Below are 207,696 nucleotides of genomic sequence, written 5' to 3'. Positions count from 1 at the left end.
GCTACTGAAAGGGGGCTTTCTTTATATCCTTTAACTGGTTATTATTTGTGGACATGAAGGTTACTGATTTCTGCATAGTAATTTATATTCTGCCAAATGCTGAATTATTTCACTGTTTGAGTTAGTTTAATTATTGATTTTTAAGGGCTTTTCCAGTACATAATCATATCGATAAAAACCATTCCAATCAGTTAGAAGATGCAAAAATTAGGACTGAAATAAAGTCAGCTCCCAACTCACCAGTGGTATAAAAGTTAATTTGGGGGTAGGTAGAGTACTTGGAACTTGGGATATATTTTTTACAAAGAAAAGATATTATACAGGGGCACCTGGGTGGTTCAGTCGGTTAAGTGTCTGCCTTCAGCTCAGGTTATGATCCTGGGATCCTGGGATCAAGCCCCAGCTGGGCATACTGCTCAACAGGGAGTATGCTTCTCCCTCTCCCTCTACCCCTCCCCCACTGCTCATGCTCTCGCTCTCTCTCAAATAAATAAATAAAAAATCTTACAAGGAAAATATATCATACATAACACTTGGTTTGCATCTAACCCCCACAAAACCTATTTAACCCATAGTTAAAATCTCTTAACTCCTGAAGTCAATAAAAAAAAGACCAACAATCCATTTTTAAATGGGCAAAATATAGGAACATAATAGTTTATAGGAAAGGAAATATAAGTGGTTATTAAATAAATGAACAGATGTTCAACATACTAACCGAACCTTCAATAATATACCACTGATATTAGTGATAACTCACTGCTTTGGGTATGGTATAAAGAAACAAACCATCTCATACATTAATCGCAGAAGTGAAATTTGTTATAATCTCTAAGGGAAACAATTTTGCATATCTATCAAAATACACATACACTTTAATCCAGCAATTCCAGTTGTAGGAATTTATCCTTCAGATATACTCAGTGCGAGAAACAGCATATTTATCAAGATAACCACTTTAGTTTTATTTTTATTAGAAAAAGGCAAATAATAGGGCCTGGAATTATGGAATTATTATGGAATACTAATTCCATACATAATTATATGTATGGAATACATATAATTATGGAATACTAAGCAGTCATTCAAAAGGATGATATGGAATAATCTCCAAAACGTATCATTAATTTTTAAAAGTTAGGCAAAAAACATTATGCTTGGTATACCTTAATTTGCTTAAAAATGTATGTATATATGTGTATATATACCTATGTTCATATATTTTCATATTTTAAGAGAGAGGTGTTTACATATTTATAGAGTATCTCCAGAAGGATAAGAAGAAATAATAATATTGTCTCTGGGTAGACAAGTTGCAGACAAGAATAGGAGAGAGATTAATTTTTCACCATAGATCCTTTATGCATTGTAAATTTTTAACTCTATATATATATTATCTATTTCTAATAATAATGGTAATAACATAATCTGCATTTAAAGAAAAAGTAAAATGCATTATCAGAATATAGTGCTAAGGCAAATATTCCCCAATGAACATGTTTGGAAAGCCCCAAGACCATGCACTAAGACAATCACATCGATGCTCTTGCTGGGCCTCCTGATTTCTCCAGTTTGCAGACCCCCTAGTTCTTGGCATGGGGCTAACTGACTAGAAGCTATGCTTAGAAGTCAGGATACCCACGTTTCAATGCTTCTGCAAACCCGTTTTGTTTCAGAGTCTTTGAATATGACAAATATTGCATACAAAGTCTAAGCAATTTTAAACCCTATCTCTAAATGTTTAACCGTTGGGGTAGAGATAAGAATGACAAAAAGTCTTTCTTCAGATAGAGAACCTGAAATTCACTAACTAAATGTGGTAAATTACGGTTGGTGTTACTCATTGCCCCATTACCGCCCTGGGTAGTCCAGAAGGAGATAGACTTGAATGTCAGGAAGAATATCCAAACTTTATTACTTTAGATGTCAGCTATTAAATTATTTTCACAAAAAAAAATTATTTTCACAATACATTTAATCTTGGAAACTGATCTAGGATGGATTTGTTTCTACCATATCTAATTGAGGGGGAGAGGGTCTTCTTGAAGGCCTGTAAAGTCATATACCAGACTTACAGATGACTGTTCTTAATATTCTTTTACCTTCTTCTAGTCACCAATACTTACATGCATAAGTTATATTAACTACTATCAGTTCTAACTATTATCACTGCATTAATAATCATTAAGCATGTAGGAATGTAATTCTCTATAAGAAGCATCTTCAGGGGCACCTGGGTGGCTCAGTCGTTAAGCATCTGCCTTCGGCTCAGGTCATGATCCCAGGGTTCTGGGATCGAGCCCCGCATCCGGTTCCCTGCTCAGCAGGAAGCCTGCTTCTCCCTCTTCCACTCCCCCTGCTTGTGTTCCTGCTCTCTCTCTCTCTCTCTATCAAATAAATAAGTAAAATCTTTAAAAAAAAAAAAAAAAGCATCTTCAGTATATTGTTGGTTTTGTTTGGTGTGTTAATATATGTGCATGTATTGAAAAAAAGGGGTCAGATTTTAAAAAGAAAGATTTCTTTTAGCTCTAATATATTCCCAATTGCTGAAATTGATAGTCTAGATAAGAACAGCTATTGCCAACTCACACTGAAACTCCCTTGACCCCCCCTTCTTGCCCATTGCTTATCACCTCCTTCCTCCTCAAAACTGACTAGAGAGAGTAGAGAGTGGAAAACAGCACCATTGGTTAAAAAAAAAAAATTTTTGGTATAGCATTTTTTGTGCATAAGACAATGCTCTAGGGGTGCTTGGCTGGTTTAGTCGGTAGAGCCTAAAACTCTTAATCTCGGGGTTGTAAGTTCAAGCCCCATATTGGGTGTAGAGATTACCTTAAAAAATTTTTTTTAATCTTTAAAAAAAATAAGATAGTCTACTAAAGTATATATAGGTCAATTAATTCTCACAAAGTGAACACACCCATGTAACCACCACCCAGATCAAGAAACAGGATGTTGGTATTGCATTTTATCTCATTTCTTCTTTCCTTTCCTTTACCTTTCACACACCCCGAGCCTTAGTCTTCACACAATATTTACTATATACAACAACTGAATTGCATTCACTTTTTCTGTACTGAATGTTTTACATTGTACACCAATTTCTTAAGCAGTTCTAGACCAATACTTTCCAACCATGCTTAAATATCTCAAACCAATGTGAACGCTTCAAAAAATAAAAATAGTCATACTATGTGACAAAAAAATAAGAACCTACTCTTACTAGATAAGAAAGTGCAATTAATGTATATCTATATTAAATTTTTAAAAAGTGAAACACACATAGTTTTTAAAAAGTTAAGGGGCACCTGGGTGGCTCAGTCGTTAAGCGTCTGCCTTTGGCTCAGGTCATGATCCCAGGGTCCTGGGATCGAGCCCCACATCGGGCTCCCTGCTCAGCGGGAAGCCTGCTTCTCCCTCTCCCACTCCCCCTGCTTGTGTTCCCTCTCTCACTGTGTCTCTCTCTGTCAAATAAATAAATAAAATCTTAAAAAAAAAAAAAAGTTAAAAGGGTGTACCGTGAAAAGTGAGTTTCAATCCTTCTCCAGGAATACTAGTGTTACCCTTCCCGAGATAGTCTAAACATAAGTACAATTTAAATATTAAAGTTTTTCCTATTAGAACCTAAATGATAGCATATTGCATATTACAATATGCCATGCCTTTTAAAACTAATAATGTAGGGGCACCTGAGTGGCTCAGTTGGTTGAGCAGCTGCCTTCAGCCCAGGTCATGATCCCAGGGTCCTGGGATCGAGCCCTGCATCGGGCTCCCTGCTCAGCAGAGAGCCTGCTTCTCCCTTTCCCTCTGCCTTCCGCTCTGCCTACTTGTGCTCTCTATCTCTCTGTCAAATAAATAAAAAATATCTTAAAAAAAAAAATAATGTAAATAGCCCTTTATTTTTTAACATTTTTTAAAATAGCCCTTTTAAATGTGTTAGTCCACCCCACAACCTCCCCCCATCCTGGTAGCCATGTTTGTACCTGTTGACCTGACCCCTTTGGCCAGGCCTGCACGGACTATGTTGGTGTTGTATGCAAGTCATTGTCTATTGCTATGCGATCCATTTCATGATCTTCCCCTGCTCTGTTCTGTATACAAGCTACGTGTCCCAGGCTCCTTCACCTACTTGCTCCCACGTAGGTTCAGCCAATGGGAGGCACTGGTGGGAGATTGGAATGTGGGAGGAAGAGAGAAGCCAGGGTGTTTTTTCCCTTCTTTTGGATTTGGGTAGCATCTTCAACAGCATGGTTGAGTCTCCTCTGTGGTTCCTGCTCCTGCTGGCCGCCCCTTCCCAAATGGTCCTAGTGTTGGCTTGGCAGCCCCCATCAGGGCATTCCTTACTAGTTCTCCAGGTTAGGAGAGCACTCAAATACTGCTCTGTTGATTTCTTCCAGCACTGTAAGACCAGCACCTTTTGTTGTTTCTCCTGGCATTCTTTGAGGTTGGATTGTTTATTCTGAATAAGTGACCATTTGCTGAGATTTGGTTATTGCATGATCAATAACCTTCTCCACAGGTTCTGTGTATTGCTCCTTTGATTAGAGTCTGATATAATATTTTATGTAAATAATTTATCCGGTAACTAATAAGATACTGAAAAAATCACAACTTAGGTAACTCTAAAATTATGCCACTGATGATTATATTTTAATTATTTTTTTAGTTTTAACAACCATTTAAAAAGAGGAAATATGAATTTTAGAGATATTGTTCAAAACCAGTAAGATATTTCATGTATGAACTAAAATCTGCTCTTACTGAACACAATGTTATATCTCACAATTTGCCCTCTGTTTCATAACCAACATCAATAGAAACTCTGAGTGATCACATAGAATGACAGAATTGAACTCAACTTCTGCTTCTTTGTATTTACAATCACTCTACTGTTTCAATGTGGGATAACTAGCTCCACAGGGACTGAAGACTCAAATTATGCTTGAAGGAAGCTTGAATGATTCCAGCAGTAAAGAATTTACACTTGAATGCATATAGCTGAGCCTGTTAGTGGTAAGGGCCTGTGGTATAACCAGAGCTTCTCTAAATTTTTCTTAAAGATTTTTATTTATCTATTTGAAAGAGAAAGAGAGAGAGAGAGAGAGAGAACCAGTTGGGGGAGGGGCAGAGGGAGAAGCGGACCTCTGCAGAGCAGGGAGCCCCACGTGGGACTTGATCCCAGGACCCTGGACCCAGGACCAAGGCAGACACTTAACCGACTGAGCCACCCAGGTGCCCATCTCTAAATTAATTTCCATGTGGAACCCAATATTTAATAAGGTAAGCAATAAATATGTGCTAATTTGAACTACATAGATGATCAAAACATCCACAATTGCAACAACAAATGACTTTGACTAAAAAAGTGTTTTACAGGGAGGAGGATTTGACAAAATGAAATAAAGAGAACAGAGATATTTAATGGCGTCATTGAACCTACCTCCAGACTTACTTTGTGATTTAATAAAATAAACTGCTTCAGCTGCTGTTAATAGGATATTTTCTTACTTGCAGCTGAAAGCTTCCTAACTGGTACCCTCTCTACCTGAGTAGGAAGCTGCTCCTGGATAGTGAGAGTCTGTTCCCCGCCTCCAACTCCTTACCTCCTAGTCCTTTTTCAATGTGGTCTACCTCCCGCCCTCACCGGCCCCCCAGAAAGAGCTCATGCCAATGGTGCCAATGAGACTGTGGTCTAACCTCAGAGGCACTTCTCAGCCCTTAATCTTACCTGACATCTCTTATCTTTGGACACAGTTTGCCATCCTCTCGTCAAAATGTTCTCTTCCCTTGGCTTTCATGACACCTCAGTTTGTACCGAAATATACACCTGCTTTTTTTTTTTTTGTTAAATGCTTGACCTGGTCTATAAATGCCACAAAGGCAGGGACCATGTCTGTTCACTGCTTTTCCAGTGCCTGGCCTGTCGGAAGTACTCAATGAACACTTGTAGACTAACAAATACTTCAGTGAGGAAAGCAATTACTCAGAGAACTTTAAATACAGGAAAGGCTTGAGTAGATGATCACGTAGTCTGTTCTTGGCTGGCAGCAGGGCTGGGAAAAGCAGGTCTTCCGGCTTTCTGTCCAGTAACTGTTTTACCACCCTGTCCCTCCTATGCTTCATGGCATGCTGATACTTCCAAAGTGTACACCTGGAGAAAATATAATTAAGTAATGTGTTAGCCTTTTATAATTCATAAAGTAGCTTCTATAAACTACTGAACTATTCTGGAGACTCATTAATGGCAGACAGATAAGCAAAGGCAGGATCAGTTTGACTTATATATGATGGTTCATCAGGAGAAGAGTTTGATTTGATTTGGGGCTCTTGGCTTTTATGAGGCTTTGGCTAAAGGATGCTATTTGTACAGCTGAAACTTTCTTCCTCTCACAGATGCTTTGTTTCCTTATGTCAATCTTTCTGTGCAGTTCAAACATGCACAAAGTCCTCTCAGTAATATTCCAGAATCTGTTTGCTATTTAATGGGCCATAAAGCATACTTAAAAGTGGGTTTATCTGTCACCTTTCCCATCAGAAAAGGAGTAAAACATAGATTAGAGGTGAACACCAGCAACCTAACAACATCCATCAATGTTTTGTTGACTAGAAAGTGTTTTTGCAGTTCTAAGAAGCTTTCCTAGCTCAAGGGAAGAAAGCACCCATCAGCCACTATCACATTCTTGAGAACACTCGTTCCTAAACCATAGACATGGGCTTCTGCACATCAGTAAAGAGTACTTTCAAGCATGCTGGTTCTTTGCTCTTCATGGCTGACCCTAATCCTGGCCCCATTCCTGTGAGGCCTCTCTCAGTGCCTGGCCCACTCTCCAGCAGCTGGAGGTTTTAGGGAGGCTCTTTTGAGTCAAGGTGTTCACCTAACAACCGGCTGATAGGCCATTGGGAACTGAAAGCTTCAGAAACTGGTCTTTCTCTCAGGGCCTCTCCCCTTGTCAGGGGTTCTTGCTACCCCAAGACTTCTCTTACATCTTTTCTTCATCTTTTCAGCTTCAGCTTTCAGGGATCATCGGCTTATGCTCCGATGTTTCACAGTTCAAATTCCCATGGGATGAAGTCTGGCTAAGTGGTCTCGTAGGTCACTGGTCAGCCTGTGCATTGGCTGATGCGAAACCTCGCACCTAGGCCAGGTCCACCGGCTGGGTGGGCACGGGATGCCAGGGTGACTTAATAGCACCCAACAAACCACAAAAGATGGAATGAGCACAACTTCTTAGGGAAATTAGGAAGCACATGTCTTTTACACTATGGGTAGTACTTTTTTAATATTCATCTAAATTCTCTAGGATTTTTATTGATCTGTTCTAGTTATATTAATTGGAGGACATGAATTCAATGTTGTACTTTCATTATTGATTACTGTACCAAAAAACCTGGAATTGTCTATGTTGCAGAAAAGGAATCCAGAGATGGTAAATAAGTATCTTAATGGTTGTAGGACTACAGAGAGGCAGAGAGTAAGAAATGGGATCTCCCAGGCAAAGGCTTTAACCAGCACCTAATAAGAGATAGTGGATATGGAGGGTTTTTTTTTAATTGAGGTATAATTGATTTATAACATTGTATTAGTAAAGATTCAATATTTATACACTGTGAAATGATCCCACCAGTCTAGTTACCAACCATCACCATATAAAGTTATATTTTTTTCTTGTGATGAGAACTCTTAAGATTTACTCTCTTAACTTTGAAATATTCTGTGCTATATTAGCTATATTCACCATGATACATATATCCCCAAGGCATATTTATACCTGGAAGTTTGTACCTTTTTGACCCCCTTCATCCATTCTGCCCACCCACCAACGACCCTCCACTCTGGCAACCACCAATTTGTTCTCTGTATCTGAGTTTTGTAATGTTTGTTCATTTTGTTTCTTAGATTCTGCGTGTAAGTGAAATCATATGGTATTTTTCTTTCTCTAATTTCACCTAGTAGAATGCCCTCTAGTTCCACCCACATTGTCACAAACGGCAAGATTTGTGAATTCATGTTAAATACGCAGAAATGGAGTTGCTGGATCAGACAACAGTTCTATTTTTACTTTTTTGAGGAACCTCCATACTGTTTTCCATAGTGGCTGTACCAAGATAATATTCTTGACAATTAGGAAATTATCAAGATTATCAAATTTTGTTACCAAGATTTCCCTCTTTTCTCATACAAAAAGCTATACTAAAGAGAAATGAATGGCCTATTGGAGTTCTAATATATGATTGCTTTAATCAAACATTTTAAATGTATACTTGGCACCTTTGTAAAACTTACAAGTTAAGAAATTATTTTACAATTCTGTAATTACATTTTATGTTTCACATTCAACTTTAATACCTAGGAAAGACTCAATAAATGTTCAACAAACGTGTATATAACAAATTGTAAGTGATAAGCCACCTTTTATAAAAAGATCTGATTTGTTCAGTCAACTAAATTCAATTTTGAAAAATTTAGCAGGAATTATTTCTAAATACATCTTTTTTTCTTGCTGTACACAGTGCTAAGGGCAATCCTGTCAGCTCTTAAGCTCTTGTTTGAGCTGCTTTGTCAAATGCTCTGTGAAAGGATATTCAGAGCGGCACATGTGATGTCAACTTGCATTAATTCTTTCCCAAAGAGAGGTGTTCAGTATTCAAACTGTGTTTTTACTGGCACAATCTATGTTTCAGCTTCATTTCAGAAAGCTCTATAAGCGCTGCTTCCTTTGGAAGACTATTCTTTTTTGCAATTACTCTTCTAAAACAACCTTTGAAAGGCCAATAATGATGCCCCATAATACCGCTTGCAGGGAATTCATTAAGAAAATAAGTATTTCAGAGAATTGAATAAAAATTCATGTATCAATATTAAATTTTACTATTTTCATTGTAGATATATTATAAAAAATTAAAATTATCCCCTATTCAACTACTGTTTCCCAATGAAACAAATCCATCAATAGTACTACTTTAGTTTTTATGTAAAACAATTTGTTTTCAGGTACAAGAACCATAAGCATATATTCCTAAAATTATACAATGTCCTCTAATTCAGTTATAGTAGTGATTGTATATTAGTGAACACCTAAATGTTTTGAGTTTTACAAACAATATAGGTTAATAAAAACATTCATTTCAAATGTCTTCGTTTGAAAGAACAACGTAAATCACTAATCCATTATTCTCTCTTGCTGAGGAAAGAATTGAGAAAGGTTTTATTAAGATCATAAATCTAGATTTTGAGGATTTTGAACTGAATTCTTGGTTTCTTGTATTCTCCCAAAGATCAGTTATGGTGTTTGGCAGAGTCACAGAGCTAACATAATTCAGTTGCCTGCTGAAGGTCTTTTTCAAATGTCATCCTTTCCACTTTTCTTCCGAAGCCGGTTTCTGGTTGGTTCTGTCAACACCAAGGGTTCCTGTATGACGCTTGCTGTGTAATTTTTGCCCAACAGCTCAACTTCCACCTGCTGTCCTACTTTACTTAGCTCTACAGGGACATAGGCAAATGCCAGACTCTTCTGGATGCTATAACTGTAGCTTCCAGACGTTGTGTTGCCAACCACCTGAAAAACAAGAGCCAGCAATCCTCAGCATCTTGGCCACAGTTTTGTGCTGCTTCTCTCCAGATTCAAGTAGGTTCAACTTACAACCTGAAAGTCTTAGGGATTACCGTCTGTGGGGCTAACACTAGGAAGAAAACTTTACTTTTGAGAAGAGTAGGCTTGCAAATTATGAAAAATAATTCTCAAAATACCTATCAACAGCCTCGAACCTCTCAGTTTTAAATCACACTTTTTTTTTTTTTTTTAAGATTTTTATTTATTTAACAGAGAGAGAGAGCACAAGTAGGCAGAGCGGCAGACAGAGGGAGAGGGAGAAGCAGGCTCTCCGCCGAGCAGGGAGCCCGATGCGGGGCTCGATCCCAGTACCCTGGGATCATGACCTGAGCCGAAGGCAGCCGCTTAACCGACTGAGCCACCCAGGCGCCCCACACCTAGTTTTTTTTAATAGCTGGCACTATTTGGCTCAGTTTCATGCCAAGAGATCTGATAGGAGGAAGACTCAAATGTTTTCATTTTAAACTTTAGAAAAGAATTCTCTGCCATCATCCAACTAGCATGGCAATAATAGATACAAGGGGAAAAAATTCTAAAAATCCAAATGTAAATGTAGTCAACTGTTCCTGTTGGGATTGAGGACATGGCTGACCAAAAGAGTGCTGAATTAAACTACTGATACATCAATAGTCAATGTGAAGCAAACATTCTATGAATACACAGCATTTAGCAATTCCTGGCAATTGGTAGGCACTTAATGTTAACCTCACCCTCTCTAGATCTACCATGTACAAAACATTTTGCTGGACATTCTAGAGCATGAATGAGGTTTGGTTCCTACCCTCAGGAGCGTCCAGCCTGCAAGTTGAGGAATTAATAGAGATACAAGAAAACAGAACCGAGAAGCCAAGGAAGTAACCATCATCAAGCAGGATTTGTTCTCCATTTGGAAGGGGGGTGGAATTAGGTAGGTGGAAAAGGAGGATGAAACTTTCCACGATGAGCGGAGACATGGAGTCAGGCATGAGCAATCAACATCAGCGAGGATAAAATGGAATCACATGGGATGGCAAACCACAGAAAAGTACTGAGCAAAGAAACAAAACCCAGGAGATGAAAACAAAGGCTTTACGCTGCAAAAATAAATAAATAAATAAATAATCTAATCAGGCTTCTTACAAAGATAAGAGGATGAGTCAAAACCAGATCTAAAGGAAAAGATGAACGAGAAACAGTAAAATGGAAAAAAAAAAGTGATAGAAAGTGTCAGGTTAAAACACCATATTTAAAAATTGTAAAAGGAAGAGGCGCCTGGGTGGCTCAGTCGTTGAGCGTCTGCCTTTGGCTCAGGTCATGATCCCAGGGTTCTGGGATCAAGCCCCCATCGGGCTCCCTGCTCGGCAGGAAGCATGCTTCTCCCTCTCCCACTCCCCCTGCTTGTGTTCCCTCTCTCGCTGTCTTTCTCTGTCAAATAAATAAATAAAATCTTTAAAAATAAAATAAAATAAAAATAAAAATTGTAAAAGGAAGACAACAAAAGCAAAATATGATCTATAGCCCTACTCAGAATGGCTTCTCCTGGCCACACAACATTGCACTAGTCCTTACAGCCTTACCGTTTCATACAGCAAACCACTTGTAGCTGGTGCTCAAACACATTCATGGCCGGGAATCAGCCTGCTGGTCTTTCAGTCGCCTCAGCAAAGAGCCCACTACAGTCAACAGTCTTATTACAGCATTTTTCATCTTTAAGATGTTGACACATTTATGACATTAAATACAGACTCGTGGCTCTATAACCCCAGTTTGTAATTATCTCGTGGAAACCCCAAATCAGAAGCTCTCAATATCATTTCTGAACTTATTATGGGGAGAACTGGTTGATTAAAAGAATAAAAAACATGAATGTATTCATTAGTAAAAGCTTCTTTGGCAGATTATTAACTGCCAAGGTGTTGCTGAGAGAACGCATATGCTTTAAAATGGTTTTTCCTTCTTTTTTCTTTTTTTTAAGATTTTATTTATTTGAGAGAGAGAGAGAGCACAAGCAGGGCGAGCAGAGGGAGAGAGAGAGAAGCAGGTTCCCCGCTGAGCAGGGAGTCTGACACTGGGCTGAGTCCGGGGATTCTGGGATCATGACCTGAACTGAACGAAGGCAGATGCTTAACCAACTGAGCCACTCCGGTGCCCCTAAAATGGTTTTTTTCCTTTAGATCATTGTTAAGTAATATAAGGCAGGGATTTAGTTCAGGAAGGTTGGAGTTTTAATCACAGCTTTTGGAAGACTTTCTTGGTAACCTTGGTTTCACTCCCTAGTCTGTAAACCTGAGGTCTGGAGAGGTAACCTGATTTGCTTGGGCAAGCATCTTAAGAAAACAAGAAGAGGCCACAGCAAGGCTCTAGGCTAAATCCCCTAACTCACTGGGTCAAAAACCTACCATCCCTCTTGAGAGATTGTGTGAACCATTTCCCCAGGCCTTCCCATCTCTTAAAATCCCAGCAGTGATTCATCTTGCAGTTACTGCTGCATGAGTAATGTAAAGAAATAGCAAATTTACTGTCCGAGTGCTATTTTTAGTGTATTTATTGAATGTGTTGCTTTCTGCTAGATTACTTTCGTTTCTCCTTTAATTTCTCTCTAATCCAATGCTGAGTAGCCCAGAGTATTTTTAGAAGTCCAGACTTTCCTTGGTATCTTACTACTAAATTTCTAAGGAAAGGTTTTCCCTAGCAACAATTTTATATCATTCTACCTTAAAATCTTCCAGATTCAATTAAATCCATTCCTTCTTTTTTTCTGTGAATCATAAAAACAACCTGTGCCCACCCTCTGCCTAGCAGCTTTTCATATTCTTCGTTAAACACTGACTTTCCTTTTACCAATATAAGCAATCCTCGTTTATGTTTAGCCTTTTCTTGTTCCTCTCTGTGAAAATTCAAGACCCCTCTGACTTAGGGGCGCTAACAGGGTAGATGGCCTTTGAAGGAGAGGATGTAATTTAAGTTGGATGATACATTGTATTTCTTTGGCTGTCCCTCTGTGCCTTTGTTTTTAAATAATAAAAAAAGACTGCTTTCTCAACTCTCCAAACTTCATTTCTACAAAACATCTTTTTTTTTGTAATTATAAAATATTTTTAATCAAGCTTGATGAATAAAATACACATGGCCATAATCAAGATTCTGGTCAAAATTAACCTATGACTGGGGCACCTGACTGGCTCAGTGGGTAGAGCATGCAACTCTTGATCTCGGGGTTTTAAGTTCAAGCCCCATGCTGGGTATAGAGATTACGTAAAAATAAAATCTTTAAAAAAAAATTTTTTTAATTAAAAAATAACATATGACTAAGATAAGTGACAAGACTAATTCTTTTGGATGCCTTACAAATGGACTCTTCCAGCCATTTTCAGAAAAATATTTAGCAATGGCAACATAATTGGGAAGAAAAAAAACAGGATTACCTAACTTGGAAGGACAACATTCATCCTAATGCATAAAGAATCTCATTACTATACAAGTCTGCAGTTGCTGAAGAGACAATTGCTTTAACTAGTTGCTAAGATTAGTGAAACTACTTACATTAGTTGCCTACATCCTTTATACAAAACACCTTCTTTAAAACTTCCCAACAGGGGCACCTGGATGGTACAGTCGGTTAAGCATCCGACGTTTGGTTTCAGCTCAGGTCATGATCTCAGGGTCATAGGGTCAAGCTCCCCGTCAAGCTCCACGCTCAGCATGGAGTCTGCTTAAGATTCTCTCTCTCCCTCTCCCTCTGCCCCTCCTGTTCATGCTGTCTCTCTGTCTCTCTAATAAATAAATAAAATCTTTTTAAAGAAAATAAAAAAATAAAACTTCCCAACAAAGCTGCTTTTATAACAGAGCCCTTTTCATACCCACCCTTATGCCTTGATTTTAAAAAATTAAGCCTTATTTAAAATCATAATCCCTCCTGGCTTCACTGCCCATCTCTCAATCGGACTTTCCTTTTCCTCAGGGCACTCAGCACCCTCAGATGTGCCATTTAGTGAGTATGTTCACTGGCTAGCTCTCTCTCCCCTGGAATGTCAGATCCATGGAGGCAGAGAAGCTCATCTGTTTTGTTCACTGCCACGTCCCCAGTGCCAAGCGTATCTCTACCACATAGTAGACAGATTTGTTGAATAACAAATTTGTACCTTATAAATTCGTACCTTATCCCTGGCAGTGAGAATATTTGCAAGAATAGAATACCAAATACCAAAGGCAGTACAAGTCCCAACGAAGTCAGGAAATAGGAGCAAAAACTATTTCCTATCATTCCAGAGTATAAAGAGGATCCAGAAGATTCATTTGCATGGTGAGAAGATGACTCTACTGAGCATCAAAGAGCAGACAAGCAGGTATCAGGAAATTCAAGGGTTATTTTTAAAGCCAGCTACAACTGGATTAACAGCTCTGTAAGCAGATGGCATCTGGGAGGAAAGATGAAAAATATAGCAGGTAAACTCAGCGCACTGATACAGAAAAGGAAATAAAATTCAAAAATGGAACTCGAGTTTTCAGCTCAACCCTCCCAGCTTTGAGATATAGTTGACATGTAATGTTGTGTAAGTTTAAGATACAAGTTTCCAGGATTTTAAACTTGCATTTGGGTGTCAGGTTTATACTGTGTTAATCAGGGTTGGTGTGGGTTTGCATAGAGAACACGATAACATAGGGGAGCCTGGGTGGCTCAGCTGGTTAAGCGTTGGACTCTTGATTTCAACTCAGGTTGTGACTCGGGGTCTTGAGATTGAGCCCTGTGTCAGGCTCCACACTCAGCGGAAGTCTGTTTGGGGATTCTCTCTCTCCCTCTGGCCCTGCCCACTCCTTTCCCCCTGCCTCGCACACTCTCATTCTCTGTCTCTCAAAAAAAAAAAAAAACAAAAAAAAACACAACAGCATCATCGGTCATTCCATGGCCAAAACAGAAAGCCAGTGCAGGGGCTGGTGTGGACCATATTAGAAAGCTGGCTGAGAACGAGTGAAAAAATGAGAAACAGAAGAAAGAGGAGGTGGGGGAAATTTGATGACTAGGGGAAAAATTAATTAGAGGTGCAAAGAACCTAAGACATGATCTCATCATTTTGTAGATGAGAAAATGGAGGCCCAGAGAGGCTAAGATCAGGTCAAGCGAAGCAGCTAGTTAATGGCAGAGGTGATTATCACTGGCAATTGTGGGCAAATATGAAGTGTGAGGAAAAACCTATTAAGAAAAGAGGTCTGAACCAGACATTTAGAACAGAAAGGAGGAGGAGACAGTGAGGTAAGAGGCTCAAAGAGAATGAACTCAGCACAATTAAGGGTAAAGTGTTTAAGAAAGAGCTCGAAATCTGAGAAGAGTCTCTTAGCTTCATACGGTCTAATAACATCTACCTGCTTCTGGGATGTAGGACAACTGTGGGTCTTTAAGTGAAGAGAATACAGTGGGACATGAGCAGAGACAGAGAGGACAGCGAACTGGAGTATTCAGCGTGGCTTAGAAGGCAGGGTAAGCAATGCCAAGTCCAACTATACCCGGGTCAGAAACTGGTTCTGTCCATCACTAGCCGAGCAACCTCAAGCAAGTTACTTCACTTCTCTGAACCCCCAAGCCTCATCTCTAAAATGGGATGACCATACCTATCTGGGAGGGGTGTTATAAAATTAAATGAGTGCATAAGAAATATCCAGCACATAGTAGAAACTGTGTAGATGTTAGTTGTACATCAAATGGATCCATGCCTCAGCGCACATGGCCATTTCTTTAGTAATCCAAAGACTGAGATTTGATGCCACTGGCTTTCTCCCCCTCCGGTATTCTTTTTGTTACTGAAGAGAAGAGGGAAATGAAAACAAGGATCAAGGAGGCATGAGAAAAAACCCATTGAACCAAATCTCTGAGTCTTTGGGTATTGGCCAAGCAGACCTTGTTCAACAGGGAACAGCTGTTGCAATGAGCCTCGATGGCCATGTGCTCACCCCCTAATCTACGGGGAGAGTACCCCATCTGCCTGCTAGCCCCAGCCAAAACACAGCAAAATCATAAACCAAACTTGGTCTTACGAAGAGTTGTAAAAAGTCAAAGACATGAAGTTCTACTGGTAAGTTATCTGGTTTTACTGAATGCCGACAGACAGAATAAAACAACATTCCCAGATGGGAAGAAGGCACATTTACCCTTTCTGAAGAACTAAATGGTTTCTACCTTTCACTTTACTTTCTAAGGCTCTACCCTCTGTTGTCATGGAGATTTTCACTTGGAATTTTTTCCTGCAGGTGTGCTAAGGTTAGAATTACTTCCTTCTCCAAGATCCCTTAGAAGCTAAACTAGAATGCCAGAATTTTTTTTTTAATAAAATCCATCTCTTGCATTCAAAGATCATTTGAGCCTCTAAATTATACCTTCCTCATTGTCCATTGTATTTTAAGTCCTTTATTTTCTTTAATCAAAGCATAGAGAAGTTGATGTTTTTAAAAATGAGCATTTCATTTTCCTTTCAGTTAACTGATTTCTGTTTCTTGAATGTCAGCTCAGAAATCAAAGTGTGTCACCCAACCAATAGATAAATAAATAGCAAAAACCAAACCAAAACAAAACCCTAAAAAACACAACTCTAAAAGGAAACAGACACAAGGAGGGTTTCTGGTGCAGAAAAGCTGCAGTGGCCCCTGGCCATGAGGTCCTCAGCACTCACCTTGCCATCATACCAGATGCTTTCATTTCCCTCCGGATCAACATTGTCCGTTGCCAAGGTGAGGCAGACCAGTCTCCGTTTCAGCCCCTTGGCTTTAATCTGTTTCAGTGCTTGCTTTCCTATGAAGTCTGCTGGCTGCAGGAATCCAAGATAATGATGATGAATGAATGCTCAGACACTGTGACAAGGTTAGAGATGCAAGCATTTAAATTTGTCTTTGCGATTTTCTCGCCAATTACACATCAAATAAAAATACAGATTGGATCAAACATCTAGACAAATATTTCTTAGTCCTCAAATGACAGTATCAGCCACCTTTTCCTTCAGAATAGGTTAGACTTAAGGGTAATAACTTGTGATAACAATTATACCAGAACCACCTAGGCAGAAAAACAGAAGGCATGATATTGCGATGGTGGATTATGAAAGCGACCCTCGGATCTAATGATTCTGGACAGCATTACTGGATGGTAGTAACCAAAGTACTACGCAATTTCTACCTATAGTAAGCCTCTTTCAAGAAGGAAATTCATGGTTTTGAAATGTGATGTCAAAACACCCCTGAAATATTGCACTTTTTTTTTCCTTCTTTAGAATAGTGATCCAAGAAATGTGTCAACTGTTGGATTGTACTCAGTTCATTCAGGAATGTTATTGACTGCCCTATGTGTGAGACATCATGCTAGGCCCTGTGTGGGTTACAAAGTTAGATGTACATTTTGATCAAAGAGCTTATTCTCTAACACTACGCTTTTCAACCTTGTTTTTCCTCCTTCTATCCAACACATGATGGATGACGTTCCTCTTCCTAATATGTTCCCCTGGGCACACTCAGGGTTATTCCCAATGTAACACAAGTGAGAGTGACATTGCTCTAGGGATAACCTTGAGTCCATGCTTATGTGTTTAAAAAAAAAAAAAAGTAGGAATCATGCAAACTTCAGGACTTCTATATTTATTAGTCTTCACCTACAACAAACAGGTGAGTGAGGACTCTTCAGGGGAGACACTTAGCTAATAAAGGAGGCAGAGTTCTACCTAACCAGCATGCCAAGGACACGGGGTAAGTGTGAGAAACTAGTCAGAGGCCAAGGGCAGTCAGAGTGGAAGGAGAGAAGGCTGACCCTGGAGGGGCGTGGACTAAGGCTTCTACATAAGGGAGCCAAACAAGCATCTCTGATCTTACCGGGAAATAGGGGATCTTTGTTATACAAATCACATCTCTACAAAGGAGACTTAATTAGAGGTTACAGTGTGAGGGGGGAAATTCTCAAAAGAGTTCTCCTGAAAGAAGAAAGGCAACAACTTTAATTTCCTCATTGGCCAAAGAAGAAAGGAAACAGTATCTCATGCCAAAAATGTCCTCTGCCACCAACATTTAGGATTTATACAGCTCCTTCTGCACACAAACCATTTAGGGTTGGGTGCAGTAAGTCCCCTTAACCTCTCAGTGAAACAGTGGGAAGGGTCCTCACATACCCTCTGCCTGACACCTCCCAGTTCACTCTTCTATGGTTCAGACCTTCCATGTGAAGTATGATTTCTATAGATATTGCAACTTGAAATTGCTGACCTTCACATGAAACTGAAAGTTTTCCACTGGCCAACATTAAAATAATTGTAAAATGAAAGTCCGATTACCTTCCCCAGTGTAATCCAGATGGTGAGAACCAACTATAAAGCTTTATTATGAAGCCAAATAAAAATTCAAAGACAGCTGGATCCGATGTTATTTAAGACAGGACTGCTGGGGAAAAAACAAAACAACCAACCCACAGAAAAAGCCTGATTCATTTGAATTCCTATGTAGGATAAATTCATGATAATAGAAGTCTTAACAAACTGTCACAGCATTCCAGTGGGTCTCAAGGGTTAACTGGCTTCAAGCTTATGCACTCCTTGCTTGCCAACTTAAGTCCCTTAGTCTGTAGCCTTACGAACTACTTTTCTTGAGATCTGCAGACCACCGGCCTTGAGGAGGGAAGAGCCAGACTTTCCCAGAAGATAAGACCTGACCACATTCGTAAACAGCCACCACTGATGCCAGCAAGTCTGTTCGGGGTCATGTCAATGTACAACTAACCACCTGGGCACCCGCTTCCCTTGTCCCCACCCAGGTCCCTCACCTTGCCCTTTAAACCCTCTGCCTTTGCCAACACAGGAAGATGGGCTTTGGGATGTTAGTCCTGAATAAAGCAGGCACCTTCATTTCCCACCACCTCTCCTCTCTCTGGTATTGACTTTCCAGTGGCAAGCAGCCCAACCTGAGTTCGGAACCAGTTCTGTCTAATAACAAAACCAAAGTTCGTTATAGTTAAAACATTTCTAAATACATAAAGAACTTTAAGAATAACAAATTTTTTTTTTAAAGATTTTATTTATCCATTCATGAGAGAGACAGAGATGCAGAGGCAGAGGGAAAAGCAGGCTCCCCGCGGAGCAGGGAGCCCAATGCGGGACTCAATCCCAGGACCCTGGGATCATGACCTGAGCTGAAGGCAGACGCTTAACATACTGAGCCACCCAGGCACCCCTTTTGCTATCTTTTTAAAAGACAACGTGATATCATGGATAAATGGTGACAAGGGGTGCTCTTTAGAGTTCTTGTCTATATAGAAATCAATGTAAAATGAAAAAAAAAAATTCTGACACTTTGTGTGGAAAAGCATCTTACAACAATACTGAGCAGCCAGTGGGCTAGTTTGTGTGATTTGTGCAGTGCCAGGAGATCCTAAGTAGTTTCCTTATCTCCTGTAATGGAATCTGATCTTCCCCGTTAGAGAGTCATTTAGATCTTGAAGGTTTTGGGTCTTCCTGAGTCCCTATTAGAGAATTTTCTTTCAATTATTTACTCAATGGTTGTTATGCCCCTGCTGTGTTCAGAAACTGTGTTTGGCAGGAGGCATTCAGAGACAGAGTATGTTCTTGTGGCTTCTCGGAGGCCCCTGATGTGACTCCTTCCCTGCACATCACAACATGCCCAGTCCTGAACCACTTAGGCCAACGTCTGGTACACCTGTGACAAAAGCTGGCCACAGCCAAAGCTTTCAGAAATGGGTCCCTTCCTAGGGCGCCTGGGTGGCACAGCTGGCTGAGCGTCCAACTCTTGATTTCGGCTCGGGTCATGATCTCGGGGTCCTGAGATCGAGCCCCGTGTTGGGCTCCATCCATGCTCTTCTCAGAGTTGGCTTGGCATTCCCTTTCTCTCTCCCTCGCTCTCTGCCCCTCCCCCCACCTCTCACTCACACTCGCTTGCTTGTTCTAATAAATACATCTTAAAATTAAAAAAAAAAAGAAATGGATCCCTCCAGAAGAAACAAGCTTGACCATGATGCCATCATCAAGTTCCCCCTGCCCATGAGTCAGCCATGAAGAAAATAGAAGACAACACACTTGTGTTCACTGTAGATGTCTAGGACCACAAGCACCAGATCAAACAGGCGTGAAGAAGCTCTAGGACACTGATGTGACCAAGGTCAATGCCCTGGTCAGGCCTGATAGAAGAAGGCATATGTTCAACTGGCTCCTATGATGCTTTGGATGTTGCCAACAAAACTGGGATCATCTAAACTGAGTCCAGCTGGCTAAATCTAAGTTTTTTCACCCATTAAAAAAAAAAGAAGAAAGAAAGAAAGAACTGGGTCCCTTTGGGATGCTAGACAAGAGCTACCTGAGCATGCGTGGTGGAGTGAGAGGAACAGATGTGCTAGAAGGGGGGGCCGGGGGGGGAGGCTAACTCCACCTTTGCCAAAACCACAATTTAACCCAAGTCTAAGCAGGAGCATAAGATGTCAGCAAATCACAAGGAATAGGAAAAGTGGGGGAGGACCTCAGAAAACTTCCTTTAGAAGAGAAAAATTAATAAATTCAGGGAAAATAAATATGAAGTACTATTTACAATCTATGAGGCACTTGCTATGTGCTCGACACTCTGCTGAGGGATAAACATTCATGACCTCCTTTGATCCTCATGACATTGCTAGAAGAGAAGTAATTCTATGCCCACTTCACGGAAGAGAAAGGCCCAACCAAGTTAAGGGTCTTTCCCGGGGCTTATGTAACCATGGAGACCAAGTCACCACCTTTAGATTTTATCTATACATTTTTTAAAGTGACTATACCTAGAGCCTATCATTGGAAGGCACAGCTTATGTAAACACAGAATGGTTCTTTTCAATTATTTCTGGGTACTCTGAGCCTGTTTTGAATGTTCACTGCACAGTATTTTTGTACTACGAAAGAGGATTTGGAAACACTCTGAAGGTTACTATTAATGAAACCTGACCTGTGTCTGCATATCCCTGAGTTAGGAAGCGATCTGGCTAGCAACATTGCCCTCAGACATGAATGAAAATACACGAACAACAACAAAAACCTAATTAAAAGTTAGGAACACATACTTAAAACACCATGAAAAGGTAACAGCCGCCCCTGGAGACCATTCTCCCTTCCCAAGCTAACCTTGCGCCTGACATGGAAAGACTTAAAGTGGGGCAATGTCATTTCATTCTCCTTTACTTGGTTTTTCTTCCAAGATTGTAGATTTTACTCTATTACATAGCTTTTAATTATGAACAAGAGAAGAAAAATATGTCTGAAGTTAAGTGCTGTGATTAAAATTGGTGCTATCAGGATGACCTGTGAACGGAAATATATTTAATGAGTCACTGTCAAATTGACTGTATAAATAGCTGTTAATATATTTGAGAAACATACATTTCTGGGGCACTGAGACTATAGCTCAAAATTAGTCTTGGCTTATGTTCTTTAATGTATTAATTTTAAAAAGCAGTAAGAGTCATTAAAATAGCCATCTGTAATATATTCTAAATATAACATCCACAAAGATGATAAATTAAGATTTTACGTGAAATATAATTACTCATCTTATTAGTTCTATTAAAAGCACCTGGGTGGCTCAGTCGGTTGAGTCTCCGACTCTTGGCTTCAGCTCAGGTCGTGATCTCGGGGTCATGGGATCAAGTCCCATGTTGGGCTCCCCACTTGGTGGGGGGTCCTGCTTGGGATTCTCCCTCTCCCTTTCCCCTTACTCTTTCTCTCCCTCTCTCTAAACAAACAAATCTTGGCGGGGGGGAAGGTACTCTATTACCCCAAAGCACATGGAAATGAAATAAATTAAACCGGTATATTTTTGGTTGTGGTTGTTAGGTCCATGGAGAGTTTGCAGATGTGTAGCTAAAGCTGAATTTAACAGAAGTAGTGGTAAGAAGGTTCTGATATGGAGAGTCAGGGCAGTGGGTTCTCACAGACCAGGAGGGACATTACAAATACCTAGTTTGGGACCTTTTCTATACCATTTATTTGGAATCAAAACCTATCAGAAAATTCAAGGAAATCATCAGTTTCATTTAATTGTCCAAAATCCTTTTAACCTAATTATCAAAAGTTTCCAAAGACATAAATAAGACAATCAGTGTAACATCCTGGATCCCAGGAAAGTCCCGTTAGAAACCAGGTACAGCACCAGTGGGAGAATCGTGTTCCTGTGCTGACAGGTGTGGGGAGAGCTGGAGAGACCAGCTAGATGCCTATCACTGTAAGTGGCAGAGTGGAGATGGAAATCCAGGTGACACACTTCTGCCACTTGTCCCCCCAGTACTTTACTGAAACATTTCTTATCTTTCCTTTTTTTAAAAGATTTTAGAGAGAGAGAGAGCGTGTGCAGTGGGAGGCAGAGGAAGAGTGGAGATAGAGTCTCAAGCAGACTCCCCGCTGAGTGCAGAGCCCAACGCAGGGCTCGATCTCACAACCCTTAGGATCATGACCTGAGCCCAAATCAAGAGTCAGATGTTTAACCAATGGAGCCACCCAGGCGCGCAAAATTGTTTATTTTAAATGGGGCTCAGAGGGGCACCTGGGTGGCTCAGTCATTAAGCATCTGCCTTCTGCTCAGGTCATGATCCCAGGGTCCTGGGATCGAGCCCCACATTGGGCTCCCTGCTCGGCAGGAAGCCTGCTTCTCCTGCTCCCACTCCCCCTGCTTGTGTTCCCTCTCTTGCTGTGTCTCTCTGTCAAATAAATAAATAAAATATTAAAAAAAAAAAATGGGGCTCAGATATCATAATTTCCAAACAGGCCTGATAGGAATGCCCCTGTCAAGCATGTGGCCATTACTAAGGTGCAGGCTGTGTAAATCTTAACTTTCTTCGGTCAGTTGATGAATGTCAGGTACGTCCATGTTTGTCTCACACTCAAACTGATAAAGCCATACAGGGGTTCATTCATCTAGGGGGTGAATCAAGTGACCCACCACCCCATCCAGGCAGAGTAGACCATCATTCATTTCAACTTCACATCATTAGGATCACAGCTTTTAAGCAGGCAGGAAGCTTAAGGACCTCGCCTGGGGTGTTGAAGTGAGTTTAGCACCAAACTTTGAACCCAGGCTTCTCAACTCTCCCTTCCTTTTCCACTAACATTCCCCATATGTTTATAATGACTACAATTTCAATATCTCTTTATTAGCAAAATGTTAAATTATTAGTGTAGCAACTTAAGTCTGTTATTATTGGCTGGAAACCAATACTCCCACCTACACGGTTTTCATTCTCTGCTCTTGGCAATGCCGAGTTGTCGACAATTCACCTAACATTTTCTAACCAAAATCACTCAACAGTTAAGTATTCTTTCTCAAAAAAGTCTTTAATAAAACTAGAAAAGCGACCCTCTTAACTAAAAGAAAGCGGGGGATGAACAGAAACCTGGAGAAAATATTTAAAATATTCTTTCTAAGCCAGGCCAAGAATTAGGTTAGTTAGCATTCAAACCAGACTAGATTTTTCAAAACTAAAATAGCCTCCATTACATGTATGTTATGACTTTTACTAGATTCAATTTTAATGAGAATATTTACTTTTCATCTTTTGAGTCTAATAATCCAAAGGAAAACCATGGACTGGAATGGACCTGTGGTTTTGGTAGATGTACTTTATGTTTAAATGCATTACCAATAATTATGATACAGACTTTTCATAATAGTTCTCACTTCTAGACTAGAGTGAAGAACAATTGCCCATTTGGTGTTTTAAGTATAGCACTCAAGCCTAAATGCAAAGTAAATAATTATTAAAGGAGGCAGGAAAACCATAAATAAATGAGGCTTCAGGGGGTGCCTGGGTGGCTCAGTCAGTTGAGCATCCAACTCTTGGTTTCGGCTCAGGTTGTGATCTCATGGGTCATAGGATCTAGACCTGCATCAGGCTCTGCACTTGGCATGGAGTCTGCTTGGGATTCTCTCTTCCTCTCCCTCTGCCCCTCCCACTTGTGCTCATTTTCTAATAAATAAATAAATCTTTAAAAAAAAAAAAAAAGAAAGAAAGAAAGAAATGAGGCTTCAGCAGGGGATCCAAGATCTTTCTTGCTGGGTTCTTCAAAAAATTCAAAGGATTTTTTTCTATTGCTGTTTTCCCTAGATACTTTTAGATTCAATTCAGTAAGATGGAAGAAACTAACATGTATTGAGGTACCAAATGTTCTGTTTCTCCTCTAATAAACTTATGAGGCAGATATTTTCATTTTACAGATGAGAATACTGAAGTGTGGATAGTTAAGCAACTTGTTTACTTCTAAACCAAGTGGCAGAGCCGTAACTCACAGCCTTCAACAAATACTTACGGAGGTCCTACTAATTACCAGACACAGTGCTAGCCCTAAGGACTCTCCACCTGTCCTCAAGGAGCTCACAGTCTACCTGAGGCAGCTAGTATTACGGGATGTGCCAAGGACCAGGACAGATCTAAGTATAAGGTGCTAGAAAAGAGGGGTTCCCAACACTCCCCTGGCTTTAATTACCACCTATATACTAATGACCCAAATCCATGCTTTCAGAGCAGAGGTCCTCAAACCTATGTGCTCAGCTGTCACTTGGCTGTCCCACAGCCCCTTAACCCCACAAGTCCTTCCAATCTCCCATTTGCACCTTTATGTTTCCCTGTTCGTTATCAGTATCCTGGATCCTCCTCTCCACTCCCTTCACATACACTCCCTCATGCGGTCTCCATCCTATCCTCCTCCTATCACTCACACCTCTTTATTCTCCATCCAATGGCCACAGGAATGGTGTACAGGAACATAAAAAGATTTTCAAAATCAAGTCATTGAGGAAATCAAATCCATGAGACCCATCTACTTAGCTCATCGAGTACCCGAAGTTAAGAAGACTGACCATGACAAGTGTTTGGTGAGGATATGGTGGAGGAACTGAAACTCTAATGGACTGCTGGTGGGAATATTAAATATAAAATGGTACACCACTTTGTGCAACAGTTCCTTAAAATGTTGACATACATCTGCCACTTTATTCAGCCATTACACTCCTAGATAATTACCCAAGAGAAAACTGCTAAGCTGTAAACAACCCCAAAGTTCATCGAGTATATAAACAAATTGTGCTAATACACACAATGGAAACCTACTTAGTATTAAAAGGAAGGAATTATTGGGGCGCCTGGGTGGCTCAGTCGTTGAGCGTCTGCCTTCGGCTCGGGTCATGGTCCCAGGGTCCTGGGATCGAGCCCCACATCGGGCTCCCTGCTCTGCGGGAAGCCTGCTTCTCCCTCTCCCACTCCCCCTGCTTGTGTTCCCTCTCTCGCTGTGTCTCTCTCTGTCGAATAAATAAATAAAATCTTTAAAAAAAAAAAAAAAGGAAGGAATTATTGATACATATAATACAGATGAGTCTCAAACTAATTGTGCCAGAGTGAAAGAACGAAGACCAAAACCAAAGTATGTATTGTAGGATTCCATTCATATAAGACTCTAGAAAATGCAAATGGTGTACCGTGACAAAAAGTTCCTTGGGGAGTAGGCGGGGTGTAGGGAGGGTTGGGAGGTAGGGACTGCAAAGAGGCCTGAACCAACTTCTGGGGATGAGGGATGGGTTCACCATCCTCGATGTGGTCAGGGTTTCACACATGTATACTTGCATTAAAACTTAGCAAATGGCACACTTTCATTATGTCCATTTACTGCATGTTTAGTTAAGCTGTTAAAAAGTAATTAAAATATAATAAAAGCAATCTAAAGAATTACTTCAATTTATTCCTAGATGAGGGTTCCATAGATTTGCAAATTTTAAAGCAGGCAGCTGAACAGCACATTTAAGCTTTTAGGGTGGAAACAGAGTATTGTTTCCTATCAGAAATTGGATGTATATGAGGATACTGATTCAATGGCTGTTAGCTTGATGTACTCTTGGCAAATGTTTCATGAATGATAAACTCTCTCTCAGCCTAGGTTTTACTTCTTTTTTTTCTTTCCTTTGGTTTTTCCTTTATCATTTAGCAATGGAAATGGGTAGGAGAATAAGGATGGCTTAATTAAATGTCACAATTCATATGGATACCATACCAGGGTCTTCAATACTTGGCTAGCTGGTACTTCATAGGTTTTTAGACTTATAAGGGAGCCCTCATTTTATAGACTAGCAGTCTCAGGAGCAAGATGAAATTAAATGGCTTTCCCAAGGCCACGCAGCTAGAATTTGGTGACCTTTTAAAAAAATTCATTTACTGCTCAATTAAAGAAAAAAAACAAAAAACAAAAAAATGCACGTGCACAAGAAAGAGAGCTACATAGATTTGGGGCAGAATATATTAACTGCACCCTAGCCAGAGGAGGGCACAGATTTACTTACTTCCAATTCACTACAGATTCTATAGCACCTTCCTCTGACCAATCCACCTGTCTTGCCATTCTCCTGTTTACTGACCAGAGCACAGGAGTACAGCTAAAGAACTAAGAGAGTGGTTGTCAGTCTTCACTGTATAATAAAACCAAGAATACCCAGACCCTACCCCCAGAGTTCATCCAAATGGTTTGGGGTAGGTCAGTGTTCTCAAACTTGAGCGAGCATCAGAACCACCTGGAGGGCTTCTTAAAACAGGTTATTGGGCCCCATCGCCAGAGTTTCTGATTTGGGGATGGTACTCAATGACCTGCATTTCTAACCAATCCCTAGGTAACACGGGTGCTGCTAGTCTGTGAACCACACTTGAGAACCACTGGAGGTAGGGCAATTTTTAAGAAGTTCTCCATGATGGTAATATACAGCCGCTGGAAAGCACTGGTCTAACACAGTCACCCTCAACCTCCTTTAGAATTACCTAGGGAATTAAAAACAACAAAACACTGATGCCTGAATCGCTACCTCGAGAGATTTTTAAATTGATCTGTGTTGCAGCATGAACCTCAGATTTCTTAAGCATTATATGATTTAAAAGACATACTCCTGATGATTCTAACGTACAGCCAAGACTGAGAGTCACTGAAAACTTTCTGCCTCAATCCCTATTACCATAATACCTAAAATTTCCCCAGAGTTGGATACTTAACACCATGCATTAGAAATTCCTTTCTAACTTGTTTGTGAACAGTGATTTATTTCCACTTTGATGTTTTAATAATGTTAACACTTATTGAATTGTAAGAATGTAGTAAGCCTGGTGATGCTTTGCCTCTTTTTGTTGTGTTTTGCTTACCAGTTATGCTTTAAATAATTTTTCCTCAAAGAGAAACGCTGTATTTTCTATGCACACTGACTTCTACCTTGTGGTTATTGATGTAAGAAAAGATGTTAGGGTTCAAAGCCGACGGCCAGGAAAGAATTCTTGAGACGTGTTTGGTGCAAAAAGGTGGTTTTATTAAAGCACAGGGACAGAACCCGTGGTCAGAAAGAGCTGTACTGGGGTCATGAGGAGTGGCCCATTATATACTTTCAAGTTGGGAGGGGGTTAGGGATAGCATAAGTCTCTAAGGAATTTTGGAAGCAAGGTTTCCAGGCCCTTGAGGGGGCTAGCTATTGTTGAGAAAAGGTCATTTATTATGTTTAGTAAAAACTCAGTCATGAGGGGTGCCTGGGTGGCTCAGTCGGTTAGGTGTCTGCCTTCGGCTTGGGTCATGATCCCGGGGTCCTGGGATTGAGCCCCGCATCAGGCTCCTTGCTTGGTGGGGAGCCTGCTTCTCCCTCTCACTGCCACTAACCCTGCTTGTGCTGTCAAATGGATAAATAAAATCTTAAAAAAAAAAACCTCAGTCATGAGACCCTTCAGATGTATATCAGTGGGTCATTTGCTTGGGGGATGATTGCCAACATGTATCTTGGGGGGGTAGAGATAAAGGAAGTTTCCAAAGGAATTTTTATATGTTAAAGTAGACATACAGGGTCCTGGAGGTTGGGCTAAGATTGCCTTTTGCCCTTAGCAAAGAATTAACATCGAGGCAGCTGAGTCCCTAGAGGAAGGTCACTCTGCCTATTTCAAGGACTGGTCAATGGGTTGTAGATAGTACGGAAATTCAATAATTTTTCTTTTGCCTTTGTTTCCCACATCAGTTATCACTTTATTCTGTTTCTACTGGTTAGAAGCCTATGATACATTAAGTGAGGAAAAAAAAGAAATTGGGGATGGAGGATATCTTTTAAAAATTCTCCTGATCTTCTTAAACATGTTATATTTGTACTTCAGTCTCTGAATCTTGGCTGGGTTCTCTCTAAATGAACAAAGATTCAGTATTTCCAAGAGGAAAATTCCAATACTACGTATGATTCCATCCTAAGGCAGCTGACTTTTGCTCGTGGTTAATGCACTTTATTTCTAACTAAAAAAAAAAACAACCAAAAAACAGAACCACTAATTTTTCCGAAGAAGTAGCTTCTTTTGGAATTATAATACCCTTAATAGCGATGATATAAGTTGTTTCAGGTAAAGGGATTTTAATTGAGGAGATTTCAAAGTATCTATTCAATTCTTTTTGCCTGTATCACAGCTCTGGTTAATGGTTCTTTTCCAGGCGCTATGCTGACTCTCCACAAGATGGCACTGTTGTGTATGGCTACACGACCCTGCTGGCGCCCACTGATCCTTCAGAATATTAACAATGTGTCCTACAGTTTTAGTTCCTGAAATACCATTCGTTTCAAGCCTCCTGAGATTGGAGAGCCATCAGGAGTTAGGTCTTCAACTGTTAGACCTGCGGCCTTGCCAGGTGTTTAATAAATAGTACTTCCTCAATGCTGACCAGGAAGGAGAATGCTCCTAGCTCACGCCACGGGAAGGCTGTAGCTCAAACAACTCTCAGAAGTGAGGCTGGCAAGTACCATGCACTGTCTTCCTTGGCCATCTAAGATTTCTCAGTACTCCTTTTTTTTTTTCCTTACTCTCCTACCGGTTTTGACAAGAACACAGTTCTCTCTAAAGAGGCCTAATGGCCCATCTCCTCAGCCACCCATTTTCCTTCTGAGTATGACTAAAGGGGCTACTCTGATCCTACCATAAAATACGAAATCAATTACAACAAAAACATGACTGTGGGAGGCATTAATCAATAAAATGTAATGCACGCATATTTTAGGATTATGTTGCCAGAAAAACATGGCTGGACAATTATTCATTCAAGGCTGATCAGCCTAGGATGGGAAAGGACCTTCTTGGGGAAAGTGGTGGGTGAGAAAGCTCTATGGTGAGGTCAGAGGGCACTTCACCTCTCTGTGCTTCTGTTTCCGCTCCCTCAAACCAGGTGGTACTGAGCCGTCTCTGGGGGCCCTCCTTGCTCCCACACAGCCTGTGTCCTATAGTAATTTTCTTCCTATTAGGGCTTATAAACACTTAAGGGCCAAGCAGGGAATTCTATACATTTGCTTCAAAGGGAATGAAAGAAAAGGATTTTAAACAATTGTAAAATGCTAGGATTTTCTTAAATTTTGTTTTTATTGGTATATTTATGGAATATCAACATTCCTCTGTCTTAGCTACTGCTTCAGTTTTCATAGACCATTAACTTTCCAAAGCAATTTGAACTCCCCTTATATATTCTTTATAATGTAGTATGAAGCCAGATTGGTAACATTTTTGTTTTTAGGCACAGAATGGAATTATTAAGTTACACAGGTTAGCTTACAATGTTAGTTTTTCAGAAGCCTGTTTCATATTATAGACTGCTACAAAACAAAGGTGAAGTTGTTGTGAAACCACCGTATTGGATCTGGACAACGTAGATTCGACCTAGTCGCCAGTCCTGGAAATTGTCTAGTGTCACTAGGATAGCCACTAACCACCCGAGTCCACATAATTGAAAGAGACTAGCTCAGTTAGGTCCATGTCCTTGGGCTACATGGACCCTCACCCAATGACAGCATGCGAAATGAACTCTGTGACACCAAGATGAGAACCAACAATTCAGAAATCATAAAAAGCATACCATAAACCAAAATCATTACCTGTTAAACAGCTTAGTTCCGAGCTGGGCTTTGGTTATTGAAATAATTTAAAGGAACTAATAAATACACAATCCACACCTGCTTATAATCATAAAGGGAGTTTCAAAAACCCAATTTCAACACAAAGAGCTCATTTATCTATGCCTTCTCCCCAAACAACAATACCCAAACACTGTGAAGCAAGAGAGTCAGTTATCTATTTACCTATTGGTGACCAACAACAGAACTTTAGTGCTTTCAAGAGTCAGGCCAGTTTTATCCTTATTTTAAACGGCTAAACCAAGACTTCTGTGATCAGAAGGAACAATCTGCTGCAAGGGTCTGCCCAAATTCCAAGCACCTGCTTTCTCTGGTCTGGAGGCAGATGGTACATCATAAAAATAAAAGTCATAGGGAAAACGTACAGAAAGATATTCCCTTTAAAACCCTTAAGGAGGTTCTCTTTCCTAAAACCTAATACTATAAATATACATGATTATGTTAATAGCTTAGCTTAGAATTTGGGAACTTGAGGCAGGAGCATTAAAAAGTTTCCTTCGCCTGGTTCATATGCATGTGGTCACACAGTTCCACAGAATGGGAAAACGGCCTTTACTTTCGCTTACTGGCACCTCAACAGGACAGTTTATTTCTGGAATTCTAACAAGTATCCCCCACAGCAGCAGCTGTTGTCCTCTCCAATACTTCCACTAACTGCATCGCTGTTAAGTTCTTTTCCAGTAACTAAGACACTACTCGGTGGGTGTTTGAGTCAGCTCAGGCTGCTGTAACGAAATATCACAAACTAGGCGGCTTTAACCCCGGGAAATTATTTCTCACGGTTCTGGAGGCTGGGAAGTCAAAGACCGAGGCGCTGGCCAATTCAGCTCCCCCGTGAGCGTTCTCTTTCTGGTTCGCAGCTACTTTATCGCCGTGGCCTCACCATGCGGACAGAAAGCGAGCTCCGCGTCTTCCCGCGCTTGTGAGAACACTAATTCCATCGTGGAGACCCCACCCTCATGATTTCACCTAAACCTGATTACCTCCCAAAGGCCCCACCTCCAACTAGCATCACATGGGGATTAGGACTTCAACAGAGGAATTTTCGAGGGACACAATCATTCAGTCCATAACAATAGGATCACTTCATTTAGAACTTTAGGACTTGTACAGATGACCTAGGTGGTAATAAATGTGCTTTCCCACAATAATTATGTAGGATGGTGCTTCTCAAACTAAGTGCATCAGAATCCCCTGCAGCTAATTAAAACACAGGTTTCTTGGCCTGAGTCCCAGAGATTCTGACTTAGCAGGTCTGGGGTGAGATCTGAGAATTTGCATTTCTTTTTTTTTTTTTTAAGATTTTATTTATTTATTTGACAGAGAGAGACACAGCGAGAGAGGGAACACAAGCAGGGGGAGTGGGAGAGGGAGAAGCAGGCTTCCCGCCGAGCAGGGAGCCCGATGTGGGGCTAGATCCCAGGACCCTGGGATCATGACCTGAGCCGAAGGCAGATGCTTAACGACTGAGCCACCCAGGTGCTCCAGAATTTGCATTTCTCACAAGCTCCCAGGTGATGCTGATGCTCTGTCTGAGGCCCACACTTTGGGAACTACTAATGTAGGGATTCCCTTTGGACTGTTAATATCAGTTATCATATTTGTATTGGCTTCTCAGTAAATACCCATTTTCTGCTGAACACATTTGAAATGTTGCACTTACATATAAAAGTGCCTAATAAGCAGATGGATAGATCTGCTGAGGGGAGGCTGCTTTATGCTGTGAGCACCCAGGGAGAGAAAATTAATGCTGTATGTTTGATGAGCTAACGTGTGACTTCACAAATCACCAGGATTGATAAGAATGTCTACTGACATCTTCTCCTTAGTAATTTTTATCCCAGAATTTAGATTTAGTCTTTAAAGTTGCTGGATTCTGCTATCCTACATCTACAAGCACACTGCAATAGTTTGAACTGATACCTAATTTTGACAAAAGCTCAATACAAAGCACCTGAGCAATGCTTAGTATTTATGTTCAACTCATTTGTCCTATAATCACACTTGGTTAAATTTTAAAGCATGGCTCTGTCACAAAACAGCCTCATAATTTTAAGAATTACTTCAAGAACACTTTGGAATATAAACATACCTTGTTGAGCTTTATAAAATATTCCAGTCCGGCTTCCAAAGGATTTGTATCACAGTTCATCTAAAAGGGAAGCACACATTTTTTAAAAAGACTTTATTTTCAAGTAATCTCTACACCCAACATGGGGCAAGAACTCACAACCCCAAGATCCAGAGTCACGTGTTCTACTAACTGAGCCAGCCAGATGCCCCTGGACACATTTTAAATCTTAGATGAGTGAAAATCATTTCAGTAACATCACCTTCATATGTTCTTTTTTTTAGGGAAGAGAAACACTTTTGGATTTTGAACATAGATTCTGAAAGGAAAGTTCTAGACTGGTCTTTAAAGTAATTTTTAAATCTAAAATTGAAATGTAGCCCGTCAGGAAGTATTATCATTGGAACAGCATATTAGACCCTAAAATTCAGTTTGTTCCCATGGCTCTTTTACTAATAAATATCTGAGGGATACCATGACATGCTGATCCTCCCCAAAATAAGACTCTAATACGTTCTTATATAATAGTGTTACATAGTTAGGTCTTGAAAAGTTATTAGGTAATTTACTTATCTTACAATTAGCCAGGAATCAGGACAAGTGAAGGAGAAAGCAGATGGTAGGAAAATGGCTTCGACAGAGTTCAAGAAAGAGAAAAGGAAACAGAGATTGAATCTCAGCCTTTTCATATATGGTTGAGTAATTACAATATACTTTAAGTTGAAGCTAAAGCCACTCTTTGGGACTAGATCTGAAGTTACTGGATTTTGTTTGTTTTATTACTGTTCCCTTTTGCACCAAGAGAACTGGTTGAAACTCCATAAAAAGTAGCCAAACTTTTTTTAAAAAGACAACATAGCACTCATATAAACCAGATAAGTAGTATAAACTTGTTTTATATGATACAAAATTTGGTCTCTCATACTTCCTAATCAATTTGAGCAACTCCAAACTTATTTTTTTTATCTGCTCAAAGTTTCAGAATTTCTCTAGGAAAAAAATGAGAACAAAGCACAGAAGATTGCTGTGACACCACTAGAGGGCGTGCCGGCACTGCTGGGAAATCAGAGGGACGTGGGAGGAAGAAGCGCTTTTCGGAGTCAGGCTTAGGGAGAGCAAGGAGGAGAAAATGGAAGGCAGGAGGGTGGAGAAATGGCTAACTCCCAAAGGCTGCATCTGCTGCTTCCTTCCTTGAGGAGTGTGGGGATAGAGCTGTCCTCTGTTTCTCTCCCTGCGGCAGCCCCATCGAAGGCCCTCGCTGTAGGCTGAGAATCCCCTAATAGAGCGCCTCTCCTACAAAAAAAATGGCAACTTGCGCCAAAGCCCTGGTTCTTTCAGGGGCTCCTGGAAGCTCCCTCTGCACCTAGAAGCCCACTTGCTTCTGCCCACAGTCTGGATGTCCCAAGGGCCTTGTCTATGCTTTCAAACCCACCTTGCCCTCCAATTAAATTCATTACATGCTAGGAATTTTATCTAATATCTCTGATAACTTTGTAGGAGAAAGAGAATCTTCATTTTCGGAGCGTCTGGGTGGCGAAGTCGGTTAAGCATCTGCCTTCGGCTCATGTCATGATCTCAGGGTCCTGGGATCATGTCCAGCATCAGGCTCCCTGCTCAGTGAGGAATCTGCTTCTCCCTCTCCCTCAGCCCCTCCTCACCCCCCACTTGTGTTCTCTTTTTCTCTCTCAAATAAAGAAATAAAATCTTTAAAAAAAAAAAAAGATAATCTTCATTTTATAGAAAAGTAAACAGAGGCTCTGGAGGGTTAAGTCCATGTAGCTAATATGTGATGGAGGATAAATTCAAACCCAAGAGACCCCACTCTGAAGTATATCCTTTACTACTATCCTTTATGTCACTTGTCAGGCCTCAAACTCAAAGAAACAACTTCTAAGGAAATATGAAAAAATGACGGGGTCCAGAGATAGCATGCCAATGGAGATAATACAGAGCAGAGTTTGAACCAGAGTTTGGCCACTTCTGTGTAATCTGGACCAAGTTTACTGTTTCTCAATGCGATTGTGTATAGAACAGGGATAATTTAGATAACCCCAACTCCAAACCCCTTGCCTAAGAAGCACCAATAATAACTTCTTCAGGGAGAGCTGAAAGTAAAATAAATCATGCCTATGAAAATGGTGTGAAACTCTCCACACAGAAACCCTTAGTTCCCGTTTTCAGTGGTGGAAGCAAGCTGGACCAACATATCCTAGATCACCAACTCTCTTCCTCAGAAAGACACCTTTCGGTGTGATTTCCCCGAAAGGTACATAAGAAGAAAGTGAGGGTGGGCAAGGCGACAGAGGAAGAAGAAGAATTTGAAAAGCGCCCCTCCTGTGTTGTGGGGTAAGCAGGCCCCCAGAGCCGCAGCTCCACACACAGTCAGAGATGGATGTCCAGGGCTCTCTGCCAAGCGGGAGGAATTAAAGCAGAATAAACAGTGTATCATAATTCCACCGAACTTTCAACTGGGAGGAAATGAAGGAGAAAAACATCTTCCCTTAATTAAATAAAGTTATCTAATAACACATCATTTCTGACATAACAGTCAGCCGATGTTAATGCAGTTAAAACTCGCCCTTACACAAAAGTCGGACACAATAAACAAAATTGTAATGAAGATGCTGGCGTTTCAAACCTCTGACCCCCAGGCTCTGAAAGCTTTCTCCAGTCTTAATGCATTCATGGCGTATGTTCCGAAATTATCGATTCCCTCCTCCTGGCCTGCATTCATGATAATGTCATAAAGAGCTGCAGAATCTTCTCGTCTGTGGTACAGCTCCCAACCCAGCTCACCTGAAACAAACCCACAAGTACCATACTAGAGTAAGAGCAATGGTCACTTGGGCTAACGCGCATTAGCTAAAACACATAAATAAATGCAGAGAGTCCACTTATATAATATAGACATGGTTGAGTTTTAAAAGACCAGTTCACAAAAAAGTTGCAAAGGAGCTTGCCATACCACAGATGCATTCATGCCCCATCCTGTCTCCCACACACAGAGCGATATCTAGGACACATCTTCTCATGACACAGAAAGATGTTAATATAGGAATTAATCTGGACCCTTGACCTCAGCTTCATGATATTAAGTGAGTAATTAGCATGGCATAGTTTATCATGATAAGGAATTTGAGGTTTAGAAACCTCAACCCCTGGGGCGCCTGAGTGGCTCAGTCGGTTAAGCGGCCAACTCTTATTTTCAGCTCAGGTCATGATCTCCAGGTCCTGGGATTGAGCCCCGGGTCAGCGGGGAGTGGGGAGTCTGCTTGTGGATTCTCTCTCCCTCTCCCTCTGCCCCTCCCCCTGCTCCTGCTCTCTCGCTTTCTCTCTCAAATGAACAAATAAATCTTTATTTAAATTAAGAAAGAAAGAAAGAAAGAAACCTCAACCCCCAACTCCTTGCCCCAAAATCACAAGGCTTAAAAATATAGGCACTGACAATTATTCAAATGGTCTTCACTGTGGGACAGCCATTAACTCTAATGCCCCCCACACCCCTTTTCTTCCCCACTCGGTCCTTTTAGTCACCATGAGAGCTGTGGGCAAAAACCAAAGGAAATGAAACCCAACCCAAATAGTCTTGTTTATTTTTTATTCTGCTTATGTTTTATGCTAGTCACCATTTTGCGAAGGTCAGGTGAAAGAAGGATGGGAAAAGTGGACAGTGGAAGCCCAGAGAAGAACTATAGCCTTCATACTTTATGTATGTTCTCCTTGTTCGCCAATGTTGAGGGCTGATGGTGATGTGTTTTTCCAGGACACCACCAGAACATGAGTAACATGTAATTGAATGAATGCCTGGGCACCAAGTACTCTTTTTTTTTTTTTTAAGATTTTATTTATTTGACAGAGAGAGACACAGCAAGAGAGGGAACACAAGCAGGGGGAGTGAGAGAGGGAGAAGCAGGCTTCCCACCGAGCAGGGAGCCCGATGCAGGGCTCGACCCCAGGACCCTGGGATCATGACCTGAGCTAAAGGCAGACACTTAACGACTGAGCCACCCAGGCGCCCCCACCAAGTACTCTAGAATGAAAGAACACGGAGGGCTAGAGGAAGTTGGAAGTGAGCCCACAGCACCAATGGGGAACTGAAGAGCATTCATTCATTTCCATTTCAAACACATACTATGCACAAAGTTAGGTGCTATAAGAAGACTTCCCTAAAAGAGCCTTAATGGTAATACTTGAAGAGAGGTGCCTGATACATTTAAGAAGGTCTCTATGAGAGATTCTATCTATGGAAGACCATCTTTTTTCTTTTTTAAGATTTTAAAAATTTACTTATTTGACAGAGAGAGAGAGCGCACGCACAAGCAGACGCTTAACCTACTGAGCCCCCCAGGCACCTCTATGGGAGACCATCTTGAATGTTCCTAGAAAGAGTCAGCTGACCTGAACATGCTGTCCTCCCTTCCAACTATTCTAACAGCTATCCTCTTCCAACTTTTTTATCTACCCTTCCAAATAATAAGAAGCCATGGGATTGGAACAACAATTGGAAATCTGGGAAATGACTCTCCCAGACTAGGAGTGAATAGACAGAATTATTGTAAGAGTTGGACAGGAGAAATCTTCCTCCATAGTTAGACTGACGAAAGTCAGTGTATTCGTGTGTATGTGTGTGTGTGTGTGTGTGCGTGCACACACAGGTGTACATGCATGTGCTCATGTTCATTTGGGCTAGCTTCTTTTAAATTTTAGAGACCTTCTCTTAAATTTTAGAAAATTGTTTTCCAATTCTTACCAGTATAAGATATCCTAATAGCAGTGACAGGAATGTTTGAAACCTTTAAAGACTTGGTTTGAAGAAACTTGAAAGCTTCATCACTAAGATCTTCAGTGGTCAGTTTCTGAAGAACCTTTCTTGCATGGGGCCCTGCAATACCAAGGACTCCAAGTTCATCGGTTATGTTTTTAATTTCAACATCATATCCACCGTTGACTGCCTCTTCTTCAATCCATCTGCATTGGAGTCATAAACATTGTGTTAAATCTTCCTTGAATAATGCATGTTGGTGACATATTAATTCTCTGAAGACATGCTCTGTGTCTAGAATTACCAGGAAGTCCCCAGAGTGTCATTTCGTATAATAACCTAATTATTTAAGTTGAGGAAACTGAGTCCCAGAGATGTTAAGTGATTCTCTTTAAACCACCCACTTATAAATTTGGGGATAATTTTTCACAGTAGAGAAGGATCCTTCAATTTAAATCTGCCACATAATTCTTTTACATAGTGACAGCCCTATTGCATTTAAACTAATGATTCAATCTTTGAAAATTAATTTAAACCCAAATTTTCTCTAATACCTATACATGGGAGGCACGTTTGTGCTGCTAAAGGTTAATAATGTGCCTGCCACCAGACACATAATTGCTTTGATGATCAAAAGGAAACAATAAAAACTCTAAAGACTAGTTTCAATTTCTAAGTCTTGATGAGTTATTGGAACCTAGTTTTAGGGTTTGTTTATAATTTATTGAGAGTCCCTGGAGCTACATAAAATGATCATCTGAGTTTACACAAAGCTAAGCTACTAAGATACATCTTGGATTGGAGGGTATAATTTGCATCATTTTACAATCATAGTGAGAATCTCAGAGTAAGACATTTATTAAACAACAGGATTCGAAATATTTTTGGAATATTAAAGACTACAGATTTGATAGTAGACTAAATCATAGACCAAAGACTCATGTGAAGGATTGACCTGGCAAGTCAACGATTTAAATCTAGCTTTGGGCCAGAGAGCACAAAGCATGAAGAAGGAGGAAGATAACCCAGGGAGGCAGCTTACTGAAGTGGACTGAACATGGGCATCAGAAACAAAAGGAGTGGCTTACGCAAGTTACTCTAACTCAAACTTCAGTTTTCTCACATGAAAATGGGAATAATATAGACCTTGCAGATATATCTATTAAGAGAATTAATTGAGATAATGTCTAAAAAGAGTTCGGACACATTGATGATGTCTAATCATTGGGAGTTAATATTTTTAGAACCAGCAAACCCTATGGATGGATTACCTTTGAGGGATGTGGGGACAGGGTCCCTCACTTCAAATAATTTCCTATAAAAGACATGAAATTTATTTGAAACAATAAGGTTTAAGATTAAAGTTGTACTTTAATTGGTAAAAGAAAAGCGCACTGCAAGATTGAGTCAGTATATAATCCATATAAAATTTTCTTATTAGGTGCATACTTACCTAAGATCGTGAAGTTCGGATCCAGAACCAGTTATTAGTAAAAACTCCCCAGGAGTTTGGTGAGAAACAGTCAACTCAGCATACACTCGACCTTTTGGTGTCAACATGTGACTTATATTTGTAAAACCCACCTACACAAAAGAATTAAAAATTACCTCAGGATGCAATTAAAATCTTATGTATCCTTTTAACACAACATGGAAATAAAAATGCAAGTGTCAACAATGAAAAACATTTGAATCTTACCATTTATATCAATTGTGTGAACTATCTTTAAACCTAGACCCAAGATTAATTTTGAAGTTCTTAGTTTCAATGATAATTATAACTATTTGTCATAAAAATTACACTTGAGTCAACTCTGCAGTTCCCTATTGACACAATTTAGCAAAGTCATAAGGTCCTTGGATGATAATTTGTTCAACAAAATTTAAATTAGAAAATTAGCTAGAATATTCATGGTTGGTTGAAGAGCTCCGGCATTCATAGAGAAATCATTAGGTGGACTAAAATAACATACCAATTAAAAAAAAATATGAGAGGACAGAGAATTAAGCAGACCAGAATCCTGAACCTTGTACCCGTATAAGGTTATTTACCTTTGGAATGACATTTGCAAAGAGATGGTCCAACAGTCGAACAGAGTCTTGGCCTTTGATGTTAAACTTGCCAAATGGTGACAGGTCAATAACCCCTACTTTTTGCATAACCTGTTTATACTCAGATCCTACAGGCTCAAACCAGTTTGTGCGGCAAAAACTGGGCCTGAAACACAATGTTTGTCATAAAACAGCTGTCATTCATTTTCAAAAAAATTACAGAATATTTATTAAACACTGTTAATCTAGAAAATCCCATTTGGGAAAAAAAGTACAACCCAAAGTTCTGTTCTGTTAATCATACACATATGGTAGAAACTGATTCTTTAAAGGTACTCTTCTATTCCTTTGACCCATTTTGTAGTGAACGACATAGTATTAATTAACTAGAAATTAAGTTAGGACATGTGGGCTCTCAGATCTGGAAGAAAGCATAGAAGTCTACCAGTCCTGAGTTTTTTGATCTTGGTTGCATATTAGAATCACCTGGGGAGCATGTAAAAAATATCACATTTTTTTGGACCTAATTAAATCAGAATATAATGGGGTAGAGCGATCTTGTCCAGTGCTTCTCAAACACTGATGCAATTACAAATCACTTGCACTTGTTAAAATGCAGATTCTAATGCAGCAGGTCTGGGATGAGGCCCTACACTCTGCATTCTAACAGGTGATGCTCATGCTGTTGGTCCATACCCAGAATAAGCAAGGACTTGGTCCAACATCTTCATTTTTCAGAGAAAAGGCATAAGGTGTTTTCCAAGGCTTTTGTCTTAGTAAATGACGGAGCTTGGCCAGGAACAAAAGTCTACTGACTCATTCAGGGACCTTTCTACTTGATAAAGTTGACTTCTAATGTGGTATTTTAACCACAGAACACACAACTGTCTGCTAAATGAGTTTTCAGTTGTTTAATTATTAAAATAATAGAAGAAACAGGTCAGATCCAAAGAGCAAAGGTGAAGAACAGATCGGGCATTTACCTGAGTCATTTAGGAAAAACCAAACCAGTATTTTGCCCCCAGATATTCTAGACTAACTGTCTACTGAGCCCAAATTCATTAATCAACAACTGGGCCTCTACTATCCTTTATACCATTTAGATCTGGTCTTAAAGTAGACATCAAAACCTGCTTAAATATGCAAAATGACAAGTCCAAAAAAGAGAGAGTGAGAGATAACAATTTCTACATTTGCTATTTGTTTTCTCTTGGTTTATGGATTCTTATGAGAAAAAATATATAATCACTATTAATCCCAAATGACAACAATGATGTGTAATCCAAGTACAACGATGGCAACAGCTTTAGAGGAATTCAGAGAATTGTTTAGTGGGATGCTTTATGCTTTAGCTTGATGTCAAATGCTAAGTAAATGATCTTTCCTCTTAATTTATCAATGGTACATATAATTTACATGACTCACTGCACACACACTAGAAAGCTGTCGCTATGAGCTCTTCCTTGATCAACAGAAAATCCATATTGCCATACTATTTCCATTAGATGGGATTTGACCAGGCATCCTAAACCAGGACACATCTTTAGGGGCCAACTGAAGCCAGGTGGGGATGTAGAGGGGATGGGGAAGGTTCCTCTGAGCTCCTGGAAAATGCCAAGTGGAGGCATTACCTGAGCTGGCTGTAGAACTCTGGAGGCCACAGGGGTCCTAGATGTGAGCCAATGTCACATGGGATAGACTAATGCCTCCACCACCAGAAAATAAGTTTTGTAGGAAAAGGCTCAATGCTCTTTGGAATGGGGTGAAGTGACTTGGGGCGGGGACAGCATTTCTCTTATGCCCCTCCATTCCATCTCCAAAATTTCATTCTACATTCGGAGCCACAGGCAGGTTATGTCATTCACTTACCTGTACTGAGTGTCCTGGCCCGGTTTGTAGAACCAGTGTGGCTGCTCCCAGCCTGCATGGAACCCCATGGAACACTTAGACTCCAGGGTTTTATAAAGCCCACTGACTCGCTGAGTCGGCCTCCCGGCGAATCGTTCTTCTTTAGGATAACCAACTGAAAAAGGAAAACTAGTACCTAAATAGCACATAACCAAAACTATAAACAATTTTGAAGGCACTCAAAAAATAGAAAACACAGTTCTTAACATCCCGAAGCATATATGTATATGAAACTTATGTAAAAGATGGTAACTACACTTCTTGTGGTGACCATTTCACAATGTATACAAATGTCAAATCGCTATGTTGTATGCCTGAAACTAACATAATATCGTAGGTCAACTACACTGCAATTTAAAAAATAATGTAAAAGGGCACCTGGGTGGCTCAGTCAGCCAAGCAACTGACTCTTGGTTTTGGCTCAGGTCATGATCTCAGGGTCCTGAGATGGAGCCCCAAGTCAAACTCTGGGCTTTGCGCAGAGTCTGCTTGGGACTCTCTCTCCCTCTCCCTTTCCCCCTCCCTCTGGCTTGCTCGCTCGCTCTCTCAAATAAATAAATAAATCTTTTTAAAAATTTATGTAAAAAAAACCAAATTGTCATTTATATAACAATCCAAGGATAAAGTAAAAGTAGATTTAGAACTTAAAATCGCTGATGCACTCTACACATTAAATATACACGTTCATATAGATTCCTTGTTGTGTCTTAAAGGCATAGTGCTTATTAGAATCCCTAAGTACTCCTACCACAATGCACAGAATAGCAAGCAACTAGAATCAGAGGCACTGCAAGTCAATTCTGTACACACTTTGTAGACAATAGTAAATTTGCACTTTACCAATATTGTTGAATCCATATGACTCTCTTGCTTTGGCCTCAGTGTATTGAGTTGTTGTCCATTTGCCATAGCGATTGGGATCCAATTCTATCAGATCAAATGGAGGTTCTCCGTGCAGGATCCAGTCACTGAGATATTTCCCTACCCCGCCAGCATGGATTATGCCATATCTTTCAAAATACAGAGATAAATACACTGTTACTAACATATGTAGTTTTCAAATAATGAAACATGTCCAACTATTTTACAGGTCCTCCAAGTTGGAGTGTTCTGTGCTATTTAGAACATTCGACAACATAATGTAGTTTTTTTCCTCAAAAAAGAAAAAATACATGTTTAGGCATCCAGATTAAAGGGACCTGACTTGATAGCTAGTTTGTTTCCATAGTTTCAAGAGATGCACACCTGCAAAATAGCCTACAGCTCTTAGCTAGGAAAGAGGCTCACTTTAGGAAAATGGAGGAAAGGAAACAAAGAGGAAGGCTTAGTTGTTATCTTCTCAGACCCCTGGAGCTAGGATTATCTTGAGTGATAGGAAGCTTGCAGGAGAAACTGTACACTGCCCAGGGGCACATGCATCTCTTCTCAGACTCAATTTAGTTCAGGCCCGCTTAGGCGATGACCTCTGTGCAGGGACCTGGAACCTTGATCTCAGAAGCATTCAGAGCAAGAGGCACTTGTGGGGAGGAGAGGGAAAGGACCACTCTCCCTTGTATTTTGCAACGAATGGGTCACTTGGTGGCAAGGGTAGGCTTGTTTTCTATTTCTATATGATGATGCTTTAAAACTAAGAACATGACTGTGGCAGATAATTGGATCTGAGATGAAGGAATCACAGTTTTACACTGGCTGCATGCAGTTCTACCCACTCACTCTAGTAATGAAGGACTTTCCTGTAGGTTTATCTGTGGTTTAGGTCAAGAGAAGCATCTGAGTAATTGGATGAGCAGAAAGTCATGGGCGGATGACCAAGAAAAGGAGCTACATGAGCAGACCTCAAAATACCAGAAATTCCAGTATCCCAAATGGATTCTAACAGCCAGAATCACTCTGAGAGCTTGGGAGAACCTTAGCAAAGACTATAAATGTTAACTAACTTTCCCCACAAGATACCAGTTTGGCTATTTTATAAAAATGAATGACTGGAGCGCCTGGGTGGCTCAGACGGTTAAGTGTCTGCCTTTGGCTCAGGTCATGATCCCGGGGTCCTGGGATCCAGCCCCACACTGGGCTCCTTACTTGATGGGCAGCCTGCTTCTCCCTCTCCACCACTTGTGCTCTCTCATGCTTTCTCTCTCTCAAATAAATAAAATCTTTAAAAAAAAAAAAAGAATGACTAAAGTTGTTATGAGGATATTTCTCAAGTAGAGTAAGACGGCAATAATTTATACTTCTCTGAATCATTTAAAAAAGTGACATGGGTCATCCAAATCACCCATAAACAATTTCACTAAGTTTCAAGAAGGCAATAAAAATGATTAAATATATGCTTAGAATTCACTCATCCAGTGGTGTTGCTTGGGGGGCACCCATACTTGCATTTTGTATTCTTCATATGTAATAATATTGTCAAAGACAAACTATTTCATTGCGTATTGTAAACACTTTTTCACAGCCCCCCCCCCCCCAAATTCACTCATCCAGGTCCATGTATGATATACAAAAGCCGTCATTTTTGAGAGCTAGAGATGCTGTTATAAGACCTGAAATTGTGTAAAGTTTTATTGACATTTATTGAACACTTGCTCTTTGCCAGGTATTGTTTCCATCTAACATGTACTGTTAGATGCTGATTTATTCTTTAATAATTTTATTTCACCAATGGGAAAACCAGCCCCTACATAGGGGTTAAATAGGGTCACACATTAATGAAGAGCAGATTCAGGACCCAGACTCAGTCATCTGACCCCAGGGTACACTCCTTATTACTGGACTTTACTTCTTCACTGGTTCTCAATTTTTTTTTCAGCCAAGACACACGTGACAGACAGTATTCACATTCTTGACAGACTCTTTGGGCAAAGCCGGGGCTGTGCTGTGTTTCCTTTGGTCTCACTGCCACACCATTATGTTCTTTCCCTTTGAACAATGTATATGAGCTAATAAACGGGGCAGAGCGCTGTTCATTGGGGATAATCCTGAATCAAGTCTAATTTATTTTCTAAAGGTAAATCCTTTGCAAACTTCAGCTCTCTACCCATTAACAAGTTATATGTAAAATGCCACACAACTGAGTATTCTGAAACATCTATTGAGAGCCCCTGGCTTAGGAGCTAAACGTAAGCATGGAGCAAGAGAGAATTCATTGACATGGCATTGAAAAGCACAGAGCAGGCAAGCAATACATGGTGGCTGTTGGGTCCTTGTATAACCAACAACAGAGTATGCCTGTGCCCAGTTGATAAGATTTTCATAAGGAACTAACGTCTGATGGGGAAGTGGAAGGGAACTAGATGAGGAAAGGAGAGTTGGGTTCTTCTGATGCTGGCATTAATCTGCACAGCCCATTTCTTCTAAATGGCCCAGCTCCTGTGCTTTTTGAGTGTTTGTGTCTGCTTTGTATGACAGCTCTGTTACACTGTCAGATGTTACGTCTTATAGCACTCTCCCCTCCTCTAATTTGCTGTTTATAATCTGTTCTAAGCCAAGAAAACTAGATTCATTTCAATACAATCCATTCAACATTTTGGGGGCATGGTGTCAGTCACCTAGAAGCAGAAAACCTTGTTAGAATTGTGACAAAACTGGGGCGCCTGGGTGGCTCAGTTGGTTAAGCAGCTGCCTTCGGCTCAGGTCATGATCCTGGAGTCCCGGGATTGAGTCCCACATCAGGCTCCCTGCTCAGCAGGGAGTCTGTTCTCCCTCTGACCCTCCCCCCTCTCATGCTCTCTCTCTCTATCTCATTCTCTCTCTCAAATAAATAAATAAAGTATTTAAAAAAAAAAAAGAATTGTGACAAAACAAAAGTAAAACAGCCTTGACTGAGGATAATCTGTGAGTAAGGTAAAAGAACACTGGCATTTATGTAGACTGTTTGCAAATTCCCCAAATTCTCTGGAATGGTTGTACCAGAATAACAGACAACATTGAAATGCAGATCCCTGGATCTGCATAAAATCTTTTGGGATCCCTGGTTTTCTGATTCAACACGACTTCATGGGTTCTCCTGACAAATAGGAATTTCACAGATAGGATGTAAAGGAGGATGAAACACATTCAAGTGACTAATCACAAGGCTGAGATTCTTTTTTAACATGTCCATAGGATGATTCTGCTGCTCAACCAGGTATGAAAACCACTGGCCTCCAGAAACAGGGAATGATCACAGATGTAAGCCAGGAGGGGCAGCCAATGTGAGCATTCCATATTACATAAAAAAAAATCTTAGCAATCTCAACTTTTAGATAACAAGAAGTCCTTTTTGGTTCAGACCAAATCTGTCAAAGAGAGGAAGGTACTTTGCCCGTCCCCAGCCTGTCATCTTCCCTATCCAACTCCCAATGTCTACAATCTGGGAAAATTACCCAGAACAATCAGAGTAAGAATGCAACATCAGCCCCATGCAATTAGATACAATTTCTAGATAATCAGTAACTGGTGTCCTAAAGAAAGCAACTTCCTAATTTCCTTGGCGAGTAGTAATAGATGCTCCATTAAAGTACAAATATAATAAGGCTAGGGATACTGTCTGCTTGTTCAGAGCATGGCTCATGGCCAATGATCCACAAATAGTTGTTGACTAAATCAAAAATTCTATGACTGAGTCAATTGCAGAATCAAAAATAATAAAGATTTAGGAATAAATTTAGCAAAAGAAGTATAAAACTTATACTCTGGAAACTATAAATCATTGTTGAAAGAAAATTTAAAAGACCTAAATAAATGGAAAGGCAACCCATGTCCATGAATTGGACTTAATATTGTTATGGCAATACTCTCCAAGTTGATCTACAGATTCAATGCAGTACCTATCAAAATCCTAGGTGGCTTCTTTGCAAAAATTGACAAACTGATCCTAAAAATTTTATGAAAATTTAAGGGACCCAAAATAGCCAAAACAATCTTGAAAAACAACAAAGATTTACACTTCCTAATTTCAGAACTTACTACAAAGCTACAGTCATCAAAACAGTGTGGTACTGGCATGAAGATAGACCTATAGATCAATGGAATAGAATTGGGAGTCCAGAAATAAACCCATACATAAATGTGAATTGACTTTTGACAAGGATGTCATGGTATAATAAAAAATAAATATTTGGTCTTTGTCCCCATTTCCTGGCACAGAACTCCTAATAACCTCTGGAATTCATAGTCTTTTGTATGCTAATGAGATGGCTCAAGGTGGGGTGAGAGGTACTTGGGGCGTTAAATAGCTTCAGGATAGGGGCTGGTCACAAGAAGTTCAATCATCAAAAAAAAGGTCAATCATCAATGGTCAATGATTTAATCAATTATTCCTATGTAATGAAACCTCCATAAAAAACCCTAAAGGACAGAGTTCAAAGAGCCTTCAGGTTGGTGAGCTTATTGATGTGCTACAAATATGGTGTGCCAGAGAAGGCATGAAAACTGCCCCTCCCCCTCATACCTCACCCCGTGTATCTCTTCCATTTGGCTGTTACTGAGTTGTATCCTTTATAACAAATGGGTAAAAGAAAGTATTTTCCTGATTTCTGTGAGTCATTCTAGTGAGTTATCAAACCTGAAAAGGGGGTTGTAGGAACTCCCACATTTATAGTCAGTCAGTCAGAAGTACAGGTGATCCCTGGAACTTGCAATTGGTGTCTGAAGTGGAGACAGTTTTGTCCTTAACCAGTGGGATCTGCACTAACTCTGGAAGTTAGCATCAGAATTGAATTGAATTGTTGGATACTCAGTTGCTGTAGGAGAATTAGAAAATTGGATGTGGGTGTCAGAAGTAGTGTCAGAAAAAAAGATTTCACAGAAGCCAATGCGATTCAATGAGGAAAGAACAGTCTTTTCAATAAATGATGTGGGGATAACTGGCTATGCACACAAGAATGCAGTTGGACCTCTACTTCACACCACATATAAAAATTAACTCAAAATTGATCAAAGATTTAAATGTAGGAGTTAAAACTATAAAACTCTTAGAAGAAAACATAGGTATGAATCTTTATGAACTTGGATTATAAAATGGTTTCTTATATATGACACCAGAACTACATGCTAAAAAAGAAAAAATACACATTCTAGACTTCATCAATATTCAAAACTTTCATGCTTCAGTGGACACCATCAAGAAAGTGAAAAGACAACCCAAAGAATGAGAAAAAATTTGCAAATCATGTATCTGATAAAGGTCTTGTATCTAGAATACATAAAGAACTCCTACAACTTAATAATAAAAAGACAAATAATTTTTTTAAAGATTTAGTTATTTATTTGAGAAAGACAGCATATGTGTGTGGGGGGGGCAAGCAGAGGGAGAGGGAGAGAGAGTCTTAAGCAGACTCCACACTGACCACAGAGCCCCATGCAGGCTCGATCTCACGACCCTGAGATCACAACCCCCCAAAACCAAGAGCCAGATGCTTAACAGACTGTGCCATCCAGGAGCCCTGACAAATAATCATTTTTTTTGAATGGGCAAAGGATATGAATAGGCATTCCTCCAAAGAAGATATTCAAGTAATGTACACGAGAAACACTCCTACATGCACATACCTGCATATGCACACTGCAGCTGATTACCTAAACCCTCAGTTACTTTATGCCCTCCAGCCCTGTATCTCCATCTGGTTTTCTCCCTCTAGATGTCACACAGATGTAAACTTAACACTTCAAACCCAAACTCTCAAAAATGAAACTCACTATTTTTCTGGTTTTCTCTCCCCATGGCCCCAGCATCCAACCAGGGGTCAAGTTAGATAGTTTGCCATCATTTGTTATCTTTTTCTCGTCCTCAAGACCTAATGCAATCAGTCATCAAGTCTAAGTAAGTTTATCTCTTATCTTTCAGTACCCCCTGCTGCTCCCTCGGTTCAGACCACAGCTTCTCTACTGTATTGGCAGGACAGCACCCCCACCAGCCCTGTGCCTCTGGACAGACCTCACTGCCTTGTCTTCAGCTGTAGCCCAGTGCCTACCAAGAGACCTGGCACGGAGCTGGCAATCATTAAATATTAGTTGAATAAATGGCCAAATAAAATGGGGAAGAAAAATAGAATATTAGAAGCTCTGATATGATGGTAAAGTGGGCTTGACATTAATATTCATTAAATTAATGGGACAAATATTAAAGATGAAACATCAACTGGGTATGGAATCATAAATAGTAAGCAACCTGAAGAATCATAAAGAAACAAATTATGTTGGACAAACATGAATTATGGTAAAAAATGCATCAGATACGTTATTCATTTGATATTTTGAATTATGTTTGTCACATTGTGTTAGAAAAACATCCTTGTGAAATTGGGGTAAATTGACCAACCTGAACATATACAGCATGAAAAGACACATGAATAATGGAAATGGCAGGAAATATGCAAAGAGAAGTTTCCAGGAAATCATTACCCTTCTGTGTGATAAGCTTTAAAACCTATGCAAGTGATTAAACCATTAATAATCCACAGTAAGGATTTTAAAATTGAAATATTTTATTCTTCGGGGTGCTGGGTGGCTCAGTCGGTTAAGCATCTGCCTTTGGCTCAGGTCACGATCTCAGGGTCTTGGGATCAAGTCCCACATTGGGCTCCCTGCTCAAAGGTGAGTCTGCTTCTCCTTCTCCCTCTGCCCTTCCCCCATTTGTGCTCTCTCTCTCTCAAATAAATAAATAAAATCTTTAAAAAAAAAAAGAAATATTTTATTCTTCACATCTCAATGGTCATGAAAGGAAGAAAACTCTCTGCCCCTCCTCTATTTTCCATCTTGGCCTGAGATTATGAGACAAGACTTATCTAAAAGACTTGACTCCAGGGGCGCCTGGGTGGCTCAGTCGGTTAAGCGACTGCCTTCAGCTCAGGTCATGATCCTGGAGTCCCTGGATCGAGTCCCGCATCGGGCTCCCTGCTCAGCAGGGAGTCTGCTTCTCCCTCTGACCCTCCCCCCTCTCATGTGCTCTCTCTCTCTCATTCTCTCTCTCTCAAATAAATAAATAAAATCTTTAAAAAAATAAAATAAAATAAAATAAAATACTTGACTCCATTAAAAAAAGAAAAAAAAACTTAACTCTGTAATAAATGTTGAATTAAATGGAGATATTAAAAAAATAAATAAAAAATAAATAAATGGAGATACTCACCCAAAGCCTATAGCCACCCAGTAGTTTCTGACTCCCTGATGGGGCCCCACCATAGGCAGAATGTCAGGAGAATAGGTGATAGGGCCATTGACGATATTGATGATGTCAGCCTTTTTCAAGACTGGAACCATTTCCATGGCAGCTTCAACATGTTCCATGATTCGGTCAAGATCAGACTCAAAGAGCTCCTTTCCAAACCCTGCATAGACATACCATTGTGGTCAGGATGCTTCAGCTGCCCTGACATGTACTCTGAAGTGACTTAAATCTGAAATTTAAAGGTGGTCTGTAGGAAGGTACTTCCTTTTTTTTTTTTTTTTTTTAAGTCTAAACTTCATATTCACTATCAACAGATAGGTACCCATCACATTACTGAGAACAATAATGTTATTTTTGTTGAAACAATAAAATCATGAAAGTTAACCTTTTTCATTAGTAATAAATTCAAATCTAGGTATATTAATAGTTTTCAACATTTAATTCAATCATAATTTAAAAAACAACAACAACAATTATTGGTTTGTCAAGACAGAGCTTTTATCCTTCACCATAAAAGTCTATTCTATCTTCCCAGGTAAGGGCAAATGGAAGCTTACAAAGTCATGTCAGGACACAGGGGATAAACAGAAAAGTACTCCAGGATCTAGGATAATGGATTCCAGATGGCTTTCAGCTCTCAGCAGAGAAGGAAGGGTATGGAGGCCTCCTTCTTCAAGCCTGCTCCCCCAGGTATCTGAGGGCTAGAATTTCGAGAAAAGAGTCAGGGTCTTGGAACACAATCTTTTTCTCAGTCCTCAAAGGTACTGTGACTGAAGGCAGGGCCACAGAAGAGCTTCTGAAAGAACTTCTCCTCCAGTACTGGGAGCTTTCCCACACAGCAGGCAGCCAGCTCCTGTTCTCCTGTGAACTGCGTGCTGGGTTGGTTGCATGGAGGCCCGCAGACCACTAGGCTTGGACCAGGACATGCATGCACCCAGGGCTAGCTCTCCCTTCAACTGCAATTATTTAAATATTTGTTCAACATTTATTTGGAAGAGAGGCTGCCAGCCTGAGGGAAGAGCAGAAAGAAAGGCTCTCAGGTGGCGATCAGCCCTCCCTCTGAGATCGGGAGTTATTCCACACAGGCCCAAATGTGCAGAGCCCACACAACAAGACAGAAGCCCTCAGCTAGCTGGAGCTGGCCGAACTTCTGTGGAAGGCAACTGAGTGATCATCTGTTGTCACATGGGCATAGGTGTATTGAGGAGCAGGAGAGAGGTTCATTCCCTATCCCAAGGATAATTATCAAAAGTATAATTCTAGAAAGTACGATTTCCTCCATTTCTTTATATCCCTTATTTCAGTGTCCCAATGACATTTTAGCACTTTCTATAGATTGTTTTAATTGTTTACCTCCTTATGTAACCACCTATCTCTAATCTAGCTCGTGGAAATGTTTCATGAAAAACAAAAACAGATCCATCTCCCTTACAGAACTGGAAAGAGAAACCATGGTTCCTCCTGCTTTAGCGTAGGGCTCTTCTAATCCATTGACGTAGTAGGGGAAGGCCTCAGTTTGCAGGCCAACCTATCCTGCTCTGTGATGCACTCTGAGGCTTTCATACTTAGCAGCCTGGATATCCTGTCTCTGACACCTGCCCTGTTTCCAACTGTCAAAACACAATAGCAGCCATATCCAAATCTGAAAACTAGAACAAACAGGTAGGGGATTAAGGAAAAAGTGGGAGGCAGGAGGTTGGTGTGGGCAGGCAAAAATAACCTGAAGCCTTCCAAACCAGCAGAAGATATGTTTCTTCAGCTTCTCCGTCATCAACTGCCTCTTTTCTCCTTCCTTACTTCTGCTGTGATTGTTCGAAGGGACATGAGAACAGAGCTTACCTCAAACTGCTCACCTCCGCAGTCCCAGGTATCCGGTAGTCTCATATTATGGTGTCATCTGAATCTACAGCCAGCCCCCAGCCACAGAAAAGACAAAACACATGTGCCTGACCTGCACACGCTTGCGTTTATGGAACCCACCTGGAGGGACTCCATTGGTGACCCATGTGTCCTGCACTTTCATTTTCTCCTGACTTTCGTATGGACCAAACAAAAGCCCATCCCTTTCCTGTCGGAGATAATAGGATCCTTCCAGGTCACGGAGCACCGGGAGTTCCCGTTTCAAAGCTTTCACTTCAGGTATAGTCGATGTAACAACATATTGATGCTGGACCGGAATGAGAGGATGTTCTAGTCCCACCATCTTACCTACTTCACGAGCCCAAAATCCTTAAAGAAAAAAAAACATTTTAAAATGTTACCACATATGAAAACATAGCACATCTGACATTAAAATGGCAATTTATTTTAAAATAAAATATTGAGAAGACTTTAGTACTCATGGCAAAGTCAAAAGAATGTCATAACGACTTTAAATTTTTTGTCATTGCAAAACTGAGTGGGGGAAGAGAAGACTGTATTCTACCCTGCCCCAGCGTTTGAAAGATATCTATAATCTAAGGGAACTCCATTCCTGAAAAAGCATTTTGCCCATAAGCAGAAAAAGGCAGGAAAACAACAACAAAAACAAATTTACTTGAAGGGAAAAATAAACACCCCAAATACATAAAATGTACAAATGATGATAAGAAAGACAGTAATGGACTGACCCTATTCCTGAAAGACAGTTGATCAAGCAATAAGGGGCCCTGTGTGATCCACATAATAATTATGCATAAGAGAGCCCTGAAAGTCAGTCCCTCCATCCCCCAGGCCCTCCTCTCCCCAAGTTACTGATACCTAAGATTCTACAAATACAAAATTGTGCTGTTAACTTAAAATTTGAAAACGTATAGGGGCGCCTGGGTGGCTCAGTCCCTAAGCGTCTGCCTTCGGCTCAGGTCACGATCCCAGGGTCCTGGGATCGAGCCCCGCATCGGGCTCCCTGCTTTGCGGGAAGCCTGCTTCTCCCTCTCCCGCTCCCCCTGCTTGTGTTCCCTCTCTCATTGTGTCTCTCTCTGTCAAATAAATAAATAAAATCTTAAAAAAAAAAAAATTGAAAACGTATATACTTTGGGAGAGAGAGCACAGTAAGTTTTATCTGTTATTGTAAAAGTTTAGTTAGAATACATTTGTAAGATCCTTTCCTGCAAAGGGCATGAAGGAACCAGGAGTCCAGAGCAGGAGGGAAAAAGAGTCACAGCAAAGAGGAAAGGGCGCCTAAGTAGGTGGGACTTCCTGTATGAGAATGTATCTCACTTCACAGTGTGTACTGGGAACGTCTTACTGGTGGCAATGAATGTTATTTTTACCTTTGCAGAAGAAGGAGTCAAACTGTGGCTGAAAGTACACTCGATTCTCCCCCCAGGTGACTCTTCAGTATACAGATGTGGAGCTAAAGTCCAGAGACCTTGGAATCAAGGTCTGGAACCAAGACCGGGAGACCCTGGAATCATCACTTTATTGGTTTTCTTGCTACGGAAAGACTTTATTTTAAAAATCTAAGACACCTTTACTTGCATAAAGGTAATTCAGAATCTAGAATGATTATATGGCAGGGAAGTGGTGTCACCTGACCCATCAGTGGATTATTTGGGGGGAAGAGGTTCTATTTGGTTGTTTGCTTCATAATAATTTTGAGTAATCATTCAAATGATTAGAGAATCCTATTCAAGTTATTTCTTTAGAGGTTGCGCTCTTAATTTTTAACCATTTCTGCTTCTGCTTTTTTAGGAATCTAATAAGGGGTTCTGGAGCCTCTGTCGTTATGAGGTTCAGAGCTAGATACAGAATTATCAATTATGAATCGGTCTGGGAACCCAGACTATGTACTCTTATGTGTCCAAATTTATTTCTATTTAACTATCTAAACATTGTCCTGTGTTCTGTTGTTTTGTTCTGGCCTAATGGCTAAACTGGCCGTACTTGTTTAATAGTCCCAGAAATGGATGTCTATTTGCAAACCAAAAATCATACCTGTGGGCATTAGAGTCTCTTATTGGTTTTTTAATAACTTACAGATTTAATTTATTTTTGTTAGTAGGAATATGTGAATTGCCAATGTCAGGACTTTGTAGGAAAATATAGGAAAGCCATATATTCTAGTTATATGCAACTATAGCAGATTTAAAATATGAGAAAACAAAATATTTAGCCTGGCAATTCAAACCACTATAGTATCCTCAATACACTTGTTTCAATTAAAAACATAAAATGAAGAAAATAAATTCTGTCCTATTCAAACATATTTATGAATTTCTGAGTCTAATTGCTTGCTTATTAATGCACTTGATCATTAAAATACAGTGGAAACATATACATAAATATTCTAGTGCTATATGATTTCAAACTCCATAACAAGCTCTATGCTGTTTTACCCTATGGTGGTGGTGTTTGTTGGCATTTTCTTCCTCTATATGTCAAGGAAGTTAACCTAAATCTGGCAGAATTACACTTCAACTCTTGCTACGGTCACCCACCCACCAAGTTCGAAGGTAAGAGAGACAAATATGGAAAAATCACTAAAATCTACCATTATGACCTGAGAAACAAGTGAAGAGTCAGTAACAATGTTATTGGAAATGCCTTCCATTTTTTTTTAAAAAATGCAATGATTAATTAAATGGACTTAAAATGAAGAGTGAAGGTTCATGGACAAGTTTACTTGTATAAGATGGTTTATACGGTGACAAGGATGATTTATACAGTGACATTCTTCCATGCAGAGTATCAGGCAAAATTAAGCAATTCTTTTTTGGCTGAACCCTGGGCTTCATGTTGGCATGATCCAATCATATTTCTGATTTACCATGTTAGGAAAATTCTTAAGTAAAGTTTACGAAGCTTAATGAGTCAATTAGAAATGAAGTCAAGAGAAACATTCTTCACCATGCAGAGAAAAAGCTTACATCATAATAAAGAGCTTCTGTTCATGCCACTGAGCTACACATTAGGTGGGTAGAATGAAGCAAATTTTTTTTAATTTATTTATTTATTTTTTTTAAGATTTTATTTATTTATTTGAAAGAGAGAGACACAGAGAGAGAGGGAACACAAGCAGGGGCAGAGGGAGAAGCAGGCTTCCCACTGAGCAGGGAGCCCGACGTGGGGCTCAATCCCAGGACCCTGAGATCATGACCTGAGCCTAAGGCAGAAGCTTAATCGACTGAGCCACCAAGGTGCCCATGAAGCAAATTTTAAAAGTTTCAGGTAGCAAAGGCAAGGTAGTCTATTTCATCCCAAGATGCTAGGAGTGTCTGAAACTGGTTTTCAGCTCTGCTTGCTCAAGAATAAGGTTACTACATTCTTGCTCCTGTAGGAACATCTACGTAGTAGTGTTTCTCGAAAGATGTTTTGCAGACTATCTGGAGCAGACAACACAGCACCTGGAGTATCTATTTAAAATACAGCTCCGGGGTGCCCCGGTGGCTCAGCCGTTAAGCGTCTGCCTTTGGCTCAGGTCATGATCCCAGGCTCCTGGGATCGAGCCCCACATCGGGCTCCCTGCTCAGCGGGAAGCCTGCTTCTCCCTCTCCCACCCCCCCGCTTGTGTTCCCTCTCTCACTGCGTCTCTGTTGAATAAATAAAATCTTTAAAAAAATAAAATAAAATAAAATACAGCTCAGAGACCCCAATCAGACCACTTCAGTCAGAATCTTTCTGAAGTCTGGGAAGTGGCCTATGGCGATTCTTATGCCCATTAGCTTGAGAACCAAATGTCCCAGCAGAATGGGTGCTGTATGACTACAGAGCAAGTGAAAGGAGGTGGGTAATCTTAAAGCCCGTACCAAGAGGTTATAGTAAACTGATGCTAGTCTCCCCGGGATGGGGGGCGGGGGGAGAGGGCGCAGATAAGGCTTTCAAAGAAATAATTATAATCATAATTATTACACTTAATTTTTTTAGTAATTTTTTATTACGTGGTACTGGTTCTGTTCTGTGTGCTCTACATTATTAGCTCATTTACTGATCATAACAACTTTTTGAGATAGGCACTATTATCTCCATTTTACAAAGGAGTAATTTGCCCAGGTCACAGGGTTGGCAACACCTGTGGTTCCAGGCCACAGAGCCCCACTGCCCTGGACTGTGCTGGAGACATATCGGCAAACACACATTTTTTCACTTTTAGACTTTCCTTTTTATGAATATCCTGAAGACTCAGCTGCCTTCTGTTACGACTTCATATAAAGAAATTCCTAGCAGGTTATGGTACAATTGAGTAGATAATAGTGGTATTTGTATCTTTTCATTGGGGTCACGTTTCCAAGTCTACATCCTGATTACTTTAATTAGATTTCAGAGCTGGTCTGAAGGCCTTGTCTGAATTTGTGAGACATCCTGGTCTCACTGAGTAGCTCTGGGATACATTCCACCAGCCGCGCATTCTCAAATCATGTTAGCACAGTGCCTTCCGCTGATGGTTGCTTTATTCATAAATTTGATCTCTGTTAGCTTCAATTCTAGAAGCAGGCATGCCCATATCTTTGCCCTCAGTTACTGAGGCTTACCTTTTAGGGAGCTTTTATACTTTAAATAAACTTATTTTGAAAACAGACCTACAAATAATTAAATACACACCTCTCTACACCTACCACGGACTACAAATATGCAATCAGTTAGATTTCCTCCAGTAACTTCTACCCAGTAGAAGAGAAGAGACGGAGGAAGAAAAGAAAAAAACAAGATTATGGGCCAGAGATATGATCTGAGTGAGATAAAGAATTGAACATTGAGACAGCATAGTTCTTCACATAGTTTTCAAGAACGAGCTGCCTGGATTACCAAGAACCGATGGGAAAGGGAGTAGATGCGGCTAGGCAAAAACCTCCAGGAGCCTGCCCTAAAGGAAAAACTAACTGATAAAGTCTCCCTCAGTTTACAAATGTCTTAGGAATCTACAAGAACAAAGCATTCGATACTATCATCAATAACCTAGCTTCCAGAAGGAAATGTAGATACAGTTAAAGACTTTATAACCTGCAGCCCATTGACAGATACTTGCAGTGGGCAGAGTGTAATGTTCCTCCGGGAAGTTCCCCACTATCTTCATGTTAATGCCTTACTAGGGGGGTAACAACCTTAACCTGACAGTGGCAAGGCCTCCAGGATCCTGTGAGTCTTCTTTAGCTTATGAAAGTTCTTTCGGAAACCTCCCTTTTTCCTTACCTCCCCCAACCCCATAGTATATAATCAGCCACCGCTCACAACCCCGGGGCAGCAGCTCTTTCTGCCCACGGGTTCTGTCCCCGTGCTTTAATAAACCACCATTCTGCACCAAAAAAAAAAAGAGCTCCAGGAGCAAAGGACAAAGAAGGACATCCTGGAGAATAATCCCAGGAATTCGGTTCCACGTAGTGGTAAATGCAGGGCCACACCATCAACCTAATTCCCAGGATTTGTTTTCCCAGGCCAGCGCCATTTTCCAGGACCTCCTGCCATTGCCCCCCCCCCCCCCTCCAATCACACCACAAGATTTCATAGCTGCACAGACAACTTCATCTGGTAACTTACTGTTTAGGTGAGATCTCCTTGAGAATTATTCAGTGATTCCTTATTCCTCACAGTAAAGAAAAAATTTATTACAGCAGTAATGAATTACGTAAATCAAAGCTTACCATTTTCGGAAAATGATAAATAAATGTGTTAAATAAGTTCTTCTACATGATTTCTCTAAGTATCAGTTGGGAGTGGTTGCCTGACGCACTATGTTGAGAGAAATGGCGGAGCATGGCCAAGCCCGTCAGAGATGAGTGCAGTGATCAGTTAGCGATGTCTGCCCGGGTGCTGGTATGGAGGTCAGAGTGTGTTTGTTTAGTTTGTTTAGTTTGCTATCACTCTAAAAACGGTCCAATGTATTTAGGTAATAAATCTGTGAGACCATAAAGTTGCAAGATTAGAAAGAGTCCTTACTACATGGGAAAAAAAAGATGAATGACTAATCTTCGATCTTCTAACAGAATTTAGATCAGTGGTCACTACGGATGGTAATGGGTGGGTGGTCTCAGATAGAGATTGGGGGGGTGAAGGGTGAGGCTCAAAAACAAAGCAATGTTTTATGCCTTTGCTTTTATTTTTTAGGCAAGTCCTTTTACATTATTTTGAATTTCAAATGATATTGAAGAAAGCATGAGATTTTTATGCTTTTCCAATGGGGGGCATGGATTAGAATAATTCAGAAATACTATTTTAAACTCTTAAATATTGAAGACACGACTTTTCTAGAACCACTGAGTGTTTTGTTAAAAAAAAAAAAGATAACATCAATCAAAAGTTACAAATTAGAGGAAAGAACTTAAGGGTCCCTGTTTCTGACCTGTCCTCAGGGCATATCATTTGACTTGATAAATAATGATTGTTTTCATTTTATAATTTGAGCAATGACTCAAAGAGCAGACCACAAGAAAATCAGCTACTGCCTCCTGCTTACTTTAGGTTTTAAATTAACCACTATGAACCACAGGTAAATACAAATTATTAGCCCAGTTTAGACTGCATAAGCATTTTCATTTGCACAAGAACTCACTTTTGTATGTGTGACAGTTGAAAATGACTTCACAGGTAAATGACCTGTTAGAAAGTGTATTAACTCAGGAGTCAAAAGACACAGGTCCAAGTCCTGGTTCCAACATAACTGTGTCGCTTTGCCAAGTAACATGACCTTTCCGGACCTTGGTCTCCACAGTGGAAAATGAGTGGCTTGTTAGATTATCTCAAATATCCCTTTTGACTTCACTACTCTGAGTCTAAGTTGTAACAGAGCAACATTAAAAAAAAAAAAAGGTTATGAAATATATTTAATAATGTTCTGAAAGGAAAAGGATTAAACATATTTTTTTTTTTAAGATCTTATTTATTTGAGAGAAAGAGCACGTGCACGCAAGAGAGCATGAGCAGGGGGAGGGGCAGAGGGAGAAGCAGACTTCCTATTGAGCAGGGACCCCGATGAGGGGCTTGATCCCAGGACTCTGGGATCATGACCTGAGCCGAAGGCAGACGCTTAACCAACTGAGCCAGCCAGGCACCCCAGGGTTAAACATTTTTTGACTGGAGTCAACCAATTAGAAATGGATGAGAGAGAACACAAATGATTAGATCTTCCCCCAAAAGCAAACTGAGAACAAAAAGGATGCTCACAAATTTGCACATTAGACTTTATTAGTATAAAGAAAGAGTGAACGTAGAAGGGAAAAAGCAGCATCATGAACAAAACATGATCTGGAGTAGAAGAAAACAGGATGGAGAAGAACACCAACTTTCTCTGTGTGTAAACAAGGGCAGAGTGGCATCACACGCCAAAAGCAAAGTGATGGAGCTTAGAAACAGACAAAATGTTCATCTTGGGAACATTACAGTGTTTCCCAACAATGTGCCTAGTATAAAACATTACTCTATGGCCACATGTCTTATATCTTTGCCACTTGAAAAAACCCACTAATTTATTTATTTATTTATTTAAAAGATTTTATTTATTTATTTGACAGAGACAAAGACAGTGAGAGCAGGAGCACAAGCAGTGGGAGTAGGAGAGGGAGAAGCAGGCTTCCCACGGGGCAGGGAGCCCAATGTGGGACTCGATCCCAGGACCCTGGGGTCATGACCTGAGCTGAAGGCAGACGCTTAACTACTGAGCCACCCAGGCGCCCCGAAAAAACCCACTAATTTAAATGTATATATATATATATATATATGTACACACACACATCATATTTGTATATATGATGCTTACCTGCAGTATTCACAATTCTTTTCGCTCTCATAGATCCCTCTGGCGTTTCAACATCCCATGTTCCATCTGACCTGGGTTTCAGAGAGGTCACCGGGGCGGGATATTTTAAAAGGGCACCATATTTCCTAGCCCCAGCAGCTAGGGCCATAGTTAGAGAGTAAGGATCAATGTGACCATCTCCAGGATTATATAGTCCAGCTAAAATCTAAATTAATCATAAAAGAGTCAATATTTAAACAAAACATACCCATTATTCAGTGTAACTATATCCTGCCAGGAAATGTTTAGTAAAACTGGACTTTAAAAGTGCATCACGGCATCGGATTGATCAGTCTGTACTTCTTTTTCCTTGATCAAAGCTCAGGCAGAGGCAGGACTCACACTGAGTGTTAAGTAGACACCCTATTTGACAGACGCTTGCAATTGTCTCCAACATCCATTCTCTACCCTGCCCCCCATAGCAATGGAAACTGAATGTTTATTTAGACATATAGCCACTAGGAACAATTTCCAATAGTTGGCAGTTATTAGTTCCAAATGGTAGGTAGAAGTATTACTAAGTTTTGGTCAGTGAAATACAAATGAAAGTGTCATGTGGCAGCTTTCATGAATAGTTTTTTAAAAACAATTGGCATGGGGCACCTGGGTGGTTCAGTCAGTTAAGTGTCTGACTCTTGATCTCAGCTGAGGTCTTGATCTCAGGGTCTTGAGTTCAAGCCCCAAGTTGGACTCCACACTGGGCGTGAAGCCTACTTAAAAAACAAAAGAAAACAAAACCACTGGCATGTCCCCATTGTCCCTTCTTTGTCCTTCCTCCCTCCTATTGTCTGGAATGCAGACATGATGGCCAGCCAGAGCTCTAGCTGCTGCCGTCTTGGAATAAGGACAGAGGAGTCACACCCTAGGAATGACAGAGCGATGATCTAGAAGGCAACTGGGTTCCTGAAATCTTCATGGAAAATAGCCACCATTCAAATCCTGGACTGCCTAAAGGAAAGAGAAACTTCTATCGTGTTTAAGCATTATCATTTTGGTTTCTGACATTTGCAGTCAGTCTAATACTAATTGATCAATTATTTATATTTCATTGTTCAGTACTATTAACAACTTCACATGTTAAGTGTATACAGGTGTCAGGAAAATGTATACTTGACTTAGTCATTCAACAACTAATGCTTGAATACCTATGTTGCACTAGGACTTCAGGCTAGGTACCGTGGGGAAACAAAGAAGAATGACAGTCTGATGAACCAAGTTGATAGAGGGAACACTGTGCAGTATTATAGTTAGGTCTCATTTATTCAATAGAAATCTACTGAGCACCCAATACGAACAAGGAGCTTTTGTCAAATGTCTTTTCTGCATCTATTGAAATGATCATGTGTTTTTGTCCTTTATTCATTCTATTAATGTGGCACATTAAACTGATTGATTTTCAGATGTTATTTTTTTAAGATTTTATTTATTTATTTGTCAGAGAGAGAGAGAGAGAGAGAGAGACAGAAAGAGCACAAGCAGAGGGAGAAGCAGACTCTGCTGAGCAGGGAGCCAGACTCGGGGCTCGATCCCAGCACCCCGGGATCATGACCTGAGCCGAAAGCAGATGCTTAACTGAGTGAGCCACCCAGGCGCCCCAGATTTTCAGATGTTAAATCAACCCTGCATCCCTGGCATAAATTCCACTTGGTCATACTGCATTATCCTTTTTATATGTTGCTAAATTCAGTTTGCTAGTTAAGGATTTTTGCACCAATATTCACAAGGGATACCTGTCTCTCTTTTCTTGTGATGTCTTCGTCTGGTTTTGGTATCAGGGCAATACTGGCCTCATAGAATGAGTTGGGAAGTGTTCTCTTCTATTTTTGGAAAAGTTTGTGAAGGATTAGTATTAATTCTTCTTTAAATGTCTGGTAGAATTTACCAGTGAAGCCACCTGGGCCCAGTCTTTTCTTTGTGGGCAGCTTTTGATTACTAATCCAATCTCTTGTTATAGTTTTAGTGCAAGAGACTTGTTTTGATTTTTTTTTTTTTTTTAGATTTTTTAAATTTATTTCTTTGATAGAGAGAGATAGCCAGAGCAGAAACACAAGCAGGGGAAGTGGGAGAGGGAGAAACAGGCTTCCCGCGGGGCAGGGAGCCCGATGCAGGGCTCGATCCCAGGACCCTGGGATCATGACCTGAGCCGAAGGCAGACGCTTAACGACTGAGCCACCCAGGCGCCCCGAGACTTGTTTTGATTTTAATGGAATTCATATTACTGTAGACTTCCAAATGTCATGTTGGTATTTTATAATGGATATGTCCTCATTGCAGTAATCCAGTATCTATTTGATTTGGCACCCTGCCCCCAGATCCAGAGACTACTCTTTCCACATATTTCCATTGCCTAATACCTTTGAGAAAACTCTGATGGTGAGAACTTCCAGCAAAGCATTCCAAGAGTGACATATAAACAGATAATAAGCATAACCTTACAGTGATGGAATTTCAGTGCAGACAATGCAACTCAAGTCTGCAACCACACTCACACAAAACTACAGAGAAGAGAAGGCCAGCAGCCTATAGACTCACGAGGGCAAACAACCCCAGCACCCAGATCAATGATACAAGGTGCCTCCCCAGTTCAGTTCAGGTCCTGCTGTGGTCACTAGGGAGGAACGTAAGCCCCTGCTTCTCTCACCAGCGCCATCTGGTGGTATACTTGAGTAGTGTGCACAATGGAGTCAGAGAGCCTGGCTTCAAGTCTCTGCTCCATCTCTTTCTAGCCGGATGAGCCTGAGTCCGTTATGTAAACTATCTAACCTGTAATTTCCTGTGTAGCAATAATATATATTGTATAATATTATTGTGAAAATTAAATAGAATTATGTATATAAAGGGCCTAGCATAGAACCTGGTACGTAAATCTACGCTGTAGTGTTGTATAGTGTTAGTCATGCTTATTATCCGAATGGGATTATTGCCTAGCCAAAAAGAAAAAAAAAAAGACACTAAATTCCCAAGTGGATTTTCTCAGCCAAATTTGGTTAAAACTAGATCAATAGCTGATATAGAGCCTGTTGGAAGTACAGTTAAGAGCTAAATGGTATTTGTGGAGCAACATAGAGTGGCCCTTCTAAATTTGATTTTGTAAAAAGTTTTAATAAGACAGCCTTTCTATATGCATATTTATCATACTAGGTAATTATTTTATCTGCAGTTCTCAAACAGAAATTTATGTATGGAAACCCCTAGATCTGGGGACACAGTAATAGAAAGGTGTTGAAAATGCCTCCTCAGTTGTCACAGGTGGAAAACTAAACTTTTTTCATTATGCTTTTATATTTCATTTAGCATACATAATAGTACACCTTGTTACATGCCCAGATTCCAGCATTAATCATCTGATTTTGCCATTCCAAATGTGTGCGCAGTTTTTCTACCTTTAATAAACTTCTTAAAGTAACTTTTTCTAATCCTAATTCAAGTCCACAAATGGTGAAAATACCCTGAAGATAAATACCTTATTCATGTTGAGTAAAGGGAACATCTCTTGAATTTTTTCAGGCCCAATAATGTACTGTTCTGTCGCATGCCAGCCGGTTCGAGTCATCTGATATTTAAATTCATCGACCCTCACAGGAGTTGTGGCAATTCTGATACTACCAGGCTGATGGAATCCCACCACCTGTGACAATCATGCCAATAAAAACACATAAATAAATCATTATTTGGCATTCAAACATGGTTCTTCTTCAGCACAATGAAAATGCGAGTGTACAGAAGAGAGATTTACTCAGCAGTGCAAGAGATAACTATATAAAATCTTTGCATCTTACACAAAGACATTCACTCAGCAAATACTCACCGGCTCCTCTGTGTCCAACACTCTGTAAGCCCCAGAGATGCTGTTATAAACAAGAAGCAAAGAGTCTGCCTACATGGCACTTATAGTGTATGGGTGAAGGCAGACAGCTGAGAGCATAATTACAACAACATGGGACAGTGTTCATATGAGAGGAAAAGAAAACCATGTGAAAACAAGAAAGACCAAGGATTTGAGGAAGGAATATAAAGAATCAGAATGTTGCAGTGATGAGCTGAAGCGTGAATGGAAATACACATTTATTTGACATTTATTGAAGTCCTTCAGTTGGCCAAGCACTCAGTTAGGCGCTGGGTCACAGAGATAAAAGATGGATTCCTTGCCCTCAAGTTTCTCATAGTCCCTAGGAAGACCAACCAGTAAAGCAACTACCACAACAGAGAGAGAGAGAGAGAGATTTGTGTTATAAGAATGTTATATGTTGTGGCGCCTGGTGGTTCAGCCGGTTAAGCGTCTGCCTTCAGCTCAGGTCACGATCCCAGGGTCTTGGGATCGAGTCCCGCATCGGGCTCCCTGCTCAGCGGGGAGTCTGCTTCTCCCTCTCCCTCTGCCTGCCGCTTCCCCTGCTTGTGTGTTCACACTTTCTCTCTCTCTCTGTGTCAAATAAATAAATAAAATCTTAAAAAAAAAAAAAAGAATGTTATATGTTGTTAGAACCAAGAGACGTGCCCTCAGCTGGCCTGACTGGTGGATGGAGAAAGTCAAAGACAGCTTCTCAAAGGGGGTGACCTCAGGGAAGGGTGGAGGGTGAATACTGAGATGGGGTCTGAGAAGATGCTGTTTCAGGCAGAGAGCCCAGCACATTCCAGAAATATATGTAATTAAGAATAGTTGAAGCATATGAGCATGGCAAAGAGTGGCAAGAGAAAATGTTGGAAAGCAGGCAGGGCTCAGCTAAGGAAGACTCTCCTCCTTTGGCCTTTGGCCTACAAACTGTGGGGAGCCATTTGATAGTTTTAGGCAAGGAAAATAGCATGAAAAATTTAAGTAAACTCCCATCTTAGCCTATGGATAGTTTTTACCTGCCACTTTATTTTGAGAGCACTTATAAGTATGAAAAGAGATAAAAATAAAAATGAGGGGCTTTTAGTGAAGTACTTTTCAAAACTGTGTGACAATCTGGCAGCCATGGCCCTCAGATCCTTTGTAATCCAGTTGCTGAAAGTCTCTGATTTCTTGGTTTCTAGATATAGTAACTGACTGAAGATATTTTTGAAAGCTGCTTTTGTATCCTTTCCTTATTTAAAAAAAAATCAAGAGTGGTTAATTACATGGGAAATGTGCTCCAAGAAATTAAATGGCTCGTAAAGCAAACTTGGGATTCTTACCTTAAATGGCCATCAAATTTCTCTACCACGAGAAACATTCCCCATGTCATTAATGTCACCAGACACAGCTTTAACGATGACCTATCAAAATTCTTCAGAAATCCTACATATTTCTGAGAAATTGACCTAAAAGACAATTTCAAGTTAAATGCATTTACCTGTCCAGTTTCTTCTTCCAACTTCTCATAAAGTTTGATGCTAGCATAATGTATCTTCTTCAAGTTTATTCCAGGATGAAAGTAAGTTGTTAAACCTGCCTTAAAAGCGGGAAGGAAAGAAAATACTAAATAAAAAAATAAGAACAATAACATTCTCTAAAATTTTTTCTTATTTGAGTAGAGTTGACACACAATGTTACATTAGTTTCAGGTGTACAACATAGGGATTCAACAACTCTACATTATGCTATGCTATGCTCATCACAAGTGTATCTACCATCGGTCACCATATAACACATTACAATACCATTGACTATTCCCTGTGCTGTATCTTTTATCCCCATCTCTTATTCCATTATCTGGAAGCTTGTATCTCTCACTCTCTTTTACCGCTTTTGCCTATCCTCCCACCCGCTCCCCTCCTCTCTGGCAACCACCAGTTTGTTCTGTGTATTTATGGATCTGTTTCTACTTTGTTTATTCATTTGTTTTGTTTTCTAGATTCCACATATAAATGAAACCATACGTTATCTGTCTTTCTCCATCTGACTTACTTCACTTAGTATAATACCCTCCAGGTCCATCATGTTGTCACAAATGGCAAGATCTCATCCCTTTTTGTGGCTGCTTAAAATTCCATTGTCTAAATATACCACTCTTCTTTATCCATTTATCTGGGTTCCTTCCACATCTTGGCTATTGCAAATAATGCTGCGATAAACACAGGGATACATATATCTTTCCAAATTAGTGGGTTTTTTCCCTTTGGATAAATACCCAGGAGTGGAATTATTGGATCATATAATATTTCCATTTTTAATATTTTGAGGACCCTCCATACTGTTTTCTATAGTGGCTGCCCCAACTTACATTCCCTCCAACAGTGCACAAGGGTTCCTTTTCATCCACATCCTCGTCAACAACATTCTCTAAGTTTTAGTAGTTTATCTGTTAAGCAGTAATTTATTACTGGCAAGAAACTGAGAAGCACCAGCCATTCTTTTGGGATGAGAACACATCAGCTCCAGTTTGAGCACAGCTGGGCATAAGACTCATGGCAGAGTTATGAGAAGCAATTTGAACCATGTAGGTAATGTGAAGTCAGCCAATGAACGTATACTTTAAGTCCCTAAAAGTCACTAAGGAAAAAGTGTTTGTAGGTTCATAAATGGGATGATTAAGATGAGAGGTTTAGGAATGTATGCTGTTAGGAAGAATACGGGGGTGGGGGTGGCATACAACATGGACCCAAACCAGCAAATCACATGTTCCCATAAGGACAAGGAGCATGGACTAGCAAAATTTTCCTTGACCCAATCCCCACCATTCTCTTAAATGGAACAGCCCTCCTGTTCTCTTTCCTGAAATTCCCAAAATTCAAGAATTGGAAAATTCCTGAGAACTGGAGCCTGGCTAATTGGTGAACAGACTTTTGTTGAAGCTTAACCTGTCTGATGAATACATAGATTGTAACCCACAAATATGTGCTGAATAAACACTTATTACTCTCACAAAAAAAAATATCTAAATAGTAGCATGCCAAAACCCCTTTTACTAACTCTGGCAGATGCAACGTAGTATCCAAAAAAAGAATTCTAAGCAATTATATGAAGCAGCTTCTCTAAATTAAGTATCTGGGGCCCCATTTTGCAGCTACTTTATTCTGGAAAGCTCATCAGAACACAATCTGTTCAAAATAAAATCTGTTTGGGAGGATTTATAAGGTTCTTCTATGATAGTGGTAGGTATTCAGTTCTCCTGAATTCAAAAGCACCCCATTTGAAGTTCATCACTCATCCTTTATGGACCAGAACCCTAGGGCTTCTATCAAGTACTTGTTCAAGCATTTGGACACATGCACAGCCTTTTTTTTGAAAAATCCTGGCAGGTCTTAGAGATGCTCTCAGAGCGAAGCCCCATTCTAATGGAAGTGCCAGTCAGGCTCTTTCACTTTCAAATATCCCACTTTCCTCTACAAGCTTAGTATCTAGTGTGCAGATGAGCTCTTCTAGATCAATAATGGAGAATCCCTAGCCTTCAGGTGTCTGTGTGATATGCCTTCCATATATCTCCTGTCAGTTGAAAAAAAAATAACATTCACAAGCCCTGGTAGGGTTCCATTCACCATTTACTCAAGATCCTCTGAGCTTAACCTGGGGTAAATCAGACCACCAGAAAATTGTATATCTACACTATATCAATCCTCTTCCCTTCCCCAGAAAGCTATTTTCATAGAATTATGAATAATCTTTCATATGAAAAAGTCACATGGGCTCATTTTTGTAAAATTGTTATTCAAGACATTTAGCCCAATGAACTTGGTTTAGGGAACACTGTGTTTCTATTCTGGGCTTCAGCAAGGATATATTAAATGGGAATTTTGAAGGAGAAAATATTGTTCTTTTTTTTTTTAAGATTTTATTTATTTATTTGAGAGAGAGAGAGCAAGCACAAGTGGGGGAGTGGCAGAGGGAGAGGGACAAGCAGACACCCTGCTGAGCCAGGAGCCAATGCAGGACTCGATCCCAGGACCTTGAGATCATGACCTGAGCTGAAGTCAGATGCTTAAACTGACTAAGCCACTCAGGTGCCCTGAAAACATTGTTCTTATCCTTTAAGATTTTGTAGCCTGACTGAAGTTATGAAACTTTCACATATGAAACAGTGAAATCAAGAGCATATGATTCAGTGCCAAAGCATTTAGAGAAAAACATAAGAACTAAGAGAAAAAGCTCCTGGATGGCTCAGTCAGTTAAGCCTCCAACTCTTAATTTCAGCTCAGGTCATGATCTCAGGATCATGGGATCAAGCCCCAAGTCAGGCTCCACACTCAGCGTGGAATCTTCTTTCTCTCTCACTCTCTCGCTCTCTCTCCCCTTCTGCGCCTTCCCCCGTCTAAAATAAGTAAATAAATCTTTTTAAAAAAATATGAACTAAGGGGTGCCTGGGTGGCTCAGTCGTTAAGTGTCTGCCTGGGGCTCAGGTCATGATCCCAGGGTCCTGGGATCAAGCCCCACATCGGGCTCCCTGCTCCACGGGAAGCCTGCTTCTCCCTCTCCCACTCCCCCTGCTTGTGTTCCCTCTCTCACTGTGTCTCTCTCTGTCAAAAAATAAATAAAAATCTTAAAAAAAAAAAAGAACTAAGAGAAGATGCTAGAATGATCACAAGTCTATAAGGAGGACAGGAAGGGGCCTAACTTTGATTTGAGGACAGAAAATTGTTATAGTCAGAAGAAAAATAAAAGAGAAAAGATGAAACAGAGACAAGATAATCATTGAGAACTATAACTCTCTGAATAAAATTAGAATTATGAATCCTTGTTGATTAAAAAAATAAATAAATAAATAAATACACAAACAGGGAGAAGAAAAAGCTCTTCCTTACAGTAAGCTAACAATGAATGAGCAGGGATGATGGCATTAGAGAAATCATCAATTGTCACTAAAGCTAGTGATGCTCTATCTCTTTAATAATCCTGCCCTCTCTTTCATGAGCCTCTACAACCTCAAAAAGCCCAGTGACTGACCTCAAGCCATCATATAACCCAGGCGCTCCATGCACTGGCATCCAATAAAAAAATTTAAGCATACCCACTAAAATATGTGGATTTCTTTGTTCTCACACGATATAAGAATATGTATTACTGTAGTAACAGAGATCATAAAACATACAAAAACAACTTGAAATGAATTAAATATTTAAAAAATTTTTGTTTATTGTGTAGAAAAGCTTTTGAATTTTTAAAATTTACTTATGTAAAAAAGCTTTTGAGCTTTTAAAGTTTATTATATGGAAAAGCTTTCGAATAGTCAACTGATTTGTTAATATTTTAGCAAAGCTATGTAAGTAACATGCTTTATTACTGAAATACGTATAGGATTAGCCTTGGTAAAACAGCAACTTGAAGGCCTAATCCCAGGTTTGTTTTATTTTGAGACTGGTTCGAATGGCTATGCTAGCTGGGGAAGCTAGTTGTCAATGATACAAAGGTCTGAGTGGGAGAAGGGCACTTTCTTGGCTGTACTCTGTGCGTCGTGACCCCACTTCCTCCCACCCGATCATCGCCTACACAAACATTTCTGTTGAAACTTGACTATTCATGTTTCATGTTCCCTTGTCCAGCAGTTGTTGTTATAAGCTAACTGGAAGTTACTGCGTTTTTATATTTTAAATAAATGGGTACAAATCGCACTGACACTCATCATTTGGAAAAATTTCAGATGGGTTAAAAAGTTTATTATATATATATATATATATATATATATATATATATATATATATGAGTTTTTCTAGATGATACATATCATTTTGGCCAGAAAATCTAATAATGATGCCAACATTTCCAAACTTCCCTTTTCAAAATGCTCTCTTCCCAACAGGACTATTTTGCAAAAAGCAGTTATTTCTCACTTGTAATATCATCTTTACTTTGAAAGGATAGATTGCATTCATTTTTTTTTTTTATGTGTATCTGCTATGTGGAAATGACTGGCAGCCATTTGCATCACTACAAAGATCACTAAATTTAGGACACCTGTCTTTTTGTAAAAGAAAAATTTTGTTTCACAACCCTTTAAATTATTGTATGAGATATGGTACAACATTTTCAAGTTCATTCCCTCTCCCTTTCATCACAAATTGTATTATTTAAAGCCCTGTTTCTATAAAATTCATCACGACAATGACACTCTATAGCATGTGATCTGCATTATGTCATGGTAGACTAAAGAAAAAGAAAGGATGGGGCTGCTTCCTTTGTGGTGTGCCAACCTTTCTTTTAGTCAACCTTGGAATCATACCCAGTATGTCACCCACATCACGAGTGAAGGCTATTTATAAGGACCAGTAAAGTTTAATTTCTTTGTTACATTTTTAGATGAAAATGAACAGAAAGTTCTAATATTGTTTTCCTACACCCCAAATGGATCATTGTGCATCTTTAGCTCTTTAGTCCTCAGTTCTCCAGAACATTCACTTTGGCACCATCCCCAGGGGCTGCGTCTCCTGGGGGCCCCATGCTCCAAAGCTGCTTCTCACTCCATCCTCTTCCCTTTCCCTCCATCCTACATGAAATGGTCTAAATCAGTATAGTGGCACCTGCTGACAAAGCAGTCTTGTTAAAATATAGCAAAGCCTCAGGATTTGGGGATTTGTGACTCCACTTTTAATATTCATTTTGCAAGCTGTGCCTTCCTCCTTAAGTACTTGATTCCTGCACTTTACAGATATGTTTAACCTTGAGCACATGTTCTAGTTCAGTGAGACTGCCTGGATTTTTGTAGTCTGCCCCTTTAGCTGGCTCCCCAGCCTTCCACATTTTCAAATCTGCTCCAAATACTTCTCTGCGTTAAAAATTCCGAATATATGGAACTTCTTCAGGTTGTTTTTTCCTTTATTCCCAGGGAGTCAAATAATCTGGCTCCTGATGCCCGAGTCCATCTTGAGCTCACACTGCCTGGGTCTCTTTTTGTAAACTGTATAGCATAATACCTTGTGCACAATGCAGGAGCATGCCTTTCCCACTCACTCTGGAATCTCTCTGGTTAAGGGGAAATTATTTTGCATGGTTAACATTTAACAAGAAGCTATCATCTTAAGAACTTTGCCCACTTTTCTTGAAAAAACTTAGGTTAAGAGTATGTTGCTTTTCTGTTTTTTCATTCATGGGATGTCTAAGAAGTAATAATGCAGGGAATTCAGTAATCTATTCTAAAACGTAGGCCACATCAAATCAATCAAATATAAAGGAGCAAATCCGTAATTAAAATACTAAAACGCATGCCCTCCTCAACAATCGGGAAGTATTAAAAGGGTGTAAGCCTCCCTCTCAGGATATCTCCACTTGCCTAAACTTCCCCCTGCCTACATGCCCTTACCTGGACAGCCTCACCACACCCTCGCTCACTTCTTCCTGGTCTCTGCTGAGGCGTCATCTCCTCAAAGTAGCTTCCTGACTCCTCCGTCCCATCGTTCTCCATCCCCTTACCCCACCTTACTCTTCTTCCCAGCACTGATTACTCTCAAGCATTGCTTGTGTGTTCTCTGTCTGCCACACCAGAATGTGGCTCTGTGAGGGCAGGCACTTAGTTTTTCCCTGTTGTGTCCCCACCTCTTAGAACAGGGCTGGCCTGACCCAATATAGGCTCTCAGTGAATACTGTTGAAAGGGTGAGCGAATGTCCACTAAGGAGAAGTTACAGGAGGGCTACAGGAGAAATGCAGGCTTCCTTCCATGTGATAACATGAAGCCTACCTAGAAAGTCTAGTTCAGGGAGGGGAGAAGAGCCAGGAGCGTTGGCGGCTTCTCAGACCCCTCTCTCCAGGTAGGAGGAAGCGAATTGAAGGACAACTGTGGAAACGAGAGTCAGTTGCCTGTAAGGGCTCTGAAAAGACCCTGAGGGAGGACCAGGTGCCCGCACCTCCCGCTCAGACTGAGGGACGAGGGGACTGGAGGGAAAGGAGACAGGGGAGAGGAGCTGGGCTTGGTGTGACTTTTCGAGAAGCCTCCATCCAGTCAGTGGGTGGGGTCTGACTATGAGACTACCAGAACACTGGGCCCAACTGGGCTTAAATGTGGGCTGCGCTCTCCCCCAGTCTCAACAGGAAACAGGCAGCCCTTTCAGTGCTTGGCACCCCCCAAACCTAGAGCGGGTTCGAGATTCAGAAGTCCCTAAAAAGCAGGGTTCCCTCTTGTGTCAGCAGAGGAAAACTAGAGACAGAAAGGAATGACGAGCAGCGGCTAACACTGCCCAACTCTTTCTCCAAAAGAAATTTGTGCCAACAGTCACAAAAACTTCCTCTCCCATCCTTAGCTGACTTCAGAGATCACTGGGATGGCATACTGGTATGAGAGCAGTGCCAACCCCTTCATTTACCTGAGCAACTTTCCATTTCAGCCCAATTACTGTGTAGCACGGGAACAATTATGTGTATCATTAAATACGTCCAATTGACTCGGCTGCGTGTCTATTTAGCACAACACGAAAGCAGGGTCCCATGTTCCCAGCCCTCGTGGTCCTCAGCCTCACGAAGCCAACCTGTCGACTCACAGTGAGGAATTAAAATCATACATAAAAACAAAAGGACCACGAAACCCAGGTGAGGGGAGTTTAGGGAAAGGTCTCCGGCTATGTTTGAGATCAGCCAGCCAGGATCCTTCCACAAAAAAAGCTAACATTTGCTAAACATTTACCATGTGTTTAATAACTTTACACATATTAACTCAACCTTCGTCACAACCCTACTGGGTAGGTGCTGTTGATATTCCCGTTTGCACAGCAGGAATGGAAACTTAAGTAATTGGCCGCAAGTCGGCTGGGTAGAAAATGGCAGAGCCAGGGCTGAATCCAGAAGCCACACGTCCAAGATAAAGACATTATAAATGTTGATCCTGTCCTGGAAGTACACCAACTAAATTGTAATTGCACCTTCCACCACTATTGAAAGGAAACTCGCTCTAAAGAGCTCGAAGTGGGGAGTTGTAAGGGGAAGAAAAGTGATTGCACTGGTGCACAGTTCAGTGTGTGGGATGGTTTCGAGGTGCTTTTCTTACTGCGTGCCAGGTAGATCCAGCAGTGAGCTCGGATTTTTCCAGGAGGACCACATCTTTCATCCCCGCTTTGGCGAGGTGATAAGCCAGACTCACACCAACGCAGCCGCCTCCAATGATCACAGTTTCTGCTCTGTCTTTCCATCTTGTTTCTGCAGATAAGGGTGGGTTTTCTTCTCTGGAAGACAATTTTTGTTAACGGTAGTTTTACTAAGCTGTGGTAGCTATAGTTTTTCTGACTAATGTGTTTCTCCTGGTTTCTCTAATATCTTAACAGTGCCTGGGAGGTTGGCATAGTGCTGGTTTAATCATTTGGGGCATCTAAACCCTGACTGATGCAACCTGCTGAGGGAAGGGAGGAGGAGGCATGTGAGCCCCATTCCATATAATTCTGGTCCATTGTAGATAACTAATAGAACTAAAGAATTGAACATGACTTCTTTTTTTTTTTTAATTTCCAAAGGATCTAGAGAATAATTTTTCTCAGTCTACTTAAAGAACACACTTATAATCATTTTATCCCATGGAAAACCATAATCATCGTGAAGTTTAGCTTCTATAAACCTTGGATCATCCCCTCCATCCAACGCGTCCCAGGCTGAAGAGAGCCAGATGGAGTAAAATGCATTTCCTCACTTAATTTCCTCACCGCATAGTCTTCTCTCATTTTATAATTATTGCTCAGTGGTTTAATATATTTATTTGCATGACTTTCTTCCTAGCTGGATCGTGAGCTTCTCCAGGATGCATCGTAAAAAGCAAGATGTGTAAGGCAAAGAGGAACATACATACACCCCTGTTTGCTTACACACCATCTTGGGGAAAAATACAGAAGACACTGTTAACACTTGACTGGGGAAAAATACGGGGGTAGGAATGGCTTCGCACTGGGAACCCTCTGACACTATTTCACTTTGTACGTGCGTGCATGTGAAAAAACACACAGAAATCTAGAAGAAATCCAAATGCCCATTTCTCGGAGGCCAAAGTGCCCCTGACCCGGCAGACTGCCTCAGGCCCTGGCTCCCGCCCCGGCAGCCGCCCAGCCGCAAGCCTCTGCGCGGGCCGGACCCCACTTACCCTTGGCGGCCGCAGGCTGAGCGCGGGCGGCCCGGGGAGCCCCGCAGCGGGAGGCTCGGCAGCGGAAGGCCCCGCAGCCGCTGTGCGCCGGAGCGGAGCATGGCCAGGCCTGGGAGGCCGAGGGCGCGGGCGCGGGCACCTGCTCCGGGCCAGCCCACACCCTGGGGCGGCGGGGCAGGGGGCTCCGCGGAGCGGGGGACCCTCCCCCGGGCGAGGGGCGGGCTCGAGGGCTGGCGCGCTCTCCCGGACCCGGCGCCCACACGGTCGCGGCGCGATGGCACAGGCCGGAGGCCCCGGGGCCAAAAAGGTGAGTTTCCGGGCGTCCGCGAGGTATTTAGCCCCGCTGGCCGCGGGACTCCCAGGGCCTGGAGTTCAAACCCCACTTCAGCCCTTGGCCGAGCTCTGCGGCCTCGGCCGGGCACCCGGACGGCTCTGCGCCTCGGTTTCCGCGGCCGCCAGGGGCCCGGGATGACAATACCACCTTGGCCACAGGATTAGATAACAATCTCGGGTAACATTTACGGAGCCCTGACCCAGTGCCCCGAGCTGCGCAGACTGTTTTACGCAAATTATCTCATTTTCATGATGATTCCCACTTTTCAGGTGAGGAAACTGAGGCCCAGAGAGTCAGGCAACTAGCTCAAGGTCATCCATTCTAGTCCACAGTGAAGCGGGGATTTGAAGTCTAGCTCCGGATTCCGGAGCCATGCTCACATTTCTACCCTTAACCCACAGACACTGTCAGGTCTTCGGCTCAACTGGCCCCAGAGCTCGGTTCCCTCAGGTTTTGGGAAGGGGGGCAGCCTGGCCCTGCAAGCGGTGGGCTGGCCTGAAACCAGTGCTGGGTGCAGACCCTCCCCGACCCGAGGCTGTGGAGAAGGGGTGGGTAGGGGAGTGCGCAGGTCTGGGGGGTGCGCAGGGTGGGGTGGAGGGGCTCAGCCTCCTCTCATCAGTCAGACAGGTCTCCCTGGCTCCTTCTCTAAGCTTCGTTCCCCATCTACTCACCAACTGTGAGCCTTGTCACCCCCCTCCCCCGCCCCGTTTCTCTGCTGTGAGGAGAAGGGGTGACAAAACAAAATTAGGAAAGGCATGAACTTGGTCGCAGGACATCTCCAGGATCCCTCAAAGCAACCCACCTGTGCCCCGAAATTCAGAGAGGGTGGGGAAGGGAGACGCTATATAGACATGGAAATGTGCACCACTGATCTATTTATACTAAAAAGTTAGGAACAACCAAGATGCCCAACGATGGTGGGCTCCTTAAATAAAGGTGCGCCCACTTAATAAGTTATTAGGCACCGATTAAGAAGCTAAGTATGGGACAAGCAAACTGCTTTGGCAATGTTACCTTATAAAAGGAGTTATACTATGTCATGGACAGATCTCAGCTATGTAAAAATATTTATATATGCAGTGTAAGGAAGGAAATAATAACGGTAATAATTACATAAGATGTACAATATGGATTTAACAACAAAAAAATCTTTGGATATGTCTTTCTGATTATAAGAGTAAAATATGGGCATTGAAGAAAGTGAGCTTAATAAAAACATAAAGCCATTGTGCTGATTTCTTCCTCTAAACTTTCTGTAATACTGTGTTCACCGTTAGCTCATTTTTAAAAAGGTTTTTAAAATATGCTGTCCCTGTCCAGTTTCTTCCCAGCAGCCTCTGTTCTTGCAACACCAAGATTATCATATGATAACCCATGCTAATGTGTACCTGAGAGTTAAAAATGTTAGTGGGAAACAGCTAATCTCACATCTCCTGTCAGCTAACAGGTACATCTTAAGAATTCATTTAATTGCCACAGGGGACAACTCCAGTAGCCTCATAAACCCACAAGAGCAGTCCTGGTGGCAGCTTCAGGCAGAATGGATGTCTGGCAGACTCCGGCCAGAGGGTGAAGTTGGTCTGCTCCTCTGTGTATGAATAGAGGCGCCCGGAAGCCAGACCTTAAATCCAGAAGTCTAGATAGTGAGATCTGCAAAAAGGAAGCATAAATGCCTCTCGGAGCTCACTACCAGCTCCTAGGCAGATTCACTGCCAAACTGAAAGGGAGAATGGAATGAAAATATAAATGTACTGCAAATTAATTTACAGTGATCTGTATTTTCCAGTTCTCTCTCATACTAGAGCTGTCTTTAGATCATCCTGGTGTAGTAATTAATTGAGGTGGTAAGTAAAGCAGTGAAGGAGGGGCTGATAAATGCTCTGAATTCAAATCTTGATGATGGAGTTATTTTGCTAAGGGCTGTTTAGAAAACTGGCAAAATTTAAAATTTTGGACAAACATCTAGGTAACAGATCAAAATGTCTTAACTTTACTTGTTATCATGAAGATACAATCAAAATAAGCCCTATAATTTTCTTAAAACCCTAGCTAAAGAGTGTCATTTGTCACCTGAGCCTCAAGCACTGTAAAGCCAAACAGAGGAGACAAGCAGGTAACCAGATACCGCAGTACAGGTGACAGATGCAGGAATGGACGGTGTTTGGCCTTAGGCAGAACACAAAGGAGGATGTAATCCCAAACAAGAGTAGGTCAGGCAAGACTTCAATGGAAGATATGCCGGGGTGGGCTGGGGCGAACTGGAGGCCATTTCAACAATCCAGGGGCAGTGAGGAAGGGAGGGGGGACATTCCTGAGAAGTGTTAAAAGACACACTTGTCATAACCCTGGGACAGATTGGATGTAGGAGGTGAGATACTATCCTATAACACCCCGACTGTATGCCAGTGTTTTTCCCCTCTAAAACTAAATTTGATTCTTAACATGGTTGACTTAATTGAAGTGCTAGATTTTCAAGACGACATTTTATGCAAATGACTATACCTCTGATTCTCTCTTCTATAGTCCTCTGCGGCATTTATTTATCACATGTGTTGTGATGACTTGTTGACCCACTGGACTTCTCCAAGGTGGCCAGACTTTGGGTTTCTTGAGGGCAGGGACCTCGTCTTATTCCGATGTTTATCCCTCTTGCCTAGAACTGTACCTGGCAGGTGGAAAGGTCTCGTGAGAGTTTAAAGTTGAAGTCCTTTTTATGTTTCAAAAGTACAAAATTAAAAGGGCAAATTGCATTGTATGGAGGGAATAGAGGAAAAGGTGAGAATCATAATAAATATTAACATTTCTTCCACATTCAGCTAAAATTCATTTTTAGATATAAAGTACGGAAAAATAACCAGAATCGGGAGCCCTCTCGGTCAAAACAGTGTCTACAGCTAACCCAGCTAACACAGCTGGTCTCCATTCCACTTCCAAATACCAGAGACGTTGTAGATACGGTGGCCTCTAGTACAAGCCCTTCTAATGTACCTTCCTGGACTGCAGACTGGTTAGAAGGAGCAACTAGACGCTCTTCTCCCCCACTCATGCATTGCTCTGTGTCCAGCTGTGGACAGCGCTGAAATGAACTGGCCTTGATTTTCAATAAAAGGTTATGTCTTTAACTAAGGCCGTCTATACAAGAGGAATGGGGATTGCCATGGGAGTGTTTGCAGTTTCTTTATAGGATGGTCAGCAAAGCTCTCCGTGAAAAGATGACCCTTGACCAAAGTCCTGAAGGAAGTGAGAGGGTGACCCAAGCAAGTATGCAGGGGTAGGCATGTTTTAGACAATGGAAACCGTAAGTCCTTGGAGAACTGCTCTGGATACAACCTTTTATTCAAGTATGGCTGGGCTGAATAGAGAAGTGGGACTAGAAAGAGACTAGATTAGGAATTTGGAAGATCTGAAGTCTGCTTGTTTACTTACTTAGCTCTGTGATGTTGGACAAGTCACTTAGCCTCTCTGAACGTCCGTTTCCTCATTTATAAGATGGGAATAAAAACCGTCCACCCTGCCTAGCTTACAGAGTTGTCCGGAGTACCAAATGAAAACATGCATGTGAATATGTGAACGTGAACATCTGGAAAATGTAGGGCATCATTATGAAACTGTGTGTCCTTTAAGATTGTGTATAGTGGTTTACACAAAGAAGAGGCTATTTTTTTTTTTCACTTAACATGAGGTCTTGCAATCCATGGCTGCTGCAGCTACTCAAAGTTGTTATTAAAACACACACACACACACACACACACACACACACACACACACACACCGCTGCTAGTTACACCAGCTGTTAGTCAGCTTTCAGTCCTGATTGCTATACCTCCAGGACTTATGGTGACATTCCAGAGAGGAAGGAGAAAAAAAATGCCCAGATGGAAGGGAGTGCCCATCTATATCAGGAAAGCAGAACTTTTCCGGAAATCTTTAACTGACTTCCACCTATGTCTCATTGGCCAGCACCGTGTCATATGGCCACCCCCAGGAGCAAGGGAGCCCAAGGATTTGTTTTAACTTGGGGACATTGTCTCCCCAAATGAAATACATTAACAACTATCATGGAATCAGCACTTTCACTATAATTTGACTCAGATTAAATGTTATTTGAGAAAAAATATTCACAGCACTTTGCACAAAACGAATACCTGGAGTGTCCAAGAAGTAGAATATACTCAATCTTTCTGAAATATTATTAGACTTTGAGGATTTTAACAGAACTGGAGCTATAAGAACATAATACCACCTTTCCTAAAATTGGAAACTGCTTTTAGAAAAAAAAGAAAAAGAGGTATATAACCTAGGTGATTTTTCTTTCTCTCCTTCAGGGTATTTTGGAACGTCTGGATAGTGGAGAGGTTGTGGTTGGAGATGGCAGCTTTCTCATAACTCTGGAGAAGAGGGGCTACGTGAAGGCTGGACTCTGGACTCCGGAAGCAGTGGTAGACCATCCCGATGCAGGTCAGTGGCAGCATCCCCCGAGACTGTTTAGTTTAGAGGGTGACAGTTTGCTCGAATCTGACTGAGAGAAGATAAATAAATAATTCTGAGCATTGTGTAAGGACTGTTTCACTTGCCAGAGTCGCCAAGATGTAGAAACAGTGACAGTACATAGGCTGAAGCATGTAGAAGAAAATGGCCTCTCCCTCCCCAACTGCCCCCCCTCCACACACACACACTTGCATCTTCAGGTACAGGGAGTGCTAAAATACACATCTTAATATCTGTTCCATGAATATCCACCCTGTGGATATTCAAGAGTTTCCTTAACATAGTAAAACTGTTACTGCTTCACTTTAATCCTTCTGGCTAATTTGCATATTATACTATAACAGCGTGTTTGGTAAAGAGGATTAATGATAACCGCCAGATTAACACAGCATAGATGGTAGACATTTGGGTTTTGTTGGGCACAAGGGGTGTGAAGAAATCAACACAGTTTTACCTCATCCCCTGCACTAGAAAAAAAAACAATAAAAGTTGGAGGTAAAAACTGTGATGGGATTGGCAAGTAACATCAAACTGGACCTTTAATTCTATTTTTACTCTTTTTTGAGAGTAGTCTCCTAAATTAAAGTGGAAAATAGGGGCGCCTGGGTGGCTCAGTTGTTAAGCATCTGCCTTCGGCTCAGGTCGTGATCCCAGGGTCCTGGGATCGAGCCCTGCATCGGGCTTCCTGCTCCGTGGGAAGCCTGCTTCTCCTTCTCCCACTCCCCCTGCTTGTGTTCCTGCTCTCGCTATCTCTCTCTCTCTGTCAAATAAATAAACAAAATCTTTAAAAAAAAAAAAAAAAAGAAAGAAAGCGAAAGAATGAAAGGATACAAGCTGGGGATGGAACTTTGGATTTGCTCTGATTGTATTCATATATGCACCGGGTATCTGAGAAACCTGGGACCCTGTCTTGATTCTTCCACCCACCAGCTGTGTGACTTTGCACAAGTCATTTGACTTTCCCGAGGATCAGTTTCTTTTTTTTTTTTTAAGATTTATTTATTTTTGAGCATGAGTGTGAGTGGGGGGAGGAGCAGAGAGAGAAGGACAAGCAGACTCCGCGCTGAGTGTGGAGCCCAACGCGGGACTCGATCTCACAACCTTGAGATCATGACCTGAGCCAAAACCAAGAGTCGGTTGCTCAACCAATGGAGCCACCCAGGCGCCCCAGGCTCAGGTTCTTGACCCATGTCACAGGAGGGTATGACATGGGCTAGTTGTGAGGACTCGTGAGTTAACCCACATGAAAATCCCAACACATCATACCCACTGGCCAATTTTATTGCTTCATCAGACACTCAGACTTATATGGAGGAACCAAGTTTTGTTTCTCTGGTGCTTAGCACCAAGTTTTCATCTGGCCCACAGAGAACTTGTCCTTGTCTTTAATTTTAGAAGATCTTTTTGCTAAGCCAGAAAGAAAGTGTTGAAATAGCAAGGATGAGGATTGGGGTTGGGGAGAGATGAAGAGAGAGGAGGGAAGGATGTCCTGATAGGCCCACGGATGCTCCCTGACTGCGTCCCCCAGCTGCCTGCTGTTGAATCGGTTTGGTGGGGGCACCACCCACAGACACCTTGTCCACTGTGAGAATTTCCTCATGTAAGGATTTCCTGACTGTAAGTAGACCAGCTACATCCTCCACAACACAGGCAAATGAATAAACCTTCTCTAGACCAAAAGACCAAGGGGCAAGTGGTCAGCGAGACCTTAGTGTCTGCCTATGACTGCACCAGACCATTGAGGCCCATGGACAGGACAATATGAGGACACTCGAAACAGTCCCAATTTAGTATTGACTCTGCCATGTCCTGTCCTGGAACTCTACTGACCTTAATCTGCAATTTTTTATAAGAACTAGGTTTGAAGTTGTGTCTGATTGAAAGAGATTGTGAGTGGGTAAGCTGCTTTTGCTGCAAATGATAGCTCCTATGATTTTTATCTTTTTAATTTTGATTTAAAAAACTACTTTGTAGTTCGTCAACTTCACATAGAATTCTTGAGAGCAGGATCAAATGTCATGCAGACTTTCACCTTTGCTGCCAGTGAGGACAATATGGAAAGCAAGGTAAACTGTCATTTTGGTGGGGGTGGGGGTGGAGGGAGGGCAGGGGGAGTGTCAGGGATCATCTATAATAAAAATAACCTCTTGAAGGGAAGGTATGGAATTGACCTGATATGTTACTATACTTTGTTACAAACTCCACATAAAATGTGTATTAAGGAATTAATTATTATGTAAAAAAATATATATTACATAAATGAGCTTGCTTCTGCCTCCTGAGCTGGGGTAGAGGGGAAGAGAGGACTGGGAAGGAATAGGCCATTGGAAGGACATGGTCATCCTGTGCTATTTTTTTATAGAGAAAGAACACTTTCTAGATGCCCTTTTCACCTTATCTCACCATCTTCTCTTCTAACTTGTCCATCTGGAGATAGGGTGGTCCTTGGGAACACATCACTGGCCTGGGAATGAGAAGAATTGGGTTGGATGCCAACTTTGCCACCTGTTGGGTGTGTGACTTTGTGCAAGACACTTGGCTGCACGGAGCGCTGGTTTTCTTTGAGCAAAATGGAGCTCATTTATGCTTAAATGCGTAGGGCTGTTGAGAAAAGTAGAGAAGGGGAAGAATGTGGAAGTACTGTGCAATATTGTGTACATGTAAAGTGTTCATACTTGTCAATGTTCATGCCCATTTATTCAGTCAACCAACCAACATTTATTGAGTACCTGTTAGAGTCCAATCTCTATGCTCAAAACAGAGGTGAAAGAGAGCCACAGAGCCTGTTCTGAAGTGGTTCACAGTCCAGTGAGGGAGGCAAACACAAACATTTACTAAAATGCTGTGTGGTGAGTACAATAATGGAAATACAAGCTCACTGGTAGTAAAGGAGAAGTCCCCAGTGCTGCTGGTCTTCTCAAATTGCAGGGTTTTTTTTTTTTTTAATTTTATTTTATTTCAATTCAATGAATTAACATAGAGTATATTATTAATTTCAGAGGTAGAGGTCAGTGATCCATCAGTTGCATATGACACCCAGTGCCCATCCCATCACGTGTCCTCCTTCATGTCCATCACCCAGTTATCCCCAGCCCCCCTCAAACTGCAGTTTAAACCATGACTGGGACTCATCTTACTTGATCATTGCCCTTGTTATCTGTTATATTTTACCGCGAAAATGGCGGGCTCACCGTCTGAACTCTTGCTCTCTGACCTCAGTGGGAAGCTGTGAACGCTGCTGCCTGTGACCTTGCCAGGGAAGTGGCTGGCAAGGGTGATGCTCTGGTAGCTGGGGGGATCTGCCGGACTTCCGTGTACAAACACCACAAGGATGAAGCCACAGTTAAAAAACTCTTTCAACTCCAGCTAGAGGTTTTTACAAAGAAAAATGTGGACTTCTTGATCGCAGAGGTAAGCCTAGTATTTTAGGGGAGGGAGTCCTTCTCTTCGGACAAATCCCACTACATAATCTTCAGCTTTCACGAGGGTATTTGGGATTGCTTTGTGCCCTGATTTTCTCAGGGTATAGGGTCAGAGGTTTATGTACCCGCGCTGCCGTCAAGGCAAACAATGCTCTCACTTGCATGCTGGGTTTTAGTGAAGCCAAAGGGCAGAGCCAGGAGTGGCCTGACCGCAGCCTTGGTTGTCTTTGGGTGGTTGTAGCAGCTGACTCACAGGGGACCCTACAATGCTGGGTGAGAAGGGGACGGTGCTTCAGGGAGCAACCTCTCCTGTGGGAGGGGCAGGGCTGGAAGGAGCTGTGCGGGGGCTGGAGGCTGTGAGTGAGCAAAGCTTAGGAGGTAGGTGGCTGCTCAGGCTCATGCAGGCCCCGCTAGTAATACTCAGTAACAAGAAGTTTCCTTGCCCTCTGCTGTCCATGCTCTGCTCACTCCCAACCCCCTGCTTTCACTCAAGCTATAAAAGGTAAGTGATATTTTGAAGAAAGAGTAAGAATTGGTCGTTGATTGGACACAAAGGCCCAGAACATTCTCTTCCTTCCACTTCCAAAAATTTAAAAGCCCTCATTCCCCATTTCCCACCTTTGCTACCACCTGGAGTCAAGCTCTCAGCCCAAGTCTCTACACCCAACGAGGACAATAGCCTCCCCGCTGCTGTTTCCCTTATCACTCTCTGAATCTATTGAAAAGCTTGCTTCATCAACCTTCCCAAGGCTCAGGGCCACCCAAGCCTGGCAGACGCACTTAGCAACAATCATCTGCAGAGATGGGCACAGACTCTACCCGACAGGCTCTCCAGACAGATGGAACACAAGTTTGTTTTGTAAGAACCTCTCTGTGGACTCTCTCTGCCATTCCTCACACACTGCTTCTGCAGAATCTAAGTCAAGAAGGAAAAACACAGGGAGATTTTTGCTGGCTTTTCTTCATTTACTTAAGGTCAGCTTTTCAATTGTGGCCCTTAAGGGGGTTCCTGGGAAGACCACTGCAAATGAAAGAAACTGAGTAGCTATTCCCTGCCCCAGCTCTGTGCCGCAGCGGTCTCATTGGGGGAAACCATCATATTTCTCCTACTTCATGGAGCACTTCTGAACATCTAACGAGAAGTGAATATAAAATCACTTTGAAGTAGAAAGTATAATAAACTATTCATTATTTTTCAGAGATTACCCCAGCTCCATAAAAGATGAGCCTAAAATTTATTAGTAAGGGGTGCCTGGGTGGCTCAGTCGGTTAAGTGTCCAATTCAGTTTCCACTCGGGTTGTGATCTCAGAGTCGTGAGATCCAGCCCCACATCGGGTTACACTCTCAGTGGGGAGTGTGCTTGGGATTCTCTCTCTCTCTTGCCCTTTATCCCTCCCCCTACTCACGTGTGCTCTATATCTCTCTCAAATAAATAAATCTTTAAAAAAAATAAAATTTATTAGTAAAACTTTCATTCCTGGGGCACCTAGGTGCCTCAGTAGGTTAAGCGTCTGCCTTCAGCTCAGGTCATGATCCCAGAGTCCTGGGATCAAACAGTCGTCATCTTGCTGAATCGATGATTTCTGAATGAAAATCTATATATTATTGTTAAAGGAATTAAAATGTTTACTCAAAAAAGTATTCTTTAGTTTGCTAAAGACCTGTTCCTCAGCAAGTTTTACCACATATACTTGGTCATTTTTATAACTGTTCTGCAACATTTGCATTCCACCTTTCAAAATCTGCTTTACATTTGGACCAATAGAAAAAATGAAATCTCTCTTAGTATTTTGAGCATGCCGAAGAAGCCATATGGGCTGTGGAAGTCTTAAAAGAATCGGGTAAACCCGTGGCAGCTACCATGTGCATAGGCCCGGATGGAGACATGTGTGGTGTGACACCTGGAGAATGTGCTGTTAAGCTGGTGAAGGCAGGTAATTGGGACCCATAATGTGATCAGCGGTTCGGCTATTGTTTATGAAATTTAACAAAGGTTGCTTAATCTTGTGAGGGCAGTTCAGAAATAGAAGAATTAACTGGCATTGGTTTTCCTCTTGGTAAAACTTGGGAGGTGGAGAAGGATAACTAATCTCTAAGGCAATTTCCAACTATTAAAAAATAAAATAAGCAAAATGTAAAAGTTCTTTATTTCTTTGCCCAGGGGCTGCAATCGTGGGTGTGAACTGCCGCTTTGGGCCCAGCACCAGCTTGAAGACAATGAGGCTCATGAAGGAGGGCCTACAGGCCGCGGGGTTGAAGGCGCACCTGATGGTGCAGTCCCTGGGCTTCCACACCCCTGACTGTGGCAAAGGCGGCTTTGTGGACCTCCCAGAATATCCCTTTGGTAAGCTCAGGGTGTAGGAGCAGGCTTCGCGTTTTCTTAGGCTGACAACATGGAAACGGCTGTAATGAACAGCTATGGTACGGTCTTAGAAAAGGAGACTGCGTAAGACAAAACCAGTCAATGTTAATGAAAAAATGAGCATAATCTAAAGTTCATCATGTTTTAATTTTAAAAAGTGCTCCATCGGAGCACCTATGATTTGAATGTAGGGACGGTAACAGAAATGCTGTGATTATTGTGTTGCAGGACTGGAGCCCAGAGTTGCAACCAGATGGGATATTCAAAAATATGCCAGAGAGGCCTACAATCTGGGGATCAGGTACATTGGCGGGTGCTGTGGATTTGAGCCCTACCACATTAGGGCAATTGCAGAGGAGCTGGCCCCCGAAAGGGGCTTTTTGCCCCCAGCTTCGGACAAACATGGTAGTTGGGGAAGTAGCCTTAATATGCACACCAAACCGTGGATTCGAGCCAGGTAGGAACTGTTTAATTAACATTACTATTTTTCTCTAATCTCATTTTATTTATTGTTAGAAACACTATGCATGCAATAAAAATTCAAAAAGTATAGAGTATGTAAGATTAAAACCAAAAGCTGCCCCTCTCCTGAGGGGCATTACCCAGAGGTAATGACCTGTTTGCTGCTTGTGTTTTGAAGTCTTATACCTAATGTCTGGTTTTATCAATTTTAAGCTGTAATGACTGCTAACCCTTTACAAAGGCTGAGGCGTTTAAATCACGTAACATTCCCCTTTTCTCCCTGTTCTCCTTTTCCCAATTTTGATTTATTACATTTTTATTTCTTCTGTTGGTTATCTTTATAAGTTGGAATTTTCTATTTAACTGCCTATTTCTTTATCCATTGATGTAAAGCAGTATCTCTTACTTCCACTCTGTAAAATAAGAATTAACTCTTTCTGCTCCCCTCTACTCTTCCTCCCTCATCTACCTCTTGGCTTCTTTAAGTTATACCATTACTTTTACATGATCAAGGTTTAGAACCATTGTGTTCTGCTCTGTAATTATAATTAAGTCTTTCAAGCTTTGTAGATTTATTAAAAAAATGTAAAGCTAGTAAATAACATTTGCAATATTATTATAATTGTCATTTTAAACAAACAGGATTCATGAAATATAATAATCAGAATGCAACTTTATTTTTGTCTCCCTCTGTCTCTTTAAACCTGCTCATTGGGTGAAGTCTATCCTCTCTCCCTATTTGAAAATACTGACATGCCCCAGGACTTCGCTGGGTTGTCTTAGGGAATAGAAAGCTCCATGACCACTTTGTTGAGCAAACACAATCTTAACTCAGGAATTAAAAGTGTTCAGTTCCAGAGACACCTGTGTGGCTCAGTCAGTTAAGTGTCCGATTCTTGATCTCAGCTCAGGTCTTGATCTCAGGGTTTGGAGTTCAAGCCCTGCATTGGGCTCCAACACTGGGCATGGAGCCTGATTTAAAAAAAAAAAAAAAAAAAAAGGTGTTAAGTTCCATGTAAAATCAAAATCTGGAACACATGAAACTTATATTTTCTCTGGTTTTCCAGCAGTTGCCTTCAATAGGCAGGCAACGAGGGAAGGCCAGGCTAATCCTTCTCTTTCTCTGTCTTATGCTTCCAGCCCTCCCTTCCTATTTTGCTAACCAGGACTTCTGACCTCTTCAGATTCAAAGGGAGAGAAGAGAGGATGGCAAGGGGAGCCAACTGTTTGTACTTGGCTGGCAGCCTAACAGGAAGACCGCAGTTCTGGGCCTGGCAGATCTTCACAAGTGCTGCCATGGTTCCTTACTGGCTTCCTCTGGGAACTTTTGGTCTGTACTTCTCATGCCACAGGCATCGCATTCTTCTCTGTCTGCTACTTCCCCTTCAGATCCTGGCTTTTTCAGCAGGTCACTCCAGATATCCCCTATTTGGGGGGCTCTTGTTGTCCTTCCTGGTGATTCTAAATACCTCCAGATTTCAAACACGTCTTTTTCTGAAACGTGGTATGAAACCCAATGATTGCTTTTATTTTTTTAAGATTTTATTTATTTATTTGACACAGAGAGAGGGGGCGGGGAGGGGGAGAGAGAGAGAGAGACCACAAGCAGGGGGAGTGGCAGGCAGAGGGAGAGAGAGAAGCAGACTCCCCGCAGAGCAAGGAGTCCCGTGTGGGGCTGGATCCCAGGCCCCTGGGATCATGACCTGAGCCAAAGGCAGACGCTTAACCGACTGAGCCACCCAGGAGCCCCCAATGATTGCTTTTGATAGAAATGTGAGAAAGGCATTAATGGACATAGTTTTTCAGTCTGTATGTTGAAACTGAAGTTCTACTTTAGCCTGATCATGCACCACACCTGTGTGTATTTGGCAACTACACACACACACAAATATGTATAAAGCATATTGGACTTATAAAATAGGTATACATTTTTTAATTAATAATTTTTTCAAACACAGGGCTAGAAGGGAGTATTGGGAAAATCTGCTGCCAGCTTCGGGCAGACCTTTCTGTCCTTCACTGTCACAGCCAGACGCCTAAGGAGCGGTGAAAGAAAACACTGAAATGACAGAACAGAAAGAAATCTGGAACTCTTCCTCGCCTTTACCCTCCACCCACCCTGCTAGCTCCAGCTGAACAGCTCATGTGCTCCTGGCCCTTCAGTTCAGGGCAGCATATGCATCTTGCGCTCCCGCTGTGGATGAGCACCCAGCTGGGTGCTGCAGGGGATGCAAAGACGATGAGAAAGGCCCCTGGTCCCCCAGTTACTTGCTGTCCAGTAATGCTGTGCTACATTCTTGGGAAGGTCATCAAGAAGAGCAAAACTTGTCTTTTAGGGTGAATTTGAGATTTTAAAATAACCAGAAGTCACTGAACACCAAATCTATTGATTAATTCAGGCAACTAAGCTAGGTGCTTGAGGAAGATGGAGGAGCAAGGAGTCTGCTTTTCTTACATGACTTGTATAATGACTCCAAGGGCAATCCCAAAGGAATAGATGCAAAAAATGCTTTGAGTAATGGCAGGGTTATTGAAGTAAGTGTATAACCTTCCAAAGTGATTACTTTCAAAGATGAGTTTACTTAAAGGTGTTAGGTCCTAGAATTTTTAAAATGTGTCTTTATGAGGGGCACCTGGGTGGCTCAGTCAGCTAAACATCCGACTCTTGATTTCCACTCAGGTCATGATCTCAGGCTTGTGAGATCGAGGCCTGAGTCCAGCCCAGCATTGAGCCCTGCATCTGCACTTGGCATGGAGCCTGCTTGGCATTCTCTCTCTCTCTCTCCCTCTGCCCCTCCTCCCCCAATAAAAAACATAAATTAAAAAACTGTGTCTTTATAATCACAAATAACTAGATTATAAACTACTTAAGGACAAGGACAATGTGATGTTCTTATATTTTTCCTTAAAGTATTTAGCACTATGCTGGGCCTAATAATAGATGCTCTAGATGCTCAATGAAATACTTATTTTTGATTGTTAAAATAAGTAAAAATAGATCAACAGTTTTAGAAGACCTTTTTAAAAGTCAGAGTTCTAATCTACCATGGTCTAATATTTTCTTTACTTAGGTTTGTGCTATTTGCCATGTGCCAGTATCACTCCGTTTTTTCCAAAACAATGTATCAATTTGTGACAATTTGTAAAATTAAAGATGATTTACCTGTTACAGTGTTTGAATATTTAAAATATCATGGATATTCTTTGGAAAATAACAGCAAACATTTATTACTTATTATGTTCCAGGCTATTGCTTCTCTCCTGTTCTCACACTCTATCCTTTCATCCATCCATCCATCCATTCATCCATCCATCTATCTATCTATTCACACTCATTCGTCCCTTACAGGGATTAAAATATGAGAGTGTTTTTAACACAGTAGTTTAAATGTGAGGAACCTAAGGCTAAGTTAACTTGCCTGAGGTCCACAGTTAGTAAATGGAAGAACTGGGATTTGAACCCACATGGTCTGGCTCCAGAATCCATGTTCACAACCACTACACTGCACAACCTCTCTCATATACACAGCTGCTGCTTTTATCAGACTCAGTCCAAATTTTTCTGTTGTGGAGTTTCATGGATTTTTATTAGCTTTGCTTAATATGAATCAGCCCTTCAATCCTGTTTCTGTGAAGTAGATAACCTGGAACTCATTAAATGTTACCACTTTACCCATAATACGTAATCCCACCATGCTGGAAATTAAAGGGTAAATCATTTGCGTTGGGGGTCCTTGAGGATGACTAATACAAATCACTAAGCCTGAGTATCTTTGCCAGCATCCTCAACCAGGGCCATCCAGCCTCTGTTTGGACTTTTCCAGTAGCAACTCACTACCTTGCAAGATCACATATTCTTTTCTAAGATATATTTCATTCTTTGAAAGTTATTGCATACATTAACCAGGAATCTACTTATCAACAACTTTTGCCTATTTGTCCACATATTAGTCTCTGGGCACCCATAGAAAAAATGTATAGTTTCTTCCATATGATAGCTCTTCAAAAATTTAAAGGTAGATGTCATGCTTCCCTATACTTCCTCTTCCTCATTTTCCCCAACCAAAGACAGAGACTTTTAAGATGTGCCTTGCCATACTAGCACCGTGAATTGGACAATTAACTTTTCCATCTCAATTTTCTCATCTCTTAAATGAGGATAACAATGGAACCATCTTCATTGGATTACTATGAGGATTAAGTGAAATAACCAGATACTTAGGCAGAGTGTCTGGCATATAGTAGACACGCAGTGTACAGAAGATAGTGTAATAGAATTAAGTGCCTTGGTTCCCAATCACCTCATCCTCGTGATGACTCTCCTCTGGCCACACTCCAGCATCAAAGTCTCTGCTTAAGTTTAGTACCTGGTCTTGAACTTCACACTCCAGAAGTGGATGCTCGCACAACAGCTTGATAGATGAAATAAATAAATGAATAAATCTTTAAAAAAATCTTTATATATTAAAGTCATTGTTTTCTACATATACTTTACAAGTATTCTGAAAGTATAGTGGAAGTAAAGATCTCTTTTGCATTTTCAGCAAAATGATTAAGTATCTATGGAAAAAATTGACAAGAAATGTACAAGAGCTGTTCAAGAGAATTTGAGGATGCTACTATAGGATACAGAATAAGACGAATAAATCTATGTGTGCTTATAAAGAGAAAGACACAATCTTGTAAGATGCTAAGTTATTCTAAATTGATTAATAAATGTAATATAATCCCAGTGAAAAATATCATGAGGATGGAGGGGAAATAGACATGCAACTCTTTGGTTCATATCAGGAGAAAAACCATAATGGTTATGGGAAAATTAGAAAAAGAGAGGTAGTCAGGAGGATGTAGCCTTGCCCAAAAATCACTATATGTAACATAGCTGGAGTGATTAAAGCCACCGAATATGTGCATTAAAAAAAAAAAAGAAGGATCAATAGAAGTTAATGTATGATAAAGGGGGCATTTCAGGTCAGTGAGGAAAAGCTGGATTGTTTAATAATGATGGACATTTGGTCAATCATATGGAAAGAAAAAGTTAGATCTCTTAGAACGAGTTCAAGGTTGATCAAAGTTTTAAACATAAACGCATAAAAGAAAAGCCATAAGAGAAAAAACACAAATTTTACCATACAAAAAATTTAAATGTCTGCACAAAACTCAAAAGATTCTTAACAAAGGTAAAGTCAAATGGGACTAATGTGTAACAGGGTTAGTAACTGCTGTTCCAGGAGGGGCGTCTTGAGCTGTCTTAGTTCTACTCTCTTCCCATCTACGCAGATGTTATGAGGGTGGGGCTCACCTATGAGACTGGCAATCAGAACTCCATTCCACCGCATTCTCTTGGGCTTCCAAGTGTTCTGGGAGGGAGCTGAATGCAGCTGGGGACCAAGCAAAGCCTTGGAGTCAGCACTGGCAGCGCCAGCACTCTTCGACAATCACTATTCCACTGTAAGCTGTGATGCTGGGAGTCAGAGGCGCCGGGAAGCGCAGTGCCCCTGGTAGAGATGATGTGAGCTTCCAGGCACTGACGGAGACGTCAGGCAGCTTCTGGGCGTTGACACATTATCCCTTAATGTGGTACCTGCCAGGCCCAACTTGACTCTTCCCCTCCCAGGGAAACAGATCGTTTCCCTTCTTGGGCAACTTCTGGGGATCAGTTCCCAGCTCCTGCACCCCGCACATACACATCATATTGCCTTCTCCCCATTTCCCTCAATGCCCACAACCTTTTAAGGTTTTCCCAGAAAAACCCTCTTTTCCTGTTGCTCTATGGGTTATAATAGAACTTTAGACCAAAATCAATAGAAAAATGAGGCCCACTTTCCTAAAAGGCATGTTTATTGGAGGTGGGGGAAATATTTGCCTTAGAGCTTTGCAGTGTAGGGAAAAGGGAGGGATAAAAGATTTATGGATTAAAGCAATCTGAATGCTCATATCCTGTCACAAATACTGCATACATTTGAGAAACTAAGAGAGGCTTTCCTTACCCTATAGATTAGGAAATCTATTTCCTTAACCTATGAAGGGTAGGAAAAGATATGCAACACATTCAAAATTACGTAAGTACATGTCAAAATTAGGTAAGTACAACGAAATCTCTTTTTTCACCTATCACTGATAAAAACCAAAAAATTGGTAATACCTTATGGTAATAAGGATCTAGGGGAAAAGACGCTATCACACATAGGCTTTATGTAGAAGTATAAACTGGTACTATTTGAAAAGAAATTAGGCCATGGCTATCAAAATTTAGAATTCACATGCTCTTAAACTAGCAGTGTCATTTCTAGGAATGTAACCTATATTTATCTTCATATTTGTGCAAAAGTACATATCTGGAAATTACAAAAATATCCATAATGAAACATTAGTTAAGTGAATTAAGGAACATCTACAGGATGATAAACCATGGAGCAATTAAGAAGAATACATTAGGTCAACATGTACCAAAATGGAAGGACCTCCTAGATATGCTGTTAAATGAAACTGTGCTCCTACTGTGTTTGTGTAGAATATTTCCAGGAGGAATGCCTCCTTCCTATGAAAAGAAGACTAGTGACTAAAACTGTTGCCGGGTGAACTCGGGAGACCCCAGGCCCCGAGGCCTTGGCTCAACCCATCCCAAAGAAGTCACCGAAGATTCTTGGTCTCATCACAAGAAAGAATTCAAGGACAGACACACAACACAAGCAGGAAAGTTTATGAAAGCAAAAGTACATTCTCTGAGCGAGTATGAGAGCCAGTGAACTCAAGAGAGACAGAGCTGCTGACCTGGGGTTTGGGTTTCTATCTTTTATTGAAAATCTTTAACTAGGGGTTGCAATATTCATTACTTGGAGCAGGGATTTCTTGGAAGCAGGTTTTTCATGCCTTTTCTTCCTTACCTGGTCAGGGGTTTCCTGTCACGGCACCTGCCATCTTGGGTCTGTCTGGTTTGATCTGGCTTCTTGTGGAGTGCTACTATGACAGGCCTCTGACTTTCCCAATAGCTGCCCATGACTTCCTCTATGCTGGCCTGTGGGTATCCTGTTAGAACCTAATTAACTGCCTACCTTAACAAAACTATGGTACAGTAGGAAGACTTCTTTTTCTCTGATACCTTTTTTAGTGTCTTAATGTGGGTAGCTATTATTTTTTCAATAAAATTAGTTTTAAAACTTATACCAAGAGTGCTAATTGCAAGAGGAGAAATCATCAGATCATGAGTTCCTTGTTGTGACACAGTATTAGAAACACTGCATCATCAATGATATATACCAGCCAAAAGTACCTGAGTGGAATATAATCCAATTTAGAGGAAACACAAGTGATATTGGAATAAGGAAAACAATACCACAAGGAAGGAATCGGGAGAATCATATATTCTATAGGAAAGCTGCTCTGGTCTATTCCACAAGTCAGTACCTTGGGACTGCTCATCTATATATAAGAAACCAATGCGGGGCACCTGGGTGGCTCAGTTGGTTGAGCCTCTGACTCCTGGTTTTGGCTCAGGTTGTGATCTTGTGATCTCGGGTCCTGAGATGGAGCCCTGTCTCCAGCCCCACCAGATGTGGCGGGCTCCACGCTCAGTGGGGAGTCTTCTTGTCCCTCTCCCTCCCCCTACTTGCTCTCTCTCTCTCTCTCAAATAAATAAATAAAATCATAAAAAAAAAAAAAAGAAAGAAACCAATGCAATACATAGTCCTGAATTGGATCCTAGTTTTGACAAACCTGCCATAAAAGACCTTTTGGGTACAAACTGGGAACATTTGGATACAGACTGGGTATTAAGGAATCAAAATTAATTTTGACCACATAGGAAAATGTCCTCGCTCTTTAGAGATGCATATGAATTTTTTAATGCATACTAAAATGTTAAATTACTGTTTAAAATTTCCTTTAAATATTTCAACATATAAAAATGAGGGTTTTCTTAAAAAGCAAAATTTCTACAGGTTCTGATTTGGCAGGGGGAATTAAGAACAGGGTAATCCTCAAAAGTTAAGACTGCTCAGTGAAACTAAGAACAACTGGCTCAAACCAGCTCTTTCCAGTTTCACAGCAGATGTTTACTGTACTAGGGAGTTACCTAGAAGAGCAGATGGCCCCCTGATAAACCCTGCTGTGCTGTGTGTAGAATCAACAGTGCACACCAGCAAATAGCTGTAAGGGATGGAAGAGATGTGCGGAATCTAAGGGGCGAAGTTCAGCTGGAAAAACAATTCCCTTCACAATGAGCACAGACAGGATCTGATTCCCTTCTGCAAAACCCTAAGCAGAGTTAAGCAACTCATTTTGGCTGTACAGTCAGCTGCCTTGAAGACCAGCACACACTTTGTTTAATCAATAATGAAAATGCTGAAAAGAATTTCAGAAGGCTACAATTTTGCCTGCCATCAGAGTTATGTTACTCAAGAGTCCTGAGCAAAGGAGATGGGGCATGCTAAATGGTATTGCTGGTGCTCTGAAGCCACCTGTCCTTTCATTCTGTTATTCAGTCAGAGCAGGAAAGAGAGAAGGGGAAAGAGAAGTTGTACTCTTCATGATCTAGATCCAGATGAGCTGGCCTCTTCAAAGCAGAAAAATGGAAGAAGCGTCTTTCCAGTTGATGGTATGACCTACCCTGAGGGTTCTGTGCTTTCATAACAATTATATCCACTCTCAAGGGCACATGATATGATGAGCATTGGGTGTTATACTCAACTAATGAGTCATTGAACATTATATCAAAAACTAATGATGTTCTGTACCCTGGCTAATTGAATTTAAATAAAAAAAATTATATCCACTCTCAATCACTGGCTCATCCATTCATTACTCAAGTAACATGTACTTAGTGCTTGACCTATGATAGTCATGGCACCCTTCCTATATGCTTGATAGTATCCAATATTTATCATAAATAAGTACAATATAGTGTCAGTACTCCCTGGATCATTCCTATTTACTTCCCTGTCCCTACTTGAGGGGACAGAGGAAATATCTTGTTAATTGTTATATTCCCAGGGCCTGGCATGGTGTAGGACTCAAAAAGATTTTGAATGAATGAATGAATGAATGTACAAACCAAGGGATACAAAGATGAATACACCACTGTCTTATGCTGCCTTGTTGAATTCTCTTGCCAAAAATATTTGGAAGAACAAGTACATGATATATGACAGACCAGCATTAGATTGCGCTGATTCAAAGGAGCTGAAGTTGGGGAGACTGGTGGGAGGAAAGAAGGGGCATCAGTAAGTGGAATGGTAGGCTCTGCGAGCAGAACAACTAAGGGAGCAAGCTCAGGCAGGTCCAGGCTGCAAGAGCTGAGGGAAGCATTAGGATAGAGGAGAGGATTGGGACTCAGGATCATTAGTAACGGAAAAAAGTGCACATTTAAAAACGTGCCAATGCCATTTAAAATATGGAAACCATTTTAAAGTCTAAAAACAGTAAAGTCAACACAGCCATTTTATTTTTCTCTAAAAAATGAGTTTGGGACACTGTGTTCCAAACCACTTTCAGCAGCAGCAAAATTGGTAAATTATACTTTTCTGATTAGGAGATTAAGAAATACTGGTCCCCCCGTTCATGAAAGTTGGGCTTCTTTCCATGCTGAAGAAGCCTATAAGTTGCTATGATGAACATAGCTATATCTATATATTCTGATTTTACGGGCAATATGTACCCCCCTACACTCCCACTAAAAATACTTCTTTCCTTTACCTACGTGCTTATTCATTTATTCATTCATTCCTTGTATTCAACAATATCTATGAAGACTCTTATGAGCCAGGCTCTGTTCTAGGTGCTGGGACTGTACAGGGTCAACAACTGGCCTGGTTTGTCCAGGATAAACCCAGTTTAACACCGAAAGTCCTGTGTGCTGGGAAAGCCCTCTCTCCTGGACCAATGTTGGTCATCCCAGAGCCCAGAGAGTTGAGATTTTAGTTAGAGAGGGCCCTAGGAAGCCCTTGCTAAAGGTTATTTTCAAGAAAAGCCCTGGAATAGATAACAACAATGGTCACATAGATTTCTTGGAGAAAAGCAGTCCAGAAAGGTCAGAGCCCAAAGCGCCTCACTGGCCCCATGTGCACAAGGAGCAGCCAAGAAGCTAGGGATGCTGAGGACACAGTGAGAGGAGAGACACAGGAGATGAGATCTGAGGAAAAGGGGAGTTGGATTATGAGAGGACATGTCAGTACTAGCAAGGATTTTGGCTTTCCCTGAGTGATAGGAGAGGGCACGGGAGGGTTTTGACCCAGGAAGGGACAGGATCATTTTGGCTGCTGTGTTAAGAATAAGCCACAAAAAGGAAACAACAGGACGGGGAGGTATAGTGTTTAAATTGTCTTTTTATTATTATTATTTTTAGTAATCTCTACACCCAACGCGGGGCTTGAACTCACAACCCTGAGATCAAGAGTTGGCTCTTCTGACTGAGCCAGCCAGGTGCCCCTTAAATTATCTTTTTGAAAGTTCTAGTCCCTCTCAGCTGTGCCCAAGGAAACTGATGGAAAGATTATGCTCCTTTTTGGGGCTCAGTTTTATATCTCTCTCTTTTTTTTTTTTAGTTTTATTTATTCGAGAATGAGAGAGCGAGAGCATGAGCAGGGGGGAGGGGCAGAGGGAGAAGGACAAGCAGACTCCCTGCTGAGCAGGGAGCCCGATGTGGGGCTCAATCCCAGGACCCCAAGATCATGACCTGAGCTGAAGTCAGATGCTTAACCAACTGAGCCACCCAGGTGCCCCCAGTTTTATCTTTAAAAAAAGGGAGGAGTCTACTCTTTCATGGTTCAATTATGACTATTGATTCTTAATTTTATAATGAAAGAGAAACAGTTTCAAGCATGAAGACTATAAATGGTGTCATCTAAATCACAACTCTCGGGCGCCTGGGTGGCTCAGTTGGTTAAGCGACTGCCTTCGGCTCAGGTCATGATCCTGGAGTCCCTGGATCGAGTCCCGCATCGGGCTCCCTGCTCGGCGGGGAGTCTGCTTCTCCCTCTGACCCTCCCCCCTCTCATGTGCTTGCTCTCTCTCATTCTCTCTCTCTCAAATAAATAAATAAAAAATCTTTAAAAAAAATAAAAAATAAAAAAAATAAAAATAAATCACAACTCTCACATGACATGAACATACTGCCGTAGAGTGGTATTAAGGATGTGCAATCTCGAGGGGAACCTGAGCGGCTCAGTTGGTTAAGCATGCAACTCCTGATTTCGGCTCTGGTCATGATCTCAGGGTCATGGGATCAGAGCCCTATGTCGGGCTCCATGGTAGGCAGGGAATCTGGGGGAGGTTCTCTCTCTCTCTGCCCCTCCCTCTTGTGCTCTTTCTCTTTCTCTCTCTCAAATAAATAAATAAATCTTAAAAAAAAAAAAGGATGTGCAGTCTGGGCCCAGACCACCTGAGTCTGAGTCTCAGCTCTGCAGCTTAGTAGCTATGTGGCCTTGAACAAGTGACTTAGTTTGAGGACAATAGCTGTACCTACTCTCAGAGTTGTTAGGACAGTTCAGTGAGTTAACACACGTGCCTGGAGCAGGGTAAATATTCATTAATGTTAAATATTATTATAATTATTAAGCTATCCAAGGATAGATGCTCAGCTTTAAAACAGAGGTGAGGGGCGCCCGGGTGGCTCAGTCATTAAGCATCTGCCTTCGGCTCAGGTCACGATCCCAGGGTGCTGGGATCGAGCCCCGCATCGGGCTCCTCGCTCTGCGGGAGGCCTGCTTCTCCCTCTCCCACTCCCTCTGCTTGTGTTCCCTCTCTCGCTGTGTCTCTGTCAAATAAATAAATAAAATCTTTACAATAAATTAATTAATTAATTAATTAATTAATTAAATAAAACAGAGGTGAGCTTCCAGAGACAGGGCTTGTGTCTTCACTAATCATCATATCCTTTTCAGCTCTGAGCATAAGATTTGTTGAATGAATAAATAATTGTTATTAAAGCATCAGTCATATTATTTTATTGACTAAAAATACTGAGTTTAAGAACAGATAATTTGAAGATTATTTTTTGTCTTGGAAAGTAAATACAGATCTTGGACACATAAGGACCCTTTTGGAAATAAACAGTCAATGTTTGTGTTTGCCAGCAACAAAACCCATTCTATCAAGTTTAGCAGGAAAAGCACTTATTAAAAGTTATTCAGAAGTTCTCAGAACCTTCAAGAGGGCCAGAGTCAGGCTGATCTGAAGGAACAAAACCCAAACCAGTCCATGGGTGACCGTACTGATAACACTAGATGCAAGGACCCCCCTCCATAACTGCTGCTTGGGCCACAACACAGGCCAGAAAAGAGATTCCCCTTGATGCCTGTCCCATCATACCGCTTGCTTCTCACTCAGACTCTCAAGTTCCTGTGTCTGATTAGTAGGGCCTAAGTCACAGGCCTGCTCCATCCTTGCTGCTAGAAAAGCTGGGAAAGTCAGTGTTGGGGCTTCTGCCTTGGGGAGGCAAGACTCCTAAAATGGGAAATTACCCCAAAACATAGGAAGGATGTTCAAAGATTGGTAGGCAGTCAGACAACATGACCACATTAACAAACAGAAATCAAGTATTTGTATTGACCAGGAATACCTCTATGATGCTATCACATTGAAATATAATCATGTGCATGAGATAGGTATCATATTTAATGCATAATTGAAGTTATAAGCTGAGATATATAAGTTAAAGATAATGGTTGAAATAAAAACTTAAAAGCAGGCAAAAATATCTGTTTAAGTTTTCCAGAAACTTTAATGACAGTTAGGATCCGATTTGAAATATGTACATTTAACTCTCAGTCCTGCTCAAGTTATTTTTCCAGACTTTTCCTGCACATTGAATACTAAACTAGAAATATAACATCTTAGAGCCCAAGGAAAGTAACTCTCCTAGTTCAACTCCATGATTGCTGCTGAGAGGACACAGAGGCCCAGGAAAGTTTAGTGATTTACTCAAGGAGTCTCTGTTGAAAAGAAATCATGTTGAGGGGCGCCTGGGTGGCTCAGTTGGTTAAGCAACTGCCTTCGGCTCAGGTCATGATCCTGGAGTCCCGGGATCGAGTCCCGCATCGGACTCCCTGCTCAGTGGGGAGTCTGCTTCTCCCTCTGATCCTCCCCCTTTCATGCTCTCTGTCTCCCATTCTCTCTCTCAGATAAATAAATAAAAAATCTTAAAAAAAAAAAAAAAGAAAGAAATCATGTTGAAAGTCCAAATAGTTTCCTCATTTTTTTCAAGAATCTCTTTTCAGAGTCTCCCATGATACAGCGGGGAAGCAGGATGCTTTGCTCACAAGGACCCACTATTAGGCTCCCAGCAACATCCAGCCAGAGAGGCTACTCCAGCTTGCTGTGTTCTTCTGCAGATTTATTCCTGCCCCCTCCCGAGTATGCTGTGTCCCAAAGCCTCAGACATGAAGAATGAGACAAATAAAACCAATTTCCACAGAGGCCAAATGTGGAAAATATTGCTTCTTTTCCCCTGCTAAATCAAACAATTGAGCCCGCTTCCCCTATAAATCCTCCCCCCTCATTGTGGCATCGTGGCATTCATTTGACAAATGTTTATTGGAGACCTACTTTGTATCAGGCACTCTACTCAGCAGTGGCCTGCATTTATTAGCATCTATGCTTTAGGATTAATTTGGAATGGATGGAAACTTGCTCCATCTAATAAAAGTCTCTTCTTTAAAATGTGGTAGAAAAACCCATCAGCTATCTTCTTTGTAAAACACCATGTAATTGTTAAAGTAAAAAAAAAAAAAAGAAAGAAATAGTCTTTGGAAAACATGTCCTGATTCCTAAAAACATTTTAAGGAGCAGAAAAGAACATTTTAAGGTGGATATGATGAAGAAAATAAATCTAATTAATTAATTAGCTAATCAACATAACTAAAGTCACCCAGGTGCATTCTGTATCTCTATAAGCATCAGCACTGGATGATGGGAGAGGAGGACTGATTGGGGAGAGCAGCAAGAGCCTAGGTCATACAAAGGACCAATTAAAATTTTATTACTTGGTACTTCGCCTATACAGGACAAACTACTTTTTATGTTGATGTGACCAAATGTTAGGGACTGGGGTGAGACAGTGAAAAAAGGAGACTAAGTAAAGAGTAGGAGACCCGGGTTCAAGTCCCAGTGGCTCCAATATGATATCTATGATCTTTACAAGTCACTAAATCACTCTAAGCCCCAACATCTTAAAAACAAACAAAAGAGTCAGTGAAAAAGGTAAACAATGGAATGGGAGAAAATATTTGTAAACTGCGTATCTGATTAAGGGTTAATATCCAGAATATATAAAGAACTCCTACAGAGTTTAAAGAACTCAAAAACAACAACAAAAAACAACCGGATTAAAAAATGAACAAAGGACTTGATTAGACATTTCTCCATAGAATATATATAAATGGCCAACAAGCATATGGAAAGATGCTCAATATCACTAATTATTAGGGAAATACAAATCAAAACCACAATGACATATCAACTCACACCCATTAGAAATAACAAGTATTGACAAGGATGTGGTGAAATCGAAACACTTGAGCACTCTTGGTGGGAATGTAAAATGGCATAGCCACTGTGGAAAACAGTATAGTTGTTCCTCGGGATGCCGGGGTGGCTCAGTCAGTTAAGCGTCTGCCTTCAGCTCAGGTCATGACCCCAGAGTCCTGGGATTGAGTCCCGCATCGGGCTCCCTGCTCAGCAGGGAGCCTGCTTCTCCCTCTGCCTGCCATTCCCCCTGCTGTGCTCTCTCTCTCTGACAAATAAATAAATAAAATCTTTTTTTAAAAAAGGAAAACAGTATATTGGTTCCTTACAAAATTAAAAATAGAATTATCAAATGATTCCACTTCAGGGTATATACCTAAGAAAAGCAAAAACAGGGACTCAAACAGGTATTGGTGTACCCATGTTCATAGCAGCATTATTCACAATATCCAAAAAGCAGAAGTAATCCAAACAAAAATCAACAGGTGGGTAGATAAACAAAATGTGGTATATACATACAATGGAATACTATTCAGCCTTAAAAAGGAAGGGAATTCTGACATATGCTACAACATGAATGAACCTTGAAGACATTATGCTACATGAAATAAGCCAGTTGGAAAAGGACAAATACTGTATGATTCCACTTATATGGGGTACCCATATGTAGTAGTCAAATTCAGAGAGACAGAAAGAATGGTGGTTGACAGGAAATGGGGGAAGGGCAGAATGGGGAGTTATTGTTTAACAGGTGTTGAATTTCAGTTTGGGAAGATTAAAAAAATTCTAGAAATGGATGGTGGTGATGGTTACATAATAATTTGAGTGTACTTAATGCCACTGAACTGTACACATGGAAATGGGTAAAATGGCACATTTTAGATATATTTTATGCTATATATATCTTACCACAATTAAAAAAAAAAGACTCAGGAGAATATCTGCCTGGAGCATCTCAAGAGGTGTTATGCAATCAAATTTGGGGACTTGTACAATAAATTAATAGTAATAAGCACCCAGAATTAGTTCCCCTATTTGACACTTTAAGGAGCCCCAGGCCAGAATTTCAAGCCACAGCTGTGCACCAATAGCACCCTTCTCTGGTGCCACCTGAGTCATCCTGCTTGTGGCCCAAGGGGCTCACCTGGGCAGATGTGACCTCTGTTCCCACAGGCAAATGACCAAAAATGTAAGAGAGGTAACATCCTCAAAGCAACCCTCAATTGCTTGGGGAACAGATCCAGTGGATTACTGCTCCAGCATCCTGTTCTTCCAAGTAGACAATTCCAACAGATATTCTGGATGATTCTCATGAGGCCCTACAGAAGAGGCAATGCAACCCCATTGCTTACAGCTAGCAACCTTTATAGGACACCACATATGGACCTTACCCCTTGACTGTCTTACTCTTCCCACTTCTTCATTCAGGCTGCCTCAAGTCATGTCCCAGATAATCTTCCTGAAACCAAAACCATATCTCAAAAGCCTAATTAAAAACATTATGATCTTAATTTTACATTAATTTTTTAAATATTTTATAGCTTACCAGTTTTTTAAAGATATAAGCAATTCATAGTTGTGTTCTAAAGTATGTTTACAAATTTATAAATATTTTAAGACTTTGAACATATTTTCCTACTTCAGAATGTGATTGGGCTCCCAAACCGGCACAAAGTTCCTACTCTGGGAGAAGTGGGAAGGAGTGGTTGGGGAAGGATTTACTAGGGAAAACTTAGACCTGAATCTTAAAGAATAACCAATAATTCAAGGACAAGAAGCCCATTGCAGGTAAGAGAACAACAGAGCACAGTTTCAGCTTTCACCCCAAATCTATAGGGCCTAATACAAGGACCAGCTATTTAGAGAGAGAGAGCTGGGGGCGGGGGGAGGGGTGCAGGGGAAGAGAGAGAAAGAATCTTAAGCAGATTCGAGGACCAGCACACAGCCCAATACAGGGCTCTCACAACCCTGAGATCATAACCTGAGCCAAAATCAAAAGTCAGTGGTTTAACTAACTGAGCCAGCCAGGCACCTGAGCACCCAGCTCTTTAAAACCTAACTACGGGGATTTCTGAAAGCAGACTTGGTAAGACGGAAAAGAATAACTTCCCTCTGTCATCCCTAGAGGAAGACTGTTGGACACGCAAAGCAAAGAAGCAAGATCAGATTCATTTTATTTCAGAAGGAAATAAGACTAGATGGGTGGGCTGTTTCTAGATTTAACTTCTTTAGGGTTTTTTGCTTTCTGTGGCATAACAAACCAACCCCAGAACCATCTGACCCAACATGGGATGAAGGTGAAGGGATTATCCCTAGAAAGCAGCAGTTGGAAGGAAAAAGAGAAGAAGAGGGGGAAATTCCAAGTGATGGCCATGAGAGGAGTAGAGGAGGAGCTCTGGAGGCCAAGGTCACCGGGTGAGAGGGGCCATTCCTCTGTCAAACACTTGCTGCCTAATTTCTTCTGGCTGGTTCAACAAGTATTTATTGAGAGCCAGGCACTACGCTTTCATACTTAGTTACACCTAGAAATAAATAATAGACTTTCCATTAATAATTGTTGAAAAATAAGCAAAAATAATAGCAAGTGCAAAAGTATCATGTATTTAGAACTTGTATATCCCTGCACCATATATAAATTACCTAATTCAGTGAGTAAACTGAACTGCCCCTTCTCCCATCTACAGCCAAAATCTTCTCCAGGTAACATGCAATGGGAACGACATAGAGCCCAAGCCCAGCCTGGAAGGGCAAAAATGAAATGATTTCAGGTAGTCTATTGCTACATCCATACGTATACTCACATCCCTACAGAACTGGCTCAGGGCTCCCCAGCTCGGAAGTTTAGAAACAGAAGCCAGACATTTCTCATTGCCTCCTCTGTGGCTGCACTGGTTCTAGCCTCCATACTCTACCTGATATATTGTTTTTGCCCTTGTCCTATTGACAATCTAGTGTCAACCAGGAGCCTGAGTAGGCCTTCTAAAATGTATGTCAGTTGAGTGTGGGCTATACTTAGTGACTGGCTTCCAAAGAATAAAGAATAGAAAGGGGAAAATAGTAAGAGTGGAAAAACCTGGCAGACCCACCTGAACCAAATGACCAGGTTAGCATCACCTGCTCAGGGGGATATCAGGCGGCCCTGATACAATGGAAGGAGAAAGGCCCTTCACTTCTTTAGTATTCTTTCCCCAGATCCATTGCCCCACTCTAACCATAAGAAAAATATCAGACAAATCTAGACCGAGGGACAGTCTACAAAATACCTGATTGGTACTCCCCAAAATTGTCAAGGTCATGAAAAGCCAGGAAATATTGAGAAACAGTCACGGCCGAGTGGAGCTGAAGGAGACTTTAAGAACTAAATGCCATGCGGTATCCTGGATCGGATTCTGGGACAGAAAGAGGACATTAATGGAAAAACTGGTGAAAACTTTTTAAAGCCTGGAGTTGAGTTAATAGGAGTATACCAATGTTGGTTTCTCAGTTTTGAGAAAAGCACCATAGTAAGGTAGTATCTTCAGGGGAAACAAACTGGGTGAGGCAGCCTGCTTTTAGAAATCCTCGTAGCGGGGCGCCTGGGTGGCTCAGTCATTAAGCGTCTGCTTTCAGCTCAGGTCATGATCCCAGGGTCCTGGGATCGAGCCCTGCATTGGGCTCCCTACTCAGCGGGAAGCCTGCTTCTCCCTCTCCCACTCCCCCTGCTTGTGTTCCCTCTCTCACTGTGTCTCTCTCTGTCAAATAAATAAAAATTCTAAAAAGAAAGAAAGAAATCCTTGTAGCTAAGTTCGCAAGAGCTGTGTGCTCAGGACGCCTGGGCGGCTCAGTTGGTTGAGCGTCTGCCTTCAGCTCAGGTCGTGATCCCAGGGTCCTGGGATCAAGTCCTGCATCGGGCTCCCTGCTCAGCGGGGAGTCTGCTTCTCCCTCTCCCTCTGCCCAATGCTCCCCCTGCTTGTGCTCTCTCTCTGACAAATAAATAAATAAAATCTTAAAAAGAAAAAAAAAGCTGTGTGCTCCTATTAGGACCTCTATGTCGAGGAGGAAAAGATGAACTATCTGTGCAACTTTTCTATAAACCTAAAGCTATTTCAAAATAAAAACCATTATTTTTCAAAAAGAAAGAAAAAACATAATGGTAGGAAAAATCCTCCCACGGCCCCAGCTCCTGCAGGGTAACTGCCAAGTCCTTACAGTGGCCTGTTGGCCCTGTTGAAAGATGCGACACCCTTCCTGGAATGACCTACTCCCCATCCCTGCTTTGTTTTTCTCCAGGGCATTATTTAACCTTTCCTGACATATATATAACTTAGCCATTTTGTGTGTTGTCTTTCTCCTCTCCCTACCCACACTCAGCCACACACACACACACACACACACACACACACACACCCCAGAATGTAAACAACAGGGCAGCGAGAAATGTTGTCTCTTTTGTTCACCGGGGAGAATAAAGAAGGACTCGATAATTATTTGTTGAAGAAATTAATGAGTGCATGGGTCAATCAATCTCTTCTCCCTGAAAACCCTTATGACTTAGAACTCTAGAACACACTTGATTGTTTTAAGTTCAAAACTAAAATGATTACATGGAGAAAGCAAATGAATATTGATGGTCCAAAGTTAACTAGTCTTCTAGATTTCCTAGATAGATATTTATTCAAATGTATGAAATAATGTAGGTAGAAAGCTGTTCATTTCCGTTTTATTTGAAGTGGCAAAGCCTGGAAATAATGTTACTACCCATCAACAGGGACAGGCTAAATAAATCCTGCTACATTATACAATAAAATATTAAGCCATTTAAAAAAAAGAGGAAGCTCCTTGCCTATTAACGTGAAATGATTGAGAAGATACGTTAAGGGGAAAAAAAAGCAAGCAAAATAAAGACCAGGGTCTATGGTGCACTACTGGTTGGTTAAGTGGGGGGGCAAAAATGTTCATACATATTTGTTGTATGTGCATAAAATATTTCTGAATGGTCACAAAAGAACTGGAACATTGGTGGACTGGAGTTGGGTGCCACGAGGGCCAGGATGCCCTTTTTTAATTTCTGAATTTTGGACCAAGTGAACATCTTACCTATTTTAATTAACTCGTTAATTAAAATGAAATTAACTTTAAAAAAAATGGATCTTCTACACATTATGCAATGCTGATCTAACAGCCATTTAAAAATAAAATGAAACTGACACCCTGAAATAGCGTTTTAATTTTTTCTTTTTACTGTTTATTCTAGATCATGCTGGTATAGTTAATCTCATTAACAATTCATGACCTTTTGAATTTTGGGTACTGTTTGTATATATTAAGTACTGAATTTATTTTTCAAAATGGATTACTTTTATAATAAGAAAACAATTAGAGTTAATTCTGTCTGCCTGAGTCATTCCCCACCATCAGTAAAATGACAGTATTCAAAATCTGGACTGGCTTATTTTAGATTTTTTTAGTTTATTTAGTTCATTGGACTTTTTGTGGGATACACAAAAGTCCAAGAAGCTGTTTTATGTCATTTTTATTTATTTTTTTATTTTTTTATTTTTTATTTTTTTAAAGATTTTATTTATTTATTTGAGAGAGAGAGAATGAGAGACAGAGAGCATGAGAGGGAGGAGGGTCAGAGGGAGAAGCAGACTCCCTGCCGAGCAGGGAGCCCGATGCGGGACTCGATCCAGGGACTCCAGGATCATGACCTGAGCCGAAGGCAGTTGCTTAACCAACTGAGCCACCCAGGCGCCCTATGTCATTTTTATTTTTGTTGTTAATTTTTTATTCGAGTATAAGATACATACAAAAAACAGTACATATGTTGTAAGTGTACAGCTTAGTGAATATTCATAAGCTGAACACAAGCACATAGCGCTAAGGTAAAAAAATAGACTATTATCAGCATCCCAAAAGTACCCCATTCCCTCCTCATCACTCTGCCCTCCCCCTCGGGTAATCAATAATGTGACTTCTAAGAGGATAGCTTAGTTTTGCCTGTTTTTGTACATCATGTAACTATAATCTTACAGGATTGCCCTTTTGTGTCTGGCTTCTCTAACTCAACACTGTTTGTGAGCTTCATCCATATCGTCGCATGTGGTTATAAGTGAACTATTTCGCATTGGGTACAGCACTCCCTTGTGTAACTATGTCACAATTCATTGATCTATTCTATCGCTGATGGGCGTTTGAGTACTTTTCAGTTTGGGCCATTTATGAACAGTCCTGTAAATGTCTTTTGAGGAATGCTCACACATGTTTCCACCAGGAGTAGAACTGCTTGACAGAGATACGTGCAGCTCTAAAAGACACTGGCCAAACATTGTTTTCTAAACAGTTGTGCCAATTTATGCTCCCACCAGCAGCAATGAGAGTTCCAATCACTCCTCATCCTCCCCAACATCTCATATTTTCCATTTCAGCTATTCTGGTGCATGTGTACTGGTATCATTGGAAGCAGGTTTCTGAAAGTGCCAGATTTTTTCCAAAATTCTTTAAGCTGGGTAAGTTATAAAAAAGTTGAAGTGGAGAAGTGGAATTTAGAGAGAACCTTATTTTTTTTATGGATGCCCTTTTTTACTCTTTGGGGTTCTTTTTATATGCCTATGTTAAGTTGAAAAATATATATGTTCCTATATTCTTGAGGTTCAGAAGCTGGTGGGTGATGCCAATTTTGCTATTTAGAAATATGTTATTATTTTTCTATATCAACTGAGGGCTGTGTACTGGTAAGAATCTTAAAATAGACTAAAGTCAAGTACCAGTTGACTCCAAAGAAGGTGTTTGAAACACTGTATGAATGAAACATTTAAAGGTTTATCGAATGAATAAATGGGGTTTTAAGTAGAGCAAAGCACCGGCAGAAAACAGAATGACAACCTCCGTTTGAAGGTTATAAAACTGAAGATTCAGGGTGGATCTCCAGCTCTAACCCTCCTTCTTCTCTTCAGGATTTACTTAACCCCAAACAGCTTTGTAAGAGGCCAAAGCCTTCAGTGTTATGACCTCGGTCATCTCATTGCTCTAGCAGAGAACAGAGAACATGGGCAGCCTCCCAAGAACAGCTATTACAGAATTCACTCCCCAGGTGGTATGCAAGTGAACTTAGTCCTTTGGGAATGCGGCAAAGGAAGTTTAGAAGTCACACTGATAACTGCTCTAGCTTTCTGACCTCATAGTTCTTGAGTGCAAAGTGGGGGTGCCTACCTCACAGAGTTGTGAGGGGTAAACAATACTGTGTATGTAAAAGGCCTAATATAGTGCCTCGCACATAGTAAACAGTGAACTGTGGATATTATTATCTATTGTGGAACTACTAGGTGACTGAATTCTGTTTAATGGCCCTAACTGGGATGGGGTGGGGAGGTATGATAGCAAACTGAGAAGCTGTGGAAAAAACAAAAATATTTCAACTGCCCATAAATTATTTTGGAAAACTTGGAGGTGGACAAGTGTTTAAATAACTAAAACTTCCTATATTTAAATACAAATCCTTATCCATACATGTATACACTTAGGTATGCATAGAGTTCCTCTGGAAGACTAGGGAATAATGGTTACCTCCCGGGAGGACTTGTACTGGGAGGAGCAGCTGGGGAAAGACTTTTTAAAATTTTGCCATGTGTCTATATTATCTACTAAAAATTCACAATTCATTTTTAAATTAAATGCTAATGCTTTAAAATCTCTCTTAAGTTTTGCTAAATTTGGAACGCTGAAATTGAGAACGTCTGCGTTCAGCTTTTACTGTCAGAGCCCTGATACCGCCCCCTAGCGCCTGGTACTCACCACTACATCTACTCCCAGCCGCCACAGCTCCGAAGCTGTTCTTTTCTCCAATACTCATTAGGGTACAACTATAAGTACTCAGTGCATTAACTAAACTATTAGCTACTCAGACAGTCCATGCTTTAATGGTCGAAAAAGCATTGGGAAGGATGACATTACCTCATTCCTCATTCTTGCTGGGCAACTGAAACATTACATTATTTAAATTACAATATATGCATCCATCATTCTTACATTTTTTTTTCCATTTTCAACTTGACAGTTATCACAACCAAAAGGACTTTTCTACTTTCTCAGTTGTATCTCGAGTGCACATCATCTTAAAAACTAAATTTCGATTAATTCATCATTTGCTACAGTAATTTCCTTCTTTGCATATGTTGAAATGGAAGCTATTGTTGCACATACAAAATTTCCTTGTGTGCTTTTGTTTGGGTAAAAGGTTCTGAACTCTGTTTCAAGATTTCTAGTTGTCCTCTAGGATACTTACTGTCATGTTGTAGATTTTTTAAAGTAATGTTTCTTATTATTTTAAAATCTATGTGTTCTCATTGTAAACATATTTTGGAAAATACAGTAAAATATAATGAAGGAAGGAAGAGCAAACCCGAATTCCACCATCGTCAGATAACTACTATTAACATTTCCAACTATTTCCTTCCAGTTTTTCTGATGCCTATAGGTTTTTACACACAGTTTTTGAACTGAATTTTGAAGTGTCTAAGGTGTATTTCCACTATGATATATAGATGTTAGAAGTCTGTCCTGGTTAAATATCGCAAAGCTATTCTTACAAGAAACTACTGTGTTATTAGAAACTGCACCGCATTTTTGGGTATAAGGGCAGATGGCCATTTTGAACATACCCACTAATTCAGAGTTCCTATCAGACCCTTCTGTAAATGCTACATTTGTATTTCGTTTGTACATTTGTAATGTTACAAATGTAACGCTACATTTGTAATACTACTGGATGTATTTCACCGAGATCACACTTCAGACTGAAGTTCTTTCAGGGCATCGCGTCCTCATTCAATAACCTTGTATCCTGGCCTTTGACAAATATTTGTGCATGAATGGAATTCTTAGGGGCCTCCTCTGGTGTCTTAAGTGGGTAATGGTGCATGATTCCAGACAAGAGAGAGGTAAATCAGGGTCGGGACCCCTTTATGCGGTGGGGGGCTGAGGGGGAGGTGCCGTGCATAGGTAAGGTAGAAACCTGAGCGAGTGGCAACCTCATTATTATTTTTTCTTATTTTACTTGTCTTGTGTGTTCACCGATTTGAGAGAACAGTCTCAATCATCTCCGCAGGGCAATTTCCCAACTAGCCGCCAGGCCTCAATAAAAAACGCTGGGGAGGCGTGTTCCCACGCAAGGCCCGTGTTGGACGGGCTAAGGCTGGAGAAACCCACACCGCGCTCAGCACACAGTATAAAGAGCCTGGCCGCGGCGCTGGGGCAGCTCCCGGATTCGCGCGGGGTAACGCTCTCTTCGTCGTTCCGCTTCCGTGCCTAGCATCCGTCTGGACACCTCGAAGATGGCACCCGTTGGGGGCAAAAAGACCAAGAGGGTGAGTCTGCGGGGGAACCCGAGGGCGTTCTCCATCTCAGCGGGGGCTCTGAGTCTCGGCCCACCGGCCCCATACCCCAGCCTCAGGAAGTGCAGAGGGGTCCTCGGAGCCCGGCTGTGACCAGAGGTGCTCTCATAACTTCTCGGCAGGACTCCAAGGTGCCTCTGAGCTCCCCCCAACACCCCTGCCCATAGCCCGAGCGCGCCCTAGATCTACGTGACCCCGGACTCGAGGACACCCCCAGAACTCCAAGACTCCCAACATCTTCTGAGTCCCGCACTCCCAGAGAAGTGCGGCTCCTAGACCCAAATGCACGACGTTTCTCCCCCACAGCGGTGGGACTAGGGGCCTCCTTAGGGCGCGCCCCAGCCACCCCGCGTCTGTGCCTGCGCTGCCATGCGCGCCCCTTTGCGCCCTCCGCGGGCCGGCCAGGGAGGCGCGCGGCCAGGGCTCCGACCGTTTCCCGCCCCCGCCCCGACGGGTGCCGCGGAATCCCGGGGCCGCCTTCCTGCCCGGTTCTTGCGTGCAAGCTTCCCGGTCCCGGGAAGTATTCATTTGAAGCTTTACAATAAAACCTTTTCTTTAGTATTAAGTATGCAGTTGAAGCTTTACAATAAAACTCTTTCTTTCTCTAAATAGATAAATTAAAAAATCTTTTTTAAAAATTAAAATAAAAAATAAATTTTTAAATTCTTTAATGTGTTCTGAAAGACCCTCACCCCCAGCACATGTATACACACATTTTCATTACGTGAAATGAAAATTGAAATTCTGATTGTTTGCCTTATAGTCATGAATTTATAAATACATGTACTTTCTGAGAATTCTAAAGAAATCATACGTCTCAAGAATATGATAGCAAAAGTACTAAAAATAGAAAATTGTCTTGAAAACTCAAGTAACTCCTTTCCTTCCCCCTCATCTATAATTTTAGGGCATCCTAGAACGTTTAAACTCTGGAGAAGTTGTGATTGGAGATGGAGGGTTTGTCTTTGCACTCGAGAAGAGGGGCTACGTGAAGGCAGGCCCCTGGACCCCAGAAGCTGCTGTGGAACATCCAGAAGCAGGTTGGTGCATAGCTCTATTCTAAGTTCTCATGAAAGAGCACTGCAGTGATGGTCTAGGAGCATACCATCAAACAGATACATTTATGGTACATTTCCCAACATCTATTATTGCCTGCTGGGCACTGTGCTAGGTATGTAAGGACAGATTCACATGTTGGATGATCACAGTGGCCCTCCCTGTTGCTGTCACCCATATTTACCTCTTGGTTCCTGCCCTTCATTGTAGGTGAGTCTAGAAGTTGGCTCACTGCCTTCCTCTCTGCCCTTCCCTCCCTCACCTCTCTAGAGGACCTCGATATCCGTGCCAGATGGTCTATCCAGGACTCTTCTGGTCAGTGCCTTGATCTCCTCCTCATCTCCAAGTGAACTTTTCCTCCATCCTCCACCTCAGCAACCCACTCCTAGACCTTGCCATCACCACTGTCTACTTCTGAAATCTTGATTACAAGGACCCTACTCTCTGACCACCACCTTCTATCTTTTCTGCTCACTCTAATTCTCCCGCTCCTCAACCTCATCAAGATTTTCAGTCCTTCATCCCTTCCATGTTAGCATTTCTTATCCATTCTCTCCCCATATGGTCATCGTCCGTCCTTACCTACAGTATGAATCACTGTCTTGTAGATAAGCCCTCCTCCATTGTCCATTTGCCAACTAGTTAAATCCATTGTATACTCATCCATCCTATTTAAATTCAACTGTCTACCTACCTTGCACCTGTACCCACACACCATATTCTCACTTTACTTTTTTGACCACAAATCTTTTATAGTGAAGTGCCAAGAGGGGTTGTTGGGATGGCACATGAGGGAGATAATGCTGTCTTACAAGGCTTCTGTATCAGCCTAAACCAAGTAGGAAGCATTAATCTTTAAAAGGGAGAAATGGGCCACTTCTGCAGGCCCAGAGAGTTCAAGGGGGATCCAGGTTTTTGAGGTTCATGAGTGACTCCACCCATATGCCTTCATCCCAATCTCAAGGACCCAATTCTTCCTAATCAGGCCCTGACTTTGGCAATAAAAGGCTTGCCTGGTTGAGATTTCAACCTCTCTGACTCTCTGCTCCCTGTATAATTTAGTCCAGGGCCAGATCCTCAGCTTTTTCTGCTCTCTAGCTACAAGAGGTGAGTTTCTTTATATGCCACCCAGGAGACCATCAGACTTTCATACTTCGCCTTAAATTGGTGATGAATCACCCTTAACCTTTCATTGTCTTTCTCTAGTACGTTGGTTGTACCAAATAATAGTCATCTGATTCTAAAGTCCTTATAATTACTACTGCCTCTGAACCTCTCAAACATCTGAGATACTGCACCTGCTAGTACATTCCTGTCTAAGGGCATCTCATTCCAGTTCACCACAGATGAAAGTTTTCAAACAATTGTACCCCTAGAGCATGCTGGGTGCTCTATCACCCATCATGAGGTAGTTGCTCATTACCAGCCAGCCAGAAGTGGAGATTTGTGCTCAGGAGTTTTAATGGGGAGTGCATTTATGAAATAGCACCTCGAAGGGAGTAGGGGAAGCAGGATTGGGCAGAGGGAGGAATTACACTGTGATGCAGTTGTTATAGACGACTTGGCCAGTCCCTCAGGAAGCTCTGGAGTTGGACAGGCCCTTCAGAGTAGTCCGAAATCAAGGCAAGGGAGCTGGATCTTTGCTCTCTTCCTACCAAGAGACCAAGCATTGCATGCAAACTATCAACTCTCCCCTCTCCCAGGAGAGGGCTTAGCCCTTTGCAAGGAAGCTCCCTTTGGCCTAGGGCACTTCCTAGAGAAGGTCTCAGCCCACAGCCATTGGTGGCCAACACTGTGAAAAAAGCTGACTCTTTCAGAGGAAACTGGAGGAAGTTCTTGGGAATATTATACAAGTTGAACAGTTGTCTTTAATGTTTATTAAAGAGCGTATTTCAGTGAACTCAGTGATAAAGGCCAGAAACTAACAAAGCACATAAATTGACAGTACAGGTTTAAGATTAAGCAAACAGATTCTGAATCCAGACTAATTGAATCAAATTCTGACAGCCACTAGGCTGTGTGGCCCTGGGGAAATTACTCAGCTTCTCTGGGACTCAGTTTCCTCTTCTATAAAACTGAGATAATATTGACATCTACCTCGTAGGATTGTTATGAGATTTAAGTAAGTTATATGTAAAATCATTAAAATACTGCCTGATGCATGTACACTACAAGTATTAACTGTTATTAAATTCATTGTTTCTTCTCTTGATAGTATCTTGGTTGTATTCGTCCATTTCTGCTAGAGAAGTACAGAAATTTTGTGTTCAAATCACATTATCCCTCAATCATATTCAAAGTAAAAGAACTATAGTCACACATGAAGCCTGGCAAATATACACAACTTTTATATTTCCAAATAAAAGAAATAATACTGTGTTCTGCCCTAAAAGAAGGAAAGAAAGAGAGAAAGGGAGGGAAGGAGGAAGGGAGGAAGGGAGGAAAGAAAGAAGGAAGGAAGGAAGGAAGGAAGGGGAAAAGAGAGAATTCAGTAGGCTTTGGAAGCTAAAAGAGCACTAGTCTTCAAATTTTCATTGCACCAGCAGTTTGTTAAAAATTATAGATTCCCAGCCTTTGCTTAGAGATTTGGATTCTTTAGGTCTGTGAGTGGGTCGAGGAACCCACATATTTATAACTGTCCCCAGGTGATAGCAAGGTGAACCACACTCTGAGAAGCACTGCATTAAAGGGCTTTAAGGAATGCAATAGAATAATTAAGATCCAAGAATGAGGATTTAAAATGTATCTGCAATTTGTTTCTTAAGGTCTGCTTGCTGGGTTAAACTCAGTGAAATTTTTCTTGGGTGAAACTGGTATTCACAATAAGCTACCTTGGTGGAAACTCTGCCATGTAAATAAAATAAGACTGTTATTTAAACACAAGCTTCAATTTTACAAGTCACATTTTTTTAAAGTTATACATTGGAGGAGCTCAAGAGAAACTGCTCTGATATTGATTTTGACTTTCTTAATACAGAAACAGCACATTTATCTCCTGGCCATCTGTTTCTTGAGAATTTGGGGCTTATTTGAGCGCACTAATTCTCCTACTAAAGTCAATGCCAGAAGTTGTGGTTCTTGCACCCAGTGGAATCAGCATAGAATTCAGCAAAGAATTAAGGTTGCTGGATCTGGGAGGGGGGATTTGGGGGAATCTGAATTCATATTCATTGCCCCCAGGTGAGTCAAATCGGGTCACACTTGAGAAGCACTGCAGCTTTAAGAAGCATGGTAGAATAATCAAATCGATTAAGATCAAGGAGTTGGGCCACTACCCTCTAGGAAAATCTAACAAAAGAGTGTAAAATGCCATGTAAAACGTACATATGCACAATTTGCACACCATTCCAGGGTTTTTTAACAGTCTCTGGAAATCCACCCAAGGACCAGCTGGGTGGACTTCCTGTTTAGAAACCATTTCCTCCTAGTGTACGGGGACCTCATCGATAGGCTCTTCATACTGCTCCAACCACCGAAGCTCTGTGTTTGATCGATGAACAGAGGCTCCAAATAAAATGTCTTTAATTGGTTCTGTTGCTAATTAAAACAAGTCTGAAACTTCCTCATTAGGCATGCTTTTAAGTTCCCTCTCAGAACTAGAGATTCCATGCTTAGAAACCCATTTTCTGGGGCGCCTGGCTGGCTCAGTCATTAAGCGTCTGCCTTTGGCTAAGGTCATGATCCCAGGGTCCTGGGATCGAGCCCCGCTTCGGGCTCCCTGCTCTGCAGGAGGCCTGCTTCTCCCTCTCCCCTTCCCCCTGCTTGTGTTCCCTCTCTCGCTGTCAAATAAATAAATAAAATCTTAAAAAAAAAAAAAAAGAAACCCATGTTCTGAAATTCAGATGAATCCTGGCCTCACTGATTTGTTCATTTAAAAACCACACCGAGCTTCCTATGTCCTCTGCACTGTACTAGGCCCCCAGGATGCAAAGGTACCAGACGAAAGGGCTAGGAACTCCAGTGTCCTAAAAATTTCCAAGCCTCTAATGTAGTCACTCCTAGATCTTTGGCTTTGAAAGGCCACTAAAATTTCAAAATAGATTTCAGGGGCTGATACGGGATTGCTGATTTCTTACTTTGTGCAGTTAATTCTCCTGACAAAAATGAACACCTGCTAAGTCTCCCTAGCATTTTATAAAAAGAGCATTTTCGCCAGTCACTCGGAATGGTGGTTCTCAGCAAAATGGAAGATAAAAATCAGCTTCCAACTAAATTAGAATATCTGTGGACTTGACCCCAGCATCCATTATTTTTAAAAAGCTTACAGGGTGTCTAATGGGCAACCAGAGTTTAGGACCACTATTTTAGAGCAAAGGATAATCCCTTAAATTGAATATAATTGGTTATATGGGGGGGAAATGCCCCATCATATTTTCTTTAGCCTGTGAAAACTTTGCTATTTGACACTCATCCATGGACCTATGCTTAGGAGCCTTGTTCTAGTTCTTATTCCACTCTACTACCAAAATTATCTTTCAAATACACAGAGCTAATCATATCATTTAACTGTTTACGAAATGCTGCTGTTTCCCCATACCTGTGGTCTGAAGCCTAGACTCCTTGAGATGATGTGCTAGGGCCACTTGCACTCTGCAGCCCAGCCTCCTCTCCAACTGCATCTCCTACTACTTCTCTGATACATCCTCAACTCCACCTGCGGCACCCCCAAATGCCAAGCCTATTCCTGCCTCCTTCTTTTTGTTCAAACCCTTCCCTCTGCTTTTCCCCACCTTCTCTGCCCAGCAAAAATGTTGAATGATTCCTCCCCTGTGGACCTCCCTCTTCCCTTCACCCCACATCCACAGTAGAAATAATCTCTTCTTCGTAGCAAGAGCCCCCAGATCTACCTCTCATTCGCTCTCAGGATGCGCGAGTGCCAAGCAAAGAATGCAAGCAGATATTTTCATATCTGTTTATCTGGTAGCCTTTTGAAAGCATCAAGGGTTATAAACTGATAGTAATTAATACCTTTCCTCATTCAATCTCCCAGTTTGCCAGCTTCATCGAGAGTTCCTCAGAGCTGGATCCAATGTCATGCAGACCTTCACCTTTTATGCAAGTGAAGACAAGCTGGAGAACAGGGGAAACTATGTTGCAGAGAAAATATCTGTGAGTAAAGGCATACCTGGCATTCTTAGAAGGGCACAGTAGACACACATGTCATCACCAAAGCTCTCATAGAGAAAAATGTTGAGTTTTTAGATACTACAGAAATGAGGTATGTGTGATACGGGATTGCTGATTTCTTACGTTGTGCAGTTAATTCTCCTGACAAAAACGAACACCTGCTAAATCTCACTAGCGTTTTATAAAAAGAACCTTTTCCCAGTCACTCAGAATGTAGTTTTTAGATAATATAGAAATATGTGTGAATAACTCTTTTATTTTATTTTATTATGTTATGTTAATCACCATACATTACTGTGTGAATAACTCTTTGAGGTTTTAGCTGGAGTCCCCAAAATTGACAGAAAGGCATTTAATGAAGCATATCAAAGAAGACGTAGTTAATGATTAATGATTCTCCCAGTCTCCTAAGTTGCTGAGTGGGTATCCTTATGAATTCTTACATCCTTACAGTTTTTTAATGTGGGACAATGTAGGAGAAAGGTCAAAGGCACAAGGAAGGGCGCAGTGACCCTGGAAACTTCCTGACTCAGCTATCAACTGTGTCACGTTGGGCAAACCATTTACCTACGCCATCAAAGTGACAATTTCTCAATCCCTATAATGAAAAAGAAGTTTTGTTTTGTTTTGTTTTGTTTTGTTTTTTTTAAGTGGGCTCCACGCATAGCATGGAACCCAACGCAGGGCTTGAGTTCACAACCATGAGATCGAGACCTGAGCTGAGATCAGGAGTCAGATGCTTAACCGACTGAGCCACCCAGGCACCACAAAACAAGAAGTTCTAAAATTCCCTAAGTCTGTGTGAGCTACAGCACTGGGGTTTATTGAAGACAAGTGTCAATTTTTAATGTCTAAGTAATTAGAAAATACCGTGCGATACATTTATCCTTTAAGAAAATACATAATGACAGTGCTCACTTCGGCAGCACATATACTAAGAAAATACATAATGACAAAAATTCATGAATTCTGTAGTCATTTTAATTACATTTTATTCTTGTTGATCTTAAGAGCAAATCATCATCATCACCACCGCTATTTGCTAGGTATTCTTCTAAGTGCAGCTTAGGCACTGGAAGGTACCAGATCCTTTTATGTAAAGATTTTTATCCTCTCACAGAGCTTTGGTATGTAATATCCTAGATACCATCATTAGATTTAGTGTTTTCATTACTATTATTGGTGGTGGTGTTACTGCAAATTGCTCAGCTTGGTAAATTGAACTATTCTATCACTGTCATCTTCTAGAATAATCTCTCTATGGTAACATCCAACTGAAATGTGGACATTTGAATAATAATTTGGTTTCAATTCTGTGTGAAAATGTAGATATATCCTATTTCACCCATTTTAGGGGCAGAAAGTCAATGAAGCTGCTTGTGACATTGCCCGGCAAGTGGCTGATGAGGGAGACGCTTTGGTGGCAGGAGGCGTGAGTCAAACACCTTCATACCTTAGTTGCAAGAGTGAAACTGAAGTTAAAAAAGTATTTCAGCAACAGTTAGAGGTCTTTATGAAGAAGAACGTGGACTTCTTGATTGCTGAGGTAAACAAAGATATGACCAAAGATGAGACATATGCACTTAGTACATTTTCTCTACCTTGTGCTTTCATGAGGAGGATGTGAAATTAGTTGCCAATCATGGCTAGTAAATATTTAGTTTTAAAATCTTTTTTCCAATTTAGGGCTTCTACTGAATTTGATTCAGTTAATCTAATGAAGTGTTCTTCAAACCTTTTCACTGCAGTTCACAGTAATCACCCTTCTATTCCATTAAAAAAAAAAATGCTAATGGGTCACAACTCAAAGTTTGAAGACCATTCATCTAGTGATCATTTTTAAGCACTAAAATAAGTTTTCTAATCGTCTGGGGAGAAACAAGATAAAAAAAGTATCTTAACCTGATCTCATTTCAGTATTTCGAGCATGTTGAAGAGGCTGTGTGGGCAGTGGAAGCCTTGAAAACATCTGGGAAACCTGTGGCAGCAACCATGTGCATCGGCCCAGAGGGAGATTTGCATGGCGTGAGCCCCGGCGAGTGTGCAGTGCGCCTGGTTAAAGCAGGTGATAATGGATTTTGACCAGTTTGCCGTTAGTGAGTCTTTTAAAACTACGTACAAATGTAGGTCCACCTATGAGTCATTATATACTACTTTTGTTAAAGGGAAAACCATTAATGTGCTTTCCTAGGAGTGTTGATAATATCATTATTGACTCCTAAAGAGAAAAAAGTAAAATAAAGAAAAAAAAAATATACACACACATATACCAGCCTTTTGAAAGGGGCAACTGGACCTATGCTGAAGGTGTAACACCTAGAAATGGGAAGAATTTCGGTAAATCAAAAGGAGCATGAGGAAAAAGTGTGTTTTATTTTAGCCTTAGGTTGAGGTCTTTGGACAATAACTTTTAAGTCAGTTGCCTTCTTTGCCAAAGTTTTTCCCTTTTCATAAATTCCTGATATGCTTTGCTTTTTGTAACTGGTATAATAAATTTAAAATTTTTTTCGGTATGAAATAGGGGCCATGTAATTTGTCTTTTTAAATAATTTCCATTCCTAACATTGGGTTTCATTTCAATTAGGGAAAACTCACAGACTGTTTTCAAAGCTGCCTCATTTTTAATTCAAAGAGCTGCTCAGTGTCAGTGGAAGAGTCCAACTCATTCTGTGGAACAGGGAGATTTTGATTGGCTATGTTTAATTTCTGATTGTTAGCCAACCCCTGATATTTCATGAAAGTCACTTAATATTTGTCCTTAACAATAACAATTAGATTTAGGAATGAAACTAAATAATCCTAACTTTTTACTGGAAGTATAAAAATGGGGGGAGGGAAGAAGCAAGTTAACTTGTTTCAGGAAGATCAGAGGAGGCTTTCATCACCCCATTGTTAACCAGCAGAGATTCTTGCCTGCATCGAGTTCTTCCCTGACCATTCCATTCAAGGTAGGTGGCCACAGTGTTTGACATCACTGCACGCTATTTATATTCTTTGTAGCGCTTGCCGCTTGTCTCATTTGTTTATCTCTTTAATGTCTGACTCACCAGACTGTAAGATCAAAGAGGGCAGAGACTATGTTTGTTTGGCTCAACTTTGAGCGCCCTGTGCCCTAGCGCAGCACTTGGCACAAAACAGGTCCTCAATAAATATCCGCCTAATAAATCCCGTCCATCTTCCAATGTCAGCTCAAATCCTACCTCCACGTCCCCTTACATGATCCTCCCTACCCCAAGTGAACACGCCTTCCTCTCAGCAAATGTAAGATTTTCTACTTATACCACTCATTTGGATTATCCTCAGTCGACATTTTCTAATCCGTGAGAATGTTAGTAGAACGTTCCGTAGTGAAATACATTTAGAAAATTCTGTGTTAGGGGCCCCTGGGTGGCACAGTCCCGTAGGCATCCGACTGTTGGTTTTGGCTCAGGGTCATGAGATGGAGCCCCACATCAGGCTGAGATTCTCTCTCCTTCTCCCTTTGTTCCTCCTGCTCATGTGCGCTCTCTCTCAAATAAATAAATAAATCTTAAAAAAAAAAGAAAGAAAGAAAATGCTGTATTAAACCAAGTTAAGCAGGTCTCTTTACAACAGAATTTCTCAGAGCCTTAGTGCTCACTTAGGCTGCACATATACTAAAATTGGAACAATACACAGAATTTCTCAGGCCTGACAGGTTTGTATATATTGACAGTCTCCAAGAAAGGGACAAAGTAAATACCTACTTCCTAACTTAATTGATCATAGAGCCTTACTTTCATGGAGCAAACCTAGGGAAGCCCTGTGCTAAATTATGAAGTCCTTGGTGTCAGGGACTATGTCCTATATTTTTATTTTTCTATAGCCCCTTAGAAGGACCCTTATACCTAATAGATATCCAGTAAGTAGCCAACCTATAATTAATTCATTATTGTAATGAAGTCAAGCAAGGAAAGAGAAACGCTGGCAGCAGAACATCCAAAAAACAAAAAAAAAAAAGGGAAGGAGAAGAAGAAAGAAAAAGGTAGTCAAGATCCAAGTGAAGATGTTAACTGAGCTGTTGAATGTACAAGTCTGGGACCCAAAGGAAAGGTCCGGGTTAGAGAGAGAAGTCTGGAGAGTTCTTGATATAGTTCATACTGAGAGCCCTGAGACTGGAAAGGAAGTAGAAGTGAAGAAGAGAAGATGGCTCACGGGAATCCTGTGACACTGCAGGATTGAAAGGTTCAGTCGCGAGTGGGGGCTCAGCACCTAACATCCAAAAGAAGCAGCCAGCAAGGTGGGAGCAACACTCAGAGAGCATGAGAAGCCAAGAGAGGGGGAGTGTTGATGAAGGAAGGGATGGCCCAGCAGATTGAATGCTGCCGAGACATGGAGTAAGATGAGAACAGAGAATCAGCTACTGGCTTTGGCAAGATTGAGGTCATTGGTGCTCTTGACCAAAAAAAAAAAAAAAACAAACCACCACCAACAAGAAAAAACCTGATTCAGAAGAATAACAGGAGGCAGGATTGGAACAAGAACAAAGGAGCAAACTGTACACCCAGCCCAGCGAGGACCACTGAGATGCTTGCCACTGAACACTGGATGCCAGGACCTGTGGCAACGGCTTATCTGCTCCTGGAATCTGGATTAGGCTTATTATTAAATTGGCCTGCTAAAAGGAAACATTGTTCCTCCCATGAGTGGTATGATAACCACAGGTGCAATCGAGCAGCTGGGAGTGCTGAAAAATTAGTATGAAAGACTGAAAAACTGACTTCTAAAATATGGAGTTAAAAACTCTAATAATGAGTTTCTGGAAAAAAGAGGGACAGCCATGTGTGCATAAATGACACAAACATTGTAACAGATTCTTCAAAACACCTTTCACAGAAAGCCCTTGCTGCCTATTAGCAATCACTCCCACCCAAAGGTAAGATAGGTTTGCAAGGAAGCAAGAACCAAAGGTTGTATTCACAATTCACTGTTCCAAATAAAAGCTCCCTGATTAAGGGAGGAGAACTGAGCCTACCTATCTGATGAATCCCTAAAGCTAAACTGTTCTTCCACTTGCAGGAGCTTCCATCGTTGGCGTGAACTGCCATTTTGATCCCAAAATTAGTTTACAAACAGTGAAGCTCATGAAAGAAGGCTTGGAGGCTGCCCGACTGAAAGCCCACCTGATGAGTCAGCCATTGGCCTACCACACTCCTGACTGCAACAAACAGGGATTTATCGATCTACCGGAATTCCCCTTTGGTAAGACAGACATTTTATAAATCATCTCAATGTCTTGATGTTTGACAAATTTCCAAATATATAGCCATAGAGCTTTCTCATAGTAAAGAAATGGCAGCATGTCTCATCTCTTGCCCCCAGCTTCCCTCCCTACAGCCAAAAACTCCTTGATATTGGACCACAGTAGAAGGAAAAGATAGAACCAGCAAGCAAAAAAGACCTCTGAACCTTTTACCTGTAGTTTGGTAAAAAGGATGCCCTTCCAGGTGAGATCAGCAAAGGTAGTGGCCCTGGTTCCAGCTCTGTTGCCAAATCATAAACCTTTAGTTCTTCTAGATCTTAATTTTCTCATCAGAAAAATTAAAAGGATAGACCAATTTATGTCCAAGACACTTTTCTCCTATTCTGAATATTGCTCAGATACCGTAGAGTTCTGGGGGGAAGGGAAGATGCCATCACTGGGTCACTGCATAATAAAGCTGGATGAAGAGATCAAGCAGATGAAGTGAGGGTGGACTTGCAGTCAGGGAAAAGTGAGAAAGCACGTTTGGGAAGTGGGGGTGAGTCTACCTGAAAATCAAACCAGAGAGGGCCACAGCCTGGCCAGCCTCCTATTCCATTCTAAGGTCCTTAGATCATGTACTATATTTTATAGGGACCCTCAGATAGTATAAGAACGCTGGAGGAATGGCAAGGCATTGGGGTTTTCCCCATATAACAAATTTTTGCAAAATTTAGGACTTTTAAACAATAAACAGTTATTATATCTCAGAGTTGCTGTGGGTCATGAATTTGGGAGCAGCCTAGCTGGATAGTTTTTGCTCAGGGTCCCTTACAAGGTTGCGGTCCAGATATTGGTCAGGTCTGTAGTCATCTGAAGGCCTGATGAGAGCTAGGGAGTCTACTTCCAATCTCCCTTTGTTGGCTGTTGGGCATAGATGTTTGTTTCTTGCTGTCTGTTGACTGGAGGCCTCAGTCCCTTCGCTTATGGGCCTTCCCACTGTGATGCTTGAGTATTCTTACACCATGGCTGCTGTTCTAAGAATAAGAGAGACTGAGGCAGAAACCATAATGGCTTGTATAACCCAGCCTCAGAAGTCACTAATGATCCCTGCTGACATACTCTATTGGTTTCGCAGACCAACCTGATATGAGAGGGGACGGGATCATTGGGAACTATCTTGAAGGTTGGCTACCACAGCATTTAATACTGGAAATATAAACACAAATTACCTAATAGTTTTTAAAAGTTAAGAATTAGATATTGACAACTTATTTAATTCCATTACTGAAAATTACATACCTATTATGGCTGTTTATTTTGAATATTTATTTATTTATTTATATTTTATTTATTTATTTGACAGAGAGAGACACAGTGAGAGAGGGAACACAAGCGGGCGAGTGGGAGAGGGAGAAGCAGGCTTCCCGTGGAGCAGGGAGCCCGATGCAGGGCTCGATCCCAGGACCCTGGGATCATGACCTGAGCCGAAGGCAGACGCTTAACGACTGAGCCAGCCAGGCGTCCCTTGAATATTTTTTTAAATAAAGAATTCACTCCATTTATTATAGGACTGGAGCCCAGAGTTGCAACCAGATGGGATATTCAAAAATATGCCAGAGAGGCCTACAATCTGGGGATCAGGTACATTGGCGGATGCTGTGGATTTGAGCCCTACCACATCAGGGCAATTGCAGAGGAGCTGGCCCCCGAAAGGGGCTTTTTGCCCCCAGCTTCGGAAAAGCATGGCAGCTGGGGAAGTGGTTTGGACATGCACACCAAACCGTGGATTAGAGCAAGGTAAGAACTTTTCAACTATATTTGCCAAACCAAATCATTTCAATTGTGAATATGTCCAAGTGATGTTATAACAAAGAATATAGCTAATTTGCTGTGTGATGATACTCAGTTATCCCCCTTAAATTCTTTCACAGAAAAAAAAATTCTTTCACAGAGGTATTTACAGAATAACCTTAGGTAGTGATTTCTGGAGAAGGCTTTAAGATTTAGCATATAAATAATGCAAGTTGCAATGAAATGTGATTTCATGCTCTGGGATAGTACCATGTGGTGGACCCTCAACAACATTGAATTAACTGGTTGTTAAGATTTAAGTATAAGCTAAATAAAACAAATATTAACTAAGTGCCTGTTCCGTGCCAAGCACAATTCTTGGAGCTGGGAAGACAGTGGTGAATAAGATAGGTCTTTGCCCTCAGAGCTTACACTCCAGTGGGGAAGATGAACAATAAACAAACTGATTTTACATCAGGCAATGTGCAGAGCACTGGGAAAATAAATGAAGAGCTGTCCAGAGAATCGCAGAGTCTACTGGGGAAAATGGATAAGAAAGTCAATGGATTACACTGTAGTAACTGCTTTGGTAGAGGCACAGATTTAAAAAGTAACAAGAGAATGGCTATCTCTGCCTAACAGAAAGATATTTTTTTTTATTTATTTGAGAGAGAGAACATGAGAGAGGGGAGGGTCAGAGGGAGAAGCAGACCCCCCGCAGAGCAGGGAGCCCGACGCGGGGCTCGATCCCAGGACTCCGGGACCATGACCCGAGCTGAAGGCAGACGCTCAGCCAACTGAGCCACCCAGGCATCCCCAGAAAGACGTTTTAGAAGAAGGGATTTGGGGGGCTGTATTTTGAAGGGCTAACTAGCCACGAGATAAAGCAGGGGGTGAATGAAGGATGAACACCCAAGCAGGGGGAGCAGTTGCCCTCTGTTCAGCACGTTGACTCTGCACAACTCTATCAGACACCGTTGCGGATGCTGAGGTAGCAAGAACAAGGCACAGCCCTGGCCCCAAGGAGTTAACGGTCTAGTAGGCAGAGAGATAAACAGGTAAGTTCAAACTGGTATAGTAAGTTCAAGTATGAAGACATGCATAGGTGCTGTGGGGCCTGAGCTAATGCCCACGGGGGCAAAAGGCAGAGGAGGGTTAAGGAAGAATTTCTAAGAGAGCGGATGCCTGGGCTGAATTTTGAAGGACGAGTTACCTACCAGACAAGGGAAGAGCCTACATGAAAGCTCTGAGAGGCGGAAAGAGAATGGTGTGCTGAGAAGCCAGAAGTGTGGGACGCTCAGAGACAGAATTTGATAGCAAACACACCTCAGGACTAGGAGGCAGACTCTTCTGTGTTCTCCTGAGTTATGTCTGACCTTATCACCCTGGAGGATCTCAAGCTGTCCAAGGTTAGGTTTGCAAGTTTGAATAGCCTTGAGACGGGGAAACCTGTGAGGAAGCCTTTACGAGAATTGTATCGGATGTGATGAGGCCTGAACTGGGAGACAGTGAAACAGAAAGGAGGAGGAGGCTGGATCTGCAGGGTGAGACATGCAGAAGTGATGCTGGGTTTGAGGAGCTCAGCTGGCTCGTGAGGTAGAGTGCCAGAAAGTTAGGATGGGGGAGTAGGGTAAAGTCGACAGAGAATGTCCCTATCCTGAATTCTTAGCTTTTGATCCCTATGCAGATATTTTAAAAAATAATTTCGGGAATGCCTGCGTGGCACAGTCGGTTAAGCATCCAACTCTTGGTTTCAGCTCAGATCGTGATCTCAGGGTGGTGAGATCTAGGCCCACATCAGGCTCTGTGCTCAGCATGGAGTCTGCTTGAGATTCTCTCTCCCTCTCCCTCTGCCCCTCCCGCTCATGCTCTCTCTCTCTATCTCTCTCTAAAATAAATACATAAATAATTAAAAATAAAAATCAAATTAAAAAAATAATTTCAAAGTAATTTTAGACCACTAGATCCTGAAAAAAAGTTTTAGTCCAGATTAATAAATGTGTTTTAATGGACATACTCTCAAGAGTCCAAAGACAGCTCTGTAGAGGTATTCTAGCCCAGTGACACACAGACACTGATACTCAGGAAGGAGTCTAATGTTGTGTGTTTTGTTCACCCAGGGCCAGGAAGGAATACTGGGAGAATCTTCAGATAGCCTCGGGCAGGCCATACAACCCTTCAATGTCAAAGCCCGACGCCTGGGGAGTGACCAAAGGAACAGCTGCGCTGATGCAGCAGAAAGAAGCCACAACTGAGCAGCAGCTGAAAGAGCTCTTTGAAAAACAGAAATTTAAATCTGCACAGTAGCCTCAAAGGAACCCATTTTTAGTGACTTCTATGTTTGGGCCACAGTTCCCAAAAATAAGGAAAAGATGGTTTAAAAGTAATGCTTATGTTAATGCCAGGCTACATATAAAATTGGTAGTAGCTAAACAAAACAGAACTACAAATAGCACTTGACAATTTTAAAAGTATATTTTAGAAATTTACTTAGAAGCAAAATAAGTAAGAAATAAATCTTAAACAGGTTCCCTATACCACACATAAGGTATTAGGGAAATCACTGCGGCCAATGAGAAGTAATTCAGATATTCATTCCCACTTTAATTAGTTTGCAGGTTAGCAAGGAGGATGAGATGTGAGCTGACATGACTGAGACAGATAAAGTGCTATAGGGAAGTGACTTCCAAGTTCTATTGAACATGACCCTTAGTAAGAAACAAAAGTCATGTAATAACCCAGTAAAACACATACCATATAACCACTGAAATAAAATGTGAGCCATTTTGGTATTTTCTATTCCATTCCTTTCCATCCTATCTCACTGATAAAACATGCCTGCTGAGACCCTTCAAATTGATTTTATGACCCAACAGTTTGAAAAACACTATCATGGAACACTTCAGATATGGGGACTTTGCTATTTCTTTAAGTTTGTTCTTAGAAAGTCAATCATATGAGACATCATCAGTAAGTATCAAAAGACCAGAGTCATCCTCTCAGAGTTCAAGAGTTGTTCTCTCTTACCTGACCCATTACTATCACTAAGAAACATACAGACCAGTGGGGAGGGGAAAGAAGACATCAGTATCTAGGCTTTCTCCATCCCGCCCAAAACTGGATCCACCTAAAAGCTTTCAGTCAGTAAGGCCAAGGAACAATGAGCTTGTGTTACCTTGGTAGCTTAAAAAAAAAAAAAGTATAATAAAGAAAAAAATAGGGATTCTCCAAACTCTATCCAAGTTTCCTAGATTGAGAACTATGATATTTTTACCTGATAACATCTACTCTCCAATGAGAGCTCAAGCCCCAAGATGATATTAACATAAACATGGCTACTCTATTAAGAGTTCATGATGCTGGGGCGCCTGGGTGGCTCAGTCGTTAAGCTTCTGCCTTTGGCTCCGGTCATGATCACGGGATCCTGGGACCAAGCCCCGCATCGGGCTCCCTGCTCGCGGGAAGCCTGCTTCTCCCTCTCCCACTCCCCCTGCTTATGTTGCCTCTCTCGCTGTGTCTCTCTCTGTCAAATAAATAAAATCTTAAAAAAAAAAAAGTTCATGATGCTTTCTACTCATTCTTTGTTTAGCTGTTTCAAAACTAATTTATTCAGCTATTTGTATTTGATTCTTATTTCCATTCTGTAATTTACTTAAGCTTTACATGAAATTTCTGTGCCTCAGTTTATTCATCTCAACCTTCCTACTTCGCAAGTATTTGAGTTTTAAAGGAGAAGGCAGCAGTATTTAAGGGGAAAGATATTTCTAGAATTTTCTTACCAAGATAATTAGTAATCCACCCCTCATCCTCCAGTGCACAGAAATAGAGCCAAAGCGGCATGGCTTTCAGAGGCTGCATGTGGCTGAGGAGCAATAAAAGGAGAGTAAATGCTATTTTTTTTTTTATTTACAAAGTTGCTACCTACCATTTCTCTCAAATCAGGTTCAATATTTCATATTTCATTCATAGATGATAGAAACTTTTATTCAACTTACTGTTCTATTACTATGTAAGATGGATGCCCCTTTAATACTCTTTTCAGAACTTTATTGCCACACAAAACATGATATCTTTCTACCATTCTCACGTCCTTTGATTTAATCATTCTTATATCCTTCTATTTAAAAAATATTTCCCTCAAGGGGCACCTGGGTGGCTCAGTTGTTAAGCGTCTGCCTTCGGCTCAGGTCATGATCCCAGGGTCCTGGGATCGAGCCTCGCTTCGGGCTCCCAGCTCAGTGGGAAGCCTGCTTCTCCCTCTCCCACTCCCCCTGCTTGTGTTCTCTCTCTCGCTGTCTCTCTCTGTCAAATAAATAAATAAAATCTTTAAAAAAAAAAAATTCCCTCAAAAGACCTATATTGGATATGCTTTACTAAAACTGTATGACAACACTGCCTCCTAGCGGCAGATTTTCTATTTTGAAAATTTTTTTGAAATTCAACCATTCCACCAAGTGCATTTGTTTTATTTCCCGAAATCTTGTTCGATAAAAGACTTTTTTTTAATACCTAGGAGTTTCTTCAAGTTAAATATACATTTCTCACAGGTAAAGGTATTTTTATAGAATCAGCCAAAGGGACCCTAGAGATCAGGAGTCCAAACTCTCCCATTTAAGGATAAGATTCCTAAGGCAGGATGCCAAGTCAGAAAGGACTTCTTACTAGTCCCAGACTGCCAAGAAAGATGGTTTTAGTTTGGATTGTTGGTAGAAGGACAATGGAACCGGGACATACAGTTCACAAAACTAAGGAGTTCATCCTCCCAGCCAGGAAATAAAAATCTTTGCATTACTCAGAGTCAGTGTAAACTCACTAAACACATGGTGTGCAGTTTATGGCCCTGCGCTTCTTTACACTGTAGCAAAGCCAAAAGCCTTTCCGAAGGAAGCCATGGGAATACAAACCCACAATGGAGACAGAACCGGACAGGAAGGAACCAAAGTTTCAGTTTCTAACTTCTCCAGAGGGGGGCAGCAGGTCACCGGTGGGGAAAGCCTGAGGAGCTCTATTTTGCTTTGACGTTAAGCTATTTCATCAGAAGACGCTAACATCAAATGGCAGAAATATCTGTAGCCCTCCTTTCTGTTTTGGTCAGTTTTTTCCTAAGACACATGGATCTTTGAATCCCATCCAGAACAACTCACCCAGCAAAGAAAGCCTTATATGTGCCCATTTTCGCCAGAGATCTTCCTTTTTCCCCAGCTTTGAACACATAGCTTGGCTGAGAGCATTACACAGACTGTTTTCCCAAATAGCCTCCTGTCAGTGGATAACATCCCCTTGCCCAGTGTGGAGCCTTTATGTGTTACCTGCCAGGTAGACAACCCTAATTCTTACACAATAAAGGAAGGAGAAGTCAGTCTGAAGAGAGAAAAACAGAAGATGCCTACCAACTGCTTCAGGAGTAGTAGGTCTGACAGTGCGGCTAAACAGCAGAGTTAGAGACAGCAAGGCCCAGCACTTCTAAACATCTTCAGGAACAATTTAATGTTAGTGTGTGGACGGAAAACCTGACAGACAGCCAAATATGAAGACTTCTCACAGATGGTGGCAGGAAGGGGAGGGTCACTTGGTGAAAAGCGGCTGGGAGTGTGGGCAGGGAAAGGAGTAGATAGAAAATGCCTCCAGTTTTCCAGCAGCTAGAGGCATTCTGTTGGCCTTGGACAGATAGAAGAATCAAAGGGATGGCAAGGGAGAGACAGAGGTCATCATTCGTGCTGCTGTGAGCTACAGAAATAATGCCAATCTGAGTACAGCAAAACCAAACAGGTTAATTTACATGCCACTAAATCAAAGGCATGATCATTTTAACACATGGTTTGACTGACATATTCGTGGAAGTCCCTATGTAAATTTTTGCAAGGAGTTTTCAAGGGAAACATTAAGCTTATTTTTAACAAAAATCTATTTCTACTAAAATAATATTTTTAGTAGTCATCACTTACATGCAAACTGTTAATGTACCACTTATGAATTATTCCTCTTTATTCCTTCACACAAGTTCAGTGAGACCTCTACTCGGCCTCATTTTGTGGTTATTTGTTCCAATCTACTCCATGGCCTTGAAAGGAAAAAGCTGAGTATCTCCGAAAATAGTTCAAACTTTTCCCCCTGATTCATCCTGGCCATTCTTCCAATTATTCTGACTTAATGAGATTTTACTGTTCTTTGGAAAGGTTAATGTCTCAACATATGAATTTGCTTAGTGGAATTCAGCCATTTCCCACAAACACTAGTGCAATGTAGCAGAAAAAGCAATGAATAAATTTAGAATCAGGAATTTGGGGTACAAGGCTTGCTTGGCCCCTACTATAGTGTTACAACCATTGGATAAATCACATCACTTCTCTGACCTTCAATTTTCTCATCTATATGATGACAAATCTCTAACACCTTGCTGAGAAAAACTCCACAATTTTCTGTTTCTAATTCGACGGTATAGATAAGCAATAGCCCCATCATTGTGAACAAATATTTACCGAGTGCCACTTGGTGGTATGTTTCCAGCAGACTTAACTGTTAATTAATTATTCCCCTAACTACACAGACAGGGGACTAAAACAAATAACACTGTTCAGAGGGCAGGGAAAATGTTATTAGCCTAGACTTGGCCTGGCACTGGGAAATGAAAAATGTCATTCCTCTCCACAGGTACAGCTTCCTAGGGAGACTTGGGTCTGTGGTTTTTCATATTATGAACTGTTTCTGTTTTCAGGACTCGGAGTTCTTTGAGGGTTTGCGTATGCTATGGAAGTTCTATAAACCATCAAGCCAATAATTCTTGTCCAGAGTTTTTCATCTACCTAGGAAGGGAGAGAACTGCCTTCTCACATTTTATTAAGGTGGTGGAGTTTGAGAAGCCTCAGAACTTCTTCCTTCTTCCATAAAGCCATTTTCAGAATCTTAATGGCTCCCAGATTTAGATCTCCAGACTGGACCATCTCCAAGAACATGTATTTGACATCGGTCTGACCATTAGACCCAAGTCAGTCCCTGACCTGGGCCCTGGACCTTGGGTCCTGAGCCCCTACCGGTGGTTGTCCAGGCAGGGTGTCCCAAATATGGACCTGTTCACCAGAGATGCCTTCCTCAAAATTTTCTAAGTCCTGTCTAGTGGCTAAGATCGGTCAGGGTCAGCTGAACCATCCAGGAGGGGTGTCCCAGGCCTGGACAGGTCAGCAGGGGACCTGGTCACTATTTCTTCCCTTCTGGGTGCCCAATGACCCTCTATACCCCCTTCCCATGCCTCCCACTTCCACCTCACTCCTAGAGTCACCAAGTACCCCAAGGAGCTCTGGGACTCTGTTTGGCCCCAGTTCCAGCAGGGGCACCTGGGGATAGGATGGCTCCCACTGGCAGGTGCAGTGTTAATGTCCCGGAATCAAGTGAGATGAGCCGCCTAGTATAATGCTAACACGGATTTAGTATGAGTCATGTCAGACACAGGACAAGTTCAGGGCTCTGAGCCACCAAAGATCTCTGTCAGCCCTCGACTTGAGCGGCCTACAGGGGCCCCGCATTGGCTCTCAACTGTTGGGGTTCCCACCTCAGCGCTACCCCCAGGCCACACCAGTCAAGAGCAGCAGGGGTGGCAATGAGAGTTCTCTGCCCTGTGCATCTTTCCCCAGACATCATCACCTCCCGCCCCACCGACAATACCGCCCCCACCGCACCCCATGTGTCAGGCCTCCTCCAGGGCTGGCTGTGCCTCTTCCTCTGAGGGGTTTCCAGACACTGGTCCATATTGTCAACAGGCCATTCGCATCAACGTCCTCTGGCCTCTTATGGATATGGTGCTGTCCTAGACTCCCGAGTTAGGCATGCCAGACGAGGGCTGGACATTTCTTGAGTGAACGGAACCTTTTTTCCAGCGCTGCCTGATGCATGTGTGCTGAGGGCAGGAACACAGTCAATCACCTCCTAGGAAGGCACTGCTTACGGCCTAACGACGTGGTTGGAAGATGTACTCCTCTACATTTACATAAATGTACAAATACATAAAAATATGTCCCAGAGCCCTCCACACCCTAGGGGCAGCCCACCTTGACTGGGGGGACAAGGTCCTATTCTTCCCTTGTCCACGTAAACTTGCCCCTGCCACTCTATCTTCCATCTTAGAGAATGGCAGCTCCAATCTTCCAGTTGCTCAAGCCAAAATCTTGGAGTCCTCCTTCACTCCTCTCTTTCTCTCACACTCACTTTCAAGCCATGAACAAAATTGGTCACATCTACCCTCAAGATATATCCAAAATCTGACCACTTTCACTTCCTTCCTCCCATTGTCTCCCTGGAGCCAGCCACCATCGTCTCTTACCTATATTATCACACAGGTGTCTCCAGCAGTCTCCCTGCTTCCTCAGATCTATTCTCCATGGAATCTCCTGGGTGACACTTTTTTTTTTAAAGATTTTATTTATTTATGTGAGAGAGAGCATGAGCAGGGGGAGGGGCAAAGGGAGAGGGACAAGCAGACTGCCCGCTGAGCACAGGGAGCACAGGGCTCCAAGCCGGGCTCGATCCCAGGACCCTGAGACCATGACCTGAGTTGAAGTCAGATGCTTACTTGACTGGGCCACCCAGGCGCCCCCTGGGTGATGCTTTTAAAAATTAAGCAGATCATGTCCCTCCTCAATTCAGAACCTTCTAATTGCTTCCTGTCATAGACACTGAGTTATTTGTTTTGCTCTCTGCTCTAGCTCCAGGGCCTGCAAGGGGATGTGGCACACATAAGGGGCTCGACAAATTTGTGTTGAGTGATTATGTGGGAAAGTGTATAAAAAGTTGCTGCTTCCGTAGAAACACAAAGAACGACTAGAAAGCCAGGGTGGGGTGAGAGTGAAACATGTCACATGAACAAAAAGCTTTTGCAAAAATGTGGATTGTGCAGCTCTGTTTACCTCCCCGAGGGTCCCAACAGCAGTCTCCAGGTCTGGGGGATGATATAGGGGGATTCATTATACCATTGTCTTTACTTTTGTGTTCTGGAATTTTTCCTATTTAAAAAAAAATTAAGGAAGCAAAAATCTTGGGGCCAAGGAGGTAATATACATGTATGAAGGAGCTCATTTAAAGCTTAATGGTGGAGGGTGCGTTGGTGACTCAATTACTTAAGCGTCTGCCTTCGGCTCAGGTCATGATCCCAGGGTTCTGGGATTGAGCCCCGCATTGGGCTCCCTGCTTGGCGAGGAGTCTGCTTCTCCCTCTCCCTCTGTCCCTCCCTCCACCACTCATGCTCTCTCTCTCAGATAAATAAAATCTTTTTTAAAAAAAAGCTTAATGGTGGGATCTGGGATAAACTGGAGACAGCAGGCTCTACACAAAGACATCCAAATTCAGTTTTTGCCCCCAAACGCTGTTGTGATCTAAACAAAAATGATCCTGAATTCAGCCAATTTGTGACCCTTGTGTGGTGAGGCTGTCATATTCACTCAATTCACTCAATCTATTCGCTCAATTCTGGAAAATTTTAGACAGAAATCCTCAGTCATCTGGAAACCAAACCTCAGTAATATTGAAGAATCAGGCTCTCTTCCAGGACCTCACTTCTACTACAGCTCTGTCTTATGGCAGACTGCTCCTTTCCCTACTGTGAGATCATAGAAAATATATACTGGTCTAGGCCCTTGGCTTCTGGCACAGAGCTCCTGAAACCTTTCTAATTTCCTAAGTGATAAGAACACAAGGAACGTCTTTTGTTCTACTGAGGTGACTCTGGGTGGGCTCCTGGATGGGAGCTGGTCACCAGAAAGACCAAACCATGATTAGAAGCTTGAAATTTTAAGCCCCACCCCTCATCCTCCACCCTGGGGAGAGGGGCTGGCTATGGAGCTGATAATTGACCATGCCGATGTGATGAAGTCTCCATAAAATCCCAATAGCACAGGGTCCAGAGAGCTTCCAGGAGGATGAACACATCCACCAGGAGGGTGATGCACCCCAACTCCATGGGAACAGAAAATCCTGCTCTTGGGACCCTCCCAGATTTTGCCCTATATTTCTCTTCATCTGGCTGTTCATCTGTATCCTTTATCATATCCTTTAGCAAAGTGGTAAACACAAATAAGTGTTTCACTGAATTCTGTGGGCCACTCTTGCAAATTAATCAAACCCGAGGAGGGGTGGCAGATACCTCTGATTTACAGCCAATTGGTCAGAAGCACAAGTGAGAACCTGCACTTGCTATTAGCATCTGAAGGAAGGAGGTGGGGTGGGCAGTTTTGTGGGACTGAGCTCTTAACCTGTGCAATCTGACACTATGTACCTAGAGATTAAGTAAAGTTTTAGGACACCCAGCTGGTACCACAGAGAATTGCTTGGTGTGGGTGAACCACCCCCACCACCAATCTGGTGACCAGAAGTGAAGTGTTTTGTGTGAGTAGTAAGAGAGACACACAAGAAAGAAAGACTCACAGGTGGAAAACTGAGTTTTCCTATACACCTACCTTCTCCTAAACTGCCTACAGGGAAGGGGGTAGTTACAGCTCCTCTAAACTTCCATCATTTTCCCACCCCTCCCCCACCGCAAAAAGCCTCTTCTCCCTTGAGGTTCATGTCATCCAAACACCCATCCTCCTCCCATCCTTGTCCCTTCAACCTTCCTCCCTGAGTCCCTCCACCAGTCAGCAAGAGTGTGAACACCTCAGCCTCGAGTCAGTATCCCAGAAAATGACAACCATCCACGACGGTGACCGCCACCAATCCCGACATACCACTCTCAGAGCAGCCTCCCTTCTGAATGCAGGCCTCAGTCAGTCCTAGGATCTCCAATACCTTGACCTTTCATTCCCTTTTCAATCTTGCAGTGCCTATTTAACTTCATTTCTTTTGCTTACGTACAGTGGTGTTTTGCAACCGTCGCTAGGTATTAGGATCACCTGGGGAGATTTTGCAGCTCAGGATGACTAAACTGCCTTAATCAATGACATCAAATGCACCAGGGAAGGGACTCAAGCCGCAAAACTCTGAAAGGCTCCCCAGCTGATTCCAAGGAGCAGCCAAGGCGGAGAAACCCTCAGTGCTCTGCCACTTGGGCCGCACGGGTCATCCCTCTAACCGCTCTCCCACCGGCACCTTCACTTCTCATTCTCCTCTTTCCCACACGCTCCCTGAAAAGCCCAGCCTTGGAGCAGCCCCCCACACACCTTCTTTATTCCTACACAGAAGCTGCTGAGCTCTGCTGGAGGAAAACCACGAAACTGTCAGCTTTCGCGAGAGGGCGAGTCTCACATAAGGCACCAATAAGGTGGGATTTGAAGGATTCATTCCTTTGGGACACACATTAACTTCTGGAGGCAATAATCTTACCAAATGCATGTCGTTGGGCTCCTTGCTCAGTGGGGAGCCTGCTTCTCCCTCTGTCTACCGCTCCCCTTGCGTGTGCTCTCTCTCTCTCTCTCTCTCTGTCAAATGAATAAATAAAATCTTGAAAAAAAAAAAAGAATCAGGATTTGTGGAGAAAAAAATCTGATTGGCAGTTTGGGTTAGATATTCCGTCCTGGTCCAATCAGCCATGGCCGGGGGTGAGGCATCTTACATAGTAATGACTACTGGGTAGCCTTCCTGTGAGTGAGGGAGTAGTTTAAAGACAGGCAGAGATATGATGTGCATAGCAGACGCCCCAAGGGCTGTCCTCCATGGACTGCTTCTCTTCCTGACTGGAAGCTGGAAGACATGAGAATTCTGAGCTTCTGAGCAGCTAAGGGAGGCTACAGGTAGAGAGGAAGGAATGAGGAAACAACAGAGAAAGATACACCCCACCTACCTAAATTCAGCAAGCCCTCAACCCAGCCTTCAGCCAGCTTATTCCTTTTTGGTTAAAGTTTTCCTCCTGCAACATCCCCATTTTTCACTGCAGGTTTCATGGTTATTTATTTATTTATTTATTCGTCCCACAGAAATCATCTTTGACTAATACATCACCGGAATGCCAAAGTATTGTATTACAAACTAGAAGGAAAAAAATAAAAACTACAGGGACAATGAAATAGCTGGAGGATTGTTGAGATCAGAAAAACTAAAAATGATTGCTGAGACACGCATAAAAAGAAACATGGAAAAAAGTACAAATATCTTAGGGGCATAGGACAAGAAACCGGAACTCTGTCACATCTTATGTCTGGAAAACGAGGGCGATACATAGCCCCATTATGAAACATATGTGTTATTACAGGGAAGTGTCTCCAGGTGACTGCCCGGAGCTATTCACCTGTCGGAAGCATATGCCTGTCAGGATGATCAGAGCTGTGTAAATTAACCAGTGAGTACATTGTAGGCACAAATATGTTTTAAGAGAGAAAGACTGTAGCCTTGGATTTGTGGGCAGGAGTAGGCGTGCAGAGAATGAAAAACAGAGCTAGGAAAGAGAACAAAACAAATTCCTAATTCTTCTCTTCAACTGCTTGCACAATTCAGTAGCTGGGCTTAAGTTTTCAAACAGGACAAGAGATGGGGAGTACCAACATTACCTAAAGTACTAACATAACCTGAAGACTAGTTTAAAATTTGTTCTGTATATGAAAGGAAGTATAATGAGAAATAATGATATTTATTTTAAGGGACACTTTAAAATCTATTTCCTCAAGCATACTCGGGACTAGATTAATGGAGCCAGGTAGAGTGATCAATTAAAAGCCTGCTCTCTAGTTCCTGGGCTTTATTCATGTTTCCGAATTTTTTTTTTGTAAGGAATGTAAAACTATTTATTGACCACTGTTTACCAGTATTTACATTAAAGTAAACAATATATAGTTGGATAACATTCTGACTACAAAGTTATTGTTTTTCCTGGTTTCTGCTGAACCAGTAACTCAAATACTAAGAAGACTGAGCCTACATGTCAGGAACGAGTTGGGGAAAAGAAAATACATGCAGGTTAAGAATTTGGATTATTAAAGTCTGTCCACCCATTTATTCCAGCAGGTGCTAAATTGCCAACATCTCTAACCATCTGATTATGATTAGGTTTCCATGAACAAAGTCTTAGACATTCCATGAATCATGACATTTTAGTCAATACAGCACAGAGATTTCAACTTCTTGAAAAGGAATGGTTCACTAGAAGGAACCTTTAAATGTCCATTTATATGTTTCTGAATTTTAATAACCCAATACCCTTTGTAATGATTAAGAGCAGGAAGTAGGATCCAGGTCAATGTAAAGAGCATGTTACAATTACCAAAGCTGAAGCCAGATGTGTACATGGGATATGGAAGCCCCACAATGTGTTTTACAAGGCACACATTCCCCACCTTCCTTGTCCCTGGACGGAATAGTCAGAGCAGTGAAAGGAGAGGCAGAGAGAGGGGAGCCAACAGAAAGGGATCCTTAGGAAAGACCCTGGAAGCCTGGTAGTTGGACTGTTCACCTTGGAAAGGGGAAGGATTGCCCCCTAGTACCGCCAGACTGGCCCCAACTGGCACAAGAAAAATGCTCTACAATAATATGTCCTCCACGGTCTTTCAACTCTCACCTCAACAGAACACAAGGGCATTGGGTCCCATTTCCACCTGGGAAGTCTCAAAAATGTGAAATGTTTTTCCCACCAGATCCATATAGTTGTAGGAAATTTTTGGATATCCTGGAACTATTTTGTATAACTTTAAAAGAGCCTACAATCATTCTCACCCCATAGATTCTGCTGCAAAAAAAAAAAGATGGGAGAATGTCTGAAAACACAGAAGGCTTCCTAAAAGTGAGACCTATGCCTTCATTGAATAGCAGAAGGCAGAAATAAATATTTTTAAAGTTATTTAGCATTTGAGCGGACTGAATATTGTAAAAACTGTACCTTTGATAATCACCTGTTTTGCTCACAATGTAATTCCTTTGTTTACAGATAGAGTGGCATGTTAACATGTTTGTTATTTGTTATACGTCCACTTATTTGTGGACTCGATAGCATTTATTGCCTGTCTACCCCTGTGTGCAGATACCATGCCAGGTGCTGGGGAGGAGGGAGGAATAAAAACAGGGCTGATAATAATAACAAAGTTGCAAGTCACCATTTTCTGAGTGTTTATTACATGGCTATCTCCTTGAGCCCTACAGTAATACTAGGAACTACATATTATTTCCATTTTCAAGAAAAGGAAACTGAGGCTTGCCTAAAGCCACCTAAACCGAAAGAATGGAGCTGAATTAAGACAGAGGTGGCCCCAGCGTCAGCTGCTTTTAATCACCCTGTGCATGCCTTTCTGCAATAAGCTAATTAGTTTAAGAATTAATTTCAAAATCTCTAGCAACCAGTACATTCTTGGCACATGGTAGACGCTTAATAAGTATTTGCTAGGTGAATTGAAACTGAATCACTGAATACCGGATTTGTATTTTAATTTCAGCTTATTTTTCTAAGAGTGTGTTACTTACCCTGGTGGATGTGATTGTAAATAATCATAATCTTACCAATGGCCTTTAAATATTGTTGGTCACCCTTGATACTCCTACTACAGTTGCCAAGTATGAAGCTCCTAGATAAATAGATCCTGAGAATAAGTTGCATATTCTAGAAGTATACTGCCAGAGCCTAATGCTCTTTTCCTTCTACAGTGTATTCATATTTTAGTCTTGACGGCAGTTGCTGGAACTTCACAAGCTAATTATAATTGAGCATTTTAAAAAAAATAAAACCATTAATTGCTAGAAGAGTGAAGGCCTAGGGAAGGTGTGTGGTAGGGGGACACCTGGTTCTGAAATAGGTTCAGGACGCATGGTCTTCCAACAGCAATGTAACTGTGACACTTTCCCCTTTGGTACACAAACAGAGGTCATTTAAAGGACATCAATTTCAGATCCTCAATTTGCATTTGAAAAGACTGTTTCCTGCCATTAATCCGCCGGAAAACACACCTCTGGTCCAGGTGTTTGTGGGTTCTCCTTACTACCTCTCCTTTAATAATTACTCCCCACCATCAAAATTTTTAAAAAGTGTACCTTTCACTCATCCCAAATCTGTCTATGGCATTTCATTGTAAAACCCAAGATTGTCCAAAGATGTGAAAATCCCTGAAACACCAAACACAGAGAGATTCCTAAATCCTGGTGTTGAGAAAGTGAATGACTTTAGTGACTGATTAAATAATCTTTTTGCAAGTCAGGCTGTTCCTCATTCTTTGCTATCAATATAAAAGCAGGACATGTTAGCTGAGAGTGCATTAATAACAATTCTTGATGATAATGTTATCGTAAAGCTTACAATGTAAAACTTACAAGAAGTTCAGAGAACTGAGTGATAGTGCTCTAACAAAACATTCTTCCCCATCTGCTTATTTATGTGAATAAGGTTTCTCAGAACTTACAACTATAAAACAACAGATAGGCATACAATCGATGCTAAACTCTGTGTAATTCTAGCCATAAATAATATTCAAACATGGATACATAAACTTTTTGAAAAATTAGTTCCACCCATCTGATTAAGAAATGCATTTCAAATAAAATTTTACTTTTCATAATTACATATTAAAATTGACTGTCATGTATTTATATTTTAATCTGTATATTAATAATACTTATAATAACTCAATCCCAAAAAATTTTTAATACTTTGAGTCTATAATCAAAAAACCTTAAAAATTTAAATTTAAATGTATATACATATTTTTGTTGTAGACAAGTTTGATGGGTCTATCCGTAGAAGACTTTCAGCCTTAAAAATATTTGACATTGAAAGGAGGAGGAGGAGTGGAATGAAAACACAGATTTCAGGGAGAAAAATGAACACTATATTTTCTGCTGTTAAAGAAGCGCTCATTAATGTATTTTTAAAATGGATGAAAGCAGGAATCAAATTGATTTGGTATTTTGCTTCTAATTAATACAATTAAAGTGTCAATTTACACTGTTAGAAATTACAGCCTTTGCAAATATTCAAATTTATGATTTTTAAAAATTAATAACTTTAAATGTGTGAGGGTGTCAACTGTTTTGTTTTTAAATCATGGAGCAAGAAAGTCTGAAAGCTGCTCTATCAAATATCTAAGGTCCATATGAATTCTAAGCTCTTATCTGTGGCTTTACTCTTTCAAAATTTCTAGTCAAAGAAATGAACACATTGTGATGATTTCAAGTAAAAACTGCCATTTCAGAAAATTATCCAATTAGCACAATTAGTGCTCATAACACTTGATGGGCAATTAAGTTTCATTAAAATGGTTCTTATGAAAAATCAACATTCATAAATTCTAAGAACAAATTTTAGAGATTGATATTAAATCCCACATTAATTCATTCACTCATTCATTCAACAAATGACTGAGAACCTCACCTAGGCCAAGCCTGTGGGAGGCTCTGGGAGCACAGCCTGAACAAAACTGTTCAGGGCTCTGTTCCTTGCCAGCTTACACTGCAAGTGGGAGAAGGCAGTCTGTAAACAGGCAAATGCATAATTAAGATAAGTTTGGATTGAGGCGCCTGGGTGGCTCAGTCAGTTAAAGCGGCTGGCTCTTGATTTCCACTCAGATCATGATCTCAGGGTCCCGGGAGAGAGCCACGCTTTGTGCTCAGCGCAGGGTGGCTGGTCTCCCTTGCCCTTTGCCCCCCTCCCCTCCCCTCCCCTCCCCCACCCCTCCCCTCCCCTCCCCCACCCCTCCCCTCCCCCACCCACTGCCCTGCATGCGCATTCTCTCTCTCTCTCTCTCTCTCTCTCTCTCTCTCTCTCTCTCTCTCTCTAATAAATAAATCTTAAAAAAAAAGATAAGTTTGGGTTGTCTTAAGTACTGAGGACAATGAAAACCAAGTGAGGTGATGACAAGTAATCGGGGAATGGAGATAGAGGGCCACCGACGGTGAAACTAACGGAGCTTTTCATCTGCACAGGCCCCTTCCGAGCCCCCTGGAGGAAGGGCACCCACTAGTGTGGAGGCCCGTGAGCACACACACGCCCCCCATACACCCCAACACAAAACAAAACATTTGAAATTTCCCAAATTTTGACAACGATCTTAAAAAATTGCATGACTTTATCAACAATGAGTAGTAAAACCAAGGAAACTTCTTGAAACTCTCAAGGATACTATTCCGAAGACTGAATTATCTTTGTATTCGCTGTATAGAAAATAATATCACACCATCACTGTCATATGAAGAGGTGATCAAAGAGGACGTAGCATTATGTCAGGCAGTTCATTAATAAAAACACATGTTCTTTTTCTGGCTTTCCTGATGGTTGGGGTATGTGTCAGCTTTTTCATTTTGTCCTTTGATGTTTTATTTTCTTATTCTAAATAAATGTTTGTTTTTGTGTGAATTTTTATATTCATAATTTTGTATTCTTTTTCTCAAATTATGTAAGCTCTGGACCTCATAAAACCTGTCTGGTCCCTGGGAAAAGCTACTTTCGATGAAGGGTTCTGGAAAGCCCTTCTGAGTTGCAGGGACCTGAATGAGGACAGCACTCCGGGGAGAGATAAGAAGTGACAAGGGTTCAAGGAGGCTGGCCTTGGCATGAGAGGGCCCGTGTGGCTAGAGCTCATCTAGGGCCTTGGAGGCAGGGGAGGAGGCTTGATCTCATTCTAAATACAACCAAAAGACCATCTGATTCACACTTAAACATAGCAGAATCAGTGTTAAAAATATGTGGAATATTTAAAATAGCCTAAAGTCCTCACATGTATATATTGAAACATTTTCCCCCTCAAAAAGATTGAAATCATAACCTCTTGTGTGAAAAAAGGTTACTACTGCCCCTCAGTGGTAAAAGAAGAAATATTCAGAATAACATGATTTCTAGGCTAAAGTAAAACAAAAATCTATGGGCGGTGATAAATTCTTTTTTGCTAAACAATAAACCCAAATACTAATTTTTATAAAACATAAATTTTAAGGCCACGGAATTAACACTGTAATTTTCAAATAGATCTGAGAATACTAGGCCCACAAGCTAATTATTAATGAAGAACACACATGGGGTAGCTCTTTACAGTGGGCTTTAATGTTTTGGTAGTTTCTTCCTTCCTTCCTTCCCTCCCCTCTCCCTTATCTGGCCACCTTCCCTAGCCCCTCCCTCCCTGCTACCTTCATTCCTCCCATCCTTCCACCCTTCAGTTCTTCCCTCCACAAATGTTTATGAGCACCTGCTCTGTGCTAGGTTCACGTGTAGAAGTTACCACGATACACATCCACTTGTGGCTTAGTGAGGAAAACAGATATCAAGCAAGTAATTTATTAGTTGTCATTGTCATGTTTGGTACTGAAAGAGTCTGGGATGCCATAGGAGCATCTATCAGGGGACTACACTAGTCTGGGGAGATAGCAAAGGTCACTTTGATGAAGTGGCCTCAAAGTTGGTGGCTTAAGGACTGCCAGGAGTCAGGCAGGGGAGGATGAAGGGGAGGAGGGCTGCAAGCAAAGGAAGAGCATCTGCAAAGGCCGTAAGATGGGAAAGCAAATGGTGCCTGAAGAAGTGAAAGAAGACCAAGCAAGGAGGGAGAGGGGCTAAAGATGAGACTGGGGAGGTAGGCAGGCATTCTGTCACGAAGAACCTTGCAGGCTGTGAGAAGGATTTGGGCCTTAATCCTAACAGTGATAGGAAAACGGTAAAGTGTTAAAAAAAAAAAAAAAAAGAGGGCCAAATAGGACTTCTTATGCTGTGAGTGACAGAAACCATAGCTCCCTGTTACCGATCCTCCCAGTTCCCTAAACCAGAAGTAGCCATATCACGAGGGTTCGTAAGTCCCTTCAGAGCTAGCTATGCATACCACGCAAATATACCTAGGTGTCTTATCACGTAATACACGGTAGCAGAAGTGCACACTGTCTTGAATCTTGTTTTTTTTAACTGAACAAGAGACCTTAGCAATCATCCCACATCGTATATACAGAGCTGCCTCACTCTTTTTTCCTCTGGACTAGATTGTCTGTTGTACGCCTGTACCATTATTTATTTAACTAGTCCCCTATTCTGGACATTGAGTTCATTTCCAGGCTTTTGCTATCGCAAGCAATGCCACAGTGGATGTCCGTATTAGTATCATTGCCTCCTGTGAAAGAGTATTTGCCAAACAAATTCCTAGAAGTGGAATTCCTGGGTCAGAGAGTATGTTCATTTGGAATTTTGATAGATATGGCCAAAGGCCTTCCCTAAAAATACTGTTAGTGTATACAACTATCAAAGTGTGTACTGTGTGTACGACACACACAAAGATATGACAGGTGACGAAGTGGTACCTCAGTAGAGTTTTAATTTGTACTTCTTTCATTAAAAATGAGCTTGAGCAGAGTGCCTGGGTGGCTCAGTCAGTTAAGTGTCCAACTCTTTTTTTTTTTTTTTTTAAGATTTTATTTATTTATTTGACAGAGAGAGACACAGCGAGAGAAGGAACACAAGCAGGGGGAGTGGGAGAGGGAGAAGCAGGCTTCCTGAAGAGCAGGGAGCCCGATGCGGGGCTCGATCCCAGGACCCTGGGATCATGACCTGAGCCGAAGGCAGACGCTTAACAACTGAGCCACCCAGGCGCCCCAAGTGTCCAACTCCTGATTTCAGCTCAGGTCATGATCTCAGGGTTGTGAGATCAAGCCTCGTATCAGGCTCTGCACTGGGTGTGGAGCCTGCTTAAGATTCTTTCTCTCTCCCTCTGTCCTTGTCCACTACCTCTCTCTCTCTCCCTCTCTAAAAAAAAATAAATAAATAAAATAATTTTTAAAAATAATAAAAATGAGCTTGAGCATCTTTTGATCTTATTAAGAACCAGTGCTCGTTATGAATTAAAAACTATCTAAATAGGCCAGGAGCAAAATAAAGGCCTAGAGCTAAAAATGATACTTCATGCATTCAACAAATAGTTTTTGAAAAACAACTCAGCACAAGGCACACTTAAATAGGCAGTGATGAATCTCAGATGGGTGAGACTTGGTCCTGTCCCAGGTGAGCTCAAGTTTAATGAGGGAGATGGATGTGGAAACATGCAATTAAATGCAATCTGCTATTAAAAAAAAAAGAGGAAGGAACATAGAAATATGAGAGTACAGAAAAGAGCAACTAATCTTTATATGCTACCCATTCACATACATGTTCTTAGAATACTTAGCTTTTAAAAGGTAGGGAATTGGGGAAAGCAGGTAATTAATTCTTTTTAACTTTTTTAGGTCCTACTTGGGTTTGTTTGTTTTTTTAAGATTTATTTATTTGAGAGAAAGAGAGAACGGGCAAGAATGAGCTGGGGGAGGGGCAGAGGGAGCAGGAGAGAAAGAAGCTCAAGCAGACTCCCCACTGAGCGTGGAGCCCTACACAGGGCTCGATCTCAAGATCCTGAGATCATCGGGGCACCTGGGCGGCTCAGTTGTTAAGCATCTGCCTTCGGCTCAGGTCATGATCCCAGGCTCTTGGGATCGAGCCCCGCATCGGGCGCTCTGCTCGGCAGGAAGCCTGCTTCTCCCTCTCCCACTCCCCCTGCTTGTGTTCCCTCTCTTGCTGTGTCTCTCTCTGTCAAATAAATAAATAAAATCTTAAAAAAAAAAAATAAAGATCCTGAGATCATGATCTGAGCCGAAATCAAGAGTCAGACGCCTAACTGACTGAACCACCCAGGAGCCCCTGGGTTGTTTTTTTTAAAAGTTGGCTCTGTGCATCAGCAAAAATACCCAGAATGGCTTTAATAGAACTGGGATTTTAAAAAAATCTTTAAACTAAAAATGCGCCTGAAATTATGGTTAAGACCCCCTTCATGAAAGGGTGGTGGGGTTGACACAATGGGGAAAGGTACCTTGGCACACATGACTTCATTTTAAATTCTGAGACCAGAGTCAATTTTACACAGAGATAAATGTCCCTACCACCATGTCCCCCAGGTTCAATCAAGATGTGTCCTAATGAATTGTTTTTGTCTTCTACGAACTCTTTGATGAAAACCAACTTTCTGTCATTAGTTTTCTCCTTAGAAAAAGCACTTTGGCACTTAAATACTTTTAAATGTTTTAAAATCTGTTTCTCCCTTCTGGTCTTTGCTTAATAGTAAATTAAGTACTTAGTGATACTCAGTGCAAAATAAAACTGGAGACAAAACAGCCTCTCAGCTACCAAATGGCACAGCAGAATAATAAAGGATAAAGGTGGTTGGCAGAAAGAGTGGGCCACACATTTTCACCTAAGCTACAGGTAGCAGGAGCTGAGGGGTTAAAAGCACCAGAGCAAGAAGGCATCTCTCAGGACCCTACAGCCCAGTGCTCAGGTGATGATCAGTCCTTCGAGGTGCTGGGTTGGGGACTTGGGTTCACATGAGGAAGAGAAGATACAAGTATGTGACTCTGCACATCTTGGACCAGCACCTAAGTCTAGCTGTGGACAGAACCTCCCCGAGCACGTACCTTCTCCCACCTATGGGCTTTGTAGATTCATCCCTAGAAACTGTAGTATGAGGCCTTCCTCCCAGGATTAACCAAACCTCCAAAAAAGACAACCACCTGCTGCTAAGGACACTTTCTTCTTTTTCTGTTAAGTCTGTCTTAACACTACTTCCATCAGGATACTTTCTTCCCAAATCATCCTGAACATTCTAGATTCCTTGTAGACAAGTCTCAGGTAAAACTCATATTCACATCTGGATGCATCCTTATCAGTGGAAGAAACACTTTCTCCATAATATAGGAATGACAAGTTTTATCTGTATTATAATTCCCTAAGAGCTTTCCTTCCATTATCTCATTCTTCTCCACAGATGCTGTGAGGTTACTAGCAACCCCATTTTACAGACATGGAACCATTTTCCCTTCCCGGTGGTCCCTAGTATAGGAAAACCAATAGACACATGAAACTGGCAAGTCTCCTGTATCTACCATTTATTCATTCATTCCACAAATGTTTTCCCAATGCAACTGCATGTCAGGCACTATTCTAGGTACTGAAGCTTAAGAGGTAAAAAGTCATGATTTCTACTTCCTGTAAGAGATTAGTATCTAGGAAAAGGAGACAAATATTAAGTATGTGCAATAAAATATCAATCTTGCTGGGGTACAGTGGAACCCAAAGGGAGGAGAAGTCCATTCTCTGTGTGAAGTAGGGAAGGAAAGTTTCAAAGAGGGAAGGATTCCAACCATTCTGAAAGATGATTAGTGAACAGTAGAGGGCATTTCAGGAAGAGAAAGCATGTAAGTAAAATAATAACATATATAAGTAATAATAATAAAACATACCAAAAAAGCTCCTCTGCTCCACAATGATTTGTAAAGGTAAAATATTCATTTATTCATCAGCAAATATTTACACAGTCCTTAATATATGCCAGACCCTATTTTAGGTGCTGAGAATAGAAAAGGGAACAAGGCAAAATTTTCCACCCTCAAACAAATAGAAGGATATCAGGGATATAATTTCATAGATTAATACATGTGATGAAGAACACAAACCGGAATAAGGAGATCAGTGGTGGCATCTCTGAAGAGGTGGAACAAGGACAGAGACCTCCATGAAGACAACACGGAAAGCTGGAGACAGAGCATTCCCAGCAGTAGGAATAGTGCATGCAAAGGCCCCGAGGCAGAAATTAATTTGGTGAGTTTGAGGGACAGCAAGAGACCAGTGTAGCTGGAGAGGGTAAAGGAGGAGGGAAAGATAAGCAGGTGCAGGCAGAAGCTTATATACCTAGGTAAGGAGTTTAGCTTTTACTCTAGGTGCGATGGAAAGCCACTGGGAGGTTTTAAGCAAGGAGACTCAGCCACTGCTGCTGATGCCATGGGGCAGGGAGAGAGGGGAGAAATATCTTAGCTTCTCTCCTTTTCCCATCTCCCATTTGGCCATGCCCAACCAGAAGCCAGTAGGCAGGGGAGCTGGGGACTGCAATGTACAGTGGTCAGCTCCCTGCAATGCAAAGCAGGCGAAGAGCGAGAGCAAACCTGAGCACAAAATAACGGGCACATAACCAACCAGTTGACCATCCCAGAATTCTGGAAACAGTTATTTAGTCATTATCACCTGTCAGTTCATCCTCCAAAATTGGTCTCTCTTCTCAATCCCAAAGCAACTGCTTCATTTCAAGCTGTTAGCCACTTCCACTTGGATAACAGAAATGGGTTTCTGTCACGCTCACATCCTTTGCTCACCCTAGTTGAAAATTTTCTCTTTGCAACCTTTTCTTCCTCCTAGAATCCTTCAAATCCTAAAAGTCACCTCCTAAATAAAAACTTATTCAGCAGCCCCAGGTAAAAATGAATTATTCCTTCTGTTGTATTGTATGTATGTTTAAGAACAAGAGAAAATGCCAGAAATAAAAAGAAAGGCATATTTAGGAATAAACACAAAAGCCGGGGTGGGAGGTGGAGGGAACCTGTCTTCACGTATTAATGATTTATTGAGATATAATTGACATGTAACCTTGTATAAGTTCAAGGTTTACAATGTGATCATTTTGATACACGTATATGCTACAAAACGCTCACCACAATAAGGTTAACACAACCTCCACTTCACATAATTACCATTTTTTCGTTGTTATGGTGAGAACATGTCAGCTCTACTCTCTTAGCAGCTTTCAAGAGAAATGATCACAGATGTTTTTGAAACAAAAAAACACAAAGAAATGATTTTTTAAAAAGATTTTATTTATGGGGCGCCTGGGTGGCTCAGTCGTTAAGCGTCTGCCTTCGGCTCAGGTCATGATCCCAGGGTCCTGGGATCGAGCCCCGCATCGGGCTCCCTGCTCAGCCAGGAGCCTGCTTCTCCCTCTCCCACTCCCCCTGCTTGTGTTCCCTCTCTAGCTGTCTCTCTCTCTGTGTCAAATAAATAAATCTTAAAAAAAAAAAAAAGAAAAGATTTTATTTATTTATTTGACAGAGAGAGAGCACAAGCAGAAGGAGCAGCAGGCAGAGGGAGAAGCAGGCTCCCTGCTGAGCAGGGAGCCCGATGCGGGGCTTGATCCCAGGACCCCGGAATCATGACCTGAGCTGAAGGCAGACGCTTAACCGAATGAGCCACCCAGGTGCCCAAGAAATGATTTTTTAACTGCAGGTAAGAAGACTGGTATGACCTAAGGAAGAACATATTGAAGAAGGAAAAACTTGGGGCACCTGCGTGGCTCAGTTGGTTGAGCGTCCGACTCTTGAGTTCAGCTCAGATCATGATCTCAGGGTCATGAGATCTGAGCCCTACATCGGGCTCCATGCCGAGGAGGGAGTCTGCTTGAAATTCTCTCTCTTCCTCTCCCTCTGCCCCTCCCCTGATCTCTATCTCTCAAATAAATAAATAAATCTTAAAAAAAAAAAAAAGAAGGAAAGACTTGTGAACCTTTCTGCTTCAGTAGACTAGAATACCTGGAACTGTGGAAGATTAGGACAAGCATCTAACTTAAAATGGGTCAGACTTATCACTGAACTAAAAAGCACCTTGAGAGCCGTTCTGGCTCAGAAGTCGATGATTCAATGAATTCATTTCTGCAGGACAGTCCTGGGAGTTCCTAGGTATAGGTGCAAGGAGGGAACAGATGAGCCCTGCACCGATAATACTAAGGTCTCATTCTGTTCTTCTGAATGTTTAGATAAGAAATCTGAAAATTACATTAACAAAATATTTTTTATGAACCTAAAAATAACTCAGCTGAGCACACTCAGTCTTCATGGTTGTTTTACACGTGTTAATTGTGCCTATTACAAAACCGGTGAAAGATTTTACTGTTGTGCAAAATAGCAAACTGTTGATATGTGTTCTATATAGTGTTGTTGAGTGCAGTATACGAATTTGTTAAAACTTAGAAAATAATTCCTAATCACTATTACAATAAAAAATTCAAAGTATCCAACATCAAAAATAGAATTCTGGAGGAATTTAACTATAGGGAATTAAAACTACCTACTGAAAAAGAGTATTAAAATGTAGTCAATAGGGGCACCTGGGTGGCTCAGATGGTTAAGCGTCTGCCTTCGGCTCAGGTCATGATCCCAGGGTCCTGGGATCGAGTCCCGCATCGGGCTCCCTGCTAGGTGGGGAGCCTGCTTCTCCCTCTGCCTCTGCCTCTCTCTCTCTCTGACTCTCATGAATAAATAAATAAAACATTAAAAAAAAATGTAGTCAATAAGCAGGTGGGGAGGGAAGCAAAAAAATGGCTCTCCTTCATTGACAAATAGTTTATGCATAGATTTTTTTATTGTTATCACTATTAATAGGTTTTTAAAAATACTGTAAACAACAATTCTCATTCATTGCTGATGGGAACGCAAAATGGTACAGCCACTTTGGAAGACAGTTTGGCAGTTTCTAAGAAAACTAAGCATACTCTTAACCATATGATCCAGCAGTGACACTCCTTGGTATTTACCCAAATTAGCTGAAAATTATGCTCACACAAACACTCACAGATGAATGTTTATAGCAGGTTCATTCATAATTGCCAAAACTTGGAAACAACCAAGATGTTCTTCAATAGGTGAATAAATAAACCATGGAATATCCATTCAATTGACTGAATATTATTTAGCTCTAAAAAGAAAAGAGCTCTCAAACCATGAAATGACACAGAAGAAGCATAAATGCATATTACTAACTCAAAGAAGCCAGTCTGAAATGACTACATGCTATATGATTTCCATGATGTCCAACTATGTGACATCATGGAAAAGAGAAAACTATTGTGACAATAAAAAGATCAGTGGTTGGGCGCCTGGGTGGCTCAGTTGGTTAAGCGACTGCCTTCGGCTCAGGTCATGATCCTGGAGTCCCTGGATCGAGTCCCGCATCGGGCTCCCTGCTCGGCAGGGAGTCTGCTTCTCCCTCTGACCCTCCCCCCTCTCATGTGCTTGCTCTCTCATTCTCTCTCTCTCAAATAAATAAATAAAAAAATCTTTAAAAAAAAAAAAAAAAAGATCAGTGGTTGCCAGAGACTATGGGGGAGGGAGGGATGAATAGATGAACACAGATTTTTTAAGGTAGTAAAACTATTTTGTATGATACAGTAATGGTGGATACATGTCATACATTTGTTGAAACCCATAGAATATATAACACAAAGAGTAAACCCACTGTGGACTTTAGTTAATAATAATATATCAATATTGGCTCATCAATTATAACAAATACACCATGTTAACACAACTGAGGGGAGAGTAGATAGAGATGGTATATAGGAAATCTCTGTATTTTTTGCTCAATTTTTCTATAAATGTAAAACTGCTCTAAAAAAAGTCTATTAATTTTTTGATAACTATAACAATAGAAAAATAGGTAACAGATAAGAACTATTCAAAAAAAAGAAGTAAATTAGGGGCACCTTGGTGGCTCAGTCGGTTAAGCATCTGCCTTCAGCTCAGGTCATGATCTCAGGGTTCTGGGATCCAGTCCCACGGCAGGCTCCCTGCTCAGCAGGGAGTCTGCTTGTCCTCCCTCTTCTCCGCCCCCTGCTCACGCCCTCTCTCTCTCAAATAAATAAAATCTTAAAAAAAAAAGTGAATTATTCAAATACAAATATAAGTGGCTGATAAACGTAAAAAATCCTGAATGTTACTGGTAATACAAATGACACAAATACAAATGACAATGAAATACTTTTGCTCCTATTAATTTTAAGAAGGTATTTTAAAGTATTTTAAGTACAATGAAGACTATATCTTTGTACACTGTTGGTGGAAATGAAAAATCATGACAGCTTCTCTAAAAAGCAATTTGGCAAGAGTCTCAAACATGTTTATTTCCCTTGACTCAACAGTTCTAGGAATCCATACTTTAATGGTGTGTGTGTATGTGTATGTGTGAGATTTTATAATGATGAACAATTGGAACAACAAAGGAATAGCTCAATAAACTGTTGCACACTCATATGATGATATTATATAGCCAATAAAAACTATGTTTTTGAAAAATATTTAAAGATGGAAAAATGTCCAACCCAAAACCAATATCTTTATTGGTTTACCTTTTTTTAAAATATTTTATTTATTTATTTGAGAGACAGAGAGAGCATGGGTGGGGGCAGGGACAGAGCCAGAGGGAGAAGCAGACGCCCCACTGAGCAAGGGAGCCCAAGGTGGCTCCATCCCAGGACCCTGGGATCATGACCTGAGCTGAAATCAAGAGTCGGACACTTAACTGACTGAGCCACCCAGGTGCCCCATTTATTGGTTTTTCTGATATGTTTTTTAAAAATTAAAATAATGCCAGTAAATACATTATTCCTCAATAATGTTTTGTAACATGCTTTTTTTCCACCTAATAACATATGATGGGACTCCTTCTATGAAAGTATACATATAGATTATCCACATCTATCTTTCATCCCTTTTAAACGTTTCATAGTATTTTATTGTGTGCATGTACTGCATACTTTGTAAATCAGTCTTTTTATTTACAGTATTCCATAGAATAGATATAGCAATATAATAGTACCATGAAAAACGCTATTTTCAGGGAGCTGTTGGTTGATTCTGTGCATGTTATTCTGTCCATCTGCATGCATACAAGATTTTCCTGAAGCATATACACCAAAATGTTAATAATAATAATAATAATAATAATAATAATAATAGTGGGATTAGGGGTAATTTAAATTTTCTTTCTTATACAAAGTTGTATTTTCCCAAATATTCTATAAAAATACTCTATTACTTTTATATTAAAAGTAAAGTTTTAATGAGTTTTTGCTACCTAGCTGACTAAAAAAGTTCCAAGCATTAAATATCAGCTTTAGCTCCAAGGTCTTTTTTTTTTTTTTAAGATTTTATTTATTTGAGAGAGAAAGAGTGAGAGAGAGCACAAGCCAGTGGGGGTGGGGGGCGGAGGTGGGGAGAGAGGCAGAGAGAGAAGCAGACTCCCCACTAAGCAGGGAGCCCAATGTGGGGCTCGCCCCCGGACCCTGGGATCATGACTTGAGCCGAAGGCAGCCGCTTAACCGACGGAGCCACCCAGGCGCCCCTAGCTCCAAGGTCTTTAAGGAAGGTGCTCTGTTGGGGTATCCCCAGCTAGCAGTTGGGCTTACCTTTTTCCTGAGCTTTACTAAGTTTGGCATCCTCTCCAACTGTTCCTCCACTGGGGATGTCCCCTCCCCACCTCCATTCTGCTTCTTGAAATCTCCTTCCTCTTTCAAAACCCAACTGGGCTCCTACCTCCCAGGCAGACTGTTGAGATTATTCTAGCCTGTACAGCAGTAAAACACGTCCTAATTGTTTCCTGGTTTCTTGTCTCTTTATTCCAGCCAGAGCATATGTACCATGAGGATAAAACTCTTGATCCTACTTACTTGTATTCTTCACAGTGCCAGTACTGAAGGAGATGCCTAGTAAGTATGTCTGTTCTTAAATAAGATGATAAAGATGAGAACATCCAGAACAATGCCTAGTAAATAATAGTAAATAATCAATAAATGTTTGTTGCTGTGTGAAAGGATAATTTCTCAAGGCAGAATTAACGAACCAGGGAAGCAATATTAAACTCCACTTACTGGCAGATAGGGCAAGAACAAGAACCTAAGGAAGAAGCACAGCTCTCCTACCTGTGACCACTATTAAATGTTACATTTTGAAGGAATGTGAACACAAGGAATGAAACAAACACTTTCAACTCAGTAAAAACCAGTAGAGATGTTTTAAGTTAATTCTGGTTTTAGGCTAATTCATTCTTCACACACACACACAAAACACCTTCAAGCTACTTTTAGATTGAAAGGACACCTTTGATCATTTTTTTTTTCGTCTTTGATCATTCTAATCAGTTTGTTTGCCAACCCAGAATTTAATTTGCTTTGCAGACCATGCACTTTACCCAACCTTATCTCCATAGGCACCATCTGCCCATCAAGCAGATAGCTAAAAGTTTATTTTCCCTAAAGATTTAAAGAATATCTCTCATGTCTTTTGGTTAACTTTTCAACAAGCCCAAATAAAATTAGTAACAACAAAACTTTTCAATAAGCCCAGCAAGGTCCACCTGTGTGGCATAATTTTAGGGACATTTCCGCCCATTTCATCAGTTTGTCCACTTGCTCTAAAACCTGAAAGACTTTGATAGAGAATCAAAGCCATTCATTCCATACTTAGACAAGACTTAAAAGACCCATCCCCAGAGGAAAGCAAAGCATTTACTCAAATCCACTCTAAAATATTCTCTTTCCAGGTGCTCCCCTGTCTACTCAATATCTTTATTACTATCCACACAGAGATGATTCACAAGTTTATATCTCTAGTCCAAGCCTCTGTCTCCTCAGGTATCAGACTTATTATACGACTGGCAGCTTACCTCGTCCTCTTGGGATTCTCAAAGGTGCCCAAGCTTAATGAAGTCATGCTTGCACCACTCCCCACATCCACCAATACTCCTAACCTGGTTTCCTTCCATGGCGCCGATCTCAATGAACTAGTCATCCAGTTGAACAAGCCTGAAAGCCAGAAGTCATCCATGATACTTTCTTCTCCCTCACCTCCATGACCACACCACCCCTCAATCCTGGCAAAATTATCTGTTTTCCTCCATCTTCTCCACCTTCTTTAGCAAAGCTTTGTCTATTTTACAGTCTATCTGTATCTCTTCTAACCCCAGTCAAACCTATTCAACATATTATAGCAAAAGCAAGAATGTTGATACATATTACACCCCTTAACCCTCCATTAGTACAAAGCCTTTGCATATACTCTTTTCTTGAGTTGCTCTTTCTTCCTTGATAACTCCAACTCCTTCACATTTCTGCTCAAGCATCATTTTATAGGGAAGTTTCTTTCCTTGGCTTTTATGACCAGGTCGAATCCCCCCATCTCCTAGCACTTTGTACACCTCCTTCACAGTACTCATCAAGCTATCTTACATTTGTGTTATTATGTTGTGCCCCTCACTAGCCTAAGCCATAAAGGCATAGATTTGTCTAATTTTTCTCTGTATTGTATCCTAGCACCTAGGACATAGCAATTGCTCAAAAAATATTTACTGGGTAAATAAATGCATAAACTAAAATATAAATAACTAACATCAAATCCTTTCCCAAAAATAAGTTTTTATGACAGATAACAACCAGAAGGAGAGTAAAGCATTTTCTTGAAGAACGTATTTCAAAAAAAAAAAAACCCAAAAAACCAAAACCAAAAAAAAAAAAAAAAAAGGCACATAGTAGGTATACAATTTTGTAAAAATTCACCTGCTTTAAAAATTTCATAGAGGGGCGCCTGGCTGTCTCAGTCAATAGTGTGTGCAACTCTTGATCTCCAGGTTGTGAGTTCAAGCCCCACATTGGGTGTAGAGATTACTTAAAATAAATAAATAAAACCTTAAAAAAAAAACAAACCAAACTTTCATAGAGCCAGTATCTGCATTCTGTTCTTCTTTGTACCATAGGCCCCCATTATCCACAGGGATATGTTCCAAGACCCTCAGTGGATGGCTGACATTGCAGATAGTACCAAACCCTCTATATACTACATTTTTTCCCTATACATATGTACCTAAGTAAGAGATTAATGACAATAATAATAAAATAGAACAATTATAACAATATACTATAATAAACATTATGTGAATGTGGTCCCTGTCTCTCTCTCAAAATATCTTACTGTACTCACCCTTCTTCTTTTGATAAGAGATGGTAAAATGCCTGCACGATATGATGATGGCAAGGTGATGACGTAGGCATTATGATGTAGCATTAGTCTACGATTGACCTCCTGACAATTCGTCAGGAGTATAATCTGCTTCCAAACCACATTTTTTTTTTTTTAAAAGATTTTATTTATTTGACAGAGACACAGCGAGAGAGGGAACACAAGCAGGGGGAGTGGGAGAGGGAGAAGCAGACTTCCTGCAGAGCAGGGAGCCCGATGCGGGGCTCGATCCCAGGACCCTGGGACCATGACCTGAGCCGAAGGCAGACACTTAACCGACTGAGCTTCCCAGGTGCCCCTCCAAACCACATTTAATGGAGGGTAACTGAAACCACAGAAAGCAAAACTGTGGATAAGGGGGGAACTACTGTATTTACGGAGAGCAGGACCAAAGCAATGCAATTTGCTTCCACGATGCTAATAATGAAGTGTTTTTGTCTGTTTGTGCTTCCTGAACATTCTTTGCCTTGTGTAAATTTGCATGACTACCCAAGACATATCAGGACAAGTAAAAGAAAAAGTCGCAAGGATTTCTACTTTGCAAGTTGGGCAGGATGCCTGGAAGGGACAAAAATTAAGTCTTTCCATTAAATGAATGCTCAGCTGTCTAGTGTTAAAGTTCAGATAAAGAGTATCTACTAGAAAAGGAGTCATCTCTAAATATGGGCCAGAGAATTCAGGATTTCAACTTTAGCTCTCAGTGTGTGCGTGAGACACTCAGAGGGATAGAAGATGAAGTATTAATCTCCCTAAGTTCAGTTAAGGACACATCCCAATAAGGAAAAGCTGTGGGGCTTATGATTGTTTTATAAAACAGCGTTAAGATAATTGTTTGGCACTCGTTTGCACATGACAGACTCATGACAATTCATTTCTTTAAATACGAAGCCCCAAATCACCCCTTCTAAAATTATGTTTCTTACCAACATCACTTAGTAACTACACGTAGGAATGAGCACTGGCCCGGAGACAGCACTCACAGATCTTCTGAATAACGACACCCTCTTCCTTTTACAAGGATCCTGCTCAAGACGCTCGGGTTATCGTCCCATTTCTCTGGCACTCATTAGCTCTGTGGCTCTCACACAGTCTCAGTTCTTCACATGTAAAATGATACGATTGGATTTTTTAAGTCTTTTTTTTTTTTTTTTAAAGATTTTATTTATTTGAGAGAGAGAATTCAATGAGAGAGCATGAGAGGGGGGAGGGTCGGAGGGAGAAGCAGACTCCCTGCTGAGCAGGGAGCCCGATGTGGGAATTGATCCCAGGACTCCAGGATCATGACCTGAGCTGAAGGCAGACGCTTAACCAACTGAGCCACCCAGGCGCCCTGGATTTTTTAAGTCTTTAAAGTCCCTTCCAGGGGCCCCTGGGTGGCTAAGTAGGTTGGGCATCTGACTCTTGATTTCCACTCAGGTCATGATCTCAGGGTCCTGGGGCAAGCTCAGCAGAGTCTGTTTATCCCTTTCCCTCTGCTCTTCCCCCTACTCGCTCATGCTCTCTCTCTCTCTCAAATAAATAAGTAAGTACAATATTTCAAGTCCCTTCCAGTTCTAAATCCTTTGACTGGTGCCCAAATCATTGCAGTGGATTAGACTCTGAAGTCACCCACTTGGTTTGCAGTCACAGGAGCATTTGGTACAGAGGTTCCCTACTCTTTGGAAGGGCTGATTCCTAGCAGGAATTTATGCCACCTTAGCAAAGTGAGCAGAGGAGAAACCTGTCCTTTCCACACAGGGGCGTAATCAACTTCGGAGTTGGACTGCCTGGAAGGATGAGGCAGGAGAAAAACATAGGCAGGGCAAGGCCGCCGTGCTGATGAGGAGGCAGTTTTGCCCCCAAATGGTACTGACCCAGATTTCCCTTCACTACTGCTCCCATGTCAACAGGCAGGCCATTGACCTCACATGCCTCATCTGCAGCCGAGACTCACAGGATTCAACTGAAGAACATCATGCCTTCCATGCCATACTCGTCATGTTTATAGAGCAGCCCCCTCTGCATTAAAAAAAATATTCTCCTGAGCAACCCTCTGGCAGAGTTATCCCACAACAGAAGGTGGGAGAGGCAGAGAAATACCTGTGCAAGGACTTCTTCAAATAGAAGGCCTAAATTCAATCTGCTCCAATCACTTTGTGCCTCCTTCTCAGCAAAGAGGAGAGACTCCTTTTATTTTTCAAACTGTCTGCCTTGTCCCTATTCAAGGCTTTACCATGGGCAGGAAGACCAATGCCAACTTCTGGATCTATAGGAAAGTTCTGTTTGTTCAACGAACCCTACAAGAATTCTAAATTCAATTCCTTTGCCTTGTTTTATAAATGATAAATATACTGCCTTCCTCAGGATACTTTTTAAAAAAATGTTACACACCATAAAATGTATTTTATAATTTTTAAATTTCATATTTATAATCATGCAATCTCTAAAACGTAGCAAGATGTTGTCAAAGTATAATTTGCGTTAAGAGTAATTTGTAAATTGAGATTGGTACTTGGCTATAATATACATTTGTCATTTCTTGGACAAACTTTTTTTGTCAACTCCCTTCTGTTTTATTTGAATCAAAAATTGACTTTCAGGGCACCTGGGCATCTCTGTCTGTTAAGTGTCTGCCTTCAGCCCAGGTCATGATCCCAGGGTCCCCGGATTGGGCCCCATGTTGGGCTCCCCACCCAGCAGCGGGGAGTCTGCTTCTCCCTCTGACCCTCCTCCCTCTCATGCTCTCTCGCTCTCTCTCAAATAAATAAATAAAATCTTTTTTTTTTAAATTGACTTTCATCTTAAATAGATGATAGAATTTTTTATGTTTTGAAAAGTACACAATATGAACTCATTCTTTTACTATCCAGTCCTGCAACTTACCTTGAGTATTTTTAGCCTAAGCCAATCTTTCTATATTTACTTTATGTATGTAAATAACACATGTTCCTTTTAGAAATGCTACTTACATTCCAAAACAGCAGTGACTCTGACTGCCCACTGCTGTCATTCAAGTCTGAAAGGTTCTAATTCAAGTTCCAGGGTGACTGGAGACACCACCCTCGTCCTATTGGATTCATTATGAATAACACAAGGATAATGACACTTATAATTACTGCCAGACAGCTTGCTACTGTCTTTGGAGTTCCCCAAAGCAAGATGCCCCAAATGTATGGTCATAATTGCTTATTAGTTGGTCAGATTACAAAGCAAACCTTAGCTTACTTAAAATAAAATGGCATTTTAAAACTGTTTTCATTTGAGTTACAATGTCTCTAAATTAAACACAGAGTATAAATACAGGTGATCCTTGAACAAGAGGGGTTTGAACTGCATAGGTCCATTTATACATGGATTTTTTCCTATAAATACAGTACAGTACTGTAAATGCATTTTCTCTTCCATGTGATTTTCTTTTTTTTTATGTGATTTTCTTAATAACATTTTCTTCTCTCTAGCTTGCTTTATTGTAAGAATACAGTACATAATACATACAACATACAAAATATATACTAATCGACTATGTTATCGGTAAGATTTCCCGTCAACAGTGGGCTATTAGTAACGTTTTTAAGGAGTCAAAAATTACACACAGATTTTCAGATTTTTGACTGCATGGGGTCAGCACCCTTAATCCTTGCACTGTTCAAAGGTCAATGGTATTTATATGTATAAATACATGAGTTGTTTGCATGAAATCAACCTGTAGCTTTTATTTTAGAATGATTACTAATGTTGAAAATAGTCAAATCCCATTAAATAGAGATTGTTTTCTTTACTAAGGCAAATTGTGTGTTTCAGTGATGATGACTCAAAAAATGATCATTCCAAATGGCTTACCTTAAGATTTTGAAGAATCTATTGTCTAAAGTCCAACTGCTCTCTGGCTTTCTCATTCCCCACTACATCACAGATTAAACCTCAGAACTGTTTTGAAAGCCTTTGTCCACCCTCCTTCTGACTCTACATCCTATTTTTATATGGTGAATTTGTTGACAATTTGATACCCAAAACTCTATGCCTATTTTCATCTATCTCCATAGTAACTACACATTCAGCACAATCTAAAACATTAGACCAAAGAGAATAATATATAGCCAATGAGAAATTGTTTTCTAAGTACATAATCTCAGAACCAAGCCAGTATTTTTACTATGGATTCCATCATCATCTTTGTAATGGAGTTAACTGTTCCCTTTAAATGACTCTTTTTGGAGAAATGACATGAATCTGATATACAAAATTGTGCATTTTCCTGAAGGATTGCTTCAGATGTAAGGGTAAAAACAAAATAATTGCACAGGGTGAAATCCAAAAGGAACACAAATTGTAAGGTCAGGTGTGGCTTCCCCATGGCTTGAGTAAAATTATTACTTCCATCAAGGCAGCAATTCCCCTTCCAAGCAGGAAATCACTGGCACTCCCTTGAGTCACTTGCAAACTGTATTGTTATAAATGTGACATCAACTCACATCCACAATCACAGTCCCATAAGTCCCACAGTCCCACTGTAAACATTTAAAGCCCCATTTCATGGGCCTGCATGTTCTCTCGACAAAGATGACAGACTCCAAATGATATTTAGCCAAGTGATGGTTACCCTGTAGATGGCTGCTTAGGAAGGCTGACCACCAAGGTAACTGACATGTTTGTCAGTTTCCCCAGAACCCATCATTATAATGTTCAGGTATTAGAACACAAACATTACAACATGAGAGACTGCCAAAGGTTACACAAACTACAAAGCCATGCTCTTGTCGGTGAATGATTCAGATAATTACAATGAAAATAACATCACTAAGGTTCATGAACTGAAACTAATATTAAAGAAAACAAATGAAGCTTTACTGTGTGGGAAAAGAACATAAGATTCTAGCCCAGAATCGTAGAATCCTATAGTTGGAAACTGCCTTAGAGCTCATCTAGTTCAGCTACCCACCTGATACAAAAATTTCTTCTACAACATTCTTGACAAGTGGTCATTCAGCCTTTCCTTGTTCATATCCAGTGTCCAAGAATGCACTACTGCTGTTGAGTCAAAATTTGCCTTTCTGAAACTTCCACTTGTTGACTGTTTTCTAGAGCTTTTAAATCAATTTGGTCACTCCCTATACTACTTCAGTTGGTTTTTTAAAATATAATAGGGGCACCTGGGTGGCTCAGGTGGTTGAGTGTCCAACTCTTGATTTCGGCTCAGGTCATGCATCAGGAGATTGAGCCCCACATCAGGCTCCGCGCTCAGCGGCAGTCTGCTCGGATATTCTCTCCCTCTGCCCTTTTCCCTGCTCACACTCTCTCTAAAATAAATAAATAAATCCTTAAAAAATATATATCAAGCATTTATTGAGTGCTTACTATATTCTAAGCATTGAAGTAGGTATTTTATACGAACTATCTTATTTAGTGATTACGAGCATCAACTCTGGAGCCAGACTTTCTGAGTTAGAATGGCTTGGCCATGTACTAGCTTTATGACTTTAGGAAAGTCATTTAACCTCTCTGTGGTGCCTTGGTTCCTCAACTATAAACTAGGGATAATAATAATCACGCATACATGATAGTGTTGTTATTCAAATTAAATGCTAGTACATGTAAAGTGTTTAGAACAGTGCCTAGCATGTGATAAACACTACAAAAATGTTGTTGCGCTACTCACTGCTATTATTTCTATCATAACCTCATTTTACAGATGAGGAGGCTGAGGTTTAGTGACGAGATTAGGCCACTTAAGTACAGGATTTTCAATTATCATTAAATCACATCGGGAATTGATTATCCAGTGTTTGCTATTTCTTGTATATTTGCTGTTCCATTTAGCTTTGTGTATCCATCTACTTAAATAGATTCAATTCTGGGGACTCTTTTCAGTGTTCAACTTTCTCTAAAAGTTTAGAACCAAGAGTATGGCTTCTCCAAAAGAAGCACTCCTAATGTTATATTCTCCCATGAAACAAAATCATTCAGCATTAACCCAGAGATGATAAAAGTGTATTTAGAAAACAACATTATAAAATGTATCAAGAGGGGCGCCTGGGTGGCCCAGTTGGTAAGCATCTGCCTTCAGCTCAGGTCATGATCCCAGGGTCCTGGGATGGAGCCCCTCATCAGGCTCCCTGCTCAGCAGGAAGCCTGCTTCTCCCTCTCCCACTCCCCCTGCTTGTGTTCCCTCTCTCGCTGTGTCTCTCTGTCAAATAAATAAAATCTTTTAAAAAAAATAAAAATAAAATGTATCAAGAATCATAAAATTTTTCAAAGCCTTTGATTCAATAATCCCACTCTTGGAAATTTACTCTAGGGAAATAATTCAACAAATCAAGTAAGCTGCATACCTGCAAGTCTTTCTCATGGCATTACCAGCTCCATCCCCCAAAAATATATTAGGGGTAAAAATTAGGGGTATAGCTAGATAAATTATGATAAATAGACAGGAAAATTATGTAGTTAATTAAATAAACATTATGACATGAAAACATGGAAGGAAGTTGGGTTTTTTTTTTAAGATTTTATTTATTTATTTGACTGAGAGAGACCCAGCAAGAGAGTGAACACAAGCAGGGGGAGTGGGAGATGGAGAAGCAGACTCCCCACTGAACAGGGAGCCCGATGCGGGGCACGATCCCAGGACCCTGGGATCATGGCCTGAGCCGAAGGCAGACGCTTAACCGACTGAGCCACCCAGGTGCCCTGGAAGGAGGTTTATGATACTAAATGGAAAAAGAAAACCCAAAATTGAGTTATAATGGAAATTATCACTATTAAAAACATGTATGCTTGAAGACAAAACTGGGAGAAAATACCTCCAAAATGGAAATAATTCTGTTAAAATGGTACAATCACTAGTTCACTTCAAAAAAAATTGTTTTTATGTTTATACAGTAGAATGCTATATAGCAATGAAAATGGACTAAAATTACATGTATGAATATGAATACATCTTGAGCAAAAAAAAGTTTCAGAAAGATATATATGGCATGATTCCATTTATACAAAGTTTTTAAAACTTATAAATGCCACACTATGTATTATTTGGAGTTGCAAACATACACACATATGTGATAAAAGTTTAAATATTTGAATGGAAACACTAAACACCAAATTTAGGCTAGTGACTACTTCTGGGGCTAGGGAGGGAAATGTGACCAGGAAGAGATGACTTCTTAAACTCACTGGGGAGTAGACAGACTATTTAACAATATTATCTTCTACCAGTGGTTCTCAACTCCCCTGAGGAGTTTATTAAAAATACAGATGCCTGGGCCCCATCACTATAGATTCAGAGTCAGCTGGTTTAGGGTAAGGCCTGGGCCTCTGTCATTTTAAAAGCTCCCAGGAAATTCTAATGAGCACTGAGTTCTCGCCCCTCAAAGAGAGTTGAGAAGTGATGTATTTTTTGGATAGCTAAAATATATAATAATAATTAAAATTGATCTTTCGTGTTGATATATTGTTTGAGCAATAAAAACACGATTTAAAAAATATGTATCTTGGGGCGCCTGGGTGGCTCAGTCGTTGGGCATCTGCCTTCGGCTCAGGTCATGATCCCAGGGTCCTGGGATCGAGCCCCACATTGGGCTCCCTGCTCGGCAGGAAGCCTGCTTCTCCCTCTCCCCCTCCCCCTGCTTGTGTTCCTTCTCTCGCTATCTCTCTCTGTCAAATAAATAAATAAAATCTTTTTTTTTTTTTTTAAGATTTTATTTATTTATTCATGAGAGACACAGAGAGAGAGAGAGGCAGAGGGAGAAGCAGGCTCCCAAGGAGCAGGGAGCCCGATGTGGGACTCGATCCCAGGACCCTGGGATCATGACCTGAGCCGAAGGCAGACGCTTAACCATCTGAGCCACCCAGGCGCCCCAATAAATAAAATCTTTAAAAAAATAAAATAAAATAAAAAATATGTATCTTGGATTTTGCTTGACTCTAAATTAGAAAACCCTGCAGCTCTGCGGGCACAGGTATCCGTGGGATCCCTGCTGCCCACGGTGCAGAGAACCTTATGTGTGCATTATGGAGGAGTGGAACCAGTACAGTTTATTTATTTTATTTTATTTTATTCTTTTTTTAAGATTTTATTTATTTATTTGAGAGAGAGAATGAGAGAGAGAGAGAGAGCATGAGAGGGGGGAGGGTCAGAGGGAGAAGTAGGCTCCCCACTGAGCAGGGAGCCTGATGCGGGACTCGATCCCTGGACTCCAGGATCATGACCTGAGCCGAAGGCAGTCGCTTAACCAACTGAGCCACCCAGGCGCCCGAACCAGTACAGTTTAAATGGTCATACCAGCAACAGCACAATTGAAAATGACACTCCCACGGGATTGTTTCCCGGCAGAGTGAATTTCACAAGAGCTCCCTTCTAGAAGGCAACTTCGGCAACCAGCAGCTTCCTCCTCCTCTAGGCCCCTCTCTCACCACTGTAATAAAGGAAAAAAGGGAGAGAAGCCCATCTGTTCTGTCTCTGCAAGGCAGACTTGTCAGATTTCCATGATGCCAGGCCAGCGGGTACAGTGGCAGAATCACCCCGTGGGCCAAAAGGAGGATAACCAATTGCTTTCTAAGGCAGTGTGCCCTGGGGATGGTCTTGAATTCAGGAACAGAAGCCAAAGGAAGCTTCAGTGGCCAAGTCCTGGCCGCAGGTTAAGTAAATGAGGAAAAAGGAGCCCAGGAGCACTGACAGGTCTAACCACCCCACTCACCAGCTGTTCGCCCTCCCCAGCCTCTCCCTCTTCTTTGTTCCTTGCCTGTAGGCTCTTTGCATGGACTTCTGTCCTTATTCTTCCAGGTTTTCTTTAGAAACCAGAGTGGGGAGTGTGAAGGAGTGGATGTCAGGCAGAGATAAAGCAGTAACTTTTATAGCAGGACAGACAATAAAATAAATGAATTGTAGGAATGTTAAGGAAACAGCCAAATTAACAGAATAACCTTTATGGACAGAGCTGTAGTCTCTTAGCAACTTAAAATCAGGTACTCTTAAAGACAAAAGAAATGACCCCTTTTGGTAAAACAATAGCAACTCACTATTGCACTATTTACTGCACAATCTGTCATCAGTGGAACCTAAGTTCTGACAGGACATTCGACACCTGAGGTCCTGTTAGTCCAGGATCTCGGCACACCAGGGTGTGTGCATATTCTTACTAAGGAACCCGAAAATCCCACTGGGTCATGGAGGGTTAAGCATGGGATTAAAAGAAAGAAGAGACAGAGGGGAATGAAAACAGCATTGCTGAAATTCATTTTATTGAAGAACCCAAGATTTTTTTTTTAAGAATTTATTTATTGGGGCACCTGGGTGGCTCAGTCGTTAAGTGTCTGCCTTCGGCTCGGGTCATGATCCCGGGGTCCTGGGATCGAGCCCCGCATCAGGCTCCCTGCTCGGCGGGAAGCCTGCTTCTCCCTCTCCCACTCCCCATGCTTGTGTTCCCTCACTCGCTGTGTCTCTCTCTGTCAAATAAATAAATCTTAAAAAAACAAAAAAGAATTTATTTATTTATTTGAGAGAGAAGGAGAGAGCACGCACGTGCGTGCAAGGCACAAGCAGGGGAGGGGCAGAGGGAGAGGGCGAAGTGGGCTCAATGCTCAAGGGAGCCCCATGTAGGACTCAATCCCAGGACCCCAGGATCATGACCTGAGTCGAAGGCAGATGCTTAACCGACTGAGCCACCCAGGCATTCCATAGAACCCAAGCTTTTTAAATTGGGTATTTCAATAAAATGTCCCAGCTAAGATTGCCTAAGGAGTGCCATGTTAAAAACAGTGACTTCCTTTTCTTAGAAAAGGGAATGTGTGTCAGTGAGTGGTTCTTGTGGCTCCTTTGTAGGAAGAAGTTCATTTGTAAAGGCTCAGAAAAGAGGACTCTCAATTTTCTGTCGACTGGAAGAACAGGATTAATTCAGAGTTAATTAAATCAGACAGATGTACGTGGAAACACACGTGGGCAAAACAGGAAGGGCAAGGAATACTACGGCTGCTATTATGCCTGGCATTCAACTTTTTTTTTTTTTAAAGATTTTATTTATTTATTTGACAGAGACAGCGAGAGAGGGAACACAAACAGGGGGAGTGGGCGAGGGAGAGGCAGGCTTCCCGCGGAGCAGGGAGCCTGATGCGGGGCTCGATCCCAGGACCCTGGGATCACGACCTGAGGTGAAGGCAGACGCTTAATGACTGAGCCACCCAGGCACCCCGGCATTCAACTTTTCAACATTTATTTCTCCAAAGCTAATCATCCTAGCATCCGAAACAAAAGCTGAGGGATTAAGTTCTGTTCCAAGAACAGTTTTGATAATATTAATTATGTTGATAAACAAACTCAGAAACAATAAAAATAAATCAGGCCACACTTCAACTCCAGTGTTTGCCAAAAACACCCCAATAACAAGAGAAAAATTATTTTCAGGCTTCTAAAAGAAGTCTAGCCATGAAGACTGAAGCAGAAAAACTAAAAGCTCTAGAAAGGAAAAAGAACAAAGCGTTTTGCTATTTCCATAACTTTTGTAGTCATTTTAAAGGAAAGAAACACTTTAATGACTAATATGTACAAGTGGTTCTCTGGAATTATGTGACTAAGTTATCTGACAGGAATTTGCCTCGCACTTAATTAGTCGTTTGTGCCATCATCAAGCAAAGTATGCCAAGACTTTTGCATAACCTGATGTCTTCAGAAGCAAAGACCAGTCAGACAAGTTTCCAGATAGAAGTAAAAATAAATGCAAAAAAACATAGAGACCAAGATTACATGGAAAAGACAGAGCTTGTCAACAAAGAGAAGACATATAATTCTTGGTCCCATGTGCATTAATACTCGTAGTCCAATTAAAAACCCAAATTAATTTAAAAATTCAACAAATCAATCAAATAAATTAAAAACTTAACACAAACTCTCCACTATCATTTGGATATCTAAATATACTACTTCATCATATATAAACATGACAATAACAGCTTATATATATGAGTTTCTTTCACATCAAGATGTCAAATGGTTATCTCATTAATCTCATACCACTGTGAGGAAAATTGAAAAAGTGATGACAGTCCCATCAGTAAGTACATATAATCTAGAACATTGTTTTCTAAACTGGGTCACAGGCATAAATACAGAGAACAAACTGATGGTTACCGAAGGGGAATGGGCAAAATGGGTGAAGGGGAGTGGGAGATATGGACTTGCAGTCATGGAATGAGTAAGTCATGCTGATAAAAGGTACAGCATAGGGAACGTAGCCAGTGATATTGCAACAGACGGTAGCTACACGTGTGGTGAGCACAGCCTAATGTATAGGCTTGTTGAAATCACTGTGTTGTACACCTGAACTAGTGTAACATTGTGTGCCGACTATACTTCAGTAATAAAATAAAATAAAAGAAGATGAAGATAAAATAAACCGGGCTACAGATGTTAGGTCTGTTAAAAAGAAAACAACAGGCCCCAAATGCTGTCACTTAGGCCAAGTCCACAAGTCAGGGCTTAATACCTAATCTAACTGCAGTTTCTACCTCCCCCAGAAAGGTAGTCTTAACCAGTCAGTCAGGAGTTTACTGATCACCAAAGAGTGTGCCACAGGGGCCCTCTTCACCCCCCAGGGAAAGATGAAGTAATCTGCATAAGACCCCTGCTTTTCCCACGAAGGAAAATTGACCTTGCCTGGAACAATGTTTTCTGTTGCTAGTAACTTTCTTGCCCCCACCTTCCTGTAAAAACCTTCCATTTTGTACAAATTCTCAGAGCCCCCCTCTACTTGTTAGACAGGATGCTGCCTGACTCATGAATCTTTTTTTTTTTTTAAAGACTTTATTTATTTGAGAGAGAGCGAGAGAGAGCATGAACAGGGGTCAGCGGCCGAGGGAGAAGGAGAAGCAGACTCTCTGCTGAGAGAGACCCTGGGATCATGACCTGAGCCTAAGGCAGACTCTTAACCGAATGAGCCACCCAGGTGCCCCTAAGTGCTTAATTATTGTTAAATATTATTTCTGAAAGGCCCACTAGGAGTATCTAGCACAGTTACAGTTTCTAGCCTTGCTAAATTGAGAATGTTTAGGGCTGTCTATATCCTGGATCCTTTTCTAGGTCTTTCTTAATTTAAGAATCTTGAGAAACCAGAATTCTCTTCCTTGGCCCAAGCAGACACTCTCCCAACCCAGTAATCCTGAGGACAGAGACCGGGGTAGAACCTGATCTAAGCCACATCCCCAGTGTCCAGCCCAGGGCCTGAAAAAGAAATGTTTGTGAAAGATTAATGCAGTAGTATCTCTAGAATTGTGATATGGAAATGACTTAGAGGTGATCATCTGATTGGGACTGAAGATTAGAGAGCTTGAATTGAGATTGCATTTGCTCTAGGAAATGTGCCTGGGTGGCTCAGTTGGTTAAGCGTCTGCCTTTGCTCAGGTCATGATCTCAGGGTCCTGGGATCAAGCCCCAGGTTGGGCTCCCTGCTCAGCGGGGACCCTGCTTCTCCCTCTGCCCCTCCCCCCCTGCTCATGTGCGTGTTCCCCCCCCCGCCCCGCTCTCTCTCTGTCAAATAAATAAATAAAATCTTAAATTAAAAAAAAAAAAGGAAATTATGGTGATCAAAGAGATGTGCTAGGGGCACCTGGGTGGCTCTGTCGGCTGAATGTCCGATTCTTGATTTCGGCTCAGGTCATGTCTCAGGGTCATGGGATCAAGCCCTGCGATGGGCTCCCACTCAGCAGGAAGTCTACTGGAGATTCTCTATCTCTCCCTCTACCCCTAGCCCTGCTTGCACACTCTCTCTCTCAATAAATAAATAAATAACATCTTCAAAAAAAAAAAGAGAGAGAGAGAGATGTGGCTAATGTCCCCTCATGTCAGCCCTTGAAATCACCAATGAATGAATATGCGAATGTATGAATATGTGAATAAATGAGTGAATGAAGATAGCAGAGCTCAAGCTCTGTCTCAGTAGATACCACCACTGGGATACAATCTCCATGCAATGGAGGAGGAATCTCAACATGGGACCTGAGATGGACTAATTCGAGGTAAATTGGGTATTAATGTATCTTTTTTATCTGTTGACACCCCTAACCTGGAGAAGTCTGCAGTCTCTCAGTGGAGAGTCTGCTTCTCCCTTTCTCTCTCCCTCTGCCTCTCCCCCTGCTCATGCTCTCTCTCTCTCTCAAATAAATAAATAATCTTTAAAAAAAAAAAAAACAATAATTAAGCACTTAAACACAGAAATGTTTCCTGATTTACATGCATCTAATACTGATTCTGTCCCTAATATAGAGTGAAACACTTCACAAACACACTGAAACATCTGCATGTGACTCTGCAGAGAGGTCAATCTTGACTTCACAATATCTAATTGTGACTCCACAGAGAACTTGCCCAAGATCACACTGTTAGTAAGTGGGGAAGACAGGATTCTGACCCTGCTGCTATGGCCCTAGGCCCTAGGCCATGTACTCTTTTTTTTTCTTAACCACCATTCTGCATGAGTTGTTGGTGCTACTAGTTTCACTTGTCCTCCCATTCTAGAACCCTCTGCCATGCAATAACAATAATTACTTTGGAGGAGGAGTCCTCCATGACATTAGGAAAATAATTCTTGACTGAGTAGTCTGTTCTTTTCCCAGCTCTGTTGATTAGCCCTGTGAACAAGGACAAGGGTCTTAACCTCATTACCTCTCAGTTCCCGCATCTAAAAAATGCTGACATAGAAATGAATGGTCTCAAAAGTTCCTTTCATTCCTAAAATTCAAAGTTTTAAGAAAAAAAATATGTTCAGAATTAAGGAGCATATATTTGAAATTAAGGAGTACGTCATAGTTTAAATTACAAGTCTTAGTCTATAATGAAATGTTTGAGCTTGAGTATACCTTAAAGAAACCCTGTAGGATTTGTGTTTGTTCTTCCTAGAGGGCTTTAAAACATTGGATTTTGGTAAAATCTCAACTATAAAATGATCTCATTTCATTCACCCTTTTCAAGAGGATGAGTCCAGCTCTGGCCATCCTTGGACTCATGAAGCTCCTCTCCTGAGGCTGAGCAGACAGAGGCCACTTTCTGCTGTGGCATGTGGACACCTCCCTTGACATTATGACATGTAGGTAGTGGTGATGGCCAGGGTGGATGGGAAATGGAGAATAGCGGAATGCAGGCAGGTAGGAGTAAGATGGGTGGCAACAGAGGAGAGAGTGGGACCCACCTGACAGAGTGACACCTCCAGCTGCCCAAGCTCATGATCAGTGTTGACTTTGCATAAGGGAATCAAGCTTCACACATATTAGCATGGTGGTTCCCAACTTAGACACAACTTGTACTAACACCCTTCATCTGGCCTTAATGCCACTTCTTTCTTCTTCTCTTGCTCCAACTCTCAACTTCACGTGCTCAGACTGCTGCCTAGACAATATCTCAGAGCTGGAGGGATCCTTGCTTGGACAGGAGTGGGGACAGAATGGGGTTGCAAAACAGAGTCTGATTTCTTGAGCCTCTTAAGCTAGGAAAGACCGAGAAAAAGAATCCAAGATGATGACATCTAAATAATCTCAGTTGTATGAAGCTGGACCCTTGACATTGTACTAAATACTCATAGTGTTGATAACTAACATTCATTGAGAGCTTACAAAGTGCCAAGTACTGTACCTATATGTACTAACCCACTGTCACCCCATCAACCCTGTGAGATAGAAACTGATATTCCTGTTTTATAGGTGAAGAATCTAGGCGGAGAGAAGTTAAATAAGAACTGTGTTACAAAGTCAGGTGGGCTGCTCAATGCTCCTAACTGCTGCCCTATGTTGCCTGGCTGCACAACTCTTCCCTGGAAACCCAGAATGCATCTTACAGATAAGGAAACTGAGGCCAGCAATGTTAAGAAGCTTGTCTACATCCATGTAGCTTAAAGGAGTTGTCAAGAAAACCCAGTGGCTCAGTCAGTTAAGCGGCCGACTCTTGGTTTCAGCTCAGGTCATGATCTCAGGGTCTTGAGATCAGGCTCTGCAATGGGCACAGAGTCTTCTTGAGACTCTCTGTCCCTCTCCTTCTGCCTCTCCCCTCTGCTCTCTCTCAAATAAATAAATCTTAAAAGAAAAAAAAGAGGACGGCTGGGTGGTTCAGCGGGTTAAGCGTCTGCCTTCGGCTCAGGTCATGATCCCACGGTCCTGGGTTGGAGCCCCGCATCAGGCTCCCTGCTCAGCGGGGAGTCTGCTTCCCCCTCTCCCACCGCCCCCTGCTTGTGTTCCCTCTCCCCCTATGTCTCTCTCCGTCAAATAAATAAATAAAATCTTTGAAAAAAAAAAAAAAAGAATGCACACAACTGGGGCGCCTGGGTGGCTCAGTTGGTTAAGCATCTACCTTTGGCTCAGGTCGTGATCTCAGGGTCATGGAGTCCAGTTCCACATCAGGCTCCCTGCTCAGTGGGGAGTCTGCTTCTCCTTCTCCCTCTACCTCACCCCTTGCTCATGCTCTCTCTCTCAAATAAATAAAATCTTGAAAGAAAGGAAGGAAGGAAAGAAGGGAGGAAGAAAGAATGAAAGAAAAGAAAAAAGAAAAGAAAGAAAGAAAAAGAAAGAAAGAAAGAAAGAAAGAAAGAAAGAAAGAGAAAAAACCTTGAAACTCCCAGCTTCTACAACAGTAATTCTTCTCCTATCTTTTGCTGACTCTGACTGGATTGGGCACTGGGGACGTGAAGGGGAAGTGTCTTGAGTTTCTAATTCTTGCTTCATGTAGAAGCTGTTCCATGTCCTTGCTAGTTTTGTTGCCCATCTCTGGGAGGTTCTGGCTTTCCTGAGATGTGCCATGCAAATCATAGTCTGGCTGAATATCTCCATCAGCAGGGCCCAGGTAAAGGCCTACTGTCCTTCCTAAAACAGTTTACCCACTTTCAAAAAGAACCAAAAAGCCATTCCTCCTCAAGGATAAAAACATCTGCTACCCTGAGATGAACTTGCCCCAACTCTGATGAGCTTTTCTTTTTTCAAAGTATCACACACACACACACACACACACACACACACACACACACAGCACAGAGCGCAGGCTCTTGAACCAGACTGAGAAAGGCCTAATCCCAGCTCTACCACTTAGTACTGGGGGGACAAAGGAAAGTGACTTAGCCTTTATGTGCCTCAGCTTCTTCCTCTGAAAAATGAAAATCAACCTCACAGGGTAGTTGTAAGGACCTACTGGGAATTAATACTTGTCAAGCATTTAATGTTAGCTGTTGTTAACAGGCAACATTAGTTCTGCAAAATTAACTCACCCTGAGAGATGGTTTATAAACGTCTTGCTAAGAAAACTTTAAAAATCTCTTAAGTCCAATCAGTGTGTGGGAATTACATGTCTGAAATGGTCCAAGACAGTCCAGCATGAACTTTAGCATTCCAAGATCCGGACTTTTCGGTCTTTCTCTCAGTGTAATCTGAAGATACAGCCTTCATTCTTCTAGAGCATCCTGGAGGTGACTATTAAAATGAAACACACACATAAAATAACACAACACAACATAACATAACATAACATAAAAATACACACACATGTACTACCTTCTTGTTAGGAAAAACAATCATTTTCAAAGGTAGTATACTTATAGGAAAGTATATTAAGAGAACAGATAGCCCTCTGTATATATAAAGATCAGTACAGAGACCCAGGTGCACAGTGGAGATGGTCCGGCACATTACTCTTTAGCCACATTGGCATCTGTTTGTTGAGCTAGACCCAAGCTTCTAAGCTTACCGAGCTCATTATCCTGTATGCATAACCGGCCCAAACTCTGAAGTTGCAGCCTTTTTTTCTTCTTTTTCCCTAAGCAAGATTAGATTCTGCCACAAAATATCCCTCATCCCCTATGTTAATTTCTGTGAAGGAGTGACTGCAAGTATGGGTTTGCATAACTCCCTGTCCTGTACCCAGTGCCCAAGAAGTCAGGGGATGAGGGTGAAAAATTTGTTCTCCAGGTCATGTGAATTTCAACATTTCTGTGTGTCTTCAGAAAAATTTCTGCATGCCTTGTTTTAATCAAATAAAACATTTAGGTACATGTACATTGTTCTTTGTTTTGATTGATATGTTAACATATTATAAAATATGCCAAACAAAATCATGATAAACCTGTTAACTCAGAGGTGTTTAGCCCTCTCAATTAATTCATATCGATTTATTTCAAATGCTTCATTTTCCTGATTAGATGGCAAAAATAGTTTGAGAAACTATCAAAATCAATCACCACTTGAAATGTATAGCGTAGGCCTTCTAAAAATGAAGCTATACCTATTTATGAGTTGAGAACCATATTATGGTTAAATCAGATAAGAGATAGGAAGCTGCAGTCAAATTTATTACATTCCATCTTCCTGAATAGCAATTTAAATTTAAATAAATTTTATTTAGATCAATTCCATCCTAAAGTATGTGCATCAATGCAATCATGAATTGAAGAGGGAGCAGATTTGGGTAAATAGTACTCGGAGATTAGTAGGATGAATTAAAAAAAAAAAACTGTCATCTTGTTCTGATTAGTCAAAGAAAACATCAAAGAATAACTTACCATTTGGAGAAGTCTGTGATATGAAAAGTGACTTCGTGACCTCATAGAAGGGATATAATAGGAAGAAAGTTTTCAAACCAATTTTGTCAAATCAGTCCTACCAGATTTTCTAGACATTTTATCAATTCATTTTACTTGGTGCTAATCAACTTTTATTATTTTAACAAGGGTAATAAGAAGAAATCCAAATATAGATTTCCAAGAAGTTAAATGAATTATTAATCAGCATTGTGAAATTTCAGCTTGTTTCCTTGTCATCAGCCTACATTTCAAATTCATATTTTATAGTATGCTTCAGGTTTTTATTCAAAGAAGCCGTACCATCAAAATCAATAATTAATCCATATAAAATAGTTACATGAAGTTCTGACTCCTAGAAAAAATTCGGAGAGAAATTATTTGGACATAAAGAAGCCACTTTTTCGAGGCAACAAAATTTCTGATTTCTACTCTGCCACAGTTACAGACTGAGTATGGATATTTATAAAATTAAATGAATATAATGGCATTTTTCTTTATCATCAGCACCAGAATCTTCTTTCATTGAATTTACTTCCATTCTCTTGCCTGCCTCTGACCTGATCATTCTCTGATAGCAAAAACAGTTTTTTGTTTGTTCTGGGTGTGGTCTCATCCATGTTGGGGAGAACAGCCGAGCAAAGCAGGATGCACGTGTATGACCAAAGCAGATGAATGCTAGCAATTTTATGGGTTTTCTACTCAGTGGTGCCTCATTTTAATATCCTGTGATTTATGTCTTAATCCTTAATTGCTCCATTTTGCAATCAGCCACCAGCTGCAGATAATGCAGGTCACAGTCACCAGATTAGTCAGCCTCACACTCCTGAGACCATTCTGCACATTTGCCAACAGCGTTCAGAACAGAAGCCACTAAAGGGTCACACCAGGCAGATAGTTGGGTAAGAAAAGCTGGTTTTAAAGCCATGGTTCTCATGGTGTGATCCCGGGGCTAACCGCTTCAGCATCACATGAGAACTTGTCAGAAAAGCAAATTCTTTAGCCCCACTCCAGACCTAGTGAATCAGAAACTCTGCAAGTGGGGTCCAGCAACCTGAGTTTTAACAAGACCTACAGGTGATTTTGATACACACTGAAATTTGAAAGCCATTGAATTAGACTGATTCTCTAACGTCATGATGTTTTTTAAATGGATGATGTGTTGTTTTTATCATAATGTTTCAAAGAACCCAAAATAATGTTCACATTACATTGTTTTGTATATAGCTATGAAAAATTAGGGGAAAGGCATTTGGGCATTTGTGGGTATTTTTTAAAGAGCATAATATTTTAAAACACAACCAAATTTATTTATATTTATAGGCAAGGAGTTTCGGTAGAGAAAAGATGTGAATCCCTTTTCTAAGACCTACAACCCACTGAGGCAAAGACTTTGTGGGAAGCAGTTTCCAGACACTTGTATCACCATCATCACAATGAGGTACACTCATTCATCCATCCATCCATCCATCCATCCATCCATCCATTCAATAGAAAACCTGAGCTCATTTGTGCCTGGTAAAAATTCTTGCCCTCACAGAGTTTACATCATTGCTTCACCAGGCCAGGAGGAGTCAGGACTGACCTCCCAGGGCAGCTTAAATTGAGGAGCATGCATGTTTAGTGAACATAGGACAACCACACCCTTCCCCACTCCCATCCTTTTCCCCACTCTTTTCCTTTACTGGGATCTCCCAAAAGGGTGTAGATGCCAGCCTCCAGCATGGAATTTGGCATAACCAATATTTACTACTGCATTTAGAGAACTATTATGAATGAATTCAAGAATTAATGAATGAAAAAACAGGTGCACCTGGGTGGCTCAGTCATTGGGCGTCTGCCTTCGGCTTGGGTCATGATCCCGGGGTCCTGGGATCGAGCCCTACGTTGGGCTCCCTGCTCGGTGGGAAGCCTGCTTCTCCCTCTCCCGCTCCCCCTGCTTGTGTTCCCTCTCTCACTGTCTCTCTCTTTCTGTCAAATAAATAAATAAATAAATAAATAAATAAATAAATAAAGATACTGATTTAAAAAAAAAAAAAAAGAATGGGGGCGCCTGGGTGGCTCAGTCGTTAAGCGTCTGCCTTCGGCTCAGCTCATGATCCCAGATCCTGGGATCGAGCCCCACATCAGGCTCCGTGCTCAGCAGGAAGCCTGCTTCTCCCTCTTACATTCCCCTTGCTTGTGTTCCTTCTCTCGCTGTGTCTCTGTCAAATAAATAAATAAATCTTAAAAAAAAATTTATAAAAAAATAAAAAATAAAATAAAATAAAAGAATGAATGAAAAAACATAACAAATAATGAGTACTTTTCCTCTTTCTTTATCAGACTTTTTAAATTTTCAAAATCTTATTCCTTGCCTGGGTATAGTCTGTTGTTGTTGAGGGATTTTTGGTTGTTGTTTTATATTTTTAATGAGAATAGTGTTATTTTTATGGGAGTATTTTATGGTAATATAAATACATAGAACTACTTTTTCTATAAAATAAATTTAGGCCATAGAGTAGCTTCCAATAAGAGATAAATATATAACACATTTATTGGGATAGAAATATAATACCGAAACCATAAAAACAAGGAAGAAGCATATACTCTAGCCCCAAAGGCTAGCACGGTAACTGTGCATGATTATTAATTCTATTTCTGCCAACCAGAAAAGGAAGAGTATACAATGTATTGCTCTTGGAGTGGGAAATGAGGAAACCAGTTTTTCAGAGGGTTTTTTTCCCCTAATACTAACCCCTAAGATAAAATAAACCCATCATGTGATACCTTATGTAAGGAGATGTAGGATATGTTTTATAGAAAATCTGGTCCTTGCACTCTCTGAAAGATAAACTTAGGGGTGCCTGGGTGGCTCAGTCAGTTAAGCGTCTGACTGTTGGTTTCAGCTCAGATCATGATCTCAGGGTCATGAGATCGAGTCTGTGCTCAGTGCAGAGTCGGCTTGTCCCTCTCCCTCTGCTCCTCCCCCGGCTTGCTCGCTCTCTCTCTGGAATAAATAAATAAAATCTAAAAAAAAAAAAAAAAAGATAAACTCAGTAATGGGGGTTCCAGAGAGGACTAAGTTAATGTTGCATAAATACAAATACATAGCTTTACAATAATCTAATGTGATACAAGGATGGATCTTAAGTCACCAAAAAGGAGATGGATAACAAGTCCCTTAAATAATCTTGGTCAGTGTCACTTTTCTCTGCTTAGGTTTGAAAAGAGTGACATCATTATAATTCAAGGTTGTCTCCACCTAAATTGTAGTGTTAGAATTTTATGCTGCTGACTGAGAGAGGATACATAAATCTGTACATCAAGCAAGCCCGTGGCAAGGCTGCCATTCTAGTAAGCAAGCTGAAAACGCCTCCCCAAACTTTCTGCTCTGAGGGAAGGTGGACTGCAGAATACCTGAGCCACAGCCAGAATTTTTCTTCAAGAAACACCTTTGCCTCCATTCTAGGACCTCGGTGAGGTCATGGGATTTATCTTCCTAGCAATCACGCTTGGGTAGGGCCTGACGTACACAAGCTTGACCTGGAAATTCTTCAGAGCAGGTATCATCAATGTTGCCACTCAGCCATAAAAAAAAGTCCAGTACTGTTCCTGTGGAACATTTGATTCCGAACAGCATAATTTCCTGAAGTGCCTGCCAGAGTGAATTAGCTGCAAAATAGCCAGGCACCTGCATAACTTGACCTGCTACGTGGAGCTCTTTGAATTCTGGTGAATGACTACAGAAGGCAGCAATTGAAACTTGAGCCATTCTTTCTGGCAGAAGTTAGGTAGTAGAAACAATTGTTTATAGAGATCCCCTCCCCTGAGCCCATAATACATGCTATGAAACTACATCAAAATCACACAGAGGCATAGCTGTATGATTTGCTCTGGCAAAAAACCCCCCGTGTTCTAGTCATCAAAAAGTGGCCTCCTAGAGACTGTTGTTTGATCTCACAACCTTTTCTCAGCTCCCTTAAATTTTGAAAGGGCATCAAAAGGAAGGTATTTAAAGTCTCATAGTTAGGGATCTATATTAAGCCCTGTGAAGACCAACAGTAAGGATTGCCTGGTGAGTGAACGGGTTTGAACTGGTTTGTAGGGCAAACCTTTCTTTCAGGGGGAAAGGCTACCCTCAAAGTCAATTTCCCGCTAGTGGTGGGAGTGGTGACCCCTGCAAAGTCTCCAGGCTCTGGACAGCTACCACCTATGTTCAGGCTGCTTTTGCCAAGGCACGTTTGTCCCTGAGCCATATGAGACACTGTTATGCTTGCCGCATAAAACAGGAGCCCAATGGCGGTCGCGGTCTGCTGCCACGGTAGGTCCCATGGTGGGTTCAGACACACCCCAGCCCAAAGTGCCTTTCTGCAAACACCGAGAGCCTGATGTACCTGCCAACCTGCTCAAAAATGGTGAAGCCTGGTGCTGATCCCACATTCATTGTGAGACCTGGCCTTATAAGCCATAAAATAAAAAATTGAGTAGACTTGAGAATGTTCAGTCATTTTCTTAGACAAAACACAGAAGGAATCTCTGTTCTCCCCCACAGTTATAGGCTAGAAGATGATAAATCTCTGTAATCCATCTCTGACATATTTTCACATAGATGCTATTTATAAAAAGTTGTTGTCAGTTGTGTTGTTTTAAGTCTTTGCTTGATTTGGGTTCATGTCTTTGGTCGATTTATTTACATTAATGTTTGAATAGGTATAAAATTCAAAAGGTACAAAACATAATAAAAAAAATCTTTCCTTCTTATGTGTTCTTATATATCCCCCCAAATATCCCATTTCGATCTCCAGAAGTATCCACTGTTTCCAGTTTTCTTATGTATCCTTCTTAAGATTTTCTATGCATACATTTTTTTAAAAAAAACCCACACACAACAAAAATAGCAGAGCATATACCTTTCCTGCTTCTTGATTCTTTTTACTCAACAGCATACTTTGACCATCATTTCATATTAGTATAAACAAATCTCCTGCAGTCATTTTAAAAGTTACATACTGTGGGATGCCTGGATGGCTCAGTCGGTTAAGCATCTGCCTCCAGCTCAGGTCATGATCCCAGGGTCCTGGGATTGAGCCCCACATCAGGCTCCCTGCTAGGCAGGGAGTCTGCTTCTTCTTCTGCCCTTCACCCCGCTCATGCACGCACTCTCTCTCTCAAATAAATAAATAAAATCTTTTTAAAAATAAAAAATAAATAAATAAAAGTTACATACTGGGGCGCCTGGCTGGCTGAGTCAGTAGAGCGTTTGACTCTTATCTCGGGGTTGTGAGTTCGAGGCCCACGTTGGGTGTAGACATTTCTTAAATAAAAATCTTTTAAAATAAATAAATAAATAGAAGTTCCATAGCATTGCATCTCATGGTTAGACTCTTAACATTTAGGCTGTTTCCTTTGTATTATAAACCAAGCTAAGGTTAGTATCCTTGTATTTTTCTTGCCTGCATATGTGAATACATCCATGAGATCAATTTCTAGAAGTGCAATCACTAGTGAAAGAATAGGCCTGTGTTTAATGTTAATGACCGTTGCCAGATTGTCTCCCAGAGGGCGTAGTCATCACTATCCCACTACCACTGTGTCTGAGTGCCTGTTTCTCCACTCTGTGACCAATCAAGTATGTTAGCAAACTTTGTTGTCTCGGCTAATTGGATAAGAGAAAAATTTTTTATCTTTGTAGTTCAAGTGAAAATTTTATTCCTCCTTTCCTATTTTTATACATCTTGTTTCTCTTCTTGTACTGCAATAGCCACTACCTCCAGAACAATATAAAATAATCATGATGACCTTCGTGGGAAGGAGGCTGGTGTTTCCTATGAAGCATGATTTCAGCTCTCGGGTTGATACATAGGGTTATTTTGCCACGTTGAGGAGGTATCTATCCACAGTATTTTTATGTTATTAAGAGGTTTATTTTTATTTCTGTATTTACTGGGAATAGAACTTGAATTTTTTCAAATGCCTTTCAGCATCTGATTTTACTCTGTTTAACCCTTCTCACCCCAACTCAGCAATGTCTCTTGGTATTTCTGTATTCACTACCTCACTTGTCCTTGGCCATCTGATCAGCTAATTGCCTTCACCCTCACACGGTGGTGCTCCACACAGATTCCTTCCCCCACCTTCCAGGTGCTAACGGCTCATACCTGTATCCCTCCCTGTGAATTTTTCTAGGTCACAGGCACTGCCCAGTCCTAGCCCAAGGTTGTACCCTGGCTGGCTGATACATAAGGGCAAAGAGGTATCCCTGAGGCCTCAATTCAGAGACCCCTCTAAAGAACCACCCCAGTTCCACAGCACCTCACAGAATAGGCTGAGGCCTGGGGTTGCAACTGCATCATGAGTCAGCTTCTCCCCGTGTCCCAGGTCTGCCTGCCCCACTGTTTACAGGTGTATCTCCTCAGAGTACTCCTTAATAAATCTTTTGTCTGTGACTCTGTCTCCAAGTCTGTTCCCGAGGATCCCAATCTATGACACAAAGAAACCTGTGAACCCCTTTGTCATAGATATTTTCCCCTTGTCCTTACAGATTTCCACTCTTTCCCACCTGACTTTCTGCCCCGGAAGGCTCACTTGTGTGGAAAACATTAACCGGGTTCCTTGCCCACTGGCTTTCTGTTGGATTTAGCCACTGGAGTGCCACAGAAGATTTGAGGAAGGGAGAAGAGTAAGGTTGGATATTTATTCCCTGACCCAAGTGGGATGTGTCATTTCATTGACGGAGGGTCAGTGCTGCTGTCAAATTGGCCTATTCTACATGACTCTGTCCTTTCATGTTCTGGCAACATCTGCCTCCTTTTGTCCCCTCAAACCTAAAGATGGTGAAAACGTTATTGCCACTATCACTTGTGGTCCTCTACACCAGCCACAACTTTTATTTTTTTCCCAGCCACACCTCTTAAACTAGTCTTCTTTGTGAATAAGTGCTCCTTAAATTATCCAGATTTGATAATGCCATCTTACTTCCTTTGGGGACTGAGATTAATACACACCCATCAGGTATAAGGAGCAAGCTGAGTTCCCCCATGGCTTCCTCCCTGTAGTGGCAAAGTTTAAACACAGAACAAAGAAGAGGAGGCAAGTACATAACAGTAATAGTAGCTAATATTTACTGAGTGTTTATCATATGCCAGTAATGCGAAATAAACAACAAACCCAGGCTTAAGACAGACTTCATTTGAAAGGATTATTGCAAAGATGGGAAGTAGGGGAGGAAGGGACTCTTGCAATAGAAGAGAGAATTCTCTGGCAATAAGATTTGCAAGTTTCTCAAGGGCTAGGCAAAATGGGTTTTTCTTTTAGAGTGGGTAAGCAGGCTAGAAGGAATCTGAAGTGGGCAAGTGGGATAAAAGGGTGAAGTGCCTGATCTGATAGTAGATTAGAGAATGTTTTACCCTGAGGTCCACCTATTTTTGGGAGAAGCTGTTAAGGAAGGGCTGCATGCTAGTACAGGCCAAGGATGAGTCAAAGTCCAGGGGCCTGGGGTAAAGAGACAATCCTAATCAACGTTTGTTTAACAAGCATTTTGTTCTGACTGATTAGTGGGGAGAAAACAGCTCAGCTAATTATTTATGAGACAAAGAATGGGAATTTGGAGGGTCTGTGTCTGGACTTTATCACAAGTAAACAAGGGAGCATTCATGAGTGTTAGGTAAGTCCTATGGGGTAACGATTGTTCTTTGCAAGAAACCATTTTCCAGAACACAGTGGGTGGGGGGGTTTCTTTAACCATTGCTGCTTTCCAGGATCATAGGGCTCAGGTAAAATTCAACACTGTCAGCACTAGCCTAAGAGTTTTACATGCATTATCCTATTTAATCCTCTCAACATCTCTGCTTACATAAGTCTATGGAATGGTTCAGAGGATACCAATAAGACAAACTCAGGCAAGGGCAACCTTCTCGGGTCCCCTCCCTTTTTGGGAGCTTTGTACTATCGCTCAGTATACTTTGCTTTGCTGCCCACTAAAAAAAAAAAAAAAAAAGACAAACTCGGGCAAGTTACTTACCTTCAGTCTCTTCTCTGTAAAAATAATGGTTCTGCAGCTCCTGATGTACAGCAAGTGTTCAACAAATGTCAACTATTGGGGCGCCTGGGTGGCGCAGTCGTTAAGCGTCTGCCTTCGGCTCAGGTCATGGTCCCAGGGTCCTGGGATCGAGCCCCGCATCGGGCTCCCTGCCCCGCTGGAAGCCTGCTTCTCCCTCTCCCACTCCCCCTGCTTGTGTTCCCTCGCTCACTGTGTCTCTCTCTGTCAAATAAATAAATAAAATTAAAAAAAAAAAAAATGTTAACTATTATCGCCATTATTATGCTCTTTTCAAATGAAGGAGGGGGAAGTGATTTATGTGGAGTGTTCCAATTGGATGGGGGCCCGTGGCACAGGAAGTGAAAGAATTCACCCAAGACCCAACAAAAGAGATAGAAGTTTATCGAATACCCTGCAAACAAGGAGCCACAGGACAGCTAAGGAGAGGTGTCTGCCTCAAGGCGGTGGTGAGGGGCTATAGTTACAGGGTGCAGTGAAGGGGTATGGGAATGTAAGGAATTTTTCCTTTTTCGGTATTCTTAGAAACTGTGCCTGGTCGTAAGTAGCCCATCGATTAGTTAGGGCCTATGGGTATTTCAAGTGGGTCCCTTAGCGAGCCTGTTTGCATTCCATTTGGTGGTCACTGGCCCTTTTGCCTTGCTCAATTTTCCATCGCTCAAACCTCTTGCCTAGGAGCAGCCTTGGGGCACCTGGGTGGCTCAGTCGGTTAAGCATCTGACTTTGGCTCTGGTCATGATCTCGGGGTCCCGGGATGGAGTCCTATGTCAGGCTCCCTGCTCAGCAGGGAATCTGCTTGTCCCTCTCCCTCTGCCCCTCCCCCTGCTTGTGTTCTCTCTCTCTCAAATAAAGTCATTTAAAAAAAATAAAATAAAAGTGGCCTCTACAATTTGTCCAGTAAGTAAAGATTCAAACCGACCCAGAATTCTCTCCCTATTGCACTCCCCAAGTGGGGGGAAAAAAGACAAAGTGGAAGAAATGTTAAACAAAGCCAAGATGGATTTCCCAGAGTTACTGCCTACAATTCAGGAAAATAAGGAAGGAACTGAATCATTTTTTATTCTTCACTAACTTGAGGGATTTTTGAGGCGGAAGCAGAAAGAACATTCTTGCCTCCTAGAATTATCCTCTTGCTGCCTGTAGAATATGTGGTTACCCTGGGCTAGTACTGGGGCAGCAGCCAAAAGCCCCTACCTCACTCCCAATTTATCAAATCCCCAGAGTCTGCCCATTCTATTCTGGGCAGTCCTTTAGGGAACAAGGCTATAAAATTCTGCAAAACTGTTGTGATTTATTTTCTGCTAGACCAACCAGCAAGAGCTTTCTAAATACATTATTATTGTGGCCATTGTTACTGTTATTATGATCATATTATGAGTACTTTGGTAATTTTGCTTCTCTCTTGCTCTACCTTATTTTCTAGGGGGACTAAAATAGTAGAAATATGCAATCTCCTTCACCCTTTCCCTGAATCTGATCAAATTCTGCAAAATCTAGAGCCTAAAAAGTGCTGCTTGGTTGGATATTGATAACAATAGGGAATTATTGCTAATTTTTTAGACATGATCAGTGGCCTACCTATTTCATTCGACATCTGAAGCTGATCATTTTTTTTTTTAAGATTTTATTTATTTGTCAGAGAGAGAACGAGAGAGAGAGAATACAAGCAGGGGGAGCGGCAGGCAGAGGGAGAAGCAGACTCCTCGCTGAGCAAGGAGCCGGATACGGGACTCAATCCCACAACCCTGGGATTACAACCTGAGCCGAAGGCAGACACTTAACAGAATGAGCCACCTAGGCATCCCTGAAGCTGATCATTTTTAAATCCCTAAATCTCTACACAACAAAATTATTTTCAGTAATAATCATGACATCAAACTGATAATAATGGCCAGAAAAATAGTGAATTTTTATTTTATTAAACTTTGGGTATATAAAACATGCCAGTAAGATAAAAAAAAAAAAAATGAAACAAAGATTACATTAAAAAAGAAAAAAATGTAATGGATTAATTCTATGAATTACATTAATTTGTAAGGGAAAAAATTATACCTGAATATTGTGTATAATGTTATTTGAATAATAACATTAGAGTTTAATTGCAATTAAATAAGAATTCCAACTAAAATAAAGATATTATTCAACTTAACTGAGATGTTTTATGTATGAACTAAAACTTATTAGCCTTCTGCTCAAGAGTTCCAGTCTGCTCCAAGTCACGTGTTTCAATGTTTGCCGCAAACCATTTGAGAGCTAGTCTTTATGAAACGAGGACTGGCCCATATCTGATTTCTGTCCACAAAACTAAAGCTGTTTAGATATTAGAAAATGTTGTAAAATTACCAAACAAAAATATTTCACCTTGCAGTTTGAACTCTGTTTTGCGGTTTTAAATTTTAAACCCAAATAATGACTCCAAGTGGTCACACAGAATAGCAGAGTTGAAGTCATATTCTCTTTCTTCATCTTTACACTGACTATGCCAATGTTCATTTCAAATCTGTTTAGATGCAAGAATATTAGTACCTCCCAGGGGTTTCAGACACAAGCCATTTTTCCCTCATCAACCCTCCCAAACTAGCTCAATGATTCCAAACCATTAGGAATGCCAGGGGCCAGTTGTGTAACTGGGAATTCTCTAACTACAATGTTTATTTTAAAAAAGGTAGTAAAGGGGTGCCTGGGTGGCTCAGTCAGTTAATCATCTGCTTTTCAGCTCAGGTCATGGTCCCAGGGTCCTGGGATCAAGCCCTAAGTCGGGCTCCCAGCTCAGTGAGGAGCCTGCTTTCTCCCTCTCCCCACTGCTTGTGCTCTCTCTTTCAAATAAATAAAATCTTAAAAAAAAAAAAGTGGTAGCAAAAAGGGGCACCTGGGTGGCTCGGTCAGTTAAGTGTCTGCCTTCTGCTCAGGTCATGATCTCAGGGTCCTGGGATCGAGTCCTGCATCGGGCTCCTTGCTCAGCAGGGAGTCTGCTTGTTCCTCACCTTCTCCCTCTGCCCCTCCCCTCACTGGTGTTCTCTGTCCCTCTGAAATAAATAAAAATCTTTTATTTAATTTTTAAAGATTATTTATTTATTTATTTGAAAGAGAGAGAGAGAGAGCACAAGTAGGCAGAGGGAGAGGGAGAAGCAGTCTCCCTGCTGAGCAGAAAGCCAATGCAGGACTTGATCCCAGGACCCTGGCATCATGACCTGAGCCGAAGGCAGATGCTTAACCCACTGAGCCACTTAGGTGCCCCTAAATAAAAATCTTTTAAAAAATAAATTAAAAAAGAAGAAGAAAAACAGGTAGTAAAAAGTGCTAATTTGAAGCTTAAATATATATTATTCATTTGTATCCAGCAATTATTTACAACTAAACAAAAATTTTTAGGGAGAAGTGTTTTATCATTGACATTGTTTAGAACTGCCAGTGCATGGTAGGTTTTTATCATGATTTTTTATCCTTTCAGACAATATACCGTTACTGCCTGCACCCAGGGCGGACCACTCTGCTGCCTCACTGTTACGTTACCACAATACTGAGGCACAGAAACTGAAGGGACCCCATGAAAAAAAGCTGTTTTTCTTGGCTCCTTTTCCTGCTTCTATTCTTGTTAGGACCTGCACCCTTGTCTTAACACATGCCTTAATGTATGTCCTTAAAAAGGTCAAGGAGTTAATAATTTCTTTGGAGACTTCCAGCACAATAGGTAACATCTATGGAGCGCCCAGGCGAGGTTATCATGAATGTTTTCTAAGACCACTGACTCCAAACACCTTGACACCAAGACCCCTGGCTCCAGGGCATAAGTGACTTATGGAGGACACCTGAGTACTTGTCCTTCCTCAACCAGTTCCTAGATGCCTGAGAGGACTCCTATCCCAGACCACCTTCCTCAATAAAAACTCCAGACCCCCAAGCAAAGCCAAGACTCATGCTCCTTTTCCTTTCCAAGTTTCCTAGATACTGTGTTTCAGGATTTCTTTTCCTTTAGTGCCTGAGGTTCTTGGTCATGCCACCTTAAAGAATGAAGACGTAGACCAGACGAAGAGCGGTGGGCAGCAAAGCCAAGTTCACTGAGTGATAGCACAGAGCTCCCTAGAGAGTTGCCGTTCTGGCATTTAAATGTAGGGGTTTTTATGGGCTCTTTTGTGGAACTATCTTAAGCAACCAGGGTGTGGGCCCTCTGTGGATTGGCTGCTAAGGCGTGCCAACCGGGGCTTTGATCACACACCCATCTACCTATCAGGTTAATGTTCACAGGCTGATGGTCTTTTGGGCTGACATCTGGGACTTATGTCTTAACTGCCTCAGCTCGTGATAGTGACATAGAACCATCTTAAGCAACCAGGGTGTGCTAAGGGGTGCCAATCAGGGCTTTGATCATGCATTTACTTATTTGGATAATGTTCACTTGCTGGTGGTCTTGTCTAAGCTGCAAAATAGGATGTTAGTGCTGTTTCATCTTAGTTGTTCCGACTTCATGTTTTCTTGTTGGGGCCCCTGACTGTGATTACATAACTGTCCAACTAACTCCCAACATCTGTATCTGCTCTCTCTATATTTTCAATAAACTCTGCTCTCATTTCTTGCTGGTTTGAGGATGATTTCCATCCTGTGAGCCAAGGACCCTCTTGGCTGGTCCTGTGGAAGGCCCTCTGGGTCCTCGGACACAGCCAGCCTGCATCACTGGTGTATGATTAAGTATATGTAATTAAGACACTGGTATATGAATACCTTTGCTCTTGGGTACGACAGACTTAAGTATTTAGATGAAGTTTCACAATGTTTACAACTTAATTCCAAATGACTAATATAAATAGATACCCCTTCGTACACACACACAGCACACATAGAGAGAATGATAATGAAGATATGGTGAAATGGTAACAGTTATTTAATATAGTAATCAGTGGTGCCTGGGTGGCACAGTCAGTTAAGCATCTGACTCTTGGTTTTGGCTCAGGTTGTGATCTCAGGGTCGTGGGATCAAGCCCCGCATAAGGTTCCGTGCTCAGCTTGGAGTTGGCTTGAGATTCTCTCTCCCTCTCCCCTCTGCCCCTCTTGCTTGTGCTCTCTCTCTATATATAAAATCAATCAATCAATCTAGTAATCATTGTACTCTTCTTTTGTACAATTTTTTGGCAATTTTTTAAAAATTTTTGAAATTATTTATAATGAAAAATTGTAAAGAGTACTTTACCCATTGGTAAATTCAATGAGAGAAAAATATATGTATATATACACAGGTATATATTTGTATTTTTAGTTACATATGATGTCAGTTTTTCCTCACCAATTTTCTAACATAAATGTTTAAAAATCACATGATTCAAGAATTTGAATTCTTAAACAAAGAATTGCCATCTTTCAGAAAATTTACCTGCTTAATGTAGAGATCATCTATAGTTTTTGATGTAACGACTGATTGTACTAAAACAATATTGTGCTTAAAATTATAGCAAAGTAATTCTGTTTGAATAGGGTCTCAGTTAAGTGGGGTATTAACTATAGTTTCAAACCTTAAAAAATACTTTCTTTGTATATTTATTTTGCCTAAGTAACAATTTTTAAAAACTCAATCCATAAATTTTCTATTTCATTATATCCTTTTTATATGGTAGTATAAAATTAGCTTGTTATATTAATTTGAAAATCAATTGAAATTAATTTTTTTGGATTTTTTTCCCAGCTCTAGTTTATTTTTTAAAAAACAGACTTTAGGGCGCCTGGGTGGCTCAGTTGGTTAGGCGACTGCCTTCGGCTCAGGTCACGATCCCGGAGTCCCTGGATCGAGTCCCGCATCGGGCTCCCTGCTCAGCAGGGAGTCTGCTTCTTCCTCTGACCCTCCCCCCTCTCATGTGCTCTCTCTCTCTCTCTCAAATAAATAAATAAAATCTTTTTAAAAAAGACTGTTTTTTAGACCAGTTTTAGCTTTACAACAAAATTAAACTGAAAGTACAGAGTTCCCACATATACCCCCCACTGGATATGCAAGCATTCACAGTGTTCAGTATCCTGTACCAGTATGGTACATTTGTTATACACAATCCTTGAGCCAACATTATCAACCAAAGTCCACAGGCTACCCTAGAAGTCACTCTTGGTGTTGTACATTCTATGGGTTTTGACAAATGTATAATGACACCCTCCCCATTTAATACCATACAAAATTGTTTTCAACTTAATTTTTTAATTAAAATATTTCCAGGAGATTTTTTAGAAAAAGTTAAATCCTTTAATTTAAAATCTCAGTATTTAGGGGTGCCTGGGTGGATCAATCAGTTAAGCGTCTGACTCTCGATTTCAGCTCAGGTCATGACCTCAGCGTAGTAAGATTGAGCCCTGCAAGGGGCTCCCTGCTCTGACGGGCTCCCGGCTTTGCGGGGAGTCTGCTGGAGATTCTCTTCCCCCCTCTCCTTCTACCACTTCCTCCCACCCTCCCCCGACTCCCTCTCAAATATTTTAAAATAAAATATCAGTATTTATACTATTACTAGAACTACCAATTCTGTCAGTAAATCCTATTCTAATAGACTTCTGTTATACTGCTTATTTTTGGTGTAACTCTTAATATTACTACTGTTGCAGGATTTCCTTCTCCTTCAGTACCCATGGTTCTTGGTCATGCTGCTTCAAGAATGAAGAGGTAGACCAGAGTGGTGGGCGGCAAAGCAAGGTTTACTGAGAGTACAAAGTTCCCGAAGTGGGGGGCACCCAAGAGGGTTGCCACCAGAGTTTCTAAGTCTAGGGGTTTTTATGGGCTTGTTGGAGGCTGTTTTTGTGTGTGTGTGTGTGTGTGTGTTTAAGATTTTATTTGACACAGAGAGAGATAGCGAGAGCAGGAACACAAGCAGGCGGGAGTGGGAGAGGGAGAAGCAGGCTTCCCACCGAGCAGGGAGCCCGATGTGGGGCTCAATCCCAGGAACCATGACCTGAGGGAAAGGCAGACATATAATGGACTGAGCCATCCAGGCACCCCTGGAGGGCTGTTTTAATCTGATTAACCCTCCCTGTGCCTGTCATCCAATTGGGTTTTTGTTATCTATCTATCACATGGGAAAGGGTGGAGGGCTCCTTCCAAGGTGGTGTAAAATCCTTTTAAGGGTGGTTTCCTCTTAGGCCAGGGGCTCTTGTCCCTGCCTGTCTTTCTTTCAACTGTCCTTCGTCACTACCATAAGCAGATCTTTGAAACTTTTCACTCTTGCATACTTGGAAGTTTTCACTATAGTGATATCTGTTACCACCAAGTCATTGCTTTCAAGTGAATAAAATAGTTTTATGGTGCCAAAAAAAAAAAAACTCCAGATTTAGGTGAGGAAAGACTTTATTCAAAAAGATTAACGCCAGGTGGGAAGGATGGGAGGGACCATTGCAATAGGGAGAACTCTCTGACAGTATGAAAGTGTCTCAAAGGTTGGACAGAAAGGATTTTTCTTATATATTTTTTTTAAGATTTTATTTATTTGACAGAAAGAGACGCAGCAAGAGAGGGAACACAAGTAGGGGGAGTGGGAGAGGGAGAAGCAGGCTTCCCGCTGAGCAGGGAGCCCGATGCGGGGCTCGATCCCAGGACCCCGGGATCATGACCCGAGCCGAAGGCAGACGCTTAACAACTGAGCCACCCAGGAACCCCAGGATTTTTCTTTCATAGGGACGTATAAACAAGAATGGGATGAAAGGGTGGGCTGGTGTGATTGGATAGTAAATCACAGAATGTCTTACCCTGAGGTCAGCCTATTTTCAGCTGGGTCCTTTTTTCCTCCAAGATTTATGTATTTATCTGAGAGAGAAAGAGAGAGAGAGAGAGAAAGAAAGAGCATGAGTAGGGGGGAGGGGCAGAGAGAGAAGCAGACTCCCCATTGAGCAGAACCCTGAGATCATGACCTGAGCCAAAGGCAGACGCTTAACCGACTAAGCCACCCAGGTGCCCCTTCAGCTGGGTCCTTAAAGCAGGGTTTTGCTGGCTCAGACTGAGGGTGGGTGAAAGTTTAGGAGCCTGGGGAAAAAAGGGAAACAACCTAAATTCGATTAACAAGCACTTTCTTTCTAATTCCATGGGACAAGCAGTTCAGCTAGTCCTTTATGAGACAGAGTAAGGAAATTCAACGGGTCTGTGTCTGGCCTTATTAGGGGGCATCAGTGAGTTTTACCTAAATTATGCGTGGAAGGTTGGTTCTTTGCAGTAAGCAGATTTGTACAACACAGAGTATAGGGATTAACTTTAATCTGTTTTCCAGAATCACTAGTGTTAAAGAACAAAAATTCAACTTGAGTAAATTTGAAGATCTAATTTGCTTTATTAATCCATTTATGAATTGGGCAGCGTCCCACCCAGCAAGTAGAGGGGATCTCCCAGGAGTTGTACAAACATGAAAGGTGTTTATAGGGAGGGTGGGGCAAGGAACTTATTAGCAAAAGAAAAGGAATTGTTTCAGGCAAGGTCACTTTCCCTTGGAGGGGGAGGGTGGAAGAGCAGGGGGTTTTACCATGCATATTGCCTCATCTTCCTTTGGGGGATGGGGAGGACACATGTGACAGATTACCTCACTGGTGCTGACCAGAAAATTCCTGACTGACCGGTTAAGACTACATTTCTGGGGGAGGTTGAAACTGCAGTTAGGTTAGGTATTAAGCCTGTGTGATGACTTGGACTAGCATGAGACTCCATCTTGTGCCTGTGGTTTTCTTTTTAACACTGGGTTTAGGTAACACTAAACATTGTCAGTCCCCCGTCTTGTTCAGGACAAACATCATTTGCAACTGAACCACTCCAAGGGATCATAAATCTCCTGACTGGGTGAAGCAGTGTCTAAGAAATCATCTCTTGTTGGTGTTCCTGCAAAATCAGTCGAAACATCTATTAAGAGGTGGTGGTAAAGGTCAGTTGTTTTAGCGTCAGGCATCTTAAAAGAAGGATGCCTCAAATGAAGAAGAAATATTAATATAAAAATTGTATTACAAGGGCGCCTGAGCGGCTCAGTCAGTTAAGCATCTGCCTTCAGCCCAGGTCATGATCCCAGGGTCCTGGGATTGGCCCTGCGTCGGGCTCCCTGCTCAGTGAGGAGTCTGCTTCTCCCTGCTGTTCTGTTTACTTGTGCTCTACCTCTGTCAAATAAATAAATAAATAAAATCTTTAAAAAAGTAGTATTACAGTATAAGTTTGGTAGATGAAAATCTTTCAGTTATTTGGCAGTGTTCACTGAGTTCCTTAAAGCTAAGAAGTAGATGATTTTGGCAGTGCTGTCCCCAGTCATGGTTACTTTTCATATCAGGGGATGCATGACTGGAGCATTTTGCCAGACTTCCCAGTAGCCCGGAAGTGGCTTGTCCAAAGAGAAAACTAGCCCATGCACAGACTGCTACTGTGATGAGTCCTTCCAAGTACATACGAAACAGTAGGGCTTTAATTCTCAATGCTTCTTCAGATCTTAAAGAAAAAGGCCAGCTGTAAGAGTTCTAATAAGGACCTGACTAATCAGGTCTTTCTTTTTAGTTCATTATCATTATTTTTTGAAGATTTATTTGTTTGTTTGAGAGAGAGAGAGAGAGTGCCCCTCACCCCCGTGTGCGAGTGGAGGGGATGGGTAGAGGGAGCTGATCTCAAGTGGACTCTCAGCCTAGCACAAAGCCTGAGGTGGGGCTCAGTCCAAGAACCCTGAGACCATGACCTGAGCCCAAACCAAGAGTTGGGATGCTTAACCAACTGAGTCACCCAGGCGCTCCCCCCCTTTTTTGGTTTATTTTAAATTTATTTATTTTTTTAAGTGAGCCTATCTAGGCCCAATGTGGGGCTTGAACTCATAGCCCCAAGATCCAGAGTCACATGTTCTACTGACTGAGCCAGCCAGGAGCCCCCTGAGTAGTCAGGTTTTAATTCTCAACACAAGTCAAGAAAGGAGGGAGAAAATTTGGAAACATTAGTTTGGAGGATTGTGGCCAGACAGTGAAGAAAAATGGAAGAACTGAAACTCTGGTAAAACTTGACAATGAGTGAAAGATGACAGGATCTAGTTCAATTTACAGGTAAGTAACATGTTTTAGATATATTTTTTCATAGCCATCAGTTACCTCCAGTTAATAAAAAGGTTCAATATAGCTCAAAGACTATACATAGGATTAGAATCTGATAACCCACAGGAATGATATAGTTTTCTAATGAAACAAAATTTCTCTCGGGACGCCTGGGTGGCTCAGTCGGTTAAGCATCTGCCTTCGGCTCAGGTCATGATCCCAGGGTCCTGGGATCGACCCCCACGTCGGGCTCCTTGCTCAGCAGGGAGCCTGCTTCTCCCTCTGCCTACTCTGCCTGCCGTTTCCCCCGCTTGTGCTCTGACAAATAAATAAATAAAATCTTAAAAAAAAAATTCCTCTCAACAGTTTCTACCTCACCCCCCCCACTTTGATCAAAGATAATCTCAAAGAAGGATTATTTTTTATCATAAAATAGGGTCAATCTCATCAGATTTGGCTTGATTATGTACATACGTATAACAAGAATGGTAATTTACTATGATAGACCTTTTAAGGTTTGTTTTGCTGGAAGTTTTCATAAGGAATCTCAGATTTAACTTTTAAATATCACACAAGACTGGGAAGCCAAGCCAAGAACTCACCCCCAGATTTTACCTATAATACCTTTAGATTTGGATGAATCATTCTCTTTTCAAGGTCCCCAAAATATCATCAGTTTCCTGGACCTGCTAGGATGTGACCTTCTTACTCTCATGTAAGGTTAGAAACTCTTTAAGTCTGGTACCAGGCTGGGTTTTCCCAAGAGACCTTTCTTTGTAGGCATTAGTTCATAAAACTAATCTTAGCTCCTTTAAGTACTGGGTCATATCTGATTCTGTGACTATCATTCTCAAATATGACATTCCAGTCAAAGCCTTGGATATATAACCAATATTTCCAATTATGTACTGTTAACAAAGGGGAAAGATTCTTATTTAACCTATGCAAATAATTATGTTGCCATGAAAATAAGAACACTCAATCAGAATTTCCAAATTCTGGAGGGTTCAGGCAAGGGGGGAAAAACAAATTTTTTATTTGTTTACAAAAGCATTATTTATTAATTTGTTATGAGTTATAGATAGTGAAAGAAAAAGCGTTCCTTATATCCAAAAAACAGAACAGCATCTACGATATTACAAACAAAACCCATCATCATCCTTCCTCAGTTCAGTCAGTCCTATGTAGTTCTATTCTGCTCAATCTTGGGTAAGCAATCTCATGAACCCTTCAGCTTCTCCTGACTCAGTTCTAGAAATCCTGACTCAGTCCAGTGGTATTGCTGTGGGAAACAAAGGCAGAAGGAAATGTAGATAAAATCAAACATCCTCATAACCTGCAGCCCCTGGACAAGGACTTGAGGCAGCAGAGTATAACGTTCCTCTAGGAAACTCCCAGCTGTCTTACTGTTAATGCTTTGCTAGAGAGAAAAACCACCATAGTTTGACAATAGCAAGGCCTCTAGCATCCTGAGACTCTTCTTTAGCATAGGAAAATCCTTTTGGACATCTCCCTTTTTCCTTATCTTCCCCGACTCCCAAGTATATCATCAGTCATTCCTCACAATCCCAGGGCAGCAGCTCTTTCTACACACAGGTCCTGTCCTGTGCTTTAATAAAACCATCTTTTTGCACCAAAGATGTCTCAAGAATTCTTTCTTGGCCATTGGCTCTGGACCCCAACAACACACCACTCCAAAAACCATACCAGTATGTTCTCAAAGTTATTTAAGCAATGCCATCAGTCACCCCACCCTATCCCAGGGCCCTAGAGTACCTGGAATCATCTTTTCCATGGATCTCTGTGGGTGTCCCTTTTTGATGGAAGATGAGAGGGTACCCCTATGAATTTTCTCTCATTTTTTCACCTTTTTTAAGATTTTATTTATTTGAGACAGAGAGAGAGTGAGAGAGCACGAGTGGGGGAGAGGGGGAGAGGGAGAGGGAGAAGCAGGCTCCTTGCTGAGCAGGGAGCCCAACAAAGGCATACTATCCCAGGACTCTGGGATCATGACCTGAGCTGAAGACAGACACTTAACCAACTGAGCCACCCAGGTGCCCCTCATTTTTCACTTTTAATTTGACACCATTTTCTACGCTCCCAATAAGATTGCTGGCAAGAGTTTTTGGAAAAACCTCAGTTTCCCCTCCTATCTTTCTCTTCTATTTTACTACTCAGAATGCTTCACTTATGACATTTCTGACATGACCAAATGTGTGTGTTGGGGTTTTCCCCATGCCAAACAATTCTCTGTGACAGCAGCTGGGCATCCTATAATTTAACTCAATTCTAACACTACCTACTGGAGATAATGCCAAATCCCACAGGTTAAGGGCTCAGTCCCATAGACTACTCTGACTCCATTTCAAGTGCCAATCAAAAGTAGTAGGTCCCCAGGTTACCCTCAACTTCCATCCAATTTGGCTACAAATAGGGGTTCCCATGACCCCTTTCTCAGGTTCCATTGCTAGAGTGGCTCACAGAACTCAGAGAAACACTTATGTTTACCTGTTTATTTTTTATTTTATTTTAAAGATTTTATTTGACAGAGCACAAGTAGGCAGAGCGGCAGGCAGCGGGAGAGGGAGAAGCAGGCTCCCCGCTGAGCAGAGAACCCAATGAGGGGCTTGATTCTAGGACCCTGCGATCATGACCCGAGCCGAAGGCAGATGCTTAACCGACTGGGCCACCCAGGTGCCCCTGCTTACCAGTTTAGTAAAGGATATGATAAAGGCTACAGATGAACAGCCAGATGGAGAGAAACATAGGGTGAGGTCTCAGAAAGTCCTAAGTGCAAGAGCTTCTGTCCCCATGGAGTTTAGGTGCATCACCCTTCTGGTGGATATATTCGCCTGCTTGGAAGCTCTCTGAACCCTGTACTATTAGGTTTTATGGAGGCTTCATCATGTAGACATGTTCAATTATCAGCTCCATTTCCAGCCCCTCTTCCCGGGGTTGAGGATGAGGGGTGGGGCTTAAAATTCCAAGCTTCTGATCAGGGCTTGGTCTTTCTGGTGACCAGCCCCCATCTAGGAGCTCACCCAGAGTCACCTCAATAGAACAAAAGATGCTCCTAGTCCTCTTATCACTTAGGAATTTATAAGAGTTTTCAGAGCCTTCGGTCATGGACAGGGTGAAAGACAAATATTAGAAAAAGACAGGCTCATAGCACTCTATACCAATTAGGAAATTACAGGAGTTTTCAAGAGCCTTGTGCTAGGAACCAGGGGTAGGCAACAATACATATATTTTCCATAATCTCATAGCAAGCACCTTCAATGTAGTTTCTAAGTGGGAAAGGAGGAATCAAGAAGATAAAAGCATGTAAAGTATTAAAACATACCCTTTCTGCTAAGAATTGGGTCCTTGGTATTATGAAATGGGCTTGTGATTACTAGGTGTATTACAGGTTTAAGCTAACTTTTGTAACATGACAAACTGGGAAATGAAAACCCATTATGCCTTCAGAAAAGTTTAAAACTAAACAGTTTTGAACTCCTAAGGTTCCATTTTGTGCTATTAACTTAATAGCTCAAACTAGAGTTTTCTGACCATTTTAGGAAATACAAGGCAAGGAAGGAGAAAGAAAAAAATAACATGTAAATAAAGGAACACAGTTTTCAGGAAGCTGAGAGCTATAGTCTATCATTCAGGGTTTTTGGTTCAGTATTTATGTTAAATCTAACCACAAAGACAGGCCTATATGAAACCTAAACAAACTGAGCTTAAATCAGTGGGAAGCTAAGTGATAAAATCTTGCAACTTTATTCAGAGTTAAAACAAAGGGAGAGAGAATTTCCTGGCATTATGATACAAACACTTGATTCAGCATTTTTAAAATTAATCCCCACATCCCTATTATTTCTATCAACTATAAAATGTGCTCTTTAAAAAAGAATGTTATTTTTATTCAGGAAATGTTCCTAAGAAATTTGGGTGCTCAAAAAATGTCAGTGCCTATTATATCATGTGTGGTCCCCCCGCCCCCCAATATCAGAATAGAGGCTGGCTACAGACCAAGGTTCCTGGTACCAAAAAAAAAAAAAGTAAAGATTTATCTCAGTTAGTGTGTTGAAGGACTTTGTTTTAATAAATGTGAAATTATATCTTACAACAGGATTTTTTTAAACTGGTTAGTTACATGAGAGATAGCATGCTCAGTTTGATATTCCACATTTTCAAAACAATACTAATGAAGAAAAATGTATATAGAGCAGTGTTCACCAAAGTGAATACTGGCCAGTGGAGAGCACTGGCAAAGATAAGAGGAAGGGAAATGTAGTCAGAGCATTATTCTCGTTTCCTCCATATGGAGGTGGCAAGGGGCTGGATTCCTCCCTCCACCAAAGATCTCAGCTCCTGTAAGGTAGTTCTCTCCACACAGTCCTCTCTGTCTCTCCAGTTCCAGCAATCAATCCTTCCCCTTGCCCTTGGGATGCCTCTGCTACTAGCCTCTAGGTGCTATGCCTTGTGGGTTCCCTATACCCAGCTCACACCTTTGCTCCTACTCCACTCATTAACCTTTCCTTGAATTATCACAGTTTGAATGTTCAGTCTTTTTCATGTTGTTATGGAACCTGGACTGGATTGCCGACGTAAGAACCAAGTGGCACCCAGAGATCTTGGAGGATAGGTGGTTTATTTAACGCCGGCGGGCTCAGAGGAGAGAGATCTCCAAAGGTCTGAGCCCCAAGCACAAAGGGGGCAATTTATACACTTCTACTTCCACATACTTGGCACTTTTGGGCATGCGTGAAGCGGGGCAGGGAGAAGGACCCAGATTGGTGAGCGTGGGAAGCAGAGCAGGGAGAACCCGAAGAGCCCCGGGGCAAGGACTGGGACTCTCTCACTGGCTCGATCGGCCATCTTAGGACACAGATTTTCCTTATCATTCCCCCCTTTGATGCCCCTTTGAACACCTGTTTAGAGGGCATCATATTCATCTTCTAAGGGGCGATAGTGAGTAAGGAGCAACTGCAGTCTGATTTTAGCAATTTGAGTAGTGATAAATCTAGTGAAGGCATTAAGAATACAAGGACCAAACACTACTATCAGAAGCAATAAGAGGGGGCCGGTGAGGGGGGCGAATCAAGGGAACATTTGTGAGAGGGTATCCCACCAAGTTGTCCGCTGGAGTGATTCCCACCGGTGATGTACTCGTTCCTGTAATTGGGTCAAAGTTTCCTGGACCATCCCCGACTCATTAGCATAGAAACAACATTCCTCCTGTAAGAAAAGTCAGAGCCCCCCTTGCACAGCTGTGAGCAAGTCGAGCCCACGCCTGTTTTGGAAGACCACTGAGGCCAGTGAATCAAGTTGGCACTGCGGGGCCAGGGCCGACTGAGTGAGGACAGAAAAATACGCCATGAGTTGTTGAGTTAACCCCTGGTACTGAACCTGAGATCCCGATGCCAGTGGTGCTGAGGGCAACACGTGATGCGGCCAGCAGGCTCACGATGAGAGGGATGGCCGTGGGGGAGCATTGAGGGCGGCTAGGAGGTCTCCGTATGAGTGGGGCATCACTCCCGGGGAGGACTGAAAGATCGGGTAAGAGACTGACAAGCGTGCATGATTGATTGTGTGGGGTAATGCAGATGTATACACCTTGATCACAAGCCAGAAAAGTGTTGTTAGGTGCACAAACCTGACTGTGGCCCGTGATGGGAGAGGAAGAGTTGCCATACAGGGGTACAGGAGCCAGAAAGGGATAATCTGCAGTCCCCGGGCCGAGATGGGAGGTGACACGGTAGATTGGTTGAGCATGACACCTAGGTATTGGACGGGACCAGGCTTCATACAGATCCAGCAGTCGGATGCTAGGGGTGGATTTGAGTGGGTTAAGTGCTTGGTGGGAGGTGTTAATCATACCCAACAGTTGGCGCTATAGATGCTTGCTGCATGTGGCTGGGGGACCCAGGGATGTGCCAGGGCGAGAGTTATTTTCTGTCTGACTCTGGGGGTTGACTGTAAGGCTTGGAGTGAACATGGACTTAATCATAAATTTGGCCATGGGGTCGGTTCCCATAGGGTGATATTGGCCTAACAGGAGAATGATTCCTGTAGCCCATGATGTGGCATTGGGTTCTAAGACTGAGAGGGTGAGCAGTATACAGTGATTGTTAGAGCAAGAGGATGGGGTGGCGTTGTGTGACAAGGAAATCTGGATGTCACTGTGCTGTTTGAGGTGTCACCACCTGGTGGACCATCGTTCCATTCCCGGCCAAGTCGCCACCCATGACTCTCATCCCCAGGCTTGCGAGCAGAACTGAGGGCAGGTGTTTGGCTATTGACGTATAGGGCCTCCACAGATGTGGGTATCTACCAGCCGGTAACCTGAGTGAGGGCCATGGTAGGAACACCGTCTATGAGGTTGCCAGGAAGTATCAAGAAGCTGGCATCTATCAAAATGGAGGTTAACCTTTGGTGTGTGCCCATCCCAGGTGGAAGAAGTCAGTGGGGGCACTGGTGCGGGATTGAGGGGGATAAGCTGGAAAGTCCATTTGCCAGTAACGGTGATAATGAGAGTTTGCCCCCCTTGCCGGGCCAGGCAAGCTAGAGGCAGTGAAGAGGAACAGCACACCAGGTAGCAGAAGACCGGGACGGACTGGGGCCAGGAAAACCATGGTGACATGCGCTCAGGAGTAGACAGCAGAGGGCCAGTAAAAGTGGGATCTATGACCTTAGGTAGAGGGAGCCATCGTGGCTAACCCGTCAGCAGATGAAACCCGTGGACAAGTAAGAGCCGCAATACACCCTAGGGTCACCCAATAAGCAATGACAATAGTTAAGCCTCTGGGGGGAAGTCCAGTCAGGAGGGGCAACAGTGTAGAGTCCAAATCCCAAGATGAGGGAAATCATGCCAATGAGAGCCAGGGACCACAGTGAGCAGGTGTCCATCAGTTGGTGGGGTCTCGTCGAAGGTGAAGCCGGAGTGGGTTCGTGAAGTCTGGGTGGACTCTCCACTGGCACGGCTCCTCATCCGAATGATGAGCTTTCTTCACTCTTTTGAGTGGAGGACCCATGGGGTGACACCTGAGACCTTGAGGGCAGTAGGGGCGGTTAGAACAACAGTGGGGCCCTGTCCACTGTGGTTTGAGGGGGTCTTTCTTCCAATCTTTGACCTAAACTGAGTCCCTGTCTGGAAGGAGTGTAAAAGCTGCTCCTTTATCCCTTTATCTCCAACCTGATGCAAGTTTCCTGGAAGGCTTCCCAAGCACGGGGGAGGCTGTCCATATATTAATTCGAATGGGGAGAAACCTGATGTCCCGGGCATGCAGTGAGCATGCAGGAGAGCTAGGGGTAGCAGATCCGGCCATGGGAAGTTAGTCTCCTGACAAAACTTTGCTAAGGTTCCCTTGAGGGTGTGATTCATTTGCTCCACTTTCCCTGAACTTTGGGGCTGGTAAGTGGTGTGGAGTCTCCAGGTGCTGTTGAGAAATCTGGTCAAGACCTGTACAATGTCTGCCACAAATGCATGTCCATTGTCACTATGGATTGTTAATGGCAGGCTGAACTGGGGCATGATCTCCCGCAAGAGGACTTTAGCTACTTCCCAACTTTGCTCCATCCTGGTCGGGAAGGCTAGGACCCACCCAGAGTATGTGCATACTATTACTAGGAGATATCTGAAACCCCTGCTCAGCTGCACATCTGTGAAGTCTACCTCTAGGTCTTTGAAGGGGTTTGTTCCCATCCTCTGGACACCTGGCGGGGACCGTAGTGCAGACTGAGCATTATTTTTAGCACGTTATGCATTGTTCACTCGTTGCTTGGCATAGTGCTGGCAGCTGACTGATGTAGTAGGGCTTCTTGAGACGAGCCTCTAATGCAGTTTTTCCCAGAAGTGAGTGGTGGTATTCTTTGACTAGATGCCCTCCAGTTGCTCTTGGAACGAAGATGCGCCCGTCTGGCATTATCCACCATCTCTTCAGTAAGGGTGGCCGCCTCACCCATGGCCCATTCCTTTTCCTTTTTAGTATTAACTGGGCAGAGGGACTACTTCTGGGGGTGTTAGGGCCATGGTGAGGGAAGGGGCTCTATGTCCTCACTGGCTGCAGTCTTGGCTGCCTCATCTGCCAAATGATTTCTGGGGTCGTCTCCTTTCTGGTGTCCCTTACAGTGCAGGATTGCTACTTCCTTTGTTTTTTTTTGTTGTTGTTGTTGTTGTTGTTGTTTTTAAGATTTTATTTATTTGAGAGAGAGAGAGAGATCACAAGTAGGCAGACAGGCAGGCAGAGGGAGAAGCAGGCTTCCTGCTGAGCAAGGAGCCCGATGCGGGACTCGTTCCTGGACCCTGGAATCATGACCTGAGCCAAAGGCAGACGCTTAACCAACTGAGCCACCCAGGCGCCCTTTTTATTTTTAAATTTTTTTTTAAGATTTTATTTATTTATTTGACAGAGAGAGAGAGAGAGATGCTACTTCCTTTGGAAGCCAGACGACTTTGAGGAGTCTCAGTATCTCCTCCTTGTTCTTGATAGTTTTTCCTGCGGCAGTTAGGAGGCCCCTTTCCTTGTACATGGCTCCATGTATATGTACAGTAGCAAAGGCGTACCGAGAGTCAGTATAGCTGTTGACTCGCTTGCCTTCACTGAGGATGAGGGCTTGGACTGAGGCATATAATTCAGCCTGTTGAGCTGACCATCCAGCTGGTAATGTCTTAGCTTCTACACCCGCTTTCCAGGTACCCTCCTGTAGGTGACTGCTGCCATCACTGAACAGTGTGAGCTCTGGATTCTTTATGGTTTGATCCCGCAGATTTGGACGGCTCTCATAGACTTCATCAGTCACCTCGGAGCAGTCATGGTCTGGTTCCCCCCCTTTCGTGGGGAGAAAGGTTGCTGGATTTAATGTCCTTACTGTTTCGAGGGTGACCCGCAGGTTTTCACAGAGGAGCCCTTGGTATTGTGCTAGCCGAGAGTTGGAAAGGAAGTGGTGTCCCTGTGCGTTCATGAGGGACACAACTGCATGAGGGACCTTGATGTTAAGTTCTTGCCCCAGGGTAAGTTTGTCCGCCTCCTTGATGAGTAGGACTGTGGCTGCCAGCGCCCTGAGGCACGGTGGCCATCCCGCAGCCATGGGGTCCAACTTCTTTGACAGGTAAGCAACTGGCCATTGCCAGGGTCCAAAAGTCTGGGTGAGTACCCCAAGCGCTATTTTTTCCTTTTTCATGAACGAAGAGATTGAAGGGTTTTTCTACATCTGGTAGGCCCAGGGCTGGAGCCCACCCCAGGGTGATCTTTATCTCTGTGAAAGTGGCTTCTGCTTCCTCAGTCCAGGCAGGGGCTTCTCGATCTGGTTCCCCTAAGAGATCACAGGGGGGTCTTACTATTGCCGAGAACCCAGGGATCCAGATGCGGCAGAATCCTGCAGACCCCAGGAATTCTCATAGGCCCCTTTTTGTCTGGGGCTGTGGCAGGGAGATGATGACCCTTTTCCTCTCCGGCCCTAGTTCTCTTTTCCCTTGGGTGAGGAGAAACCAAGGTATCAGACCTGTTGTTGGCGGATTTGTGCCTTCTTCCATGAGGCTCAGTATCCTGAGTCTGACAGGAGCTGTAGGAGGGCCTTTGTGCCTTTTGTGCAGTCTTCTTGTGTGTCACTGGCGAGGAGGAGGTCATCCACATACTGGAGGAGGGTGCATTATGTAGCCTCTCTTGGGAAGCTGGCGAGGTCCGCGGTCAGTGTTTCCCCAAAGAGGGTTGGTGAGTTTTTAAACCCCTGCAGGAGGCACATCCAAGTCAGTTGCATCTGGCGCCCTGTATCAGGTTCAGACCATTCAAAGGCAAACAGTGGCTGGCTCTGGGGAGCTAAGCAGAGGCAGAAGAAGGCATCCTTCAAATCTAGGCAAGTCAACCATCTGGCTGACCCTAGGATTTGGTCGAGGAGGGTGTATGGATTTGGGACCACTGGGTCCAGAGAGATGGTCACGTTGTTGATGGCCCGCAGGTCTTGAACTGGTCGGTATCCCCCTCCTGGCTTCTTGACTGGCAGGAGTGGGGTATTCCAGGCCAATTGGCACTCAACTAGAATACCTGCTTCTTTGAGTTTGGTCAGATGTTCTTGGATGCCAATCTTAGCTTCTTGTGGGAGGGGGTATTGCCTTTACCTCTGAGGTTGGGCTCCTGGGATCAATTCAACAATGATAGGGGCCCTATTGCAGGCTAGTCCAGGTGGGTTGTTTTCAGTCCATACTGAAGGGAAGGTGAGTCTGAATTCCGGCGGACTGCTCGGTTGGGCCTGGGCACAGAATAGCCTCCATTCTTCTTCCCCTGGCGTGGTAATTGCTAATATTAGAGACCCCATCTCCTCTTGCCTTGGATTCAATTGTAGGCTAGTGCGTCCAGTGGGCTCAAAGGTTATCTGAGCCCTAAGCTTGGAGAGTATGTCTCGGCCCAGGAGAGGGATGGGGCAGTCAGGCAGATAGAGGAATTCGTGTTGGACCTTGTGGCCCCCGAATTCGCACTGGCGAGCCTGGCAAAAGGGCTGCTGTATCGCCTGCATCCCGGTGGTCCCAAGGATGGTCGCAGTCCTTTTGCTGAAAGGGGCCACTGGGGAGGTGACAACAGAGTGCTCAACCATAAAAGTCACTGGTTGGCCCCCCACCTTCATTCTGACCATGGGCTCATGGGGGCCAAGGAGGAAAGAGCCCAGTCCCCCTCAGTCTGAGTCCATTCCCGCAAGGCCTATGAGGTCCTCTTCTCGGGGTTCTTCCTTGTAGCAGCAGAACTTTTGAGCCTTTCCCCAGTTGGGACATTCGTTTTTCCAATGCCCTTTCTCTTTGCAGCAGGCACATTGATCCCTTGCCAAGGGGATTCTGGGCTTCCCCACTTTTGGTGGCTGGGGTCTCCCCATCTTTGTGTTGTCCTTTTCTTTCAGGGCAGCAGCGAGGAGGCTTTCTTTTTCATCTTTTTGTCAGCTTCCCATTCAGCTGCGACCTCCCTGTTTATGTAGACCTTATTGGCAATCTCTATTAGTTGGGTGATGTTCATCCCAGCAAAACCCTCTAGTTTCTGAAGTTTTTTTCTGATGTCTGGGGTGGCCTGAGCCACGAAGGAGGTGTTTACCATCTGTTGGCTTTCCTGTGCCTCAGAAGTGTATATCCTGTAGGCTTCACATAGGGGACTCCCCTGGTTGTTGAGGGACCGAGGATACCTTAGTCATGTTCATGGGTTTCTTAGCCCCTTTCCAGATTCCCCGGAGGAGGGCCTCCTGGTACCGGTGGATGTGGGCCTGTCCCTCCGTTGTGGTGAAGTCCCATGCTGGGCACTCTTCGGATGCGGCCGTATTAGCCCAGGTAGCAGGGTCAATGACTCCTGCTGGTGCGCGCTCTTCCAGGTACTGCCATGCACCTTTCATTATTCTCCTTTTTCCTCTAACACTTAAACAGGATGCGGAGTAACTGTTGGCAGTCTTCCCAGGTTGGCCGATGAGTCTGGAAGAGGGAATCTATGAGGTCTACCATAGCCTGTGGTTTCTCAGAGCAGGATGGGGTGTTATGTTTCCAGTTGAGGAGGTCAGTGGTAGAGAAGGGCTGATAATACATCATGGAATGGCCGGATTGGACCGTCCCATCTTCATCGTGCCTCTCGGGTTCCCACTTCTCTTGTACCGGCATTTGGAGGGCGCTTGCACCCGGTCTGGGGTTCAGCCTGGCTGCCGGTCCTGGAGAAAGCGGATCTTTTGGGCCTGGGGGCGCCGGTGGATCCTCTGGGCCTGGGGGTGCTGGTGAAACCGGCATCGGAGTGTCTGGAGCTAAAGGGCCAGGTGTAGGCGGTCTTGGGGGTATGAATGGTGGGGGCAGGGTCGGCTTGTCCTCGGGATCTCTGGCTAGGATTTGTGGAGACTGGGGCTTTTGCTGATTTTCTTTAGGTTGCTTGGATGAGGCGATGAAGACCCTGGCCTGTCCTTGCCTATTGCAAGTGTATCGCACCCAGGGGGGAAGGGTCTGAGCAATTCCTAGCCAGTAGTCAATGTACGGAAACTGGTCAGGGTGTCCTCGTTCTTCTGTCATGACTCGCCATACTTGCCGAATCGTTGGGACATCCAATGTCCCTTCTGAAGGCCACCCGACATCAAAGGTGGGCCATTTCAATTCACATAGGGTTCTCAACTTGCCGGGGTTCATCCTGACTCCACAGTCTCCCGAAAAACCCTTCTTGAAATTTTTGATCATGGTTTCTAGAACCATTAGGTTTACTCTGCCCTGACCCCATGGTGATGTCCCTGTGTGTGGTGGCGCAGAGACAGACAAACGTGGGGTGCCTCCTGAGGTGAGGAGACCAATCAGATGCCCGTCTGGCCGTGTCCCGAAGGAGCTTAGGTGAGGCTTAGCTATAGTGGTCTCAGTGTTGTGGCTTACGACCAGAGGAACACTATTCCGATGCCACCATAGACTGTATGCCGTTCACCACGGAATCACAGACGGGCCCACTCAGACTCCGTAGGCTTCTGGGGACCTTAAGGGTGCCCGCCTGTGGCGTCATAGAATCAGTCCGCTTGAGCATGCCAGGTCGGACTGCACAGTCACTCACACATTCACACTCCAGGAGTTATTACATTCCCTCCCTAGGAATCCCTACCTGTGAGACCTCTAAGAGGTCTCTGGGAGGTGATCAGGCTCCCCTTCCGACCCCAATGGGGGTGGGCCTTTCTGGGCCCTTGGGCCCCAGGCCTTACCGGAATCCGACGTCGGGACCAGGTCCTCACCTGCCAAGTCTCCTCGAGTCCGGCAGGAACAGCGGAGTGGGGCCAGCCCAAGGCAACTGGGGCGGGAGACTGCCGAAAATTAGGCAGGGCACGCCTTCTCCGTTAGGATCCCTTGTTCCGTCACAGCCCCGCCGTTGCCCCCAAACCGGGCCAGTGAGGTTGGGTTTCCCGGTCAGGGAACCAAATGTTACGGAACCTGGACTGGATCAGCCGACGGAAGAACCAAGTGGCACCTGGAGATCTTAGAGATAGGTTTATTTAACCCAGCGGGTGCAGAGGAGACTGATCTCCAGAGGTCTGAGCCCCGAGCACAAAGGGGGCAATTTATACACTTCTACTTCCGCATACTTGGCACTTTTGGCGCGTGCGTGAAGCGGGGCAGGGAGAAGGACCCGGATTGGTGCATGCGGGAAGCAGAGCAGGGAGAAGAACCCGAAGAGCCCCGGGGCAAGGACTGGGACTCTCTCGCTGGCTCGGTCGGCCATCTTAGGACACAGATTTTCCTTATTACTGTGAGAACCCTAACTAATAGAGCAACCATCTCTATTGCTGAGTATTAGCAAGAGTTTGGACGATGGCTCTGAACCAGTTTGAATCATTCACTGGTGGGACACTGAGTTGAGTTGAACTTATGATAAGGCATAAAAGATAATGCAAAAATAATGGTGAGGCCTAACACACGTCTAGCACAAAACTTGACATGCTTTTGCTGGAATATGGAAGAATTTAGCCTCTTGAGTTTATGAGTGAGCACAATCAGAGCAACAAATTGTGCTGCTTAAGCAGCAGCCCAAGGCTGAAGGGTGACCAGCAGATTAGTGTATTTAGGGTGGCTACTTCCATGGACAAGGCTGTACTACAGCAGTAATTGATTATAATCATTGCTGGCTTGCTTAGTGTTCATTCAGTGTTTTAACTGCTTCAAACATACCACCAAAAATTATAATATTTGTTAAATAGTGCCTTGATCTCAAAAACATCAAAAGAATCTCTAGGCTTAGTGTTTAAGCCTTGAATAATACCTATTGCTTAAAGTCTTAGAAATTAGGTTAAAATGCAAATTCATTTGGAAGAAGGAATACTAATTGATTAAATGCATAAGGCAGTAGTTCTCAAATTTAAGAGTACATAAGAATTACCTCAGAAGCTCATTAAAAATATACAACACTGGCCCCTGGTCCAAAAGAATTTTTCATTCAGATGTGACATAGGAATTGCATGTTAAATAAGCTCTCCAGATAATCCTGACACAGACCACATGTATTAGGTATTAATTGCTATAAAACAGATCACCCAAACCTCGCAATTTAAAACCATACCCATTGGGGCACCTGGGTGTCTCAGATGGTTAAGCATCTGACTCTTGATTTTGGCTCAGATTATGATCTCAGGGTCATCAGATCAAGCTCTGCTCTATGCGCTGAGGGCAGCGCCTGCTTAAGATTCTCTCTCCCTCTCCCTCTGTTTACCCCCCAGCCCCCAGCCCCTGTTCTTGTGCCAAGTATCTGTGTATGCTCTCTCTAAATAAACAAACAAATAAACCACACCATTGATTAACTCAGTTTCTAAAGGTCAGGAATTCTGGAGTGACTTGGTGGATGCAAGTGCCTCAGGGTCTCTCAAGAGGTGGTAGTTCAGCTGTTAACAGTTATCTGCTAACAGTTCAACTAGGTTGGACAATAGGTTTTCCAATTTCACTCTTAAGGTTGTTGGTCTAGGCTTTAGTTCCCTGCCACGTGAGCCTCTCCACAGGGCTGCTCACAATATGACACACTTTCCCCAGAGTGAGTGACCAGAAATGGAGAGATAGAGATGAGAGTGTTCCAGATGGAACCCTCAGTCTTTAATAACCTAATCTTGGAAGTGGCATACCATTACTTTTACTATATTCTACGGGTCACACAGAACAATCCTCATGCAATGTGGGAGGTGGCTAGACAAGGGTGTGATACCAGGAAGTGTGGGTCATTGGGGACCATCTTGGATGCTGGCTACCACACTATATTTTCAGTAATTCTGGCAAACAAAAATGATTAATATCAGCTCATACTCTTACCGGAATTTTCTCTCCATCGGTGCCCACGGTTCTTGGTCACACCACTTTGAAGAATAAAGAGGTAGACCAGACAGAGTGGTGCGCCGCAAAGCAAGGTTTGCTGAGTGACGGCAAAGTGAAAGCACAAAGCTCCTGAGGAGGGAAGGGACCCAGAGTTTCTAAGTCTAGGGGTTTTTATGGGCTTGTTGGAGGGCTGTTTTAATCTGATTAACCCTCCCTGTGCCTGTCATCCAAATGGGTTTTTGTTAACTATCTATCACATGGGAAAGGGTGGAGGGTTCCTTCCAGGGTGGTGTAAAATCCTTTTAAGGATGGTTTCCTCTTAGGGCAGGGGGCGGGGTGGGGGGTGGGGCTTGTCCCTGCCTGTCTGCCTTCCAGCTATCTTTCATCAGTACTAAGAGCTGCTGCTTCTGCAAATTAGGGTAGGGAGAACATATGATCCAGTAAGGAAATAGAAAAGAGAACGTGACCAACCCAGCACCAGGCCGACCCCTGATCCAGACTGGCTAGGTTGAGCACCATGCTTAATGCTTATACCCAGAATCTTGTCTGCTGTTGGCCTGGGCCCCTTTTGTGTCTCTCATTCTTGCCTAATGTACTCTGGCCTCGCCTGACACAATCTTTTTTTAAAGATTTTATTTATTTATATGAGAGAGAATGAGACAGAGAGAGAGAGCATGAGAGGGGGGAGGGTCAGAGGGAGAAGCAGACCCCCCGCTGAGCAGGGAGCCTGATGCGGGACTCAATCCTGGGACTCCAGGATCATGACCTGAGCCGAAGGCAGTCGCCCAACCGAGCCACCCAGGCGCCCCTGACACAATCTTTTTTTTTTTTTAAGATTTTATTTATTTATTTGACAGAGAGAGACACAGCGAGAGAGGGAACACAAGCAGGGGGAGTGGGAGAGGGAGAAGCAGGCTTCCCGCAGAGCAGAGAGCCTGATGCGGGGCTTGATCCCAGGACCCTGGGATCATGATCTGAGCCGAAGGCAGACGCTTAACGACTGAGCCACCCAGGCACCCCACAATCTGTCTTGATGTAGAATATCCATCACTTCCCTCAGCCTCTCTATTGATGCAGAATTGAATGTAATCAGTCTCTAATATTGAATACACTCCCTTTATATAAAAGATTTAATTATTTATGTGCTGTCTGTATATTTTAAAATATTTTCCCCTATGTTTATTATTTTATTTTTTCATTTATTCCTTTGTTCACTCAATGATTCCAACTGATATTATTTGCCTACCACATGCCTGGCATATTTCCCCTGCTTGAAACCTCCCATGGTTTCACACATGCTGCTCCTCTCCAACCAGAGTAGAATCTATTCCTCTGTCTTCAAATCTGGCTGGCCAGTGGCTTGCTCTGACCAATAGAATGTGACCTGCTCACAGGCCTGGGCCTTAAGAAATCTGGCAACTTCAGCTTTTGTTCTCTTGAGGGCCCGAGCCACTGTACAAAAAAAGTACAACCTCTCTGTTGGAGAAAAAGAGGCAGCTGAGGCACCAGACATGTGCATCAAGCTTCTTGGATTCTCAAACTCCAGTTAAGCTCTCCCAGCCAACACCACATGGAGCAGAGATCAGCAGTCCCTACCCAGCCTTGCCCACATTGCAGAACCAGAACAAAGACATAACTTTTGTGGTTCTAAGCCAGTAACTTTTAGGGCAATTTTCAGTGCAGCAATAGGTAAAATACATTAACAAATATGAAACTTCGAAATAAACAAATATGAAACTCCTAAAGTAACGGGAAAAGTATAGCAGGGGCAGAAGAGCCAATTTCTAGACCTAACGCTATTTTCATGACTGAATTGGTGTTGAATTTGATCAAAAGGAAGTTACTAGTTTCAGTAAAGCAGAAGACTCAGAGACGAGTTTATAGAGAATTCAGGAGAAAGTAATCAGTGGAAAAAGTAAAAACAGCAAGTATAGAGCAATCATTCCAGAAATTAGAGGAACACAGTAGTTTTCAACACTGCATCTATTTGGGGCACCTGGGTGGCTCAGATGGTTAAGCGTCTGCCTTCCACTCAGGTCATGATCTCCAGGTCCTGGGATCGAGCCCCTCATCAGGCTCCCTGCTTGGCGGGGAGCCTGCTTCTCCCTCTCCCTCTAGTGTTCCCCCTGCTTGTGCTCTCGCTCTGTCAAATAAATAAATAAAATCTTCAAAACAAACAAACAAACAAAACACTGCATCTATTTCAGAATCACCTGGGGCATTTTCAAAATGCAGATTCTTGGGTCCCACCCTCTAAGATCTTAATATAAATAATCTGGGGTGGGGTCAAGAATAGTGTTTTGAGATACTGCTAAGGATTAGAGCCACAGATTGTGAAGCATAAAAATAAGCCTGTAGCTGAAAGGTCCAAGGGCAGGAAATGAAGGTTTTGGGAGATTGGCTTATATTGTAGTTTGAGAGGAAAGAGCTGGTAAAAAGAATAGTGCTGTAAATTTGTAGAGAAAGGAAATCATCAAAGAACAGCAAAGTCAAGGGGGAAAAGTACCAAACACATAGGATGTACTGGGTGGGTGGGTTTCTAAAGAATTTACAAATGTTGCCTGAAGTCTCAAGAATGAAACTATTGCCATGCATTTAAAATAACATGAAGAATAGAAACCAAATTGGCACTTGGAGTCCATGAGGGGTGGAGGTTTAGAGGGCACTTTCACTTGCTTGATTTTATTTTTCCACAATGATTAGACCAAAGAAAAAAAAAATTAAAAAGCATTGGAAAGAATTTTTAATTACGTAACTTTTAACAATCATTATATACCTACTTGAAGTTTTAAAACGTATTAAAATGTGTAAATCCAGTATTGTTGGGCCTACAGTAAATTGATATGATAATGGAATATGAACTTAGGGTCGTATTCATACCCTATTCATACCCTTTGGCCTAATTCCACTTTAATATTATACCTCAAGAAAATGACCAGAAAGAAAAAAAAATAGTTTGTACAAAGATGGTCATAAAAACAATATTTATAATACTGGGAAGTTGGAAAAAGCTCAAAAATTCAACAATAGCGTTAAGGCTAAATAAACTGAAGTATATTATCAAGCTGGAAAACTATGGAACACTGACTAGGTGGATACACAAATATTAACTGAAGTTAAATAAAAAGACAGCAACAAAATCCCTATGTAGGCATGGCAACTATGCAAATCAGAGATCGGTAAATTAATAAATTTCAGAGAGTAGGTAATATAAAGGGATGTAAATAGTTATAACTTAATATTGTTTCTCTATAAATTTGTTTAAAACCTAGATTTTTAGTTGGGGGGGGCAGAATCTAGGATTTGCCTGTAGCAGAATTAACTACCACCATGCTTATTCTACAACTTTCTGTGACTGACTACTCCAGTATGTTTCTCCCACGGCAGCAATGCAGTTTAGCACCCACAAAAATAACTGGGGACATAAGCATCAGGGGAGTAGTTTTAATCAGTGACATCAAGCCAGTGTTTTGAAAAATGGGTGCAGCAAAGGATATATTGGGAAAAATTAGCAAGTGCAGACTTATAGAACACATTATTTTCCTTTCCTTTTCATGCCAACCAAGTGGTGGCATATACTTACATGGCTACTTTTGTTATAACCAAAGAAAAGACCAAATGGAATGCAAAGTTTAATTCCTTTCAAAATATGCACTATCTCAAATATACCAAGAAGTACCAAGTGTAATATAACAAACACCCAGGCACTCCATACCCAGATTTAGCCAATGTGAATATTTGGAAATCCTCTTTGTATCCCTCCCCAATCCTATTCATCTCCTTCTCTCCTCCAAGGAAAAACTATTTGGATCATGGTGTGTGTCCTGCCCTTGCATTTTAAAAGATTTTTACCACATAATTATAGATCTATAAATAATATAGAATGTCACTTTGCTTATTTAAAAAATTGAAATGGCCTCATAACATATATACCCGACTGCAAGCTCTTGTTTTTTCCTTCAACATTGCTTTTGAAATATATCCATATTAACATGTGTAGCTGTGATTAATTTTAATGACTGAATGGTATTTTTTAAATTATTAATTTTATTAGGAATTATTTTTTAAATAGAGAAAAAATGGGTGCCTGAGTGACTCAGTCGGTTAAGCATCTTTCTTCAGCTCAGGTCATGATCCTGGGGGTCCTGGGACGGAGTCCTGCATCAGCTCCCTGCTCAGCAGGGAGTTTGCTTCTCCCTCTCCCTCTGGCCCTCCCCCTGCTCATGCTCGCACTCTCTCTCTCAAATAAATAAATAAAATCTTTAAAAATAATAATAAAATAAAGTACAGAAAAAATAATGTAATAAGCACTCATGTATTCAAGACCAAATTTCACCATATATTGACATTGAGCCATTATGCCATACTAATTCAGATCTTTTTTTTTTTTTTAAGATTTTATTTATTTATTTGACAGAGAGAGAGCAGGAGAGCACAAGCAGGGGGAGCGGCAGAGGAACAGGGAGGAGGAGAGGGAGAGGGAGAAGCAGACTCCCCACTGAGCAAGGAGCCCGATGTGGGGCTCGATCCCAGGACCCTGGGATCATGACCTGAGCCAAAGGCAGACGTTTAACCGACTGAGCCACCCAGGTGCCCCTAATTCAGATCTTTTCTAAAGGAACAAAGTTTTCAGGTACAGTTGTAGCTTCCTGGGTGCAGTGGGGAAGAATCCAAACCCCATTTACTATTTAAGCTTAGAACCTACTCTAGAATTTCAAATCGTTTCAAACAAAATAATGAAGCCATAGCCTGAAGATCTGCCTCAGGAGATTCTGGAAATCTATTTATTCCTAATTTCTGAAAATTATTCATAACCCACTCAAACCGATGCCAATTGCTAGAGTGTGAGCAGTACATCGGATTCGTATTTGTGCCCTCGATGTGTCATGAATCAATGAATAAATAGTACCCAGTTTTTTTTAAAGCACAGATGGTGTTTGTGGCAGCCATGAGAACGTGCCTCTCAGATCTCCAAGCATAATACTAATGGGCCAGGCTGCTATGTTATGAATCCACCACACTTCCCACGGGCTTCTTCCAGCCAATGACTGAGTGAGGCACGGAGACAGGAAACTCCTCTGACAGATGATGTGGGCTTGAGGACTCCCCATTGGCCTAGTGAAAACTTTCTTAGACTACCTTGCACTCTAAGATGCTTTCTATTGAAACTTCCTTTTCCCCCCCTCTCTCCATCACTATCTACCAGCTCTCCCCCTAGCTCTGGCTTCCTCTCCATTTTCCCTCACAGTTGTTCCCCTTCCCCCCCCCCCCAAAAAAATCTTTTGCCCATCTAATCTGATCTTGGAATCTGCTTGGAGGATCCTAAGTAACACAGTGGTTAAGTGTATGGGTTTCAAAGGATTCTCTAGATAGGTCATTAAGAATGAAAAGAGAGAGGTGCCTGGGTGGCTTAGTCGTTAAGCGTTTGCCTTCGGTTCAGGTCATGACCCCGGGGTCCTAGGATTGAGCTCCACATCGGGCTCCCTGCTCAGCGGGAAACCTGCTTCTCCCTCTCCCACTCCCCCTGCTTGTGTTCCCTCTCTCGCTGTGTCTCTCTCTGTCAAATAAATAAAATCTTTTAAAAAAAAGAATGAAAAGAGAAATAATTATGTGCTCAAAGATTTAGGATATATTTAGGATTAGGACTTGGCTCAAGGATATACGTGATGACAACTTAAATGGTACATGAGGCCAGGAGAAGGAATATGTTCCTAGGAAGGCCTAAAGGATTCACCATTCACCAAGGGTGTTAGAAATGATCTGGTCAGGGGGCCCCAGCATCACTATGAAGTATAGTGTGGCTCTCCTCTGTAGGCCAGAGTTAATGGCAAGAGAAGCGGTTATAGAATTTGGCTCACTGATAGCAGTGAGGATGAGAGGGCCCTGGTGGTAGCATTTCACCATCAGAAGCCAGAGGGTCACAGTGTCCACAGTTATGGGAGGCTAACAGAACACAGTGTCTCGAGGGACAGCCAAAACACACTGCTTAACATACATAGTCAAAATAGAGCAAGAGTGGATGAGTGGGAGGTTGAAGGAAGTTACCCCAGAAGTCTCTTGCCCAGTTTCTGGACCTGAAATACTCTTCAGTTTTCAGACCTGGCACTCATTGACTGATGAGATAACTGGATCTGAGGGAGAAGGGCCCTGTAATACATAATGATTTCCCCAGTGCTTCCCCAAAGGGATCTAGGCCATGTACTTGGGTGACTGTTCACTGGGGAAAGGAATACATTCAGACATTTCCAGCACTGTTGGAAACAGGGTCCAAGTTGGCACTGATATGACCCAAAACTTATCACAGGCTCTCTATTACAGTGAGGACATACATACAAGGGCCAGGTGATGAATAGAGTCTTAGTCAAAGTCTGGGTCCACTAGTTCTGTGAACTCACCTGTACTCATTTTCTAGTCCTCCAACATATAATTGGGATTGGCATATGTGGTGATTGGAGTAACCCATACTTTGGACCTGTTGGTGAGAGCTATCATATTGTGGAAGGCCAAGCAGGAACCCTCTGAAACTGTCCCCCTCCCACCGAGATATTGAATCAAAAACGGTGTGGCCCTGGAGAAGGATGGCAGAGATTAGTGCCACTCTTAAAGATGCAGGTGTGGTGGTCCCTAGCATATCTCTGAGTAATTTGCTGGTCTGGTCCTTGCAGAAACCAGATGGATCCTGGAGACCATTGCTAGCTCAACCAAGAA

At 41.8% G+C, this 207,696-nt stretch overlaps 3 protein-coding genes across 13 annotated transcripts; 2 read left to right on the top strand and 1 right to left on the bottom strand.

Moving 5' to 3' along the window:
• Window positions 1-1,232: 1,232 nt before the first annotated feature.
• Window positions 1,233-131,696, bottom strand: DMGDH (dimethylglycine dehydrogenase). 9 transcript variants are annotated; one of them, XM_078067149.1, is made up of 17 exons: window positions 76,746-76,881; window positions 74,951-75,113; window positions 71,038-71,212; window positions 63,486-63,584; window positions 61,637-61,801; window positions 58,135-58,339; window positions 50,448-50,696; window positions 48,429-48,627; window positions 41,159-41,328; window positions 40,280-40,433; window positions 38,411-38,576; window positions 37,812-37,942; window positions 36,347-36,564; window positions 34,235-34,392; window positions 31,618-31,677; window positions 16,253-16,387; window positions 8,846-9,557 (listed from the first exon to the last, which is right to left on the bottom strand). In XM_078067149.1, the coding sequence occupies exons 3-17, from the start codon at window positions 71,095-71,097 to the stop codon at window positions 9,342-9,344; spliced, it is 2,385 nt and encodes a 794-aa protein (XP_077923275.1). In that variant the 5' UTR covers window positions 71,098-71,212; window positions 74,951-75,113; window positions 76,746-76,881; the 3' UTR covers window positions 8,846-9,341. The 9 variants fall into 9 exon arrangements, with proteins under 9 accessions (XP_035962422.1, XP_077923275.1, XP_077923271.1 ...); XM_078067145.1 differs by having other exon boundaries at window positions 63,486-63,580; XM_036106529.2 differs by lacking the exons at window positions 8,846-9,557; window positions 74,951-75,113; window positions 76,746-76,881 and adding exons at window positions 1,233-6,151; window positions 72,115-72,349.
• On the top strand, window positions 72,277-87,809 carry BHMT2 (betaine--homocysteine S-methyltransferase 2). Of its 3 annotated transcripts, none has more exons than XM_078067151.1 (8): window positions 72,277-72,421; window positions 76,774-76,906; window positions 78,911-79,002; window positions 80,156-80,347; window positions 82,146-82,293; window positions 82,521-82,703; window positions 82,950-83,178; window positions 87,728-87,809. In XM_078067151.1, exons 1-8 carry the CDS (start codon window positions 72,389-72,391, stop codon window positions 87,792-87,794), a joined length of 1,077 nt encoding a protein of 358 aa, XP_077923277.1. In that variant the 5' UTR covers window positions 72,277-72,388; the 3' UTR covers window positions 87,795-87,809. The 3 variants fall into 3 exon arrangements, with proteins under 3 accessions (XP_077923277.1, XP_035962432.1, XP_035962428.1); XM_036106539.2 differs by lacking the exon at window positions 87,728-87,809 and adding an exon at window positions 84,324-84,360; XM_036106535.2 differs by lacking the exon at window positions 87,728-87,809 and adding an exon at window positions 85,142-86,350 and having other exon boundaries at window positions 72,281-72,421.
• BHMT (betaine--homocysteine S-methyltransferase) lies at window positions 106,830-123,747 on the top strand. Its single transcript, XM_036106542.2, has 8 exons — window positions 106,830-106,987; window positions 107,922-108,054; window positions 113,061-113,179; window positions 114,552-114,743; window positions 115,115-115,262; window positions 118,235-118,417; window positions 119,969-120,197; window positions 122,312-123,747. Exons 1-8 carry the CDS (start codon window positions 106,955-106,957, stop codon window positions 122,496-122,498), a joined length of 1,224 nt encoding a protein of 407 aa, XP_035962435.2. The 5' UTR covers window positions 106,830-106,954; the 3' UTR covers window positions 122,499-123,747.
• Window positions 131,697-207,696: the final 76,000 nt, after the last annotated feature.

The sequence above is a fragment of the Halichoerus grypus genome, chromosome 2 (genome assembly GCF_964656455.1).
Source record: "Halichoerus grypus chromosome 2, mHalGry1.hap1.1, whole genome shotgun sequence".
In the NCBI taxonomy this organism is placed as follows: domain Eukaryota; kingdom Metazoa; phylum Chordata; class Mammalia; order Carnivora; family Phocidae; genus Halichoerus; species Halichoerus grypus.
The sequence above is the reverse complement of the archived record's forward strand: the minus strand, read 5'-3'. Positions and strand labels throughout refer to the sequence as shown.

Excerpts from the sequence above, each read along its gene's own strand:
- DMGDH (XM_036106528.2), bottom strand. The coding sequence starts at position 72,215 with ATGCTCCGCTCCGGCGCACAGCGGCTGCGGGGCCTTCCGCTGCCGAGC. Across the intron at positions 58,340-61,636 it reads CTTTACTCAACATGAATAAG|ATTTTAGCTGGACTATATAA; the intron begins GTATTTATCTTC and ends TGATTAATTTAG. Across the intron at positions 38,577-40,279 it reads GGCCAGGACACTCAGTACAG|GCCCAGTTTTTGCCGCACAA; the intron begins GTAAGTGAATGA and ends ATTGTGTTTCAG.
- BHMT2 (XM_036106535.2), top strand. The coding sequence starts at position 72,389 with ATGGCACAGGCCGGAGGCCCCGGGGCCAAAAAG. Across the intron at positions 76,907-78,910 it reads GGTAGACCATCCCGATGCAG|TTCGTCAACTTCACATAGAA; the intron begins GTCAGTGGCAGC and ends ACTACTTTGTAG. Across the intron at positions 82,704-82,949 it reads CCTCCCAGAATATCCCTTTG|GACTGGAGCCCAGAGTTGCA; the intron begins GTAAGCTCAGGG and ends ATTGTGTTGCAG.
- BHMT (XM_036106542.2), top strand. The coding sequence starts at position 106,955 with ATGGCACCCGTTGGGGGCAAAAAGACCAAGAGG. Across the intron at positions 108,055-113,060 it reads TGTGGAACATCCAGAAGCAG|TTTGCCAGCTTCATCGAGAG; the intron begins GTTGGTGCATAG and ends TCAATCTCCCAG. Across the intron at positions 120,198-122,311 it reads AAACCGTGGATTAGAGCAAG|GGCCAGGAAGGAATACTGGG; the intron begins GTAAGAACTTTT and ends TTGTTCACCCAG.